General features: G+C 42.4%; 1 protein-coding gene across 1 annotated transcript; it reads left to right on the forward strand.

The window, feature by feature from the left end:
- Positions 1-509: 509 nt before the first annotated feature.
- On the forward strand, positions 510-190283 carry LOC124556433. Its single transcript, XM_047130388.1, has 5 exons — positions 510-544; positions 28480-28636; positions 117146-117180; positions 161833-161911; positions 189885-190283. Exons 1-5 carry the CDS (start codon positions 510-512, stop codon positions 189987-189989), a joined length of 411 nt encoding a protein of 136 aa, XP_046986344.1. The 3' UTR covers positions 189990-190283.
- Positions 190284-288358: the final 98075 nt, after the last annotated feature.

Below are 288358 nucleotides of genomic sequence, written 5' to 3' on the forward strand. Positions count from 1 at the left end.
ACAAATACAGGGGAGCCACATGACAGAAAGGAATATGGACTGCTGGAATTTTTTACCAATAGTGAAAACATATTCCTATTAATTCTGTTGTTATCAGATATAATAACAACAACAGTCAGACCACACGTGGAAAGAAACACATTAAGTGTTAATTTATGGAGATCTGAGCCTGACAACTGTTTGACAGGAATCAAATGAACAGTGTCAAACATTACAAATACAGGGGAGCCACATGACAGAAAGGAATATGGACTGCTGGAATTTTTTACCAATAGTGAAACTGCCATATAAAGATGACGTGAGAAAGGCAAGCACAGTTTTTGCCTCAGATGGGGCATTATTTTCTGTATATCCACGGAGTTTCCCCCCTTTAAACTGAATACATGGCTCAACATAAATTTCATCCACTTGCAGAATTACAAATTTTTCTCTCTCATCTAATTTATCCACAACAATTTTAAGAAAATGGGCATTTTGTGATTTATTGGTTGGACAAATCTTCAGTGAAGATGAAAGCTGCTGAATGTGTTTCACATGTGGTAAGGTAAGTAATCCACTTGACTCGAGTGCTGTATAGCATGCTGGAGATTGGTTGTAGATAATAAATGCATGCATCATCATATCAACCGAATATGTCCGCTTATTCATTGCCAACAAATCTATCTGTTCCAACAGAAACAAGAGTGTGGCACAGCAATTTGGATTAGCTTCCGAATGCAGAGTAAGTTTCTTTACAATATTCTTTAATTCATTTAAAAGAGAACTAAAAGCGGGTGTGTAGCTATCATAGTTGATATCTATACTCAAAATATTTAATATTTGTGACCATCTGGTTACTCTAAGTGAGGAAGGTAAAATCCAACTGAGCTGCTCATGTGACAGAATGAAACCATTCACACACACACTTAAAATGAGTTTGTCACTAATTTGCATACTCACTTTGACCTGAGGAATGTCTTCAGAAAAATCTATAGTATAAAATAATATCTTATTCTCTTTAACATTAACACTCCACTTTCCTACACTCTTTATTCTATCCTGGTCCTCAGCACACAAACACTGAAAATTTGCAATAATATCCTAATTTAGCATGGCTTCATTCTTCTCCTTCTCTTCATGGCTTGCACGCTTCCTTCTTATTTCTGGGTCACAACTTCTTGGAGGCTGCACCTTTCTTAAATACGATGGTAGCCCAGGGAATATTTTTGGAACAGCTTCTAGTAAAAGCAATGGCCTTTGACGAGGAAACTCGTGACAGTTCCCATCAGAGTCCTTGTAAATCTACACTCTTGATACATCACATTCTTCAAAATGTTTCATGCAAACAACAATTCTATTTGATGGAGTCCAGTCCTTTCTGGGGATATTTCTTGTCCATCGTTTTCTGTTTTCCTCTTCAGTAGGGAATCTGAACACTGAGACGTAACCCTCTTCCTTGCTGGATTTGTAGTTGCTGTTGCAACCAGGAACACAACACTTTTCTGGCATCTGCAAATAGAATGATGCATTAATTGCTAACACCTTAAATCAAAACACTATTATGTAAAAACAGCAAATGAGAATTTGAATGGACTGGTTTTTTCTACTGCTTGAACATCACGAAACACAAGTCTACAAATAGAATCAAATGTGTAGAAATATTCATAATATTAACACAAAATCACTTAGGAGAAGATTCTGATACTAAATTTATGAATTCAAAACTTTATTTTCAAATTGTATCTAGAATATAGTAGAACTTTTGTTGCAATGGTGTAGACGAAAGTCGTTCACGTAGCACACTTTCACATATACATGTAAAAACACTACAAACTTCACAGAATTGTATACTTACATTGTGTTATATCTTCGACTGTAGTCACGACTACTTGCTATAAATTTTGCAGAGTCCAGTATAGCATAATTACACTGTAATGTCGGATAAAACAGACACCTCGAAAGTACTAAACAACTGCTTCTGTTTCGCTACCTTATAGCCACAGCCATGCGATAGACCTTAACGTAACGTTGCCACATTTCAGTCCTGCGGCCTCTAATACAGGCGGCCGTGCTACACCTCAACAGGAAAGGGAAGGTAAAGTAGCTGGGCTAAGAGCAGAAAATTTAAGGGGGGAAGCTGCCATGAGTGGCAAAATACCAGTGAGTACAGGTGCTGGAGCAGCCCCTTTTTAGGACAGGCAGGACAGAAAGAAGTCAAGTTCCAAGATAGGTTAAAAATTTTCACCAATCAGCAGAAATTTTATTTCCACCCAGTCTTATCTCAGTCAGTGTGAAATGCCAACTATCTTTAGTCCATCAAAATATTCGGTTGTTGTTTTTGTTGTGGTCTTCAGTCCAGAGATTTGATGCAGCTCTCCATGCTACTCTATCCTGTGCAAGCTTCTTCATCTCCAAGTAACTACTGCAACCTACATCCTTCTGAAACTGCTTAGTGTATTCATGTCTTGGTCTCCCTCTATGGTTTTAACCCTTCACACTTCCCTCTAATACTGAACTGGTTATCCCTTGATACCTCGGAATGTGTCCTACTGAAAGATCCCTTCTTCTAGTCAAGTTGTGCCACAAATTCCTCTTCTCCCCAATTCTATTCAGTACCTCCTCATTAGTTACGTGATCTACCCATCAAATCTTCAGAATTTTTCTATAGCACTACATCTGGAAAACTTCTATTCTCTTCTCGTCTAAACTATTTATCGTCCATGTTTAGAAAAGACTTCCTGACACTTAAATCTATACTTGATATTAACGAATTTCTCTTCTTCAGAAACGTTTTCCTTGCCATAGCCAGTCTACATTTTATATCCTGTCTACATCGACCATCAGCAGTTATTTTGCTCCCGAAATAGCAAAACTTATCTACTACTTTAAGTGTCTCATTTGCTAATCTAATACCCTCAGCATCACCTGATTTAATTCGGCTACATTCCATTATCCTCGTTTTGCTTTTATTGATGTTCATCTTATATCCTCCTTTCAATATACACTCCTGGAAATGGAAAAAAGAACACATTGACACCGGTGTGTCAGACCCACCATACTTGCTCCGGACACTGCGAGAGGGCTGTACAAGCAATGATCACACGCACGGCACAGCGGACACACCAGGAACCGCGGTGTTGGCCGTCGAATGGCGCTAGCTGCGCAGCATTTGTGCACCGCCGCCGTCAGTGTCAGCCAGTTTGCCGTGGCATACGGAGCTCCATCGCAGTCTTTAACACTGGTAGCATGCCGCGACAGCGTGGACGTGAACCGTATGTGCAGTTGACGGACTTTGAGCGAGGGCGTATAGTGGGCATGCGGGAGGCCGGGTGGACGTACCGCCGAATTGCTCAACACGTGGGGCGTGAGGTCTCCACAGTACATCGATGTTGTCGCCAGTGGTCGGCGGAAGGTGCACGTGCCCGTCGACCTGGGACCGGACCGCAGCGACGCACGGATGCACGCCAAGACCATAGGATCCTACGCAGTGCCGTAGGGGACCGCACCGCCACTTCCCAGCAAATTAGGGACACTGTTGCTCCTGGGGTATCGGCGAGGACCATTCGCAACCGTCTCCATGAAGCTGGGCTACGGTCCCGCACACCGTTAGGCCGTCTTCCGCTCACGCCCCAACATCGTGCAGCCCGCCTCCAGTGGTGTCGCGACAGGCGTGAATGGAGGGACGAATGGAGACGTGTCGTCTTCAGCGATGAGAGTCGCTTCTGCCTTGGTGCCAATGATGATCGTATGCGTGTTTGGCGCCGTGCAGGTGAGCGCCACAATCAGGACTGTATACGACCGAGGCACACAGGGCCAACACCCGGCATCATGGTGTGGGGAGCGATCTCCTACACTGGCCGTACACCACTGGTGATCGTCGAGGGGACACTGAATAGTGCACGGTACATCCAAACCGTCATCGAACCCATCGTTCTACCATTCCTAGACCGGCAAGGGAACTTGCTGTTCCAACAGGACAATGCACGTCCGCATGTATCCCGTGCCACCCAACGTGCTCTAGAAGGTGTAAGTCAACTACCCTGGCCAGCAAGATCTCCGGATCTGTCCCCCATTGAGCATGTTTGGGACTGGATGAAGCGTCGTCTCACGCGGTCTGCACGTCCAGCACGAACGCTGGTCCAACTGAGGCGCCAGGTGGAAATGGCATGGCAAGCCGTTCCACAGGACTACATCCAGCATCTCTACGATCGTCTCCATGGGATAATAGCAGCCTGCATTGCTGCGAAAGGTGGATATACACTGTACTAGTGCCGCCATTGTGCATGCTCTGTTGCCTGTGTCTATGTGCCTGTGGTTCTGTCAGTGTGATCATGTGATGTATCTGACCCCAGGAATGTGTCAATAAAGTTTCCCCTTCCTGGGACAATGAATTCACGGTGTTCTTATTTCAATTTCCAGGAGTGTACATTCGTTCAACTGCTCTTCCAGGTCCTTTGCTGTTTCTGACAGAGTTACAATGTCATTGGTAAAGTTTTTGTTTCCTCTCCACGGACTTCAGTTCTAACTCCAAATTTTACTTTTATTTCCTTTACTGCTTACTCAATATACAGATTGAATAACATCAACCCTGTCTCACTCCCTTCTCAACCACTACTTCCCTTTCATGCCCCTTACTCTTACAACTGCCATCTGGTTTCTGTACAAATTGTAAATAGCCTTTCGCTCCTTGTGATTTACGCCTGCCACTCTCAGAATGTGAAAGAGAGTGTTCCAGTCAACATTGTCAAAAGCTTTCTCTAAGTCTACAAATGGTAGAAACGTAGGCTTGCTTTCGTTAATCGATCTTCTAAGATAACTCATAGGTTCAGTATAGCCTCAGGTGTTCCAACTTTTCTATGGAGTCGAAACTGATCTTCGCTGAGGTCGGCTTCTACCAGTTTTCCCATTCATCTGTAAAGCATTCGTGTTAGTATTTTGCAACTGATACTTATTAAAGTGATAGTTCGGTAATTTTCGCACATGTCAGCACCTGCTTTCTTTGGGATTGGAATAATTATATTCTTCTTGAAGTCTGAGGGTATTCGCCTGTCTCATACATCTTGCTCACCAAATGGAAGAGTTTTGTCATGACTGGCTCACCCAAGACTATCAGTAGTTCTAATGGAATGTTGTCTAATCCAGGGGCCGTGTTTCCACTTAGGTCGTTCCGTTTTCTGTCAAATTCTTCACGCAATATCCTATCTCCTATTTCATCTTCATTTACGTCCTCTTCCATTTCCATAATATTGCCCTCAAGTACATCGCCCTTGTATGGATCCTCTATATACTCCTTCCACCTTTCTGCTTTCCCTTCTTTGCTTAGAACTGGTTTTCTATCTGAGCTCTTGATATTCATACAGGTGGTTCTCTTTCTCCATAGGTCTCTTTAATTTTCCTGTAGGCAGTATCTATCTTACCCCTAGTGATATATGTCTCTACATCCTTACATTTGTCCTCTAGCCATCCCTGCTTAACCATTTTGCACTTCCTGTTGGTCTCATTTTTGAGACGTTTGTATTCCTTTTCGCCTGATTCATTTACTGCATTTCTACTTTCATCAATTAAATCTAATATCTCTTCTGTTACCCAAGGATTTCTACTAGACATCGTCTTTTTACCTACTTAATCCTCTGCTACCTTCAATATTTAAGCTCTCAAAGCTACCCCCCCTTCTTCTACTGTATTTCTTTCCCCCTGTTCTTGTCAATCATTCCCTAATTCTCTCTGTGAAACTCTCTACAACTTCTAGTTCCTTCAGTTTATCCAGGTCCCATCTCCTTAAATTCCTACCATTTTGCATTGTCTCCAGTTATAGTCTACAGTTCATAACCAATAACTTACAGTCTAAAACCTGATTTCTAAATCTCTGTCTTACCTGTGTATAACACATCTGAAACCTTCCAGAGTCCCCAGGGCTCTTCCATGTATACAAACTTCTTTCATGATTCTTTAACCAAGTGTTAGATATGGTTAAGGTATGCTCTGTGCAAAACTCTACCAGGAGGCTTCCTCTTTCATTTCTTATCCCCAGTCCATATTCACCTACTACGTTTCCTTCTCTTCCTTATCCTACTGTCGAATTCCAGCCCCCCCCCCTCCCCATGACTATTTAACTTTCGTCTCCATTCACTATCTGAATAATTTCTTTATCCCATGATACATTTCTTCAATCTCTTCATCATCTGCGCGCCTAGTTGGTATATAAACTCGTAATACTGTGGTAGCTGTGGATTTCATATCTATCTGGGCTGCAGTAATGTGTTGACTATGTTGTTTGTAGCAGCTTACTCGCGCTTCTACTTTTTTATCCATTATTAAACCTACTCCTGCAGCAGAAATCTTGTTCCTCCTGCCACTGAACTTTTCTCATTCCCGCTATATCTACTTTTAAACTATGCATTTCCCTCTTCAAATTTTCTAAGCCACCTGCCCGATTAAGGAATCTGACATTCCACACTCCGATCTGAAGAACACCAGTTTTCTTTCTCCTAATAATGACGTCCTCCTGAGTAGTCCCCACCCGGAGATCCAAATGGGGGACTACTTTACCTCTTGAATATTTTACCCAAGAGGACGCCATCATCGTTTAACCAAACAGCAAAGCTGCATGCTAAAAAGAAAAATTAATAAACTGCTCGTCTGCCTTGATGAATTAGAGTCATCCAACCCAGTTAACATAATCTGCCTCTCTGAACATCATGTAACCACTGGTATAGACATGTTCAGTGTTGCATGACTGGGGTAGCTTCACACTTTTGTACGGCAGAAATACCATACCACATTCATCAGAAATACCATAAATTTAATAACATAGGCATTCATAAATTTTGCTTGGAGCACCATATGGAAGGATATGCAACAGAAGTGGTGTTTCATAATACATTATTCACAATACTAAGTGTATACCAAGTATCAGCAGGTAACTTTAATCTGTTCATAAATCACTTTGAAGCTCTGTTGGCCTATTAAACAACAAAAAGGAAACAATTAGTGGTTGCTGGTGACTTTAATGTAGATTTTCTTGAAAACTCTTCCAGTAACAACTTACTGCAGTCAATAGATTGTCATTCAACTTAATTCATACTGCTAACTTTCCAACTAGAAGAGCTAAGGGCCATCGATAACGTCTTTATAAAAATGTTTAATGAACAAAATTATATTATAAAACCAATAATAAGTTGTCTATCAGACCACGACATGTAGTTATTTTTGCTAAATGTGAATACTGATCAGGACATAAAATCTACTAAATCTGAGTTCAAGAGGATAGTCAGTAAGCCAAAATTGATTATTTTAGGGAACTTCTCGAAGATGTGAATTGGAGTGATGCGTACAATGCTCATAACATGAATGAGAAATACAACACTTTTATTAACAATGTCCGTAACTTATTTGAAAACTGTTTTCCCCCGAAACTAACCCAGATGAGACTAAGGTTTATAAAAAAGCATGGATTACGCAAGGAATAAAGATATCTCGTAAGATAAAAAGGAAACTATATCTATCAGTGAGAAACACTGATGTAAATGCTATAGAGCACTACAAAACATACTGCAAAATATTGAAGATACTAATATGGACACCAAAGCAAATGCAGTAACAGAAAAGGATACTCACATCAGATAACAAAATAATGGCAAAATGGGATATAGTATAGAAAGAGACTGGTAGAACCAAAGACAAAGAGGAGCACATAGCATTAAGAATAAATATTAGATGGGTAACAGATGTCTGCAGTGCTGCTGAACTTTCCAATAAGCACTTCATGACTATTACTGAAAAGGTGGATTGTCAGGATCAGTAGATGCTGCCATGGAATATATCAGACCAGTCACTATAAATAACTACAATAATATGACTATGACCCTCACAACACCCGTAGAAGTAATGTCCACCATAAAATCCTTAAAATCAAAAAATTCTAGGGGCTATGATATCATATCAAGAAAAGTTAATTAAACAGTATGCCTCTAGTTTTGTGACATTTTAAGTTATTTGTGTAACCTGTCTTTTATCAGTGGAACATTTCCTGAATGGATGAATATGCTGAAGTTAAACTGCAAAGTTTCTGTGTTGAGCACATGGGGCAAGGGTGTGGTGGAATGGCAACAAGCACAGACAAAGGATAAAGATTGGTGGGCCTTTAAGTTACGACTGCACTTTATCATACATGAGAATTTGTTGAGAAAATTCACGAAATGTGGACCATGTGTCGCAGTCCTGGCACTTTTCCAGCAGGCTCATGAGCATGTGTTGTCAGATCATGGTGCCTGATGAACAACAGGCAGGCATGCTGCAAACGATTTTGATGGAGGTATAATCGTGTGACATGGAGCAGTATGCCAGGGATTGTGTGCTAAGTGCACAAAGAGTGGGTATTTTGGATCAGAAAATTCCTTTTTAGAGGTTGCCAGAGGCATTAACACCATTTAAAATGCTTTGGCTCGACCTTTGTGGACCATTCAACAAAACACTTGCAGGGAATAGATATGTGCTTACAATCAGTGAGCATTTTTATGGTGACTAGTAATGGTAGCAATTCTAGACAAAGAGGCCAGCACTGTGGCACAGGTATTAATTAACAGTTGTATACTGAGGTCTGGAGTGCCTGATACCCTAAGTATCAGATCAGGGTATTAACCTTTATTTTAGAACTTATGAAACAGCTGTGCCATCTTTTACGTATTCAGAAGTTGTAAGCAAAACCATTCCACCCTTAAATCAACAGTAGGATTTGGTGTGTCCATAAGACCATTTCGAAGATGATGAGCTTTTACATGAATGTGATAACTGTCTTCCATATGTGGCTTGAGCAAACAAATCGAAGACTCATATGGGAATAGGCATGTCACCTTTTGAGTTGGTGTATGGGATGAAGATGCTGTCTCCCTTTGACGTTTTAAGTTCTAAATTGGGACCGGACTGCAAATCAGTAAAGAAGTTTGCCAGAATAATATGGGAGGTATGGAGAAACAAACAAGAGGATTACGCAAAGCCTCTGGACCTCCAGGAACAGCTGAAGAGGCGCATGGGCAAATTGCTGCAGCATTGTACAGGGCAGTGACTATTGATCATTAATCCCTATACCAATTCCTATACACCGAAGGGAAATGCAAAGAAGTTCTTGACTAAGTGTCACACACCGTATCAGGTCATGGAGATGACTGCACCAGTTAAGGTGAAGGTACAATATTATACCAAAACGTCTATCTTTTACATCGGTCAGGTAAACCATTTAAAGATGAGATAGATGGGCTACCACAGCTAGCTGTGACTGACCTGGTATGCAGAGATACAGCATGCAGAAAGAAGGAACCTCTAGTACTTAGATGGAACAAGGCACATGACATGCTTGATGCTTTGAGGTCACATAATTACTTACATTGTGATTATTTGCAATGTTTTGTTGGTGTTCAATTTATTATTGATGTTAGAGTTTATGGGTATGATTTACATTGTCTACGTGTTCGGATGGATTTAGTGTTATCATACAAATGGCAAGTGTATTTTCCTTTTGTCATTGAAGCGTTATTGTCGTGTTTCTGTGGTGTTGTTTCTTGTTTCTACTCGTCGTTAGTTACTCGTTTCAGTAGGAGGGAGGAGAGATGGATACGAATAAGGACAAAAGTGGCTGAATGATACCTGTTCTTCTGAAAACTCAGATTTAATGGCACTCTCGGTATTCTGAATGACACCTGTATCTGACTTTAAATACCATCAACCAGTATGCAAACAGAGCTTACTTTCGTTGCTTTGAACACGTACCAGGCACAAAAATTTAGATTGGTGGCTTAAATTCATTTAAAAATTGGTTAACTAGAGCGAAGAAAAAGAAACACCTGTCAGATCGTTGTATGATCGAAGGAATAAATTAGAATTTTATTGAACGTTATTAAGGGAAGATAAGAACTGAATGATTTTACAGAGTCTGATTAGGAAGCAGGGTTGTGATACGAGATGTAACAGTTGCAAGTGAAGACTCACTGAATACTTATTTCTGAATTAAAACACACGAGGATATCAAATAAAACACCATTGCTTGGAATGCTTGGACACATGGTATCTTGTCTATCGTAAGAACACAACCTGCACACATGGAACCAATCCTGCTAAATAACGGGTAGGATTTATCTGATGCACGTCCATGAACATCCACACTGACCATCCACACAGCAAAAGGGATAGAATTTAGAACGATGTTTCCACATTCTACGTTTTAGAGCATAGGGTCAGAGAGTAATTAGTTTTGACCATCAACTTCTGAGAAAAAAGGCGCATTACAGGAATTCGGTATAACTTCATTAATTTGACGGTACTATTATTAAATAACAGAACATCTACTCCTCTACTCCGCAGTGGAATTGAGGATTTATTATGATCACGAGCTGTAATTCCATCTCATTGCAGCCTCATAGCGCACAGAGAAACGAAAGTGGCGCAGCAGAATGCAGGTTGGTAAACCCATGAAAATAAAATACGAAACGGATGCTAAATCAAACGTAGAAAAGCACACGATACATTCATACATGGTACGTAAAACTAACTGATTTTCTACATCGTATGGCGTCACCGTTCAGCAATGCCAAGTTGTAATTCAACAAAGGATCACATTAAGTAAGTTGAATACTAATAAAAATAACACCATTGCCTAGCTAAAGTCATTTGTGTGGTGTGATTACTGATATGTACACAGTGGAGGACTACTAGAAACTCAAAAAAACTCCTTACACGTTTCAGTGTATGCTGCTAGAGATGACGACTCAGACCTCTTCAGCGACACAGGGAAAACTGTAAAGCTTGCACGCTACTGTAGTCCAGGTCCTCACACAAGCCAGAAACGCTCAGAGATGCTGCATGGTTGCTACCATGCATGTTCTTACCTCCGTGGTTCGTGACGATCACAGAAACCTTGCAACCAAAGAGTTCTGAAGTACCACACACAAACAACTCACACAATCACTCTAACAGACGAAAACAAGAACAGGAAAGATATGGCCCGCATACACGATAAACAGGTCAAATGGACGCATACAGAACATGAAACATAAATTATAAATTGAGAAATCGCCCTGTCTTAGGGTATAAATCCTGCTGAGGCTATTGAATCACGCACTCTATCGTTGATATTTCCCTCCAGTTTCAAGCCCTGCCGCACCGTCCAGACAGACCGGTACAGATTGACATGCGAAATTGTGAGACGAATATGCTTTTGGGGAAAATGAATGAGGCACGTTGCAAAAAGGCAAACTTCTCCACATGGTATTACTTTCAAAAGGTATGGGTACAGTGGCTGTGCTCGGCCTTCTCGCCAGAAAGTGTGTTGATAAATTGCTATGTAAAAGGGAAACATTAGGGGTTGAGAAAATTAGAAATGCAGGGAAGCAGTATTATCATTAATGATACGGCTTGTGTGATCGTCGAGAAGGATTTCCGTTTTCCGTCTACGCTGACTGGTACAACTGTCATGGCATTGACGCGAATACGTTGTGTTGATCAGAAGGGTCACTAAGGGTATTACCCGCCAAAATCTTATTATGTTAATGCCACTCTCAACTCTGAACTTATGCATTCGTTAGATAAATTTACATAATCACAGCAGGGGAAAATTCAGTGCAGCAGATGTTACAGCGTGTGCAATATTTCAAGAAAATTATCGTCACAAGATTATATCGACAAGCATTCAGCCACCAGTTACGGCGTGTTTCTGCTTGGTATTTGCATATTTTATATCTGTAATAAACACAGACGTGCACAGTCTTCAGATCCACCGACGCACCAGTTGCTAGTCGAGTGGTTAGCCAGCACGGGCCAAGGGAACAGTCGATGGAAGTAAAAACGCTCTATTTAAATAGTATAGGAATTAGATTAACGATTGTTTGATAACAAGGTTCTTGAAACCGCACTTTAAGAGAAAGCACATGTAGCGGATAAAGGAGAAACCCATTTCGAACAGATCATGTTAAAGCTGAGATAAAGTATTTATCGTTGAATCCCAAGTCATTTATTGAACTCGATCTTTGTCTCGCTTCCGATACTCTTATTTCTTCCCTATGATGGATGCTTCGATTGTGCAAGTTACTGCTACATCTTCCCACACCATCTTCGATACTAATACATGAGACACACCCCCAGAGAGTGGCACGCGGATGTGTGATGGCTCGGCCTTCGAGTCACATCGTGTGGCTGGTGGTACAATCACTGATGGTGGGCATGCAACAGTTGGTTGACAAACTGGTGATTGTATTGAATGTACCAGCTGAGTTATGTCGGAATTCAAATCGCCCACATGTATATCTTGCTCTATTCGTAGTCTTCTTTCATTGTCTTCTTTCGACTTCTTCACGCATCAAATTTATATATGTTCTGTACGATCTCGCATGTGTTTGATATCTTCAATTATTTCTATCTGCTGTGCACTAATCCGCGAGTATTCATAGCATAATTCTTCTCACTGTTGTCCTAACTGATCTACCCTCTGCGAATCTCTACTACTTCTTCTCGTGCACCCTATGCTATCTTCTTCCCCTGTTCCTATAACATAAGCACAACCTTCTTTGTTTGGCTAAATGAAATTTTTGGCCCGTTTCACATGTCTCTTGGCTACTAGCACCTCTTTCCTTGCTCCAGCTGGCCGGAGTGGCCGTGTGGTTCTAGGCGCTACAGTCTGGAGCTGAGCAACCGCTACGGTCGCAGGTTCGAATCCTGCCTCAGGCATGGATGTGTGTGATGTCCTTAGGTTAGTTAGGTTTAATTAGTTCTGAGTTCTAGGCGACTGATGATCTCAGAAGTTAAGTGGCATAGTGCTCAGAGCCATTTGAACCATGCTCCAGTTGCTTCGCTAATAGTTACTCGTGAGTCTTTCTTTGCATCTAGTGTTAACTGCTTCGCCCCTGCTGACATTTTTTTTAATTGTCAACTCCTCGTGTTTGATCTCTATTATATCTTTCTTCAGTTCCTTCTCGAATTCCTTTCTCTCTTTACTTTCCTTCTGCCTGATCTCTTCTGCCTTCTTAAAAATTTTAAGACTATATGCATCTGTGCATTGTTATACATGGCTACATCTGGATTAGAGACCCAATAACTCATTAGTGGTAGGGCAATATCAGGTGGCTAGTGCGACTTGCTTACATCAGGGGCACGTATACATTCGTAGTCAAACATATAGACCTTTTTCATTAACAGCCCTTAACCTATTGTTCTACTGAGTTGATTATGACCCCCTGGGGATAATCAGCCCTTCTGAGAAGCCTCCCCACCCTTCCCCCCTCCCTCTCCTCCTCCCAACCTCTCTGGGAACCTCCAACCCTCGAACCTCCTCCTCGCCAATGCAAGTACAGTTTCGAAGCTGAGTTAATCGAATAGACCCCTCACACTCTATCAATATGATTGATTAATTAATTAAATTGATCAATTAATTAACCCCTCCCCCCTCTGGTAAGTCACCTCAGCCCTCCCCTCCCCAATTCCTCCTTACCCTCCCACTTGGAAATTGACGGGTCTGTGCTGGAGAAGAGGGGTCTTACTCTGTCTTCAGGCCACGTTTGGCCTACCGGGACCATCCGACCGCCGTGTCATCCTTGGTGGAGGATGCGGATAGGAGGGACGTGGGGTCAGCAAACCGCTCTCCCGGCCGTAAGATGGTATTCTTGACCGAAGCCGCTACTATTCGGTCGAGTAGCTCCTCAATTGGCATCACGAGGCTGAGTGCTCCCCGAAGAAAGGCAACAGCGTATGGCGGCCTGGATGGTCACCCATCCAAGTGGAGGAGGGATCTCACACCAGGAAATTCAGTTACACAGCAGAGGGTATATTGCATATTTATATAAAAAATTGAATTTGCAGGGATGGATCTCTCTTGCTCATCATTCTCTGCTATTTGGGAAGATGCAAGTCTTATAAAATACATAGAAAGGAGTAATTAAATCCATCTCTTTCTTTTTTATTCCTATTATGCAAGGAGTACCATCGACATAACTCATCACACATAAATACACTGTTGAAAATCTTCCGATTCTGAAGCACGTGCACGCAGCTTGGGGTACCATGCAGCAACACGCCCATCAGTGGCTGCACAATGCGCCAGCTGCCTGGTGCACCGAGCAGAGTGGATGTCACGCTAATCAACTGAACAAAAGCTGCAGGTGGTACCAACCCTTTGATATTTGATACCTGAGAATTTCATGTCGGAACACATGCTCTCTCTCTCTATCTCTCTCTCTCTCTATTTATTTCTCCCTCAAGCGGTCACCGAACTTTCTGTAGATATACTGCTCAGCCTCTGTCTTGTTCGAAACAGTCTGTAGAGGCCCCAGTGCCACCCCCCCACCCCCCACCCCCACCAAGGATGTCTTGTGATTCTCTGATGTCATGGAACTTCCTGTGAATGAAGTGTTCTGATCGGTTCTTATTGAATTTACCCACCAAATTGCTGCTGGTGGTGCAGGAGCACTGTTCGCCACTTTCTGCAGACGCACAAATTATGAGAATGTCAGTGGCAAACTATTTTCTCCACATCGAGAAACATACAGCAGTCATACTGCATTGAAAGATATACCCTGCAGAAGTGGTCTACAGATCATGAATGGAATGAACTGCGGTATAGCAGCCACCGTTTGGGGTCTTTCGCGTGTGAGTCTATCGTCAGGGCGCCGCTACGATGGTCAAAACTGCTAAAAATCGTAATTACAGATCATGTTGCAAAATACCACCAACCATAGATTGAATATCGGCGTCCTTTGATCTTGCTGCCCCCAAGCAAAGCATCAAGTGGCGGTATTCTGTTGATCGGGAAATTCCAGACTCACTTCATGTCTCTGTCTCTCTCCGTGTGTGAACCAATGTCTCGAAACACGCAGATGGAGGATTTCATCTCTCCTCAGAATGCTGTGTTCCTATTGGCTAATGCTGGGGACAAAGGGAGAGCTGACGCAATTTCGATAGAAAAATAAAATGAAATAATCCATTTGCACTACCGTATCAAATTCATTGTTTAACAATTTACAGGAGTCAAAGAGATCGCTTAAGACACTTTCCTCCACCTTACGATGATCCCTCTTCGTAATGAAACGTATTTCCAACTTTTGAGTATCACATGCAAACATTATCTAACTCAAGTAGTGAAATTTGCACCTCAAATAGATCGTAGCACTAAATACGAGGGCCGTTCAGAAAGTAACCTCCGGTTGATTTAAAAAAATACACCAAGTTAAATAAAAATATTTTAATATATACATCTTACAACTACATCTTTGCACTATTTTTCTACATAGTCTCCATAGCGATTGAGGCACTTATCGCATCTCTTCACAAGCTTTGAAATTCCTTCTGCATAAAAATCACCCGCCTGTGCCTGGAGCCAGCTTGTGACCGCATCTTTGAGCTCTTCGTCGTCATCAAACCGCTGTGACCCGAGCCATATCTTCAAATGCATGAAGAGGTGATAATCACTTGGCGCCAGGTCTGGGCTATAAGGTGGATGGTTGATAACGCCCCACTTGAAGGACTCAAGAAGGGCCGTTGTTCTGCGAGCAGAGTGAGGACGGGCGTTATCGTGCAAAAAAACGATACCGGAAGTCAGCATACCACGGCGTTTGTTCTGTATAGCCCGTCGTAACTTTTTTATTGTATCACAGTACACGTCTTGATTAATGGTCGTACCACGTTCCATGAATTCAACCAACAACACCCCTTTGGCATCCCAAAACACCGTTGCCATCAGTTTTCTGGCAGAAAAATCTTGCGAGGCTTTTCTTGGTTTGGTAGGCGAATTTGAATGAGCCCACGTCTTTGATTGTTCTTTTGTCTCAGGGTTCACATACTTAATCCAGGTTTCGTCACAGGTCACGATTCTGTTTAACAATGGTTCTCCTTCGTCCTCATAACGTGACAGAAAGTCTAATGCAGAGGCCATTCTTTGAGTTTTGTGGTGGTTGGTAAGAATTTTGGGCACCCATCGTGCACAGAACTTACGGTAACCCAATCTTGCTGTCACTATCTCGTACAAGAGAGTCTTAGAAATCTGTGGAAAACCAGTAGACAACTCCGACATTGAGAAACGTCGATTTTCACGAACTTTTGCATCAACTGTCTGAACGAGTTCGTCAGTCACCAATGATGGTCTACCACTCCTCTCTTCATCATGAACGTTTTCTCGTCCACTTTTAAATAAACGTACCCATTCACGGACAGCTCCTTCACTCATAACTCGTGGTCCATACACGGCACAAAGCTCACGATGAATAGCTGCTGCAGAATATCCTTTGGCTGTAAAAAACCTTATGACAGCACGCACTTCACATTTGGCGGGGTTTTCTATTGCAGCACACATTTCAAACTGCCACAAAAACTAAACTAGCGCAGGTACGACGTTCACTCGACCACGGCTTGATGCCGACTGACCTGTTGAGTGCGTGAACGCACAGATGGCGTCGCTACTCCCCCCACAACCCGCACTGTGACCAATCGGAGGTTACTTTCTGAACCGCCCTCGTATATCCGAGGTCTTGTATCTACCGACATGTAAGAGCACAAATGCCTCCCTCCACTACAACGTTTTCACTAAACATATCAGGTGAAAAAAATCCAACTGATCACATAAACTCGCGATCACAAAGAGCTAGCTGTCCGTTGACTGCCAGGAGCCACGGCCCCGCCATCCACCGCCAGCAGGGACGTAGCGTGCCGGTGACGAGAGACCCACACACGTATCAGCTATGCCAACAGCTGCAAGCCGATACCCCAGCATGCACACACCCGCTGTACCAGGTGCTCAGAGGTCGTAGAGAGATTGTCACCAAGCAGTCAACCGATCAATTTACGTGGATGGAATAATCTTCCACCATAAACATCCGTCATTTTGAATCTCCTCACGCAACACGCACTGGTCCCTCTGCTGGCCCCTGCTGCCACAGGCAACAGCTAACAGGCCTCCTACTTCTGGTCAGCTGCAAATTACAATGGCGACAGTTTTGTAGGAAGGGTTGGTCGAAGATAGTGCGGGGAGATATTTCAACCTCCAACTTTATCCCAAGAATGCGAGAATGCTCTGTGACTCCTATCAACATAGGAAAAGATGGGCAGTTGTAATCGTTAATTACACACTATGATCGAACTGCTAGAAATATGTAGATAACCTAACTGCATCGGTATAGGGTGCTGTCTGGTGTATTTTCGTGTATATGTTCGAGAATTAATCATGAATGAATGTACTGCACAGTATTCTATCTACATTCGCAATGTACTATATAGTGCACGCAAAGTAGTGGAGGGATGGTTTAGTGATGATACAGAAATTGGAAACATGCAATATGCCAATGATTGGCTTTGAAATTACAGAAAAATGGTAAAATTGCTAAAATTGGTAGCACCATCAACTGTGGTACTTATTACAGTACATCAACGGCGTGTTTTCCCATCCCATTCATCCATTGGTGCTCTGTTGATTATCACCTAATGATTGATTGATACCACTTGTAATGAGTTGGAGAGAGTCTTGGTGGGAGCAGCACCATTTGTGGATGGCCTGCACAAGAACAGAGGTCGCTTACATGACCGCAGTATGAGGGCCAGCCGGAGTGGCCGTGCGGTTCTAGGCGCTACAGTCTGGAACCGCGTGACCGCTACGGTCGCAGGTTCGAATCCTGCCTCGGGCATGGATGTGTGTGATGTCCTTAGGTTAGTTAGGGGACTGATGACCACAGCAGTTAAGTCCCATAGTGCTCAGAGCAGGATGAGGAATCAATCGAAACAGAACACCTACACATCTGCGACCATATCACTGTGAAAGATGAGTTTAAATGTAGACCTCATCAGTCACCTTCAGGCAGTTGTTTGGAAACGCCCACAATGTCGCAAACTCTTCCAGTTTCCATATGTCGCGATGTCTTCCACATTTTTGTCACTAAGAAACACCACCTCTGCCTTTTATTTCAACCATCCTGTGTGTTGTAGGAGCAGCATAGTTTACACCATGCAGTGTCCAGCTTTCAGTGAGAGCCAATGGATTAAGAAGCATTAATGTCAGCTGACGCAGACCTCAGAACTGTGATGGGAAAAAAATCATGGTGATTTACAAAACTGGAGTCACACACTGCTTCGATGTGTTACACAAGAAAAGAAACAATGTGTCAAAGTGCATGTTAAAGAAAAACACAGGGAGCCTGCCTTGCAATTGATAGTCTGTGGGGTATGGTCCTCCTACAGTACAGGTGACAATACTTTGTGCTGGTCTGTGGAAGTGAAGTCGATCACAGGTCACCTGCTCCAATGGACCAATACCTATACAGGGTGAGTCACCTAACGTTACCGCTGGATGTATTTCGTAAACCACATGAAATACTGACGAACCGATTCCACAGACCGAACGTGAGGAGAGGGGCTAGTGTAATTGCTTAATACAAACCATACAAAAATGCACGGAAGTATGTTTTTAACACAAACCTACGTTTTTTTAAATCTAACCACGTTAGTTTTGTTAGCACATCTGAACGTATAAACAAATACGTAATCAGTGCCGTTTGTTGCATTGTAAAATGTGCATTTTTTATAGTTTGTGTTAACCAATTACACTAGCCCTTCTCCTCACGTTCGGTCTGTGGAATCGATTCGTCAGTATTTGATGTGGTTTACGAAATATATCCAGCGGTAATGTTAGGTGACTCACCCTGTATATTTAATAGGTATGCCACATTTGCTTGATGCCAGGATGCAGACGGTATTTGTTTTCGGTATATCAGAAATGGGTATGTGGTAATATCTTATCGAGTTCTCCAACAGGTGACGTTAGTGGAGTTTTTCTGGCATGTAGTTTTTCTCTATTGGATGGTACAAAATAACGTGGAGGGAGAGAATGTTAGGGTGACAGACAGGAATGCACCCTGAGAGACGTAGGTCTCCATCAGGCTGCAGCACCTATATGTTGTTTGGAGATGCACAGCCATGCAGTAGCAAAATCCTCGTCCTCCTTCCAGCTCTTGTGCGATGTAGACTCTTCCTAATTTTCCCATCACCATCGTAGCTGCTCCTACTGTCTTCTCTGCTACCTTGTGTTGCAGGAGAAAGCTTCGTTTGACGCTGGCCTTACACACAGTACACAGTAGGCAGAGCTACAACACGTTCCCATTTTCACCGAATTGTCAAAACATGGTCTTGTCGCATTAACTCAGCTCACTTTGCTTCTCTATGGATTGCAGAAGGTCTTAGATATAACGCTTCTGACTTCCGATCAGTTCTGATTTAAACTGGAGTGATAACGTGGACAAAGCTGTTGGGAGGATGGGGCAGAGACTGAGGAACAGTTACAAGATGCAGAGGGACTGTCTAGAAGACCACGCTGGATTCAAATGGCTCTGAGCACTATGGGACTTAACTTCTAAGGTCATCAGTCCCCTAGAACTTAGAACTACTTAAACCTAACCAACCTAAGGACATCACACACATCCATGCTCGAGGCAGGATTCGAACCTGCGACCGTAGCGGTCGCGCGGTTCCAGACTGTAGCGCCTTTAACCGCTTGGTCACCACGGCCGGCACCACGCTGGAGTTTTGCTGTATGGGATCCTTAACAGATAGGTTCGTAAAAGGTGACTCGTTTCGAGATACCTCATGAGTGTAATCTGACAGCTAAAAAAAAAAAAAAAAAAAAAAAAAAAAAACTCGCCATGCAAAGTGACCCATATTATTAATTTAATTATTTAGCCTATCAATTTGATATTCATGAGCCTACCATCTGGGGGGTGGGAGAGATTGCTGGGGTACCACGTATATTGTCCTTGAGATGAAGCAGTAATGACGAGTTTTTTTCGTTACGGCGATATCTTTTAACGAAATTTCAGTCCCCCACTTACACAGGGAGAAACGACCATCGTAATAAAAAAGATGTACCACCGAATTTATAAAGTGATACACGTTCTTAGATAATACAAATCTCCTTCATCATAACCAACATGGATTCCGCAAACGGAGATCATGTGAAACTCAGCTAGCCCTATTTGCCCAAGAAATTCACAGTGCCGTAGACACTGGCGAGCAGATTGATGCCGTATTCCTGGACTTCAGGAAGGCATTTGATACGGTTCCGCACTTACGTTTAGTAAAAAAAATACGAGCTTACGGAATATCGGACCAGGTTTGTGATTGGATTCAGGATTTCCTAGAAGAAAGAACACAACATGTCATTCTTAACGGTTCAAAATCTGCAGATGTAGAGGTAATTTCGGGAGTACCGCAGGGAAGCGTGATAGGACCTTTATTGTTTACAATATACATAAATGACTTAATTGACAACATCGGTAGCTCCGTGAGGCTATTTGCAGATGACACGGTTGTCTACAAGAAAGTAGCAACATCAGAAGACTCGTACGTACTCCAGGAGGACCTGCAGAGGATTAATGCATGGTGCGACAGCTGGCAGCTTTCCCTAAACGTAGATAAATGTAATATAATGCGCATACATAGGGGCAGAAATCCATTCCAGTACGATTATGCCATAGGTGGTAAATCATTGGAAGCGGTAACGACCGTAAAATACTTAGGAGTTACTATCCGGAGCGATCTGAAGTGGAATGATCACATAAAACAAATAGTGGGAAAAGCAGGCGCCAGGTTGAGATTCATAGGAAGAATTCTAAGAAAATACGAGCTTAAGACGAAAGAAGTAGCTTACAAAACGCTTGTTCGTCCGATTCTTGAGTATTGCTCGTCAGTATGGGACCCTTACCAGGTTGGATTAATAGAAGAGATAGACATGATCCAGCGAAAAGCAGCGCGATTCGTCATGGGGACATTTAGTCAGCGCGAGAGCGTTACGGAGATGCTGAACAAGCTCCAGTGGCGGACACTTCAAGAAAGGCGTTACGCAATACGGAGAGGTTTATTATCGAAATTACGAGAGAGCACATTCCGGGAAGAGATGGGCAACATATTACTACCGCCCACATATATCTCGCGTAATGATCACAACGAAAAGATCCGAGAAATTAGAGCAAATACGGAGACTTACAAGCAGTCGTTCTTCCCACGCACAATTTGTGAATGGAACAGGGAAGGGGGGATCAGATAGTGGTACAATAAGTACCCTCCGCCACACACCGTAAGGTGGCTCGCGGAGTATAGATGTAGATGTAGATGTAAACCTGATACACTCCTGGAAATTGAAATAAGAACACCGTGAATTCATTGTCCCAGGAAGGGGAAACTTTATTGACACATTCCTGGGGTCAGATACATCACATGATCACACTGACAGAACCACAGGCACATAGACACAGGCAACAGAGCATGGACAATGTCGGCACTAGTACAGTGTATATCCACCTTTCGCAGCAATGCAAGCTGCTATTCTCCCATGGAGACGATCGTAGAGATGCTGGATGTAGTCCTGTGGAACGGCTTGCCATGCCATTTCCACCTGGCGCCTCAGTTGGACCAGCGTTCGTGCTGGACGTGCAGACCGCGTGAGACGACGCTTCATCCAGTCCCAAACATGCTCAATGGGGGACAGATCCGGAGATCTTGCTGGCCAGGGTAGTTGACTTACACCTTCTAGAGCACGTTGGGTGGCACGGGATACATGCGGACGTGCATTGTCCTGTTGGAACAGCAAGTTCCCTTGCCGGTCTAGGAATGGTAGAACGATGGGTTCGATGACGGTTTGGATGTACCGTGCACTATTCAGTGTCCCCTCGACGATCACCAGTGGTGTACGGCCAGTGTAGGAGATCGCTCCCCACACCATGATGCCGGGTGTTGGCCCTGTGTGCCTCGGTCGTATGCAGTCCTGATTGTGGCGCTCACCTGCACGGCGCCAAACACGCATACGACCATCATTGGCACCAAGGCAGAAGCGACTCTCATCGCTGAAGACGACACGTCTCCATTCGTCCCTCCATTCACGCCTGTCGCGACACCACTGGAGGAGGGGCTGCACGATGTTGGGGCGTGAGCGGAAGACGGCATAACGGTGTGCGGGACCGTAGCCCAGCTTCATGGAGACGGTTGCGAATGGTCCTCGCCGATACCCCAGGAGCAACAGTGTCCCTAATTTGCTGGGAAGTGGCGGTGCGGTCCCCTACGGCACTGCGTAGGATCCTACGGTCTTGGCGTGCATCCGTGCGTCGCTGCGGTCCGGTCCCAGGTCGACGGGCACGTGCACCTTCCGCCGACCACTGGCGACAACATCGATGTACTGTGGAGACCTCACGCCCCACGTGTTGAGCAATTCGGCGGTACGTCCACCCGGCCTCCCGCATGCCCACTATACGCCCTCGCTCAAAGTCCGTCAACTGCACATACGGTTCACGTCCACGCTGTCGCGGCATGCTACCAGTGTTAAAGACTGCGATGGAGCTCCGTATGCCACGGCAAACTGGCTGACACTGACGGCGGCGGTGCACAAATGCTGCGCAGCTAGCGCCATTCGACGGCCAACACCGCGGTTCCTGGTGTGTCCGCTGTGCCGTGCGTGTGATCATTGCTTGTACAGCCCTCTCGCAGTGTCCGGAGCAAGTATGGTGGGTCTGACACACCGGTGTCAATGTGTTCTTTTTTCCATTTCCAGGAGTGTATTTACAACTTCTCTGTGTTGTTACCTTAAGAGACTTCATATGTGGTGAGGCGTTTGATTACTTTAAGGGAGCATGTGTTTCGACATGAAATTCTCAGGTATCAAATATCAAAGGGTTGGCACCACCCGAAGCTTTTGTTCGGGGGGTTAGTGCCACATCTGCTCTGCTCGGCGCACAAGGTGGAAGGTGGTGCAGTCACGTCACTTCCCGCAGGAGCTTCGCGAGCTAAAGATTTTTAACAGCGTAATAACGTGTGATGAGTTATGTCGATGTTATTCCTTGTGCGATTGGAATAAAAAAGAAAGAGATTGATTTAATTACTTCTTTCTGATATATTTTACAAGACCTGCATCTTCCCAAATAGTGGATAATGATGAGCAAGAGATATCCAAACCCTGAAATTGAATTTTTTTTATAAATGAACAATATACCCTTTGCGGTGTAACTGTGAGATGCCCCCTCTCCATCACAGACCCGTCAGTTTCCAGGTGAGTGGAAGGGAGGAAGTGGGGGAGGGGGCGAGGACTGGGGGGATTTACCAGAGGTGGAGGGGTTAATTAAATGATCGATTTAATTAATTAGTCAATCAAATTGTTGTAGTAGGAGGAGGGTATTCGAATTACTCATGCCTGAAAGTGTACCTGTGTCAGCGAGGGGTAGGGGTAAGGGTTGGATGTTTCCAGAGTGGTTATGACGAGGAGGGGTAGGGGGAGAGGTGAGTGGAAGTTTCTCAGAGGGACAGATCATCTCCAGGGGGTCATAGTTCACTTAGCAGAATAATAGGTTAATGAAACTTCCTGGCAGATTAAAACTATGAGCCGGACCGAGACTCGAACTCGGGACCTTTGCCTTTCGCAGGCAAGTGCTCTACCGTCTGAGCTACCCAAACACGACTCACACCCCGTCCTTACAGCTTTAATTCCACCAGTACCTCGTCTCCTACCTTCCAAACTTCACAGAAGCTCTCCTGCGAACCTTGCAGAACTAGCACTCCTGGAAGAAAGGATATTGCGGAGACATGGCTTAGCCACATCCCCCAGGCTGTGGCTAAGCGGTGACATTATGTTGGGCGTCCCGCTATGCTGGCCCATTTCAGGCACTGTGGTGAATTGATTTTTACGATCCTATCGAAGTCGGATCTCGGCAGGAAGGTCCACAGGAAACATCAGGTAGATACCAGGAGATTGAGCAAAATGCTCTCTCCCTGACCAGCAACAATTACCAAGGTGATGGTTAAAGCAGTCATAAAAATTCCGTCTAGAAATACTGGGACATTGCGCTGTTGATCGCTAACAGCTCCTCTCTCTCTGAGACTAGAGGACCACCGCCTCCCCCCCCCCGCTCCCCCCCTCACCCCCCCCCCCCCCCCTGCTTGGCCTGTGTCTGCCAGTGCGAGTTCCACTACGTGAAAGCGGCCATTGGGGCTCCCAGGCCCATCCGACATACCCACATCCACGTCTCTCCTTGTTCAACGAAGTTACGTCAATAAAGTGGCCTTTTTTGCCATCTACAGGCAGCGAGCTTTCCTCTTCACGAAGCCTCCCGTCACCTTTAATCACTCCATGCAATAAGCTACTAATGCACTTATTGGATGGGTCAACATCCGGGTCTACCGAGTGCTGTTGGTAATTAAGGTGCACTCGGCTCATGTGAGGCCAATCGAAGAGCTACTTGGTTGAGAAGTAGCGGCACCGGTTACGAAAACTGACGACGGTGTGCTGACCACATACCCCTCCGTATCTGCATGTGGTAACAGCTAAGGGCTGAGGATGACATAGCTGCCAGTCGGTACCTGTGGTCCTTCAAGGCCTGGTCAGACGGTGGTTTTTTTTTCTAGTAAGCTACTATTTAAATTGCTAATCAACCACAGTCAATCTCCTTAATAACGATCACTGTGTCACCAGAACCCGATACAAGTACTCTGACTGCATATGCCTTCATGAACTGAATAATTAAAGTCAAAGAAAGGCGAGCCCAAAGGACCTGCCATCTTCCAGACCATTAATTTAGATCGTTCTCAAGTAACAGTTTGCGATCGGGCATTTTCTGTTTGAGAATGATAAAGTTTCTATTCACGGTTCAATGAACCTATATGGTGAGTCGAAGAAAATCGTTTGGATTTGCTGAAGCAGTATGCTCAAAATCCTGATCTGAAACAAATCGCCGGCCGCTGTGGTCGAGCGGTTCTAGGCGCTTCAGTCCGGAACCACGAGGCATGGATGTGTGTGATGTCCTTCGGTTAGTTAGGTTTAAGTAGTTCTACGTCTAGGGGACTGATGACCTCAGATGTTAAGTCCCATAGTGCTTAGAGCCATTTGAACCATTTTGAAACAACTCGAGCTTATTTGTGGTGAATTCGTCAGTTGTTTTTCAGACGAATTCGCTCCACAATCCGCTACTTATAATTAAGCGTGTTGCAAGAACAATGGCAACAATTTTCACCTTCAGTTTATAAGAACGTAGTGAGCTTCGTCGTGATAGAATTATGTCATCTATTACTTCTTTCTTCTAGCCTATATTCTGTGTCGTCATTGGGTAGGCATATTATTTTAGTTTAGACCACGTTAATGGTAGAGAGTGGCCAAAGCCCTTCCTGTCGCAACCTTCCCTCCACCCCCAACCCAGCCCTGGGACAGAATTTGTGTACTCCATCTGTTATCTGATGTAAAAGTTTGCAAACATGTGCTGTTTGCCAATCATTTAACTGAGGCGGCATGTGGGTACCAGCCCAGTATTCACCTAGACGGATGTGGGAAACCACCTAAAACCCATATCCAGCCTGGCCAGCAACCAGACCCTCGTCGTTAACACTCTGCGCGTATGCCATCCGGGGCCAACATGTCTCCCCAAACCCAGAAGCAGCATGTGTGCTGCTACCTGGACGGATCTATGATTAAATTATTTAGTAGTGACAAAAGGATGTTTTACTTGCCATCACTTACAAGACTAATGTTTAAGAAACACACTAACTTCTGCTCACACAAGATACTTCTCCACCAGGGCCACAGGTCGTGTAGGCTGCAGCCAAGGAGACACACAAAAATTTAAAACTTAAAAAAAGTGTATGTTTTAATAGTTTGTAGCGCGCTCTCTTATAATCGTTAAAGAGGTAGATGCAATTATTTTATATGGACTTCAAAGTCCGAATTTTTCAGTACAATTAAGTCAGCATTTATCTCTGAAGCCCCCACACCTTCTTGTCAAATTCCTATTTGCATCTGCTCAAACGCGCTGCACTTCAGTTGGCAAAATCGCTAAGACTTTTACATCAATGATTAACGGAAATTTTGGCAGTCGGAAGTGAATTGTATGTGGCGAGAAGCAGATTTCTTCCAAACTTTATTATTTTTATTTCCTGGCGAAGTGGAGAACACCACTTCCAGATAACGTTATCCGTTGTGTGGATATTGGTGTCTCAAGATTCATAGCGTCTGATAGACAGATCACTGACGAGCCATAGCAATCTCAAGCACAAATAGTTAGTATGAATTGTAGGCACAGACGAATTAGACAACAAGGTTATTTGAAACTTTCGTTTTAAGTGTGACTGTTTCTTCCTTTTTCTAGCTGTATCTCGTTTCTTCACAGGATCTGTTAGTTATTCTGGATTTGGCAGTGTTAGTGTGTTAGTGGTAGAGTGTGGACGGATGTCCTCCTTATCAGCCCGCTCCCGCCCCCCCCCGCCCCCCCCCCCCCCAGTACGGAATTTACAAGGGAAGGCACGACGCTTGGAACGCGAATTTACTTCCAACTTCGTATACTCGTAGTACTCCATGAGGACAACAACATATGTAAGCAGTAGCGCGTACTTCTCAAGCGTTACTGAGAAAATCGCAAGATAATTTTTACCATGAAGCGGCGGCAGCCGAGTGGTTAGCGTTCAAGCCCGGTAATTACCGGATCGAGTCCCGTTCGTCTGTTCTTTTTTTTTTTTTTAATTTCCAACACAGTCATTTTCTTTACTGTTTATATTACAATTGATATAATGGGAAAAATACATGTAATCGGGCGAACTTTTATTAAATTTACAATGTTATTTGGCAGTCTACTAATTTTTACTATCAGAAATAATATAATATTCATAACTATCGACTAGTAAACGACCTAACGCATAAAGTGATACTGAAAATGAATGGTCCATGTTTTGAGAAATCCCTTATACCTGGAAGGAGCCCGAAACGACTTGTTACCCCCAAGTTTTGACCGGCACCGACGGCTTTCGAAAGATGTACAATTAATCGTCGCCTTCGACATTACGAATACAAGTTGCAGGATGGTATTTTTCGTAAACACACGGAAAACATAAAGTTAAACGGCATCAGCTGCATTGAATAAATGCTATGTTTCCGCATAAGCAAGGTCTTTTGAGGTTTTCCGTGGAAAAACAAACCTCGTTAATATTTTCAAAAACCTCTCTTTCAGACGATAATTTGGAAGCAAACCATGCATAACGCCGTATTTCCTTAAAAATCGGTGCTGATAATTGGTTATGCAGTATCGAGCGTATTTTAATAGCGTCTTCCGAGAAGCAATTTCTCGTTCTCTTTCGATTAAATATGAACAGTTTTGAAGACACGGACAAGCATACATTTTCAGTATGACTTTATACGTTAGGTCGTTTACTAGTCGATAGTTGTGAATATTATATTATTTGCGACAATAAAAATTAGTAGACTGCCAAATAACATTGTAAATTTAATAAAAGTTCATCCGATTACACGTATTTTGCCCATTATATCAATTGTAATATAAACAGTAAAGAAAATGACTGAGTTGAAAATAATTAAAAAAAAAAAAACCTGACGAACGGAACTCGATCCAGCGATTACGGGGCTTGAACGCTAACCACTTTTTTAAAAAAAATTCATTTTGTTCTGTACTGTTCGTTGAATTTGTTCACGGCGGACGTCCGGTGACACCCGTTCAGTTTGTTCGTTGATTCGTTCGCTCAGTTTTTTTTTATTACAAAGAGTAGCTAACGTTCTGACCGAACATGCTGAGCTACTGTGCCGGTACCACGCGGCTGCTGCCGCTTCATGGTAAAAATGGCCACGCACAGATATATATTTGACGACCGAAATTATCTTGTGATTTTCTCAGTAACGCTTGAGAAGTACGCGCTACTGCTTACTCATTTTGTTGTCCTCATGGAGTATTACGAGTGTACGAAGTTTACAGTAAATCCGCGTTCCAAACGTTGTGGCCTCCCCTTGTGAGATGCGAAAGCGCCTAAACACCACATTTAGGCAGGCCTGCACACCGCCTCTCTTACTTAATCCTCCGGGCTCATACGACCTGGAGCCGGCGTCCTTCCCAAAATACCGGAAGCGGCGTGCAAACGTACACGGCTATCCAGGCGAATCTCTTTAACGATTTCAGTTGTTGTCCTTTTTTAATTTCTTCAATTCATTAACTAAGCGCCGGCCGAAGTGGCCGTGCGGTTAAAGGCGCTGCAGTCTGGAACCGCAAGACCGCTACGGTCGCAGGTTCGAATCCTGCCTCGGGCATGGGTGTTTGTGATGTCCTTAGGTTAGTTAGGTTTAACTAGTTCTAAGTTCTAGGGGACTAATGACCTCAGCAGTTGAGTCCCATAGTGCTCAGAGCCATTTGAACCATTAACTAAGGATTGTACAGTAAAATTTTATACAGTTGGATACAAAAGATTAAATGCTGCTTTATAGCTTATACTTGGGGAAACTGCTATAAAATGGTGTACAGGGTGTCCCAGGGGAAAGGTCAGTATTCAAAGATACGACAAGAACGATTGTTTGAAGCAAATCAGTCTAGTAAACACGGCCTCTAAAATGCATGCCTTAAGAGCTGTTGGTACTTCGTATCGTTGATACAGTGAAACAAACCTCTGCTGCTGCAGGCTCTTTGATTTCCATATTTTGAGGGGTGGTAGTAAGTCCTAAATACAGCACTGTTCTCCATGAAGGATAAGTGCAAACAGTGGTAGCTCTGGTTGCACAAGCAGGTGTGCGCTCCCTGGCGCGTCTAATTATACCGGAGCCCGGCGTCGCGCTGATGGCTCGCCGCTGGCAGCCAACAGTGCGACGGCCGGGGCGACGCGCTACACATGGCCAAAGGCAAAGGTAAGCCACCTTCACTGTCCTTACCACACCAATACTGCAAGCTGCATACATCAGCCATTGTATGCCGCTGCATTTATTATTCTGTTTTTGACTCGTTTGCCAAGTTACCACCTCACCTACTTGTTCCTTATTTTGGTAAGGTTCTTCCACAGACTTTTTTCTTCAGTTATCGAGCTTAAGACCTCTTCGCTTCGTATTTCGTACCTTTGTCTGTCTCGAATTTGTCCTATAGAACCACAAATTATGTGGTTCTTGACCCCTCAGATTTCCCTACTGTCTGCGTTTCAGAATTCTAGTGTGCTTCAACCGAAATGTATATTTGTACAATCTTTTCCTTTAACCTCAGTCAATGAATGAGACCAATATATTTCCCGCTTATCTTTCGCTGCTCCAGGTAATATCTACCCTGAGATAGCCACAATGTATACTGCAACTTTTTACTTAACAAAATTGGTGTTCAGCGTTCGTTTTTCTCGCCACTGCTATTTATCATACTCTTTGTCTATTTTTTTATCACTAACGGGTATTTTTTGCTAAACAGCGTTTATATTTAGCTTTTAAATTAAAGAGTTTGTCGAAGTCTTCACTTAAAAAAAACAAAAAAAAACTGATTCTCTATCGTACTCTTTTTTAACAGGTGCTTACCGTCCTGCTTTTAGCCATTCCTGACATGTCTGATGGATGTGGGAGGAAAAAATAAATGTTTCTCTAATACATAAAAACGTTTCTAGCCTTTTAATTGTTTTAAAGATGTATAGGTTGCAATAGATAGCTTTCTTATGTGAAAGGAGTTCTCCGATTCACACTGCTTTAAAAAAAGAAAAACTAATAAATAGAATGCACATATGAAAAATAACAAGTAATGGAACACAAAGTTTTTGCAAGCTATGAAATCCAAAATATTTAGAATATTTAGCGTCAGTCATTGATTAACGTGTGTCCATAGTAATTAAAAATAAAGCCGCGCGGCGTTTACTTTTTTTAATTAACATAACTAAATAAGAAACTCTCTTTCTATATAATGCCTTGTGATCTATGTGGGATACGACGAATACTTGTTACGGATATTCCATATACCTCTGTGTAGAAACAAACGAATAAATGAAACAGTGGTTGCACCCCAGATGCTACAAGTCAGCTTCCGGATGTAATTATTTGGAGTGTACGACTTACTCTTTTGTTTATTCGCTGTGAGCTTTCAAGGTGAGGGTACGATCAGATTTCGCCATCACGTACTCGAGCGGGTCACTTTCGTACAGCAATTGTTCTCTCCACATAACATTTACGCTTTTACTAGCTCCTCAGTGTCTCAGCTGGTATGCTACGATCTATGTTTTTTCCATGCTGAGCTTCAAGTGGTTTTTGACATAATAACTTTCCAGAGTTTCAAATCATGTTGTCATCTTTATTTCCAATATTTTCGGCAGTAATTTTGCGAAAAACACTTTTTCATCCTTGGTCAGTGTTTGTTTTAACAAAATTGGCTAGTGTTAGCTAATGTTGTTATAAATGTAATAAACTAAAACTGTGGACTGTATGAACTTTAATGAGGTACTCTGAATGTGGGTAACTTTAGTTTAGATATTCAAATGTTGCACAAGTGCATTAACATTAACTGAATTACAAAGGCTGCACTCTCAAAGAGAGCGAAGGAAAAACGACGGCCTATTTGCCTCCATACGAGCCTTAATTTCTCTTATATTTTAAGCGAAATGCACGTTAGCGGTAGTTCAATTGTTATACAGTCGCTTCATATGCTGGTTCTCTAAACTTTCTCTGCAATGTTTTGCGAAAAGAACGTTGTATTCCCATTTGAATTCACGAATCATCTATCTAATAGTCGCATGTTGAACGAACCTACCGGTAACAAATCTAGCAAACCACCTCTGAATTGCTTCAATGTCTTCCTTTAATCCAACATGGTGGGAATCCCAAACACTGGAGCAGTACTCAAGAATGGATTAAACTAGTGTTCTATACCCTACTACCATCCTTACGTGCTCTTTGCATTTCATATCGCTCTGCAACGTTACGCCTAGGTATTTAATCGGCGTGACAGTGGCAATCAGCACAAAATTAATGCTGTATTCGAACATTATGAGTTTGCTTTTCCTACTCATCCGCATTAACTTGCATTTTTCTACACTTAGAGCTAGCTGCCATTCATCACACCGACTAGAAATTGTGTCTAAGTCATCTTGTAATCTCCTAGTCACTCAACGACTACACTTGTCCGTACACCACAGCTTCATCAGCAAACAGCCGCAGATTGATGCTCACCCTGTCCATCAGATCATGTTTTTATTTATATACAGAATATGAGCGGTCCTGCCACACTTCCCTGGGTCACTCCTTGTCTCTTATAACATTCGCCATCGAGGACAGCGTACTGCGTTTTATTACTAAAGAAGTCTTCGAGCCACTCACATGTGTGGGAACTTACTCCGTATGCTCGTACCTTCGTTAACAATCTTTAGTGGGATACCGTGTCAAATGCTTTTAGGAAATCTAGGAATATGGACTCTGCCGTTGCTCTTCATCCATGGTTCACAGGATACCTTGCAAGAAAAGGGCAATCTGAGTATCTCACAAGCGATGTTTTCTGAATCTGTGCTGATTTGTGGACGGAAGTTTGTCCGTCTCAAGGAAATTTATTATATTCAAACTGAGAATATGTTCAAGAATTCTGCAGCAAACAGATGTTACCGCTGTTGGGCTGTAATTTTGCGAGTCCGTTCTTTTACTCTTCTTATATACAAGGGTCACCTGCGCTTTCCTCCATTCGCTTGGGACTTGGGCGCTGGGCAAGAGATCGCGATAGATACAAGATAAGGATGGAGCCATTGCCGTAGAGTACTCCGTATAAAACCGAATTGGGGCTCTATCCGGACCTGGCGACTTACTTGTTATCAACTCTTTAGTTGCTTCTCTACGCCAAGGATGCCTATTACTGCGTCTTCCACACCAGAGTCCGTGTGACGGTCAAATGACTGTATATTTGTACGATACTCCTGCGTGAATGATTTCTGAAACGCGAAATTTAAAGCTCCAGCTTTCCTTTTGCTGTCTTCTACTGCCACAAAAGATTTCGTATCTAATGACCTCGTTGTCGACCGGACGTTAAACACAATCTTCCTTCCTTCCTTCTTCCACGCGAGACTGGTCAACGAGTTTCTGGACAGGGGCTTTCGACCCACTTACCGATTTCACGTAGGATCAGAATTTTCTCGGATTCTCGGCAAGATCTTTTGCTGAGGCATGACGGCGTTAGTTGTACGTTTCGCGCATCGATCTTTTCATGGACGCACGAGTTTTTACTAACATTTGCCTGTTGCGCGTTTTTTTAAAACCAATTATACAACAGTCTCTGGTTCCCCAGAATTTCACAAATTTTGCTGTTTAACAGTGGTGGGTCGTTCCCGTCCTCAATCCACTTACTCAGCACACACTTCTCCAGACCGCCATTTACAATCCAGACTTTGCCCATAATTCCTCTTCTTCCATCACAACGGAACTAAATAATGTCTGTTTATTTTCTAAGTGGGATGCTACCAACTGATTATGTGATATTTCTAACAAAAAAAAAAAAGAAAAAAATTCGTCTGCTAGCCTTCTTGATGGATTTATGAACTTAAGCAACCATCGTCGCTACACTAACATCATTATCACTAATAGAAAGAAAGATCCTTTATCATTTAGCTACAATATAGCAGGTCAACAACTGGAAGCAGTTAATTCCATAAATTATCTGGGAGTAGGCATTAGGAGTGATTTAAAATGGAATGGCTATATAAAATTAATCGTCGGTAAAGCAGATGCCAGACTGAGATTCATTGGAAGAATCCTAATGAAATGCAGTCCGAAAACAAAGGAAGTAGGTTACAGTACACTTGTTTGCCCACTGCTCGAATACTGCTCACCGGTGTGGGATCCGTACCAGATAGGTTTGATAGAAGAGATAGAGAAGATCCAACGGAGAGCAGCGCGCTTCGTTACAGGATCATTTAGTAATTGCGAAAGCGTTCCGGAGATGACAGATAAACTCCAGTGGAAGACTGCAAGAGAGACGCTCAGTAGCCCTGTACGGGCTTTTGTTGAAGTTTCGAGGACATACCTTCACCGAGGAGTCAAGCAGTATATTGCTCCCTCCTACGTATATCTCGCGAAGAGACCATGAGGACAAAATCGGAGAGATTAGAGCCCACACAGAGGCATACCGACAATCTTTCTTACCACGAACAATACGAGAACCGATAGGGGCACTCAAGATACCCTCCACCACACACCGTCAGGTGGCTTGCGGAGTGTGGATGTAGAAGTAAATGTAGAATCCCTGTCTCTATACTGACACCGTCGATAAGATCAGGCCCTTTTGTAGCTATAAGGTCTAAAATATTTCCATTGCCTGTGGGCTGTCGAACTAACTGCTCAAGACAGTTTTCGAAAAACGTATTAGAAGATACTTGACAAGGTTGCCTGTCCGTATCACCTGCAATGAATCCATAGACGTCTCAGTCTATACTCGGTAGGTTAAAGTCGACTCCAACTAATATTGCATGATCTGCGTATTTCCTCGCTACCAAGCGTAGATTTTCTTTGAATGTTTCCAAAACTGTCACGGAAAGAGCGGGTGGCTGTTAAAAGTAACTGACTTGAGTTCACCCAAAACGACTACACACGTCCTAATAAATTCACAATCAGGCTCAATTTCAGCCTCGAGAGACAATATATTTTTGTCGACTACAATGAACACTCCTCTCTTATGACGTAATCTGTGTTTTCAATATAAATTCAATGCTTCGCTACAATATTCAGCCAGCTCTCGTTTCCGAGAATAATATGAGTGAGACGAATTTCCTGGTGGGCAGTAAATTCAGAAACTTAGTTACGATTACTTCGATAGTTTACTATTAAAATTTTCACAATCTAAACGTCTTCACTTTGTTCGTGGTCTGCCTTCGCTCTCTGCATATCAACTGAAAAGCCTAAAAGCCACTATGTTCACCTTGCATGCACTCTGCTACCCTTGTGTAGTGCACCCATGACCTATTAAGGGGAGTCCTACAATTCTCCATCCCATAATGCAGGTCCAGATATCTGCAACCGAGAACATCACGGCATCGCGGTAGCGTTTGGTTGAGACCCTCTACTCGGTTGCGAACCAAAGGACCCCAATCAATTCTGGGAATGATGCTGCAAATTGTAAGCTCTGCTTGCATCCTGCGAGTGACGTCAACATTCTTCATCACCTCCACCAGCAGCTCGTACGAACTTAAAATGCCCTCAGAACCCAGACAATAGACATAACTGGTGCCGATAGGGGCCACAAATTGCAGACGACTGCACCCTGCACCCTCAATAGCCTCAGACAGGGCCCCTTCACGTCTCAGATGAGGCCCCCAGCAGACATACAGACTCCACATTGGATTTCTTTCCGGCCCTGAATGCTATTTCGCTATGGGGCTCCATAACGCACCTAACTTTCGAGCTCCCGATAACTAGCACACTCCTCCCCCCCTCACCCTTTGTGTCTGTTCGGACCCTGCCGAAGGAGAGGCCACCTCTCCACTGAGAGGGAGAATGGGCGAGGACAGCTGGCCCAGTCTCCACACTGACTCTCCATCTCGAGCAATGCAAACGCGCTACCACCCGCTACTCAGAATGCGGTGAGGGCGGATCGCCGGCGTGTAGTGCACTGCAAGGTGCCTTAGCAGCAGGGCCTGTGCGCGAAACAAGAGACACCTGAGGTGTCCCATGCGACGCTCCTGATTCTCCGCCACCACCGAGGCAGCAACCTGAATATGGTTGACTGTGGTCAAAAGCGTCTTCTGCTGTTCGCAAACTGTGGCCTGCTCCTCCTGCAACTACTCACAGCATGCACACAACCTATCCACCAGAGTACCACTAACTTAAGAATTAACTATAAAACCAGATAGAGAAAGCTAAATATTTAATTTGCTACCCTCCTGATGTGAGCGGCGCGGGGTAGCCGCGCGGTCAGGGGCGCCCTGCCACGGTCCGTGCGGCTCCCCCCCCCGTCGGAAGTCGGAAGTTCGAGTCCTCCCTCGGGCATGGGTGTGTGTGTTGCTCATACCGTAACATAGTTTTAAGTTAGCTTAAGTAGTGTGTAGGCTTAGGGACCGATGACCTAAGTAGTTTGGTACCATAAGACCTTACCACAATTTCCTGATGTGACACCAACGGAGTTTGATGCATTACTGAGTTGGCCGTTAAAAGTAATGATTAGCGTGTTACAAACTGCATGAACCTACCCTTTTTTTTTTTTTTTTTTTCTTTGGTCATCAGTCTACTGACTGGTTTGATGCGGCCCGCCACGAATTCCTTTCCTGTGCTAACCTCTTCATCTCAGAGTAGCACTTGCAACCTACGTCCTCAATTATTTGCTTGACGTATTCCAATCTCTGTCTTCCTCTACAGTTTTTGCCCTCTACAGCTCGCTCTAGTACCATGGAAGTCATTCCCTCATGTCTTAGCAGATGTCCTATCATCCTGTCCCTTCTCCTTATCAGTGTTTTCCGCATATTCCTTTCCTCTCCTCTACACACTTACAGTTACTAAAACGCGAGATTACACCTCTTAAATACAAAAAAACTGCAAGGAATTTAAGAATTAAACCCAGAAAAAACATAGTAAAAGCTCAATTTGTAGCTTGCTGCTCTGATGGTGCGTCACAGGTGGTAGTTTGAATCTCGCTACACAACAAAACGCCTCATTCAGAACGTTTTTGCCTACATCAGTAGTGTGGCGGTACTGACGCAAGACATCTGAATCAGCGCTTCGTGTGCGTCTCACTGTTTCATTATATGCTATCAGTCTAATCCACTTAGCAGGCAGTCAATGATCAGCCACCAGGAAATGATACGAGTCCTTGGGAATTGCTGAGAGAAGTATCGCTTGTTAGTAATAATTTTGGATGCGGTAAGCTGCTGCTTGTGTACCTGGTGCCGTAATTATTGCATCGAACAAAAATACACTCATCGGTACAACAATGGCTTCTTTGTTTGCTCCGGGAGGAGATCGAGCGGATACTGTAACACTTAGAATGTTAGTTCACTTTATTACAACTAAGAGAAGACGAATGACTTAACTTTGTACAGTCCATTTCCTTGGGAACGACTCTGAACATTAACATAGCACTTGATACAGACAAAATAAAATTCTCTTACTCAGAGCACATTTAAGAATAACTTTCACGTTGACTTCTTCCTGATACATTGATCACTTGGCTGGCCTACTAGAAGATGATGCTGTTGTCTCACTTGATGATCACAGACTGGGGCTGAGCGGTGCTGTGCTTGGCCGTAAGTAGAACATCATTGCGGCGACTTTGCGAAACGTTTGTACCCGTGGCTATGCCGATGTCACTCATTTGCTGATACATCCAGTAGTGGCTATCTTTTCTTGTAGTTACGTTGCAAGGTACTAACCATGCTTTAGCACCTCGCTCTTTGAAGGACACCACATTCCTCCCCCTCCCCCCTCCCCCCCAAACCTCCGCACCGTTTTCGTGTAGGGCGGTAGCACATGACTACGGTGGGGGTAGGCTGAATGCAGATGCAGGTGAGGAGGAATGTAACCGTAGCCAATGCCATCTCCATACCTGAACCCTGGTATCCACACTGCTAGCGAACAGGAGCACTGCCTCAAAAGCCGGTCACAGGGCGCACACCCGCATCGAGAGATGTAGACACTGTGGTTGGGCAAACAGCAAGGGAACTTCTGGGGTGGCGCAATGACCTTCTGGGGGCTCGCAAATATGCACTGGTTTAGGCTACAGGATGTGCGCCGAATCTGCATCAGCGAGATCAGCGGCGGCAGCAGTAGGGGGCAAGGGCGGTGTGGCCCCACATTCCACTGTTGTCAAATGTATTCATGATGGTGGTGATGACGTCATTCAAGATGGCGGATTTTGGCGGAGAGATAGGTCAATTGGGCTACCTCCACTAACCTAACCCCCTTGCCCTCCCCCAGAAAAAATGCAGGAAGTTCAAATTCCAACAGGATAATGCACCACACCCCGTTTATCTCTACTAAGCAAATACAATCGTGGGAAGATAGCTCACTTGACCTACCTCCACTAACCTAGGTCACCCAACCGCCACCTCCTCCTAAGGATTCGTGGGAAAAGGACTTGGCCATAAGCCTTTATTTAAACAATTTCATGCAGGTGTGTTGGCCACGAGGTCCGGAATCCAACTGACTTAGTACATAGCGCCACCACCAGAGGGCGCTCTCATCTGTGACGCAATCCAAAATGGCGACACCCTGTGTATTCACCACGAGGTCTGGATTCCAACTGACTTAGCACACATTGCCACTGCCATAGGGCGCTACCGTGACATCAGATGATGATGCAAGTACAGTTATTCAAGTTGGCTGCACCCACTGTGTGCACTACCACGAGGTCCAGAGTCTACTTCATATCGTGCCCACCAGAGGAAGCTACTGTGACCTTGCGTGGTGACACGAGATCGTCTGCTCTCTCTCGCACATGAACGTTATAACCGGACACTCGCCGTGCCACCGACCCGTGGGTTCAAATGGCTCTGAGCACTATGGGACTTAACAGCTATGGTCATCAGTCCCCTAGAACTTACAACTACTTAAAACTAACCAACCTAAGGACATCACACAACACCCAGTCATCACAAGGCAGAGAAAATCCCTGACCCCACCGGGAATCGAACCCGGGAACCCGGGCGGCCCGTGGGCATCTGACCGCTTACGTCACACACCCTCGGTAGCCACCTTCATACACTCACCGGACATAGTCTTCTGAAAATTTGCTAACTAAACTAACACACACATCCCCCATCTAACCTATCAATTACGTAAGTAATTAATTCAATTTCAGTTTTAAACATATTCAATGATTCAATTTACAATTTCAATATTCAATGATCAAATGAGAAGTTCCACATTCTCCCACTACCAGTGCGGTGTTCAATCATGACATAGCACCCCCCACCCCTAGAACGCTGCACTCCTATTGGCTACTGCATTAGTGACGTGATTCGACTTCATATAGGTAAGAAAACGTGTTTGCTGTACTTTCAACTACCTAGGTTGAACTACTTTTCAAGGTCCAGACCGCCACCTCTTCCCAGGAACCATAGCCGAGTTTGAATTCTGGCAGCAAAGAAAGGGCACTTCGGCTTTTGCTACCAACCTAAGAAAATTGTTGCAAACAAAGCTCACCACCACTAAACTACACCTCCAGGGCGCAACCTCTTCCTAGGGGTTTCTGGTAAAGGGATTCAGCCCCCACTACGCTGATGGAGAGAGGAACAAGTGTACTTTATTTATTTGGGGGCAATTTATTTACGGATTGAGTATATGTATCACAGAACACACATTCTGACATGCCCCACAGCATACAGACCTGCAAACTGCGACTTCATACCTCATGTATATGACTCTACACACACGCTTCCTAATTGTAAACCGTCAAAAATAACGCATTGCACTGCTTACAGACATGCGAACCACTCGTAAATAATGCAATGTATTTACGTCCAAATAGCCAAACAACTCGTCAATTGTCAAAACAATAATCTATTTAAAGACTCTGCTTGATAATCGTCAACTATCGAAATCATACACCAGCCTTTATGTAAACAATTAGAGGCAGCACCACCACCCAGTGTATTCGCCACTGAGTCCAGAGCCCAACTGACTTAGTTCATATTGATGCCACTAGAGGACACTATAGTGACGTCAGGTGATAACGCAAGTACCGTAATCTAAGGTGGCGCCACCTAGTGGATTCACCACGAGCTCCAAACTCCAACTGTCTTAGAACATTTCGTCGCCACCAGATGACGCCTCCGTGACACCAGCTGATGACGTAAGTACAGTTATCCGTGATGGCGGCAAACAGTGCGTTCTCCACGAGGTCTAGTACTCAATACCACCAACAGAGGACGCTGTTGTCCTTTTCGTGACGTAAATCAAAATGGTGAGGGAAAATGGTGGGAAAAGACTCAGCCTGCTCTGGGCTGATGGGGAGAGTGCGGATGGAGTGCACTCTATTTATATTCAAACAACTTATTTAAGGATAGAGTATATCTCTCACACTCATACAAAACATCCACCACGATGTGCCTGGGGTCATGTTGCACAGCCCACAGACATGCAACCAACTCGTAATTGCAGTACACAATAGCTAACTGCTCCTAAATAGTTCTTCACACTGATGTGTAGACACGCTCAGTACTCGTAAACTGTCCAAATAGCGCATAGCAAGGCCTACAGAGCCGCTCACGAAATAATGCAATCAACAAGAGCAAGCACAGTGCACTGCCCCTGTCCAGTAGAGTACACAGGAAGTAGCGATTAATGACGCATCCGTCAGATGTCATACCGCGAACAGCCCCTGCTCAGCTTCCGCAAGCATGAGGTGGTGGCACAGGGTCTTTCCCACGTCTAGAGAACAGGCAAACGTGTGTCCAACACACCACAATCGATATTTCCTCAACTAAAAAAAGGCACCAAATGTGTAGAAGCAGTCGATCGAACAATTTACATGGGAGGGAATAACGCTCCAACGCAAACGCACCATCTTCTCAAAGTTACACTTGATCACGAAAGCCGCCCAGCACATACTTAGTTCGCTATTCGGTCGTCTAGAAGATGGTAAAGTTAACTATAACACATTCCTACACTCCAACAGGCCTCTGCATCCGGAAGACTGTTACCATTAACATGGGAACGCGAATCAATGCCACCACAGACTTTGCATACACGGACACATTCTAGAAAACCCCTCACATATATCTTCTATCATTATACTCACAATTAAATCTTACGATCGAGGTCTCAACTGAACAGTATTCGGCGATGAGCGAAGTATCGGAAATACCTGTACCTTCCTTACAACTGGACATACTCTTCCCTTCGCTATCACAATACTCCAAGTCAAATCCATACCCTCCCTACAACAGCACACAGACATTTAAATGTTCGCTAATTCATTCTAGACAAGGAGAAGTTGGTGCAGGTCAAATTTTTTTTTCTCCAGTGTTCTATCCGGATGCATGACTCACGTGACATAGCCTGCATTCTATTCGTATACAGCTATGTGTTCCGCATGTGGTTTAAAGCAGCGTCTACTTGCGATCGTTAACGGTAAACCTCTCGGTCATCAGAGGACTTCCATCTCATGTCTGATGAAACTCGACACATTCCTATAAACGAATTTTGATTTTATGCGATCCCCCTGTCGCATCTTCTGTGTAAAATGGAGACTTCAGGGTCATAAGTAACTTAGCGGTAAGAGCTTGTAATGCGCTGCAATCCCTGTGTACAGATTTGCCCAACTGATGTGCCGTTTGCAGAGTTAGTGATGGAATGACTTGTAATTTTCACATGTCAGATGCTGCTGCGATGCATTTATCTGTTTCCTTGTAGGATGTATCCCCTGCTACTACTATCATTTTATATACAGGGTTATTACAAATGATTGAAGCGATTTCACAGCTCTACAATAACTTTATTATTTGAGATATTTTCACAATGCTTTGCACACACATACAAAAACCCAAAAAGTTTTTTAGGCATTCACAAATGTTCGATATGTGCCCCTTTAGTGATTTGGCAGACATCAAGCTGATAATCAAGTTCCTCCCACACTCGGCGCAGCATGTCCCCATCAATGAGTTCGAAAGCATCGTTGATGCGAGCTCGCAATTCTGGCACGTTTCTTGGTAGAGGAGGTTTAAACACTGAATCTTTCACATAACCCCACAGAAAGAAATCGCATGGGGTTAAGTCGAGAGAGCGTGGAGGCCATGACATCAATTGCTGATCATGATCTCCACCACGACCGATCCATCGGTTTTCCAATCTCCTGTTTAAGAAATGCTGAACATCATGATGGAAGTGCGGTGGAGCACCATCCTGTTGAAAGATGAAGTCGGCGCTGTCGGTCTCCAGTTGTGGCATGAGCCAATTTTCCAGCATGTCCAGATACACGTGTCCTGTAACGTTTTTTTCGCAGAAGAAAAAGGGGCCGTAAACTTTAAACAGTGAGATTGCACAAAACACGTTAACTTTTGGTGAATTGCGAATTTGCTGCACGAATGTGTGAGGATTCTCTACCGCCCAGATTCGCACATTGTGTCTGTTCACTTCACCATTAAGAAAAACTGTTGCTTCATTACTGAAAACAAGTTTCGCACTGAACGCATCCTCTTCCATGAGCTGTTGCAACCGCGCCGAAAATTTAAAGCGTTTGACTTTGTCATCGGGTGTCAGGGCTTGTAGCAATTGTAAACGGTAAGGCTTCTGCTTTAGCCTTTTCCGTAAGATTTTCCAAACCGTCGGCTGTGGTACGTTTAGCTCCCTGCTTGCTTTATTCGTCGACTTTCGCGGGCTACGCGTGAAACTTGCCCGCATGCGTTAAACCTCTTCTTCGCTCACTGCAGGCCGACCCGTTGATTTCCCCTTACAGAGGCATCCAGAAGCTTTAAACTGCGCATACCATCGCCGATTGGAGTTAGCAGTTGGCGGATCTTTGTTGAACTTCGTCCTGAAGTGTCATTGCACTGTTATGACTGACTGATGTGAGTGCATTTCAAGCACGACATACGCTTTCTCGGCTCCTGTCGCCATTTTGTCTCACTGCGCTCTCGAGCGCTCTGGCGGCAGAAACCTGAAGTGCGGCTTCAGCCGAACAAAACTTTGTGAGTTTTTCTACGTATCTGTAGTGTGTCGTGACCATATGTCAATGAATGGAGCTACAGTGAATTTATGAAATCGCTTCAATTATTTGTAATAGCCCTGTATATAGGCCTGATGCAGGCATTGTATAATTTCTGAATCATGTGCGCGGATTGACAGCTTACGGCTGCGACGACTGTACATGCGTTCACATCGTCATCGGTGTCTAGTGGATAGGAACTTCTCATGTGTTACGTATGAATAGGGGTGCCGCCACCTCATGCTTGCGGAAGCTCAGCAGGGGCTGTTCGCGGTATGACATCTGACGGATGCGTCACTTATCAATACTTCCTGTGTACTCTAATGGACAGGGACGGTGCACTGTGCTTGTGCGCGTTGTTTGCATTATTTTGCGAGCGGCTCTGTAGGCCTTGCTATGCGCTATTTGGACAGTTTACGAGTACTGAGCGTGCCTACACATCAGTGTGAAGAATTATTTAGGAGCAGTTAGCTATTGTGTACTGCAATTACGAGCTGGTTGGATGTCTGTGGGCTGTGCAACATGACCCCAGGCACATCATGGTGGATGTTTTGTATGAGTGTGAGAGATATACTCTATCCTTAAATAAGTTGTTTGAATATAAATAGAGTGCACTCCATCCGCACTCTCCCCATCAGCCCAGAGCAGGCTGAGTCTTTTCCCACCATTTTCCCTCACCATCTTGGTTTACCTCACGAAAAGGACAACAGCGTCCTCTGTTGGTGGTATTGAGTACTAGACATCGTGGAGAACACACTGTTTGCCGCCATCATGGATAACTGTACTTGCGTCATCAGCTGGTGTCACGGAGGCGTCATCTGTCGGCGACGAAATTTACTAGGACAGTTGGGGTCTGGAGCTCGTGGTGAACCCATTAGCTGGCGCCATCTTAGATTACGGTACTTGCGTTATCACCTGACGTCACTACAGTGTCCTCTAATGGCATCGATATGAACTAAGTCAGTTGGGCTCTGGACTCAGTGGCGAATACACTGGATGGTGGTGCTGCCTCTAATTGTTTACATAAAGGCTGGTGTATGATTTCTACAGTTGACGATTATCAAGCAGAGTCTTTTAGATGGATTATTATTTTGACAATTTACGAGTTGTTTGGCTATCTGGACGTAAATACTGCAATACGTTATTTTTGACGGTTTACAATTAGCAAGCGTGTGTGTAGAGTCTTATACATGAGGTATGAAGTCACAGTTTGCAGGTCTCTATGCTGTGGGGCATGTCAGAATGTGTGTTCTGTGATACATATACTCAATCCGTAAATAAATTGCTCCCAAATAAATAAAGTACACTCCTTCCTCTCTCCATCAGCGTATTGCAGGCTGAGTCCTTTTACCAGAATCCCCTAGGAAGAGGTTGCGACGTGGAGGCTTAGGTTAGTGGTGGTGAGCTTTGTTTGCAACAATTTTCTTAGGTTGGTAGCAAAAGCCGAAGTGACCTTTCTTTACTGCCAGAATTCAAACTCGGTGACAGTCCCTAGGAAGAGGTGGCGGTCTGGACCTTGAAAAGTAGTTGAACCTAGGTAGTTGAAAGTATAGTGAACACATTTTCTCACCTATATGATTTCGAATCACGTGACTAATGCAGTCGCCAATAGGAGTGCAGCATTCTAGGGGTGGGGGGTGCTAGGTCATTGAACACCGCACTGGTAGTGGGAAAATGTGGAAATTCTCATTTGACAATTGATTATTGAAATTGTAAATCGAATTATTGAATATGACTAAAATTGAAATGCAATTAATTACTTATGTAATTAATAGGTTAGATGCGGGATGTGGGTGTTACTTTAGATAACATATTTACAGAAGCCAATGTCCGGTGCGTGTATGGAGGTGGCGGCAGAGGGTGTGTGACGTAAGCGGACAGATGTCCATGGGCCGGTGGCAGGCGAGTGTCTGGGTATAACATGCATGTGCGAGAGAGAGCAGACGATCTTGTGTCACCACGTCACGGTAGCGTCCTCTGGTGGTAATGATATGAAGTAGACTCTGGACCTCGTGGTGGTGGACAGAGTGGATGCAGCCATCTTGAATAACTGTACTTGCGTCATCATCTGACGTCACGGTAGCGCCCGCTGGCGGTGGCTCTGTGTACTAAGTCAGTTGGAGTCTGGACCTCATGGCGAACACACTTGCATGAAATTGTTTAAATAATGACTTATGCCCAAGTCCTTTTCCCACGAATCCTTAGGAGGAGGTGGCGATCGGGTGACTTAGGTTAGTGGAGGTAGGCCAATTGACCAATCTTCCCGCCAAAATCCGTCATCTTGAATGATGTCGTGTCCTGTTGCCAAGTCTACATGACGCCATCTTAGATGACGTCATCGACGCCATATTGGATACATCTTGCCACAATGGAATGTGGGGCCACACCGCCCTTCTCCCCCTACTGGCAGCGTCGGTGGGGTATCGACCTCTCACTACAGATGGTGCCACCATACTGACGGAGAGGTAGAGGCCACTGCTAATGTGGACCACAGTGGCGTGCTGGCTCTGTGGGCAGAATCTCTGACATAAGTGAAGTGCGCCGCAGCTGGCTCTGGTGACGTCGATGCAGTCCAGCCGAACATTATACGATGTAAGAAGAATGTTCAGTGGCTCCACGGCGGCCGCAGGAGATGCAGCAGGGTGTGGTGTTTATGACCATAATAATTCTGCCAGGGTCTTCCCGTCATGTGGCAAGGAATGGTTGGAGGACAGAAAAATCTTTAAGACTTGCTCCCACATACGGGGGGTACAAAGTTTTCCAACGTGAGTTTTGAACATTCGAACAAACCGTTCAGCTTCACCGTTAGACTAATGGTGAAAGGTGCAGTAGTCGCATGTCGTTGGCGGCACAAAACTTGAAAATCGGCTGACGTGGTCCATTATCCGAGACAATGACCTCAGGAAGACCTTCAGGACAAAAATAGATGACAAAGGTGATACTGTAGTTGCTGTAGTGGCGGATGTCATGGAGACAACAAAAGGAAATTTACTGTAAGCGTCTACCACCAACAGCCATTGTGTGTTTGAGAAGGGACCTGCGAAGTCAGTACGGATGTGTCGCCGTGGTCCGGGCAGAAGTGACTACTCAAAAAAGTGTTGCTGCAGAGCTGACTGATGTTCCGCACGTCGCAATGAGAGGTCGTTTGACTTAATCTGAGCATCCATGCAAGTCTCAAGGGAACTATGCCCCAAAGACCTTGATCCAAATAAAGACAAAACTTCCGACTGCAGGGTGTGAGGAATAACAACACGCACATCGTCGTTCTCTGTATGCAACGGCAGAAAACTTGTCTGCGCAGTTAGCTCGTGGCGATGAGAATAGTAGAGAAGTGCCTTTCGATGGGAAATTTGTTACAAACTACACGGCCCCCCATGGCACACACATTGCAAAATAGCCTGAAGAGCTGGGTCAGAAGCAGCTCCTGTGGCAATACGCTAGCAATCAATAGGAAGATTTCGAAGACTTTCAAAATCATGAATATCGATTTGAAAATATAATTCCTCAGATGAATCAAACGCTTTGTCGGTACTGAACAGTACTCGAGACAACAAGTCAGCATTGAATGTTAGTCAGTGGGCCTGTACAACAACTCACACTGGTAAATAAACAAAATAAGAGGCTAGTGTTGTAATTTTTCTGCTGCTCGAGGTGGGACAGGCTTGGAAGGATTGAACGAGGCTTTTTAAGGCCCGTAATTATAAAATAATCTTCCCTGACTCAGTCTATCCATTTATTCCTCTGGTCGTGGCAGAGGAAAAGAACCCACGGTGGGTTGTGGGTATACTGTTGCTTTAAAGTCAGTACACAGTTGGAAACCACCTGGCGGGTTGTTGAGAACTACCAAGGGCGATGCCCATTGGCTTGCAGAAATGAACTGAATAAGTCCATTGTCTTTCCACCTTTGCAGTTTCTGAGCACCTTGCTTACGTATTGCATGGGGAACAGGCCGTGCAAGAAACAATTGTGGTTGCGCATTTTCTTTATCAGTAATGTGCGCTTCAAAATTATTATCCCTACCTAAACTTGGATCAGACACTTCCTTATTACACAAGACAGAAATATTAGTGTGAGGCACCGAGACCCTGAATTGTAACGCATTGTCTTGTATACACAGATCTGCACTGTTTCTAGACGTGTGTCCATGAAACGGTACACATTCCGTAACTCCAGAAAAAGTTGTTGGCTAACTGCACACACCAAGTTCTGGAATTTCGTGTCCGCTATATGCAGACAAAACAGAAGTAGGCTACTTAAGCTATGAGCTACGGATACTTTCGTATGGCCTTTATTATATTCCGATGACAGATTGCAGTAGCGGGGACGTGTGTTGCCAAGGTACTATATAACAAGAAACACAGCAAGTGTGTGGGGCTTGCGGCTGGCCCCGTAGCGGAAACGTCAACTACAATGTAATTTTAATCGGAGTGTAACATGGGAAACAGATGCACCAGTGTCTAATTGCAATTAAATTGTCCTTTGAACCGCTGTTAATTGAAAAAAAGTTAGAGATCCGTCACCTGGAAGAGCAAGTCGTTTCATGCTCTGGCTTTAATGGCCTCGCCGACACAGAATTAACTTGTTGATAGTTATGCTGCGGCCACGCACTCGCATAGCGTCAGGTCGTTCCCCGTGCCTGGGTTGCCTTGTAAACACACTGCTTCAATATGACTTTGCTTTCCACACTGGAAACATTTTCCATCAAGACAAAGACTAGCTTTTCGGTCATGATTCGCAAACCGTGTATTCTAATGTCACCTGCCTATCTTCCATTACGTCGTCGTCACAATCCTGTTTTATTTCTTGGAATCTAGCGAAGATATTCTTTGGTCCAGCGACCATCCGTACATCAGGTTACATATGCCACCCACCTTTATTTTATGTTCATTAAAATCAGAATTACGCCTTCTACTACGGTTACTTCCACGACCCATTTCCTTGTTTTGGTGTCTCTCGTAGCAATTCCCAACACGAATCTGTTGGCTATCCTGTAGGTACCAGAGGCACACAATACAGGTTTCCAGGCGCTGGTAGGTAACATTTACACATTTCATTACATATAACCTTTCCTGTTGCACGCTGCAAGGCCTTCTAGTGCCCACAGAACCAACAGATCCCTGAAAAGAATACAGAGTTGGACTGAGGATGTCCAGTATGAACGGGGGCAGCATGTTTGGTTAAAAACAAAATAAACATCCAGTTGCAAAAGATGGAATTTTTCTTGGCTACATGATAAACAAAATTTCGAAAATTCCCACTTGGTTAATTAATAAGTTGCCAAACTTAATTATCTTTTTTATATTATTAAATCAATTTTCCCCAGTCCAGCAGATATCATCGTCTCGTCTACATAGAAGACCATCGGTTGGAGGGGGCAGGGTATTTTTAACATTCCCAGTATAATTAATATAAAAAACCCAAGATGCCGAAGTCCAGCGAAGTTCCCTAGCTGTTATTTCAAATTTAAGTGGAAGACTCGCGGTGGCGGTGGCATACCAGTTCCTCTCTAGTTCGAAGAACTGCCGCTATAAAGATGTACCAACCTGAGAGGCAAAGAGGTTGTGCCGCTGCCAGAGTGAGGCTACACCAACGGTTCGTTTGCACTACCCTGTCACGCTGGCTGCTGAAACCTAGATGTTAAATGTGGACGCACACCAAGGTGTAGCGTCCGAGGTTTTAAATAGCGCCGTGAGCCAGTCCCCACCCCATTCAGTCGCAGTTTCTGAATGTGTCTACATCACGAGAGCCATTTTGTTGCATCACCTTGCGAGTGACTTTATGTTGAGCCATCCGCGATCTGTCCTTCATGATTTGCGTTAGGAGTAGCACCATAACAATGAAGGCTGCGATTGTGTTGTCGCGACATCTTCTCAGCGAGATACTGGCATTGCAAATCCGTATATCGTAGTGTAAAAAGCGTTGTCGTCCGATCCCTGTTTTCTGCGATAGTATTCGTTACTCATGGCTGGCTTCTTTCATTGTTGTGTTTCAATTAGATTTACTTTTCCTCCTTTGTGTAGGAACTGGACTTGATTTTGATAGTTTAACTCTTTATGACCTGTAACTTGTCTTACAGCAGGAGGCTATTATTTGTGAGCTACACTATGAGGAAGATACTGCGACAGGACTGCCTCGTATTTGTGTGTCCATTTCTGAATTCACGGCTACACAGCCAGAATCTGCTGACTTTCATAAGCCTGTAGCTTACCTGCTGTTCTTTTGGTTACCTGATTTATTGCTGGGCAACGAAACATCTGTAATAGGAGAGGAACTTTGACACCAATGTATTCAGCTACTCTACAATTAATATATCCTTAAACTGCACTTCAGTGAAAGATTGTGGGATTAATATTGTTGGCCGGCCGCGGTGGTCTAGCGGTTCTAGGCGCTCAGTCCGGAACCGCGCGACTGCTACGGTCGCAGATTCGAATCCTGCCTCGGGCATGGATGTGTGTGACGTCCTTAGGTTAGTTAGGTTTAAGTAGTTCTAAGTTCTAGGGGACTGATGACCACAGATGTTAAGTCCCATAGTGCTAAGAGCCATTTGAACCATTTGAACCATTAATATTGTTGTTGTTGTTGTTGTTGTGGTCTTCAGTCCTGAGACTGGTTTGATGCAGCTCTCCATGCTACTCTATCCTGTGCAAGCTTCTTCATCTCACAGCACTTAGTGCAACCTACATCCTTCTGAATCTGCTTAGTGTATTCGTTTCTTGGTCTCCCTCTACGATTTTTACTCTCCACGATGACCTCCAATGCTAAATTTGTGATCCCCTGATGCCTCTGAACATGTCCTACCAACCGATCCCTTCTTGTCAAGTTGTGCCACAAGCTCCTCTTCTCCCCAATTTTATTCAAGACCTCCTCATTAGTTATGTGATCTACCCATCTAATCTTCAGCATTCTTCTGTAGCACCACATTTCGAAAGCTTGTATTCTCTTCTTGTCTAAACTATTTATCGTCCATGTTTCACTTCAATACATGGCTACACTCCATACAAATACTTTCAGAAACGACTTCCTGACACTTAGATCTATACTCGATGTTAACAAATTTCTCTTCTTCAGAAACGCTTTCCTTGCCATTGCCAGTCTACATTTTATATCCTCTCTGCTTCGACCATCATCAGTTATTTTGCTCCCCAAATAGCAAAACTCCTTTACTACTTTAAGTGTCTCATTTCCTAATCTAATTCCCTCAGCATCACCCGACTTTATTCGACTACATTCCATTATCCTTGTTTTGCTTTTGTTGATGTTCATCTTATATCCGCCTTTCAAGACACTGTCCATTCCGTTAAACTGCTCTTCCAAGTCCTTTGCTGTCTCTGACAGAATTACAATGTCATCGGCGAACCTCAAAGTTTTTATTTCTTCTCCATGGATTTTAATACCTACTCCGAATTTTTCTTTTGTTTCCTTTACTGCTTGCTCAATATACGGATTGAATAACATCGGGGAGAGGCTATAACCCTGACTCACTCCCTTCCCAACCGCTGCTTCCATTTCGTGCCCCTCGACTCTTATAACTGCCATCTGGTTTCTGTACATTTGTAAATAGCCTTCCACTCCCTGTATTTGACCCCTGCCACCTTTAGAATTTGAAAGAGAGTACTCCAGTCAACATTGTCAAAAGCTTTCTCTAAGTCTACAAATGCTAGAAACGTAGGTTTGCCTTTCCTTAATCTTTCTTCTAAGATAAGTCGTAAGGCTAGTATTGCCTCACCTGTTCCAACATTTCTACAGAATCCAAACTGATCTCCGCCGAGGTCGGCTTCTGCCAGTTTTTCCATTCGTCTGTAAAGAATTCGCGTTATTATTTTGCAGCTGTGACTTATTAAACTGATAGTTCGGTAATTTTCACATCTGTCAACGCCTGCTTTCTTTGGGATTGGAATTATTATATTCTTCTTGAAGTCTGAGGGTATTTCGCCTGTCTCATACATCTTGCTCATCAGATGGTAGAGTTTTGTCAGGACTGGCTCTCCCAAGGCCGTCAGTAGTTCTAATGGAATGTTGTCTACTCCCGGGGCCTAGTTTCGACTCAGGTCTTTCATTGCTCTGTCAAACTCTTCACGCAGTATCGTATTTCTCATTTCATCTTCATCTGCATCCTCTTCCATTTCCATAATATTGTCCTCAAGTACATCGCCCTTGTATAGACCCTCTATATACTCCTTCCACCTTTCTGCTTTCCCTTCTTTGCTTAGAACTGGGTTTCCATCTGAGCTCTTGATATTCATACAAGTGGCTCTCTTTTCTCCAAAGGTCTCTTTAATTTTCCTGTAGGTAGTATCTATCTTACCCCTAGTGATATATGCCTCTACATCCTTACATATGTCCTCTAGTCATCCCTGCTTAGCCATTTTTCACTTCCTGTCGATCTCATTTTTGAGACGTTTGTATTACTTTTTGCCTGCTTCATTTGCTGCATTTTTATGTTTTCTCCTTTCATCAATTAAATTCAATATATCTTCCGTTACCCAAGGATTTCTACTAACTCTCGTGTTTTTACCTTCTTGATCCTCTGCTGCCTTCACTATTTCATCCCTCAGAGCTACCCATTCTTCTTCTTCTGTATTTCTTTCTCCCATTCCTGACAATTGTTCCCTTATGCTCTCCCTGAAACTCTGTACAACCTCTGGTTTAGTCAGTTTACCCAGGTCCCATCTTCTTCAATTCCCACCTTTTTGCAGTTTCTTCAGTTTTAATCTACAGTTCATAATCAATAGATTGTGTTCAGAGTCCACATCTGCCCCTGGAAATGTCTTACAATTTAAAACCTGGTTCCTAAATCTCTGTCTTACCATTATATAATCTATCTGATACCTTCTAGTATCTCCAGTATTCTTCCATGTATACAACCTTCTTTCATGATTTTTGAACCAAGTGTTCGCTATGATTAAGTTATGCTGCGTGCAAAATTCTACCAGACGGCTTCCTCTTTCATTTCTTAGCCCCAGTCCATATTCACTTACTATGTTTCCTTCTCTCCCTTTTCCTACTCTCGAATTCCAGTCACCCATGACTATTAAATTTTCGTCTCCCTTCACTGTCTGAATAATTTCTTTTATCTCATCATACATTTCATCAATTTCTTCATCATCTGCTGAGCTAGTTGTCATAAAACTTGTGCTACTGTAGTGGGCATGGGCTTCGTGTCTGTCTTGGCCACTATAATGCGTTCACTATGCTGTTTGTAGTAGCTTACCCGCACTCCTATTTTTTATTCATTATTAAACCTACTCCTGCATTACCCCTATTTGTTTTTGTATTTATAACCCTGTATTCACTTAAGCAAAAGTCTTGTTCCTCCTGCCACCGAACTTCACTAATTCCCACTATATCTAACTTTAATCTATCCATTTCCCTTTTTAAATTTTCTAACCTACCTGCCCGATTAAGGGATCTGACATTCCACGCCAGTTTTCTTTCTCCTGATAACGACGTCCTCTTCAGTAGTGCCCGCCCGGAGATCCGAATGGGGGACTGTTTTACCTCCGGAATATTTTACCCAAGAGGACGCCATCATCATTTAACCATACAGCAAGGCTGCATGCCCTCGGGAATCTTGAGAGGCCGTATGAAGTGGAATGAACTCTTAAAATATATTGTAGGTTAGCGTATGAAGGTTTTCGCCCTATTGGAAAATTTCCGAAAAAGAAGCGTCCGCGATTTCTGCAATTATTATTTTTCATTACTGTTCCTATGCCTGGGCTTTTTAACAAGTTAACCTGGAACAGTGAATCAATAAATGAAGGAAGGCTAGATGAAAGAACGGAAATAAGATTAGCGTTAACGTCCGGTCGATGATGAGGTCATTAGGGATTATTCGCAAGCTCTGACTGAAGATATGTGTGGCTGTGACGAGAATTTCAAACCCGTTTCTTTGGAAGGTGGGTTACAGTACCTCACTCGGTGAACTGAAGGAAGAGGGACGAGAAAGTCAGACGTTTGTTGCTTGGGGTTTAGCCAGTACGAAAGTGCTATAGATACTATCAGACAAAATTGGGAAGGACTATTTGGAGCCGACCGGGGTGGCCGAGCGGTTCTAGGCGCTACAGTCTGGAACCGCGCGACAGCTACGGTCGCAGGTTCGAATCCTGCCTCGGGCGTAGATGTGTGTGATGTCCGTAGTTTAGTTAGGTTTAAGTAGTTCTAAGATCTAGGGGACTGATGACGTCAGAAGTTAAATCCCAGAGTGCTCAGAGCCATTTGAACCATTTGACTATCTGGAAAATACAGTGTCAGAAACAGATTGCAATACGACTCTGCGTCACCCGTAATCGTTTTCCAAACTGACCATAAGAATTAGGTACGGGAGATGAGAACCCATATAGAACCTTATAGACATCCACTTTTTTCCAATTCCTTTAACAAATAGAACTGTACAGGGAACGACGAATAGCAGCCATGTGTACTCTCTACCACAGAGTGGTAAATGTCTTGTGGATTATACAGGGTGGGTCACGTAAGAGGTAACACCCATTTTATTTCGTGGACGGTTTCAGATATCGAAATGAGGTTTTCGGCAAATTATAGTACCCTAAAGGGCTTATACTTTGGTATGTGATATAATGTCTTAACTCTGGTTTCTATCGAGATATTGAAGAAACTACGATTTTTAAAAATAGAATGATATACTTTTTTTGATGGCTTCCATAAGTGCTTGAAGAGACGAGTACAGTGATATAACGCTCATTAATGCTGAGGTTGAAACTCTTCGCGAAAGGATCCGAGGAATATTCTAAAACTGGAAGGCAAGTCGGCCAAGAATCGGTTATTGCGTTGTAAAAGCGCTCATGTTGGGCAACGTTCTTGTATAAAACCTTTCGTATGTTTACTTGTCTGCACTGCAGAACTAGCAGGAACTGTGTTGTCTATCGTCAGGTCATTTCTGCTTCAATATTCTTTGCATGCAGACGTGTACACCAATGAGGAGAAGTTAGACACGCTACTTTTATACGGCGAATGGTGACACGAGACCTATTGCCAAGGAATGTCGGATCAGTCAAAGGAGTGACATCCTCGTCTTGCCTCGACATAAATTCCACTCTTAGCATCTGTCATTAGCTCAGGCATTCGGAGGACGGGAGTAATTTTGTTGTTCGGCTCTGTATCGCTTGCCAAACGATGCTACGTTTACCCAAAATGTGCTCTTTATCGATGAAGCATCGTTTACGAACCGCAGTAACGAAAATTTACGTAACACGCACTACTGGGCAGCTGGAAATGCATGCTGGCGTCGTCAGGTACAACAACAACGACCATCAACTTATGGCCCAGCACTATAGGAAATTCCATTGTGGCACCACCCAGGGATGTTAAATGGGAATACGGATGTACATTTTCTGGCTGTTCTTTTAGAAGAAGTACCACTGGTTAAGCGACACTGCATTTGGTTCCAACGCGATGACTGTCCAGCTCGCTCTTCCGTGTTCCAACGCGAATACTGAATGAAAAGTTTATTGACTGTCTGATAGGACAGAATGCTGCAGTAAAAGTGCTAAATAGTTCTATTTATTTGACTCCTTTTGATTTCTTTCCACGGGGAGCACTGAAAGATGCAGTTTGTCATGAAGTTCAAACTACGCCAGACGATATGCGCCGTCGAATCGCCGCAGCATGCAACGGCACATCATCCGACGCACTTTCATCTGTTCATCTATCTCTCGAACGGCGATTGCAAGTCTGTCTTGAGTCGATGGTAAACGATTTCAGCACAAGTGTAGCACTACGTTCCGTGAAGTACTTATTTTGTGGTGACATGTCGTTAGACATTCTGAATTAACTGTCTGGTTTATTTAAACTGTATACCGTCTAATTACAGTTTTGAGTACCATTTAGAGACACATTTGCCTGACAGCAGGTGATTTAGTTTAAGAAGCATTCAGGCGTCTCCAGACAGAAACTGGCCAGGGATTATTCTTTTTTCTTCAAGCCTAAGAACGTTAATATAATAACTTCTTTTCCATTAGAACACTACTTGTACATTGTCATTTGAATAAGCCAAAATATTGCGTCGTCTTGCAGTCATGTTTTGTTTGGTTTTGAGACCTTGTGATCTAAGAAGTTCTCACTTCATGTATTTTTAAAAAATTTACGTAACATTTTTGGGTTTTCTAACACGGTTGTGTTGTAAGAATGGCGACAAGTGCCCAGGTCAAACCGATCGAAATTTGCATTGTGTTGCATTGGAATAACGTAGTGAGACATCTAGGGACGCGAATGTAGGGTCCGGCGTGGAAGCATGCATCGTCAGGTCAGCCTAAAATGTTCAAAACTGTGCCCTCATTAGGGAAGGTGATGCTTACCGCCTATTTCGATATCCGAGGTCTGATACTCATCGAATTCCTCAGGCAAGGAAAAACCACTGTCAGCGACGTTTACTGTGAGACACTCCGCAGCCTACGCAAGTCCATCGAGAGCAAACAGCCTGCGCTGCTCACGGAGGCAGTGCTTGTGCTCCACGATAACGCGCGCTCACACGTCTCCAACGATACACAAAGTGTAATGGCCAAGTTCAAGTGGGAGCGGGTTGAACGACCGCCCTAGTGTCCATACATGTTAGCTAGCGACTTGGTCCGCTAAAAGAAACATCTCGAGAGTAAGTGCTTCAACTCAGACAACGAACTGAAGGACGCAATGGGGCACTGGCTCCCGTCTCTCACAACCCTACCACAACACAGGTCAAAATTTAATGATTATGGTGTTGCTCACGCTGCTAAATACTGCATTTTCGGGCAACAACAAAGTTATTATGTGGCAGATGTCATTAGAGCACAGATAATAAAGTCATTTCATGTAATAATGAATAAACTAGGCACACATCTTTTCGTATTTCCCACGCTGGTCTCGTTTTAAAATCGTGGCTCAATCGTCGAAAATCTAGGTGGTGATGATTCCAAGCTCGGATGCCAAGAGGCCTAGGTTTAATTCTGCTATATTCAAAAGTTTTGTAGATGCGCTTCACAAACCATTCTTGGAGATTAAACCTATCAAAGTTAGCACAATGGTGATGTAAAAAAATAATCAGCACTCCGAATTTAAGTTACACTTCTCTTTTTATTGCTTTTGTTGCGATAGCACGTAACACACAAAACATCACTTCACAATACAAAACATACTTGAAAACATCTTCCTCACTGTTAAAGTTCACATTTTATAAGCTGACTACAATATGCGTCTTTCCAACATGACGTCCAGGACTTGACTTTTTCAAGGTCCGACTCTAACTAATAATCGCTTACGCGGCCAAAAATCAGAGTTACAAGTACGTCAAAGATCATGGTGACAAAAGAAAGAATACACATAAGAATAACATCATTGCAATATAAACATGTCGATGTATCACAAATGAAATCAAATCTGAATGTTGTATCAGAAATATGTTAAGTAGTTAACAGAAACACAGCAGAATATTACTGGTATCGAGAGGTTCAGGTGAGGTGCCGTAATGGTTACGTAATTCAAGTACCATTACACGTCGCAGCCACAGGAATTCTGGGAACAGGGAATCCTTCAGCTCGTTAAACAGTGGGATAGTTGTGCTTAGGTCTCTGATGATTACTTTTGAAAGAGGCTTCAATTATACCCACAGTGTTGTCTCGTACCTCTCCTTCTGAACACCTCTCATACGACTGAGGGGTTTCGAGTGATACCTTTATACAGTTGCCATACGATTGCAGCACTGTGCTCACTCACAAAATCAAATGGCCGTTATACCCACAATGGCCTTTATCCCAGACCTTTCCTTACCTAACAGAGTTGGAACTTAAGTAGAAGGCAGGCATAACATTCACACAAAACAGGCTCAATTGGCCATGAGCACTATGGAACTTAACATCTGACGTCATCAGTCCCCTAGAACTTAGAAATACTTAAACTTAACTAAGCTAAGGACATCAGACACATCCATGCCCGAGGCAGGATTCGAACCTGCAACCGTAGCGGTCGCGCGGTTCCAGCCAGCCACAACGGCCGGCTACAAAACAGGCTCAAGAAACCATACACTTATTATTCTCCAATAACTATGTAGTCAAAATTAGTTTCTTTAACGCTCACGTCTCCTCTCCTTTCCTGGTAGCTAGATGTTTCTGTCTCCATGGCAAACTACAACCTTCTCTGGACCTGGACACCCTACTGATCCCCTAACACTTACGATCTCTAACAGCGTTTTTAACTCCATAGAGGGCTACCCTGTGTCTTAATTACCACCACTACAACCACATATCGTAAACAAGTAGGAACATTTCTTTCAAAGTACAATCTTTTGTATTCTTAATACATTACCCAACTAGGCAAAATACTAACAATATTTCCTGCAATTTATTAGTATTAGAAAGCGTTATTCATCCATACATTACAAAAACCGCACGCTGTCCATGAAAAATTTCAAAAAGAACAAAAATAAATAGTTTTTATGAAAATTTGTCCTTGATTAAAATAAAACGTTCTAATACCCAGAGTAAAAACATTATGAATTAACTGATTATAACACCAAATAGATTCACAGGAAGGAAATGCTATTCATACAGTATTCTAAGCCAAAACAGAAACGAAAAGTTAAATTTAAATAAGTATACATATCCATCATAAAGTCGTGTAAGAATGACCATTAATATGACAGTTGTTGTAGCTTTTTTCTTTTTACATTCACATTAACATTGCTCCTCAGCTAATGTCAAGTAAGTGCTCAGTTCTCTAAATTTTAATTTTACTTCAGTTTTTTTATCTCCTTTTGGTAACTGATAAGCGATCTATTACTTCAGAAAAATCAAAATTTAACACTATTTATTTTCTGTTGGCAGTAGTGTCAAACCAGATAACCGTTCCTGCCTCATTGTAGAACGTAATTAACTTCATTACTACTTTTTAATTTGAAGTAGGAACTCTCAGTTTTGATATGTACTGCTGAGCGGTTGTGCATTAGTCAGGGTAGCCACGCTACCAGTGAGTTATGTTTTGCTAATAATAGCTCTTCTAACTCTTACACATCACATATTTTAGATTTTTATGTTTCAAATGGTATACATATCGAGATCAGCCGTACTGAAATCAAGAAAAACGTCCTCATGAAATTTCATGGTAAAGTTAACTGGTGTAATTTTGAGATCTTCGGCGGAACGGGTTGGCACGAAGAAAGTTATATCACTCTGTATGCATCTATAACTCTCTTCATTGCTTGAAACCGCATATTTAATTGTGAATAAATGTGGCCTGTCTATCTGTGTTCTTTGAAAAGCTCCATTTCTCACCAATGTTGAAAGCTGGATCAAAAACTGTTTCGAATAACGCTCTGATGTTAGTCGTTGCTGATAGCGCCATTCGTAGGAGGTCCACTCTCAAATTGCATGGTCTCATATGATTTGCTGTTGTTATTTTCAAAGAATTACTAAACGGGTAATGAAAGCATTAAGAATGTTAACTAAACGGTCTTTAAATTCGAAGATTGCGTTTTACACATTTTTAAACACTACAAACGTAGCACGTAGTGATAAAAAGGTTCAAGTTTTTTGAAACAGTTATCATTTGTTTGTCTGTGCATATACATCACATCTGCCGATTTCCGTCCCATTCAGATAATTCCTTTGTAGTGCGTCGTTTTTTTGTCTTGGAGCGTATTTGTCACAGTAGACAAGAAACTCAAATCCACCGAGACAAAAACAGAGGTTGCATGTGACACTGTTTGGTATGTATCAAGAGCACACAGAAAATTATAAGTGTATCAATCTATCGAGCACCAAGCTGAGCTCCAGACGTGACAGACAACTTGAGAAAACCAGAGTTTTGTAAGTGGCGGACATGACAAAGCATCCTGCGAAATAACATTAAATGCCTTCTTTGCAAACCACGTAGAAAAGATAGTTTGGAAGCTAGTCATGAGGGAAATATGTTGAATCTATGGCAAGAAACAGACCTGACAGCTTGTAGAATGCCCACGTTGAAAGCGATATCAGTGACCATGGGGCCGTTGTAGCAACAATGATTACCAAAGCACAAAGGAAAGTAAGACAAACAGACAGATTTATTTGTTAAGCAAACGACATAAAGAGGCAGTAGTGTCATTTTTCAATGAGGAACTTGAAAAATTTGGTCTCGTCAGGAGAATGTAAAAGAACTGCAGCTCAAGGTTAAAAGAAAAGATAACCATACACTGGTGCGATATGTACCTTGTAGAAGAGTCGATGATGGTATTGTCTCACCGTGTTATGCAGTCACTGTAAATAAACATCTAAAGAAGCAGAGACTACGGTATAATAGATAGACAGTAATTGAATGACATGTGTTTAGCAGTCGAGAGGACAAACATGAATTCTTCAACGACTACCGTAGCAGAATATTATCGAAAGATCTCTCAATAAAATCCAAAGAAATTCTAGTCATATGTAAAGGCTGTTAGTGGCACCAACTGTAGTGTCCAGACACTCATGATTGGCACAGAAACTGCTGTTGAGCGTAGTAAACAAAGGCAGAGATGCTGGACTCCGTTTTCAAATGTTCCTTTACAAAGGAAAATCCACGAGTAACGTCCCCTTTAATTCGTCCATCACTGCAAAAATGAGTGATACAGATATTAGTGTCAGTGATTTTGAGAAACAGCTGAAATCCCTTAGACTTAACAAACGAACAGAACTCCATGGCCGGAAGTAATTCTTATCACATTCCATACAAAATCTATAGATGAGTGATGCTCTCTTTTAATCATAATATACCGCAGATCCCTCGAACAAAACGCTGTGACCTGTGGTTGGAAGGAGGCATTGGTCATACTCGTCTACAAGATAAAAATTTCATCGTCAGTCCATAAAAGCTGTGATAGCTTTTATAGACTGACGATGCAATTTATATTACAATATGATAACGGTGTCCAATTCATGGTTTTATCATTTGATGAAATGATTTTGTATGTAGCCTAACGTGAAGCTGTGAACACTTTTATGAACCACCAGCAGCTCAGGCCGGTAACATGATAATTTTCAAAGAATGAAATATCTTGAACATAGTGACCTTCTCTATTCGAAACGAAAACATCGTCCGTGTGAATCCGGACTCGTGTTTTTCCCATATGACATACTGCAAGCCATAGGTCAAGGTAGGCAGGTAGATGAGGTATTTCTTGATTTCCCGAAAGAATTTGACTATGTATCACACCTACGTTGATTATCGGAAATACGATCGTATGGAATATGAAACGAAATTTGTGAATGGACTGAGTATTTCTCGGCAAGAAGGACGTAATATGCCATTTTGGATGGAGAGGTGGAAATAGCTCCAGGCGCGCCCCAGGTAAGTGTGCTGGGACTCTTGCTGTTCATGTTATATATTAATGACCTTGCAGGCAATATCCCTAATAGTAACCTCAGGTGGGGCAGGAGGGAGGGGGAGAGGCAAGACCTGAGGTATGGAGCGTATTTGATGTTTTAGAAGACTTGTAAGTGGTCATAAAAAGCTGTAGCTCCGACCCTTTTAAAAGCCTGCTTAATACCGAAAGAAAAACGGCTTATTAAACGATATTTTTTCCTTTCGCTGAGAGCTACACAGGAGGGGGGGGGGGGGGGCCATCCACCCCTTGCCTCCTGCATGGGCGCCGTTGATTTCGCCGGTGATGCTGTTATCTACGAGTATAATGAAGTACTGTGTGAAAAAAAATCTGTAAAAACATTCAGTCAGACCGTCACAAGATTTAAAACCGGTGCAAAGATTGGCAATCTGCTTGAAATCTTAAAAAATGTGAAATTGTTCTCTTTACAAATCGAAAACGTAGTATCAAAATGGCTCTAAGCACTATGGGACTTAACAGCTGAGGTCGTCATTCCCCTTGGCTTAGAACTACTTAAACCTAACTAACCTAAGGACATCACACACATCCATGCCTGAGGCAGGATTCGAACCTGCGACCGTAGCAGCAGCGTGGTTCAGGACCGAAGCGCCTAGAACCGCTCGGTCACAGCCGCCGGCGAAAACGTAGTATCCTATGACCATAATACCAGTGAGTTACACCTGGAATCGGCCAACTCATACGGATACCTTGGTGTAACAGTATGGAGAGATGTGAAATGGAACACTCGCATAGGTAACGCGGTCGGCGCACTTCGCTTCATTGGTGGGGTCCTAGGGAAATACAGTCAGTCTGCGAAGGAGATCGCTTACTAAACAGTCGTGTGGCCTATCCTAAAATATTGCTCTAATGTGTGGGACCAGTGCCAAATACGACTAATAGGGGATACTGAAGGAAATCCAAGAAGATCTCCACGAATGGTCACAGGTTTGACTCATGGGAGACCTTCACGGAGATGCTGAGGAAGCTGAGCTGGCAGATGCTTGAAAATGACGCATACTGTCCCGTGAAAGCCTACTTCCCAAGTTTCAAGAAACAGCTTCATGTGACGAATCGAGGAATACAATACAACCCTCTAAGTACCGATCCCGTAGAGATCCCGAAGAGAGTATTAGACCAATAGCACCGCTCACAGAGGCGTTTAAGGAATCATTCTTCCCACTGTCCATGCGTGCGGGGGACGGGAAGAAGCCCCTGTAACAGCCTCGCGGGGAAGAACTCTCTGACATACACTTTACAGTGATTTGCAGAGTATGGATGTGAAGGTACAGTTAGATAATTGGAGAGCATTTTTATTAAAAAACAAAAATTATTCATGTTTTAACTCCACAATGTTGCTGTTTTACTTTGTAAGAAAGGGAAAGTACGTGTTGCTAATGTAAACGAGTCAAGAGCTACTCTTTCTAAAGCGTTTGAATAAAATGTGTCCTTTTTTTTTATTTTTGTAACTCTTCATCAAGTTCTACGACTAATTTCTACTGCTCATAGGTATACATGAATTTGTGTGAGACATCGAATGGTTATGCGTTTGAATCCTTTCGAATATAAGTTCATAGCTGGTTACAACCGTGCTGCGGAATGCATTTCCTTACGATGCTACGCCCTTTAAAAAAAATCGAATTTAACAGTAAATGCATTCCTGAGAATCAATTTCTGTTAGACAGAGATAATTATGTCATTAGTGAATTAATTGGGTACTGTTACAAAGTCCGAACATCGAGATTAGGCATTGAAATGTAGGCACAAGACTAACAGAAATGGCTAAAGACGAGGTCCATTCCAAACGTATGGTTCGGTTGCTTCTATTTAAATGTTAGTAGTTCAGAACAAAGTTGAAATGAAATGTAAAACCTGACTTTGTTGAAATACCAGTAGTATAATAATTGTTAGGAAAGAATCTTCCTTGGTCCTCTGAGAAAAGCCAATTTGACTCAAAAGGCCCGTTAGCCTTTCGTTCTAAAGTCAACATCAGTTATATTTACGAAAATCTGCAATAGACCTTGGCTTTCAATTTCTGATGGTCCATCGTATACTAACTCGGCTATACACTACCTTAAGTCTTAGACAGTTCTTCAAAATTTTGAGTCCCACTCATAACATTAATTCCACCTTCCGTAAAGAAAATGTACATACTTACTAAAACAAGCCGCTTTAATGTTTAAGAAAAGAATACCTTTGTATGGTTATATATTTAAGTTTTCTTGTTATATAGCTTAAGAAGAGTAGAATACCAAAAAACATTCAAGAAATTAAAACAGAAGAGATGATTATGTCATTACTGAATTAATTAGTTCCTCTTACAAGGTCCGAACATCGAGATTGGGCACTGAAATGTAGGCACAAGACTAACAGAAATGGCTAAATACGAGGTCTATTCCAAACGTATGGTTCGCTTGCTTCTATTTAAATATTAGAAGTTCGGAACAAAGTTGAAATAATACAGCGACATTAACTGATTGTTTACAAAGCCACAGAAGCCATCGTTTTTATTCAGTAGTCGTTTGTGAGTGCAAGCAAAGAAAAATGGCTTCGAAGATCATTGCTCCGGCTAGTTGCAGAGTGCCTGCTGCAATTATATTTTTGAGTTTAAAAGGATCTTTAGTTGCTCAAATTCATTAGGAGTTTTGTTTAGTTTATAGGCCTGAACTAATGAGTGATGGAAAGTTAGATAATGATGTCCAAACTTTAAACCTAGCCGTACAAATGTGCATCATGAAAAGCAGAGTGACGGCCCGATATCCAGACCAATGAAATCGTACAACAAGTGGACCAACTGCGATGTGATCAACGACTGACTGTTGCTACTTTGGCTGAATAACTTCCTCGAGTAGGACACACGACAATTTACACGACTGTCACGTGACAGCTCAGATATTCAAACTGTGAGCAAGGTGGGCAGCGAAAATGATTACCGAGCATCACAAAGAACGACCATTGTCAAGGAGACGAGCGGTTTTGAATGCTGTGGAGAAGACAGAGATTATTTCTTTTCGAAAATTATGAAGGTTTTTAGTACATCGCATCTTGCAGCTCTCAGATAGTGAGTAAAAGGTATGTTTAAATGTTTAATGCCAGAGCTGCTAATTATTTATTGGCTGACTAGTTTCAGGCTTTGCCCATTTTCATTAGCTACCTACTGCAGAGAACAAAATCTGTTATGAGTGGAAAATGGGCAAAGCCCAGAACAAATCTGCCAATAAATAGTTAGCCACTTGGCTGTTAAAAAATTTAAAAACTGTCTTTTTCAACATTTTTACGGACGACGAGTCATGAAAATCCTACACCAATGCGGAATCAGAACAACAGTCAATATAGTGGCGCCATTTAACCTCGCCAAAATGGGAAAAAATAAAGTAATCTCCTTGCTCGAGTCGAAAAATGAGGGTTACTGTTTTCTGAAACGAAAATCGATCATTTGGTTTGACATTTAGGAACATTGGTCAGCAATTTCCGCTGATGTGTAGAGTGAAACGCTCAGTCCTTGATAGTCCTACACGCAGCTGCCCATACTAAGGATAAGATAATCATTTCCACTGGGACGTTTTCGAGCAGCCAACTTTAGTCTTGCTTTCGCACCCAGCGATTATTACCTCTTCTAGCACCTGAAACAGTGGCGTGATAGACAACGGTTTAAAGATGACGATGGATTGGAGATCACCGTAACCAAGTGGTTCAGTTTTCAGTTGGACAGCTGTTATGCAGAGAGGTTGCAGAGACTAGTGAAACTACGTAAAGTGCTTAGAAGTGGACGACGATTACGTGAAATATTGAAGTGGGGTTACAGACAACTAAAACTTCTAACAAAAGCTTCTTCTAAAGAATATACAGGGTGTTTCAGATAAGATGTTTTTCTCTGTAATTTACAAAATAATTTGTGAAAGGAGTATTTATTTAGATAGTTAAGCGAACTAATCGCTACTCTTTTTGCGGAACTATAAACGTGGTTTATTTCAAAAATGTTCAAATGTGTGTGAAATCTTATGGGACTTAACTGCTAAGGTCATCAGTCGCTAAGCTTACACACTACTTAACCTAAATTATCCTAAGGACAAACACACACACCCACGCCCGAGGGAGGACTCGAAACTCCGCCGGAATCAGCCGCACCATAGTTTATTTACTCACTTTCCAGAGGCTCACGCAAACGATTTATAATTTTGTAAAAATAATGTTATTTTTTTGTCTTGTAGATGATACAATTAAACCAAATGTGTACAGATCTGTTTAAATAAATTATATCTGCTTTATTTGGGGAGAAAGAAACGCTCATGACTTTGGGTGTGTGCGTAACAACTTGCATATAATTGGCTGTGCTCAGATGGATTCTCTGGTGGCGGAATGTTCATTTAAGAGAGGTATTCAAACGAGTACCCATTTTCCTGAATGTACCTTCTAAACAAGCCGCGGACGAAGTGAGACGTTGGTGGCACCACAGAGCGACTAACTGCCTCGGTGTGGTGTTTGAAGTCATCTGAGGTTGTGGATTCGGTGACATAAACACGATTCTTTAGATACGGTATCCTTTAAAAGAGACCGTGTGTGCGATGCCTTAGGAGCACGATGTCCTAACCATCTTCCAACAAATCTGTTGTGCAGTTCTTGCAGATCACATGTAGAATGGACTCGGTGACCATCGTGTCTAGACCGACGTTTTAAAAGAGAGCACCTAAATTATCTACGATAAAAACTCGATACATCTTATTGTCAGTATACCTGAGAAATAGTGTGGACAGACCATTTCATCTCCAAGGATTCCACACCACACATTAATGGTTCGCCCTCTTTGACGATCGACATGACTAAACCGCTTAGCATTTTCTGATCCAGTAATGCACATTATGAAGGTTCACTGTACCGTAATTTATCAACGGGGATTCACCAGAGAGCAAAACACTTTGCAAGGAGTTCAGAGTCCAACTAGTCACGGACCATTCGCAGAAAGTAACTCTTCGATTGAAATCTCAGTCATGGACTGGTGGTACTGGTGAAACATGTGACTGCACTATTCACCATACAAATGTGAGGTTGATACCACCGACTACAGCATCTTCTCCTATGCTGATATACGAATTGTGGCGTATTTCAGCTAGAACAAAGACTTCCATACTTTCAGTTCTTGTTGGTCTTCGTTTAGTATCACAGCGCCTTCTCAAATTACTTGTTTTTTGGAGTCATAGTTAAAATATGAAGCTGATATGAAAGTCGGTAAAGCACTATGTAGGTGTACAGTGTACCAGTCACATAGTGACATTAATTTTAGCACTTTTATAAATATCTGGCATTCTGCTCAACAAAATTATTATATGATCCAATAGCGTGACATTTCTAATAAGTGTGACCATTATATGCTTAAAACTATAATTTAGTTACAGATTTCGCAAAATATCGAAACACCCATTTTATATAAAGATCATTACACGATTCAGTAGAATGACATTCCTGCTAAGTTTGACCCTTTATTGGTCATCAACTAAATGTTAAAGACTCCTTATTTATTTTATTAATTTCTCCTTGTCAACAACATGAACACATGTGTACTGCTATCAGGCGCCAAAAATTCTGTTGTGTTCAATGACTCTGCAGTCAAAACCATCTCTGTGATATTCATCCACCAGGACTAGCTCATGAGAGTGGACTGTAAAAATCTTGCCATTATTTAAATGTTTCATAGTCTACTGGAAGTGTCTATCTGTGATTAGCGTTCTCTAGGACAACTTATGGACTAGCTGGTCATCGTGTTACTGTAAGTGATAGTAAATGTGAAAACCAGTCATGTTAAGTAAATATTGTGTTGCATACTTTATTTAAGAACTCGTCACAAAACCAAACTACACCAGGACGATGGGCGTTCAATGATTCACTGCCGAGGGCAGTGAAGAAATCACAGGTAAGCTCATACCATATGGTGCTCCTAGTTTGAGGACGTGTTTCTATTTTGGCACCACACAAAGCACCCAATTTCTCTGGACGTCCACTGGCTACGAAATAGATAAGAACTGTGGAGTAACAGACAATATAATGTTAAGTTCGATACAGTTTAGACGACTAGCTGACAATTAGTGCAATGAAAGTGTCAAGTTCGTATCAACCAATGAAAAGTCTGGAATGCTGCTGCCGTATTGGACAAGCTTCAGCCAATAGAAGACCAGGAACGTGGGAGCCATATTTGATGTACATCAGCAACTGGGGAATCAGCTTGGAGCCTGCCCAGAAGTAAACCTTGCGGGCTGATGCAGAAACACGAATGGTTTCGAGAGCAGATAACAGTTACTCCTGACAGCAGCAACCAACATCGAAGAAATTTTAAGGTAAAATGTTTACATTAATTTCAAGTGTTATTTGCAATCGTTTCAAAATGAGTGACAATATGGGAGAATACATTGTGCATGAACAGAGAGAATAAATTAGTGAGGATAAAGCACAATTTAAAAGTGAGCCTTGTGAAGATACTGGATTTGAATCAGATTTAGATTCAACCTTTTTTGATGAAGTGAATGAGAGTCAGGTTATTGACGAAATGTAAAGAGCTTCATCTACTGAGTATTGTAATATGAAGGGTGAAAAAGATAGTTACGAAATAATGAAGAAAAGGTTAATGCTAAACAATAATTATATGAAGGAAGTCAGGGCGTTAAGGAAAAGTCTGAGACTGAAGTCCTTAGGACATTATTAGTTGATTTCATGAAACATCAGATAAAAAGTAGCAATGATCTTAAAAGTGACATTGGTAGTTTAAATGCAAAAATGGACAAAAATAGTGGCGATCCAAAGAGTAACTTATAGCTTAAATTTGAAAATGCATCAAATTAATAGTCATTAAAAAGGATTTTAAAAATTACTTTAGTAATTTGAATTCAAATTTAGATAAAGGGATAGATTTAGAGATAGTTACCTTAGAAAGTAAGTTAGAAAAAGTGAAGAAACAATAAGAAGTAAAAATAAATATGGTCGCTAAAGAAAGTGGAACTAGGAAAGAGAAAATTATAAAGTATTGTGCTAAGAGAGTGGAAGGGGTTGTTAATTCCTGTCAGAAAAATCTGAAAGTTTAATGAAAATGAGTGTTGAAAATGAGAATGAGCTACAATCAAAAAATGAAAGAACAAGGTTAGATTTAAATAATAATAAAGAAACTGCGGAAAAGGGGACATAAAGTAGATCTATGTTAACTGAATAAAAAACTGGAAAGGTTAATGAAATTGTATAGAAATACGAGATTTTAAATGAATCAAAATTTACTGAAACTGGAAACAAATTTAATAGGATCCAAACTATGAGTCATAGTGAATGTACAGTGCCTAATGAAGATACATTTGTAAATTGTAAAAAGTTTAACATTACTTAACCATATGGTAACATTTTCCCATTCGATTTTTTTAGCATATTTATTGATCTGCCTAGGAGCTGAGCTGACAAAGAGAAAATGTCATTTTTCACGGATTATTAGAAAGAAATTACTTGGAGATGTGCAGTACCCTGACGTGACGGAGTCTTCTAAATCATAGCAAGGTTTTAAGAACGCATTTTTGAGGGAATACTAGTCTAGAGATGAACATCAGAAGATTTTGACTGAATTATAGGCAAGTGATAATTATGATTCTAGAAGAGGCACGAGGGTCGTTCAGTAAGTAATGCCCCACATTTTTTAAAAAAGCTATTAATATACATAGACAAACGTCCTTCTGGGTGGTTCACATCTGTTGTTTGTTCTGTATGCCTTTCTGGCAAATGGCGGAGACCTAGTACAGCGTCAAAATACCGTCTACATACGACTCACGTTACAAGCAGCGGGGTGTTATTGAATTCTTGTGTGCAGACAAAGAAACCGTGGTGAACATCCGTAAGCGTTTGTGTGCAGTCTACGGCGATTCTGCAGTTGATAGGAGCACAGTTGCGCGATGGGTAAAGAAAGTTACAGCCTCAGGAAATGCAGAAACAGAGCTCCACGATTAGCCACGCTCGGAACGTCCTGTCACAGCCACTGCTCCAGACATGCTGAATCGTGCGGATGCCATTATTCGTGCCGACCGGTGCATCACAACTCGACAGTTGGCTCTGCAGTTGTCGGCCAGCATTGGAAGTGCGTCTGCGTGATCGAGACTCCCGGACATTCAAAGAGGTTCTCACAATGGGTTCCACGAATGCTCACAGCGGACCACAAGATTCAAAGAAAGGCCATTTCATCTCAATTGTTGGAGCATTTTGAGACCGACGGAGAGGCGTTTCTGTCACTGATCGTTATGTGAACGAAATTTGGGTGCACAAAAAGGCAGTCCATCGAGTGGCATCATCCTCATTCACCACAAAAGAAGAAACTCAAGACAACCTCCTCTGTCAGAAAAGTCGTGGTGGCAGTCTTCGGGAACTGTGATGGCGTCATCCTCGTGGATGTGATGCCAAGAGGGTCAACCATCAATTCAGAGGCATACATGAAGACTCTGAATAAACTCAAGAACCGTTTCCGACGTGTTCGATCGGACAAGAATTCAGCAGAAATCTTGCTCCAACACGATAATGCACGCCTACATACAAATCTGAGAACCCGGGTACACATCGCCAAATTAGGTTGGACATAATTGCCTCATCCAGCCTACAGTCCAGACCTGGCATCCTCGGACTTCTGTTTCTTTGGTCCACTTAAAGATTCTCTACGGGAAACATACTTTGAAGGTGACGAGAATGTCAGTCATGCAGTGAAAACATGACTGCGCCTACAGGACAAGAGCTCTTACCAGCAGCGAATACATGCTCTTCCACAATGTTGGCATACGGACATAGAACGTGATGGAGACTACGTAGAAAAAGAGGACTTGGAGAAGACATATTGATGTATATTGTCACCAAATTCTGAGTCTTAACAATAAATATGATCTGAGGAAAAAAAAATGTGGCTATTACTTATTGAACGACCCTCGTACCAACAAGCAACGGCCTTGCCGCAGTGGATTCGCCGGTTCCCGTGAGATCACCGAAGTTAAGCGCTGTCGGGCGTGGCCGGCGCTTGGATGGGTGACCATCCAGCTGCCATGCGCTGTTGCCATTTTTCAGGGTGCACTCAGCCTCGTGATGCCAATTGAGGAGCTACTCGACCGAATAGTAGCGGCTCCGGTCAAAGAAAACCATCATAACGACCGGGAGAGCAGTGTGCTGACCACACACCCCTCCTATTTGCATCCTCACCTGAGGATGACACGGCAGTCGGATGGTCCCGATGGTAAAGAGTTACTTAGCAAATCATTTATTTATGCAGATGAAACAGCAACTACATCTAAAGGCAAAACCTCTGATGACGTGGAGATAAAGCTGATAGAAGCCCTTGCAGATCTCGGCAATTGTTATGATGACAGCCACCTAAGGCCAAATCCCAGACAGATGCAGGTCTTAGCCTTTCACCTGAGAAACTGAAAAGCTAGGAGGAAGTTAAATATTAATTGGAAAGGGCAACTACTATGCTACTACGATATTCCAAAATAACTGGGAGTTACGGTAGATCGTAGGCTCACATTCAAACATCATAGCCAAGAAACAAAGCTAGAAGTATCTGTCTAGAATACCATCGTCCACAAACTTACTGCCACCAGCTGGGCTCACAGCCAAATATGCTCCATATATCTGCTCTGGCATTATGCTTCTCTGCAGCAGAATATGCAGCAACAGATAGGTGAAATTCCACATATACAAAAAAGGTGGATATGGCATTGAATGAGACTAGATGCTCTGTGACTGGCTGCCTGCCACCAACTCCTGGCATCAAACTTTATCAAATTATGGGTACACCGTCACCTGATAGCGCAGAATTGGAGAAAAAGAAGTAGGAAATCGATCGCAGACATAACCTGTTCGGATATGAACCACAAAAACCTTGGTTAAGGTCACGGAGGAGTTTCATTCAAACAACATCAGCAATTCCATTAGCACCTGGAACTCGCTGAACAGAGCTATGGCGAAATTCATTAACCGAAAGGTTTGGGGGGAAGATGGATGAGGAACCTGATACAGGCTTTCATCTACCATATGTGACATGGAAGGCACTAAACCGGTTGACGACACGACTTTCACGATACAAGGAGAACCTCAGGAGTTGGACCTTCAGAACAGAAGGTGAATCCTGGGAGTGTGGTGACCTGCAGGACCCAACATCTCCTGGACTGTAGAAATCTGCCCAATCCTTACCCCACAGAACATCTTGTTGCAGGAAGTGATAAGGCCATAAACGCAACGGTATTCTTCATTTTACAGTTCATCTAACAGAAAATTAGTTCTGCCTGGCAGAATTTTGTTATTATTTTTATTATTTTGTGTTATCTACTTCCAGGACACAATAAATTAATAAATAAATAAATGGGATATGAGAATAAATTAGCCCAGAGAATAATAGAATTGCGTCTACCATCTGTCAGAATCCATATTAGTGATTTTATAAATTATATGGGAAACATAGAAAGCATCAAGTGGACAAGTGATGAATACATAGGACATTATGATACTATGTACCCTTCCAGAGTGACTACCAAGTAAATAGACTGATTAGTGCAGGTTCTGGGAGGAATAATGGCAATCCCACAGCAAATTGGGTAGCAAGTGGCCCTATTGAACATATAGGTAATTGAAGGAATCAAAATGATAGGTGTATGGCGAGCAATAATTATGGAAGTGACCAGGAAACTGAATGTTGCTCCAGTAGGGGCTCACATTTGAACAAGATCTGTTAAGAAGCCACCAGTGAATCAGTTTAATCGAACAAAAATAGAAACAGAATTAATAAAAGAAGATAAAGGAAAAGTAGAACATAAACCGCATCTAATGCTTAAGTTATTGGCAGTGAATCAGGAGAAGTTGTAAGGAGCCAAATAGATGAAATAAAGAATTTAATCAGTGTTCAGTGTGAAAAGTCTTACAAGAAAGGGTTCTAGGGAAAAGTGTAAGTATTAAAAAAATTGAAGTCCATTACATTATGTGACCAAATATGGAAATAAAAAACAACTAACTAAAAAGGCATTGGGGGAGAGTGATGCTGACACAAGTAGCAGTATTAGTAGTAATGACGATAATGAAGGTTTAAGTAACAAGAAAGACGAGGAAGATATAGAAGAAATATTTGAATTTGTATACAGTGTTGTTGAGATTATTTTGAGAAGAAAAAAATAAGTGATATAAGTAATAAGGGTAAATATGATAAGTAAATAGGAGGGAGTGAGAAAAAATGGATGAGGAGTAAAATAATGCTATGTATCATTAAAGTGTTAAGGTGGGTGATAATTTTGATGATCAAAATGGTAGTTTTCCAGAGAAAAAATTAATGAGGATTTGTTACATGAGGAAAGTAAGTTATTGAATGGTAAGAAAGTATATCAACGTATGATTTTGGAAAATCTACGAGATATTACAGTTGCATGTTCGTTAGACAGTGGGAATGATTTGAACAAAATATCAGAAATATCTAAAAATCATTTAAGAATATAGAAGGTGTCTTAGTATTTCCCCTTTCAGGAATCAGAATAATAGGAGCCACGGGAAAAATGTCAAAAAGTATTAAACAGGAAGTGCTATTAATTATGGAACTGAAGTGGAATGTAAATTTTTAGGAATTCCAGATTTGATTATAGAATTAATATTGGGAGCAGAATTTTGTTGCAGCAAAATTTAGTTTTATATGTTATGAAAATTTAAATGAAGTAACCTTTCTAGAGGAAGTGTCTGTGGAGGAACATGATGAATTAGATTTGCTTTTGCTTTTAGGTATTTAGCTGCAGGGAGGGAACTATGGAATTCGAAGAGAAAAGCATGGAAGTAGAAGTAAAAGGAAAGATTGAAAGTATATCATACAGAAAAAGAGAGGAATCAGAGGAAATTCTCATGCAGGATATTAATGTTTTTTTCTGACAAACCAGATATTATGAAGGATATTGAATGTACGCTGAAACTGAAACCCTATTAACCTTTCTCCATTAAACTACGTGCTATCCATGTTTTAATAAAGGCGACTATACGAAAGAAATAGATAAGATGCTGGAATAGGGGATAAAAGAAAGATCTAACAACGACCTATTAATAGTTGAGAAATGAATGGAGTTGTCGGAGTGGTGATTGAAGCTGGAAATCAAATGAAGTGGTGCTAAGGGAAAGAGCAGGCCTGCCAACATAGCTGAGATTTTACAAAAATTTTATGATTCTAAATTTTGCACTTCTTGTGATGTAAGCTGTAGTTATTGGAACATCAGTCTAACTAAAGAATCCAGACCTCATACAGCATTTGTAGACAAAAAATTGTCATCAGTACTGTGTGGTTCTATTTGAGTTAAATTTTTCTATTTATGTTTTTATTAGAGCTATTGACAAAATTTTGGGAAATGACTTACTCAGTAAAGTAACGGCGCACATATGTGACATTTTGATTTTTAGTTATGATTGGTATGATCACTGTAAGACTTTAAATGAAGTACTAATAGCAGTTCAGCCTGGGGGAATGAAACTGAAATTAAATACATCAGAATTGGGGAAAAAAACTAAGTTTTTGACCACACAATTAATGAAAAGGGGATATAACCAGACCCAAGAAAATTAAAAGCAAAAACCAGTATAAGGCAGTGTTTGGGTTATTTTGATATTATAGGAAATGTGTGACTGACCAACCCTTTAACACTCCATGTCTGAGTAATATGTTAAAGAAAATACTTTTGTGGAACTGGACAACAAGGTATGAACAAGCATTCTGAAATTTGAAAGGTTAACAATACAACAGCCCATTGTAGTACCATCTAGATTTTCTTTGCGTTTTTGTATAAATACTAATTCAAGTTATTGTGGTTTTGGAGTTGAAATATTTCAAATAGTCGAAACAGGTGAAGGTGTGGGCCACAAAACAATTCCCTTTGCCAGCAGCACTTTATGTGAACATGAGAAACACAATTACATATCGGAATTGAGAGCATTTGCAACACTATATGGGTTTCAAAATTTCAAAAGGTATTTGTTAGGACATAAAGTAATAGTATACAAATATCACAAAGCTTTAAGTTTTCTGCAACAATGTAAATAAATATCAGAGACTGACTAGATGGGCAATGTTTTTGCAACAATTTGACCTGGAAATAAAATACATTAAAGGTAAAGTCAATGTAAAAGAAAATATTTTATCCAAAATCCCAGTCAGGAAAAGGGATAATAATGGTCAGGCATGAATGGGGTCAGATAAGACTGTTTTACTTATAATAGTTGAAGGATGCGAAATTAAACAGAATCATATATATATATATATATATATATATATATATATATATATATATATATATATATATATATATATATATATAGGGTAGAATGAAGATACAAACACGATGTTAATTAAACAGTATTACAAATCTGATGTTTTTTAATAGTAAAGCTGCATTACATCATTCATAAGGGTTTATTGTTCAGAAGGATATCCTTAGAATAGCTAGACTGGAAGGTATGTTTCCCTGAACAACATGTAGATACACTAATCCATTATTTACATGTAAGCTGTTGGTATTATGGGACTACAAAATAGTAACTAAAATTCTGGAAACCGTAATATTTAATAATTTGTGGAGAAGGGTCAAGAAAAGATTAGTTGGATGTGATAGAAGTCAGTGAGTGCCATCAAAAGGTTTAATTCATTCTGCCCATTCCAATGGTTCAAAGGAATTAGTTGCAATAGATTTATTGGGACTATTATGTACATCTGCTGGTAGGTGTAACCATAGTTTTGTAGTACTAGATGCCTTTTCAAAATACACTGACGGAAAAAAGTAGCAGCACAGCAAATTAATTAACGTAAAGTAATGAAATTTCTGGAATACATTTGTCTAAGTAATATATTTAAGTGATTAACACTGGAAGATCACAGGTTAAAGTAAGTACGAGATAAGCCATTGAAAATATGAAATGCTGGTACATTAATAACCGGTGTAACCGCTAGAATGTTGAATGCAAGCATGAAAACGTGAATGCATTGCGTTACGCAGGTGCCAGATGTCAGTTTGTAGGATACAATTCCATGCCTGTTGAACTTGGTCAGTCAATACAAGGACGGTCCATGTGGTTATGTGTACTCTGGAGGTGTCGTCCGATGATGTTCCATATGTGTTCGACTGGAGACAGATGTGGTGACCGAGCAGGCCAAGGCAACGTGTCGACACTCTGTAGAGTATGTTGGGTTACAATAACGTCACGTGGGTGAGCGGTATCCTGTTGGAAAACACCTCCTGGAATTCTGTTAATGAATTGCAGCACACCAGGTCGAATCACTAGACTAACGTACAAATTTGCAGTCAGAGTGCGTGGGATAACTACGTGAGTGCTACTGCTCCCATACGAAATCGCACCATGGACCATAACTCCAGCTGTAGGTCCAGTGTGCTAGGCTGCAGACAAGTTGGTTGCAAGCACTCACCTTGCCTCCTTCTAACAAATCACGCCCATCATTGGTACCGAAGCAGAAGTGGCTTTCATCAGAAAACACAACAGATCTTCATTCCACCCACCAGTGAGCTCTCACTGGACACCACTGAAGTCGCAATTGGTGATGGTTTGGGGTCAGCGGAATGCGTGGTGCAGGGCGTTTGGCTTGGAACTGTCCTTGAAGTAACCGGTTTGTAACAGTTATTTGCGTCCGTTTGGTGCCAACTGCTACTCAAATTGCTGCTGCAGATGCAGTACAATGCGCCACAGCCATATGCGAAACACGATGGTCTTCTCTATCTGTAGTGCCACATGACCGCCTGGCACCCGGTTTATTTGCAACCGTTCAATCTAGTGACCACCACTACCAGCAATTATGTACACTGGCTACATTCCTGCCAAGTCTTTCTGCAGTATCTCAGCTTCTCTTAGCCCTGATATACGAACCCATTCAAAATCAGTGAGGTGTTGATAATGTCGTCTTTGTCGTCTTAAAGGCATTCTTGCCCCTTTGACAAATGACAATGTCCAGTCTCAAAGGTAATTAACGCTGACGACTGTTACAGCGTGTATGTAAAGAAACCGTGATTTGCATCCTCATAGTGGCGCTACTAGCGCCACACTTATGCGACTGGCGCGAAATTTCAATAGATATCATCTTTCAGATATAGAAACACCCCTACCAGTTTTGTTTATATCGCACGGCTCCTTCTAGGTGTTGATTTTTTTCTGCCAGTATATGTAACGCTTTACTCAATAAAAAAAAAGTCAACACAATATTTATAGTAGAAAAATTAGAAAAAGATTTTCATAATGTGGCGGTGCAAAAATCTCTGTTGACAGACAATCCTCAGTACATTTCTGAACGATTGATACATTGTATAGGAATGTAGAAAATTAATCATACACCGAAGAACCAAAGAAGCTGGTACACCTGCCTAATATTGTGTGACCCCCTCCCCCGCCCCCCGAACACGCAACACGCAGAAGTGCCGCAACACGACGTAGCATGGACTCGGACTAATGTCTGAAGTAGTGCTGGAGAGAACTGACACCATGAATCCTGCAGGGCTGTTCATAAATTCGTAAGATCAGCAATGTCGGAGATTCGATGTTTTACCGGATTCCTGATATTCACGGTACACTCATGAAATTGTGGTACCGGCAAGTCCCCACATCATCCAGAAGATGTTGTGTCCAATCGCTCGTGCTCCGACGATAACATCACGTCCAAAGTCACTTAAATCTCGATAACTTGCCATTGTAGCAGCAGTAACTGATCTAACAACTGCGCCAGACACTTGTTGTCTTATATAGGGGTTGCTGACCGCAGTGCCGTATTCTGCCTCTTCACATATCTCAGTATTTGAATACCAATGCCCATACCAGTTTCTTTGGCGCTTCAGTGTATAAATATTTCGACTTGCTTTCCTCAAAGAGTATGAGTGAAAGCAGTTCTATGCAGAACGAGATTAATAGGCTTTGTGATACATATTAAGCAAGAAACCTACTGCTTGGGCCATTCATATATTAAATTTTGAAAATACAGTAAATATCTTTTGGAATGAATCTACTAGTGTTACTACTTGTGAAATAATATTTGAGGATAATCTAGCTGACGTTATTGGGGAAGAAATGGAGTTTCCAACTTCAGGTGAGACATCTCAGGATGATATGATTAGAATGGCAATAGAAATGATCAAAAAAGGGCTAAGGGAAGGAAAAGGAGGCATGATAGTAGGGTGAAACCAACTAATTTTAAAATAGGTGTTCCGTACTGGTGACAGTAAATTAAATGTCCTGTAGACTAAAGGAAGAGATGTATAAATTTCTACATGTATGTCATAGTCCATTTACACTTGTAGGAACTACCCATGAAAATCCTTATGAACTGGCATATCCAAAACCCAAATCAATATTTGGTCTAAATAACATCACTGGTTTAAAACTGTGTTGTGTGTGAAATACTTATAAATGAAAAAAGACAGTATGGCGCATTTGAATTTGGAAAAAACTGATTTTGTGAAGAGAATGAAATATATTTTAGAAGTAAATGATCTAGAACAGATAGGGGGGTCCACCACTCTTTAGCAAACAGAATATTTGGCGAATAGTGCCTTCTCTGCTGGGTGATTCCTATTTCATTTCTGGTGTATCACTCTCTTCTCCAACTAGTATATCAATAGATTGTAAGAAAAACGTAATCATCTTCTACTATCTTGAGTTCATATGTAATCAAGTGTTTATTTTAGTAATTGCATTTTTCTATGCAAATGAATAATTATATTATCAAAAAGGATGGAAGCCAATGCTACGTCAAATTAAAACTGGTGAAAATGTCTTATTTTATCTTTGGATTTATTAATAAGGATCTGTGTGAAGTAACAAATCTTTAACAGCTTAAAATAATATAGAATTAGAAGTAAGACAAAAATGTAAAAAATGGGATATTTGTTCAAGGACACTATTGAAAACTAAAAAAAAACTAATTATGTAAATATAATAGAAATTTATGCATCTGCGATAAAGGAAAGGTTTCAAATACATTCAGTGCCATTTGTTGTCAATATGCAAGCATCTTGCTGAACTAATTTGATCAACTGTCAAGTTGTTCAACAATCTGTAAGAAAGCACCTTTTCAGTAAAAATATATCACGCTATTCCACTTCAGACCACAGAAAGTATAAATAAACAAGTAATGTTGCATGAAGTAATGCTTATTGAGAAAAAAGTTTGTGTTGATGTTGCCCTTTGCGCTTGAGAGACGAGAAATGTGTTCTTTAAGGTGAAGTAATTAACCAGTATTTTGTCTGTTTAAGAAATACAGTTTTGTTTGTAATGTTGTGGTTTATTGCTGTGGAATGTTATTCCTTAGAGTCACTTCTTGAATGAGACTGATCAGGGATTTATTGTTTAATATTGTAATAATGAATTGATAATGGAGTAAAGAATCGATTAAATACATTGAGCCATATGAAGTATCGAAGTAATAATCAATTATATATAGTGGTGATGTTAATAAACTTAGGATGAGAAACTTGGGAAGCATTATGTAAAGCAGCAACTGACTTTTTGGTAGTTTATTTTGCAAATGCACTTTTTAATTAACATGACTGTAAGAAAAGAATTTAATGAGATACGACTATATGTAAGAGAATATGTTTCGCTATAATAATGCATCTGTATGGATCGAGGCACTTTGACACTTTGGGTAGAAAGTTGAATGAATTTGTCTAATAGCTTATTAAATATATACTGCAACAAATTTATTTACAGGATAGTATTTTACTTACCTACTCTATGATGTAACTCTGTTATGTTTTTCTACTGAAAACTTCAACTGGTAACATCCTATGAGAAACATCTTGGCGATTAATCACTTGAAACAAATAAAATGGATGTATATAGCGCTGACAGGAACAGAAAACAGGAGTCCTACAGTTTTTGAAAAAGTAGAAATTGAGAATTTAAGAAATTTGCTTTAATTTCAAAATAATTTGAATCTTAAAAGAGAGAGAGAGATTGCATCCACTTTATGTATTTAATATTTTGTTTATATGGTACTTCAATATGTACACTGATATGCAAAATGTAAGGACAGAAGTAGCTTTTGCATGATTCTACCATACATAGAAAGAAGTGTTACAATATAGCATAGAATGTAACTGAAAGAAATACGCAATGAGACGACCAAATTCACGCTTTCATTGAAAGACAATAACTTAACTGAAGTCACCATTACCTACATCGATGACCCAAAACATTATGACCACCTTATTAATAGCTTGTTTATCCCTCTTTGGAACAAAATAGGTTACTGATTCTGCGTACGAGGGATCTGACAATTTGTTGGTAGTTTTGTGGAGGTATGTGGTTTTAGATATCTACATACAGGTCATGAATTCCGCTGATTTGCTTACGCGGTGATGGCGCTCATAGCGGCCCAGATGGCTTCCACAGGATTTACATAAGCCGAATTTGGTCACCGAGACTTCAACGTGAGTCAACTGTAATGTTCCTCAAACCATTGTAGCACGGTACTGGCTCCGAGTCAAAGACAATTACACTGCTGAAAGATTACATCGCTGTCGGATAAGACATCAAGCGTGAAGAGATGCAGGTGGTTTTCAGCTGTCAGCGTGTCTTTGATTACTATCACAAGTCCCATGCAAGCGCAGGGGAATGTCTCCCATAGCATATACTGTTCCCACCAGGCTGCGCCCGTGGTGCCCAGCACGTTTAGAACCGCCGTTCACCTCGATGACGGCGCTTGTGGAGACGACCATCAACATAGCGTAGCAAAGTCGTGATTCACCCGAAGAGCCAACACGTTTCTATTGATCGACGGTCGAATCCCGACCTGTGTGCCCACTGCAATCGTAATTGACGATGTCGTTGGGTCAACATATTAACACATAGGGGTGGTCTGCTACGGAGCTCCATGTTCAACAATGTACGATGAACGGTGTGCTGCAAAACACTTGTGCATGGACCAGCATTGTTCTCTTTGGGCTTAGATGCTACAGATCACCATCTATTCTACTTTACAGAATAGACAAGTTTCCGAAACCCACGGTCTGTGAAGAGTCTTGGACGTCCAACCATTCAGCGCCTTGTAGTAGTTTCACTGTTCTTCTACCTCTTAGTGTAGATGCTCACGACAGTAGCACGTGCACATTCGATCGGTTTCGCCGTTTCTGAGATATTAGTTCACAGGCTCTGCGTAATAATAATCTGTCCTTTTTCAGAGTTGCTTAACTCTATAGATTTCCCTATTTGCAACCATATCTTTGCTAGGGTAACCCCTCGTCTGCTTACATACTTTTTTTACCGTGTCACGTGCCCGCAACGCCACCAGATGGCATCCAACGTCGCGGTGGGTAGTGGTCATAATGTTTCGGCTTATCAATGTACGATGATCCTCTGGACATTACAAAAGGTGGGAAATCATTAGTAACAGGGTGTGTGATCACAACAGATTGCAGTTCATGCTCTGCAATGCGCTCCCATGATAGTCACAAGGTTGATATAAAGTTTTATGGTAGGGCATTCCATTCCTCCAGAAGTGTGGTTGGCAATTGCTAGATGGTCGTTGTTGCATTTCGACGTGCTGCAGTACGTCTCGACAATGATTCGCACACATAATTGATGGAATTTAAGTTTGGGAAATGGGCATGCCAGTCCATTCACAGAATATCCTCTTGTTCCAAGAGCATCTTCGCTCGCTCTGTTGGCTGCAGTCGCGCATTGACGTAAGCAAAACTGAAGCCAGAGCTGAATACACCTCTGAAAAGACGCCCATGGTGAATGACTACAGTGTCACAATAACGTCGATAAGTGAGTATACCGTGCTCAAAGATTTTGAGGTCAGTATGCCCGTGCAACATTATGCCTCCCCATACCTGGACCACCAAAACGATAGTGTTCAACATTGGTGGATTACGTGTTCCCACCTCTCGCCATACGAGGGTACGTCCAGAATCAGTACTCAGGCTGAATCTGATCTCATTCAAGAAGAGAACGCGATCGAACTCCTCATTGATCCAGCCCCCATGTTCTTAGCACCATTGAAAACGGTGCCAGCGATGGTCAGTTGTCAACAGAGCACAACATACTGGTCGTCGCCCAAAGAGACCACCCCCATGCAGTCGCCGTGCCACTGGGGAGCGTGGGATTGCGTGCTTTACAGTCCTATTACATGTGGTTGCAATAGCACCTGTTCTTTGATTGGAGTCCCTTCTTACCTGTAGCACAATGTTCTGATCATCTGATGCTGTAGTTGACCACAGTCGCCCACCTCCTATCCCCTGGGCAGCAGAGCCTGTGGTTTAGAACGCTCCCCAGGCACGTGAAAGAATGCTGTGAGCAATACCAAACTTCTGGGATACCCTCATCACACTTCGTTCTTTTACCGGTTTCTCGATGATTCTTCCTCATGTGAAGTTATCAAAATGCTGTTTCTGGGCCATACTGTAATGCAGAAAATCAACACAGTCCACCGTAACTGCTCGCTCATTGAAACACACGGTCTTTTCCCGTTCTTTCAGCTGTTTCATGTTTTGGGGCCAGCCCCATTTTTGGCTCTGACCCCGTGCCATTTGACTTTCAACTATCTGTGCATGACTAGCACACTGCTGGCAACATGCTCCCCCACTTTCATTCATTTCCACAGAGTTGTTAATATGTTACGTTACTTTATGTATTCTGTCCTTAAGTTTCGCTGAGTAGTGTATTATCAATTGATATAAAAAATAGTAATATCTTTTGCAGGTTATGATAAAACATTTTTGTGATTTACTAATATAAGGTATTTTGATTATTTTTCATGTATATGAGCCTTGAGGGATAGGCAATTGGAATGATGGACACTGAAGAAAGAGTAGCAGCGCCATAGAGAGGGATCCGCATCGACTGATGGCTGATGGGGACTGAATTAGAATAAGAGCTGTATGTTTGCTAAGACTCGCCACTGCAGTGAACGAAAAATATTGTAAATGGAATTTTTTTCAGTACATCAAACCAGATAAAGGCCATACTAAATGGCATTGGTTATTTAAATCAAAAACTTTTTCGAAAAACTTGAAGAGTTTGTTTAAAAACGTGTATAAAAAGAAATCATTCAAGGAAGTGTCAAACCATTCTAAAAGAGTTTTGTATCAGAAATATATATGTATAAAACTGTAATTTTTATTTATAGATTCTGAGTTTCTGTAATACAAAGCAAGGGACACTTTCAATTTTATATTCATATTTAGTATTTCTTATATTGCATGGAATATTTGAATCTGATATTTATTATTCATGTAAAAATGTTGGTGTGAAATGGTCAGTTGTGAAAGGTAAATGTTTAATTTTTTTTTTCACAATGGATTATCAAGTCGAGTGTTTTCAGTACCTCTCTATATAATCCAATAGGAATAATGCAACGTAGCGAAGTGGATTTACTCCATTTGCTACACTACTTCAAATGTTTTTCTCTTGTCTGGTAACTGGTTCCACTCGTACATATAATGCCAGGTTTCCACATGAAACTAAATTGACGCCACAGAACGTGATGTGACAATTACGATGGCAGTGACGCCATGTACTGCTGTTTCCATATGTTACTATCAAAATTATAGTTACATGGATTTCTATATGACATCGAATGGTATACCGAAGTCGGATATCCTGTCACTGTGGCACTACAAACTGTGTTTGGAGAGATTTTCAATGCGGTGTATGACTGAAACTGTATATTTTCGTAATACGCACGTATAAGTATGGAAAAGATCAAATAACAAGTTTTTGTATGTCCATCTTTGAGCCCGGAGGTCTGGGGGACTACGACCGTTCACTATTGTAAGAAAATGAAACACCTACAGCCGTCCTTATGATGTCATTTATTGTGTAGCTACCAGTTTCGGTGCTTCAGTGCACCTCTTCAGGCCTTAGTTGATGCTGAAGGGGTTATCACGATCTGTATATACGACGCATCAGCGGCCAACAACTGGTTCATGTGGACTACCTGTAACTGTGATGTCGTTTCTCCAACCAGTTGATGGTTGGAGAGACGACATTACAGTTACAGGTTGTCTGTGTAAACCAGTTGTTGGCCATTGATGCATCGTATACAGGGTGGTCCATTGATAGTGACCGGGCCAAATATCTCACGAAATAAGCATCAAACGAAAAAACTACAAAGAACGAAACTCGTCTAGCTTGAAGGGGAAAACCAGGTGGCGCTATGGTTGGCCCGATAGATGGCGCTGCCATAGGTCAAACGGATATCAACTGCGTTTTTTTAAATATGAACCCCCATTTTTATTACATATTCGTGTCGTACGTAAAGAAATATGAATGTTTTAGTCGGACCACTTTTTTCGCTTTGTGATAGATGGCGCTGTAGTAGTCACAAACGTAAAAGTACGTGATATCAAGTAACATTCCACCAGTGCGGACAGTATTTGCTTCGTGATACATTACCCATGTTAAAATGGACCGCTTACCAATTGCGGAAAACGTCGATATCGTGTTGATGTATTGTGATCAAAATGCCCAACGGGCGTGTGCTGCTCGGTATCCTGGACGACATCATCCAAGTGTCCGGACCGTTCGCCGGATAGTTACGTTATTTAAGGAAACAGGAAGTGATCAGCCGTATGTGAAACGTCAACCACGACCTGCGACAAATGATGATGCCCAAGTAGGTGTTTTAGCTGCTGTCGCGGCTAATCCGCACATCAGTAGAAGACAAATTGCGCGAGATCGGGAATCTCAAAAACGTCGGTGTTGAGAATGCTACATCAACATCGATTGCACTCCTACCATGTTTCTATGCACCAGGAATTGCATGGTGACAATGAACGTCGTGTACAGTTCTGCCACTGGGCACAAGAGAAATTACGGGACGATGACAGATTTTTTGCACGCGTTTTATTTAGCGGCGAAGCGTCACTCACCAACAGCGGTAACGTAAACCGGCATAATATGCACTATTGGGCAACGGAAAATCCACTATGGCTGCGACAAGTGGATCATCAGCGACCTTGGCAGGTTCATGTATGGTGCGGCATTATGGGAGGAAGGATAATTGGCCCCCATTTTATCGATGGCAATCTATATGGTGCAATGTATGCTGATTTCCTACATAATGTTCTACCGATGTTACTACAAGATGTTTCACTGCATGACAGATTGGCGATGTACTTCCAGCATGATGGATATCCGGCACATAGCTCGCGTGCGGTTGAAGCGGTATTGAATAGCATATTTCATGAAAGGTGGATTGGTCGTCGAAGCATCATACCATGGCCCGCACGTTCAGCGGATCTGACATCCCCGGATTTCTTTTTGTGGGGAAAGTTGAAGGATATTTGCTATCGTGATCCACCGACAACGCCTGACAACATGCGTCAGCGCATTGTCAATGCATGTGCGAACATTACGGAAGGCGAACTACTCGCTGTTGAGAGGAATGTGTTACACGTTTTGCCAAATGCATTGAGGTTGACGGACATCATTTTGAGCATTTATTGCATTAATGTGGAATTTGCAGGTAATCACGCTGTAACAGCATGCGTTCTCAGAAATCATAAGTTCACAAAGGTACATGTATCACATTGGAACAACCGAAATAAAATGTTCAAACGTACCTACGTTCTGTATTTTAACTTAAAAATCCTACCTGTTACTAAATGATCGTCTAAAATGGTGAGCCATATGTTTGTGACTATTACAGCGCTATCTATCACAAAGCGAAAAAAGTGGCCCAACTAAAACATTCATATTTCTTTACGTACTACACGAATATGTAATAAAAGTGGGGGTTCCTATTTTAAAAAATGCAGTTGATATACGTTTGACCTATGGCAGCGCCATCTAGCGAGCCAGCCATAGCGCCATCTGGTTTCCCCCTTCAAGCTAGACGAGTTTCGTTCTTTGTAGTTTTTTCGTTTGATGCTTATTTCGTGAGATATTTGGCCCGGTCACTATCAATGGACCACCCTGTATATGAATCGTGATAACCCCTTTAGCGTCAACTAAGGCCTGAAGAATGTGCACTGAAGCGCCGAAAGTGGTAGCTACACAACAAATGACATCATAAGGACACGTGAAGGTGTTTCGTTTTCTTACAATGAAATACACACGTCAGCTTTGGAAGCACTGAAATCGAGGTGCTGGTTGCTGGATTTGCTTCTGACGCTATCTAGTGGTGGAGGAAGGAAAGTGAAGTCACAAAGTTAAAGCATCTAAAATTTCCTAATTATGATTTTTGCAGTATTTTATTTAATGTTATTAGACCCATTATGATTTACAATCTTCTAATTATAATGGAATATTTAGTTTTTCTTCAAATCCTGTTAATTATGATAAATTAATAACTGAAGATTTCCATTGGCAGGTAATCATCAAAATGATGTGGACTAATGAGTTTACTCACAAAAAGACCTAAGTCAGTGGGTAATCCTAATTTTTCTCTATTTGGTATCAATTTACTTTTTACAAAACTCATTAATTAAGTAATTATCCACAATTACAGTTTACCCACAACCAAAACTACTCTCATTATTTGCGCCCATCTTATTTAGTCCCTATTGTGACGCTACGCTTTTGCTACACTAAATTTTCTGAGTCAGATGATTCATTTGTTTATCCAGATAAGTCACTAATTAAGAACTTAACTGCATTAGAGAAATTATTAACCTGAGAAACTGACATGAAAATCGACAGAGCACTAGGTAGGTGTCCAGTGTATCAGTCACATGCTGCTATTAATTTTAATACTTCTATAAATATCTAGCATACTGGTAAACATTATTAAAAGGCTAGTTCAGTTACCTACCGATTTCACTAAATATCCACACACCCATCTTTATATAGCTCCTCCCCGCCCCCACCGACCCTGAACCCTCAGTCCATGGGTAGAATTCTGTCCATCTCACTCTTCTTGTTAATATGTAGTTTTTGAATCATTGAGAGTCTGTGCTTGGAAATCATTACAATAACATCTATGTATATACAGTTTGCGCCTAGCTATCATTTGGCTATCACGTAAATGTTGATGTCTGAGTTAATTTTTTTATTAATTTCTCTGTGTCAACAACGTGAACACCTGCATACTGCTGTCAGTTGTCAGAATATCTGTTGTGTTCGATAACTGTGTAACCAAAACCACGTTTGTAATATTCATCTGCCAGAACTAGCCTGTGACAGTGCGCTGCCATTCTCTAAATGTTTCATAGTTTATTGGAAGTGTTGCCAATGATTAGTGACATCTTACAGACCAGTTGGTCATCATGTTGTTGTGAATGATAATAAAAATGAAAACCAGTAAGATTAACTAAGTACTGTGTGCGCATGTTATTTATGAACTTCTCATAAAACCAGATTACACGAAGACGATGGACATTTGACAACTCGCTACCGAGGACAATTAAGAAATCACAGGTAAGGCACATTCCAGGCTGCTTCATTGGCATCGTGTCAGCATTCGCCGAGTATCAGTACGCCAGTTTACTCACTGGATATGTATGCTATGTTTATGCAACACCAATAAATGCGACACGCCGAACCTCAGTTGTTTGTGCATTCTAACATGCTTTGGACATGACAATGTAAGGATTAATTCTACAACGTAACTGAACATAACTTCAAACAGCTCATATAGAAAGTTTGTCGCTCTATGACACAAGCAACTTTACATCTCGTTCACAGGTCGTTTAGCTGGCGCATTCGTTGGCAATCAGGAAACTGGGCACTCGTTTGAACACCCCACTTTAATGAACATTCCATCATCGCAACATACATCTGAACACAGCCAATTATGTATAGCATGCTGCATCCGCCCCTAAAACTTTGAACGTTTCTCTCCCACTATCTATAATCGACAAACATTTGATTTAAATTGATTTGTACACAGTTGGTGTAAATGCACCAGATATATAATGGAAAAATAGTATTCTGTTTGAAAAAGTGCAATTTGTTGCTATAACTCTCTGGAAAATAACTAATAAAGCTATGTTCATAACTCCACTGAAAGTGTAATGTTTCTTACGTGAACCTGCGTTTTACTTATTATTTTGTAAGTTACTGAAAGAAACATCTTATCTCAAACTATCTGTATATATGGCCGTAATACACTTGTATGTTGACGTATCCCTAGATCAGCAGATGGATCGCTTGTAGCAAGAAATAGAAGGTACAAATTAACTGTAGACTGAATCAGATGAAGTTAAAGTAGGCACATAAGAATAACACTAAGATTAGTCAGCGCATCATAAATGATACAGACAGTCTGATTTTTCCAGATAATGACAGTAAATTTTGTTTTGATCTCAACCACAACAGTTAAATAAATTTCCATTATCGTTTTCAATGCTCTATAGAGATTGGAAGTGAAAATGGTAGTGTGAGGATCGAGAAAACTATCGTAGGTTTACATTAACAATTAGAACTCTTGCCCATTGCACATTGCATAACGTACGAATGCTAGACGTTGCAGTTCAGTGACTTAACATATGTGGTTTAATTTACTAGACCATAAAACATGTGTGTGAATTAGTTCAGATCATACACACATAGAATTATGTAAAGGAGAATTATTTTTAGAGCGTCGTTCGACTAAGAGGAACAGCCTCGGGCATGGATGTGTGTGATGTCCTTAGGTTAGTTAGGTTTAAGTAGTTCTAAGTTCTAGGGGACTGATGACATCAGAAGTTAAGTCCCATAGTGCTCAGAACCATTTTTTGACTAAGAGGGACAACTTACCATCTCTATTTTCAAGCCAGTGTTCAGTCACAGATGCACAAACAGTATCAGGTGACTGACCAAGAGTCACGCTGTTTGAGTCACGTGGGAAGTTAACAGTAAAAAGTAGCAGCAACTCCATTCAGCAGCAGGAAAAGACTCGGTAAGAGGAGATACTAAGAGAAAAAATAGCAAATGTACAAAGTCGGTAAGAATTAGAACGTCAGCTATTTTAATGCTGCACCTACATCTAAATCTACATGCATACTCCGCAAACCACGGTATGGTGTATTGCGCATGGTACCTTGTTCCACTACTACTCATTTCCTTTCCTTTTCCATTCACAAATAGAATGATCGGAAAATGACTGTCTATATGCCTCCTTACAAGTTCTAATTTCTCTTATCTTATCTTCATAGCCCTTACGGGAAATGTGCGCTCTGCAGTCAACTTCAAATGCCAGGTCTCTAAATTATCTCAGTAGTGTGTCGCAAAAAGAACGTTGTATTCCCTCCAGGGATTCCCATTTGAGTTAACGAAGCATCTCCGCAATACTCATGTGTTGATCGGACCTACCGGTAACAAATGGCTCTGAGCACTATGGGACTCAACATCTATGGTCATCAGTCCCCTAAAACTTAGAACTACTTAAACCTAACTAACCTAAGGACAGCACACAACACCCAGCCATCACGAGGCAGAGAAAATCTCTGACCCCGCCGGGAATCGAACCCGGGAACCCGGGCGTGGGAAGCGAGAACGCTACCGCACGACCACGAGATGCGGGCCCGGTAACAAATCTAGCAGCCTGCAAGTGAAGTGATTTGATGTCTTAAATTAACCCGACCGGGTCAGGGGTTCCAAACATTCGAGCAATACTCAAGAACGAGTGGCACTAGTACAGTATGTGCGGTATTTTTACGTGTGTACTTTTCTAAAATTCTCCCAATAAACCGAAGTCGGCCATTCGCCTTCCATACTACTGCACTTGCGTGCTTGCTCCATTTCCTATCGCCTTGCAACGAACGTATGCCTATATATTAAATCGACGTGACTGTATCAAGCAGACACTCTGTGACCATAATGTCACTGAAACGGACGACGACACGGAAATTGTCGAAATACTAAACGTCTTTTCCAAAAGAGTTTGATAGGAGTTCGCAGTGTAGTACCTCTTTAAATCGCCACACGAACGACAGAATAGCTGGCAAGCAAGAGATGGAAAAGAGCCACCGTGGTACAACAACCGAGTTAGAAAACTACCGCGGAAGCAAAGGGAACGTCACAGCAAACATAAACATAGCCAAAGCCTTGCAGACAAACAAAAATTACACGAAGCGAAATGTAATGTGAGGAGGGCTATGCTTGAGGCGTTCAATGAATTCGAAAGTAAAGATCTATGTACTGACTTGGCAGAAAATACTAAGAAGTTTTGGTCTTATGTCAAAGCGGTAGGTGGATCAAAACAAAATGTCTAGACACTCTGTGACCAAAATGGTACTGAAACAGAGGATGACAGACTAAAGGCCGAAATACTAAATGTCTTTTTCCATAGCTGTTTCACAGAGGAAGACTGCACTGTAGTTCCTTCTCTAGATTGTCGCACACATGACAAAATGGTAGATATCGAAATAGATGACAGAGGGATAGAAAAACAATTAAAATAGCTCAAAAGAGGAAAGGCCGCTGGACCTGATGGGATTTTACACAGAGTACGCGAAGGAACGTGCCCCCCCCCCCCCCCCCCCCTTGCAGCAGTGTACCGTAGGTCTCTAGAAGAGCGTAGAATTCCAAAAGATTGGAAAAGGGCACATGTCATCCCCGTTTTCAAGAAGGGACGTCGAACAGATGTGCAGAACTATAGACCTATATCTCTAACGTCGATCAGTTGTAGAATTTTGGAACACGTATTATGTTGGAGTATAATGACTTTTCTGGAGACTAGAAATCTACTCTGTAGGAATCAGCATGGGTTTCGAAAAAGACGATCGTGTGAAACCCAGCTCGCGCTATTCGTCCACGAGACTCAGAGGGCCATAGACACGGGTTTCTAGGTAGATGCCGTGTTTCTTGACTTCCGCAAGGCATTTGACACAGTTCCCCACAGTCGTTTAATGAACAAAGTAAGAGCATATGGACTATCAGACCAATTGTGTGATTGGATTGAAGAGTTCCTAGATAACAGAACGCAGCATGTCACTCTCAATGGAGAGAAGTCTTCCGAAGTTCAGATGGCTCTGAGCACTATGGGACTTAACTTCTGAGGTCATCAGTCCCCTTGAACTTAGAACGACTTAAACCTAACTAACCTAAGGACATCACACACATCCATGCCCGAGGCAGGATTCGAACCTGGGACCGTAGTGGTTGCGCGGTTCCAGACTGTAGCGCCTAGTACCGCTCGGCAACTCCGGCCGGCTCTTCCAAAGTAAGAGTGATTTCAGGTGTGCCACAGGGGAGTGTTGTAGGACCGTTGCTATTCACAATATACATAAATGAACTTGTGGATAACATCGGTAGTTCACTGAGGCTTTTTGCGGATGATGCTGTAGTATATTGAGAGGTTGTAACAATGGAAAGTTGTACTGAAATGCAGGAGTATATGCAACTAATTGACGCATGGTGCAGGGAATGGCAATTGAATCCAATGTAGACAAGTGTAATGTGCTGCGAACACATAGAAAGAAAGATCCTTTATCATTTAGCTACAATATAGCAGGTCAGCAACTGGAAGCAGTTAATTCCATATGTTATATGGGAGTAGGCATTAGGAGTGATTCAAAATGGAATGACCATACAAACATATAAAATTTATCGTCGGTAAAGCAGATGCCAGACTGAGATTCATTGGAAGAATCCTAAGGAAATGCCATCCGAAAACAAAGGAAGTAGGTTACAGTCCACTTGTTCGCCCACTGCTTGAATACTGCTCACCGGTGGGATCCGTACCAGATAGGGTTGTTAGAAGAGATAGAGAAGATCCAACGGAGAGCAGCGCGCTTCGTTACAGGATCATTTAGTAATCGCGAAAGCGTTACGGAGATGATAAACTCCAGTGGAAGACTGTGCAAGAGAGACGCTCAGTAGCTCGGTACGGGCTTTTGTTGAAGTTTCGAGAACATACCTTCAACGAGGAGTCAAGCAGTATATTGCTCCCTCCTATGTATATCTCGCGAAGAGACCATGGTAAAATCAGAGAGATTAGAGCTCACACAGAGGCATACCACAATCTTTCTTTCCACGAACAATACGAGCCTGGACTAGAAGGGAGAACTGATAGAGGTACTCAAAGTACCCTCCGCCACACACCGTCAAGTGGCTTGCGGAGTATGAATGTAGATGTAGATAAGTGATCGTGGGCTAGAAAAGTAACGGAAATCGCTCAACAGAGAGAAGGCCGCTATACTGAAGGGACACCAATACGATTCTCCAATGAGTATGCGGAAGAACATGCCCCTGTTCTAGCAGCAATGTACTGTAGGTCTCTGGAAGAGCGGAGTAATCCTGATGACTGCAAAATGCACAGATCATTCCCATTTTCAAGAAGGTCGTCGAACAGACCTGTGTCTCTGACGTTGGTCTGTTGGAGAATTTTAGAACAGATTTACTGCTCGCGTATTATGACATTTCTGGAGACCGAAAATCTCTCTGTAGTAATCGACATGGGTTCGGGAAACAACGATCGTGTGAAACCCAGCTCGCTTTGTTCTTCCATGAGACGCAGATACCGGCGCCCAGGTAAATCCCGCGTTCCTTGACTTCGTAAGGCATTCGACACTGTTCCGCACTGCTGAGGGTATGGAATATCAGACCAACTGTATGATGGAACTGATGAGTTTTTAGCAGACAGAACGCAGCATATCATTCTCAGTGGAGAGAAGTCTTCAGATATTAAATTAACTTCGGGAGTACCATAAGGGAGTATTAAGAGTCCAATACTTTTCACAATATACGTAAATGACTTAATAGACAATATAGAAATTTCTATGAAGCTTTTAGCGGTTGATGCTGTTTTATACATAAAAATTGCAACGACAGAAAATTGTTGCGAAATGCAGGAAGATCTGCAGAGTATCGACACTTGGTGCAGGGAGTGACAGTTGACCCTCTTTATAAACAAATATAACATAAATACTCATTATTGTATGATTAGACGATTGCAGAACAATCACTCGACGCAGTTACTTTCATGAAATATACAGGAGTATGCGTACGGAGCGATTGAAAGTGTGGCGACAACAGCCGGCCGGGGTGGCCGAGCGGTTCTAGGCGCTACAGTCTGGAACCGCGCGATCGCTACGGTCGCAGGTTCGAATCCTGCCACGGGCATGGATGTGTGTGCTGTCCTTAGGTTAGTTAGGTTTAAGTAGTTCTAAGTTCTAGGGGACTGATGCCCTCAGAAGTTAAGTCCCATAGTGCTCAGAGCCATTTGAACCATTTGTGACGACAACACAAAACTAATTGCAAGAAAGGCAGATGCTAGACTGAGAGTCACTGGAAGAATCCTTAGGAAATGCGATCCTTCAACGTAGGAGGTACCTTACAAAACCCTCGTTCGACCAGTATAAGAATATTGCTTGTCAGTATGGAATTCGAACCAGATAACATTGCTAGAGGAAATAGAACAGATCCAAAGAAGAACAGCGCGTTTCGTTACAGGTTCATTAGTAAGTACGAAAACATCGCGGAGATGATCAACCAACTCCTGTGGCAAACGCTGCAAGAGAGGCGTTCTGCATCACGATGCAGTTTACAGTTAAAACGTCAACGTACGTTCCTGGAAGAGTCAACAAATATGTTGCTTCCCCCTTCGTATGCCTCGCGAAAAGAGCATGAAGATAAAATTAGAGAAATTCGAGCCCACACCGAAGCTTACTGGTAACCATTATGCTCGCGAACCATTCGCGAGTGGAACCAGGAAGGGGAAGGGGGGGGGGGGTGGAAGAAGTGAGAATGGTACACAATGTACCGTTTGCCACACACTCGGCAAGGTGGCTTGCGGAATATAGATGTAGGTATAGATCATATCAACATAATGACAAAGGTTAATAATTAGAGGTAACTACAAGTTATCAACACAAATCATTGCTTGACAATGAAGTAATTTTAGTATCTTACTTAGAAACAAGGGAATGTTTAAAATAGGTTAATAACATAAACAAAAATAAAAATAATTTAAACATTCCACACAAAAATATACAGATTAACATTAATGTTGGCGATGAACAGCTACATATTAATCGTAATCAGTTGCACTAGTGTTTCAGTAGTATCATGCCAATGGTACACACCATCCACTATACACTGACAGAAATGGGAAGTGTTACATCATAAATACCTTAACTGGCCTCTGCCAATCTGACACTCCAGTATTTCCATGCCTTTGGGATATGCTGATTAAAATTTCTTCATTGTGTGAGTTTATTTTCGGTATAGAAAAAAAAACCATTCGTACAGATGAAGAGTGATGTGAGTACGTAATGGTTATTGATATGTCTGACGTTACTAGAAATTTTCAGGGAGTAGTCGCAACAACAGAGCATGCTGAGAAGATGTGCACCTTCAGATTATCGTCATCTTCTGGAATTTGAGAGAGGTCGAATAATTGGTATGATGGACGTGGAAAAATGATAACGACGTATTGCACAGATTGATGGCTGTTATGCAATGACTGCAGAACGATTGGTGACGAGATGTACTCAGGGAAACAGTTTGGCAAGAAGATTCGGCACCGGTCCATCCAGAACGGCTATACTACGAGAGTATCGTAAATTGTTCGACTGACTCTGACGAATAGATGGATTGCCAGAGCTGAAATCCAGGCAGAGTTTCACCATAAACCATCAGGGACAGAATACAGGAAGATTGGTCGTCATTACCGCTAAAGCCATATGAGTCGCAACAGAGGTTTATATGGTGTTGAGCCAGAGTAAACTGGGACATGGAGTGGCTTTGTGTGGTCTTCAACGTTGAGTCTCACTTCTCTTTGTGGCAGACCGTAGACGACCTGATGAAAGATCACAGGAAGCAATGATTCTGGAGACCCACACCTCCCCTGTCATACCATTCATGACTAGATCACCAAATGACATATACCGGCAAGGTAGTGCAAGACTCCAAATGTATACATCCCTGATTAGCCTGACCGGTCCCGTGATTTGTCGCTCGTAGAGCATGCCTCAGAAGTGACGGAAACACGTATACTTTCATATCAGACTCCTACCATCAATCTTCATTAACTGATACTGGATGTGTTTCAAGCACGGCAAGAAACTACTCAAAATGACTTTCGGAAACTCTGTGCTTTCCATACCACGGCGAATACAGGAGTGCATTCATGCTCGTGTGATTCACACCTCTGGTTACTGTTAACGATGGACACCATTACCGAAAGTAATGAAAGTTTAATCATTTAATATCTATTATGCGATAAATATCTCAACAAAATATGATAAATATTGGACGTGGTCATTCAAGCTGTAATACTCCCCGGTTCTATCAGCGAATGACAGAAAATATAACAGAAAGGTAAAAAAGTATAAAGTAAAAATAATAAATGAAGTAAAAAAATAATAACAGTAAGTAATAATAATAAAGAAACAAAGTAAAAATAATAAATAAAAGTAATAAAGTAAAAATACAGTAGTATTTCGACTTTTGAACGTGCTTTCATTTCATCATCTGTTTCGCTACAATTAAATTAATCTTTTCCTGATAAAATATCGTGGGCAGGTCGAACAGACATTGATCATTCAATTGAAAAGCTGAGTGAAGCGCTTTATCCACTTTTAACTATTGCTTTGCTTTTCCGTTGCAAAAAAAGTTCAACGCGTAGGTAATAAAAGTGTACACTACATGCGGATCTCGTTACTGAACTATTTTGGTGACAGATAAAATTGTATGTTCCTGTCACCACAGACGTATCTTTTTAAACAGTTCTGCACATGTAATGTATTATGATGCCTCTGTTTTTGACTATCGTTTTTCTTCTGTTTTGAAATTGCCTTTCAATAAACGCATGTAGTAACCATTCTTGTTGTTTACGAAAGAGTGCCACGAAAACAATAATGGATATATCATTGCTTCAAGAAATTTCACAAGATTCGTCAGGGCTTGCCGAAATTGTCCTGTCACGTAATATGCATCAAATAATGTACACAATGTTTATAGCACTATTCTTTTAGATTCATAGATTCTTTATCAGAAAACGATAAGCCAAGTTTGAAAAATGCACATGATAAGATTTTATAAAGTGAAGAGTAGTATTTGAATTGTGTAGTCATTTTTTAATTTTTTTTAACGACAAACATTCATAATTCCTAAAAACTGAAATTGATTTTACAATAAATGTTTCGTAAAAGGGATTTGCTACTGGACTCTTCTCCAGAAATATGTTTTACATATTTCTAAGTTTGCACTGAAAGGATTGGATGAAGAGACCTTCCAACTAGCGCCTTGACTATTTGAGATGTAAAGTAAAAGTGAGGGTCGCTGAGCAGCATTTTCTTTATTGCAGAAAGATATATCGAAATACGATCTTAAAACTACGAGAAAAAGATATTGTCAGTGTGGTTTAATGACGGGTCATTGTGAAACACTAAAAAAAAATGAGAAACTGAAAACAAAAGTTATGCTTCTTGCGGTTTATATGAGGACCATGTGACTCTCTCTCTCTCTCTCTGTCTCTCTCTCTCGCTCTCTGTGAGTGTGGGTGTGGGTGTTAGTCTAGAGGCAGGCTTCGCTTCCTGAATAGCGACATTTTTATTTTAAATACAACTGTAAAATAGAAAGAGCAGATGGAGGAGTTAATCAAAGTATTGCCAGAGCAGTCGGCGCACCGTACGAGTCTAGAAGAGTAAAAAGGGGAGGCAGTAGAATTCATGAGACCATAGCCGCGACAGCAGACGCAAGCAGAGTGAACAAATTGAATGAAACAGCACAAATTGCGAAGGGGTTAGCAGAGGCAAATAGAGCAACAATGGAGTGGCATTCTGTGGTGATCGTGAATCTGGAGAGTGATGTGTTGAACAAAACACATATGCTTCAGCAGCTTACCAGAGAAGTTACGGATTATGGCAGGGCCGCAGCAAGCACTCTGAACCGAAAGTGGGAACCCATACAAACATGGGTGCTAGTACTGGATTCGAGGATAATGCTGACAAGACTACTGCAGTATTGGGACAAGGGAGGCACCAGTCCACTCTGCATTGTTGCCACACATACATAAGATGGCGGCGATGACGTCATCCATGGTGTCGTGTAGACTTGGCAACAGCCCATGACATCATCAAAGATGGATGCTATAACGTCATTCAAGATGGCGGATCTTGGAGGGAAGTTTGAATTTTTGGAGGGAAGATAGGTCAACTGGGCTACTTCCTTAAACCTAACCCCCTCCACTCCCTCACAAAAGTGGCGGGAAGTTCAAATTCCAACAGGTCAATGCATCACACCTAAGAAAATCGCCAGAAGATAGATGACTTGCACAACCTCCCCATAGGAATTCGTGGGAAAGGACTCAGACATAAGTATTTATTTAAACAATTTCATGCAGGTGTGTTCGCAACGAGGTCTGGGCTCCTACTAACTTAGTACACAGCGCCACCACCAGAGGACGCTCTCACCTGTGACGTAACTCACGATGGCGGTAAACAGTGCTTTCACCATGAGGTCCAGACTCCAAATGGCTTAGTACACATCGCCTCCACCAGAGGACACTCTCATGACGTCAGGTGATAACTCAAGTACTGTAATCCAAGATGGCGGCACCCAGTGTGTTCACCAATAGCTCCAGACTCCAACTGACTTAGTACATATCGCCACCGCCAGAGGGCGCTACCGTGATGTCAGGTGATGACGCAAGTACCATTATTCAAGATAGGTGCGTACATTTCACTCGCCACATTATCTAGCTCATATCGCCACCACCAAAGACTGCTACCATGTCGTCAGGTGATGACACAAGTTCCGTTATTCAAGATGGTGGCATACAATGTGTTCATCACGAGGCCTAGTACATATTGAAACCACCAGAGTGCACTACTGCGGACTTGGAATGAATTTTCGCGAATCCCACGCCCATCTGGACTTGGAAAGAAATAGTTAAACTCTCCACCACGATCCTCAACCGACTGCCATGTCCCCTTACCAACCCATGTTGTCGGGCTAATGTACACTAACGTGTACTAAAGTGTACTAATGTGCACAGTGCATGTTGTGGGGTGAAATGGGGGGAAAACAACTCTGCCTATGTTAAACATAAGTCTTTATTATTTTGCAAGCAATCTCTCTACCACAAGATCTAGACTCCAACTGACCTAGTACACGTTACTGCCACCAGAGGGTAATGGCGCGAAAATGACTCTGGCTGCGCTGGGCTGCTGGGTAGAGTAAGGAACGAGTGCACCCTAATGAGCATGGAACATTTTATTTAGCAATTGAGTATATTTATCACATTGACACAAAACACTCGCCCTAATGTCTTGGGGTCACAATACACAGTCTGCAGACATGCAAACAACCCCCAATTTTGCGAAATAATATCAGTACAGACCTGGAAACTGCTCCTAAATAATGCAGCACAGTGATCTGTAATGCGGATCCCTCACCACACAGCAATACTCCAGAATAGGGCAGACAAGTGTGGCGTAAGCAGTCTCTTTAGTAGACTTGTTGACCTTCTAAGTGTTCTGTCAGTGAATCACAGTCTTTGGTTTACTCTACTCACAATATTATCTATGTGATCGTTCCAATTTAGGTTATTTGTAATTGTAATACCTAAGTATTTTGCTGAATTTACAGCCTTCAGATTTGTGTGATTTATGGCATAATCGAAATTTAGCTGATTTCTTTTAGTGCTCATGTGAATAACCTCACACTTTTCTTTATTCAGATTCAATTGCCACTTTTCGCCGTACAGATTCTTTTTTTTGCTTGTACCTTTTTCCCACAATGACGCAGGGTCGCCATGGTTAATCGGATTTGGCAAGGTTAATTGTAAGGGGTGGCTGGATGCCCTTCCTGCCGCCACCCCAACCCCCCGGGACGGAATTAGTGTACCCCAACTGTCTGTGTCTAGTGTAGTCGATGGAATAGTGCAAATGGGTTCAGATGTCTGCGAGCCGTGTAACGGAGGAGGGGCGTGGGGACCAGCCCGGTATTCACGTAGTGGGATGTGGAAAACCGCCTAAAAACCACATCCAGGGTGGCTGGGATACCGGCCTCCGTCGTTAAGCCGCCAGGCGGATTCGAACCGGGGCTGGCACGCCTAACCGAGTCCAGGAAGCAGCGCATTAGTGCTCTCGGCTATCCTGGCAGGTCTTTCGCAACATACAGATATCTTATCTAAATCATTTTGCAAGTCGTTTTGGTCATCTGATGACTTTACAAGACGGTAAATGACAGCATAATCTGCAAACAATTCAAGACGGCTACTCATATTGTCTCCTATGTCGTTAATATAGATCAGGAACAATAGAGGGCCTATAACACTTCCTTGGGGAACGCCGGATATTACTTCTGTTTTACGCGATGACTTTCCATCCATTACAACGAACTGTGATCTTTCTTAGAGGAAATCACGAATCCAGTCGCGCAACTGAGGCGATACTCCGTAGGCACGCAGTTTGGTTAGAAGACGCTTGCGAGGAACAGTGTCGAAAGCCTTCTCGAAATCTAAAAATATGGAATCAATTTGACATCCCCTGTCGATAGCACTTATTACTTCATGAATGTAAAGAGCTAGTTGTGTTTCAAAAGAACGATATTTTCTGAATCCCTGCTGACTGTGTCAATAAATCTTTTTCTTCTAGGTACTTCATAATGTCCGAATACAGTATATGTTCCGAAGCCCTACTGCCAATCGACGTTACTGATATAGGCCTGTAATTCAGTGGATTACTCCCACTTCCCTTTTTGGGTTTTGGTGCGACTTGAGCAATTTTCCAGTCTTTAGGTACGGATCTTTCTGTGAGCGAGTGGTTGTATATAATTGATAAATATGGAGCTATTTTATCAGCATACTCTGTGAGGAACCTGACTGGTATACAATCTGGACCGGAAACCTTGCCTTTATTAAGTGTTTTAAGCTGCTTTGTTTCACCGAGGATATCTGCTTCTATGTTATTTCATTTTGGCAGTTGTTCTTCATTGGAATTCAGGAATATTTACTTCGTCTTCCGTGGTGAAGGAGTTTCGGAAAACCGTGTTTAATAACTCTGCTTTAGTGGCACTGTCATCAGTGACTTCACCGTTGTTATCGCGCAGTGAATGTATTGATTGTGTCTTTGCCACTGGTGTGTTTTATGTACGACCAGAATCTCTTTGGGTTTTCTGCCAGATTTCGAGGCAGAATTTCGTCGTGGAAATTATTAAAAACATCTCGCATTGAAGTATGCGCTGTATTTCGAACTTCTGTAAAACTTTGCCAATCTTGGGGATTTTGCGTTCTTTTAAATTTGGCATGCTTTTTTCGTTGTTTCTGCAGCAACGATATGACCCGTTTTGTGTACCATGGGGGATCAGTACCATCACTTATTAATTTATGTGGTATATATCTCTCAATTGCTGTCGATAATATCTCTTTGAAAACATTCCACAACTTTTCTGCACTTACATGATCAGGTCGGAAGAAATGAAGACTGTCTCTTAAAAATGCGTTAAGGGCGTTTTTATTAGCTTTTTCGAATAGATATACTTTGCTTTGCTTTTTCATGGTTGTAGGTGTTACGGTATTCAGGCTAGCAGCAACTGCCTTGTGGTCGGTAATCCCTGCATTCGTCACAATACTCACTATTTGTCCAGGATTATCTGTTGCTAAAAGGTCAAGTATGCTTTCGCATCCATTTACGCTTCAAGAGAGCTCATGAACTAATTGTTCAAAATAATTTTCTGAGAAAGCATTCAGTAAAATTTCGGATGACGTTTTATGCCTGCCGCCTGTCTTAAACGTATAATTTTTCCAGCATATCGACGGTAGATTGAAGTCACCACCGACTATAACTGTATGAGCGGGCTACTTATTTGAAATGAGACTCAAGTTTTCTTTGAACTGTTCAGCAACTATATCTTCTCAGTTGGGGGGGGGGGGGGGGGGGGGGGGAGGCGGTCGGTAAAACGCCCCAATTAATAGTTTAGTCCGATTGTCAGGTACAACCTCTACCCATACTATTTCACACGAACTATCTACTTCAATTTCGCTACAAGGCAAACTACTTCTGAAAGCAATAAATACTCCACCACCAACTGTATTTAATTTATCCTTTCTGAACACCGTCAGATCGTTAGAAAAAAATTCGGCTGAACTTATTTCCGGCTTTAGCCAGCTCTCTGTACCAACTAGGGTCTTTCCCATGTCTAGAGAACAGGTAAACGTGTCTTCCACACACCAAAATCGATCTTCTCTCAACTAAATAAAGGCGCGAAATGTGCAGAAGCAGTCAACCGAGCAATTTACATGGGAGGGAAGAACAGTCCAGCGCAAACACACTATCTTCTCAAATTTCCACTTCATTACGAAAGCCGCCCACCAAATATTAAGTATTTGTTCGCTATTCGGTCGTCTAGAGGACGGGGAAGTTGACTTATATACATTCCTACACTTCAACAGGCCTCTGCATTCGGACGGCTGCTGCAGTTAACGGGAAACGTGAATCATTCCCACCACAGGCTATGCATGCACGGAATCATTCTAGAAAACCGGTCACAAATATATTTTATCATTATACTCACAATTAAATGTTACGATCGCGGTCTCATTTGAATGGCATTCCACAATGAGCGAATTATCGGAAATACACCCTGCTGTCGGCAGTGGCTCTGGAAATAGAAATGTCACTATCCTTCTTATCACTTGACATGCTCTTCCCTTTGCTATCACAGTACTCCAAGTCAATTCCATACTATCCTTACGACTGGACATAGTCATTTCCGTTCCACAAACACATACTTTATAAACCTGATGCTCAAATACGAACATATCAACAGAGAATCCGGATATGCGCTCAGCAATGCATGGAAGCGTGCAGTTGATAAAGAAAGAGCGCAGAGGGAGACTTCTTACATTCCTCCCAGTTCTCCGTCTGTTGCGATGGACTCTGTCATCAGGGAAGCAGTTGAAAGTAGACTATGTGAAAATAATTTCAACAGAGAATCCGAATATGCGCTCAGCAATGCATGGAAGCGTGCAGTTGATAAAGAAAGAGCGCAGAGGGAGACTTCTTACATTCCTCCCAGTTCTCCGTCTGTTGCGATGGATGGCGCTGCAAGAAACGCTGGATAATAACTGATTGCCCATGATACCAAATAATACTGACCGAAAATCAACCATGGGTGACCATGTCTCTTATGTTTTTCTTGCAAGTGCGACCACTGTGTCTTTGAAAGAGAGAAGTAATGGGCAGGATGTTAAAGAAAAATCCGATTCCAGCAACTACCATATGTTACCATAAGGAAGTACTTCCCCAATTTCACAGCATTTCTGTGTATATTGTGTCAATTTATACCTACTCCCTCGTCATTTTTCGCAATTCTATCCATTTTATGTCAGATCTATCCATGTGATCACGACATAACATTTAGTTCTGTTTTCTAAAATTGCCTTGCCAACACCTAGTCCAAATGCACTGATCAGGAGGCGTAACATAGCACTGTACTCGATTGTGTCCAGTCACCTTCACATTCGGAGAGCGTTTGCCCTGTTTTCTGTGGCTACCATTCTGCACTGTAACGACCAGCAAGATCGGTAGAGTCCTGAGCCGACAGGGAATCCGACCAGTCTTCCGGCCATCCAGCAAGATTAAGGAAATGTTGCGAGATAATCTCGGACTGAGGGTACCAGGATATTACAGCATTCCTTGCGAGTGTGGTAAAAATTATGTCGGCCAGTCTATAAGAACTCTTCACGATCACTATGTGGAACAGCAGCGTCACCTGAAATACAGGTATCTAGAGAAATCTGCGGTGGCTGAGCACAGTTTGGTAAAGAAACGTAAGATTTAATTCGTTGAAACAAGAATACTTGCTCACGCTTCAAACTATTGGGACTCTGTCATCAGGGAAGCAGTTGAAAGTAGACTATGTGAAAATAATTTCAACAGAGAATCCGGATATGCGCTCAGCAATGCATGGAAGCATGCAGTTGATAAAGAAAGAGCGCAGAGGGAGACTTCTTACATTCCTCCCAGTTCTCCGTCTGTTGCGATGGATGGGGCTGCAAGAAACGCTGGATAAAGTGCGCAAACAAAATCTAGGGACATAAAGGCCGCCACCACCGTACGCGCCGTTGTCACCGTGACGTCATCCAGCCAATGAGAAGCCGTCCACTGCTTATAAAAGCGGGAGCCTCACCAGTCTACAACAGTCAGTTTTACCACTGACGAAGATGACAGAGGTATTCATCGAAAGCTTGGGATTGTATCCAAATTTTACGCAGTAAGTAAACCAAGAACTTTTTATGCAAGGTGGTAATTTTACTGTAGCAGACAGGTTCGAGGAAGGTAACTTGTTTCGAGATATGATAGTGCCAGAAATACGATTCACTTGTGGGTATGATCTGATGCAGGTATGTGCTTGAATGGAAAGACCTGATTCCAAATGATGGACATCATTTCTAGTGGATAGCGAAAGACTAAAGATCTGAAAAAGTTAGTATACATTTCATACGACAACAATTGGCACATCATCTACTACCACTGTTTGTGTTCCTTATCAATCAGTCATCGCCAAATGTCAGTGGATATATAGCAGAACATATTACATGGTATTGAGACAGAATGGGCTGGAGATAGTATAGAATTATCGGTTTGAGAGAGTGTCAAATACCCTTACATACTAGGTTCCTTAGCCGAATCACTTTCAAAATGTGATAATTTTATCCCGAGGGTGCATCGAGGGATTACTCACCCATACGATCACCGTCACGGTATTTGTCCGGAAAAAACAGTCTCATTCAGAGATAATATCGTATGTACATTCATAAAGCGGGTATAGCTTCTAACCTTGATCCTTGTGTGCGCCTGTAGAACGAAGATCGCTTGTGATAGTAACATACGGTAGTTGTTGAGATTGGATTTTTTTTTAACATCGGGCACATTACTTCTCTCTTTCTAAGACACAGTGTTCGCACTTGCAAGAAAAACATAAGAGGCATGGCCACCCGTGGTTGATTTTCGGTCAGTATTATTTGGTATAGTGGGCAATCAGTTATTGACAAAGTATTATTCTTAGTAGTAGTGGCGGGTGCATGATATGTTCGCATTTGAGCATCAGGTTTATAAACTATGCGTTTGTGGAACGGAAATGACTATGTCCAGTCGTAAGGAGGGTATGGATTTGACTTGGAATACTGTGATAGTTAAGGGAAGAGTATGTCAAGTGATAAGAAAGGTAGTGATATTTCTATTTCCAGAGCAACTGCCGACAGCAGGGTGTATTTCCGATAATTCGCTCATTGTGGAATGCCATTCAATTGAGACCGCGATCGTAACATTTAATTGTGAGTATAATGATAAAATATATTTGTGACCAGTTTTCTAGAATGATTCCGTCCATTCATGGCCTGTGGTGGGAGTGACTCACGTTTCCCGTTAACTGCAGCAGCCATCCAAATGCAGAGGCCTGTTGGAGTCTAGGAATGTATGTGCGTTAACTTTCCCGTCCTCTAGACGACAGAATAGCGAACTAATACTTAGTATGTGTTGAGCAGCTTTCGTAATCAAGTGGAAATTTGAGAAGATGTTGCGTTTGTGCTGGACCGTTATTCCCTCCCATGTAAATTGTCCAGTTGACTGCTTCTGCACATTGCACGCCTTTATTTAGTTGCGAGAAGATCGGTTGTGGTGTGTGGAAGACACGTTGGCCTGTTCTCTAGACATGGGAAAGACCTTAAATGGATTGGAAATTATAGGAATGATTTGGAATCTGTTACATCGCCGACCTCCGTATTTGAGAATGGAAATATGAGTTCACTCTATTTGTTTCTAGTTAGTGAGAGGTTTATAGCACGCTGGACCTCGCTAAAGTTTGGCGTTTGTATAGAAATAATTTCCAGTCTATATCTTGGGAATTATGTTGCGCTAGCGATCGGTAGGATGCTGCCTACTGCTTGATACCAAGAAGTACAGCGAAAATCGTATAATGCTGTGGTGAAAATAAGTGTGTTCTTGTAATCCCTGAGTCTGGAGATGTCTGTAGAAAAGGGATCAGGTTCGGAGCAGAAACAGTAACGCGTTTGTGCCGAGGGGAAACGATCACAAATTTGTAGATGAGTTCTGAGTGCGACTTCGGTCCACTGAAGGTGCTCTGATGTAAAAGGGATGATATTATATGGCGCTGAATGTCACGTCTGTAGAAAGAAAGAAAAGGCTGACGGTGCTTCCCTAGGACTGGGGAGCATCGTGACATATTGCCTGTGTGAGTGTAGGCATACCATAATTTTTTCAGGTGCTGTACAGATATTAAAGATAACTGCACTGGTTGTGTAAAATGTGTATATATTGTATTATACATTTTCTTATGTTGAGAGCAGGAAGGGTAGGATGTGATGTAGTGGGTACCACGTTAGATCCGTGAGGAATACTGCAATCGATGTTATTGTGCGGTATTTTCGTAAAGAGGTTCTGTTAGGGCAAGAATTTCCGTGCATACAAGCTGAGACAACACGAAAACTCCTACAAAAGCGTACGTTAAGTATTTCTAGGGGACTATGCAATTTACTAGAGTTCGACTTGGTTATTATTTTAGATAGCAACCTGGCTGGAGTATAACATTGAGAACATTGCTAGATGCGCTTGTGTTGGTAGCAGCTACCCACGGCGAAGCGTCAATCACACGTCACGCAAGGTCGATTAGAATTGCTAAGGAGAAAGCAGCTTGTGTTATTCTGGAATGGATTTCTGCAGCGTCTTCGCTGGACCGCAGTTATAGCGAGGGTAGCGACGAACCCACGCGCGCGGCCAAGCTTGGAGCGTCTGCAGTCTGTAAATAAGTCTTCGCTCCCATACGATAGCGTCATTAATGGCTCCAAGATGCAGCTTTCACCTGTGTTTGACGGCAGCTCGCGACTGTGACAGCGCGCGAGTCCCTGGCCAGTCGCGCCGGGACGTATGTCTAGGTGAACGCGTATTTGGATAGGAATTTATGAGAAATGAAGCATGAAATGGATGTGGCTGCCTCATGCTTGCGAGACCTGAGCGGGAGCCTGTCCATGTTTTGCCAGTTGACGGCTGCGTCACGGCGCGGTCTGGTGGACAATGGCGGTGCTTGTGCGCGTTGATTGCATTATTTTGTGAGCTGGACTGTAGGCTGTGCCATGCTCTATTTGGACAGTTTACGAGTACTGAGTGTGTCTACAGATCACTGTGCTGCATTATTTAGGAGCAGTTTTCAGGTCTGTAGCGAAATTATTTCGGAAAATTAGGAGTTGTTTGCCTGTCTTCAGACTGTGTATTGTGACCCCAATCACATTAGGGCGAGTGTATTGCGTCAATGTGATAAATATACTCAATCGCTAAATAAAATGTTCCAAACTAAATAGAGTGCACTCATTCCTTACTCTACCCAGCAGCCCAGAGCAGCCTGAGTCATTTTCGCGCCATTTTCCCTCTACAGACCACCATCTGGGATTAGGTAACAGGAGAGATGACAGTACCCTCTGGTGGCAGCAACGTGTACTAGGTCAGTTGGAGTCTAGATCTCATGGTGGAGAGATTGCTTACAAAAAAGTAAAGACTTATGTTTAACATAGGCAGAGTCGTTTCCCACCATTTCACCCCACCATCTTGGATTACGTTATGCACTGTGAACGTTAGTGCACGTCAGTGCATGTTAGCACACTTTAGTACACGTTAGTACACGTTAGTGCATGTTAGTGTACATTAGTCCGACAACATGGGTTGGTAAGGGACCATGGCAGTCGGTTGAGGATCGTGGTGGAGAGTTTAACTATTTCTTTCGAAGTCCAGGTGGGCGTGACATTCGCGAAATTTCATTCCAAGTCCACAGTAGCGCACTCTGGTGGTGTCAAAATGTACTAGGCCTCGTGGTGAACACATTGTATGCCGCCATATTGAATAACGGTACTTGCATTATCACCTGACTTCACGGTGGCACCCTCTGGCAGTGGCGATATGTACTAAGTCAGCTGGAGTCTGGAGCACTTGGTGAACACACTGCGTGCTGCCACCTTGGAATATGGTACTTGCGTCATCACCTGACATCATGAGAGCATCCTCTGGTGGTGGTGATATGTACTAAGCCAGTTGGAGTCTGGACCTCGTGGCGAACACACCTGCATGAAATTGTTTAAATAAAGACTTATGTCTGAGTCCTTTTCCCACGAATTCCTAGAGGGAGGTAGCGCAAATGACCTATCTTCCCGCCCAAAATTCAAACTTCCCACCAAAATCTGCCATCTTCAATGGTGTCATGGCAGCCATCTTGGATAACAGGATGTGCTGTTGCCAAGTCTACATCACGCCATGGATGATGCATAGCCGCCATCTTGGATACATCTGGCAACAATGCAGTGGGGACTAGTGCCCCCTTGTCCCAACACTTACTGCATCCTCAAGGGAACAGCATCTGGTATGCAGGAGTAGAACTGATGAAATTGCAGGAAACCATTTAAAAGGCACTACATGGCCATTGAAGACCAGTCTTGGTGTCAGCTGAGCAGTATTTGAGGTGACTGAAGAAGGTACAAGAGCAATTACCACCAGAATTGCAGTTATTAGCAGAGCCAGGTAGCCAGAACTTGCTGTTCTACTACCATAGTGCAACAGTGGATGTGACAACAGATAATGCACAGTTATACATATCAGTGAGGATGCCGGCAGTGAGAAAGCATGTATTATTCAGATGTTACAGAGTGCAAACCTAATTACTGAAGTTAGCAGAGTTGGGAAAGTTTGTGCAAGTGACAGCAGAAGGTATGTTACTAATGGCAGAAGACAGGAATTGACTGTGGTAATGACCAAGAGTGAGCTTCAGCAGTGGGAGAACGGTATCGTCACCATATGTCCAATTTGTGAGGTTGCTGTGAATGGGAGTACACATGCCTCAAATTGTTCAGATCAGATCAGACCGAAGCTGTATTTTCTGATAGCAGGTATACACTGGATGTGCTCAGTATATAATAGTGTAATAGTGGCAGCTAGTTGCTATGAACAAGGAAAACTCATGGGAGCAAGGCATTTAGTGTTGCAAGGTAGTTGGTTGCTGATCAATGGGACTAAGCGTGATATTACAGGACCTACCTTCCTTGATGACACCTGGAAACCAAGTCTGGACTCTTCATTGACTAAGATGATAGCCACACACGAGAGATGAATCACAGCAGAGCAGTTGCTGCAGCATTTAAGACACTATCATGTTGGCAGTCGCCAAGTAACCCTAACCTTGATTGTCGCAATGCCATAGTGACTCTCAGTTTGCTTTGCTTAGCATTTACATATCTAGGATGACAAATCATTCAGAGACCTGATTCAGGGACAATTCGAGTTCCTATAGACTGGATTCGCTGAACAAGCGATGGAGAACAGATTGTTAGGTTCAGGATTAATATGGTAATAGTGTAGTAATTAGCAATAACTGGTGCAGTGGTAAATGTATTTTTTTATGGATAAGGGGAGAAAGTAATCTTAGCAGCAAACTTGGTCAAAGTAATAAGACCTGAGGGTCTAGGTCTTCTTTGTGGGGGAAGACAACGTAATATCACTACCCAATTTCAGGTATGATAATGAGAATTAGTGAGAAAGCCGCCGTAAAGAAGTGCATTAACAGCCACGGCTGGGAGCCGCATGTGTGACGACATGTGGGTCAGAATAATTTACATGTAAGGGTATTGCGAGGTAGGTTAGCTGCGCCCAGCGAAAAACTGCACTATGCAACAGTGATGACGGCAGTAGGCAGGTCAATGTCACTATACTGAAGCAATTATTATGGGCAGTGTGACTAGGGGCCAGGTTTTAGTGAAGCAGATGGGCATTAGAGCGATATAAATATATCTGGATTTTGAGACATAGGCATTCTGTCGTCGACAGATCCCAGTGGCACTACCGGCACTGCCAGCATTGGCAGCAGCAGCAGCCGCTCACTACAGGACCTGATGCCACATCCTCGCCAATCTGCCGTCTGTGGCTGCTACTGCCAGCGCTAGAGTTACTATAGTTCAATTCTTTTATCTTGGCGGTTCGCACATGCCCGCCCAGACGTGGGAGATTGCTGCGTTGCCAGTTTTATGCGACAAGAGAAGCAACGCCGTAGTATTAGTTCGCAAACTTATGTTTAGGGGGGAGCGCGCAGTTTATGAAGTAAAGCCACCACGGCCGCATTAACCCTTTCGCTGCTACAGAGACGGCTCCCCGCATTCCGCGATGTGCGCGATTTTGTCATCATTGCACTGCTCGCCTGTGCAGACACATGGTGTTTCGACTGTTTTGACACACTTTATCATTCGATTTCACAAAAACTATTTGGCCCAAAAATTTGATTTTTACACATCTTCTTGACTGATACCTTCGCCCCATAAATGACCTAATTTTGTTTCGATGTTGGATGCAGTTATTGTGCATCATTAGATGTAGTAAACCATTGCACGAAATTTTGAAGAGTTTGCAGAGGTAAAAGTCCATAGCGTGTACTTTCCGTATGGTCAACTTTAGTTGACACTAGAAATTTCAAAAAATTACATTCAAACGAATAAAATTCATGAAGTACGACACTTCGATATTGTTTTTAAATAAAGAAAAAATTGAGCACCAAACAAGTTTTGAATTCAGAAACTTTCACTCAGCAGCCATACACTTTAACCACTACGCTGACACAGCTTGTCATTCAATGCATCTCCCGGAGGACTTTAAACTATCATGCAAATACCGACGAACACTGTTGGTATGACTATGAATTACTCACGTTTCGACGAAGTACAATAGGAAATAAACAATTATCGCTGTTCTTTATTGCGAAAAAGCGGTTAGTGAGAATGATACAAACACCTTTCCTTGCTATCGCCTGAATCAGGAGACTTATTGCTAGTTTGGTTTAATTAATTAATAGAATGTGAAGCAATTGGTATAAAGAATGCTTTTTCCAAACTTTCTATAAAAGAAAGTCTGCTATCAAGGCATTGCTTTCGTTCAATTACTTTATTTATGACTGACCGTTTCTGAAACTGAAGACACTCGTCCGTGCTCTGCACTGCAGTCGAGCTCTGGCAACATCGTTCTCTGTTTATGGGCTGACTGTGTTTTGTGACGTCAGATGCGCAGAACGAACCTAAACTCGGCAGCCGTCATAAATGACGCGCACTTTAGTGGGGCTTAATGCCTCAGCACCAGCTGCCAGAGGGCAGTTGAGTCTCCACGAGCAACCGCAGTCAACTCGTGCAGAGCCAGCTGGCTGTCAGGGATCAACTCCGTTGAGGAGAGTAGGACGCTGCTGACGTCACGGTCATGCATACAGCTCCTCTCAATACGCTGAACCGTCCGCCACGTTTGCCCCAACTCTGCGGATTCTGCAGTGTTTACCTTGTGGGTAGTTAACCTATTCGCGCAACTTTTTACAATATTTTGTATAAAATATTTCATACTGCATGTATGAAGTGTTCCGAACAATAATGTGTATAGAGATATTTAGAATGCCATTTTTATACAACATAAAAATTGAAATATAATATTACATGGCTGTAGAAACGTAGGACTGGAACTTGCGTGGTAGCTTGTAAATATTAAATGTAATGAGTTAAGAACTCGGTACCAGTGTCTTCACATATGGATGTTATGCAATAACAACTTGTGCCTGTTTATTAGTTTTTGCCCATATACAGGCAATTCCAAAAGTGGTGTTTATCTTTTAATCATAAGTGGATATTCCAAGAGATGCGGTGCTATGAAGCCCCTCGAATTGTACTGAGAGTGGACTCAGCCCTACAAATATGTTCATACAGGTCCATTACCCAAAACTAAAATTTTATTACTTTTTTAATTAGATTAAATGAGTTCTTTACTAACAGGGAGATCTGAACAACCGCCCCCCTTCCCCCAAATACCGACTGCAAAATTTGTCTATCTGGAATTCACGCTGCTATTAAATGTTGTTATCATTAACACAAAAATAAGATAGAAAATTTGTTGCTTGTTGAGTTGTGGTCAAAACTTCATTCTTTGAAGATTATGTTGCCTCTGCAGGTTCCCTCACAATGACCAATCTGTTACATCTTAATTATCACTCGTCCTACTGTTCCTATCTAAGAAATGGGGTTAAGTACTGTTCAATTAGTATATGTATGTTTGTGACAACGATGCATAAATAAACCACAATAAACATTCCTCTCTACTTCGTCAACTACGAAAATATCTCAGAAATCGAAAATTTATTTGACGAACTGTTTCAGTATAGTTTTCTACGGAGGAAAGAAACGAAATTTTATGCAATTAGTTTCATGTTTAAAGCCACTTTTACTAACATATGCTTACAATACACAACTGAGGTGCAGGTCCTGGTTCCCAGTTGTCTCTGTGGCAGTTTATGATCCGTTTTTTTCTTCGGTCAGAGCCACTTGGAAATATAAACACCCGGAAACCATTTTTGCAGTGGTTAGGCAGTTCACAGCTGAGCAGCCACCCATGATTCCGACGAATTCTTGAAAACATTTAATTAGAAATCTCCATTACCCTCCTGATTCGTATGGCTCAAATGGCTCTGAGCACTATGGGACTCAACACCTGAGGTCATCAGTCCCCAATTCGTATGTAAACAAGTACGAATATCCTGCACTTTGGGGAAAACGTGGCGGACAGTCCAGCTCAACTTAGAGAAGTCTGCCAGCCTACCACGATAATTCCATCAGCATTGAAGAGCGCCTACGCAGCATCCAGGGCCGCAGCCGCCACCCATACATCAGCGCCGGCCAGAGACAACAGAGGGAGGTGTGTTTGCCTCACTGAGCTGTAACACGGCATGCACTGCAATTAAATAAAAGCATTCTTTACAGTCAACAGTATTTCCAATGGGCACAGCGGCTTGTAGCCACCACTCACCCCCCTGAGTGCAACTGCTCTCTTCACTCTAGATTTCCGCAAAGGCGTTTCGTGAGAGGATCGTCTTCTTACCTACGAGGATTCCCATCTAAATATTTCTGTAACACTCTTACTGATTGAACTGATCTATAACAAATCTAGTAAAACGATTCTTCGATGTCTTTATTTAATCCTACCTGGTGGAGATCTCAAACGCTAGAGCAGTATGCAAGAATGCGTGTCAAAAGCAATGTGGAGTCGGTCTCCTTTATAGGAGAGCTACACTTTCTCAGAAAGTCTACTATTTGTTTTCCTTCCAACTGCCCTTATATGCTCTTCCCATTTCATTCCGTTTTGCTATGTTATACCTAGATCCAAAGTGACTTCGGAAAGTAAGTTATATATGTCGTCGCAGCGAAAACTATTGTGCAACAAGACCATGCAACAAGAGATAGACTCAAGTTACATTTACCAAGAAATAGTAAACATAAAACTCAAAAGAGCATTTTCTACCAAGGAATAAAACTGTACAATAAATTACCAAAAGAGATTAAAGAAATTCCAAAAATACACTTATTTGAAAAGGCAGCTAAAAAGTACCTGTAATGCAATACATTTTATACATTGAAGGATTACTTAGATAAAACAGAGTAGGAGGTTGATAAAAAATGTTACACAAATAAATAATAGTAATAATAATAATAATAATAACCATTATAAAACAGCCAACATTTCACATAACACCTTCACTTTATGTTTTATTCTTTCTTTTTTCCTTTCTAGAAATACTTACCCACAAGCTATGCATAGCACAATACTAGCACCTCTTTCTGAGCTCAACATCTCACTTATTATGGAGGGATGCTGGCTCAGATTTTTGGAATAGCAAATGAGAAGTTGCAGTACAGAAAATGGCCCAGAGATCACCAGTGTGTGTGTGTGTGTGTGTGTGTGTTTTTAGTGACTGATAGTGAGATATGAGTGAACAGTGTGGCATTACTTTATATAATAAGTTATTTGTAAAAAACGTATTGTAGACCAGGAGTAAATCAAATGAATGTCTCTAACTAGAAGTCTGTAAATATACGTGTATACTAATTAGCTAATTTTAAATTGGTCTAAACTTGTAAATACTTTGACATGTCCTATATCCACAGTCTAACATAACAGTCGCGACACTTCGCCTTTATTTTGTTGCTACAGCGCCAGCAGCGCCCCAAGCGGCCGGTAGGTTTAACTGTGAGTTCGGCGCGATCGTGAAAGCGAATAGTGATAGTTTATTTTGATTTATACAATGGTTTTTACCATCGGGAACGTTTGTAGCGCAATAAATTGCAGCAACAACAGGAAGAAGACACCACAGCTGTCTTTTTTTAGGTTTCCTAAGGATCCTGGGAGGTATATACCATCATGTAACTAAACTGTATCGTCAGGATTCACTTGCAAACTATATGAGTATAAATATTGAATGTTTCGTTTTAGGAGCAGAAAATGGCTAGTTAATAGCAGACGAGAAGACCTTATGAAGAAAGACCCAGTTTACCTGTGTAATAATATTAGCTTTTGTTCGCTACATTTCGAACAAAACCGGTTCATGAACGCAGACAATAACAAACTCGTTTGGAATGCAGTACCCACACTGTTTGACATTCCAAATAAACCCCCTCAGCTGACAATGAAGAAGAAACTGCCACAAAGATTCGACAGTCAATCTAAAGCTGTAAAACAGTCCTATGACACAGAAGCAGCCAGTTCGACTCTCCATGTATCAGTGCCAGATTCGTGTGAATCATCAACACAGACCTGCTTTGACGATGAAGTGGTTAAATTAAGTGTAGCTGTTCGTGTCTTACAAAAGCGTGTGAAGTGTCAGAATGCCCAGAAGCGAAACTATTACGGGACAAGGAAAGTGCCTACAGACAGATTGTTTGAAAATTATTCAAATATTTGGTTTTTCGTGAAATGTAATGTAATCAGCTCATTATAGTGTTTTCAGCATATGTCTCCCACTATTTGGCAGTTGCTTGTCCCACTTAGAATAATATAAAGATGAAGGTCGTACTTGTGGCAACAGGAGACAATGACAAACACAGTAAGCCTACAGAACGATAAACGAGCTGTCGATCGCTTTTGCATGTAGAGGTACGTGTCTGTGCTTCTTACATGTGAATCTTTGTGTTTATATTCCTTTGGTATCAACGTGGTAAGCTGCAATTCTGTCCAATGTCACAAGTGTTTCTTCACGAATTTGTTGTAGCTTGCCACTCTATTCATGGTTTTTGTCCATACTTGTGCATATTTTAGAATCATTTTTAGAAACGTATATGCCTTCTGATACCACACAAACGCTTGGAGGCAAGAAAATAACTCGAATAAATCGGAAATTACGTAGGAAATGGATGCAAACAAACATTATGCTTACGACGCGTCTGACGTTCACCTTACCCGCCGCTTGGAGCGCTAGTGTCGCTCCATCTGTCAAACGGCAACAACTTTTATAGCAGTGAGTGTCGCGACTGTTATGTTAGACTGTGCTATATCCTTGTAAAAAGAGATCTACGGATGATTAAAGCTACTACTACTACTACTACTACTAATTACACAGATGTGTCGCAAGCAGAGGGCGACATACGAAATAATGAATCTTCTTTAGTATAAACAATGACAAGTCGGAGCGACAAGCAAATAACTAGTGTCGACGCTTCTATACAAGTCCCTAGTCTTGAAGCTACTACTGAACTGGGCGCGAACAGTCGGATGTCCTCTTCACATAGGGGCAGCTGCTGGAGGGGGGTCGGTGCGATTGGCTCAAGTCTTCTCACAGCCATCTCTGCTCTATCGTTCCCGACTGGCATGCCGACTCTTGACGTTTCGCCGTAACGTATAATATCATCGATAGGAGTTTCTAACCCGAGAACACGTTGACTAACAGGGAGACCACCACAATTTGAGATCAAAATGAACGACGCAGAAAGCGCAAGGCTTCACTATGCAAATTATGAACTATAAAGAATGAGAATAAGGGAATAAAGACGAGCTCTGGTGTCTTTTAGAAGACGATAACACTAACCTCTTTTGCAAAAAAAAAAAAAAATTGGACAAGTGCAGACACATAGTGCTTCTGCAGTGCACACGGGAAGACAACGCGAATTTCATACAGTTAATACCTTCCATGTTAGTCACGTGACATCCCCTACTTCTCTTCAGAAGCAGATCTCGCTATAAGTTCGTGTTACTGATGCCGGTAACCACTCATCAGACGAGGAACCAACCATTTCTGTTGACAAATAAATTCATGTCACAGACTTACTCGACCATCATTGACTAATATGAGTTTTGGCGTTACTGCCCAGCAGCCACAATTTCGTGGCTTGCCAGAAATCTGTGTGGTTGTGCTCGCGGGTGCAGTGTAAGACATGACCGACGTCTTCTGCACAACATATACGCCAGCTCATTTCTCAGTTTCTGTGATGTGGGAGAATGTCTTGGCAGTTCAAATAATGTGCGAACGATACTGAAAATTAGTAGACCGTATAGTGAAAAAGATTTGCCTACTTCTTATTGGAAGATTAACGGCATGGCGTTTTGAGGAAAGTATATAGTTTGTAGTCACAGCAGAGTTATCGTGACTTTTTCCAACTTAGATTGGTTTGCAGGGCTTTCGGTTGTGGGTTCTGTAATATTAACTGAAAATAGAAGCATGACTGATGCTATGTCATTCTGATGTCTTATGGAAAGGACAGAACATATACATTTTCTCGTATTTAGTTACACTAATGAAATGACATGAACATTCCATAATTATCAATATCAGATCCTCCTCGTGTCCTATGATTTTGAAAACGATTCACAAGTCTTCTAGTAACTTCGAGTCAATATTGTATAGTTGTCACTGGTATCTGCTATGGTAGTAGCAAACTACACCACTACAGAAGACATTTCTGAAGAGACGCAACAACCGCAGAGAAATTACGGAAACAATGAACAGACGGACTAGTTTCATTTTTCGAAGTTAATCTGCAGATAAAAAAAAAGTACGTAAGCCCAAATTACACCCATCCTCGTATTAATATGTTTCTTTCCAAATCAGATGATATAAAGCTGAGATAGAGTTTTTGTGAGTTTGAATGATCACTGCATTTCGTTGGATATTTTGTTAACTGGATTCATTTGTATATCTATTCCAACTACTTCCAAATATTCGGGATGGCCCTGTAACGTTGGTTGTGTATGAACACATTGGACTAGCATTGAGCAAGACTAGGGTTCAATGTTCCGGCCCACCATTGAAATTTAAATTTCCCATTGCTTCTCTATATCGCTTAGGACAAACGTCTAGATGCTTCGTTTAAAAAGCGTACAGCCGATTTCCTTCCTCCCCTTAATCTGAGCTCGTCCTCCATCTCTAATCCTTGGCACCGGCAGAACGTTAAAACCTAACCTAACATCCTTCCTCAGAATATTGCACTACATTATGTGTGCACACTCTCTGTTTTGAGGTCAAAAGTGTGTGATACCTTGCTGGTCGTGATGTTTGTGCCTGGTGCGTTTTGGAGATACTTCTTCACACTATATCCTGTTTGATAGATTTCCTCCTCTAGTTTCATTATTATGTCGAACTTTTGTGACCCCGACATTAACTACAGCTGCTCGCAGTTGCTGGTTTAAAAAACGGACAGTCAGGGATAAAATTTGGTTGAGTACCAATTGTATCACTTTCGGTCAAACGCAATTCTTTATTAATGCATTCAAGGATCTCAAACACGAACGTTCATTTTGCGTTACAATCTAGTATATACTACATAGTATTCATACTGTTTACCGTAGGCTTTTTTCTGTGGAAAAACACACAATAATACAGCCCTGTTTACTAGTCAAAGGTTGCTCTGGATCTGTGGCGGCTGCTTATAACCAACGCTTGAAGAGTTGTAGAGTATTTAGTGTTCATAGGCAGAAACCTTATTATAGAGTGAGTGGTCCCGAACTCGGGACTTTAGAGTTTATACTAATTGGATTAATAACAAATAGAGACAGTCTATGTAACAGTCGCTGCGTGCAACAGCCTCTGAATGGAGGGTAACCTGAAATAGAGAAAAGTTGAGATCGTGGTTCTGATTCTTCAGGTCTTCTGCATGCTCTCCAACCACTTCAGTAAACCGCACTGACAGAAAAGTCCATCTTTGGGTTAGTATTCAACTTACACGTCACATTGGCTCGATTGTCGATTACGTCGTCAAAGCGTCGACCCGTCACGTGATTTTCTGCAATTGGCTGTTTTGTGGTAGGTTCGTGCTGATAAAGTCAAGCCTCATCAACCGTGATGATTTTTTCCAGACAAGAATTATCCGCATTTTGCATTTCAGTCAAGTCGCAATAGGCGTCCAGTGTTGTTGTTAATCGGGAGTCAAGGTGTGCGGGGCGGACACTGCACACATTTTTCGCTTCTTCAAAACATTCTTGAGAATGTCTTGGACACTTGACTCAGAGATGTTGTGACAAAACAACGATGACAAACTACCGCTGCATGTCTACTACTTAATATAGCCTGCTCACAACTGGCTGGTCGAATGCACATCTCTTGTTTACAGCTGAAATCGTAGTTACTGCTTATACGCCGGGCATAAATTCAATCTGGGAACTTCTTGGACGGATGGACGGTATATTGCTCTCATATTAGACCGCTGACACAAGAACGGACTTTTTAAGCAGTGAAGGACTTTGTCTTCAGACTGATTTAACCTACAGTGTTATTAATCTGTGCAAATTGGAAACTTCTGTCTGACAGCGGCAAATTTTCTTGCCGTATTAGGAACCGGCTCTAGTTAGGTGCCTGTGGAAGCTTGTAGACAGCCATTTGTGTGTCATAAACTGCATTTTCCCTAACTTTAGATCACATGGCACAGGAATATCGCGCACATGAACTCTGTCATGGTGTCATTGGATGTTCGATTGGCACCACGATTAATGATTCAGTGTACATGTTCGCTCTACTACGCTGAATGAGTGTGATGTGATTGATACTTCTCCTTCTTGGTGCTACCCTCTTATGTGAAATATTTATGTGGAGTGAACTGAGATCCCTGGTACTTTTGCTACCATTATTGACACTTAAATCGTAGACAGTCATGTAGGAAATCGTGTGCACCTATTTATTCTTTTAAATCATACCTCTGAACAGGTGAGTTAAGGAAGTAAGCTTAACGTTTAACCGCTGTGGACCTTAAAGCGATTGGTAAGGAAGCTCTGGCTCGGATTTAGGAAAGTTGGGGAAGGAAAGCGGCCTTTTCAGAGGAACCTTCCTGGTATTTGCCTTCGGCTATTTACATGAACCAGAAAAACTTATACCGGGATGACCGCCTTCTCTAATATGAGTCCACTGTCTTACCACTGTGTCACATTCTCAGTAAGAAGAGGAAGCGTCAATCCACTGCTTCTGAACCACGTCGCAGTGATTCAATAAACTCTCCCAACAGATTGTTTACCTTGTTCTTTAGATCCTTTCACGGCAGTGCTCTCAACACGTCTCGGTTGCTGAGCTGTAGGCAGCTGTTGAGCGATCTTTGATTATCGTTTCTTCCCAGCGCTTCCAGTTTCTTGTGGAGTCCATCTCACGACGAATCGCAGGTCTTAGGAGGGCGACATTGAAAGCTACGCGTTACGTGGAATGTGTAGCCAGGTGAAACGTTAATTGATGTTACTCATAATATTAGCACTACCTAAAAGCCTTTCTAAGTTTAAGAAAATTTAACTTCATAAGACAAGACAAGAACAACCATGGAGTGATAATTAGCTAGTAAAACTATCGCCATTTCTGTGAATCATTCCAACATCTCAGAGAGAACCTTAACTCAAATAATGGCACCGTTTGACCAAAGATGAAAAGTAAAAAATTTTTGGTAAGGTCTTACGGGACCAAATTGCTGAGGTCATCGGTCCCTAAGCTTACGCACTACTTAATCTAGCTTAAACTAACTTTCGCTAAGGACAACACACACACCCATGCCCGAGGGAGGACTCGAACCTCCGACGGGAGGAGCCGCGCGGACCCTGACAAGACGCCTCTGACCGTGCGGCTACCTCACGCGGCGATATCTTTTTTCCTTCGGCACGTAATCCATTGTTTGCACGATTCAAAAGGAAGTAGCTCCTAGATAGTTTTTACCAGAATAAATGCATTATGTAACAGTATTTACGCGCCTTTACAAGCTCGGCTGTTTTTCGTGAGCTAACAGACTTCACATTTTCGAATGCTGTGCTCCGTCTATGGAATTGAATTAACTAGTTCTGCAAGAGCAGACAAATACAGTATAGCTGCATTTTCTGGTTGGCTGAAATGCTGAGGCGTATTTGCTTGTGATTTAACTGCTTATGTGCACCGTGTCTCAAGGCCTGGACGGCGCAGTTGGCGGATTCGCCAGGGTACTTGGATGTAGGTGTGCTAATAATAGCCACGCCTCATGTGTAAACATTGCGTAACAGTTTTCTCGCAATGCAACAGTTGGCGCTCATACAGCTATGACTAGGATACTAATTTTATGTCTTTCAGAGTCAACGTCAACACTAATGACCTTCTGATTTTCTCTTTCGATAGCTCTTTCTTTTAAACGTGTGACAAATGATAGTTCTTGTTCGGTGTTTGTAGAGGCATGAACCTCAGGATCCGATCGTAATCTGTTTATCTAAACTCGCTACAAATGTTAGAACAGTTCAACACTTGCACTGCACTATCTGTCCTTCAAGCTGATGTAAACGAATACCATTTTGGGTGTGTAGAAAGATGCGACGGGACTTAGACAGACGGAAAAGTCTCTAGATAGAGCATAGTTCGAAGCGTGGCAGTCACTGAATAAGCAGAAATGAAGCAGTTTCGTTACATATAGAAAAAGCTCTACTGACAAATTTGACTTAACAGAGATGTACTTAACTTTATGTCTTATTACTTTTCACTCGTAGGGGTCGTATTGTTTATTACTTCACACCAAAACAGTCAGCTTAGAACCATCACAAACCTTTAACATTTTCTATTATTTTAGATTAGTTTCGATTTCATATAAACAGAGGATCGACATATATTGTCAACATAACGTAGGAGTGCCATTCGCTGACATAAAAAGTGCTGAGAGAACACATGAGTTTATGAAATCGTTCAGTTTGCTGATATAGATGAACAAGTTATGAATGCCCATAGCGTAGTGCAATAGTGGCTGTGTATAAATATTGGAAAATTATAAAACTTTTAAATAGTTTTAAATATACGTTTTCATTGCTGAGTATAGTTCAAGCCTGTTTCGTATTCATCATGGACTTCACTTAGGTGAACCAATTGAAGATAACGCCCAGATAGTGGACATACCGACACTCGTTTTGTACTGATACCATTTGGCGTCATTATATCTTCATTGATTTTATCATATCTGTCAAAAGACTTCTTGTAAGACATTTTCTTTAGCTATTGTGAAATATACGTAACTATATACATTATTATTACTAAACATGTTACAGGGGAGTAAATGATGATGTGTCATTTACTTTGTAGTGTTTTTCATAGCGAGTAGATCTCTTTTGCTCACCTTGTGTTTGGTGTGACAATGCATAAACTCGCAACGCAAGCTAAAAATCTAACATGGGTGCGTTTTATGAGTGAATGTATCACTAAATTAGTCTGATGCTCACCAACGCAAGTAACGAGCCATACGCAGCAATGTTGTCGATATGACACTGTCGCTAACTTTTTCTCTTACTGTTTATGGAAAATACCTCCAGTGTTGTGTTTATTGTTGCAGGAGGCGGAGGCGGAGGGAAAGGGGGCGGCGAAGATGTAAGTACCGCTGCATTTCCTTAACGGAGTGTTTCCTTGGTATAGTTTTCCTGATGAACTTCATGAATGGAAATGTGTTGAGTGGCTCGAAGAAATGTAGGGTGAAACCAGACAAGATGCTGCTTGGCGTAACTTCTGCCACGTTTCCAAACGTTCGTCAAAACTCGCCTGCTTTCACTCAGTCGTGCGACTGTGTTTAATTCATTATGAATTGAAAGAAAAGAAAAAAAAAGGTTCTTAAACATTCTGTACACCGCATCATAGTTCTTACGCCAATTAGGAGAGACCAGGGCTCCCCTTGATTGGTACTGAGCGAGGTTTAGCAGTCTGGAGGACAGCGATTCAGAGCCCCGTCACGTTTCCTTAAATCTCTTAGAGCAAATGCCGGAATGGTTCCCTTGAAAATATACGGCCGTCTTCCTTCCCTATTCTATTCCCAGTCAGACACAGTATTCTGCCTCTTATGACTTCGTCGTCGACAAGGCGTTAAATCGCAATCTTGGTTTTCCTTCTTAGCTGCTAAGCGCCTTGTTAGCTCTCATAAAGAAGCTACATCGTAAAAACTGCTCCGTGCGGGATAGCACCGTTGTTCAAACACAGAGTTTGGCGTCTTTGTTTTATATTGCCCCACTCAGGCCTTCTTACGGCAAACTGCTGTTTGGCCACGATAACTTGACGATTTCCCAAGTACTGTCAGAAGCGGAGAAAATCGGCACTACTTGAAAGATACTCATTTGTCTCCGAGCGCTGCCCATGTCAAGCTGCCCCTATATGAAAAGTATTACAGAAGGCTTGCGTCCACTAGCAATTAACTTCTGTAAGCACTTGCTGAGGTGTTTACATTAGAACAAAAACTTACTCACTAGGCGCGCAGTCCGGAACCGTGCGACTGCTACGGTCGCAGGTTCGAATCCTGCCTCGGGCATGGATGTGTGTGATGTCCTTAGGTTAGTTAGGTTTAAGTAGTTCTAAGTTCTAGGGGACTGATGACCACAGCAGTTGAGTCCCATAGTGCTCAGAGCCATTTGAACCATTTGAAAAACTTACTCAAGTTTACTTCTTCAAGCCACTGGAACAAATTTATTTCAGGAATTCGCCGCAAGTACTTGGTACACAAGTGCAGCTATTCTTAAAAACCGGAGCAGTCGCCACTGTTGCTTCATTATTATTAATGAATAAAAATCGTGACGTAACACAAAAATAAAAAAAACAGAAAGAAAATATTAGAGGATATGCATTGATGTTACCAAGAAACACAATTCAATTAACTAAAATCAGAGGACTTTACTCACATTAAAAACTTTGAGGATGTCGTATGTAAATTTCTAACACCTCTTGTCTATTGTATAATCAAATACCCGATAACAGGAAACAGTATTGCGGCGCGGTATCTCACCAAGAGACTGCGTTTTAATTACTCTTCGATTTTTGCAAGCTATGTTTACTGCTTTTATCACAAATGTAGTGCGTTTATGTGTACGGTAATACTAAAAAATCAGCTAAAATTTAAAGACGCCTGTACTGCCATTCAGCTTTCCCTTCTGGTCAAACAAATTGACTGGTAAACTCATTTCACAATTCCTTGAGTGGTGGTGCCAATTTTGTGTGTTTAGGCGTTCCAATGGTACATATGTTTCAGCCCATCTCTCTTGGTGTTATTCTCCTTTTAGACAATGATATTTTCGCACCGGTACTGAACAAACACAAGGTCTATAAGATTGAGAAAAACTTCCACGAAATGAAAAATTCGGCTAGTACTTCCAGCAAGATGAAAGAACTAGAACGAATTTTCAACTTGCAGCGGCAGTTTTAATTTGCCAGGAAGTTGCATGCAAGAAACTGGTTCCACTAACTTGCGACCTTCTTGAAGCTGACGAAACTAGCGAAGGGGGGGGGGGCGTTTGCAGATATGGTGGGTCGTAAATTTCACTCAACTCTGTGATTGTATGGATAATGCGCCATACCATAGCAGGGAGTTCGACAGAATGCTTAATAAATGTAATTTCAGGATTACGATGTTAGAGTGGTTGGATGATGGGCAAATAAACTGCAACGACTCGATGCTGGAGGCTGAAGTGTTATTTACGATAAAGGAAAACAAAGTAACCGTGAAAATGTACGTCGTGGATAAAATTGCTACAAAGTAGTGCGTTTACCACCCTAAAACTGCGATCTAAATCCGATAAAATTGGCACGGACCAAAATAAAACCAAATTCCAGGGAAACGATGTCACTAGTGACATGTCCAAGGAAACACTGCAGAATCTTGTTAATGCTGCTTTCCTTTCAGTTCTACCGCTCAGTTCTGGCAATCTTATTGCAGGCTGCCCCCGTCGGAGGTTCGAGTCCTCCTTCGGGCATGGATGTGTGTGTTGTCCTTAGCGTAAGTTAGTTCAAGATACACTCCTGGAAATTGAAATAAGAACACCGTGAATTCATTGTCCCAGGAAGGGGAAACTTTATTGACACATTCCTGGGGTCAGATACATCACATGATCACACTGACAGAACCACAGGCACATAGACACAGGCAACAGAGCATGCACAATGTCGGCACTAGTACAGTGTATATCCACCTTTCGCAGCAATGCAGGCTGCTATTCTCCCATGGAGACGATCGTAGAGATGCTGGATGTAGTCCTGTGGAACGGCTTGCCAGGCCATTTCCACCTGGCGCCTCAGTTGGACCAGCGTTCGTGCTGGACGTGCAGACCGCGTGAGACGACGCTTCATCCAGTCCCAAACATGCTCAATGGGGGACAGATCCGGAGATCTTGCTGGCCAGGGTAGTTGACTTACACCTTCTAGAGCACGTTGGGTGGCACGGGATACATGCGGACGTGCATTGTTCTGTTGGAACAGCAAGTTCCCTTGCCGGTCTAGGAATGGTAGAACGATGGGTTGGATGACGGTTTGGATGTACCGTGCACTATTCAGTGTCCCCTCGACGATCACCAGTGGTGTACGGCCAGTGTAGGAGATCGCTCCCCACACCATGATGCCGGTTGTTGGCCCTGTGTGCCTCGGTCGTATGCAGTCCTGATTGTGGCGCTCACCTGCACGGCGCCAAACACGCATACGACCATCATTGGCACCAAGGCAGAAGCGACTCTCATCGCTGAAGACGACGCGTCTCCATTCGTCCCTCCATTCACGCCTGTCGCGACACCACTGGAGGCGGGCTGCACGATGTTGGGGCGTGAGCGGAAGACGGCCTAACGGTGTGCGGGACCGTAGCCCAGCTTCATGTAGACGGTTGCGAATGGTCCTCGCCGACACCTCAGGAGCAACAGTGTCCCTAATTTGCTGGGAAGTGGCGGTGCGGTCCCCTACGGCACTGCGTAGGATCCTACGGTCTTGGCGTGCATCCGTGCGTCGCTGCGGTCCGGTCCCAGGTCGACGGGCACGTGCACCTTCCGCCGACCACTGGCGACAACATCGATGTACTGTAGAGACCTCACGCCCCCACGTGTTGAGCAATTCGGTGGTACGTCCACCCGGCCTCCCGCATGCCCACTATACGCCCTCGCTCAAAGTCCGTCAACTGCACATACGGTTCACGTCCACGCTGTCGCGGCATGCTACCAGTGTTAAAGACTGCGATGGAGCTCCGTACGCCACGGCAAACTGGCTGACACTGACGGCGGCGGTGCACAAATGCTGCGCAGCTAGCGCCATTCGACGGCCAACACCGCGGTTCCTGGTGTGTCCGCTGTGCCGTGCGTGTGATCATTGCTTGTACAGCCCTCTCGCAGTGTCCGGAGCAAGTATGGTGGGTCTGACACACCGGTGTCAATGTGTTATTTTTTCCATTTCCAGGAGTGTAGTTTAAGTAGTGCGTAAGCCTAAGAATCGATGGCCTCAGCAGTTTGGTCCCATAGTACTTACCACACATTTCCATTTTTCTTACTGCAGGAATGTTCAGCAGCTGGAGCATGTGTATTGGGCATGAGATGGGATAATGGACATGGCTATCAATGAAGTTATCATCAATGCCACGCCCTTAAGCGAAGATGATGATGATTTTGAATCAAACACATATGACAGAAATCTTTAGTGAATATCATATTGACAGTTCTTTCAGGCACAATTAATTACACTTTGCAAACATTGCTGCTGTGCTGCGTTTAATAAATGCAATGTACAAACCGATTTAAAAAATCAGTTTTTCGCTTTCAGTTCATAATGTCGTAAGTTGTACATTCATCTACTTTCATTGTTTTCGATAAATAAACACATAAATTGTAGGTAAAACTCTCGAGCATGAATATATCAACAAATTAGGTGATTTCCAGTCTGACGGGAGTGTCATTTAAGCGGGCAATATTTCCGCGAGTGCCGCCTTCGATTTCGTGTTAAGCACAAAACGCGGATAGTGGAACAAGGAGGCATGCCCGTTCCCAACAGCCACCGGGCCAAAAGTCAACTCACTGTGGACAAACGGTACAGCTATTTCTTCCTCCGTCGATGTTAAACGAACATATGTTCAGTCTTTATCTTTTCTCTTCTTCTTTCATTTCACCCGACTTTGAACGAAGTCAGCTAAATCATTTATTAATGTTGTGTGCCTTTCTATTAGCTCATTATTATTTTATTCTTTCTGATCTTACTTTCTTTTCTTCTTCAGAGATTTGGGTTTTACGTTTGGTTTTGATTTTGACTTGGAACCTCTCTTTCTTGTCTTAGGTTTATTTTTTTGCAGTTTTATCTGTGCGCAGGTGTTCTACTCTTTGTAGTTCGTTTAAGTCCTTCATAGTTTCCTTAAACCAGTATGGTATGTTCTTTTTTGTTGTGGAAGTAGTCAGAAACTGTTTTGATTAGTGCAGTTGAGTTCAGTCTGAGAACGTATCCATAAAAATCAATTTTTCTTTTCCTCATTGTGTTTGAGAGTTGTTCGGTTATTTGGTACAGGGTTTCATTTCTGTTGTGTATTAGTTTTTTGTTGTGGAATTTGGGGCCTAGGATATTTAATATCTTCCTTTCTTTAATCTCCAGTCTTTCAACTAGGTTATGGTTGATGATGGGCAGTGTCTCGGTTGTGTATAGGGCTTCCAGTTTGATTACCGTGTTATGGTTTCTTATTTTTACATTCCATGGGAGGGACTTTTTATTATATGTGATTTGGGTGACTTGGTAGCACAGTTCAACTTTATTTCTTGTACATTCCACTGCCTTTTTCTCAAGGGACATCCAGCGGATTTATTCTCCAAGATATTTGAATTCTTTGACGACTTTTACTTTTTGTCCTTCTGTTTAGAAATGTTTTGGTGGTATTTTATGGTTATCTTTAATTTGATCGTTTCGAGGGAGATTTTGACACCTGTTTTTTCTAGTTCTTTTTCTTGTTTGAGGGTCTGATCTTCGGCTTCTTTCAACGGAAAATTAAATGTTAAAATAAATGCTACAGGTCTTGCTATTTAGAAGATATGTCAAAGTGGCACTTTACGTTGGGAAACTTTAGTTTGTGCACTTTTGTGCTAACAACTATTTGTTTGTTTGTGTGTGTGTGTGTGGGGGGGGGGGGGGGCTACTGTAGCGTTTAGCGTTTTGAGGATGTCGAGGACATTGCAGAGAGACATCAAAGATTGTCACCAGTAATTTGACTTCACATGAAACTCGATTTCTGTCTACACGATTCAGAGGAAAACCTATAGGCGAAAGCAAGTGAGAAAGGCACTCTGGAAAAGACTTAAGTTCTCTTTATATACCAGATTTGGTTTTAATGTGCAAAATTCGAAAGGAATGCGACGAAAAGAATAATTACCTTTCTTCACGCCAGCCTAGACCAATTAATGCTCCATATCACCAGACCTGACAGTCACCAAGGAGTATGTAACGGTCTGAGGATGATTAGAGATTCATCGAAAACGGTCACAATTTTTTTAAATAAAATATTTTATGCGGCCTACACTGCTTTTATTATACTTTCGGCATCAACGTGATCCCATAGCTGACCTTCGACGATGTATGTTGGAACTTAGTGGGAAGACATTCCGGCTAGTGGAAGCCGTTATCAATGATGATCCGTCACTAGGAGCGTCTAGTGTACAGTACAATCCAGTTAGACACTGAACAGTGACAATTAGACTTAACTCGCATGATTGTGTGTCAAGTGACACTGGAAAGTCGCTATGGGTGAATGTGGAGCCTAACTTACCGAGTGACATGTTGTTTGAAGTGTGTTGTTTGGTAAAACGTACAAGAGAGACACGGAGGCAAGGTAGTACTTGTCAGTGTGGATAATTTTGGCGCTGAGAGGATTAAATTGTTGAGGGGAACATTGATGGGTACATTGCGGATTCTGGATTGGGGAAGAATGCCAAATGGTTCAAATGGCTCTGAGCACTATGGGACTTAACATCTTAGGTCATCAGTCCCCTAGAACTTAGAACTACTTAAACCTAACTAACCTAAGGACATCACAAACATCCATGCCCGAGGCAGGATTCGAACTTGCGACCGTAGCAGTCCCGCGGTTCCGGACTGTAGCGCCTAGAACCGCAGGCCACCGCGGGCGGCGAAGAATGCCACCCAGAGGGTTTAGAGTCTAAACTTTAGACTATAAGAGGTCACAGGGTGCTACTACGACTACATTTAGTGAGAACTTGAAACATTTAAAGGAGGCAGAAAGCACACAAATGGAGGACCTGTTGCTAGAACTTCAGGATCTCTTTTTTTGCGCAAGGGCCATTGCGTGCTGTGCCAGTAATACAACATAGCATTCTGAAGGGGAATGAAGCAGCGGTGTATCGAAGGCCGTACAGAATACCACGATCATTGCAACCAGCTTTGGAGGAATTTATAAATCCGCGAAAGACTGACAGGATGATTAAAGAGAATAGTAGCACATGTGGGACAGGAAATGGAATTGTGCCCAAGAAGCCTATGAATGGCTCGAAGAAGTATCGCTTTTGTTGCGATTCCCGCCATTTCAATAGCAGAAAGACAGATGCCTACCCAATCCCGAACTTCACAGAGGTAACGAATAATCTAGGGCAATGCCAGGACCTCTTGACTACGGACTTCAGGATTGAATACCACCAGTGAGAAGTTTCCCTGGAGAGTACGCCCAAAAATGCGTTTCCAGCAACTTGGGGACACTTATCAATACAGAAGGATGCCTTTTGGGTTAAAAAATGCACCGGCAACGTTCCAATATTTACTGAATGCAGTGCTGATAAGATTGAAACCACGTCTGTGTTTGGTGTATCTCGATGACATGATCGTGTTTTGAAGGAATATGCAGGAGCATATGCAGTGACTAAAATAAGTGTTCAAGAAGTTATGAGCAACTCATTTGACGCTAAGTACAGAGAAATGCCACTTTGCACTAGAAGAAGCCAAATATTTAGGACATGTGATTAATAAGGATGGTGAAAGGAAAATCCTAGATTAGTGCAAGCAGTGCAAAATTTTCCAGCAGCGGGGACAACCAAGGAGTTACAATCTTTTCTGGGTCTCAAAGATTATTATAGGAAGTTTGTGCAAGGGTCTGCAGATATTCCAAGACCGCTTACACAATTGTTGGAGAAGAGTGTCAGGTTTGTGCGATAGGAGAAATGTCAGGGAGCATTTGTCGAGTTAAAAAAGGTGTTTATGTAGAATCCGGTGTTGGCGTTTCCCGACTTTCAGAAGGAGTTCGTACTGTCATGTGATGCATCGACCCATGCTCTTGGATGCGCCTTGAGCCAAGAGGTCGATGGTCAAAACATCCTACTGCCTTTGCATCAAGACAGTTGAATGCAGTGGAGAGGAATTGTTCTATGATGGAGAGGTGAATGCTTAGCTTGGTGTGTCGGGTAACATACTTCTAGCGTTATCTGTATGGAAGGAAGTTCAAGGTTGCGACGAACTATGCTGTTTTGAAGTGGTTACAAGGTCTGAAGGACCCATCCAGTAGATTGACGAAATAGGCGTTCATACTCAGTGAATTTGAGTACGAAGTAATCCGCAAACCAGAGAAGAAGCTTGGTGTGTCGGGTAACATACTTCTAGCGTTACCTGTATGGAAGGAAGTTCAAGATTGCGACGAACTATGCTGTTTTGAAGTGGTTACTAGGTCTGAAGGACCCATCCAGTAGATTGACGAAATAGGCGTTAATACTCAGTGAATTTGAGTAAGAAGTAACCCGCAAACCAGAGAAGAAGCTTGGTGTGTCGGGTAACATACTTCTAGCGTTACCTGTATGGAAGGAATTTCAAGATTGCGACGAACTATGCTGTTTTAAAGTGGTTACTAGGTCTGAAGGACCCATCCAGTAGATTGACGAAATAGGCGTTAATATTCAGTGAATTTGAGTACGAAGTAATCCGCAAACCAGAGAAGAAGCTTGGTGTGTCGGGTAACATACTTCTAGCGTTACCTGTATGGAAGGAAGTTCAAGATTGCGACGAACTATGCTGTTTTGAAGTGGTTACTAGGTCTGAAGGACCCATCCAGTAGATTGACGAAATAGGCGTTAATACTCAGTGAATTTGAGTACGAAGTAATCCGCAAACCAGAGAAGCAGCTTGGTGTGTCGGGTAACATACTTCTAGCGTTACCTGTATGGAAGGAAGTTCAAGATTGCGACGAACTATTCTGTTTTGAAGTGGTTACTAGGTCTGAAGGACCCATCCAGTAGATTGACGAAATAGGCGTTAATACTCAGTGAATTTGAGTACGAAGTAATCCGCAAACCAGAGAAGAAGCTTGGTGTGTCGGGTAACATACTTTTAGCGTTACCTGTATGGAAGGAAGTTCAAGATTGCAACGAACTATGCTGTTTTGAAGTGGTTACTAGGTCTGAAGGACCCATCCAGTAGATTGACGAAATAGGCGTTGATACTCAGTGAATTTGAGTACGAAGTAATCCGCAAACCAGATAAGAAGCACGCGGAAAATGGGTTAAGCAGGAAGATAGCAGTACTACAAGCACAAAGTCAGGACCCCGCGGAATGGTAAGCAGCACTGAGCGCCGACAGTGAGTGTAAAAAGTATGGCAACCAATAGCGGTTTAGCTGTATGGCGGATTATTGTGTAGAGAAACATAATTAGGATAACGAATGGTGGTGTCCGTCCATGGTAGCTGAGTGGTCAGCGCGAGAGAATGTCAATCCGAAGGGCCCGGGATCGATTCCCGGCTGGGTCGGAGATTTTCTCCGCTCGGGGAATGGGTGTTGTGCTGTCATAATCATCATCATTTCATCCCCATCGACGCGCTAGTCGCCGAAATGGAGTCAAATCGAAAGACTTTCACCCAGCGAACGTTCTACCCGACGGGAGGCCCTAGTCACACGACATTTATTTACGAATGGTGATGGCAGCCAAGATGAAGTAGGAAGTACCATGTGAAATGCATGATCGCGTCTTATCAGGCCTTGGGGGATGCAGGGCGGTGAACTGTTGAGCGGTAGAAATGTACTGGTGGAAGGGAAGGAAGAATGATGTCGATTAGTACATTAGACATTGTGTCGATTGTGCACAGCAGGGTGATTTAAATCAGAAGCAGGTACTATTATACTGACTTCCACAAGCAATGGAACCGTTTAGTTACATTGGGGTAAACAGTTAAGTCCAATCAGCTGAATGCCAGGAGGTAACCAGTATTGGGACAACAGGGGCACCATTCCAAAAAATGGTTCAAATGGCTCTGAGCACTGTGGGACTTAACATTTCAGGTCACCAGGCCCCTAGAACTTAGAACTACTTGAACCTAACTAACCTAAGGACATCACAGACATCCATGCCCGAGGCAGGATTCGAACCTGCGACCGTAGCGGTCGCGCAGTTCCAGACTGAAGCGCCTAGAACCGCTCGGCCACCAAAGGCCGGCGGCGCCATTCTAAAGTACCGTTATCCAAGATGGCGGCGATGATGTCATTCGAGATGGCGGCGAACACGTCATCCAAGATGGCGGCATGACGTCATTCAAGATACCGGATTTTGGCGGGAAGCTTGAATTTTGGCAGGAAAGTGCCACGCCCCCTAGGCCAGAAAAAATTGCGCGAATTACAAATTCCAACAGGATAATGTGTCACACCAAGAAAAATGATGGAAAAAAGGGACATGTCTTTATTATTTAACCAGTTTCAAGCATGTGTGTTCGTCACGAGCTCTAGAGCCCAACTGGCATAGTTGATAACGTCGCCACCAGAGAGCGCCACCGTGACGTCATTCAAGATGGCGGATTTTGGCGGGAAGTTTGAATTTTTGCGGGAAGAAGATCAATTGGGCTACCTCCACTAACCTAACCCCCCCACACCCCCAGGAAATGGCTGGAATTTCAAATTACAAGATGATAATGGCGGGAAAAGTGGACTGGTCTTTATTATTTAACCAGTTTCAAACATGTGTGTTCGCCACAAGCTCTAGAGCCCAACAGGCTTAGTTGATATCGTCGCCACCAGACAGCGCCACTGCGAAGTCAGATCATGACGCAAGTACTGTTATTCAAGATGGTTGCGCCCAGTGTATCCACCACATGGTGTAACATTGGACAGTTGGCTTACCTCCACTAACCTAACCCCTGCCCCAATAAAAATGGCCCGAAGTTCAAATTCCAACATGATAATGCAGCACACCTACGATAATGGCTCGAAAAAAGGCTTGTCTTTATTATTTATCGAATTTCAGGCATGTGTGTTCTCCACTGCAGCTGGACTGCAACTGGCTTAGTTCACATCGCTGCCAGCAGAGGGTGCTCTCCTGACATCAGGTGATGATGCAAGTTCTGTCATTCAAGATGACTGCACCTGATGTATCCACCACGAGCCCCAGAGCTCAAGTGGCTTAGTTCATATTGTGGCCACTAGAGGATGCTACTGTGATGTCACGTGATGACACAAGATCGTCTGCTCTCTCTCTCGCGCGCGCGTTATAACCAGACAGACGTCACGCTACCGGCCCGCGGACGTCCGACCGCTTACGTCACACACCCTTGGCCGCCACCTCTATACATGCGCCAGACATAGTCGTCTGTAAATATGCTAACACCCACATCACGCATATAACCTATCAGTTACCTAAGTACTTAATTGCATTTCAATTTTAATCATACTAAATAATTCAATTTACAATTTCAATATTCAATGATCAAATGAGAAGTTCCCTATTTTCCCACTATCAGCGCAGTGTTCATTCATGACCTAGCACCCCCACCACCCCACCCCAAAAATACTGCACTCCTACTGACCACGTGATACGACTTCATATAGGTATGAAAAGGTGTTCACTATACTTTCAACTACTTTTCAAGGCCCAGACAGCCACCTCTTCCTAGGAACCGGGGCCGAGTTTGAATTCTGGCAGTAAAGAACGGTCACTTGCGCTTCCATATAGGTAAGAAAAGGAGTTCGCTATGCTTTCAATTACCTAGTTTCAACTACTTTTCAAGGTCTAGACCGCCACCTCCATCTAGGAACGGGCGCCGAGTTTGAATTCTTGCACTAAAGAAAGGTCACTTGCCCTTTCGCTACCAATGTAAGAAAATTGGGGGAAAGAAAGGACACTTGTTCTAACCTCAACCACTCGACCGCCACTTCCTCCTAGGGGCGGGTGGTAAAAGGACTCAGCCTGCACTAGGCTGATGGAGAGAGGAAGCATTCTACCTTATTTATTTTGGAGCAGTTTATTTAGGGATGGAGTATATTTATCACAGAACACACACACTGACATATCCCACAGCGTACAGACCTGCAAACTACTCCTACATAACTCATGTATAACGCTCTACACTCACGCTTGCTAATTCTAAACCGTCAAAAATAACACATTGCACAGCCTACAGACACGCGAACCATTCATATAGGTAAGAAAAGGGGTTTGCTACGCTTTCAACTACCTCGTTTCAATTACTTTTAAAGGACCAGATCGCAACCTCTTCCTAGGAATCGGAGCTGAGTTTGAATTCTTGCACTAAAGAAAGGTCACTTGCCCTTTCGCTACCATTCTAACAAAATTTTTGCAAACCAAGCTCACCACCACTTACCTAAGCCTCCAGGACGCAACCTCTTCCTAGGAGCTGCTGGTAAAAGCACTCAGCCTGCACTAGGCTGATGGAGAGAGGAAGGAATGTACGTTATTTATTTGGGGGCATTTTATTTAGGGATGGAGTATATGTATCACAGAACACACGCACTGACAAGCGCCACAGCATACAGACCAGCAAACCACTCCTACATAACTCATTTATAAGGCTCTACATACATGCTTGCTATTTGTGAACCGTCAAAAATAACGCATTGCACAGCCTACCATGATGCTACGTTGGGTGTAATGACAGACATGGCACAGTGGTATGTATCAGTAAAGATACCAGTAGCAAGCAAACGGGCAGTGTTTAGACGCTACATAGTGTAAACTTACCTGGTGAAGTTAGCGGCAGTTGGAAAATTTGCGGTCCGTAGCTTGTGGTCGTGCGATAGCGTTCTCGCTTCGCGCGCCCGGGTTCCCGGGTTCGATTCCCGGCGGGGTCAGGGATTTTCTCTGCCTCGTGATGACTGGGTGTTGTGTGACGTCCTTAGGTTAGTTAGGTTTAAGTAGTTCTAAGTTCTAGGGGACTGATGACCATAGATGTTAAGTCCCATAGTGCTCAGAGCCATTTGAACCATTTGAAAATTTGCGCAAGTGCGAGAGAATGAGCTGCTACTATTGGCGGAAGATTGGGAGCGACACGTGGTGATGACCGACGGTGATCTTCAGCAGTGTCAGAGCGAGATAGTCACCATATGCCCTACTCATGAGATTGTGATGGATGGGGGCAGATGCTCACATACATCATGCTATGATGGGAGCTACTCTGTTAAATGTGACATAGCTGCATCTTTAGTGGCCAGATGATTCTCCAGAGATATTGTCCGAACAGAGCCTTACCTCCCTTAACGATGCCTGGGAACTGAGCCTGGACTGCTTACTAAATTGGATTGTAACAGCACAGGGGGGGATGGATCACTACAGAGCAACTGCTGCAGCATGTGGCACAGTACAGGGATGGTAGATGTCAGGTAACCATCACCTTGAGTGTGACGGTTCCTGGCGCCGTAGTGACTCTGATTTTGCTCTCGCTAGCTCTTATATATTTGAAATGACGAGCCTTGTGAAAACCCAATCCAGGTGTGACTGAAGTTCTTGTAGACTGAGCGAGAGATTAAAGATGGACTTACGAAGCCGCAGATTAATATAGTAATTGTATAGTAGTTAAGAGTAGCCAAATTTTGTATTACGTGCTTGTTTTACAGATTAAGGTTAAAGGTAATTACAGTAGGAAACTGGGCTAGAGCAAGACATGAGGGCTGGGTCTTCTTCATGGAGGAGTGGCGGGGGAAGGGGGGCAGTGTAATGTCGCTACCCAGACTTTGAGCCAAAAGTAATAAGCCTTCAGCAAAAATAATAATAAATAGTGAGAAAGTCACCATAGAGCACTGCAGTAGCAGCTGCGGGTCAGTAGGCGTCAGTGTGTCGACATGTGGGTTACAATAACAAACACACAAGTGGATTGTGAGACAAGGATAGCAGAATGCAACAGCAAAATGCGCCATGCAGCGATATCCAAGCAGCACACCAGGGCAATCTCTTGCTATGGCCAACGTGACTAGGTACTGGGTTTTAGAGAAACCAATGCACGACAGTGGCATATAAATAATTCTCGGTTTTGAGGCAGAGACACTTCTCATCGCTAGAGACCAGCAGCACCACTATGAAGCCAGAACTACGCCAGACAGTGAGACGACCGTGCACTGCCAGCACCAGCCACGGATTCGAGAGTGGGCTGCACCTGCCACCAGCACTGAATCCTTCATGGGCCCCGCCGACGTGCCGTCCACGCCTGCTGCCACCAGTGCTGAAATCTTAATGGGATTTGACACCTCAGCACCAGCCGCCACCCAACTCCTGCCAGAGGGCAGCAAGTCGTACCCCACACACAACTGTCTTCACGTGCCAACGGTGGCGCTTGCGGAGCGAGAGGCCGCCAGGGCTCTACGCTGTCGAGGCAAGTAACACGTCAACGGCCTTGGTGCCTAATGGCCGCCGGCCTACAGTGGGCGTATCGTCGGCATGACACGCCACCTGCTGAGCATCCAGGGTGCAAGCCGCCGCCCATATGTCGGCACCAACCAGGGATAACAGAGACAGAGGCGTATTTGCCTCGCAGAGCAGCGATACCTCATCTATTGGAGGTAAATAAAGTCATTCTTTACTGTCCACAGTGTTTCCATCGTGCCCTCCAGCCCGCCACTGACCTCTCTGTCTCTTCAAAGGAGGAGAATTCAAAATATGAGTATATGACCTTGTTTCAGTCCAGCAAATGGTTCCTGTCTAGCTGGAGGGTCTTTATTAAAAACAATGTTTCGGTATTGCTATCTATAGACACTAACAGAACATAGAACTTGGACTGCAGGTTACAAATTTGTCGACCACTCACTATTTCGGCAATAAGCGAAAGGTTGCCAGCAATGTTATATTCTGCATGTGAGGGAGCTCTTGAACGGGTGGCACTGGTTTCTAGCAAGATACGTAGGCCACCCAATGTAGTTAGTTCGTCAACTAGGTTTAGTTTTGTTTATCATGTGCTTCTATGGGGAAGTAAATAACAAACAGCTTTTGACTTTGTTTACTGCTGTTAATTTGTTTAGTGCAAAAGTATACGGAAAAGCTCAGTATAGCTTCATCAATAGATACTGCTAGTTGTTGCAGCCGTTGTAGGAATTCATGCAGGAATTGGCTACTGTTTGTGAATAGCTGAAAGCCGCGTTGGCAATTGTCAGCCATCTTCGTATTGGCTGCTGAGAATTACGCGGTTGGTGCAGTGGCAGGACTATACAAATGCGCCATGGAGCTTCCCAGTTTCGCGTATTGCTCATACGCTTCATAAAAAGACCCGATCTTGCGTCAAGTAGACCCATGTGGCGACTTGCGAACCGCGTCTAAAATATAAGTATTTTCGTGAGAAAAATTCTATATTCCAAATGGCCGAAAGGTTAGCGCTATACTTCTAACAAACTGTTTTAAGGCATCACCTCTCGCTGATAGTGAGACAGAGCCAGCAAACCTTGCGTTTCATGCTAGAATAGCAGACTCTCTTTCGTCGAGATCTGTAAAACAAAGATTATGGTTTAACATCCTTTGGACGTCAATATAGATGGAACAAGAACTCTGATTGGGGGAGAATGGGGATGGAAAATCGGCAGGGTCATTTTCAGAGGAACCATCCAGGCGTTTGTCTTAGGCTATTTGAAGAAATTACGTAAAACCTAAATCAGAATGGCCAAAGAGGAATTTCAACTGTCGTCCCCTCGAATGCGAATCCTGTGTCCTAACAACCACATGTACATTTAAGTCTACATTTACATCGACAGTCTGCAGACCACTGTGCATTGGCAGATGGTACGTCTCATTGTGGCAATTACAAGGTTTTTTCCCTGTTCTATCCACGTATGGTTCGCAGGAAGAGTTATTGTTTAAACGCCTCTTATTCGCTGTAATTACTCTAATCTTGTCTTCGCAGTCCCTATGGGAGCGATACGTAGGGGGTTGTAGTTTATTCCAAGATTCATCACTTAAAGTTGGTTATAGACTCTTTCTAAATGGGTTTTCACGGTACAGGCTGCGTCTCTCTTCAAGCATTGACCAGTTCAGTTATTTCAGCCTCTTCGTGACACTCTCTTATAGGTCAAGCAAACCTGTGGTGCTCTTCTTTCATTCCGTTCAATATCCCCTGTTAGTTCTATTTGGTTCGGATCCCACACACTTAAGAGCAATATCCTAAGACGGCTCGCACAAGTGTTTTGTAGGCAATCTCCTTTGTAGGTTGCTTGCATTTCCCTAGTATTCTACCAACGAATCGATGTCTGCCACCTGCTTTACGTGACTGAGAGTGTGTGGTTAAAAAAAATGTATGTGAAATCTTATGGGACTTAACTGCTAAGGTCATCAGTCCCTAAGCTTACGCACTACTTAACCTAAATTATCCTAAGGACAAACACACACGCCCATGCCCGAGGGAGGACTCGAACCTCCGCCGGGACCAGCCGCACAGTCCATGACTGCAGCGCCCCAGACCGCACGGCTAATCCTGCGCGGCAGTGTGTGGTCGTTCCATGTCGTATCCCTAAAAACTGTTACTCGCAGATAATTTGTATGAGTGTTATTTGACCGATTATAGCAGTAACTCATTTATACTGTAGTCGCAAGATACTACATTTGTTTTGGTTTATGAAGTGAACATTGAAAGTCTGTTGGCAATCTTTGTACCGCTTCGAAGTCTTATCGAGAGCCGACTGAAGGTAGTACTTCATTAAGATAACAACAGCATCTGCGAAGAGTCTAAGGTTCCTGTTAATTTTTTCTATCAGGTGATTAATATACAACATGAACATTAAAGGCCCCAGCATACTTCTCTGAGGCACATATGAAGCTATTTGAACATCTGTCAATGATTCTCCATCCAAGATAATATGCTGTGCCCTCCCCGCCAAGAAATCTTCAGTCTACTCACAAATCTCACTTGATAGCCAAAGTGATTATACCTTCGATAATAAGCGTATGTGTGTTACTGAGTCAAACGCATTTCGAAAGTCAAGAAATGCTGCATATATCTGACTGCCTTGATCAATGGCTTTCAGGATATCATCTGAGAAAAAAGCTAGTTGGTTTTGACATCATGATTTTTCGGAACCCATGCTGGCTGCCATGGAAGAGGTAATTCTGTTCGAGATACCCCACTGCATTTGAGCTCACAACATGTATTAAGATGCTACAACAAATGAATGTCAAGGATACTGAACGGTAGTTTTGAGGATCATTTCTGCTGCACGTCCTGCAGACGGTTGTGAGCTGTGATTTCTTCCAACCAATGGGTACAGTTTTTTGTCTGAGGGGTCTTCCGTAGAATACGGTTAACAAAGGGCCTAACTCAGCTGCAAATTCGCTATAGAATGCGTATGGATTTTAAAAGGTCCTAGAGCTTTGTTCAAATTTAATAATTTGAGTTGTTTCCCAGAGTCACTGACACTAAAATATGTTTCACTCATTTTAACAGTGGCTTGAGAATTAAATTCTCTGTTTTACCTTCTAAAATTACATTTGAGAACGGAATTAAGAATTTCTGCTTTTGCTTTGCTACTCTCAATTTCAATTGTCGTCTCATCCATGAGTGTCTGGACACTAACTTTGGTACCACTAAGAGCCTTTACATACGACCAGAATTTCTTCAGATTTTGTGAAAGATCTTTCGTTAATATTCCGCTACTGTAGCCACTGAGAGCTTCACGCATTGACTACACATTTGTAGACTTAGAGAAACCTTTTGACAATGTTGACTGGAATACTCTCTTTCAAATTCTGAAGGTGGCAGGGGTCCAATACAGGGAGCGAAAGGCTATATTTGTACAGAAACCAGATGACAATTATAAGAGTCGAGGGGCATGAAAGGGAAACAGTGGTTGGGAAGGGAGTGAGACATGGTTGTAGCCTATCCCCAATGTTATTCAATCTGCATATTGAGCAAGCAGTAAAGGAAACAAAAGAAAAATTTGGAGTAGGAATTAAAATCCATGGAGAAGAAATTAAAACTTTGAAGTTTGAGGATGACATTGTAATTCTGTCAGAGACAGCAAAGGACCTGGAAGAGCAGTTGAACGGTATGGACAGTGTCTTGAAAGGAGAATATAAGATGAACATCTACAAAAGCAAAACGAGGATAATGGAATGTAGTCGAATTAAATCGGGTGATGCTGAGGGAATTAGATTAGAGAATGAGACACTTAAAGTAGTAGATGAGTTTTGCTATTTGAGGAGCAAAATAACTGATGATGGTCGAAATAGAGAGGATATAAAATATGGACTGGAAATGGCAAGGAAAGCGTTTATGAAGAAGAGAAATTTGTTAACAACGATTATAGATTTAAGTGTCAGGAAGTCTTTTCTGAAAGTATTTGTATGGAGTGTAGCCATGTATGGAAGTGAAACATGAACGATAAATAGTTCAGACAAGAAGAGAATAGAAGCTTTCGAAATGTGGTGCTACAGAAGAATGCTGAAAATTAGATGGGTAGATAACACAACTAATGAGGAGGTACTGAATGGAATTTGGGAGAAGGGAAATTTGTGGCACAACTTGACTAGAAGAATGAATCGGTTAGTAGGACTTGTTCTGAGGCATCAAGGATCACCAATTTAGTATTGGTGGGCAGGTTGGAGGGTAAAAGTTGTATACCGAAAGATGAATACACTAAGCAGATTCAGAAGGCTGTAGGTTGCAGTAGGTACTTGAAAATGAAGAAGCTTGCACAGGATAGAGTAGCATGGAGAGCTGCATCAAACCAGTCTCTGGACTGAAGACCGGAACAACAACATGCACTAGTCTCTGTTTATATTGAAGTTACTTTATGTAGATTTTATACCATGGAGGGTCCCTCCCATCATGAACTGTTCTACCAGATATATATCTATCCAGTGCATGGCAAACTATTCTTTTAAATATGAGCCATAGTTGCTCTACATTCTCTTGTCCTCAAGTAAAAGTTTCACATTCCTCATTGAGATATGATGCTACCACATCTTTATCTATTTTACTGATCATATAAATCTTTCCACTTGTTTTAGTTGGTAATCGTTGTTGGTACAGTTGCTTCATGGTCACTGATACCAGATTAAATGTAGCCCTCCTCAAAGAGGTCAGGTCTGTTTCTCGCCATTAGATTCAATATACACTGGCTGACATAAACAGTGTAGCACCCAGAAGAAAACGTCGGATGTCAGTTTAACTTCATAAACATACACACCATCGCCAGATTTGTAAATGATTAGAGTTGCAGTTCTGTGTGACAAGTAGAACAGCCAACAGAGTGCATTAGTTTTATCCATGTTTTGTTTTATTACCAGGCCTGGTAGGATGTAAGTGGCGTGACCAGTGTCAGATTTTAAGTGGTCACTATGAAGGACAGGACACGGAGATGCTGCATACTTGTGTGAGACAGAGTTTAAAATGGGCCTCATTGTTGGCTTCCATTTGGCTGGCTGGTCGAATCATGCAGTACCCAGAATTTTGTAGCATTCGGATATGGCAGTGGCCTAGTGTTGCACTGTATGGAAACATTAGGGCAGACTTACTCGTTGTCCGGATCCAGTTGACTACGTCTGACCACCGTAAGGGACGATCACAGTACTGTGCACCAAGCACATTTTAAACCCTTCACAACTTTGCCTGTCATCCGAGAACAAGTAATGGATTCCCTGTAAAATCTATGTCATCTCTCATCATTGGTCGGAGACTAGCAGCAGCTGGACTAGAGCATAAACTGCTTTTAACACCACAACACAAATGGCTGCGTGTGGCGTAGTACCATGACTGGGAAGCACGGACTGTTGATGAGTGGTATCGCATTGGTTTTAGCAACGAAACACTGTTTACTGAAATCTATGGCTATATATTTTTTGGGTTAATAACATTTTATTTTTATCTGTTATTACTTTTATGTTATAATTTCATGTAGTGACACGTTCCCTGACCTTGTAGATTTGCTCTTCATTTTGGTCCTACAGAACTTGACATGTAAATAAATAAAAAACAGTGGTACCTCAAGGGCACACCGCTTTCTCATGCATAACCTCCCACACGAAAATATTTTGGTGGCATTTTTCAGCAGGACAATGCTCGTCCGTGCATGGCTCGTTTATCTATGAATCGTCTGCCACACATTGAGGCACTCCCGTGTCCAGCAAGATTCCCAGATCTGTCCCCAATAGAACATTTATGGGTCCAACTTAGATGGTAACTCCCTCCCAGACCCACTATCCAGGGTATCAAGGACCTGTGGGTCACATTGTCTCAGGAGAGCATACAACGGCTGTATGATACCATTCCTGACCGGATCAGTGCATTCATCCAGGCCACAGCTGATGCAATGTCATGCTGATGAGTGGGCTCATACTGCCAAGTTCTTTGTAAATATGACTCGATTTTTTAATCACTGAAATAACGTCACGTAAGCTCTCATCATTTGAAGTTTGGTTTTGTTGTGCTACATGAACTATCAAACTTCTTGTGGGACTCTTACTGATGTGCAGCTAGTCAGCCTGCCTTATACTTATTAGTCACTGTGCCCAAAATTAAGCACTCAGATGTAGCGGTTTGTGAACTTTGTAGTAATGATGAATACCGCAAATGTCGCCGTAAGGCAGTTTGGCAACGACCTTACTTTTCCATTATTTTAAATACAGCTTAGGTAGCTTCAGAGAACGAAGTTTATGGAGATGTTATGGTGATGTATTGTCTTCCCTTGACAGTCACAGACATACGTCCAAACATTTCTCCACTGTAACCATGGATAATCGCCAAGTAGTTGATTGATTACAAGGTGAAGTATTACACCCCAGATTCGTATGTCGTAACATCTTAAGAATGTTTCGATGTTATAATATGATTCCCTACATCATACATGCACAAGACAACAGCCAACAGACAGCAGCACGTGGAGCAGTATTGTGTGATGACAAGGACTGTGACTGTCTAGCGCATAACAATAAATCACTAAGGCATAAGAAGTGGAGCAAACTATGTACCAACCCACTCTCCATTGTTGCTAGATGCATCCAACATGGCAGCAATGACGCCATTCAAGATGGCGGCCTGTAGACTTGGCATGAGAGCATGGCGTCATCCAAGATGGCGGCCGTAACATCATCCAAGGTGGTGGATTTTGGCAGGAAGATAGGTGAATTCCGCTACCTCCACTAACCGAATCACCCTCCCCTTCCCTCTCTCAGAAAATGGTGGGAAGTTCAAATTCCATCAGAACAATGTAACTTCTACTAACCTAAGAAAATGGCGGGAAAATAGGTCACTTGGCCTACATCCACTAAACTAAGGCTTCCGACCACCACCTCCTCCTAGGAAATGGCGAGAAGTTTGAATTTTGGTGGGAAGATAGGTCAATTGGGCTATCTCTACTAACCTAAGAAAATAGCAGGAAAGAAAGGGCAGTTGGGCTACTCCCACTAACCGAAGTCATCCGACGGCCACGTCACCCTAGGAAATGGCGGGAAGAGGACTCAACCTATGCTGGACATAAGTCTTTATTTTGCATGCACCATTGAATGAAACAATTAAGAGGCCATACCACCATCAAGTGTAGTCGCCATGGAGTCCAACTGACCTAGTACACAGTACTGACACCAGAGGGTACTGTTGTCTGTACCATGACATAATCCAAACCGGCGGTCTCGGGTGGGGGGAAATGGCGGGAAACAGTGTGGTCGCCAAGGGGTCAAGCGTACAACTGACCTAGTATACAGTACTGCCACCAGAGAGCGCTGTCGTCCTTTCCATGACATAATGTAAGATGACAGGGGGAAATGGAGGGAAATAGTGTGGTTGTCATGGGAGTCTGGACTCCAACTGTACTGCCACCAAAGGGCGCTGTCGTCCATTCCGTGACGTAATCTTCTTCTACATCTACATCTACAGTTATGCTCCGTAAGCCACCCAATCGTGTGTGGTGGAGGGCACTTTACGTGCCACTGTCATTACCTCCCTTTTCTGTTCCAGTCGTGAATGGTTCGCGGGAAGAACAACTGTCTGAAAGCCTCCGTGCGCGCTCGAATCTCTCTAATTTTACATTCGTGATCTCCTCGGGAGGTATAAGTAGGGGGAAGCAATATATTCGATACCTCATCCAGAAATGCACCCTCTCGGAACCTGGTGAGCAAGCTACACCGCGACGCAGAGCGCCCCTCTTGCAGAGTCTGCCACTTGAGATTGCTAAACATCTCCGTAACGCTATCACGGTTACCAAATAACCCTGTGATGAAACACGTCACTCTTCTTTGGATCTTCTCTATCTCCTCCGTCAACCCGATCTGGTACGGATCCCACACTGATGAGCAATACTCAAGTATAGGACGAACGAGTGTTTTGTAAGCCACCTCCTTTGTTGATGGACTACATTTTCTAAGGACTCTCCCAATGAATCTCAACCTGGTACCTGCCTTACCAACAATTAATTTTATATGATCATTCCATTTCAAATCGTTCCGCACACATACTCCCAGATATTTTACAGAAGTAACTGCTACCAGTGTTTGTTCCACTATCAGATGGAGGGGAAAATGGAGGGAAACAGTGTGGTTGCCATGGGGTCCAGAGTCCAAATGACCTAGTACACAGTACAGCCACCAGAGGGCGCTGTCTTCCATTCTGTGATATAATCCAAGATGGCGTGGGGAAATGGAGGGAAATTGCCATGAGGTCCAGAGTCCAACTGAACTAGTACACAGTGCCATCACCAGAGGGTGCTGTCATCCACCCTGTGAGGTAACCCAAGATGGCTGTCTGGAGAGGAAAATGACTCAGTCTGCACTGGGCTACTGGAGAGAGGAAGGAATGTACTTTATTTAATTTTAAACAATTTATTTAGTTACGAATTTTAGATAGTATAATTATCACACTGATACAAAAAACATGCTCTGACATGCTTGGGGTCATGCCACACAGCCTACACACCTGTAAACGAATCGTTAATTGGCTCTGAGCACTATGGGACTTAACATCTGTGGTCATCAGTCCCCTAGAACTTAGAACTACTTAAACCTAACTAACCTAAGGACATCACACACATCCATGCCTGAGGCAGGATTGGAACCTGCGACTGTAGCAGTCGCATGGTTCCTGACTGAGCGCCTAGAACTGCTAGACCACTGTGGCTGGCATTAATTACTGAAATAACGCTCTGCAGACACACTAACAACTCATAAGTTACTGAAATAATATCAGTACACAGCACACAGACACGCAAACTCCTCCTAAATAATGCAGTACACTAATGCGCAGACATCCGGCCGGAGCGGCCGAGTGGTTCTAGGTGGTTCAGCCTGCAACCGCTATGGTCGCAGGTTCGAATCCTGCCTCGGGCATGGATGTGTGTGATGTCCTTAGGTTAGTTAGGTTTAAGTAGTTCTAAGTTACAAGGGACTGATGACCTAAGAAGTTAAGTCCCATAGTGCTCAGAGCCATTTGAACCATTTGATGCACAGACACGAAATCACCTCATAAAGTGTACAAACAATGCATAGCACAGCCTACAGACCTGCTCGCAAAATAATGCGACAGACACGCAGGCAACGTGCACAGCTACTGCCCCCCGTCCCCTGTCCACTGGACCACACAGGGGGCTACCACACACACTCCCAGGAGTCAGTATGCACTGGAGTGCCAACTCACACACAGGTGCCCGTTCAGTTCCCTCTAGCATGAGGCGGCGGCATCCCTTACATATTTGATACCTGAGAAGTTCCTCTCGAAATAAGTGTTCAGCTAGACACCACTGCTGACGCAAATGGATGGGAGCGAAGACCTACACTACTGGCCATTAAAATTGCTACATCACGAAGATGACGTGCTACTGACGCGACATTCAACCCACAGGAAGAAGATGCTGTGATATGCAAATATGCAAATGATTAGCTTTCCAGAGCATTCACACAAGGTTGCCGCTGGTGGCGACACCTACAATGTGCTGACATGAGGAAAGTTTCCAACCGATTTCTCATACACAAACAGCAGTCGACCGGCGTTGCCTGGTGAATCGTGTTGTGATGCCTTGTGTAAGGAGGAGAAATACCTACCATCACGTTTCCGACTTTGATAAAGGTCAGATTGTAGCTTATCGCGATTGCCGTTTATCGTATCGCGACATTACTTCTCACGTTGGTCGAGATCCAATGACTTTTAGCAGAATATGGAATCGGTGGGTTCAGGAGGGTAATACGGAACGCCGTGCTGGATCCCAATGGGCTCGTATCACTAGCAGTCGAGATGACAGGCATCTTATCCGCATGGCTGTAACGGATCGTGCAGCCGCTTCTCGACCCCTGAGTCAACAGATGGGGACGTTTGCAAAACAACAACCACCTGCACGAACAGTTCGACGGGCAGCAGGATGGACTATCAGCTCGGAGACCATGGTTGCAGTTACCCTAGACGCTGCATCACAGAGAGGAGCACCTACAAGGTGTACTCAACAACGAACCTGGGTGTACGAATGGCATAGTGTCATTTTTTCAGGTGAATCCAGGTTCTCTTTACACCATCATGATGGTCGCATCCGTGATTGGCGTCATCGCGGTGAACGCACATTGGATGCGTGTATTCGTCATCGCCATATTGGCGTATCACCCGTCGTGATGGTACGGGGCTCTGTCACCTCTTGTTCGCATTGACGGCACTTTGAACAGTGGACGGTACATTTCACATGTGTTACGACTCATGGCTCTACCCTTCATTCGATCCCTGCAAAACCCTACATTTCAGCAGGATAATGGACGACCACATGTTGCAGGTCCTGTACAGGCCTTCTGGATACAGAAAATGTTCGACTACTACCCTGGCCAGCACATTCTCCTGATCTCTCACCAACTGAAAACGTCTGGTCAATGATGACCGAGCAACTGGCTCGTCACAATACGCCAGTCACTACTCGTGATGAACTGTGGTATCGTGTTGAAGCTGCATGGGCAGCTGTGTCTGTACACGCCATCCAAGCTCTGTTTAACTCAATGCCCAGGCGTTATTACGGCCAGAGGTGGTTGTTGTGGGTACTGATTTCTCAGGATCTATGCACCCAAATTGCGTGAAAATGTAATCACATGTCAGTTCTAGTATAATATATTTGTCCAATGAATACCCGTTTATCATCTGCATTTCGTCTTAGTGTAGTAATTTTAATGGACAGTAGTGTATTTGCAGAGCCCAGACGCTCCAAGAAAGCGCAGGCATCGATTTCACCACGAGCCACCACTGGATGCAGGCAAGCGCAAGTCATCGCACTCACGTCGCTGCTGCCTACAGCGAGCAGGTGAAAGTTGGGTCTATTTTCGGGTATACAGTTAGAGTTCTTCGAGTGTTATATTAACGTCACGGTACTCAAAGACGCGCTCACGCCGGTCCCATACGTGAAACGCCTCTGGGTTGCACATGTGTTTACCGTTGCTGCAGATACTTACGTCACAGAATAACACAGGGTGCATTATTCCTAGCGATAATAACGGTACATACAGGCTGAATCTAGCTGTGCGTGCATACCGAGAGTAACTGATGCGTCACGCGAAATGTTCGTCCTGCTATCACTATAGGTCTCAGAAACGTTAAACGTTCTCACCGCTAAAGGCCTGTGCATGCTCGTGGAAACACCGTTAATCGTAAAAGTATTCTTGTTGTTTGGAAAGAGAGCACTCTCTAAGCACAGACGGGGGAAAATCAAAACAATTATGCAAACAGAATCCGAAGCACTGTCTTAGAGAAGAGAAAAAAATGGCCGGAATTTTCGGTATCCTACAGCTGCAGATCTGGAGGTGCCATAAGGCCACAATGGTAGATGATTGACGGCATCCCCGCCAGAGACGGATGGTCTGCTTCAACTTGTCTTTGAACACTTGCTTTCTCAGAACTTTCCATACATACCTTGCCTCCATCTTGTTCGAATCAGTTTGTAGTCGTTCCTACGTCCCAGCACAAACGCTGTCTTCTGAATGAGCAGAGCATTATGATTAAACCCTGTAAAGTGGCTTACAGATCGTCAGATATGGCAAGAGACTTGTTCAATCACACTGGTCTCCCACTGAGGACAGGAGCTTGAATGATAGAGCGCAAAACAGATCTCCAACCAAGCAAGATACCACCGTGTACCATGTCGATGTACTAAACATACAATTCATATCCTTCATCATACAAAATCAGCCCTTTTACATGATTCGTACATATACTGCAAAGACAGACAGCACTGTATACACTCCTCGCAACACTAGATGTTTCCGTGCGAGGTCGGCAGTCATCCACCCTCGACAAGTGACCAGGGCGCCCACAGCGGACCGAAGTCACTCTCAGAACTGTTCTAGCAATTCGGGCCCATTCCCCCTCGGCACAAACGCGTTACTGTTTCTGGTCTGGACCTGCTTGCTTTTTCTACACCCATCTCCAGACTCTGGGATTACAAGAACACATGTATTTTTCCATGGTTTGCTATAATATTACACCATTTTCGCGGTACTTCTCGATACAAAGTACACAGCAGTGTCCTACTGATCGCTTGCGCAACATAATTCCGAAGATATAGACTGGAAATTATTTCTCAACATACCCGAAATTTTAGCTAGGTGGGGCGCGCTGTAAACCACCGTCTAACGAGGAACGTGTCACGTCTGCGAAGACATGTACTCGGAAACTGGAAAAAAATAGAGAAAACTGATATTTCCACTCACGAATACCGATGTCAGTGATGTAGCAGATTCCAAATCATCCTTATGATTTACAAGGTCAACTAAGGTGTTTCTCATGTCTAGAGAACTGGCAAGCGTGTCTTCCACATGCTAGATGCACATACCACAATCGATCTTTTCTCAACTAAATAAAGGCGCGAAATGTGCAGAAGCAATCAACCGAACAATTTACATGGGAGGGAATATTTGTCCAGGGCAAACTCACTTCCATGTTCAATCTTCTCAGATTTCTACACGATCACGAAAGCTATCCAACAAGTACTAAGTATTAGTTAGCCATTCGGTCGTCTAGAAGACAACACGGTTAAGTCATCTTCATTCCTACACTTCAACAGGACTCTCCATTCGGACAGTTCTGGCGTTAACAGGAAACATTACTCATCCTCGCACAGGTCACCTGCGCAAATCGCAAAGCACGCACTGGTAGAATCATCATCCTAAGAAATCGGTCACATATATATTTTATCCCTATACTTACAACTAAACGTTACGATCGCGGTCTCAGTTGAACATTAGACAATGAGCGAAGTATCGGAAAAACACCCAGTTGACGGCTGTGGCTCTGAAAATACAAATATCAGTGCCATTCTTATGACGTAACATACTCTTCCCTTTGCTATCACAGTACTCGACGTCAAATACATACCTTCCTTACGAATGGACATAGTCATTACTTTTGCACGTGTCAGAACACAAACACATACTTTATAAGCATGATGCTCAAGGCGAACCTGTTACGCACCCAGTACAAGTAAGTATAATGCTTCGTCAATAACTGATAGCTGGCGATACGACATAACACTGACCGAAAATTAACAATGGGTGGATATGTCTCATAAATTTTTGTTGCGAGTGCTACCACCGTATTTTACAAAGACAGGTTTAATCGTCTTACAAATCACCAGACGTTAAAAAAAAATCCGATCCCAACAACTACCGTATGTTACTGTCACAAGCGGTCTTGGTTCTACATGTGCACACAAGGACCCATTTTAAAAGCTATATTGGCTTTATAAACACACATATGACATTACCTACGAATCACGTGATTTTTCTGGACAAATACCGAGACGGTGAACGCTGGAGTGTATATCAGACTAGCAGTCCCGTTATACGTAGCCTACGATGCAACCTCGTCATAAAATCGCTGAATTTTGAAAGTGATTCGGCTAAGGAACGTGGTACGAAACTGCCATTTGCAACCCCTTCACGACGCCACCACCAGATATTTCTCCAGTATTTGTAACATATTCTGTCTCAATACCATATCAGAGGTTCTACGATATATCCACAGAATTATAGGCAATGACTGATGGAGAAGGATCATAAACATTAGTAGATGGTGTGCTGATTGAGGTCGTAAGAAATGTACACTAGCTTTTCAGATCTCTAGTGCTACGCTATCTGCTAGAAATGATGTCTATGATTTGGAATCAAGTCTTTTCGTTCAACCACATACATGTGTTGGATCCTATGGAGAAGTCTTTTAACGATTACAGGCACAAGTGAATCATATTTCTGGTACTCTCATGTCTCGAAACGAGTCACCTTTCTTGAACAAATCTGCTACAGTAATTTTCCCGCCTTGTTTTAGGCAGCCCCGATGCAACCTGCAACTGCCCTCTCAGACTCTGCGCTACTATCCCTGCAGCTTTGCGCACGTGATCGTTCGAATGTAAGTCAAGACTGAGTAGGGGTCAGAGGAAAACTATATCTACCACCTTCTGCAACCCGTGTAGAAACAGGCGATGCTGAGTTACTGCGACAGAATTGTGTTTTGACCATTCGATTGAAACTAAGTCTGCTCCTGCAACACAAGGTAGTATAAAAGGCAGTACGGGAACTGGGGGAAGGACGTGGATTTTGCCACTGAATTGTCATACTTCTCCAAACTACAAGCAGGTACAATATATCCACGTCCCTCGGGGCCCATTCACGTCTACCACCCCAACGTTCTCTCATCATTATTCTATTCCATCCACCAGAGAAAAATTACGAACTATGAAAGCTCCACCAACTTCATCCGATAGAGGACTCGATAAGATTTTTACCGCATCTCTCTCGTCCCGTATATTGAAAACAAATAGCGCATAAATGCTGGGATCGTGCACATGTGACGATCCTATTAAGATACAGGTATTGATCCACTGCATAGACTATTTTAAAGTTTCATCACCTGTACTGTAAAAGGATGACCATATCCCACAGACCATACTGTAAGTCGCAAGAGATGCTCCCTGTTACACTGCATCATTGTTTGAAACATTGTTTTTTTCTGCTGTAACACGCTCCGTACAACGCCATACATTTTGTTTTTCTGCCACGACTTTGAGGTCTGTGTCAGGTTCTAATTCTGACATTAACACGTTCTGATCCACTGCCTCTCGCAGAAAACTAGACATCGCACGGTGTAAATCATTTTGTTACTCCAGCTACCGTAACACGCCGCACACACTGGATGATTTTAAATAAAAGATACTTACAACATAAAGAAACTGGAAGAGTTTGGCGGCGTTGTCGAGAGTTTCCAACCTGCTGTCCAAAAGTTATTTACTACCTCTACATTTAAACTCATCTGTCATAGTGACGGAATAGTTGATGTCTCCACGTTCCGTTTCGACTGATTCCTCATACTGCAGTCATGTACGTGATCACTGTTTCGGTGCTATCTGTCCCCACAAGGTGTTGTCCCTCCACAAAAACTATTTCCCCAACTCACACAAGCTATGGCAGTCAATCATTAAGTGGTAACCAACAGCGTACCAGTGGACAGATGGGATTTAAAACACACCTCAGAATTACTGAAATAAATAGCATTACAGTTGATTGAGTGAACAATTTTACCATTTTATACAAATTTCAACACCGACCAGAGATGTGACAGCATGTCTCCCAATTTCAGTATCATAGCTAAACCACCCCCTCTCCACTTTGCAAGTATGACTGTGAATGTGGATAGACGACTGTGCAGTACGTTCATGCATTGTTAATTCTTGAACACATCCATCATCAAAGTATATCAAACAGTGAACTACATATTTTAACACTTTGAGCATAATGCTTAATTTACAATCTCTCTCTATGCTGATGGGAGTCACAGAGCATTCTCGCAGTCTTAGGGTAAAATTAGAGACTGAACCCCCCCTCCCCCAAATCACATTGTCATTGACCAACCTGCCCTGCAGCATCGTTACCGATTTAATCTGAAACTGACCACAAGTAGACCACTACATTTCACATCTCGCGAATGAATGGAGCTTGCAGAGGCCTCGCACATGCAAGTTCACAAAATTTCTCGAGATGAGCCCATGTCGGGGAGGTTACCACTCCTTCTCGATGTGTAGTAACAGATTTGAAAGTGTTGTGATGTAATAGCAGAAAGTGAAGAAGAACAAGAAATGGGTGATTTTTATGCGCGATGGAGCTCCAGATGGAGGAAATTCGGAGCATTTTTACGTAAATCAACAACGCTATCAGTTTTAAAGTATTATTCCAGAGTCTAGGGTCAGTACCTGGAAGGTACTAGGAAGAGAGAATATAAACACACGCACCACTAAGGCTACAACGTTCCGCACTTAAAACGGGCTACAATGTAGTGCTGTTAATATTCCAATGAAAGAAATATATTTCAAGTGCTTGACATACTTCATTCTTCCCTGTTTCTCTACGACAAACTATGTTATCCAACCGTAAAACGAGAATACTACTTCCTTAAAACATTGACTGTGTGTGATTACGAGCAGAATATAGCTCCACAGAGATGTATAGCGTCTGCTGTTCACATCCGATTACGCTTCAGAAATTATACTCTGCCTGCATCAGCTCTATATAAAATTATGGTTAGTAATGGGGAATACTTCTCACAAGGAAACAGATAAACGCATAGCAGCAGCGCCCGACATGTCAAAATTACAGGTCATTCCGCCACTATCTCTGTAAACAGCACATCTGTCATGCAAATGTATACACGGGGATTGCAGAAACTCACAAGCACCTGTTGCTAACTTAGTTATGAAGCTGAAGTCTTGATTTTACACCCAAGGTGCGACAGGGGGATGGAGTACATCGCATAAATAATAGTTCGTTTAGAGGAATGTGTCACATTTCATCACACATGAGATGGAAGTTCTGATGACCAACAGGTTTACCGTTAACGATCGCAAGTAGACAGTGCTTTAAATCTCACACAGAACAAGTGGCTGTATATGAGTTGAATGCAGGCTGTGCCGCATGACTGATGCATCCCGAGAGAACAGTGGAAAAATTGTCCTACAGCAGCTTCTCCCTCTCTAAAATGCATCACCAGTCTACCATTAAATGGTACATCGTTACAGCTCCATCTCAATCGATCACCCCATTAACTCTCTGTCATCCTATAATGCAGATGCATATAAGGATAGAGGCGGATGGTTCTCTGTCTTCCTGAGAAGCGTCAAATACTGTAGCCAACTTGCGTGTATCACTGGTACCTCAATAGACATAGAGTATAATGCTGCCTCTACAGAAAAAAAAATTACTGCTTCCCTGATTCCCTTCGCTTCCATGTCGACATTTTCTCAGATTCCTCTTGGTGCCACATACTTGCTCCCATGTACAACTTGCTCGGTGCCACCCAGAAGATATGCAGGTACTTCCTCAATTTCCCTGCATTTTGGTGTATATTCAGTCAATTTATACCCTCCTTCCCGTCATTTTTCGCAATTCTATCGATTTTATGTCAGTTGTATCTATGGGCTCATGGATAGTATAGCACTGTACTTGATTGCCTCCATTCACCTACACATTTGGAAAGCGTTTGCTCTGTTTTCTGTATGTCTATGTATATCCATGTGTCACGGAAGGCTCCCACGACCCTGCCCCCCCCCCCCCCCTCCCCACATCAAACATAGAGCACGTATTTGGACGTAATGCATGATTGGTCCACCTGTGAGCCGTATGCCAGATTTGACATGTGGTGGATCTGCCTCTGAACATAGGTCCAGATATAATGTGCAGGAGAGCCACACTTGAACACTAAATCGAATGTGGTATATTGTATATCTGCATCCCAACACCGCTCCGTACTTTGTGCTTGTCAGATCCACCTTCAAACCTTATCTCGTATATGGCATATTGTGTATCTGCATCCCAACATCGCTCCATACATAATGCGCTGTGTATCCACACTGGAACGCTAACTCAGGTCTACTGCGGTTCCTGGGAGCCATCCGCAATACATGGATATACATAGATATACAGAAAACAGATGATGATGTTTGGTTTGGGGAGCGCTCAACTGCATGGTTATCAGCGCCTGTAGAAATTCCCAAACTTTGCTCAGACCAGTCTCGCCACGTTCATGAATGATGATGAAATGAGGAGGACAACAAAAACACCGAGTCATCTAAAGTCAGGTGAAATCCCTGACCCTGCCGGGAATCGAACCAGCGACGCCGTGCTCGGGAAGCGAGAACGCGACCGCGAGACCACGAGCTGTGGACCACAGAAATCAGAGCAAACGCTCTCCAAATGTGGAGATGATTGGATACAATCGAAAACAGTGTTATACTACACATCCCAATCAGTGCATTTGGGCTAGGTGTTGGTATATGCTCTGCATTTACAAGCAATTTTTGAACTGAGAATGAGAGATTATCTCATGATCGCATGGATGCAACTGACATAAAATTGAAAGAAATGCGAAAAACAATGGGGGTGGGGGTGTAGGTATAAATTGACTGAATATGCAACGAGGTGTGGGGGAAATTGAGGAAATACTTGCGTATCTTCTGGTTGGTGCAGAGCAATTTGTACATGGGAACAAGTATGAAGAACCAAGAGGAATCCGAGAAATCGTCGACATATAAGCGAAGGAAATAAGGGAGGCAGTAATTTTTTTTCTGTCAAGGCAGCATTCTACTGCATGTCTATTGAGGTACTAGTGATACACGCGAGTTGTCTACTGTATTCCACGATTTTCAGGAAGACAGAGAACCATCCGCCTCTAAACTTATATGCATCTGCGTTAAAGGATGACAGAGAGTTAATGGGGTGATCGATTGAGATGGAGCTGTAACGATGTACCATTTAATGGTAGACTGGTGACGCATTCTAGAGAGGGAGAAGCTGCTGTAGGTCAATTTTTCCACTGTTCTCTCGGGATGCATCAGTCGTGCGCCACAGCCTGCATTCAACTCATATACAGCCACTTGTTCTGTATGAGATTTAAAGCACTGTCTACTTGCGATCGTTAACTGTAAACCTGTCGGTCATCAGAGGACTTCCATCTCATATGCGATCAAACTTGACAAATTGCTCTAAACGAACTTTGATTTATGCGATGTACTCCATCCCCCTGTCGCATCTTGGGTGTAAAATCAAGACTTCAGCTTCATAACTAAGTTAGCAACAGGTGCTTGTGAGTTTCTGCAATCCGCGTGTATACATTTGCATGACAGATGTGCTGTTTACATAGTTAGTGGCGGAATGACCTGTAATTTTGACATGTCGGTCGCTGCTGCTATGCGTTTATCTGTCTCCTTATGAGAAGTATTCCCCATTATTAACCGTAATTTTATATAGGGCTGATGTAGGCCGAGTATAATTTCTGAAGCGTGATCGGCTGTGAACAGTGGACGCTATACATCTCTGAAAAGCTATATTGTCCTCGTATCACACACAGTCAATATTTTAAGGAAGTAGTTTTCTCGTTTTACGGTTGGATAACATAGTTTATTGTAGAGAAACACGGAACAAGGATGTATGTCATGCGCTTGAAATACATTTCTTACAATGGAATATAAACAGCACTACATTCCATACAACTGAAACGCAAGTGATTCGCGAGATGTGAAATGTAGTGGTCTACTTGTCGTCAGTTTCAGATTAAATCGGTAACGATGCTGCAGGGCAGGTTGGTCAATGACAATCTGATTGAGGGGGGGGGGGGTGTTTCAGTCTCTAATTTTACCGTAAGACTGCGAGAATGCTCTGTGACTCCCATCAGCATAGAGAGAGATCGTAGATTAAACACTATCCTCAAAGTGTTAAAATATATAGTTCACTCTCTGATATACTTTGATGATGGATGTGTTCGAAAATTAACAATGTATGGACGTACTGCATAGTCATCTATCCACATTCTCAATTATACTTGGAAAGTGGGGAGGTGGTGGTTTAGTTATGATGCTGAAATTGGGAAACATGCTGTCACATCACTGGTCGGTGTTGAAATTACTGTAAAATTTGTAAAGTTGTTCACGCAATCAACTGTAATGCTTATTATTTCAGTACATCCGGGGTGTGTTTTAAATCCCATCCACCCACTGGCACGCTGTTGGTTACCACACAATGACTGACTGACATAAAAATTGTTTAAATGGTTCTCAGCACTATGGGACTTAACATCTGAGGTCATCAGTCCCCTAGAACTTAGAACTACTTAAACCTAACTAACCTAAGGACATCAAAATGGTTCAAATGGCTCCGAGCACCATGGGACTCAACTTCTGAGGTCATTAGTCCCCTAGAACTTAGAACTAGTTAAACCTAACTAACCTAAGGACATCACACACATCCATGCCCGAGGCAGGATTCGAACCTGCGCCCGTAGCGGTCTCACGGTTCCAGACTGCAGCGCCTAGAACCGCACGGCCACTTCGGCCGGCCCTAAGGACACCACACACATCCATGCCCGAGGCAGGATTCGAACCTGGGACCGTAGCGGTCGCGCGGTCCCAGACTGTAGCGCCTAGAGCCGTTCGCCACTCCGGCTGGCGACTGACATAGCTTGTGTGACTTGGAGAAAGAGTTTTGGTGGAGAGACAACACCTTGTGGGGACAGATAGTACCGAAACAGTGATCGCATACATGAATGCAATATGAAGAATCAGTCGAAACGGAATGTGGAAACATCAGCTATTCCGTCACTGTGAAAGATGAGTTTAAATGTAGAGGTAGTCAATAATTTTTTGATAGCAGTTTTTGAACGCCGCCAAACTCTTCTAGTTTCCTTATGTTGTAACTGTCTTTTATTTAAAATCATCCAGTGAGTGCGGCATGTTATGGTAACTGGAGTAACAAGATGATTTACACAATGCAACGTCTAGTTTTCTGCGAGAGGCAATGGATCAGAATGTGTCAATGTCAAAATTAGAATATCACACAGACCTCAAAGTCGTGGCAGAAAAACAAAATATATGGCAGTGTACGAAGCGTGTTACAGCAGAAAAAAAAAGTTTCAAACAACGATGCAGTGTGTACCTGCTTGTAGTTTGGAGAAGCACCACAATGCAGTAGCATAATCCACGTTCTTCCCCCAGGTCCCGTATTGTCTGTTATACTACCTTGAGTTGCGGGAGCAGGCTTTATTTCCATCGAATGGTCAAATCACAGTTCTGTCACAGTAAATCAGCTCCGCCTGTTTCTACACGGGTGGTAGATATAGTTTTCCTCCAACCCCTACTCAGTTCCGACTTACATTGGAACGATCACGTGCGCAAAGCTGCAGGGATAGTAGCGCAGAGTCTGAGGGGGCAGTTGCAGGAAGCATAGGGGCTACCTGAAACGTGGTGGGAATTTGAATGTAGCAGATTGGTTCGAGAAAGGTGACTCTTTGGAGATATGAGAGTACCAGAAATATGATTCACTTGTGGCTCTAATCATTAAAAGACTTCTCCACAGGATCCAATGCATGTATGTGGTTGAATGGAAACACTTGATTCCAAATCATAGACATCATTTCTAGTAGATAGCTTAGCACTAGAGATCTGAAAAGCTGGTGTACATTTCTTACTACCTCAATCAGCACATCTTCTACTGCTGTTTGTGATCCTTCTCCATCAGTCATCGGCTATAACTCTGTGGATATATCGCAGAACCTCTGACATGGTATTGAGACAGAATATGTTACAAATACTGGAGAAATATCTGGTGGCGGCGGCGTGGGTGGGTTGCAAATGGCGGTTTCGTACCATGTTCCTTAGCTGAATCACTTTCAAAGTTCAGCGATTATATGACGAGGTTGCATCATGGGCTACGTGTAACGGGACCTCTAGTCTGATAATATACACTCCAGCGTTCACCGTCTCGGTATTTGTCTGGAAAAATCACGTGATTCGTAGGCAATGCCATATGTGTGTTTATAAAGCCAACATAGTTTTTAAAACGGGTCCTTGTGTGCACATGTAGAACCAAGACCGCTTATGATAGTAACAATCAGTAGTTGCGGCGATCGGGTTTTTTTAGCGTCTGGCGGTTTGTAAGACGATTAAACCTGTCTTCCTAAGACACGGTGGTAACACTCGCAACAAAAATTTATGAGACATATCCACCCATTGTTGATTTTCGGTCAGTATTATTTAGTATCGGCAGCGATCAGCTATTGATGAAGTATTATAGTTAGTAGTAGGGGGTGCATGATAGGATCGCCTTGAGCATCAGACTTATAAAGTATGTGTTTGTGTTCCGACATGTGCAAAGGAAATGACTATGTCCATTCGTAAGGAAGGTATGTATTTGACATCGAGTACTGTGATAGCAAAGGGAAGAGTATATCATGTCATAAGAATGGCACTGATATTTCTACTCCCAGAGCCACAGCCATCAACAGGGTGTATTTCCGATACTTCGCTCATTGTCTACTGTCATTAATTGAGAGCGTGATCGTAACATTTAGTTCTAAGTACAGGGATAAAATATATATGTGACCGATTTTCTAGGATGATGGTTCTACCTGTGCGTGCTTTGCGATCAGTACCGGTGACTCACTTTTTCCATTAACGGTTGGAGCTGTCTGAATGGACAGGCCTGCTGGAGTGTAGGAATGAAGATGACTTAACCGTGTTGTCTTCTAGATGAACAAATAGCGAACTATAACTTAGTACATGTTGGATAGCTTTCGTGATCGCGTGTCAATGTGAGAAGATTGAATATGGAGGTGTGTTTGCCCTGGACAAATATTCCCTCCCATGTAAATTGTTCGGTTGACTGCTTCTGCACGTTTCGCGCCTTTATTTAGTTGAGAGAAGATCGATTTTGGAGTGTGCATCTAGCATGTGGAAGACACGTTTGCCAGTTGTCTAGACATGAGAATCATTTTAGTTGACCTTGTAAATTATAGGGATCATTTGGAATCTGCTACATCACCGACATCAGTATTCGCGAGTGGAAATATCAGTTTTCTCTATTTTTTTGGAGCTTCCGCGTAAATGTCTCCGCAGGAGTGACAAGCTTCTCGTTAGACAGTGGTTTACAGCACGCCCCACCTAGCTAAAGTTTCGGGTATGTAGAGAAATAATTTCCAGTCTGTATCTTCGGAATTATGTTGCACAAGCGATCAGTAGGACACTGCTGTGTACTTTGTATCGAGAAGTACCGCGAAAATGGTGTAATATTATGGCAAACCATGGAAAAATACATGTGTTCTTGTAATCCCAGAGTCTGGAGATGGGTGTAGAAAAAGCAAGCAAGCAAGCATGTCTGGATCAGAAACAGTAATGCGTTTGTGCCGAGGGGGAATGAGCCCGAATTTGTAGAACAGTTCTGAGAGTGACTTCAGTCTGCTGTGGGCACTCTGGTCACCTGTTGAGGGTGGGTGACCGCCGACCTCGCACGGAAATATCTAGTGCTGCAAGGAGTGTATATGGTGCTGTCTGTCTTAGCAGTATGTGTATGAACAATGTAATCGTGTGGATTTTCTATGACACAGGATATGGATTGTATGTTTATTACGTCAAGACAGTACACAGCGATATATATTGCTGGGTTGGATATCTGTTTTGCACTCTATTATTCAAGCTCCTGTCCTCAGTGCGAGAGCAGTGTAATTGAGTAAGTGTCTTTCTGTTTTTGACGATCTGTAAACCACTTTACAGGGTTTAATTGTCAGTGCAATATGATGATCTGTACAAAATGCAATCATAATGCTCTATTCAATGATTATAAAGAATCCGCCTCGATTGCAAATAGAAACCAAATGTTGACCTAGGTTTCGGCGCAGATAACCACGCCTTCTTTGAACAGACTAAAACTACAAACTGCCTAATGAAGCATGGTGCAACATTAATACAGAACGCCGAAAAGTGCAAAAGACTCGCATAAAATGTAAAATAAAAGGTACGTGTTTACCATGTTAATAGCTGTGTTTAGCTCAAACGTCAGAAGCGTGCTTCCTCACCCCAGCCAACTTTCGGTGGCCATGGGTTCTCAGGTAAACTGAGGTAGTGCCGGCAGCTATGCTGTGAAAATGTCAGAAAGAAATGGGCGTGCGCAAATTGAGAAATCGTCTTCTTCCATGTGATTGGCATTAAATGTATTACAAAAGTGATCCGTTGTCCAGGTCAAAGATGCAGGAAGCTAATGCGTGTGTATGTATAATGTCCTAGCTCGAGTACAATTTTATCTAATTACAGAACATGGTTAGGCTGAAACTATATATGTGGGATCACAAATTCCACAGATGGTCAAAATGCATGCACATAGGACAGACTAAATACCATCAGCTAGAAGCATGCTAAAAATATTGGAGTCGAATAACCCATTTTTCAATTACTTGGGGTCCATGATAGTGTTTGATGACTACACTTGGATAAGTGAGTAAAGTTAGTATATTAAACTCTAAGCGCTATTGACCAAAAAAGGTCTAATTAGTATGACAGGCTTAACGTAATTGCGTGAAAGGACGTACAACATCGCCTTCATCGCCCTTAATATCTAATGACCAACAGAGGTCATTTTGAATAGTGCTATCAGATATGCACCAAATAGTGTCGGTCATTAGATATTAAGGGCTTCTGACGTTTGAGCTAAGTACAGCTATTGACATGGTACACACATACCCATCTGCGCTTAGAGAGTGCTCTCTTTCCAAACAACAAGAATCCTTTTATGATTAACAATGTTTTCACAAGGGTGCAAAAGGTTTTAGTGGTGAGAACATTTAACATTTCTGAGATGTATATTGATAGCAGGATGAACATTTTGCGTGATGCGTGAGCCACGCTGGGTACGCATGCATGGCTAGATTCAGCTCGCATGTCCCATTAGGATCACTAGGAACAATGCACCCTGTGCTATTATGTGACGTCAGTACCCGCATGCATTACGCCAGCAACGATAAATACACGTGCTTCCCAGAGGCGTCTCACATATGGGATCAGTGTGAGCGCGCCTTGGAGTTCTGTGATGTCAGTATAGCACTCGAAAAACTGTAACTCTATAGCCAAAAACAGACCCAACTTTCACCTCCTCTTCTTAGGCAACAGCGGTGTGAGCGTGATGGCTTGTGCTCGCCTGTGTCCAGCAGTGGCTCGTGGCGTCATCGACGTGCATATTAGATTAGATTAGATTAGATTTACTTTCATTCCAATTGATCCGTAGTGAGGAGGTCCTCCAGGATGTGGAACATGTCAGAAAAACAACAATACATGACAAATATTTAAACTAAAACAAATAAGCTAATGTACCATTCCACAGGTCCCAAGTGGAATGATCGTCATTTTTTAATGAACACTAAAGAGTCATTTTACAAATACTATTGCACTGAATTTAAAATAAAAAAGTTTTTTATTTATTTATAAGGTAAGAAACATGTAATACAACTACTGTAGTACTTATTTACAATGAACACATTACTGCACTGAAATGGTGCAGAAGTTAGATTATACTTACACACACACACACACACACACACACACACACACACACACACAAATTTTCAGTGAACACATTATTGCACTGAAATTGTGCAGAAGTTATGTTGTACTTATATGCAAATCAGTTGGTTTTCCTCAGAAATTCATCAATGGAGTAGAAGGAGTTGGCCACCAATAAATCCTTTAGGCTTCTCTTAAACTGAATTTCATTGGTTGTTAAGCTTTTTATGGCTGCTGGCAAGTTATTGAAAATGTGTGTTCCTGAATAATGCACACCTTTTTGTACAAGACTAAGTGACTTTAAATCCTTGTGAAGATTATTCTTATTTCTAGTATTGATTCCATGAATTGAGCTGTTGGTTTGAAAAAGTGATATATTTTTAATGACAAATTTCATTAAGGAATAAATATATTGGGAAGCTGTAGTTAGTATCCCTAGTTCCCTAAACAGGCTTCTGCAGGATGTTCTTGAGTTCACACCACATATAATTCTTACTGCACGTTTTTGTGCCCGGAAAACTTTAGCTTGGCTTGATGAATTACCCCAGAAAATAATCCCATATGACATTATGGAATGAAAGTAAGCATAGTATGCCAGCTTTTTCATTTTTATATCCCCTATGTCTGACAAAATTCGCATTGCAAACAGAGATTTGTTAAGACGCTTCAGCAGTTCTGTGGTGTGCTCCTCCCAGTTGAATTTATTATCAAGCTGTAATCCCAAGAATTTAACACCGTCCACTTCTTCTATCTTCTTGTCATCATATGTTAGACATATACTCTTGGGACACCCCTTACAAGTTCTGAACTGCATGTAGTGTGTTTTTTCAAAGTTTAGTGACAAAGAATTGGCTAGGAACCAGTGATTTATGTCTACAAATATTTTATTGGCTGATCTTTCTAAGACTACACTTGATTTGCTATTTATTGCAATGTTTGTATCATCAGCAAACAAAACAAACTTGGCATCTGGTAATGTTACTGATGAAAGGCCATTGATATACACAAGAAAAAGTAAGGGCCCCAAAATGGAACCTTGTGGGACCCCACATGTAATTAGTTCCCAGTTGGATGATGCCTGATAGCTTGATACATGTCTCTTTCCTAATAACACCCTTTGTTTCCTGCCAGAGATATAAGATTTGAACCATTTTGCAGCATTTCCTGTTACACTATAATATTCTAGTTTACTTAAAAGGATATTGTGATTTACACAGTCAAATGGCTTTGACAGATCACAAAATATACCAGTTGCCTGCAATTTTTTGTCTAATGAATTAAGTACATTTTCACTGTAAGTGTAGATAGCCTTCTCAATATCAGAACCTTTTAGAAATCCAAACTGTGACTTTGACAGTATGTTATTTGAGATAAGATGGTTATAAAGACGACTGTACATTACTTTTTCGAAAATTTTTGAGAATGCTGGCAACAGTGAAATTGGACGGAAATTTGATGCTATTTCTTTATCTCCCTTCTTAAACAGTGGCTTAACTTCAGCATATTTCAGCCATTCGGGAAATATTCCACTGATAAACGACTGGTTACACAGATAGCTTAATATGTTACTTAGCTCAGAATCACATTCTTTAATTAACTTTGTTGATATTTCATCATACCCACTAGATGTTTTTGATTTTAAAGATTTTATGATGGACATTATTTCTGTTGGGGTAGTGAGTGTGCTCTGCAAATAGGTCTTCGCTCCTGTCCGGTCGCATCAGCAATGGTGCCTGGGTGATCACGTATTTCGAGAGGAATTTCTCAGGCGTCAAGTATGAAAGGGATGCTGCTGCCTCATGCTTGAGGTTCCAAAAGGGCACCAGTGCGTGGCTTAGCAGCTGCCGGTGCATCCCGACTTCTGGGATTTTGTGCGGTAGCCTCCTCTGCGGTCTAGTGGACAGGGGACAGTGGGCGGTGCCTGCACAAATTGTTTGCGTGTCTGTTGCATTATTTTGCAAGCAGGTCTGTAGGCTGTGCTATTGGTGGTCTGGACAGTTTAATAATTGATTTAGCGTTTGCTCATCAGTGTACTGCATTATATAGGAGGAATTTGCATGTCTGTGCGCTGTGTACTGAAATTATTTCTGTAATTTATGAGTTGTTTTCGTGTCTGCAGAGCGTTATTTCAGTAATTTATGAGTAGTTTACAGGTCTGTAGGCTGTGTGGCGTGACCCCAAGCATGTCAGAGCATGTGTTTTGTGTCAGTGTTATAATTATGCTATCTAAAACCCATCCCTAAATAAATTGTTCCAAAATAAATAAAGTACACTCCTTCCTCTCTTCAGCAGCTCACTACAGGCTGAGTACTTTTTCCCCTCCAGATAGCCACCTTGGGTTACATCACAGAACGGATGACAGCGCCCCCTTGGGGCAGTATTGTGTACTAGGTCACCTGGACTCTGGACCCCATGGCGACCAACCACACTGTTTCCCTCCATTTTCCCCCGCCATCTTGGATTATGTCACGGAATGAACGACAGTGCCCTCTGGTGGTTGTACTGTGTACTAGGTCAGTTGGGCTCTGAACCCCATGGTGATTACACTTGATGGTGGTACTGTCTCTAATTGTTTCAATAAATAGTGCATGCAAAATAAAGACTTACATTCAGCACAGCTTGAGTCCTCTTTCCGCCATTTTCTAGGACGAAATGGAGGTCGGATGACTTGGGTTAGTGGTGATAGCCCAACTGCCCTTTCTTTCGCATTACAATTTACTAATTTCGCCTTGACATTCTTCTGGGATACAGCTCACAGACTGACAGACTGATTGCTGAAGACTTTCCTGTATTGTTATCCACGACATAGCTTCCGGATACAACGTCAAGACAAACAGCTTGAAAGTGACATCTACTGGCAAATTTATGCAGGTACCTCATTTCAATAGAGAAACAGTTTAGCAGTTTATTACGAAGTTTCTTGGCTATTGTTGAAGGTATTTCAAATCCGGTTTTGTAACTACAAGAAAATACTATTTTTGTTACCAAACGTGTTTCGTTTTATTGAAATAAAGCATCATCAACGGTCGGTAATGAAAGATATCTACAATTAGACTTGCTTTCCAGATCGAAAAACAGTTAGTTAAAGAAAACGTTGATTTTATAGACTTGCTGTCCAGATCGAAAAACAGTTAGTTAAAGAAAACGTTGATTTTAATTCCTATATTTATGTTTAGTTTTCGTTCACGTCAGGAAACATCCTCTTGCACGTTTTTGATTTATTCCTTCGTTTTACACTGTTGATTCTGGCCTGATCCCACATTTCCTTGCAGAACTATGCATTTCTTGATGTGAAACACATCACAATTATCTGTATGTTCGTGGGTAAAGTGGCCTTTGTTTTTTGTGTAGTGTTACCAACTTTACCGCTAGTTTTGCCTTTCATCTAAAAATGTTGTCTTCTATTGCCATTCGTCATATGGGTGTTATTATTTAAAAAGGAAAACGGCCAAACAGCGGTGAATTTTTTTATTTTCACAACCATGTCAAGTCTTCAAAGGAAGCACTTGAAATACGAATACACGGCTCCAGCATGCCAATGTCGATATGTTTGAGTGTCTATACATGAGGTGCATATGGAGCCTGAAGATGGCATATTGAATTGCCGAAACTGGTTGTGAATATAAAATAACTTCTCAAATTGCACCGCTGTTTGGCAATTTTCCTTGTTAAATGTTTGACCAGCCACTGTCCCGCGTCCACAATGGATCAACAGAGATACGGATGTTATGTCGTTTAATTATGTATTTATTTAATGTATATGAGAAAGGAAGGAGTAGTGATGAACTTGAAGTTTTGAAAGAAGAATAGGTGGCGGAGGGTGAGGGTGCGAGAGTGGGACGAAGATGAACAGTGCACTGCCACCTTATTCTTTAACATATAGTTGATAGCAGTGTGCAGACGATGCTAGTTTACCTGTATCAGTTTTATGTGGAAGTATCAGCTGATTTACATTTGCTTGTGTTGTCGCTATTTCTGTGGTTTGGAATCCCGTGTACGCGCAGAGCAACTTATTGTCGACAGCAAACGTGTTCTACGACTTTAACATACACCGTTCATCCAAAAAGTTCCGAGACTTAGTTTATTCCTGGTGTATAAGCGACGCCAGCACAGTAACTACGGTGGTAGCTTGAACTAACAACTGTAAATAACAGATGTGCATTGGAGTAGTCAGTTGTAAGCAGACAGTGTTAAGTAGTGGATGTGCGGCCATAGTGTATCAACGTTGTTATGTTACAAATCGCAGTGGAGCAACATTTCAGTGTCAAGTGTTCAGTAAATTCTCTAAAATAGTTTTGAAGAAGAGGAAACTGTGTCTAAAGTTCGCCCCGCACAACTTGACTCCCGAACAAAAAGAATGGATGTGGACGCCTGCCGCGACTTGATTGAAATGAAAAACGCGGGCAGTTCATTTTGTCAGACATAGGGGACATAAAAATGAAAAAGCTGGCATACTATGCTTACTTTCATTCCATAATGTCATATGGGATTATTTTTTGGGGTAATTCATCAAGCCAAGCTAAAGTTTTCCGGGCACAAAAACGTGCAGTAAGAGTTATATGTGGTGTGAACTCAAGAACATCCTGCTGAAGCCTGTTTAGGGAACTAGGGATACTAACTACTGCTTCCCAATATATTTATTCGTTAATGAAATTTGTCATTAAAAATATATCACTTTTTCAAACCAACAGCTCAATTCATGGAATCAATACTAGAAATAAGAATAAGCTTCACAAGGATTTAAAGTCACTTAGTATTGTACAAAAAGGAGTGCATTATTCAGGAACACACATTTTCAATAACTTGCCAGCAGCCATAAAAAGCTTAACAACGAATGAAATTCAGTTTAAGAGAAGCCCAAAGGATTTATTGGTGGCCAACTCCTTCTACTCCATTGATGAATTTCTCAGTAAAACCAACTGATTTGTATATATATATATATATATATATATATATATATATATATATATATATATATATATAAAATAACTTCTGCGCCATTTCAGTGCAGTAATGCGTTCCTTGTAAATGTGTGTGTGTAAGTACAGTCTAACTTCTGCACCATTTCAGTGCAGTAATGTGTTCATTGTGAATAAGTATTATAGTAGTTGTATTACAGGTTTATTACCTTATAAATAAATAAAAAACTTTTTTATTTTAAATTCAGTGCATTAGTATTTGTAAAATGACTTTCATATAGTGTTCATTAAAAAATGACGATCATTCCACTTGGGACCTGTGGAATGGTACATTACCTTATTTGTTTTAGTTGTAAATATTTGTCATGTATTGTTGTTTTTCTGACATGTTCCACATCCTGGAGGACCTCCTCACTACGGATCAATTGGAATGAAAGTAAATCTAATCTAATCTAATCTGGAAGAAATCATCACAGGTGACGACACTTGGTGTTATCAATACGTATCTACAACAAAACGACAAAACGAATCAATTCACACGAAGGGCCAACGTTTTGGCTGCATAACGGACACATTTTGACTATGTAATGGACATTCAAGGCAATGTGACGCGCGAGTTGAACAATATCCTATAGAACGACTTTTCTGACAGATTCATCTAGTTGTATGAACCTTCTGTGCGTTGCACTCAAGTGAAGGGAGACTATAGAATACCTGAAGGAGTAAAACCACCAACTTAATGTTTCTCTATTTTTTGTTTATTCAGTCTCGAAAATTTTTGGAGTGACAGGGTACGTGTGAGGCAGTAAAAACTTTAAGGTAATGTTTGGACTGTTTTTGGCTTTTACAGAAGAAAGCCGCTGGCGGAGGTGCCAAGGGCGGCGAAAAGGGCGGCAAGGGCGGCGGAGAAAAGCCAGCTGGCAAGAAGGGTATGTCAATAGGTTCTCTTTCTCTGTCCTCTTTTTACACAAATAGATGCTACTAATCATCTACATCTACATGTTTACTCTGCAATTCACATTTAAGTGCTTGGCAGAGGGTTCATCGAACCACAATCATACTATCTCCTTACCATTCCACTCCCGAACAGCGCGCGGGAAAAACGAACACCTAAACCTTTCTGTTCGAGCTCTGATTTCTCTTATTTTATTTTGATGATCGTTCCTACCTATGTAGGTTGCGCTCAACAAAATATTTTCGCATTCGGAAGAGAAAGTTGGTGATTGAAATTTCGTAAATTGATCTCGCCGCGACGAAAAACGTCTTTGCTTTAATGACTTCCATCCCAACTCGCGTATCATATCTGCCGCACTCTCTCCCCTATTACGTGATAATACAAAACGAGCTGCCCTTTTTCGCACCCTTTCGAGTCCTCCGTCAATCCCATCTGGTAAGGATCTCACACCGCGCAGCAATATTCCAACAGAGGACGAACGAGTATAGTGTAAGCTGTCTCTTTAGTGGACTTGTTGCATCTTCTAAGTGTCCTGCCAATGAAACGCAACCTTTGGCTCGCCTTCCCCACAATATTATCTATGTGGTCTTTCCAACTGAAGTTGTTCGTAATTTTTACACCCAGGTACTTAGTTGAATTGACAGCCTCGAGAACTGTACTATTTATCGAGTCTCCGAATTCCGACGGATTTCTTTTGGAACTCGTGTGGATCACCTCACACTTTTCGAAATTTAGCGTGAACTGCCACCTGCCACACCGTACAGCAATCTTTTCTAAATCGCTTTGCAACTGATACTGGTCTTCGGATGACCTTACTAGACGGTAAATTACAGCATCATCTGCGAACAACCTAAGAGAACTGCTCAGATTGTCACCCAGGTCATTTATATAGATCAGGAACAGCAGAGGTCCCAGGACGCTTCCCTGGGGAACACCTGATATCACTTCAGTTTTACTCGATGATTTACCGTCTATTACTACGAACTGCGACCTTCCTGACAGGAAATCACGAATCCAGTCGCACAACTGAGACGATACCTCATAGGCCCGCAGCTTGATTGGAAGTCGCTTGTGAGGAACGGTGTCAAAAGCTTTCCGGAAATCTAGAAATACGCAATCAACTTGATGCAATGTAAATCATACGCTAATTTCCTCACGTTTCATATCAAGTACTACACTTTTCTCTTTCTTCCTCTCATCCTACATCTGCGATTTCAAGATCCAAATAATGGTGAACCATGTGCCAGAGGGTATTTTCGATTTTACCGTGTATGAAGCTAGCTTATAAACGTACTGAGGGATGGAACTTTCTAGGAATGACTGGTTCATGTGCACATGTATACGGCAGTGGCGGCTCGTCATGGTGGTGCACTTTGCTCACGAAGGAAAACATCAACAAAAGAGAGAAAATCAGTGCACTGTTCATGTTTTTGTAATGCCTGATATAAACAGACCGCTCGCTCGTGTCACCCCTGCATCTACTCATGAAACCAAAAGGTGTACACACAAAAAAGTATTACTTTTGCAGAATAAAAGGAATTAAAGTCAACCGCAGTTCTACGTACTCAAAAAGTGGTAGGCGTGCCTTACTAACCTTTTCAGCAGGCTGATAACGCCGTTCGATTTTATCTCTAAAGTTGGATGTGGTGGTGATCACTTGCACACGAAATCTGTTCTCCTTTCCTTCATATTTCCAAATCTTTCGATCATTCTTTGATTGCAGTCTGCAATTCCTAAAACGAGGTCTCCTTCAATAGAGAGCACCGCGAGTGCTGATAGTCTTTCTTGGTCCGTAGTATTCCACAAGAAGGTTTTGATGCGTATCAGCGAAGAAAAAAACGTTCCACTACTGATGTGGTCATTGTAATTGTAATTATCGCTTTTAGGAGCTTCACAGATTCGCTCAATTCAAAAATGGCTCTAAGCACTATGCGACTTAACGTCTGAGGTCATAGGTCGCCTAGAACCTGGAACTAATTAAACCTAACTAACCTAAGGACATCACACACATCCATGCCCGAGGCCGGATTCGAACCTGCGACCGTTGCGGTCGCTCGGTTCCAGACTGTAGCGCCTAGAACTGCACGGCCACTCCGGCCGGCCGATTCGCTCAGTGTATCAGAAATATTATTATCTGTTATGTAATCCAGAAAGCTCAAAGCTCCACACATGCTTTTGAGCTCCTCTCTTCCATAAATAGCGAAGAGTTCTGTTCGAAGTTTCTTTGCTTCCAAAAAGAGTAGCATTCAATAGCAGCTCTGAAAGAAGTTTCTGGAAAACTTGAAGAGTAAGTAGCGAATTTCTCTGGTAGAAAGAGAGAGGCTGCAACTAGGTGTCCAGTGAGCTTGAATGTTTCTTTTGCCTCGTAACTTATGACATGACATACTTCTTTTGCCTCCCACAGTAGATTACACATCGCTGCTCCATCTTCAGTTCTCCCTCTTTTATGGTAATCGTGTAAACCTGTTGAATTTTCTCTCACTCCTTCCCTAATGTTCGCAATTTCACGCTCAAAAGCTGTCAGCTGATTTTGTGCGTAAGTTGGGTCAATATCCCTTTTTTGTAGCCCGTTATACAAAATATCCTAATGGATCATGATTTTATGAAAAAATGAATGCCAAAAAATGAACTTTTCATCCTTCAAAATTGTTACTAAGCCACAGGCTTGCAGGATCGTGTTCTCCTTAGACAGTTTTTCCCCCTGGCTCATATTATTCATGCACGTGATAATATCTTCCCTATATTCGAAAACGGTATTGACGTTCCTTGAATGAAAATTCCAACGAGTAGGCACTGAACGTGGCAGTCGTTTGTTAATGGAAGCGGCTTTAAGCATAATGAGATTCAACTGGTGGGCATAACAATGACTGTATGAAGCATTGGGAAACTTTTCCTTAACAAGTGCCTGCGCCCCACGTGACAAACCACTCATGACTGCTCTATCATCATATGTTGGCACTATTAGCTTATGCTGACAATTAGCCAAATGATGATTTATCTGTTCAATGATGGACGTTGCCAAAGAATGTTCATCATGCTTTTCTGGTGCTATGAAGTCATAAAATCTTTCAACTGGTTTTCTGTAAATGATGTACCTATATATACTATAACCATCTGGAAAACACAGGCTACTTCACTGCTTTCGTCAGCTGTTACGGCCAAAAACTCAGCCCCCTTAATTTCCTTCCTAATTTCCTCTTGGCAGGCTTGAAGCATGCACTGGAGGAGTTCATTCTGAATGGTTTTTGAGGTTCCTTTGAAAACTGTAGCTTTCTCTAAATGCAATTTTAATACAGAGTCTAATTCTGCACTAAAATTAATCAAGGAACGAAAAACACCAGGACTGGAAGATGATTCAGTCTCATCATGTCCTCTAAGGGCAAGTTCCAATGCACCATAGAAATTAATAATTACATTCAGTATGTACCTATTATCGGTAACTTTTTGGTTGTGTAATGCCATGGACCTTCTGTAACCACTGTCTAATTGGGTAGCTATATTTACATTGCCTCGACTTGCCATATTCAAAACATTATTTACATGGACTGAAGAAAGTTCGTGTTTTCTAATTTTGCCATGGAGGTGTTGAATGTCACTGAGCCCGCGTTTAGGCCACAAAAGACCTCCTCCAAATAATAAACAAGGAAAACAAAATAAAGCATTTTTCATGTCACAACCACACAACCATTCATGCTTGTTGTACAATTCAGAGTTAAATTACCTACTGAATTGGCGATTTTTCGTTTTGACGGTCTGCGAAATTGTTAAAGCAAGAGTCGGCCTACCTAGGCTCTTGATTTATAATTTTTCTTCAAACTTCCGTGAACTGAAGGGTTCAGAGAGCAATGACATTACCTAATTCATTATTTCACTTATTCACTTGTCACTTGAGCCTCAAAATTCACTGTAGTACACGCTAAAATAACCAACATAACACACAGGAAATAGTTAGTTCACTCGCAGCTACACCTGAACTGGTTCAAATGGCTCTGATCACTATGGGACTTCACTGCTGTGGTCAACAGTCCCCTAGAACTTAGAGCTACTTAAACCTAACTAACCTAAATACATCACACACATCCATGCCCGAGGCAGGATTCGAACCTGCGACCATAGCGGTCGCGCGGTTCCAGACTGTAGCGCCTAGAACCGCTCGGCTACCCCGGCCGGCACCTGAACTGATAAAGTGGCGTGAGATCTCACTTTGTTCGAAGATCCGATAGTTCCGTTTCCTTTCGGAAGAGTTCGGGCCCACTTCCAGCGGCTGACAGGGTGGCCAACGTGAGGTGTATATACATGCAAGGCCCGCATACGAGTACAGTGTTGCCAAGCGTTGCCCCCGCTCCCTGCACCCCCTGTAAGACACCTTAGTCCGCAATTGCAGTCACAGTGCAGCCCACTGTCGCCGTCGGCACATTTCCGTCCAACTCCGCTGCGTTCGGCGTTCGGCGCACTACTTCTCCACTAGTATATAATGCTCAGAAGGCAAATTATTCCTTGGGGGTAGCGCAAACCTGCAAACCTATGCAGTAGCCGCCCCTAGTATACAGTGTAATTAATCTAACAACATTTTCACCCCCGCAGGCTGCAGGAAAATTCTAAATTCATAATCGAGAATCGACCATTAAAAGTTCGTAAATACATTTTCATTGGGCAGTAAGTATCTGTCTTATGGTGTCAGACATGGCACATAGTTCAACGTCTCTCTCGTGTCAAACAGATTTTGACGGTCCACACTGTCCTGCTATGTGTTCGATGGAGATGCCCTATTTGTCTGCCCTACAACGGATCCCATACTCGAGTACGTGAATGCCTTCTTCATCTGCTCTGATCAAAAAGCACATACACTCGCAACGTCTACATTCTTCTGTATCACTAACCAATCGCCTTGGCGTAAGCTGTCCATTGTATTGTATTGTATGTTAACCGGGGACCTATAAACGACAGAGAGGCTCCGTCCCCGCCGCTGCCGCAGTGGTCCGCAACCCCACAACGACTACCACAGTCCACTTCACCCCTTCGCCACTCCACACCGAACCCAGGGTTATTGTGCGGTTCGGCCCCCAGTGGACCCCTCAGGGAACGTCTCACAACAGACGAGTGTAACCCCTATGTTTGTGTGATAGAGTAATGGTGTTGTATGCGTACGTGGAGAACTTGTTTGCGCATCAACCGCCGACATAGTGTAACTGAGGCAGAATAAGGGGAACCAGCCCTCATTCGTCGAGGCAGATGGAAAACCACCTAAAAACCATCCACAGACTGACCGGTTCACTGGACTTCGACACAAATCCGCCGGGCGGATTCGTGCCGGGGACCAGGCGCTCCTTCCCGCCTGGAAAGCTGTGTGGGTTTATATCCATTATTATGAGCAACTGTTTTAATTATATTGATTTCATTTTGTTGGTCTGTGTCACTCAATGGTACTTTTTTAATTTGGTGTAGCATCGTTCTGAAATATGCCATTTTTTGTTGGCGGGGGTGGCAAGAAGAGTTGCCAATACTGACATCCGTGGTGGTAGGTTTTCTGAAAATACTAAATTGATGTTTATCGTTACTATTGCAAATTTTCAGGACAAGAAAGTTAATGCTTTTAGTAGTTTCATGTTCAACTGTGAATTTAATATTTTTGTGCATTTTCCTTAGATCTGCTGCTAATCTACGGCAGAAGATATGTTGATGATACAATCTTCCTTTTTGATGGTACAAGCAATGAAATAGATACAACTCATCTTGCCACCGCCGCCAACAAAAAATGGCATATTTCAGAATGATGCTACACCGAATTAAAAAAATACCAATGAGTGACACAGACCAACAAAATGAAATCAGTATAATTAAAACAGTTGCTCATAATAATGGACATAAACCCACAATATTAGAAAAACTCCACAACAAAATGCAGACAAAAACAACAGATCCACTTCACAGCAGTCACTTCAAGCCAAATCAGTGTGCCACTGAAGCCAAACCTAAATATGCTACTCTCCCATACATAGGCCCACTTTCATACCAAATAGCAAACTTATTTAAAAAGAAGAAAAATATCACAATCAGCTTTTCCACAAACAATAAATTACAACAAAAAGTAATCAACGATGTAAATACCTCCAAGAGTCCCTACCGTAAAATCAGGAATATACAAAGTCAAATGTGATACATGCCCAAAATTCTAAATTGGACAGACAGGCAGAAGTTTTGAAATTAGATACAAAGAACATATTGATGCTTTAAGACTTGGTAACTTGAACATATCAGCACTTGCAGCCCATATTGCTGAAGAAAACCATTCAGTGGGAAACATTGAGGACAACTTAAAAATTTTACATCTAGCAGAAAAAGGAGCCACTATGAATATATTAGAAGAATTAGAAATACACACACACATAAAAACAGCACCCCAGACTATATCCTTAACGAACAAACAGTTAGCTAACACCCCTTTCCTGAAAAATTTCCAAAAATTTCTTTCCAGCCTCAAAAGCAAATAATATTAGTACACCTATCTGCAGATCAAGTAGCAAATTTATATGTCACTATAATTCTCATGATGCTAAATGTAATTAAATAATATACTATTTTACCTATACAGTTCTATATATAAAAAACTTTATAATTAATTTAAAAATATCAACTCAAAAATTCATTGTCTCTGTAGTAGTTTAAAAGGTATTACAATGCCGTAAATGAATATATGACCCTTTCCAAACATCATCATCAAATGTTACGATATATCATAGCATCTGTGATATTCATATGTTTGTAAGCTCTTTGTATGTATCAAAACATGTGGTGCGTGGTAGAAATCTCCTCAGCGACAAATCGAAAGTGTTTAGTGAAAACAATTTACGTGTGCAACAAAACAACAAGAATGCACTGGGAATGCATTTACATCTGTTGGACGAATGTTATGGAAACAAACACTCCAAACCGACATTTCACGTAAGTCACATGCAACGTAAATCTGTAACGCAACCATCTGTGTGTGGCGTGTTTATAATTATGAATTATTTATATTTTAGGAAAATTAATCTGTAAAAAACACACAACATGTCATAAAGAAAGCGTGTAAACTGTCTGAGGATGAATCACAACGATTCGAAACCGGTAACAGTGCCCTTTGAATAAAGGAACTGAAAGTAAATTTGTGGCTGGTTGCTGTCCTAACGCCATCAACAGAAGTAGATGTAGTTAAGATGCAACAGAATCTCATTAGGAAACCAACTGTTTCAAAAAAAGTAGAAAGTAAGAGGAAAGTTCTGTTGCTAGGTAGCAGCCATGAAAGAGGTGTGGGCCAGATTTTGCAGGAAAAATTGGGTGACAGGTACCAGGTCACAAACTTTTTCAAGCCAAGTACAAGGCTTACCCAGGTGGTAGAAGATATAGGTTCCTTGTGCAAGGAATTCACAAAGCAGAATCATATGATGATAGTGGGTGGAGTGGGAAACAGTATTGATAGGGATCAGGGCTGCAGTATTGAGTGTGACCTGGTGAAACTAGACTCGGCAACGACCCATACCAATGTTGGGATAGTACCCGCTTTCCTGTGGCATGATCAGCCCCAGTTGAACCGCTGTGTCAGGAGGGTAAATATGGAGTTGGATCAGTTGTACTGGTTCCTGTCGAGGCTGTTGATAGGGAGGATTTCACAAGGCATGGCCTACATCTCAATAGGAAAGGGAAGGGTAAACTGGCAGGGTTGTTAGCGAAATCCATAAGGGGGGACACTAGTACTCATGGATGTACCTCTTTTTTAGACTAATATCAGTGTCCAATGAGAAGTTCAGGTAGGCAGGTGCTAAAGAGGTCCAAAACTCACAAAATTCTGACAACAGGAAAGTAAATAATAATGTTACCATATTTAACCAAAATATTGGTGGATTAAAGAAAAAAGTAGATTTTCACAAAAGTAAAGTAAAAAAAATTTACCATTTTTCACCAAAATATTCCAGGACTGAAGAATAAAGTAGATGAGCTCCTGGTTTGTTTAGATGACACTGAATCTGATGATGTAATAGATATACTACGCCTGTCTGAGCATCACATTGTGTCTGGTATGGAAAAGGTAAATATCAGTGGGTTATAAAGTAGCTGCACATATGAGTAGAGAGAATAAGGTGAGAGGAGGAGTTCCCATATATCTCAAAAGTTATCACTGTGTAGAAAGCTTAAATACAAAAAAGTTTTGTCTAGAGCAACATATAGAAGCATGTGCCTGTCAACTTAAACTGAAGGAGGGCTCTTTTATGATTGTAACAGTACTAGGTCCCCTTCAGGAAACTTTCATTTGTTCCTGGAAAACTTGGATGCCTTGTTGTGCTATCTGTCAGATAGGGGAAAGCAAATTATTATTTGTGGGGACCTCAATGTTGACTCACTGAAAGTGTGTAATAGGCAGAATGACCTGGAAGTTTTGCTCGGTTTTTTTAATTTGTCTTATGTCATTAATTTTCCTACTTGGGTAGTAAAGGACAGCAGCACATTGATAGCTAACACTTTTATAGACCAAGATAGGTCTAAAAACATAAATTCTTGTCCTGTTGAGAATGGGCTTTCTGATCATGATGCTCAGCTAGTTACAGTATATGACATAGCTCCATTCAGTAATTCAAAGCTACCCTCCAAAGTTGTGCGTTCGAGTAATGACACAACAATTAGAAATTTCAGAGAAAATCTTCAGCAGTTAGACTGGGATGAGGTGTACAAGGAACCCTATGATAATTTGAAATATAACTTATTTCATGATACACTTGTAAGAGAATTTGAAAACTGTTTCCCCAAGAAAGTAGTTAAATCTTATTATAAGAAACCATGCAAAAAACCTTGGCTTACTAAAGGAATAAAAATATCTTGTAACCACAAAAGGGAACTGTATCTAACAACAAGAAAGAGTAATGACCCAGAAACAGCCAAATATTACAAAAACTACTGTGCTACATTAAGAGAGGTTATTAAAAAGTCCAGAATCATGTGCATCATGTCTGAGATTAATACCTCTGATAACAAAATCAAAACAATTTGGAATATTATTACAAGGGAGACAGGGCAACCAAGAGTACAGGATGACAGCATCACCATCAAAGCGAATGGAAACCTGACAAACAACAAGCCGGAAGTCGAAAACATTTTGAATAATCATTTTTTAAATGTTGTAGAGAAAATAGAATCTAAATGTTCATTAGAAGAAGCAAGGCAGTTAATGGAAGAGGCCTTACCCACACCATTTGATACAATTGAAATTCCACCCACCTCTCCTTCTGAAATTAGGAAGATAATAAACTCTCTCAAGACTAAAAGCTCACATGGAATTGATGGCATTTCCAGCAGGATAATAAAAGCTTGTTCCCAAGAGATAAGTGGGATTCTTAGCCACATATGTAATAGCTCTCTGAAGCAGGGTATTTTCCCAGATAGACTGAAGTGTGCCATTGTTAAACCACTGCATAAAAAAGGGGATACGTCTAATGTCAACAACTACCGCCCAATCTCTCTTCTGACAGTCTTATCCAAAATTCTTGAAAAAGTAATGTATTTTAGAGTAGCTTCACACCTTTGTAAAAATAGAGTTTTAACAAAATGTCAGTTTGGATTCCAGAAGCGTTTTTCAACGGAAAATGCTATATATACTTTCACTGATGAAATATTAAATGCTCTGAGTAACCGGAAGTCACCCGTTGGGATTTTTTGTGATCTATCAAAGGCTTTTGATTGTGTGTAAATTATGGAATACTTCTAGATAAGCTCAAGTACTGTGGTATGAATGGGACAGTGCTGAAATGGTTTAAATCATACCTAACTGGAAGAGTGCAGAAAGTTGAAATAAGCAGTTCACATAATGTGCAAAAATACTGGTGATTTCTCAAACTGGGGAACAATCAAGAATGGGGTGCCGCAAGGTTCGGTCTTGGGACCTCTGCGGTTCTAAATGTACGTATATTAATGACTTGCCATTCTATATTCACGAAGATGCAAAGCTGGTACTTTTTGCCGATGATACAAGTATAGCTATCACACCCAACAGACAAGAATTAACTGGTGAAATTGTAAACGATGTTTTTCAGAAAATCATTAAGTGGTTCTCTGCAAATGGGCTCTCATTAAACTTTGACAAAACACAGTATATACAGTTCCACACAGTATATGGAATGACACCATTAATAAATATAGACTTCGATCAGAAATCAGTAGCTAAGGTAGAATATCCAAAATTTCTAGGTGTATGCATTGATGAGGTGTTGAACTGAAAAAAACACACTGACGATGTGCTGAAACGTTTGAGTTCAGCTACTTCCGCTATTAGGGTCATTGCAAATTTTGGAGATATACATCTGAGTAAATTAGCTTACCACACCTATTTTCATTCTCTGCTTTCGTATGGCATCATATTCTGGGGTAACTCATCATTGAGTAAAAAAGTATTCATTGCACAAAAGCGTGTCATTAGAATAATTGCTGGAGCTCATCCAAGATCATCCTGCAGACACTTATTTAAAGAGCTAGAGATCTTCACTGTAGCCTCACAATATATATATTCACTTATGAAATTTCTTATTAACAATCCGAACGAATTCAAAAGTAATTGCAGTGTACATGGCTACAACACTAGGAGAAAGGATGATCTACACTACTCAAGGTTAAATCTAACTTTGGCTCAGAAGGGGGTAAATTATGCTGCTACAAAAGTCTTTGGTCACTTACCTAATAGCATCAAAAGTCTGACAGATAGCCATATAGCATTTAAAAGGAAATTAAAAGAATTTCTTAATGGCAACTCCTTCTACTCATTAGATGAATTTTTGGATATAGTAAGTGGGTAATTTCCCCAACACCAAAAAGAAAAAAAATTGAAAATATTGAGTGTCATGTAATATTTTGTGTAATGTAATATCTTGTATAGACACCTTTTATCAACCTGACACGTTCCTCATCATTACGAAGTGTCGTATTCATGATCTATGGAACAAGTACTAATCTAATCTAATCTAAACAACACATAGTCGAGGAGATTAGACATCATAAACCCTAAGATGCCGGAAAAACTGCCGCGTCGTGCATGATGTTTTAATTTATTAGTTCTGTACTACTAACCCTACTCGCAACGAATTTCTCGAACAGTATCCGCATATACAACTGGCTATACCTGTAAAATTATATCATTGTACGGCACATAGTTAAAAAAAGATGACGTCATAAACACTGAACAGTGTAAAAGCGAATCTGACTTTACAGGTGAAATATGTGTACAAATGTGAGAGAAACATGTTAAATATATGTGACAAGTGTGTATGCAGGCAAAGCCGCAGGTATGAAGCTGCACCTACAACCCTGGACCGATTTCAACCAACCTTAGTACACATATTACTTACTATCTGGAAAGAAATAATCTTGGGGTGATAACCAGCAACCTGCTGTTATGGTGTGAGTGATAACAGGGAGAGAGAAGAGGGAGGACACGGACAGACAGAGAAGGAAAAAGAGGCGACTATTCCAGATAGAAGGGAGGAAGAGATTGACAGAGAGGGGCACAGAGAAATGGAAGAGGAGTAGATGGACATAGGGGGAGGATCAGATGGACAGAGAGCAGGGGTGGAGGAGCTAGACAGAGAATGGGGAGAGGAGCAAACGGACAGAGAGAGAGGGAAGAAGGAGATCGACTGGTAGAGGACTGAAATAGGCACAGACATGGGCAACGTCGGGTACTCCGCTAGTTGGTATATGAAGTAGACCTTCGGGGATAATAAACTATGCGATGAAAGAAAACATGCGTCATTGCAGAAAAACAAACAGGAACTAAAGCGAACAGTGATTCTTACTCTTATTCCGCCTCTAATAGCGTCAGAGTTGTGGACGCTATTATACGGCAGTATGATCGATTCACGATGCCATGCAGGACGTGGGGTGTGTACTATCAGTTTGTTACTGACTGTGAAATCTGAAAACCTCTGTTATCACTTATAATCTTTATTCGTTGAGCGTCTCGTACACTGATTGCTGATGGCAACTCAGAGGCATGTGTGGATCCCTAGGCAGCCGTGGTTTCCTCAGCAATGCAAACGGCGCCAGCTGAGGACGCCAGGTGGCTGTGTGCTGCCTCAGTGAAGAACAGTGGCTAGAAGACGCTCAGAGGCCGGTTGGAGTCACCCTGACGGCAGACACATTCGGATGGCGCTAGTTACGTCCCCAGCAGCGTCAGGTCTAACAGCTGCCCGTACACTGAAAGCTAGTGGAGTTGGGGCTACATACAGACAAGGCCGGGCAACCAACATCGGTCCGTCGGCTGGTATGGAGTCCATTTCGGTGTTGGTAGCAGATGAACGCAGAATCATATTGATACGTCTAAACGGTTAATATTTGTGGTATATTTGCACAGCTTTGCTATGACCGTACACCGCCTCCAGTCACGTAGCGTCAGAGGCGATACAGTGTCAGGTACCAGCATGAGGTAATTCAGCTCGCCACTGAGGTCCGCACCACGCTGCCTGAGTCACATTTTGGCGCTAGCAGCGAAATTACTCATGCAGCTAGCTGCCTGCCTGGCTAAGGGTTGTGAAGTGCGTTCGGAGGGTTGTTGACGCAACAGTGTCGTGAATGGAGGTGTTGCTACAGGATACAGGGATTTAGAACACATTTCATTGCTCAAATATTTGTTATCCACACTACGTTATAAAAAGTAAGTAGAGTTGTGTGGCGTGATTGGCTGGGAGACCCTAAGGAGTAGGTTCAGCCACCTAGATTGAAAGATTTATTTTCTTTCCTTCGAGCATATAATGGCATCTTTCCTTTGTAGTGTGTGAGAGTTGTGTGTTAATTGTATCTTTTGAGAGCAGATGACTGTTAAAAGTTGTGGTAGAGTGCGGTGTCATGTTGCGTTGTATGATGATGAGAGAAGGGAGAGAGTGGAACACTGTCCAGCAAAAAGCCTACTTCTCTCGAGTAGTACCAAGCTACTGGGCTTAACGCCCCTCCGGCAGATGGATCACCATCAACAGTATCATATACCTACACTTCACAGGAAATTGACGCAAAATCTATTGATCAGGAGCTTCTTGCCATTAACTCTCCTTGTTGTAACCACGACTACTTGTCGACTAAAAGTTACCTTTCTGTAAAATTTTGAAAACTAAGCTGTTAGTTGACGCTCAGATTAGATAGTTTTTAGTACTGACACAGAACCTTCTTTTATAATTTCTAAGCTTTTTGGTGAGTGTATCTTTAAAATTGTTAACCTTTTAATTTAGTACTTTTTGTTAACTCGATGTTGTATAACAAATGACTGTTTCTCTGTATGTTCTTTTCGTCTTAATAAATAGCAGATATCTGACGATGGTATTAGCTGATACGTCTTAACAAATAAAGAAATTTTAATTAGCAATTTAGATGGTTCAATATTCATAATGATCGTGGACTCATACAGGAAATTCATTTCCTTTACTAATTATACATGTAGAACTTGACTGAACGGGACCAGAAGCGACCGGAGTGGCCTTTCTTTCAATTTCTTCCTGTATTTAACAGTTCTGCCATTTCATCTCCCTCTTCCGCCTTAAGTGACTGATTTATAGTTTCTTTGTGATTAACACAGAAGTTTTTATGTGTTATTTTTTAGTGGCGTACACTGGAGTGGACGTTTCTGAGCGTTATTCATTCTCGTGCTAAACCATTCATGAGGGTCGACGACTTTTCATTCTATAGTGGCGGTGAAAGACTTCTCAGAATAGCTGGCACGGGGTCAGCTCAAGCTGCCACCGTAGTCACCGAGCTGACGTCACTTATACGCCAGGAATAAAATCAGTCTCGACACTTTTTGGACGGACGTTGCTTTTATCTGTCGCGGTGATGATGTTTCAGGTGTGATATTGTGGGTCTTGGCAGCGTTTTTCAGCTAACGAAAGAACATAGGTCACACCAGGAGACGCAACACAGTCATTATAACGCATATACGGATGAAAACTGCAAAGCAACGATTAATAGTTTCAGCCATGGTGAGCTGCTCACGACCGTCAGAAGTCTACATTCTGGAGGGACAAAAGGTCTCGTGTTATCAAGCAAGAAGTACGAAATTGTGAAGGAAACATTCATTGAACAACTAAAAAGGAGAGTTTTACGTCCATAATAGATAAATCCAGATTTCAACCAGAACAATCCGATTTTCTTATAGCACTTATTAAGTTTCCGTTGAGAAGTGACACTATATGAATTAGTCTGTATTATTTAAATATGTGTTCAGTTTTTTTAAATGGATAGCTGAAAGATGTATGGCTTCTCAGCTAACTCATTAGAAATTTTCTGTAATTCGATACGTAGAATGATCACTGTAACGTGCTAATATCTATAAAAAAGGGATTACTTTACAATCTTACTGCACCATATGTTAAGAAAAAGAATAAAGGATCTACGTTATAACATGTCTGGAGGGTACTGCCAGCTGAGCAGAACGCGTGGTTTCGATTTTTCGACCGACGTGCAGGCTTTCCCAAATAGCAGCACGTTAGGGCCGTCTAAAATTTTTACAACTTCTGTTCTTAAAATGACGTGTAACATAGTTCAGCGACATAGGGCGAAATTAGGATACTCGACTCGTACTGGGATCCGGTCCCATTTCATTAGTACGATTTAGATAGTCTCTAGTTTACTAACCACGCTAATCGTTTGCACAAATATTTCATTGTATGCTGAATGTGAGACTCGAACCTATGGCCACACTCCCTGAAATCGTGTTTCAAACCCTATAATTCGAAATGCAGTTGTTTCTGCCTGACAATATCCACATGCTTTCACAATGAAGTACCTAAGATAAATGATATGCGAGTGCAGACAACTGAAGTGTAATCGAACTTATTAAATTGGGATATCTTCTATCCTTTGTAATGATTAATCGAGCAGCTGAGTTTAAAATCTGCAGTTTATGAAGTGCTTTTCGACTAACACGTATTAAAGAAATCATTGTGTTTTTAGGTACTTCAATAACGGTCCTAGTCCGGGTCATGTAGCATCGTATTTGAATAAAGCCACTGTATATTACTTTTATAGTCCGGGTCATGTAGCATCGTATTTGAATAAAGCCACTGTATATTACTTTTATATTTTGATTCGTTCCCCCTGGGTTACGAGACGCGTATTTAGTTGGCTTTCGTTTACGGAAAGAAGCAGTGTGGTTTTGTCAGCAGTGGGAGCTGGCGTTGCTGCTGGTAACGGAAGAAACCATCCGCTGGGAACGTGTAGCCCCAGGCAGGCGATAATTCTCTCCCTCGGACTCGCCCGCCCTTCACACACACACACACACACACACACACACACACACACACACCTATTGACGCTCTCGCCACCCAACCCCGAGGAGGCAAAAAATGCTGTAGGGGTGTTTTTATATACCAACAGCGGTCCGGAGGTCCTGCAACCCGTGGGGCTCCTGGCCACAGCACAACGAGAATCGGCGTTTTCCAGAGAGAGTGGAATGCAACTATACTTTCCCGTTAGTTCTGTAAATCGTCTGGGGCTATAGTCCTTTGCATGTGAACCTTGTATTTGACCAGCCCTTTTGTTAAAGAATAGTGTAACACGAGACTGTGTTATATTGATATAATGTATGTTTTAATTAATAGAAAAAGCGTCTGTATTCCGTTCAATTGTCTCGGATACGTAAATACTATCCCTTTAACGTGAAATGTGTTGGTTACGATCAACAGGCTAGCGAAAATGAGTAGAGTAATAGACAAATATTTTACTTTGCAGCAGAAAACGGCAAAGTATTCTCGGAAAGACTGTGCATATTATTCCGGCGTGTCTGAGTTTTCAAAGATTCAAAAGTCGGCGTTGTTAATGCGTGTTAGTGTGGTGACGCAACTGTATGCACTAAACGTTTACTTCATCCCTTCTCACACAAGAAGATGAGCCAACAGTTATCATCCCCGGAACCTAGCGGGATTTGCAGCGGAATCACTGAATGCAACGCATACCATAGAGAAATCTCCGAATACTCCGCGTGAAGCACCTATTTTCTACGTCATTCATGGCCCGCAACATTGATGCAATGCGGGTTCCCTCTTCAGCAATGTGTACTTTTTTAAATTTTTATATTATTTACATAAAATCTGTGAAGATAACGTCAAACACAATTTTATTCCGCCAACCTAAACTCTAAGAGATGGTACACAAGCTGATTAGTGTACTATTATCTGAACAGCGTAGTATACAAGGGGTCAGAAACAGTCTGATGAGCTTCTAAGGGCGTTGCGGGGTAGTTTGTGCTGGGAAATAATTTTTAAGAAAGAAAATGCAATATATTGCGCCATTTTCGTGTTAATTTGCACTGAAGTTAGCCAGTCAGGCAGTTGCAAGTGGAAATTCAAGCGGGCCGCCAGATACAATCAGTGTCGTTACTGTCACAGCGTAGATGATATCGCCGAGACTGCAGTCTTTGGTTCAGGTTTAATCCTTACAACTGTCCCATATCCAGTTTTTTATCGCTCTCTTTTTCGGTTTTAGGAAACCAAACGAATTACACGTTTGGCGACACCGTGTATGGCAGGCCACTTGAATTTGCGCACGCAACGTCTTGCTTGGCTAACATCAATACTAATTAACTCGGAAACGGTGCAACGTTTCAGTTCTTTTTCTTAACAATTATTTCTCAGCACAACCTACTTTGCAACACCCTTACAAGATTTTCAGGCTGTTTCTGACCACCTTGTATACGAGTCAAGACGTTAAAACTACACGCCATAATTGAATTTTTTTTGCTCCATTAAAACAACACGGAAGAACCACTGTTTGGACAAGTTAATAGTTGAAACTTCCTGGCAGATTAAAACTGTGTGCCCGACCGAGAGTCGAACTCGGGACCTTTGCCTTTCGCGGGCAAGTGCTCTACCATCTGAGCTACCGATGCACGACCCACGCCCGGTACTCACAGCTTTACTTCTGCCAGAGTAAAAAATCTCATTCTGGAAGTTAATAGTTAACTGACACCTCGTGTTTAGTGTAAATTCCAAACAAGAAAATTAACTCCGGTTTGACTTTTGATTCAGGAGTGTCATGTCGCGCCGGTCTGTGTGGCCGAGCGGTTCTAGGCACTTCAGTCTGGAACCGCGCGACCGCTACGGTCGCAGGTTCGAATCCTGCCTCGGGCATGGATGTGTGTGACGTCCTTAGGTTAGTTAGGTTTCAGTAGTTTAAGTTATAGGGGACTGATGACCTCAGATGTTAAGTCCCATAGTGCTCAGAGCCATTTGAACCATTTTTTTGTCATGTTGCGGAGCCGACTGCTATGTCGATTAGGCTTAAGATCGTAAAGAATCGGTTCTACTGGTCAATCTCAGTATGGTTTTCATGCAGTAGTGGGCTAGATAAGTCTTCCGCCTCACATACGTTTTGTACAAACAGAAAGAACACGAAAAGACATGTATATATTAGAGCACTAAAACACAGACAGATTTCAACACCTATACATCCATCTGGAGATTTAATCGTTAATCATATTATTTAATCAAAACACGCACACAGAAAGACAAACCTACAAAAACAAATATAAAAAAATGGAGAGGAAAATGTCGGGATCCGCATTTCTGCAACTTGAGTCATGTCACTCGGCCCTCTCATATGGAATTAGCCCCTCCCCCAACACAATGGTCAACGGCCTTGCCACAGTGGTTACAACAGTCAGATCACCGAAGTTAAGCGCCGTCGGGCTTGGCTAGCAGTTGGATGGATGGCCCTTCAGGTCTGCCAAGCGCTGTTGGCGAGCGGGGTTCACTCAGCCCTTGTGAAGCTACTTGACTTGAAGTAGCGGCTACGGTCACGAAAACTGGCAACGGCCGGGAGAGCGGTGTGCTGACCACATGCCGCTCCATATCCTCATACAGTGACGCCTATCGACTGAGGACGACACGGCAGTCGGTCGGTACCGTTCAGCCTTACTAGGCCTGTTCGGACGGAGTCCAATGCAATGTCATATTCTGGCGTCGTTCCCCCAAACTTTTTCTGAAATTAAAATTTTCATTTTTAGAGCCAAAGTCTTCACATCATTCTCATGACTACTGATATTAAGTGGAAAATTATGATGGCCACCAAGGTGACAGACTGTTACCAGTTTCTTTGACAAATAACAAATAATGCAAACAAAACACCTTAATCTCTGTATCTACATATATATTCGGAAAGCCTTCCTACTGTACGTGGTGGAGGGTACCTTGCACCACGGTTAGGCATTCCCTTTTCTGTCCCACTCAAAACAGAACGAGGGAAAAACGGGTGCCTATTTTTTCCGTACGACCCCTGTTTTCTCATATCTTGCCTTCGCGGCCCTTACATGACATGTGCATTGATGGCAGAAGAATCGTTCTTCAGTCTGTCGCAAATGCCAATTCTCTAAACTTTCTCAATAGTGTTTCGAGAAAATAACGTTTTCTTCCCTCCAGGGATCCCTATTTGGCATTCAAAATCTGTTGCGAATAACCACACAAAGCTGAAACTTGACTGCCATGTCATACATACGGACCACATATTCGCACAGCGATAAGTGTAATCGTGGATTGTGTAAATGATGGAACTATTTTAACCACCGTAGGTGGTCAGAAATCACGGATAGCATTATAAAATTATGGACATGTTGCATTAACCATGAAATATTTTAATAGTCTCGCTCAAAGTAGGAACTAATTGCAGAGTAATAACAAGATTTTAAACATGGCTGCAACAGCAACTGTTGAATTTCTTCACGATAAAGGATGACAGCCAAAAACAGTTGCAGGATAAAAATTTATTAAAATATTATAGTCATGTTGTACAAATGGAGAAGATGTCTCAATTATTGACGACGCCTTTGGCATAATTGTTTTATTAATCTCCATTACATGATGTAATTTCAGATTTTTTACTTCTGATTAAGGTATGATAGTCATGTTGTACAAATGGAGAAGATGTCTCAATTATTGACGACGCCTTTGGCATAATTGTTTTATTAATGTCCATTACATGATGTAATTTCAGATTATTTACTTCTGATGAAGGTATATTTATATGAACCAAAACCTTGGTCAAGAAATTTTAATAAATTTTTATCCTGCAACTGTTTTTGGCTGTCATCCTTTATCGTGCAGATTAATAACTTTAGCAGCTTCGTGTGGTTATTTACAACAAATTGTCTTTGACGTAAGCTGTGCAGCACTATTTTAAGAAGATTGTATTCCAGTTTGAGTTCACGAAGCATTTCCATAATCCTCCCGTGATGATAGACTCTACCGGTAACAAATCTAGCACTTCATAATCCTTCGAAAACAAAAGATATTCTTGGGACGTGTCCTGTGAGCTAAATTGAGACTCACACAATAATATACGTACTTTAAATTTCAGTGGCAACACATGATCACGGTCTCCTCAACATTTGATAGTGACATCAATAGGTGAGTTTGCCTAGCCAAGCGCAAAATTATGTAATTAATGAAAACATTTATTAGACGTAGCTGCCTGGTTGAACAATACTGTGAAATTTTATTTTCCAAGATTAATATAATCCTTACGAGATCCCAATAAAGGGTAACTGTTAGAAGATATCAGTCCAAAATTATCAACACAAACTGCCACATGGCCGAGGGAGAGAGTTCAAATTTTACTATCCAGTCTCGATCCCTCACGTCATAAAAGAATGCAAATGTGCCAAATATCAAATTATAACATACTTGCTGGGCGAGTAAAGTGATGCAAGCAGGTCGCAGGCAGAAGTCCACCAACTCATTTTCAGTCACTTTTAAGCCTTGTGTTCCACGTCTGAAATCACAGCTGATGAAATAAACGACGGCTGCAGGTGGACCAGGGTCACCACATGATAGCACAGCAAAGCCATAACGTATTGGAAGCGTTCTCCATCACGGAAGCCATTTGATGGTAATGTTAGCACCGTCCAACAAGTCACAGGACACAGAGGCCATAGTGACGGAAACATATAGGATATATTGACATATAATTGGAAAAATGGAATGTAGTGGAATTAAATCAGGTGATGTTAAGAGAATTAGAGTAGTAATAAGGCACTGAGAGTAGCAGGCGAAATTTACTATTTGGGGAGTATAATAACTGACGATGGCAGAAGCAAGAAGCATAAAAAATACGGACTCGTTATATCAAGAAAGAATTTCATATAACAGAGAAACATTTTAACATCTAATACAAATTTAAGTGTTAAGAAGTTTTGTCTGAAAATGTTTGTCTGAAATGTAACCTTATGCAGTCAAGTCAAAAGTGGGCTTCAAGCATGACAGACATTAAGATGATAGAATTTACAGAAACGTAGTATTATAGAAGAATTCGAAGATTATATCAGTAGATCAAACAACTAGTGAAGAGCTACTAAATCGTACCGTGAATTCAAACCTGTGCGGAGGCATTAAAGAATAGTTAATTCCGTAACGAGTTCATAAAACCTGTACTGGGAGACCAATTCATAGTAAGCAGGTTCAAACTGATGTAGGTTCTAGAGATACGGAGAAACTTTCACAGAATAGACTAGAGTGTAGAACTGTATCAGACTATTCCGTGGACAACAATAACAATGGGAGGAAATCTTACGAAAATTTCTATGGAGCTTCTAGCAGGACAAGATTTCTCTTCGGTCTTTAAAGAAGATGTGACTTTCTTTATACTCTCCAGACACATTCTACAGGGTGTTCGTAAAATCCCGTTATAAACTTTTAGGAGTTGTAGAGAGGAGTGAGTACACAACATTTTGAATAAGGACCCATGTCCGGGAACGTACAGTTTCCCTTGTAGGACGGTTTCAGTTGACATGTTTAACAAATGCGTGACGCAGTACAATGCTTTGGCAACAATTCGAAAGGAAACATAATGAAAAATCCATTTATCGCGTAAGCAAATTTGCTTGTATTAACACTTAAACGTAAGAAGCGTTACTCTTTCTGCGGAGTTATAAACACAGATTATTTAGTTATTTTCCAGGGAGTTCCAGCAACGAACAGCAAAGTAGACGTTGAGTGACATTAGGTGATCGTCTGACGTAGTACACGTCATCTTATCTTCCTTGTTGCATACCAGGACAAGCTACTCTGAGACTTCTCTCCTTCCCTCAGTAGGCGTGGACGCATTACATATCTGAATCGAAACCGACGTAGAAAGGAATGGGAAGTTGCCAGAGATGGGTGCCTATCAGAATATTACGTACTCACTCCCCTCTACAAGTCCTAGAACTTTGTAACCGGAATTTCCGAACACCCTGTATAAGAGACTACTGGTCGGTTAAGCTTCTAAATGTGGACTTTAAGATCTACACGTGCCTATAGAACAGTAATCTCAAAGATGTCAGTCCTTATATCCAGGGGCCTCATCAGGGAGTAAGGCTAATGTTATACGTTCATTCCGCTAATAGAAACATTGGTTGCATTCCTTGAAATTACGGGTTGCCGTTTTAGACTAACTGTAAGAGAATGCCTATAACAAAACTGAATCTAAATATGTAACCGAGACTGGTTATTGCCAGCTTTTAGATAGATACATCCAGGACAGCGATACCCAAATTGGGGGAGGGGGGGGGGTTAACCATAGTAAACCATATCGACACGCAACAAATTGCCATTAGAAGAGCGCTGCAACAGGTATGCCCGCAGTCCGCCACCACATCTGCTCTAGCGACGGAACCGCTATTAAGAAAAATTCACTCTGCCTTGCTTTAGAAATATTAAAACAATTGTCCAAGTGTACGCAGACAATGTGATTGCCATTATTCACAACTTATAAGGTATAACAGACATTCAGAAGTTTATCAACGGATACGAACAACGAAACAGGGAGGCACTACTCAACATGAATAAATCGGCAGTGATAGCGTTTCGCAGGAACCACAAAGTCAGTACCATCCAGTGGTGGCGTCACGTAGCTTAACGGAAGCAGCTAGAGTGAAAAGCCGCAAACTACGTGCTTAATAATACAATTTAGGCTTTCACGACCCTTGTTTACTTATGTAAGACTTCCGGCTTTTTACCAGTTGGAAAAGTAGAGCAGATCTAGCTGGCACCGAGATCAGGTAAAACAAAATGAATGGATTAGATGTTATACAGAGAACACTCTTCGTTAATGGATACGTCTTTACGCAGTTGCAGCAATTTACTCTCCACCGAATATAATACCACGAAGTATTTCTGCGGAAGCGACATGTCACGTTTGGAGGACTTTAAGGTAACCCTCGCATAATGTCAACGCCATTTTGCACTAAATTCTCACGGCAACAGAGAACTCTATCATGCAGCCATTGTTTCTAATGATGCAGCCGCAGAGCCTCTCACAACGATTACTGGGAATAGAATATTACAATACGTATTGCTTAGAGCAGAGCTAAACAGGATCCAATTCATACTTTTAAGAACTTCTCTTCTACTAAACGTTCAGATAACGAAATGCCTAGCAAGGAACTGGATGAATGTCTGCATGAATGCAATTAACCGATATTCTCATTGAACGTTCACAGTGATTACTATGATATGGTAACATAATGAGAAATCAAGAAGATCTTCAAAATCCATTTGGCCATGTCGTCATATTGTGATTGTGACAAGTGCCAGACAGTCTCCCCGTTGAAACATTTATTTACTTACGAGGAATAATGTCAGATCTGCAATTAGAAAAGTTGGCCGTCATTAGAGTAACCACGCTTAATCGCATACCGATAGACGTCGCTTTGTTCCCGTTGCGTGAAACAATAGTTACGTATGAATTTCGGATATTTTTAACCTACGTTCTATGCATATAAAGTATCCGAACACCGGAGAGTGCCTCTATTATCTGCGCCAACAACAGTGGGAAGTTAATTAAGAAAACGAAAGAAGCTGGTCAAATGTTTTGTGAAATGATTTGTTTAAACGTAAGGAATGAAATATACACTATAAGAAAAAAAAGAGGCATCATGAAGGAATTATCTGAATGTGACGGAAATCGATAGATGTGATGTACATGAACAGACGAACAAATCATTACAATTTCAGAAAATTGTTCTAATGGCTCTAAGCACCATGGGACTTGACATCTGAGGTCATCAGTCCCCTAAACTTAGAACTACTTAAACCTAACTGACCTAAGGACACCACACACATCCATGCCCGAGGCAGGATTCGAACATGCGACCGGAGCAGCAGCGCGGTTCCGGACTGAAGCGCCTAGAACCTCTGAATTTCAGAAGAACTGGATGGTTTATTGTGGTGTCACCGCCAGACACCACACTTGCTAGGTGGTAGCCTTTAAATCGGCCGCGGTCCGCTAGTATACGTCGGACCCGCGTGTCGCCACTGTCAGTAATTGCAGACCGAGCGCCACCACACGGCAGGTCTAGAGAGACGTACTAGCACTCGCCCCAGTTGTACAGCCGACGTTGCTAGCCATGGTTCACTGACAATCACGCTCTCATTTGCCGAGACGATAGTTAGCATAGCCTTCAGCTAAGTCATTTGCTACGACCTAGCAAGGCGCCATCACCAAGTATATTGAAATGGAGATTATATCTGTACAAGAGCGATGTTATACAATTACGGATTAAAGTTAAGTATTCCAGAAGCTACGTACTTTTCTTTATAGCATTCATTACGTATCCTGTTTCAGACCTCACGCCAGCCTGCGTGAGTTTAAGCGCTTGCCTTTCGGCTTCCTCTCATTGTGTCTAGGCTGTCTTGTCTAGACACAACATTATTCAATAAAAAGAGCTTCACAAATTGAGGAAGTCAATAATGCGTTTGCGAGGTTTAATGTTGTACTGTAGAAGAACGACTTACATATTCTTCAAATGATTGAATTCACAGAATTTTATAAGAATGATCTATTTTTTACAGTAGTTTAAAAATAATATGCAATAATGCATGGATAATCCTAAAAAACATGATTATTTTCAGTTCGAAACTGCAAAAGTTTAATTTTTCCCGAAAAACTTATCTTTAAAGAGGTACTAATGTGCAGGCAGGGTACAGAACTTGTAACGTGTACTACTGAGGGGGAGGGGTGCTTTGTGAGGACAACAGTTTTTTTGAAATGCAAATTTAGTTAATTATTATTGTTGACTTTTACTCACAACATACTTTTTAAAAAGATATTAATGCGTAAGTAGGGTCTTGAACCTCAAAATATTGACCATCACATTCATTGTGGAAAGCCACATCTACTACTGAGACTTAAGTTTGTGTGTTAAGTTTAACTGAAAAATTTAAAACATTTTTGGAAACTGGTAGAAGACTTTATTAAAACCAATAAATATTTTTTAAAGATTCTGTACCAAAAAGTACCTGACTCGATTACAATATTTTCAGAAGATGGGCACAAATGAATGATCTATTATTTCCAGTGTTTTAAGAATACTACACAGCAATGCATTCATAATCCTCAACAATATGATCAGTTTCAATTCAGAACTGCAAACGTTTAATCTTCCACAAATTGGATATTGGATCAAAGAAGGTTGGGTAATATCATCGATGAGATACTGCGTAGTTCGGTGTAATGAGGAATGATGATGGGCGACGCATTCGAACGGAATCACTGTTAACGTCCACTATGGAAACCGACAGAGGTACTGGACATAGAATTGTTACAACAGAGGTTCCTGATCCGTTGCTGCTGTTATTGCTTTGTCACTAATTTTAAGTGACCCATACTTTTTTAAGCATTTCTATTCAGTTAAATATTCAGAACGCGTCACAGTCATTGCATAAGTATTACATAATTCCGATCAAAATCGTATGCACCGTTCTAAAATTATGTTTCCCGCCAATTTGAAAAATACAGTTTCGAGAAAAACGCGTTTAAAATTGTGGGTTACATTTTTTGTAGTTAAGTTAAACATACCTCTAGTCAGCGATCCCTGAACAATACAGCAATCCTTCCAGATCCAAAAGGAGGTCCTCTTCCTTCTTCTTCGTGGCCATGGTGGTCCTGTAGGCCTCTTTGGTAGCTTCTTTTCATCCGCTGCTCTGCTCGCTCGATGCACTTTTAATCTGCTTTTGTGCAGAAATTATAACAGGATGGTCCGACCTCAAATTCTAGCACTCTCATCTACATCTACATCTACATCTATACTCCGCGAGCCACCTTACGGTGTGTGGCGGAGGGTACTTATTGTACCACTATCTGATCCCCCCTTCCCTGTTCCATTCACGAATTGTGCGTGGGAAGAACGACTGCTTCTAAGTCTCCGTATTTGCTCTAATTTCTCGGATCTTTTCGTTGTGATCATTACGCGAGATATATGTGGGCGGTAGTAATATGTTGCCCATCTCTTCCCGGAATGTGCTCTCTCGTAATTTCGATAATAAACCTCTCCGTATTGCGTAACGCCTTTCTTGAAGTGTCCGCCACTGGAGCTTGTTCAGCATCTCCGTAACGCTCTCGCGCTGACTAAATGTCCCCATGACGAATCGCGCTGCTTTTCGCTGGATCATGTCTATCTCTTCTATTAATCCAACCTGGTAAGGGTCCCATACTGATGAGCAATACTCAAGAATCGGACGAACAAGCGTTTTGTAAGCTACTTCTTTCGTCGATGAGTCACATTTTCTTAGAATTCTTCCTATGAGTCTCAACCTGGCGCCTGCTTTTCCCACTATTTGTTTTATGTGATCATTCCACTTCAGATCGCTCCGGATAGTAACTCCTAAGTATTTTACGGTCGTTACCGCTTCCAATGATTTACCACCTATGGCATAATCGTACTGGAATGGATTTCTGCCCCTATGTATGCGCATTATATTACATTTATCTACGTTTAGGGAAAGCTGCCAGCTGTCGCACCATGCATTAATCCTCTGCAGGTCCTCCTGGAGTACGTACGAGTCTTCTGATGTTGCTACTTTCTTGTAGACAACCGTGTCATCTGCAAATAGCCTCACGGAGCTACCGATGTTGTCAACTAAGTCATTTATGTATATTGTAAACAATAAAGGTCCTATCACGCTTCCCTGCGGTACTCCCGAAATTACCTCTACATCTGCAGATTTTGAACCGTTAAGAATGACATGTTGTGTTCTTTCTTCTAGGAAATCCTGAATCCAATCACAAACCTGGTCCGATATTCCGTAAGCTCGTATTTTTTTCACTAAACATAAGTGCGGAACCGTATCAAATGCCTTCCTGAAGTCCAGGAATACGGCATCAATCTGCTCGCCAGTGTCTACGGCACTGTGAATTTCTTGGGCAAATAGGGCGAGCTGAGTTTCACATGATCTCTGTTTGCGGAATCCATGTTGGTTATGATGAAGGAGATTTGTATTATCTAAGAACGTCATAATACGAGAACACAAAACATGTTCCATTATTCTACAACAGATTGACGTAAGCGAAATAGGCCTATAATTATTCGCATCTGATTTATGACCCTTCTTGAAAATGGGAACGACCTGCGCTTTCTTCCAGTCGCTAGGTACTTTACGTTCTTCCAGCGATCTACGATAAATTGCTGGTAGAAAGGGGGCAAGTTCTTTAGCATAATCACTGTAGAATCTTAAGGGTATCTCGTCTGGTCCGGATGCTTTTCCGCTACTAAGTGATAGCAGTTGTTTTTCAATTCCGATATCATTTATTTCAATATTTTCCATTTTGGCGTCCGTGCGACGGCTGAAGTCAGGGACCGTGTTACGATTTTCCGCAGTGAAACAGTTTCGGAACACTGAATTCAGTATTTCTGCCTTTCTTCGGTCGTCCTCTGTTTCGGTGCCATCGTGGTCAACGAGTGACTGAATAGGGGATTTAGATCCGCTTACCGATTTTACATATGACCAAAACTTTTTAGGGTTCTTGTTTAGATTGTTTGCCAATGTTTTATGTTCGAATTCGTTGAATGCTTCTCTCATTGCTCTCTTTACGCTCTTTTTCGCTTCGTTCAGCTTTTCCTTATCAGCTATGATTCGACTACTCTTAAACCTATGATGAAGCTTTCTTTGTTTCCGTAGTACCTTTCGTACATGATTGTTATACCACGGTGGATCTTTCCCCTCGCTTTGGACCTTAGTCGGTACGAACTTATCTAAGGCGTACTGGACGATGTTTCTGAATTTTTTCCATTTTTGTTCCACATCCTCTTCCTCAGAAATGAACGTTTGATGGTGGTCACTCAGATATTCTGCGATTTGTGCCCTATCACTCTTGTTAATTAGCATAGCGCCTGTTAGACCATCACGTTGTTGAAATTACATGTTGTCACAATGCCCGCGGTGTCGACTAGGTTTTTTTCCCGCTGTGAATGGTTTTCGGAGACACTTTTTCACAAACCGCCTTTTAACTTGATAACGCAGTTTCTCGCGAACATGGGATGAACACTGCAGAAAGTACCAAGAAGGCAACCAATTTCAACCTGACCAACCAACAAGTTTGTTACTAGCGAACAATTTCCTCATCCCACTAAACATGGCTAGAGGGGTTGCACAGTGGTTAACCCACTGGATTCGTATTCAGCAGGACTTGGGTTCAAATCCCTGTGTGGCCGTTCAGTGTCAGATTAAAGCATTCCGTGTTTCCTCAAATCATTTAAAGCAAATTTCGGAATGGACCGTTTGCAAAAGACACAGCCCATTTTCTTCCGCATCCTTCCCCATAAAGAGTTTTCATATCGTCTCTAATGACCTTTCCGTAGATGGAATGTAGGGTCCTAATTTCCCTCTCCTTCCTTAGAATCTGAGAGTGAATACTGAATTTCACAAACTTAACAGAAATAAAATAGTGAATTTCTCTACTGATATGATGTGTGCCTCCATTCTCCCAATCCCTTGTCTCGTCATTCTGTACATCACATGTCTGTGTTCATGCAGACGCTTTGGAGATAGGTAGAGAGAGAGAGAGAGAGATAGAGATAGAGATAGAGAGAGAGAGAGAGAGAGAGAGAGAGAGAGAGAGAAAGGATCTGTGTTCATGTGTAATTTATTTTATTGATTTTTTTAACTCAGTGACGTGGTCTTTTGGTCTTTTTGTTCCAGGAGGGAAGAAGTGATGGCAAGATCAGATCAGAAGAATGTCTTCCTCTGAAGATGACGCTTATAAGGCGTGCAGGATGTTGGGAATCTTCAAGCCGAAAATTTTAATTCTAAATACAAACGAGTTTGTTTTTACAGATGTCTAGGGCGTAAAGTTTGTTTCAATGTAACCTCTATATTAATTTAGTCCACAGACACTAATAACTACATAGCAAATACAGGGCACCAGTAGGTACCCAGTTCTTTTTTTACTTTAAACTTAGTATGTTCTCACGTTATTGTCTCAGAGTTTCAATAAACCGAAGTCTGTAGAAGCTAATGTGTCACTTCCTACAGAAGCTGCTTGAATAAATTTGTTAGCAACTGAAAAATAAATATTCCAGCAATTTTCTTCAAAACTCATCAGGCCTTTGATTCATTTCTAGTTAAATTAGAAATTAGTAATAGCAGATACAATGACCTCTAGAGTACAATGGCTTAAACTAGAACAGAAGAGGGCATCGAGGAACTGAGCAGGGTCGTAACTTGGTTGGGCCTGCCGGGGTTATGACCCGAGAACAAGCGGTCCCTGGCGCCCAAATAAAGAAATAGAACAATTTAAGGAAAAATTAAAGTTGAAAGGAAAAGTGGAAACACAGAAAAATGCCCTGAATCGATGTATATACTTTTCTTTAGGATGTAAGGCAGCGCAGACGATCGTAACGCTATTTACAAGAAAAACACTTGAAACGAATAGCAGCCTGCCGTTCATAATTTGGACTGTACCTAAAAATACCAAGTACTTGAGAGCTGTAGTAGAAAACGAAATGATACAAACGCAACACATCCGAGGGAAGGGAGACATCATCTTGCAAACTTTCCACAGCAACATTACTCAATATTGAAGTTTAGAACCAACAAAGCAGACTTCTTTCAGCGTTATATGGATTATCCTCGTGCTAAATAACATGTAATATGGATATTAACAAACGGCATACAGCGCAAAATAAAAGTTTTAAATGAGTACTTGTAGCTGCACGGAGAGTAAAAATATTACGAACAGTATACATACACACCAGACAGTATACATACACACCAACATTATACGTTACAAATGATAAAATGTCATGAAAGAAAATTATTTTGAATGCTGAATGCAGCAGACATTTGGAAACTGTAGAGGCATTAAGTCTGAAAATACATAACTAAATGAGCATCGCTAGATGTACAATTGACTCTCCACTGCAGAAAGACTTACACCGTATGGGCAACAGTATGCTGCAAAAAGCCCAATAAGGCAACACCTGTGTTGGACGTGTGTTGGCCATTGAATAGTTCAGAACATTGCCTGACAGACGTAGGCACTAGCTTAATAATACTGAAATCTAGCAGGAAACCTGAGTTCAAGCCCAATTTTAATTCATTGCTTCAACATCCATCACTATCGAAGATCACCTATGCCTCAGGTACAGGCGGGATTTTTCCATTAAGTACATAGCTGGAGTGCTATTCCAGTATCAGAGAGCTTCGGCAATACTGATGAGAATTTAAGAAGGGAAAAGTGGGCTGAAAGTGTGAGTGGAATTTTGTGTTAGGGAGGGCATTGGAGTGGAGTAATCAGTGCAGTGGTGGTAACGATACTGCTAAGGTGGTGAAGGGGTTAGCAAATCTGCCTGTTAAGCAGGATACCTGCGTTCCAGTCCTGGCTGTGGTACAAATTTTAATTCATTTCTTTAACTTCTATCATTATCGAAAATAAAGTTAGGCACCTGTGTCTCAAGGAAATTGTAACTCCATCAGAATGGTAATAGTTTTTAAATGTGCATACAACATTGCATAACACAGTGAAATAATTGTGCAAAGAGGACAGCACAGATAGATGAGCGGAAGGGAGAAGTGGCGGCACACACACACACACACACACACACACACACACCAAGAGTGAGAGTCATGGAACTAGAGGTAGAAAGCATGAGGGAGAGAGATACTCAAACGATGCACAGCCAGATGTGTGGTACAAACCAAGCATTTAATTAAACTATTACCTAACAGAATGGATTAGTTTCAAAAAGACACGTAAACCGTTTTTGTGACTATATTCACGTGAGTAATAGCTGAACAGAACAGAAAAAATTGAGTACTTGCGCAGAATTAAACACAAATGAAAAATCTTCACTGCTGAAATTGTTACATTTATTACTATTCTGTAGGTCGTTATGTGTTGTTTTTCAGAAACCCAATGTTAGGTCCCTGTCTGTCAAGGACACCTTAAAGAAGGATCGTAACCTTCATATATGATCGAGTCACGTTGTAATTCCTGCTGGCAGAAAATTTTCGCTACCACGCACCCTGCCACTTTTTTAGTGCAATTTGACCATTGTGTGTTGTTTTCAACACCACCTACGAGCAATTTTGGAAGATTTCTTCGTAGTACACACTCTTTCCATAGCCAAGAATCAGATATCGTTGTCATAACGATTAACACTATTGGTGTGTGTGGTAATCTCTGAAAAACTACCGCAGTTTCCCGTCAGGGCTGTCAGGACGTGAGTCTTATCAAACAGAACATAGAGGATTTTTCTACACTTAATTATCTGTCTCCTCTCTGAGGCTGCAAGACTATAGTTACGCCCATGGAAAAATGGCTCTGAGCACTATGGGACTCAACTGCTGTGGTCATAAGTCCCCTAGAACTTAGAACTACTTAAACCTAACTAACCTAAGGACATCACACAACACCCAGCCATCACGAGGCAGAGAAAATCCCTGACCCCGCCGGGAATCGAACCCGGGAACCCGGGCGTGGGAAGCGAGAACGCTACCGCACGACCACGAGATGCGGGCACGCCCATGGAACTGAGTTTGAATCGTTCCTCGCAATGTGGAAACAAAATTACTTATTAGTATCAGAAGCATTGCATTTTACACGAAACCAAAGTTTTGTTTCCGAATGTAAGTGCTCAAGAAAAACACATAAGATTACAGTATCATAAAGAGGTCCTCTCATATGAGGTAACTTTCGTACTTTTTCTTCAGCAAGGGAGAAATTGTTAATTCATATCATTGCTATCAGTCAGATGATAACGTAATTAAAACGTAGTTGAATGGAGCTCCTGGAATGTGTGTCTGTTCATGTACTTAAGTGGCGCCCAGAGAAAAACGACCAATTGAACTTTCTAAAAGGAGACAACCATCCTCTGCCAACTGTTAATTGTTTATTATCTTTGAAAGGACGCAGCCGATTATTTTCCCCAACATCAGCTTGTTATCCGTATCTAACTACATCATCGTTGACTTGTCATTAAAACATAACATACCTTCTTTTTTCAAATCGAATTTTGACCTGTATCATGGCCAGTAGGATGAAGTTTTCATAAAGAAGAGTTTCTTTCACGAACTTTTTTTTTTAACGATTAGAGAACAAAACTGTTACATGATTCTACCCGCCGCACGAAATGAAGCAGCTTCAGCTGAAACCAAAAGAACAGATAGTCAAATTCTCTGCAGCAAAACATATATTCTACTCTATGTGGGTGGTGTGTGAGGTAGTGGGGTAAAGGTAATGAACTGATATACGAAGTCTACACTGATCGTGAATGGTACTCACTCCTTGTGTATAAGCCTCTTAAAATTTAAGACTTGATTTTCAACACTAGGTTTATCGACACGTAACGTGTCTTTATTCACTCGGTCAACCTAACACTTGTCCGATAGATCAGTAAGAGTTAAATGTAAATGTCGTGTGACTAGGGCCTCCCGTCGGGTAGACCGTTCGCCAGGTGCAAGTCTTTCGGTTTGACGCCACTTCGGAGACTTGCTCGTCGATGGGGATGAAATGATGATGATTAGGACAACAGAACACCCAGTCCCTGAGCGGAGAAAATCTCTCATCTACCGGGGGCGGACACAGTAAGAGTTAAAAGAAAATGAGACTTCGCACACCAATATGTATCTCGTTTGCAGCTCGGGGGATGTGGGTGGTGACATGCCCTTACTCTGGGAGTAATGTTGCCTAGTGGAAGTTTTAGCAGAGACTGTCGGTACATTTGCATGATCAGGACGATGTTAGCAAAGGAGGACAAATGGAATGGCCCGCAATTATACGTTTTTTCTTTCCTTCTGATTATGCAACTTAGTTTCTCTCAAGGCTATACAAACTTACTGAAATGGATGGGTTTTGTTTCTCAAACTAGGAAAAGTACTGCAATTTGACAGGGAACTCTATACCCTCATTATACTTATGAATATTTTATGCGTGGTAGTTACTCCTACATCTTGAGTTAGTAATATTTTTTCCTTAAGTCAGAGTCGTCATAGTCTTATATCAGCTAATAGCAAGATATAAAACAAATCGCTACTAAATGACTCAAGAGCAAACTCGTGAACATCTAACCACAAGATATTTTCTAAATGGTTACCAGAATCTCGTTTGCGAAATTCTGGGATTTGGTATAGGGTCTTGTTATCTACAAATTTCATATATTATTCTGCTAGAGAGATGCTCTGAATTTTTGTCCCAAAATACTCCCTCAGATGCATCGATTAGGATGCAATACCCCCCTTTTTAATGGGGACAAAGTCAGAGCACTTTAATATGTTATACTTTATGGTGAGATAATGCTCATTCGGAAAGAGTTTAAAAATCTTTAGTTTACACAGATGACAACAAACATTAAGGAAACGGACAGGATCTTCATGCTTGACTGATTTTTCGATCTAAACGAGAACGTATGATATTCTCAAATATAAATTTTTTGACTGAAAACGATCATGGTGTTCCACATAGCAGAGCATCATTATCATAAATACGATCTAACAAAAGAAAAGAAGATGCACCACGAAGGAACTATCCTAAAGGGACGGAAATCGGTAGATGTGATGTACATGTGCAGGTAAACAAACGATTACAGTTTCAGAAAAACTGGATGGTCCACTCAAGAGAAAGACCTTCACAAATTGAGTAAGTCAGTTACATAGTGGTCCATATCTGGCGCTTATGGAAGCAATTATCCGGCTTAGCATTGATTGACGGAGTTGCTGGATGTACTCCTGAGGGATATCGTGCGAAATTCTGTCCAATTGACGTGTTAGATCTTCAAAATCCCGAGCTGGTTGGAGGACTGTGCCCATGATGTGCCAAATACTCTCAGCTGGGAGAGACACGGCGACCTTCTTGGTTAACTTTGACAGGTACGAAGACAAGCAGTAGAAACACTTGCTGTCCTCGGGCAGGCATTATCTTGCTGAAATGCAAACCCAGGATGGTTTGTCATGAAGGGCAGCAAAACGGAGCATAGAATATCGTCAACATGTACTGTATGGGTGCCGCAGATAACAACCAAAAGGGTCCTGCTATGAAATGAATTGAACCCCACACCATCGCTCTTGGTCGTGGGCTGGTATGGCGGGCGACATCAGGTTGTTTTCCTACCGGTATTAGTAGGGCAAATCCATTTCTGGTGCACTTTTGATATCAAATTAATATCAAATTAATTATGTAAATTAATTAATATACAATTAATTGCCTCCACTCCCTGATGGCATCATTGGCTTTCCCCAGCTGGCACGTGGGTCCCGTCTCCCCACCTCGCCATCCCACTTCTCCCCTCCAAATGGCGTGAAATTGAAATTTTGGCAGCGAATTCAAAAGTGGTGGGAAATTCAGAAATGGTGGGAAATTCAAATTTATTGATAGAAATATAAAATTTTGTGTGTTCATCTTGCTGTTCGTCTTAAGGTTCAGATACCAACTGATCTAGTTCACAACACCACCACCACGACCATAGGTAACTATTGACCCTTCACACTCCCCTTTCCCCCACTCCCTCTCTCCTCCTCCATTTGTGAGGGAGCTTCATTCTGTGCTAAGTTGCTGGATAGGATGGACGTAAGTCTCTGTTTTGTACACAGTGCAGAATATTGTTTATTTAAACAATTTGAGTTGTTTGGGGTATTTGCCTTTGATCGAGCACTAGTCAGTATCTCCATCCAGTTTTGTTAGTAACTGCTGGATGTGGAATGGATATTTTCGCTATTAGCCTTCATGCGCTCGCGCTAGAAATAGTCCGACCGGCCGAGAGTTTTCATCAATCTCGTGAGGTTTTCCGTTTTTAAAGGTCATATTTCCATAAAATATCGACATAGGATATCTCACACAATATTGCAAACACATTTGTAATCAAAATTATTTACTTAACAATAAAATATACAATGGAATACAAAAAGGAAGCCAAATACCCAAATGAAATATAAGAACATTTTTTTAATTGTAATGTTTTGGGACTATAGAATGTAATACTTAAGACTAGAATTATTCACCGTCTTAACTCGTCACAAGAAAAGCTAATTTTGCTTTGAAAAAAGAATTTTTGATTGAAAACGTTACAAACATTTCTGTCAGATGAAAAATCCATTTCATTTTCATTTTGAGGCTGACAAAAATTATTGCACGTAACTGTCGTGGTTGAATGTCGTAGACAGACGTTTCTTCCACATTCACCGCATTCTCGCTTTGTTTTTATATTCTTTTTTGAGACACACAAATAACATATTCCTCTCCTTGTAGGGGTTGATACAGCTGGATAAACTACGTCACTCTCTCTGTAATTTTCCAAAAATACTAACAAATCTTTTGGTAAATGCTTCAATTTAGCTCTTTCTTTCAGGTTTTCGCTCATCAGTTCCAAAGATAACGCATGTAAGATTGTCTTCTCGTTTTTCCTTTTACATTACCTGTGTTGAATTGAAAAATGCGTAACGAATTTATTCCTGCCAAGTCAAGTAAGCGGAAAAATATACACGCAGGCCACCTTTGTGTTCTTCTTGATGTTGAAATTCTGGAGCACATGCACATTCACTAGAGAGTTGGAAGAGTTTATAAAATTGAGGAATTATAGGAGAATTACAAAAAGAAATACTTACATTCCGAAGTAGACGAGTAGAACAAAGTCTCGTAAGCGCTCGCAAGGCGGTAACTGACTCTTTTTGTAAGTGCTGTAAGCGTTCGCAAGGCGGTAAACTGACCGCCGAACGTGTTCGGACCTATTTGAACTTGTCCTGAGAGGCAGAGAGGTGCGACTTGGACGAACTTTGAGCATCTGTCGGAAAAAGGTGCAACTAGAGAATACATGTCCCTCCCGCCGCCTCGTTACCTTTGTGGAGTAAGTATAGCGCGAAATTGCAAAAAGGCGGTCACTTCACCGCCCGCGCGAGCGCGTGGAGGTTAGTCTAGCCAAAAGCCCTATACCGGAAGGATAGGTAGTAATAACAGAAGTACAGAGGAGTAGCCTCCTGTCAAACTGCAAGTGAATAACTGCTGGATGTGGAGAAGATGTTTTTGCTATTAGTCTAGAACTAGAGAGTTGCTCCAGCCAGTCTAACCAAGAGCCTTTTATGGGAAGGATGGGTAACAGTGACAGGACAGGGGAGAAGCCTCCTGCCGATCTACGAGTGAATAGCTGCTGGGAAGAACATGAGGATGGATAATAATATTAGAATAGCAACCAACTGTACCTGTAAGACCCTGTCCCTATATACAGCACTCCTGTAGCAACATCATTTGCGAATGAAACACACTTATACCCATTTAAGAGTCGCAAGCCACATCCTAGCCAACAGAAAAGTGGGAAATATATCGTACGAGATTTTTGACTAATGTGGTGCTCATTCTCTTAGCTGAACATGGCGTCTCAAGACGAAAAAGGAAAAACTGACCAGTCACCTCCAGTCCAGTCCAGCGTCGTCAACCGAGTTTACTGTGTACCTAAAGAGCCGGCCAGCCGAGAAACCGCCTTGGACGAGAAATTACTGAAATTTTCGAAAACATTTTTCTGTCACCATCTGAAAGACAATTTTATCCCGCTTCAAAAAATGTATTTTTTTATCTACTTTTAAGTTGTTGATTTGGTCTTAAACGTTCTTTGAACAAATGTCTCCAAACCAGCCACGCTCATGCGACAGGCAAGAAATATCACCATAAACATTTCTTGCCTGCCACAGTCATGGAAACAATAAAGCCAATATACAGGGCAGGGAGTGTTGGCAGCCCTGCAGCCAGGCGACTAGCACGAGTTTTGGTATTCTCGTAAAGATAAGTCATTTTAGATTATAAAACATATAGTTTAGTACTGATTACGTGGTAAATAGGTGTATTAGTGTGCCTTTTAAGTGTACCATTAAAGGTTTCATTTTTCTTTACGTAATATAGCAGAAAACACGAAAAGATAGTACAGTCGTATTTTCTGTTTACGTTTTGCCGCAGCAAATCTATAGAATTTCGTTTACTTGTTCTTTGCTCTCTCCAGCAATTTAACTTAGCGTACCTCCTCATTATTTAACTAGCATTTCCGGAAAGTAGCGCAAAGTTTAAGTTGTTGTTTCAGAAACTTTGCACTGTAGTTTTTGTTTACACCCAGTTGCGTATAGGCCAAATTTGTGGAACCATATTTTCGTGTTTATCTGTAATTTAACTGACATATTCTTAATAAACTATTACGTTTATCATGAGTGAAAAGTGCTTGACTTGCCGTAGGATTGTTAGGTCGGGGCTTTGGTGTGATGGGTGCTGTAGTTTTTTCCATGTGGGTGTCTGTAGTGGCGTGGGAATAGGGGATGTAAATGAGACTCATCAGTGGTTTTGTAGGATTTGTAGTAGAGATAGGAAGATACTAGAACAGGAGGGGAAAATTGCTGCCCTTCTGGCTGAGTTAGACAAGGCCAGGAGAGATCTTGACAGGTTAAGGAGGGAGAAGGGTAAAGAGCGGTTGGAAGTGGCAACAGGCAACAGGAGGAACAGGCCTACAACTTTGTCTGACAGCTTTATGGTGAATGTGGAAAATAGATTTGACCTGTTGCTTCAGTTAGAAGCTGGTGAGCCTCAAGCAGTTGCAGGTGTAGACAGGGCACAACAAACTTTCAGCAGCAAATTGAAAAGTAAGAATGTAGGGAAATCAGTAAAGAGAAAGAAAGTGTTGTTGTTAGGTAGTTCCCATTGAAGAGGTGTTGACCAACTTCTGCAGGATGAACTAGGATCAGAATACCAGGTCACCAATCTTTTTAAACCTAGTGGTGGTCTGGAGCAGGTGACAGAGGATTTAGGATCAGTTTGCAAGGATTTCACTAAGGAAGACACCGTGGTTATAGTGGGTGGGGCAGGTAACAATACTGACAGAGATCCTCAGTACAGTATAGAGTGTGACCCGCCAAAGATTGCATCAGCATCAAAGCATACTAATGTTGAGTTTATATCTGATCTTAGCCGCCATGACCGACCTCATTTGAACTCTTCTGTCAAGAGAGTTAATTCGGAGCTGAACGGCTGTTTATGTCGGGTGTAGGGTCACACATTGGTGTGGTTCCTGTTGATTCAATAGGTGGGATTATACTAGGCATTGCCTTCACCTCAACAGGAAGGGAAGGGTAAATTGGCTGGGAAAATAGCAGGAAAGTTAAAGGAGGGAGGCACTGTCATGAGTGGTAAAATACCAGTGGTCATAGGGTTCAGAAAAGACCCTTTTTAGGGTAGTGAGGATAGAAAGAAACCAAATTTTAAGAGAGGTTAGAACTGAGACAAACCTTCAGTTTGAGAAAGAAACCAAAAAACATAATACTAGCTTATTACATGAGCATAAACAGCTATTGGTTAAGAATTTGCAACAGTCAGCAGATATTTTAACTCTACCCAATTTTAACTCAGTCACTGTGAAATGTCAGCTATCTTTATTGCATCAAAATATTCGAGGACTGAGAAATAAAATTATTCAATTAACTATCTGCATGGATGAATTAGAGTCTTCAAACACAGCTGACATAATCTGCCTCTCTGAACATCATGTGACCACTGGTATAGAAATTTTAAGTGTTACAGGGTTTAGGTTAGCATCTCACTTTTGTAAATCAGAAATGGAGAAAGGAGGAGTTGCCACATTCATCAGGAACTGTCATAAATTTAAGAACATAGACATTCATAAATTTGGCTAGAACAGCATATGGAAGCATGTGCAGCAGAAGTAGAATTACACCAAAAATCCTTCATAATATTAAGTGTATATCGAGCACCTACAGGTAACTTTAATCTGTTCGTAAACCACCTTGAAGCTGTACTGGCCCATTTAGCAAAAAAAAACAAAAAAAAAACAAAGAAATAGTGGCTGCCGGTGATTTCAACGTAGATTTCCTTAAAGACTCTTCCAATAAGAACTTATTTGAGTTAGTAACACTATCATTCAACTTAATTCCCACTGTAAAGTTCACTACTAGGAAGCCAATTGCTCACAAACAGCCATTGATAATATCTTTATAGAAAAGTCCAATGAACAAAATTGTATTACAAAACCAGTAGTTAATGGCCTCTCAGACCATGACATACAGTTCCTTCTGTTAAGTGTTAATACTGAACAGGAAACAAAATCTGTTAAATCTGAGCTCAAGAGGGTAATCAATAAGCCAAAAATTGATTATTTTAGGACACTCCTCAGAGACATTCACTGGACTGATGTTTACAGTGCTCATGGCATGAATGAAAAATATAACACTTTTGCTAACAAAGTGTTTACCTTTTTCGAACACTGTTTTCCCCCAAAACTTACCAAGGTTAGAGCAAAGTCTACAAAGAAGCCACGGATTACTCAAGGAATAGGGGTATCCTGTAAAACAAAAAGAAAACTGTATCTGTCAATCTGAAAAGTTCCGATGTTGATGCTATAGCACATTAAAAGAAATACTGCAAAATATTAAAGACTGTAATACGGACATCAAAGTAAATATATTACAAGGAAAAGATAGTCATATCAGATAACAAAATAAAGACAATATGGGATATAGTGAAGGAGGAGACTGGTAGGACCAGACAGAAGAGGAACAAATAGCATTAAGAGTAAATGATACATTGGTGACAGACGTGTATAGTGTTGCAGAACTCTTTAACAAACATTTTATAACAGTTGCTGAAAAGATGTGGTTGGCAGGTTAGGTAGATGCTGCTATGGAATACCTCAGACCAGACATTTCAAGTAACTTCCATAATATGAATTTGACCCTCACTACCCCAGCAGAAATAATGTCCATCATAAAATCTTTACAATCAAAAACGTCTAGTGGGTATGATGAAATATCAACAAAGTTAATTAAAGAACGTGATTCTGAGCTAAGTAACATATTAATCTATGTGTGTAACCAGTCGTTTATCAGTGGAATATTTCCTGAATGGTTGAAATATGCTGAAGTTAAACCACTGTTTAAGAAGGGAGGTAAAGAAATAGCATCAAATTTCTGTCCAATTTCACTGTTGCCAGCATTCTCAAAAATCTTAGAATAAGTAATGTACAATCGGCTTTATAACCATCTTATCTCAAATAACATACTGTCAAAGACACAGTTTGGATTTCTAAAGTGTTCTGATATTGAGAAGGCTATCTACACTTACAGTGAAAATGTGCTTGATTCATTAGACAAAAAATTGCAGGAAACTGGTATATTTTGTGATCTCTCAAAGGTATTTGACTGTGTAAATCACAATATCCTTTTAAATAAATTAGAATATTATAGTGTAACAGGAAATGCTGCAAAATGGTTCAAATCTTATATCTCTGGCAGGAAACAAAGGGAGTTATTAGGAAAGAGACATGTATCAAGCTATCAGGCATCATCCAACAGGGAACTAATTACATGTGGGGTCCAACAAGGTTCCATTTGGGGGCCCTTCCTTTTTCTTGTGTATATCAATGACGTTTCATCAGTAACATTACCAGATGCCAAGTTCGTTTTGTTTGCTGACGATACAAACATTGCAATACATAGCAAATCAAGTGTAGTCTTAGAAAGATCAGCCAATAAAATATTTGTAGACATAAATCACTGGTTCCTAGCCAATTCTTTGTCACTAAACTTTGAAAAAACACACTACATGCAGTTCAGAACTTGTAAGGGGTGTCCCACGAGTATATGCCTAACATACAATGACAAGCAGATAGAAGAAGTGGACAGTGTTAAATCCTTGGGATTACAGCTTGATAATAAATTCAACTGGGAGGAGCACACCACAGAACTGCTGAAACGTCTTAACAAATCTTTATTTGCAATGCGAATTGCGTCAGACATAGGGGATATAAAAATGAAAAATCTGTCATATTATGCATACTTTCATTCCATAATGTCATATGGGATTATTTTTTGGGGTAATTCATCAACCCAAGCTAAAGTTTTCTGGGCACAAAAGCGTGCAGTAAGAGTTGTATGTGGTGTGAACTCAAGAACATCCAGCAGAAGCCTGTTTAGGGAGCTAGGGATACTAACTACTGCTTCCTAATATATTTATTCCTTAATGAAATTTGTCATTAAAAATATATCACTTTTTCAAACCAACAGCTCAATTCATGGAATCAATAGTAGAAATAAGAATAATCTTCACAAGGATTTAAAGTCACTTAGTGTTGTACAAAAGGTGTGCATTATTCAGGAACACACATTTTCAATAACTTGCCAGCAGCCATAAAAAGCTTAACAACCAATGAAATTCAGTTTAAAAGAAGCCTAAAGGATTTGTTGGGTGCCAACTCCTACTCCATTGATGAATTTCTCAGTAAAACCAACTGATCCGTGTATGTGTATATATATATATCTGTGTGTGTGTGTGTGAACAATATAACTTCTGCACAATTTTAGTGCAGTAAAGTGTTCATTGTAAATGTGTGTATGAATGTGTGTGTAAGTACAATCTAACTTCTGCACCATTTCAGTGCAGTAATGTGTTAATTGTAAATAAGTATTCTAGTAGTTGTATTACACGTTTGTTACCTTATAAATAAATAAAAAACTTTTTTATTTTAAATTCAGTTCATCAGTACTTGTAAAATGACTCTTTCATATAGTGTTCATTAAAAAATGACGATCATTCCACTTGGGACCTGTGGAATGATACAAAAGCTTATTTGTTTTAGTTGTAAATATTTATCATGTATTGTTGTTTTTCTGACATGTTCTACATCCTGGAGGACCGCCTCACTACGGATCAATTGGAATGAAAGTAAATCTAATCTAATCTAATCTAATCTAAAGGGACTTTGCAGATACAAAATTACTTAACAAATGTCTACATGACCATACACAAAACCCTAATTAGAGTTTGAACAGCTGTGTGTGGCAACGAGTACCAAAAACAGTGTTTGTTGAATGGACAGTACTCAAAATGGGTGTGATGGATGCTGTCATCTGTTTCAATGATGGTGTAATCAGCAGGACAAAAGTAATGGACATATTAGGCATCCAGCAAGGAAATAATATGATGGCTGCTCTGATTGCCATCACCGTCAGCGACTAGTTGAAGCTGAAAGGGCTGTGGAAGCCACCACTAAGCAGTGGTATTTTTTATACAAAATGGTAATGTGGTATAATAAGGGTTTTTCTATTTCCTCAGATATACTCCAAACTACAAAACGAGAGGCATAATGTGTTCCTATGAATGTTGACAGCAGTGCGCCACAGTTTTAATGCTATTATACTGATGATGGAACAGAAAATGGTACCAGAATGGGAACATGTATTATAAAAACATCTAGTAGGCAAAATACTGTAATTCTTAAATTATAACAAATATTTCAATAAATTTCCTTTTACAGCTTCAGTTAATATCATTCATTGTTCGTAAAAAAACACAAATTCCTCCGCATTGCAGATCAAGAGTAATGTGCACTGAGAACGAGGTATAAAAATGTAGACCGTTCACATCCAGGTCCCCTTAAGCATCAACCTCCAGTCGCCCGACCACCTTGTCACTACTCCTGCCGCAGACAATGGCGCAGTGCAGCGTAACTTGGACTACCTTGCAGTTTCACCCCTGACACAGACTCCTCAGTTTAAAACATCTGAAACAGGAATGTTGTTTTGTCAATACACCTCGAATTTCTCACACGAAATTTAGATTCTTCCCTTTTATATGAGTTATTCTCGACGATAGAAGAAATGATCGTACAACCGTTTTCACCTCACTAAAGTATCGTTACTAGTTGTGAAAATCCTGTAAAACACTATGGGGTAGCCTATATATACTCTAAGTGTTCTCTCAACAGGTAGAAAACTGTTCTCATCAGCTTAATATCTGCCACGTCCTGCATCAAAGCACTAGAATATTGTAGTGCGCAACTTCTGTCACCAAATGTAACAGAAACACCAAATGTAGCGGCAAGAGGTAGAATGCACCGTATGAATACTCGTCCGAGCTTACCAAGTAATTTATTGTTTCCAACTACAGTGCCACATTTAACTCAGTCCGTGTCACCGGGTCCTGCAATGCTGAGGACGCCACCTCAGCGACCCGTCAAGTGCTCTGCTAATGTGTCGGTCTTGTACGGCGGCGGTGATATGACGACGTCAGGGCTGCACTGGCAGCTGACTCAGCAGCCTTCGTCCTGCACTGCTTCAGCACTGCCCGCTGTCAACTGCAAGGTGGCCTGCGCCGTGCGTCCCTGCCGGCATGGCTAGGGTCATGGAGACAACAAGCACCTGTGATCCAGTGTCCGAATCTGCGGCCCTCGCCTCGGGATGCCTCTGGCATGTGTTGGGAGCCAACAAGACTGCCTGCAGTAGCGAGCTGTGGCGTGGTCCGCCACTGGCTGGCTGCGGACCCTGCGTTGGCCTCAGAGGGTCGAACCAGTGGCCTGCCGTGGACTACAATGCTGGTATCCCATCTGCTACTGCGTGTAAAAAATGGCTCTGAGCACTATGGGACTTAACAACTGAGGTCATCAGTCCCCTAGACTTATAACTACTTAAACCTAACTAACCTAAGGACATCACACACATCCATGCCTGAGGCAGGATTCGACTCTGCGACCGTAGCAGCAGCGCAGTTCCGAACTGAAGTGCCTAGAACTGCTCGGCCACAATGGCCATCTGCTGCGTGTAGCAGGCGGCTATCGACAGGGGATCTCAAGTTGATTCCGTATTTCTAGATTTCCGGGAAGCTTTTGACACCCTTCCTCACAAGCGACTTCTGATCAAGCTGCGGACCTATGGGGTATCGTTTCAGTTGTGCGACTGGATTCATGTTTTCCTGTCAGGAAGGTCGCAGTTCGTAGTAATAGATGGCAAATCATCGTGAAAAATGAAGTGATATCAGGTGTTCCCCAGGGAAGCGTCCTGGGACCTCGGCTGTTCCTAATCTATATAAATGACCTGGGTGACAATCTGAGCAGTTCTCTTAGGTTGTTCGCAGATGATGCTGTAATTTACTGTCTAGTAAGGTCATCTGAAGACCAGTATCAGTTGCACAGAAAAGATTGCTGTATGGTGTGGCAGGTGGTAGTTGATGCTAAATAACGAAAAGTGTGAGGTGATCTACATGAGTTCCAAAAGAAATCCGTTGGAATTCGATTACTCGATAAACAGTACAATTATCGAGGCTGTCAATTCAACTAAGTATCTGGGTGTTAAAATTACGAACAACTTCAGTTGGAAAGACCACATAGATAATATTGTGGGGAAGGCGAGCCAAAGGTTGCGTTTCATTGGCAGGACACTTAGAAGATGCAACAAGTGCACTAAAGAGATAGCTTACACTACACTCGTTCGTCCTCTGTTAGAATATTGCTGTGCGGTGTGGGATCCTTACCAGGTGGGATTGACGGAGGACACCGAAAGGGTGCAAAAAAAGGCAGCTCGTTTTGTATTATCACGTAATAGGGGAGAGAGTGTGGCAGATATGATACACGAGTTGGGATGGAAGTCATTAAAGCAAAGACGTTTTTCGTCGCGGCGAGATCTATTTACGAAATTTCAGTCACCAACTTTCTCTTCCGAATGCGAAAATATTTTCTTGAGCCCAACCTACATAGGTAGGAATGATCATCAAAATAAAATAAGAGAAATCAGAGCTCGAACAGATAGGTTTAGGTGTTCGTTTTTCCCGCGCGCTGTTCGGGAGTGGAATGGTAAGGAGATAGTATGATTGTGGTTCGATGAACCCTCTGCCAAGCACTTAAATGTGAACTGCAGAGTAATTATGTAGATGTAGCTGGTGGTGTGACACGCCCCACCATCCAGGAGAGCTGTCACACTTGAATGCTTTGTTAGAGAATCGGCACTTATTTATATGTGGCTGTGCACCTCTGTTTTGTTACACGCGCCGCTCTGTGCCACGTTCTCATAACACTTAGGTTGGTCAGTGGGCCCCTTCTGCCTGTAATGTACGTAATGCAAACTGCAATGTGTACTTTTCCCGCCGGTTCTACGCCCCTGTAGCCTCCATTTTACTTCACAACTGCTGGTGAGCGTAACTCACTGGAAACAGGCCTGCACCTGACTGTAACTTGCGCACTCAGAAATATTGCATCAAAACTGAATATTCCTATGCCAAACGATAGTGCTGCTACATTATTACCCCCTTCAGAAGGACTTGGTCCCCGAATCGACCCTTAACTGTCTCTTAACTTGTACAGGTTGGTACCTATGACATATTTCCTTACTTTTAGAAAACTTAAATGTGGTCTAGTGCCCCTTAAAACACATGACGCGAAACAAAAGCGTAAAGGTTCCTTACTGGATGGCCACTGCTCGATCAGCCCGTTACCTGCTCGTCTCACGCTCTAGGTATCCAATCCACTGGGACTGGGACCACCCTTGGTTCCCTCTTGGAACTGGCTCTCCACCTGATCACAATGAAAACAACACATAACGAAGTTAAGGCTGCGAAGACACTTGGCACAGAGGTGCTCAAAATGATCGTTATTTGCCATTGCCTTTCCCTATACTGAGCGACATGTTGCACAAGCTGTTCAGCTGATATGCGCCCCTCTTGCTCCTAAATGAACTGGTTTACGGATCTCAACAGAACTGGCTCCATACTTTGATTTAACAAGATCAGATTCTGCCTTGGCAGAAACTCTAAAGTGGCCTTTGGCCAGTACAGCTGTGGCTGCACAGCATTCAATTAAATGACTCCTGAAATTGACGCTGGCAGGTGGAAGGTTGGTCCTATCATGTTACACTCAGTTCCATTCATTAAAATTCTGCTCCCCTGGAACTCTATACGTTTCGCTTCTGCAAATACTTCCCGCTCAAAACAATTTGCTACTACTATTAGGTTTTCGTAGGTGGAGCAGATCCAATGCATCCCAATCCGTTGCAAGCTCAATTTTGGCTTCACGATGCCTCTTGGACAGTCTATTTCTTCCCTCCTGGCTAAAAATAATTGCACCATGCATGTGTCTGGATTGGTGCTTATCACACGGGCTGGACATACCGTTACCTTCCCTCTATGGTAGCTCTGTAATTCCTCTCTCATCATCTCAGCGTACCGGCTGTGAACTGCCAAGATCAACAGTACCTCCTTAGTTTTTACGTCTACAAACTTGCTGTACGCTCCACTCATCAGTGACCTGAGGACAGTGATCACCATCACCCTTCCTCCCTCTTCAAAAAGACTGCTGTCCCCAGTGGGCTCACAAAACTCGAAAACACATACAACATATGAAAATACAATGCCCTAATTAATCTATGCAAACCCAATAATATATAACAAGAAACAAAAACTACAAATACTCTACTACTTTCTGGATTGCAAAGCATATGGTACATCATACTGTACTCTATCTTCCTGGTATTCTCTGTGCTTAGCACCTCTCTTCACTCTGTCTTCCTCCTCTTTCCTTCCTGTGACACGCCTGGAATCACATCCGGGCAACCCTTAAATGGCCATAACCGCCCAATGTGTACTGTCGTTGTTCTAGTTGGCAGCTGAAGCTTAACATTAATGGGGGATGTGGTTTCAACTACTTGGTATGGCCCTTGATACCTCGTGACGAACTTCTTCATTTTCCCTTTTGGCGTATAGGGCTGGACAGCATTACCCATTGCCCCACTCTATACTGTGGTAAACTTCCTTTCTGCTTGACTGCGTCTTCGTGCCTTTCCAAAGCCTTCGTATTCGCCTTTTGTACCCATTTCCAAACATTCCGATTTCTTCTCGCGAATTGACGTACAGATTCACTGGTCCTTTCAGTACGCAACCGCGCGGCTGCTACGGTCGCAGGTTCGAATCCTGCCTCGGGCATGGATGTGTGTGATGTCCTTAGGTTAGTTAGGTTTAAGTAGTTCTAAGTTCTAGGGGACTGATGACCACAGATGTTAAGTCCCATAGTGCTCAGAGCCATTTGAAACACTGGTCCTTCCTCTCTGTAGTCTCACTAAATCAAATGGTGGTGCCAATTTTCGGCTGTACACTGCCTCATATGGAGACAAACTGGTATTGGTATGGAGTTTTGCATCGTATGCACATACAATATGCTTCAAGTACTCGTTCCACTGACGGTGATGAGGATCTACATAAGAACTCAGCATCTTCTCGATTGTTCTGTGTACCCATTCTGTCCTTCTGTTGGCTTGTGGATGCAATGCGCTCGTCCTCAACTTCATTATGTTCAACAATTTACACAGTTCCTTCATTAAAGTTGACATTGAAGTTGGTCCCTTGGTCAATAATTATTATCTCTGGTACACCAAACTTCAAAATCCCGTTGTTTATTAACTGGCATAGCCACCATCTCCACATACCTCGAAAAATGGTCTATTATTGTGAGAACGAATCTGTTCCCCGATGGTGTTCGCCTGAAAGGTTCTAAGACATCAATCCCGAACATAGAGAATGGACATGTCACTTCTGGCAATCACTGTAGCTGCATCTGTTTCCGACTCAAATCTGTTCTCTGCGCACATGGTATACAATTCTTGACATACTGGTCCACATCTACTTTTCTACATCTCCACCAATACCGCTCTACCACTCTCCTATTCGTCGCGCTACACCCTCCATGACCAGATAACATGTGATCATGTGCTTCCTTTAAAATCTCATCCCTCAGCTTCGCTGGCACTACTACCCTTGGTCCTAACTTCGTTTCCCTGCACAGAAGACCATCATACATATTAAATTGTGGCTGTGTCCGATACAATTTACAATCGTTGTCCACGTCCTGTAATTCTTGCCATACCGCTAGGTCATAACCTATGACTTCTACTTTTGCCACCTTCCTACTCAGTGCATCCACATTACCGTGCTTTTTCCCAGGCTTGTGCACCACCTCGTAGTTGAATTCACTAAAACTCACAGCCAATCTAGCGAGCTTAGTGGACGGATCCTTCAACCCCAACAACCACTTCAATGCAGCATGATTTGTCACTACTCGAAATCTTCTCCCATATAAATAACTTTTAAAATATGTGATTCCATAGATTATTCTAAGCATCTCCCTCTCTGTTGTTGAGTTATTCCTCTCTGCTGCATTCAACTGACTAGACGTATAGGCTACAGGATGTTCTTTCCCATCAATTACCTGACTAAGAACACATCCTAATGCTTGATTCGATGCATCGCGTGCTAGTATAGACTCCTTTTCAAAACCTGGAAACACAAGAACCGAACTTGATGTTAACACTTCTTTCAGTTTGTCAAACGCTTGTTGACACTCTTCTGACCACTCAAATTTACACCTTTCCGTAAGAATCGCGTCAATGGCTGTGCTAAATCTGCAAAACCCTTCACGAACTTTAGATAGAAATTGCAAATTCCGATGAATGACTGCACTTCCTTAACTGTTTTCGGTTCCCGAAAATCCCTTACAGCCTGTAGCAACCTCCGATCCGTTCGCACTCCGTCCTTACTGATAATATGACCCAAATATTTTACTTCTTCTAATGCAAAATGACACTTCTCCAGGCTCAACGTCAAACGAGCTGCTCTCAACCTCATAAAGACTTCCCTTAACCTCCGTCTATGTTGCTCCATACTACGTGAGAACACTATAATGTCATCCAAATAGACAAGACACTGCCATGGTTTCAAACCCCTCAAGACACTGTCTAGCAACCTCTGACACGTTGCTGGAGCGTTTTTCAAACCGAATGGCACTGTCACGGGAGCTACTCGTCTGTCGTTGCGCTCCCGTACGCGTACAATACTACATTTCACAAAACGACCCAATGGACACAAAACTTCATTACCCTCCAATGGTTCAATAACACATACTGTAGCCACAGGTAGATTCGACTCCACACTTTCCCAAAGCGACTTACTGGTGCCACCAGACACACACTCATGCGAATTAAGCCTTAATGTTAATGTACGCGGTTCAATCTGTTTGTTCATTATGTTGAACGTCCTTCACGACAGCTCTGCATCGACAACAGTTTCCCCTAGCTGAAATAACATTCCACCAAGTTTCACAGTCCGTTGACCAAGGTCAGTTTTGGCATGATGTTGATGCAAGAAATCTACTCCTAGGATCATGTTGTAGTCCTTGCTTACCCATGGTACTACCTCCATGCATGCATCAAATCGGACTTCCCTATGCGAAAGTCAACTGTCGCTGACCTCCTTACCCCCCCCCCCCCCCACTCCACGCAACCTATAATGTGGTGGGTCTTCGTTCCATTAAACTCTTAGTAGATACTGACTTGCGCCCCTGTGTCTAACAAAATCTTAAACCAGAATGAGATTTTCACTCTGCAGAGCGGCGTGTGCGCTGATATGCAGGAAGTTGCCAGGAAGTTTCATATCAGCGCACACTCCGCTGCAGAGTGAAAATCTCATTCTGGAAACATCCCCCAGGCTGTGGCAAAGCCATGTCTCCGCAGTATCCTTTCTTTCAGGAGTGCTAGTTCTGCAAGGTTCGCAGGAGAGCTTCTGTAAAGTTTGGAAGGTAGGAGACGAGATACTGGCAGAAGTAAAGCTGTGAGAACGGGCGTGAGTCGTGCTTCGGTAGCTCAGATGGTAGAGCACTTGCCCGCGAAAGGCAAAGGTCCCGAGTTCGAGTCTCGGTCGGGCACACAGTTTTAATCTGCCAGGAAGTTTCAAAATCTTAAACGGTTTAGTTCCTATGGATCCTACCACTGATCATTGCAACTCTGCATACGTATTTGTAGCATTGAAACTAAACGGGAGCTTCCTTAGGTGGGTCTTGGGCCCCCTCTGCTGTTTAACGATTGACCATCTCTACTAACTCCACTTCTCTATCCTCTACCCTACTGATTTCCACCCCTTCCTCTATTCCTCAGTGACTGGGTACACTGCCTCTGCACCTGTCCTGTACGACCACACTTATAACATTTTATACCTGCTGTAAACACTGTTTGTCTCTCATGTACACCCATTGCCACATCTATTTCCTCACGTTGAATTGCCAGCTGAATGGCCGAATACAAATCTTTCGGAGTCCCTTCACGCACTTTCCGCGATATATGCGCCGGTAACCCTCTCAAAAATACATCAAGTGCCCTTTGCTCGGCCTCCTGCAACAGAACGCCATTCGTCTCATCGCTCTGACCCAACTCGTAAGTGTGCTCAATAATTTCTTTTATACTGTCTGCAAATTTCCCTTCCATCAACCCATGTCTCTTGGTCATTGTACTCAGCCTCTCCCTTAAGTACCGAGCGCTATTCTGTTTCTTGTACCTTTGTAAGAGCCTCTCCTTCAACTGCTTAAACTGTCTCGCCTTCCTTAAAGCCTCAGAACACCTTGCATATGTCGTCACTTCACCCATAATCTAATCTTGGCTACATGTAACAACTGTTCATCAGACCAACCATTCATCACAGCTGAGGTTTCCAAGTCCTCCACAAACGAACGCACATCCACAGATGCTTTGCCAGAAAATGGAATGATCAAACTTGCGGCAGATGCATCAATCTCCTGCTGTGGCACCCTAGGCAACAACGACTGATCAGATGCCGTTTCCTGCTCACTTCTAGATGTTAATTTAGTTCTCAACTGCGTATTTTCCACTGTCAATTGTGCTACCTTTTCCAACAAAATCCGTACCGCTGTGGGGCGGCGGGTGGAAATTATGTCAATTTTACGTTGTTTATATAAATGTTAGGTTTGTAGAACGTAAAACCAGTTCCTATTATTTAGAATGTTATTAATGCTGTCTTTCGCCGTTCTCAAGACTGGCTCTCTAACTACAATATTGGCAACCAGAAAGTGATTAGCAAAACGTGAAGCCTGTAATTAGAATTCCTAGTGCCCACTTCATCTGAGAGTTACAGCTTATAGCTCTGATGAATTAGGAGATTGTCTGGGATTTATAATCAAAAACGGTCGTGAAAAAACGTTCTGTATTCTGAAAGTCACAGATGAAAACAAAAGAATCCACACAATCTAACTAACAGAGCAGTTCAGAGTCTAATGCGCTGATGCAGCTATAAATGTCCAAATTAAACGTTTAAATGAATGCTCGCCATAATTTGATGATTAGGTTCATCAAACGCCACGCTAAATAATGGTAGAATGTTTGTCCCGCGGCGGCACGTGAAAATACGACAATACGCAAACTGAAGATCGATAATTAAAGTCATCCCAGAATTAACACTTCACTCGAAAATGATTTCATGGTTACGCGTATCCTGAGTAACTTAATACGGCATCCGAGGCTGTTTGTAGCAATGATACTGACGCGACGCGACTACCGACACAGATGGCGTGCTGTTCAGCGTCTGGAGAGAACTGGGGCCTTGCTTCCTCGCGTAGCGTTCTTATATATAAAGCCGCGGTGCGGACGGCTAAGGGAACGCCTGATCAAATCGGCTCTCCCGAGTAGCTGCTGGGCTCGTAATGCACCACTTTAAGTCATTGAATAAATCATAGCTTCTTTTGCTGATGGCCGATGAAGCTCTCAATTTAAATGTGCATTCAGCACACGGGTAAGTAATCATAATAAAAGTTTGATGTGGGTAAGTTAAATATTTTGGGCGAGAGAATTAATTTAATTACACTACACGCAGTAGATGAGCTCTGAACCTGCCCTTTGGAGATACGCTATCGCTATAGTTTTACAGTTATTGAGTTGAAACTTCTCACATCTTTATGGTTATAGCGGATCTCCCTTCTACTTAAATTTAAACATCCTAGCCTTATTTATTAGCCTACTTAATCTATCTTGCTTCCTTATGTTTTAAGACAAAAACCAGAAAATTATGAATTTCAACTAAAATCTTAATTTGTGAGATCCAAAGTACTGTTTCTATTAAATTATTATTGAAAAGGAATCTAAGTATAAATTTTTAAATCTCTAGCTCTTTTCTGTTGCGCCAATGATTTTTACAGAAAAACGTCCAAATTTCGAAAATGGTTAAAGTTATTGAACTGATATTCAACACATATTAATTTAGTACTACTCCTGGCATGCTAGAAACATTTTAGGTTATTTATTTGATTTTTAAAGTATTGCGCAACATTTATGACGTCAGAGCTAGTTACAGCGGACTGGCTGGCACACAATGGAAAGACTGATGTGAATTTACTACGGTGTGAGTAGGCTGCTTCCCTACACCGCTTCTGGTTCCGACACTCCTTGATTCCGCCATTGTGTTGCTTTCATTCCCAGTTAGCCCTGAAACAAAACATTTAAGTACAAGAATAACCTGACGTCCTACAGCTCCATGTCATCATACTCAGTATCATCATACACCAATATAAAAGTAATCAAATGCCCCAAAAAATATCTTACTGTCCCAAACACACTAAAACTTATTCTGACAAAAATATAATATGCCTCCACAAAGCATCTAAAATGGCCTGACAAGAGCCACACTCAAAACACAAAAAAAGAAAGAAATGTCCAACACTGAAAAAGAAAAATTGGTGAACACTTACCACATTATGTGACTGTCATGAAGGCGGTGGGCTCGAACGTCATACTGCACATACAACGCCCGCTATTCTGACACCAAATGTAGTCGCAAATTATTTCACCAAATGTAACAACAGTAACACCAAATGTAGCGGGAAGAGGTAGAAGGCACCATATTAAGACTCATCCGAGCTTTCCAAGTGATTTATTGTTTCCAAGTACAGTGCCACATTCCCCTCAGTCTGTGTTACTGGGTCCTGCAATGCTGAGGACGCCACCTCAGTGACCCATCAAGTGCTCTGCTAATGTGTCAGCCTTGTGCGGCCACAGTGATATGATGACGTCAGGGCTGCACTGGCAGCCGACTCAGCAGCCTACGTCCTGTGCTGCCCTAGTATTGCTCGCTGACAACTGCAAGGTGGCCCATGCCGTGTCTCCCTGCCGGCATGGCTTGGGTCACGGCGACAACAAGTGCCCACAATCTGGCATCTGAATCTGCGGTTCTCACCTTGGGATGCCTCCAGCATGTGTTGGGAGCCAACATGACTGCTCGCAATAGTGAGTCATAGTGTGGCCCGCCACTGGTTGGCTGCAGACCCTATGTTGGCCCCAGGGTTGAACCAGCGACCTGCCATATACTGGAATGCTGACACCCCACCTGCTGCTGCGTGTAGCCAGTGGTGTGATACACCCCGCCATCCAGGAGAATGCTTTGTTAGAGAACTGGCATCTATTTATATGCGGCTGTGCGCCTCTGTTTTGTTAAACGCTCCACTCCGTGTCACGTGCTCATAACACTTAGGTTGGCCAGTTGGCCCCTTCTGTCTGTGTTCTTGCGCCATGCAAACCGCTGCATGTACTTTTCCCGGCGGTTCTACGCTCCTGTGGCCTCCATTTTACTTCACAACTGCTGGTGAGTGTAATTCACTGTAAACAGGCCCGCACCTGGCTGTAACTTGTGCCCTCAGAAATATTGCACCAAAACTGACTTTTCCTATCCCAAACGGTACTGCCGCCACAAAATTAAACTAATTTTTGGTTCATGATGGAGTGCTAAGAGCATGCTCTACCACTGTTACAAACTGCCTTCTCACTTTCAAACCCTCTTAAAGTAAACAAATGTCTCATCACATACAAAGTCTCTCGAGGTAACAGCACAGCGGAAATGTAAAAATCAGATTTATACTACACATCACTTTACAAATTCGAAAATATATCTGATTTTATTACGCTGATCATCTCTCCCTGTGTAGGTAGGAGATTGGAATTCCATTAAAAGATCTCCCCACAACGAAAAAAACACACAATTGCGCTCCAAGTCTTGAATAATTTCTGTGGTACTCTCCTCCTCACTTCTACCCGCCCAGTAGCATATCACTGATATCAAATTGATGGGCTAATTAATTAGATTGATCATGAGAGTACCTTTACATGGTGAGTAATTTTCTTTCTTGCAGTTGGATTACATTCGCCAGGTAGCCGTTACAGAAGCTTCCGTGACATCTCTGGAGGCTTGCCACAGGCTAGGTAGTAACTTCCCCGATACCAAAATGGATGGTAACCATCGTCAAATAGCTGAAGACATCCAGTGGTAATTATTTTGTTTTTCTCAGTTGTCTAGTCACTTAGAATATTGGTATACTGCCCCCAAACTAATCTTGCTGAGACACCCCCGCCATTGGATTGCATGTGAACAGCTGCCACCACCACCACTGGGTAGAGAACCTCCGCCCACGCATCAGGGCTGTCCCACTCTTGGCTGACAACCCATTGCTCGCATTGTCAGACAGCTGTTAATGATTCGAGACTCACAAAAGTTGTCCTGCCCTTCTCAGAAGGACTGGGAGCTTAAATGTCGCTGGGGTGAATACCAGGATGGTGAATAACATGCTTGCCCTCATCCCTCCCACAAATCAAAAAGTTCTGAGATGTGTTTTCGAAATATACCAGAAAGGGTAACGCAGTGAGCAGTAACAAAGAACCTGTATACTGACCGCCACTTCCCGAATGTGTACAAGTCTGCGGACCTAGGTTTTCCGCAGAATACAGTCTGATAGAAGCATTCCTATTGGCTCCCACCAAATTACAGGGCGGATGCTTCTAGAACTCAAATGGGAATCCCTGGATGGAAGACGATGTTTTTTCAAGGAACACTATTGAGAATCAACCTTTGATCACAGAAGGATTCTACTGTTGTCAACATACATTTCACTAAGGACCCCGAAGATAAGGTACGAGAAATTAGTGCTCGTAGGGAGGCGTATAGGTTAGTAGCAGAAAAAGGGGGGTGCGCCCCACCTCCATTGACGAAAGATGTATCCAAGATGGCTTCGATGATGTCATCCAAGTTGGCAGACTCTAGGCTTGGCAACAGTACAAATCGTCATACAAGATGACACCGATGACATCATCCAAGATGGCGGAATTCGGTGGGAAGATAGGTCAACTGGGCTACCTCCACTAACCTAACCCCTTCCCCTTCCCTCCATAAGAAAATGGCGAGAAATTAAAATTCTATCAGGAAAAAGCAACAAACCTCTACTAACCTAAGAAGTTGGCAGGAAAATAGGGCACTTGGGCTACCTCCACTAGCCCTCCTCTCCCCTCCCCCCAGAAAATGGCGGGAAGTTAAAATTCCATCAGGACAATGCAACACACCTCTACTAACCTAAAAAATGGCGGGAAAATAGGTCACTTAGCCTACCTGCACTAACCTAAGTCGCCTGACCGCCACCTCTTACTAGGAATTGGCTGCAAGTTTAAATTTTGGAGGGAAGGTAGTTCAATTGGGCTATCTCTACTAGGGTCCTGCATGACCGAGTAAGCGAGCACAAAATACGACATCGGGCGAGCACACCCTAACTGGATAGGCTGCCAGCACTAGTCCTAGTGACCGAGCACAGATGCCGTGACCGAATACGCAGCATGTAACTACAAACACATTACACGTGTCATTATCCGTGTGAGACTGCAGCCAGTACGGGCTTCTCATTTGTGGTGTGTGTCTCTCTCTCTGTAATCATGCGCGAGGAAGCCAGTGCAGTAAGCGCAAGATTGAAACCAATGTTTACACACTGAAGAAACTGCAAGGTCTAAAAAGCCAACTATGGAGCACATTTTTGTTGGTTGTAGGCGAAAACTGTGCGGGAACCACTCATTTAAAGAAACACAGTTGCAAGAAACCTCACAAAGATACTACTCCTTCAGGGATACAGGCAGTAATAAAAAATAGTATTACAGCAAAGTGTGCTGCAATGTCTGCTACAGATATGAGACCTTTTAATGCTGCTTCCGGTGAAAGTTTCAGAGAACTAGCCCAAGAATTAATATATGTAGGTGCGCATTATGGAGAACTTAACGTGGCAGATGTCATGCCACATCCCTCTACTATAAGCAGACATGTCAAAGAACAAGCTGATGCAATACGAAACAGCATAATGCCTTCTGTTATTGCGGAAGTTATTAATAAAACATGTGCTGCGACACTTGATATGTGGACTGATTCGCATAATCAGATTAACACAGATTGGTCTCTTGTGAACAATGTTTTATTTACATCAAAATTCCCGGACGTTAAGAAGACAGGAGTAAGTATTATAGAAGAAAGTGCCCTATGAATTTAGCTGTGTTACGTACCCGTTCTGGAAGCGTTACTTTTGTATTAAAAGAGAGAGAGTCAGAGATAAATACATTGTGTGTGTGTGTGTGTGTGTGTGTGTGTGTGTGTGTGTGTGTGTGTGTGTGAGAGAGAGAGAGAGAGAGAGAGAGAGAGAGATAGGTGTTGGATTTGTACAGTACAGTGCAGCGAACCGGGGCGAGGCGAGGTGAGACGTCAGCGGTGACCGGTCATGCTCGGTTATCCGCGTGTCCGGAGTCCGGACAACAGACATGTGGCGAGTACGTGACCGAGCCGAGTCGTGTGGGGCCGGACACGAGCGGCTCGGTCCCCCCGTCAATAGCCGAGCTGTGACCGGTCAAACACTGGGTGTTGCAGCACTCTAATCTCTACTAACGTAAGAAAATGGCAGGAAAGACAGGGCAGTTGGGCTATCTCCACTTACCTAAGACATCTGACCGCCACCTCATCCTAGGTAATGGTGGGAAGAGGACTCGACCTGTGCTGGACATAAGTTTTTATTTTGCATGCATTATTTATTTAAACAGTCAGAGGCAGTAACACAATCAAGTGTAGTCGCCATGGGGTCTGGAGTCCAACTGACCTAGTACACAGTGCTGCCACCAGAGGGCAGTGTCATCCATTCTGTGATGTAATCCAAGATGTCAGGGGAAAATGGAAGGAAACAGTGTGGTCGCCTTGGGTCCAATTGACCTAGTACACAGTACAGCCACCAGAGAGCACTGTTGTTTGTTCTGTGATGTAATCCAAGATGGCTGTCTGGAGGGGAAAAAATATTCAGCCTGCACTGGGCTACTGAAGAGAGGAAGGAGTGTACTTTATTTATTTTGGAACAATTTATATAGGGACAGATTTTAGATAGTATATTTATCACAGTGATACAAAACAAATGCTCTGACGTTCTTGTTGTCACGCCACACAGCCTATAGACCTGTAAACTACTCGTAAATTACTGAAATAACGCTCTGCAGACACGAAAACAACTCATAAATTACCGAAATAATTTCAGTACACAGCACATACACATGCAAACTCCTCCTAAATAATGCATTACACGGATGTGTAGGCACAAAATCAACTCATAAACTGTCAAAATAACACATTACACAGCCCACAGACCTGTTCGCAAATTACCGCAAGAGACACGCAAAAAACGTGCTCAGGCACCGCCCGCCGCCCACTGTCTACTGGACCACACAGGACGCTACCGCACATGCTCCCAAAAGTCGGGATGCACCGGCAGCTGCCAAGCCATGCACAGGTTCCTGTTTGGGTCCCTCAAGCATGAGGCGGCGGCATCTGTTTCATACTTGACACTAGAAAAATTCCTTTCGAATTACGTGATCACCTAGGCACCGTTGCTGACGCGACCGGATTGAGGCGCAGACCTATTTGCAGAACACAGACTCTCCAAGGAAGCGTGCTCATCGACGCTTCCGCGAGCCACCACTGGATGCACGCCAGAGCGACCCATCACTCTGACGCCACTGCTGCCTACAGTGAGCAGGTGGAAGATGTGTCTGTTTTCAGGTATACAGTTAGAGTTTTTTGAGTGTTATACTGACATTGCAGAACTCCAAGGCGCGCACGTCGGTCCCATACGTGAGCTGCCTCTGGGCATCATGTTTGTATACCATTGCTGATGCTGTACCTGTGGATACTGATGTCACACAACACTGCAGTGTGCATTATTCCTAGCAATCGTAGTGGGACATACGAGCTGCGTCTAGCCATGCACACATACCCAGCATGGCTGACGCATTGCATGAAATGTTGATCTTGCTATCAATATACATATCAGAAATGTTAAATGTTCTCACTGCTAAATGCCTATGCACACTCGCGAAAACACCGTTAATCATAAAAGAATTCTTGTTGTTTGGAAAGAGAGCACTCTCTAAGCACAGACAGGGGGAAATCAGAACAATTATGCAAACAGAATTCGAAGCACTGTATTACAGAAGAGAAAAAAATGGCCGAAATTTTCGGTATCCTACAGCTGCAGATCTGATGATGTCCTAATGACACAGTGGCGGATAAGTGACGGCATCCCCACCAGACATGGATGGTCTGCTCAACTTGTCTTTGAGCACTTGCTTTCTCAGAACTTACCATATATACCTTGCCTCCATCATGTTTGAATCAGTTTGTAGACACTCCTGCGTCCCAGCACAAAGGCTGTCTTGTGAATGAATAGAGCATTATGATTGTATTTTGTACAGATCACCATATTGTACTGACAATTAAACCCTGCAAATTGGGTTACAGATCGTCAAATACAGAAACACTCTTACTCTATTACGCTGCTCTCCCACTGAGGACAGGAGCTTGAATAACAGAGTGTGAAACAGATCTCCAACCTGCAATACATCACTGTGTACTGTGTCAATGTAGTAAACATACAATTCGTAAACTGCGCCATACAAAATCAGCCCTTTTACATCATTCGTACATATACCGCGAAGTCAAAAAGCACTGTATATACTTCTTGCACTGCTAAATATTACTGTGTGAGGTTGGCGGTCATCCACCCCATTTGGGTGACCAGAGCGCCCTCAGCAGACCGAAGTCACTCTCAAAACTGTTCTACAAATTTGGGCTCGTCCCCCCTTGGCACAAATGCGTTACTGTTTCTGGTACGGATCTGCTTGCGTGCTTGCTATTTTTACACCCATCTCCAGACTCTGGAATTACAAGAACGCATGTATTTTCCCATGTTTTGCCATAATATTGTACCATTTTCGCGGTACTTCTCGATATCAGGCACTCAGCAGTATCCTACCGATCGCTTGTGGAATATAATTCCGAAGATATAGACTGGAAATTATTTCTCCACATACCTGAAACTTTAGCTAGGTGGGGCATGCTGTAAACCACTGTCTAACGAGAAATTTGTCACGTCTGTGGAGACATTTACGAGGAAGCGCGAAAAAAATAGAGAAAACTGATATTTCCACTCATGAATACTGATGTCGGTGATGTAGCACATTCCAAATGATCCCTATAATTTACAAGGTCAACTAAGATGTTTCTCATGTCTAGAGAACTGGCAGACGTGTCTTCCACATGCTAGATGCATACACCACAATCGATCTTCTCTCATCTAAATAAAGGCGCGAAATGTGCAGAAGCAGTCATCCTAACAATTTACGTGGGAGGGAATAATGGTCCAGGGCAAACACACCTTCATATTCAACCTTCTCAAATTTTCACACTATCACCAAAGCTATCCAACATATATTAAGTATTAGTTCGCTATTCTGTCGTCCAGAGGACAACACTGTTTAGTCATCTACATTCCTACACTCCAGCAGGCCTTTCCATTTGGACAGCTCCTACTGTTAATGGGAAACGTGAATCATCTCCGCACAGGTCACCGGCGCTAATCGCGAAGAGTGCACGCCGTTGTGGCTGAGTGGTTCTAGGCGCTTCAGTCCATTGCTGCGCTGCTGCTATGGTTGCAGGTATGAATCCTGCATGGGGCATGGATGTGTGTGATGTCGTTAGCTTAGTTAAGTTTAGGTAGTTCTAAGTCTAGGGGCTGTGACCTCAGATATTAAGTCCCATAGTGGTTAGAGCCATTTGAACCGTTTTGAACCGATGGCTGGCAATGCGAAATAATACCGACCGATAATCAACGATGGGTGGACATGTTTCATAAGGTTTTCTTGCGAGTTCTACCACCATGTCTTAGAAAGACAGGTTTAATCGTCTTACAAACAGCCAGGTATTAAAAAAATTCGATCCGAACAACTACTGTATGTTACTGTCATAAGCGGTCTTGGTTCTACATGTGCACACAAGTATCCATGTTAAAAGCTATATAGGATTTATAATTCCACGTATGGTATTACCTAGGAATCACGTCGTTTCTCCCGACAAACACCGAGATGGTGATAGCTGGACTGTATACGAGTGCTGTTTGTTTTTCAACCTCCGATTGGCTGTAAATAAAAGAAAAATGTACAGAAAATAATAATTTTATTACCAAAAGTACAGTAAAGTATTAACTTATTTTTCTACGTAATCGCCAATACGATTGAGGCACTTGTTATACCGTGACACAAGCTTTTCGATGCCTTCCTCGAAGAATGTTGCCGCCAGTGAGGACAGGTAAGTCTTGATGGCGTCCTGAAGTTCTTCGTTAGTAGCGAAGAGCTGCCCACCTAACCATGACTTCAGTTCTTGGAACAGGTGATAACCACTTGGTGATAGGTCCGGGCTGTATGGTGGATGTTCAAAAACTTCCCATTTTAACTTTTTGTGGAGGTCTTTTGTCATGTTGGCACTGTGTGGTCGGGCGTTATCATGGATCAAAACAACGCCAGACGAAAGCATTCCTCTGCGTTTGTTTAATGGCTCTGCGGAGACGACGTAAAGTTTCACAATAAACTTCCTTGGTTATCGTCGTAGCTTGCTCCATAAAGCCCACCAGCAGCACTCCTTTATTGTCCCAAAACACAGTGGCCATTGTTTTCCTTTCGTCAGTGAATGTTTAAACTTTTTTGCCTTGCTTGGGGAAGCTGTGTGCATCCACTGCTTTGATTGTTTCTTTGTTTCAGGATTGACATATAGGACCCTCGTTTCATCGCCAATAACAATCGACTTCAAAAAAACGTTTCCCTCATTGGCATAACGTGTGAGAAACGATAATGCTGACGCCATCCTTTGCGTTTTGTGGTCGGTACTCAGCGTTTTTGGGATCCAACGTGCACACAATTTCCGATAGCCTAGGTCTTGAGTCACAACTGTGTACAAAGCAGACCTTGAAATGTCTGGAAATTCATCAGACAGTTCGCTAATTGTAAACCTTCGTTTCATCTCACCGCCTGATCAACACGCTCAACGAGGCCTACAGTGGCGACAGACTTGCGACCATGTCCACCTTCATCATGGACGTCTGTTCATCCTTCTTTAAATTTTCTACACCATTCCCGAGCACTACCATCACTCGTAACGTTGTTACCATACACGTTGCTCATTCTGCGATGGAGTTCCGCAGCACTACATCCTTCTGCTTGCAGAAAACGGATTACACTTCGTAACTCACATTTGGCGGGAGCATCGAGCGTAACAGCCATGTTAACACGGACGTAGCTCGGCTACGATTGACACACTGCAGCTGAAAACGGCAGAGGTTGTGGTGGGGGAGCTGCGCAATCGCATGACGCTCAGGTCCGGCCCCTCCCTACCTCTTACTTGCTTAGATGGACGATCGGAGGTTGAAAAAAAAACCAGCCCTCGTATTATCAGACCAGCAGTCCGGTTACACAACACCCCACGATGCCACCACGTCATAAAATCGCTGAATTTCGTAAGTGATTCGGCTAAGCTACGTGGTATGAAAACGATATCTGGTACTCCCCCACGCTGCCGCCACCAGATATTTCTCCAGTATTTGTAGCATATTCTGTCTCGATACCATGTCAGAGGTTCTGCGATATATCCACTGAGTTTTAGTCGATGACTGATTGAGAAGGATTACAAACAGTAGTAGATGATGAGCTGATTGAGGTTGTAAGAAATGTACACTACCGTTTCAGATCTCTAGTGCTACGCTATCCTCTAGAAATGATGTCTATGATTTGGAATCAAGTGTTTCCATTCACCCACATACATGCATTGAGTCCTGTGGAGAAGCCTTTTAATGATTACAGCCACAAGTGAATCATATTTCTGGCACTCTCAAATCTCGAAATGAGTCACCTTTCTCGAACCTATCTGTTACAGTCAAATTACCGCTCGTTTTAGGTAGCCCCTATGCATTCTGCAACTGCCCTCTCAGACTCTTTGCTACCATCCCACACGTGATCGTTCGAATGTAAGTCGGAACTGAGTAGAGGTCTGAGGAAAACTATATCTACCACCTTCTGCAACCCATGTAGAAACAGGCGAAGCTGAGTTACTGCTACAGAACTGTGTTTAACCATTCGACGGAAACGAAGCCTGCTCCTGCAACACACATTCATGCCCGAGGCAGGATTCGAACCTGCAGCGGTCGCGCGGTTCCAGACTGTAGCGCCTAGAACCGCTCGGCCACATCGGCCGGCAGCTAAACAGACATTAACATATTTCGATCGACTGCCTCTCACAGAAATCTGGACATCGGATGGTGTAAACTATGCTGCTCCCACAACACACAGGCTGGCTGAAATAAAAGACAGAGTCGGTATTTTTATTGACAAAAATGTGGAAGACATCGCAACATATGGAAAACAGAAGAGTTTGCAGCATTGTGGAGCGTTTGCAAAAAGCCTTCCGAAGGTGACGACATCTATATTTAATCTCATCTTTCACAGTAACGGGGTAGCAGATTCCTGGTTTTCCGTTTCAAAAAGACTGGAGATTGAAAGATCTTTGCATTGTCTTTGACCAACCCTGCCTGCAACACTGTTGTCAATTTTATTTGCAACTTACCAGAAGTAGGAGAGAACTACACCCATTATATTCCATGTCTCGTGAAGGAAGAGAGCGAGCTGAGTCTGTAACTGCTGTTCAGCGAAGAGTGTTCCATACCAATCTTACTCACGGCACCCATCCAAGTGCACAAGATCTCTCCAGATGTGTGCATGTCGAGGAGGTCAGCACCCCTTATCGATGTCTAGTAGATATGAGAGTGTTTTGTCCATATAACAGAGAGTTAAGAAGAAACGTATGGTTTATACATGAGAGAGCTCCAGACAGACGGAGTTTGAAGCATTTATGTAAACCAGCTGAGCTATTAATTCTGAAGTATTATTCTAGTGCCTGGGGTCAGTACCAAGAAGGTATTCGTAAGAGAGAAATGATTGTAGAAAATAAGCACATGCACTCCTAAGGCTACCAAGAAGGTACTGGCGAGAGAGAAATGATTGTAGAACATAAGCACACACACTCCTAAGGCTACATCGGTTCTACAGTGTGTAAACTTTTAGATGGCAGACCTCTCCCTAGTCCCAAATCGGTAGAAGTCGGTAAACGTCGGGAGGCTTCGGTAGGCACGCACTTTCGACTGCTGCCAACATTACGTAGCTGACTGTGTTGTACAAGGTAGCCATTGTCGTCTGCTTCGTTATCGTTTTGCGCTGTACTGTTCTGCGTGTTTTTATTGTGCAGTTGTGCTTAACATTATCAAAATGAGTGAAGAGGCAGTTGCTGGCCCATCTCGGGAGTCGCCAACAACCCCTACCGGTAGGCCTACGGTTAGAAGGAAACCAGTATTACGTAGCGATGCTCGCAAAATTATCGGATGAATGGTTTGTGAGCGCATAGTAGACAAACATACATACATTCATTTTTATATATATATAGATTTTAATGTACATGACGATTTCAGTTTTGTTTACGAACAACATTTAAAGCGAGTTTTACTTCCAAGCCTTTCGTCTGCTTTCGTGTAAGCATGACGCGCAATTTGTAGTGCCAGCACTGCAACTGGTAGGCGTGCCTTGTCCCCCCTCCTCCTTCCCCAACGGCTCCTCCCCCTCGCCAGCCAATGGTTGCTTCCTCCTCTCCCCGCACTCCCCTGACAACTCTGCCGTCTTACAGTTAACACACTGTACACTTCAACATGCTATAATTTTAAAGCCATTTGGTTCCCAAAATATTAGACACGCGGAGTGCAACGCGTTTAGTGCTCTAATGCAGGACATGTATTTCAATACACCTGACATATATCCACTCTGCAGGTTTTCTATCCCACTCACTAGAGAGACAAACTTTAAGATGATAAAACTACTTTCTTCTACACCAAAGAAAAACGGAGATTAATTTTGATGCATGCACAATATACTTTCTGGAGGAGTATAGCACCCAGTGATCACATTCGATTACGATTCGAAAATTAGCCTATGCTCGCGTCAGTCCTATAAAATGATTCCCAGCAATGGAAAAGGTGTCTCATGAGGAAACAGGCACATGCATAGCAGCGGTGTTTGGGATGTGATATTACACACCACGTTGCACTAACTCCATAAACAGGACAACTGTACAGCAAATGTACTCACATAGGGTTTGCAGAACCTCAAAAACCTCTGTCAGTGACTTAGAAAATGAGTTTGATACATTTTACATAAATCTTTTGCACTAACAATCCTGAAGTATTGTTCCAGTGTTTGATGTCCATACAAAGAAGGTATGAGAATAAGAGAAATAATTATGGAGCGTAAACACATCCCAAGGGCTATACGGATCTGCACTTAAGCACAGTATAATGCTAGAGTTGTGTGGTTCCCAACCTATTAGTCATGTGGAATTCAACGCTGTTAATATTCCAATGTAAGAAATATATTTGCAGTGCATGACGTACTTTCTCCCAGGAAGTTTCTCTTCGATAAACCATGGTGGCAAACTGTATGTTGATAAAACAAAGGCCGGCCGCGGTGGTCTAGCGGTTCTAGGCGCTCAGTCCGGAACTGTGCGACTGCTACGGTCGCAGGTTCGAATTCTGCCTCGGGCATGGATGTGTGTGATGTCCTTCAGTTAGTTAGGTTTAAGTAGTTCTAAGTTCTAGGGGACTGATGACCACAGATGTTAAGTCCCATAGTGCTCAGAGCCATTTGAACCATTTTTTGATAAAACAAATACCTCGCACACCAAAGAAAACATCGATTCTTTGTAACACAAACACTACATCAGTTTCCGGAGGTGTATGACGCCTGATGTTTAAAAAGTTCGAGCCCAATTACGGTCCAGAAATTATGATATGTTGAGAACAGTCATACAAAAGGATCGTCGGCAGCTGAAAATGCATATGAAGGAAATAAACACCACGATCAGTAGCAAGAAGAAATGTAACAGACTTATCGCAGTTTACCTCCACCCCTGGTAACTTTCCTCTTGCACACAGAAGTCATGGTCCATTGGTATACGTCGTATTGCTCACCTGCGAGATAATATGGCCATTTTGCCTTGACTCCACATCTCTAGAATGACTCCTGTTTCCACTGTTAAGGTGTGCATATGTAGCATCAGTCCACTTTCCGCCAGAAAATGCAATTTTATAGATTTTTTCGGTACTCATTTTATGGTATTTTTTCTCTAATTTTATGTATTCTCAGTACATTTCTGTTATTTTGCTAGGTTTTTGCGATTTTACATATTTCATCATATTTCTCTCAATTTTACGTAGTTCACATCAATTTTTCGTGATTATACCAGGTTTCCCTCTAATGTTACCGATTTTATGTCATTTTTCATGTTCCTTTGACAGTTTTCCATGAGTATATGGTCACATTGCTGACGTACCCATGTGATTGTTTGATTTTCTAGATAATATTTGCTCGTCTTATACACCGACCTACTAAAAAATCCTAAGACTTCCCCTCTTCCTGATGATCCACATGCATGCATTTTGGATAGGTTGATCATGAAAAGTGTAGTAACAGTCGCTTCGTACCTATATGAGACTCAACGAGTGGTGTAGATGATGGATGTGTTGAGAACTCGAAATCTGAAAATCAGCTTCATGTACTGCTTTGACCCATCAGAGAGCCTGTCTGCAGACTCACGTAGTGCTGTACTTGATGGAAACTCAGAGTCTGGAAACACTTCTACATGTTCATTTGACATACACTCCATCATGTAGGATTCTGCAGCAGGTAGTTGGCATACGTACAGAGTTGATTTCTGTTGCTGCTCAGATTTCTTTTTCCAGATTTCTTACTGCTTACCAGATGTGCTTCGTTTTTTCAGTTTATACTTTCCAACTCTGATATGTACCCACAGCCCTGTCAGGACATCTATAAACGATTGATTTTGATATTTATTTTTGTTACTGCAGTGATAAGTTATTTGTTAGGTGGCAGTGTGTGGACTGCAGATAGCATCATGGGCCACCAGAGTTTCCCTTTTCTCTCTCTACTTACAGAGTGCATCTCCCCAGCAGCATCATTTATAAATGAACAGTTAGCAAGTTATGCATCCAAACCGCAATCATCCACTGCTGACTGCTCTACACACATCCACATTCAGACATTGCACGCATATTACATGTCGCTAAGTCTCGATTTCAACTACTTGTACGTTATTTTTGACAGTGCTGCAGCTCTGCAAATAGCTAAATACTCTTCGAAAAACAGTTCTGCAGCAGCTGTAACCATATTTAAATTCTTCCTACTAAAGTGCATAAATCTTCGATATAATTTATATTACCAATAATTGTAACAACATTGTCTACATTCTCCAGTAATAACAACCATCCAAGGCATTCCTCCATCCCTATCACACCTCCTTTGATACACTAAAGATCCACGATGATGATCAACTCAATCACGCCATTTTTTGTGTTAGATGTCCATTGGATGGAGGGAGACAGTCCTTAGTGTGTATGATTATTACATACCAGATATAACACTACATTAATCAGGTGGTATAGTATATAGTATAGCACTGTACTCGAATGCATCCAGCCACTTCCAACTACAATATTCTACAGGTGCAGTGTATTTGCTCTATTTTCTGTATGTCTGTCTGTGTGCGTGAGTCGCAGACGTTCCCTCACAAAAGGAGGAGGAGAGGGCAGTAGGGAAGAGTGGAGTTGAGGGGAGGGGAGTGGGGAGTGGGGAGGGCCAACACCGCCCTCCGGTGGTGGTGCTGTGAATTAGGTCAGTTGGTCTCCAGACCTCAAGGCGAAGAGACAAAATTTGACATATCCGCCAAAAAATTTTAATTTCCCGCCATTTTCGAATTTCCCGCCAAAATTTCTATTTCCTACCATTTCGAGGGGAGGGGCAGGGTAGGGTGGTGGAGGAAGAGATCCACGTGCTGGCTGGGGAAAACCCGTGACGTCGTCATGGGATAGGGTTAAGTAATTGATCAATCAATGAATTTTCATTATTACTTTCATATCAAAAGTGCACCAGAAATGGCTTTGCCTACTATTAACGCTGTCTGGAGCGTCTCCAGACAAGTCTTTGCTGGTCATCAGGGTTCAGTTCAAAGTGAGATTCGTAACTGAAGGCAATTCTACTCCAGTCAATGAGATTCCAGGCCGAACATGCCAGACACCACTGCAAACGGGCTCGTTGGTGTACAGATGTCAACAGCAGTCAGCGCAAGGGGTCGCTGAAGTACCAATAGCACGTCGGATCAATGGTAATGATGAATACAGATCTCCGAGTGCCTCTCTGGCGACTGCTCAGTCCTCACTTGCTGCGTCTCGCTATATCGACCACTTCCTGTGTCCTGTCATGGTTCACCCAACCCTGCCAACAGCGTCAATAGTGGCATCACTCTTATTCAAATGTCGAGCGATTCGCCAATTCCTCCAACTGGCTTGTCTAAGGCTAACTGCACACTTGTCTGAATTGCTGACATCTTCATATATTGTTCACGTGCCTGTCTGTGAGTTGTAGTTAACTGTCCAACTGAGTACACGGAGTGAAATTTGCAAATACTTTATGCCCTGGTATCGACATGTCCCCTGTTTACTGTCCTTGCCAGCTGCGCGGTGAAATTGTGCTGCGGCATCACACATTCATCCATCGGCCACCAAAGTTTACAATTTTGCATTTTCTGTCGATACCCGTATGAAAATAAGTTTGCATAACTCCTTCGTGGCATGTAGATTTTTTTCGCCTGTAAAGTATACTATCAACAGTGCCTGAGAATCTCTGCAATAGTCGATAAGTCCTCATCAAATGCATCAACAGCACTATTAATATCGTAGTTCCAATCACCGTCTTCTGCGTGTCGATCTAATGCTCGCTATCAGATAGTGGCCTGTCAAAATTGCTACAACACGAAAGACGAATATCGCGAAATTTTAGTTGTGCATGTGCAGGGTAATAGGAAGAATACATGATAAAATTTGTAGGTTGTTAGCTGTATACAGAACACGAAATCTGTACACAAAGCTGCCACCTCTGACACGAACAATGGCTTTAACCTAGCAGGGCTTCAAGTCGAATTGCGCTTGGGTGACAGGTACGAGAACATCACTTCATCCTGCTACATCTCTATGCTAGAGACTATCGATCATAATGACTTGCTCCCATACGGCGCGCCAGTCTCTCAGCTAGTCATGACCAGATGCTCTTAGCGGGTGAGATATCTGGAGAATGTGCTGGTCAGGACAACAGTCAAACACTCTTTGTACCGAGACAAGTCAGGAAAGCCTAGGCAACATGCAGTCTTGCGCTATCTTGTTGAAAGATTGCGCCACACTGACCTCAAAGGCAGAGCACAATCGCCAGACTTAACATACCAGAAATATAACGACTGCTGTTCAGAGTAGGTGATAGTGTTGCGTACTACATGGCAAACGCATCATCACAACAGGTACTGGGTAAATGTGACAATGATGGATGGAGTCTGGCAAAGTTTGCTCTCCTCTGAGCCTCCACTCACGGGTAAGTCCACCACGATGCTGTACGTGGAACTGGGACTCATCTGAAAAGACAATGTGGTGCCACTCCTGCGATCACCCAGAATCAATAACACTACCTGATTACCGCTGTCTACAAATTATGGTTCTTAGGTATCTCGATCAGAAATCGACATAACTGCGCCCTGACCTTTTGGGGGCAACAAGGAGAATTGTGTGGACCCAGACAGCAAGCAACCGTCTCAGTAGGATAAATTTGGTCTATAGGCGTCTGTTAAGAACAAAAGTACAAACGTTCAGTCATCATAACATGTGAAGGAGATGAGCAGGCAGACACCTAAATGTAACCCCATTCATTGTCATTGGATTCTCTTCACAAATGAGTGCAGGATTTATCTGATGCCTGATGATCGTCATATAAGTGTGTGGAAATGCCCAGGTACATATGCATATTTCAGGCATACGGTCTCATGGGTTAAGCTAGGAAGTGGGATATTCATATTTTAGGCCTGTGTCACATACAGATGTCAAATTCTTTTCATTGTCGGGACAGAATCCTGCAATCTACTCTCCAGGCCCACAGTCAATATTTAGGCAATGGATTAGCCTTTCAGGATGATAATGCGTGAACACATTGTGTCCATCTACAGCAGAGTTGGTGAAAGAAAGTCTCTGATAGTTAGAGTGGACTTGGTATGGCTACTTTGTGTCAACCGAAATGTGTCAACCTCAACCAGTCACGTAACGCAGTTTTGTACACCAAACATCCAAAATGGTCTGGGACTGATTTATTCCTGGCGTACAAGCGATGTCAGCGCAGTAACTATAGTGTCAACTTGAATTAACAGCTGTAAACAACAAATGTACATTAGACCAGTCAGTTCTGAGAAAGCAGTGTTAAGTACATCTATATCTACATCTCCATAAATACTCCACAATCCACCGTGCATCATGGTGGAAGTGGGGCTGTGGTGGGCCAACATTGCTGTGCCACAAATCTCAATGGAGTAACATCTATAACTCAAGTGTTCAAGATATTCTTCAGAATGCACTGAAGAAGTGAAAAGTGTGGGCAAAGTTTGTCTCACACACCTCAACCCCAGAACAAGAACAACATCTCCTGGACGTTCACCATAACTTGACTAAACTGGAAAATGTGGACAGTTCTTTTTTTGGAAAAAATAAACACAGGTGCCTAAACACGATGTTATCAATGCGAACATACCACAAACGGTAAAGTGCAGAGATTCACATGATGGCTCAACGCTTCCACGACATAACCGACATTCAAGCCAATGTGACGAGTGAGTTGAACAACATCCCAAAGAAGGATTTTTCTGACAGTTTTGCGTGGTTGTATAAATATTCTGTGCGTTGTACTCAATTGGGGAGAGACTATCTACAACACGTGAAGCATTAAAACTCCATCTTAACTTTTCCCTTTTTTACAGTCCAGTCTTGAAACTTTTTGGACTGATAGGGTATATGTCTTTATGGTTTGTGGGATTAAAGGGACCAGACTGCTACGGTCATCGGTCATACGTCTTTATGAAAATACAATAGTGTTGTCGCAGCCTCGTAAACGACAATAATTGTTTCGCCTTTATCCGTTTGCGCTTCGCAGCTGGAAGCTGGCAACAGCCCTGGCAGCTGTCAGGGATTTTCTTTCGCCGTCTTTGCTATATTATGTCCAGGAGGCAGAAATCAACTAGATGGAATGCGTTGTGATAATTGCTTAAATGTATCTTGCAGTGCGTCGTACAGGAACCCTCCTTGTGCACTGCATGACCTAGGAGGTCCGTCATCGAAGAGTGGGTCAAGCTTGACCTGCATTGTCTAGACCAACTCGCGGGCAGCATGTTAGTGAAGATTTAACTGAGCTAAGGGTAGAGCAGTATGGTATTGATTGTTACTGAGCAACAGATTATGATCACACAGACATGAAAGAATGTGCACTTTTGAACAGGCTGCGTATATTTTGGTCAATAATGGAAATGCTGTGTGGCTAGGGCCTCCCATCCGGGAGAGCGTTCGCCTGGTGCAAGCCTTTCGAGTTGACGCCACTTCGGCGACTTGCGTGTGGGTGGTGATGAAATGATGATAAGAACAACACAACACCCAGTCCCTGAGCGGAGAAAATCTCCGACCCAGCCGGGAGTCGAACCCCGGGCCGTTAGGTATGACATTCTGTCGCGCTGACCACTCAGCTACAAGGGGCGGACATTTTGATTAACGTTTCGTTTTATTTCGCAGCAAAGTGCTTCTTTTAGTTTGACAAGGCTTACGTTTTAATTCACCGTTTCACTCGAATCTTAGGCCACACACGTTCGCAGATATGGAGGAGGCGCAAAACATGTTTTAAGTAATGTACGTACATTTTGGATTTAACATACACATATACAGTCATCAACTATTTTTCCTTACGTTCGTTCATTCAGCCACACACATCCACACGCCCGTTTTAAAACACCACTTGGCTGACTGAAACACTACGAACTTCTTATACAGGTGTACGATCTGTAGCGTCGCTGTTTACTCGTGAGAAGTGGAGTGATTTAGGCATGGAGTATAGAGAAAGAAAACATTTCCTCCATTCATTTATTTATGTATTTTTGCACCGAGGGAATTATTGTTAATAAAAATCGCAACGAAAAGACCATCATCAGCCGTTTGGCATTCACTAATGATCAAAGATCTCCTCTAGACTTCTCCATGCATTATTGTTTACAGCAGTTTCCATCCATGTTGCTTCTATGTATTTTCGAATGTCATCTTTTCACCTTCCATTTTTTTTTTTTTTTTTTTTACATTTTCGTATCTCCTGAAATCCGGAAAACCACTTCCTCAATTTCTTACCATCTATTCACCTGGTTGTATATTCGGTTCACCTCTATTCCATTTTCATTACTGTCATAATCAGGTTCAAAAAATGGTTCAAATGGCTCTGAGCACTATGGGACTTAACATCTGTGGTCATCAGTCCCCTAGAACTTAGAACTACTTAAACCTAAATAGCCTAAGGACATCACACACATCCATGCCCGGGGCAGGATTCGAACCTGCGACCGTAGCGGTCACGCGGTACCAGACTGAAGCGCCTAGAACCGCACGGCCACACCGGCCGGCGATAATTAGGTCTTCTACTCCAATATTTTAACCTGATAACTTTGTTTCCCTCTCTGTTTTCGTAATTACCAATATGTATACCCCGCTGCACGCTGAGAAACCCTCGGTTTTTGAAAGATTTTGTCATTAAAAGTACATGTCTCACAGTCACAAGTCAAAACTGGTGGCACATAACTTGCTCTTCGTAAAATTTGTTTCAGACGTACTGGAAACTTAGTTTTCGATACTTATTTTAGTTCATGAAAAGCACTCCACGTTATTTTAGTCATCTCTATATTTCTTTTTCTGTACATGAAATGTCTTAAGCCAAAGTAGCTCCATACTCAGAGAATGAACGTAGCGGAGCAGATGTAGGAAACCTGCATACCGTTCTTGTCAAGTCCTAGTGGAAATCGTTTGCCTTTACCTTCCTAGGACCCGTTAAGAAGTGTTGTGTATTTGTATCGTGTAGATGATTGTGATGGGTGTTTGAACAGTGTAGTGTTGGGTTTGTGGTGTTATGGATGAAGGAAAGGGAGGGGGTCATACCAAGTGCCAGCACATAGCCTACTCTTCCCGGGCTGCTGAACTTGACGTCTCTATCACCATCAACAGTGTCATACTCCCTCACATTATCTGCCGTCCGCAGCTCGTGGTCGTGCGGTAGCGTTCTCGCTTCCCGCGCCTGGGTTCCCGTGTTCGATTCCCGGTGGGGTCAGGGATTTTCTCTGCCTCGTGATGACTGGGTGTTGTGTGATGTCCTTAGATTAGTTAGGTTTAAATAGTTCTAAGTTCTAGGGGACTGATGACCATAGATGTTAAGTCCCATAGTGCTCAGAGCTATTTGAACCATTCTCTGCCATAACGTAACAATCTTGCACAAATCTGACAAAAAAGTAGATCATATTTAAAAATAACGTTTAAGATCTTATAACGGACATAAAAATTGTAGTACAACCAAATAGTAAACATTCATATGAAGCAAAAATGTTAGGGTTTAACGTCCCGTCGAAATCGAGGTCATTAGGGTCAGTACATTTATATCTACGTATGTAAGAGTGTGTGCTGAAAAGTAATGCCTTCGAATTTTTTATGTCAAAACTTTTAAAGGTTTTCAAATAAAACCAACGTTACTAACGTTTTACATTTTTATTCTGCATGTCTATTTATTTCTTAACATAGTCACCCTAGCGACGAACACGTTTCTCCCAGTTTGTTGATAATGTCAGTGTATAATGTTTGATTTTGTTGATGGAACCACAACTTTATCTCTGCTAGCACCGCTTCATCAAAATGAAGTACTCGAAGGTGTTCTTTAAGTTTTGGAAACAGATGAAAATCGGATGGGGCCAAGTCAGGACTGTACGTAGGATGATGGATGACAGTGGAGCCAAGGCGTCGGATTGCTGCAGATATCGCAGCAGTCGTGAGCGTCCACGCTCAAGGAGAGGCTGCTTCACATGGGGAAGAGCTCTTCCAATTCGGAATTCGATTACAGCACACCGTTTCTCGCGCACCGACTTAGTTACGTTACGCACCGCCTTGTTACACGTTACAATTCGGAGCCCTCCAGTGGCAGACGGCTGCAGATATGTAGACATAAAGAATATAGGTGTAGAATTTTAATAACGTTTGTTTTATTCAAAAAATTTTAAGAGTTTTCACATAAAAAATTCGGAGGCATTACTTTTCAAAACGTCCTGATAATAGCTTGATTGCATCTGGCTACTAGTTGATAATAAGCCATCACTTGAAGCCGGTAGCAACAAATATAAGATAAAACAGCAACTCTGGTGGATTATTACTGCAATAGTGTGGATTTCATACCATTTGTTGAGGCTGCAGAACAGTAGACACATAAAATATTCAAGGCAACAATAGTAATTATAATATGATGTAAAATGAAAAGTCCCGATTGCATTCACAATTATGAATGAGTTAAACATGTGCGCCGCCCGCGCGCGTGCGTGCGGTGTGCTTGTGAACTTCTACGCAGTGCAGTGAGGCGAGAGGGTGAGCGGTGACGTCACTGCTAACAGCACGAGGCCCACGACAAAGACAGGCCGCGGCGCGTACGTCACGAAGGTAGTCCTCAACTCGCTCGCTCGCTCGCTCAGCTCAGCAGACAAAATGAGTTTCTAAACCTGTTAACTCGCAGCTGGGCGTGTAAGTACTAACGAGAATTGCATCTACCACTGGAATCTGCTATTATGAACTCTTACTGATTAACTGTGCTAAAGCAAAAATTTAATTTAATATCAAATGGTATAACAGCTTGTTTATACTATTTAGTCTCTTTTGCTTAACAGTACTCATTACATGCTGGGAGTGATGCCTTATGCAATTCATAATCACTTTAGCATGATATGATTTTATTGTACGCCAGTACAGCCATAACAAATTATAAGTAGGCCCATGGAAAATGGTTCAAATAGCTCTGAGCACTATGGGACTTAACATCTGAGGTAATCAGTCCCCTAGAACTTAGAACTACTTAAACCTAACTAACCTAAGGACATCACACACATCCATGCCCGAGGCAGGGTTCGAAACTGCGACCGTAGCGGTCGCGCGGTTCCAGACTGTAGCGCCTAGAACCACTCGGCCACACCGGCCAGCAGGCCCGTGGACTTCCCATCATTATAGGACTAATAACAGTAAGATTCCATAATAGCGGATTCCAGTAGACGATTCAGTTTTCGTTTTATACGGACACGCCTAGTTAACAGATATAGAAACGTAGTTTGCTGATTTGAGCGAACGAGCGAGCGCAGGACTACCTTCGTGACGTACGCGCCGCGGCCTGTCTTTCTCGTAGGCCTCGTAACAGCACACCTGTGCATGATACCTACCGTGTACTCTAGTGACCGTAGATCGAGTAGGAGGTCTTTGACGAGTACTTATTTGCTTTTGGTTGCAGCCAACTTTACCTAGCTGACAGTGCTATGTGAGGTAGGCAGTGTCCTCTGCTGCGTTACTGTTTTGTAATCAACTCGGTTTGGTATTACGATATAGCAGTGCCTGCGTTGTTCAAAAGTACGGTGCAGTTTTCCTTCGGACGAGCCACTCTGGCAATCGGCCAGCTTACAGTTAACACACGGAAGGTATGGAGAGTAGATGTGACGTCATACCACTCAAACCTCGATTTGTCACCAGACATTTTTCCTGCTAGGACAAGCGATCTTGAATTAGAATGTCTCCCCTGTACGGGAATATACATAATGGATGTACGAGTGCAGGTTGTAGACACGTGGTTGACGACATGTGGAGGTTTGGGCCTGGACGTCAGTCATGCTCGGATAATCAATGGTCAGCCTGTGTTCGGCAGTGATGAGACGAGCATTCCTTGTTTGCATCTCTCCTGTTGTGCTGCTTGCGAGCGTGAACGCGTTTGTTTCCGTACCCGTAGAGGCTTGTTGTCGTGTCCGAATTCCTCGATTGTCATGGTGTTCTCTTACTGCCGAGCCACGATTAAATTAACATTTCCTTTGGATCACGAGCGGTTGGTTGGTTGGTTGGGGAAGGAGACCAGACAGCGTGGTCATCGATCTCATCGGATTAGGGAAGGACGGGGAAGGAAGTCGGCAGTGCCCTTTCAGAGGAACCATCCCGGCATTTGCATGGAGTGATTTAGGGAAATCACGGAAAACCTAAATCAGGATGGCCGGACGTGGGATTGAACCGTCGTCCTCCCGAATGCGAGTCCAGTGTCTAACCACTGCGCCACCTTGCTGATCACGAACGACCAAAAGCTTATGAAGTAGAACGGTTTATACGGAACGAAATGCGTCTCCCGCTGCAAAATGTTCTCGGAATTCATTTTTCAATCCTTAGTATCCCTTTGTACATAAAGCTGACAAATAAAGAACTGTGTGCCGACGTTGTGCGGCGCTATGATACAGAGCTCAAGTTCCGATATTCTGACGGCTACATAGGAGATGGCGTGGTTGATGACGCTGGTTTTAGTCTCCGTATGTTGAGGGTTTTCGAAATCCCGTTTGAGATGCCGTCGGACGTTTTGTTGGCCGCCTTGAAACCTTATGACAACGTCGCCAGTCACGCTGCTGGAACGTGGAAGACATTCGAAACCTACGGTCCCTCAATGGTGCCCGTCAGATAAAAATTGACCTGAGGAAACACATGCATTCTTTGCTACAGGGCTGTCGTCAGGTACGATGGCCAGCCGTGCAGTTGGTCAGGTTGTGGCCAGGAAGGCCACGTCCGTTCTGAGTATCTCCGACGTAGACTGGATGAGACGCCGATCGGAGACGTCGTCTCCACGGCGGTTTGCCTACTGCGCCCGGTCTGAAATAGGGGGCGCCTGCGCCGACTCCTCTCGACGACGTGACGGACGTTTTGCCAGTCTCTGCTACACTCTGAAGCTTCTGGTAGCTGCCTTAACGTCCGCAAATCTAGCGGTATGGCTATAGGCGTGGGTCTTCCTGCTGATAGCGCAGCTCCATTGCGTGTAGCTGCTACTATCCGACACTGAGGACTCGGCTTCGCAAGTGATCTGCGGCACACGACTACACTCAACTGCCGGCTCCTGCTGTCTGAATTACGAGCTGGACTCCTAGATCATCTTTTACAAGCCCCCGATCTTCTGCAACGGACAAAATATGTTAATGTGTATTTGTCGTCACGTATATCTCCTGGCAAAGAACTCCCCATTCCGCCATCTATGGCCCGCTGCATGCTAGCGAAATTGGATTCACGTATTTGCCACGGCTTGCTGTTCAAGATACGGGTGGTTTAGCCCTGTACCATGTTCCTGACAGAGCGATAGCCGTTTTCGTCAGCTCTCAAATGGCGCTGTGGCACCTTTGTCCCGCGTACCTTTCCCTCTCTCTAAGCCCCTTTCCAGCTTTCGGACGTCCCGACGCCCATCTTTTACTTCTGCCTTTTTTCCATGAAATAATATATGTCTGTGCTGCCATAATGCTAACGCGCTTGATGTCCATGAACGTGATCTATGGCTTTCTTCAGCGGAACAGGTCACCAAATGTGTCTGAGGAAGCATTCCCACGTCGACTGGCGTGCCGTCTACTGATTGGCGTGCGCTCTTTGCCTTGCAACTGACTTTAAGTCTGCGTGGTAGCCTACAGTCAATGGGAAGCATGTATGCCAGTCACGCCATCAGGAGATTCACCTTGCAGACATCCCATTGTGTGTCGGCTGTGATGTTCTGGACACGGTCGAGCATCGACTTTGTGACGACTGGTTCTTGGTGTAACAGATGCTGGCCTTAATTACCCGTACGACTCCTCAAAGGACACCTCCTAACCAGTTCCACTTTCCGGACTCAGGATACTTCCCACAAACGAAGATTGATCTGGGGACACGCAGTTCACTACTTGTTTCCTGATGGTGAGAAAAATATCCTTAATTTAGGCCACTTCCTTAATAAACGACATTATGCAGTTGTCTGCAATCCCAAATACAGACAATTTTCTCTAATTTTCTTTGTAGTGTCTTTCTTAAATCATCCCAGAGTTACTTCAATGAAGAGTTGATCACAACTTTTCCACTCTAAGTACCGATTATTCTCTGGTCACGGGATTGTTCTTCTCCAAAAAACTCTGCATCGATAGTCCCCCCGAGTGTGACGAACTGCCGCTCCCTCCTCCTCCTCCTCGCGACGACGGTTTCCTTCCCGCTCTGTGGCATAACAAAACTGTCGTATTGATGTACTTTGTACCTCTACTCCACGTTCCCTGCGCTATCCTAGGTTCCTGGGAGAGAGAACGGGACATGGTGGGCATGGGTTCCGACCCCTGCCCACTTTGCCCCCATCTCTCCCTTTGGGCGCCAGGAATTTCCAGTCTTCCTTTTAACCTACCTACCGTTCACATCTCACCGATATGGAGTCACCAGAAGCAACACAGGGTTCGGATTCGATGTTAAACTGGAGGTACCATTTTCCCAGTTGGATAACTGGGGTAGGTTAGGGAAATGCAAGCCGTCGAAGTGGCGTCCAATAGAAACACTTGCACCAGGCCATTGAGCCACACGAAACTATTATTATTATTCTTATTACTACTATCTACAAACATAACTAAGTTTCTGTGGCCGAGCGGTTCTAGGCGGTTCTAGTCTGGAACCGCGCGACCGCTACTGCCTTGGGCATGGATGTGTGTGATGTCTTTAGGTTAGTTAGGTTTAAGTAGTTCTAAGTTCTAGGGGACTGATGACCTCAGAAGTTAAGTCCCATAGCGCTCAGAGCCATTTGAACTAAGTTTCTAAAAAAGAAGAAAGAAACAGGGTAAGGCGACCTCTCGCTATAAGCGGGAAATCCGGGTCCGTGTCCCAGTCTGGCAAAAAATTTTCACTGTCGTTCATTCCATTACACAACCGATGGCTGTCAGTATTCGCAACTGCGAATGCATTTCACTACTTCGTATTGTTTCTTATCCTTGGAATAAGTGTACGTAATTGTTGTAGTCGTCATACTCAAACATGTTAAAACATAAGATAGTTTCATTTCCAGTTATGAACAACATTTGAAAGACTTTGTATTCTTGCGCGACTTCTGCTTTCATGGAAGCGTGAAGTGGAGGTTAAGGTCCCCGCTCTGCAGGAGGCAGATGTGGGTTGTTCCCCCACTTAGCTCCTCACCTCGAGCCGGCCTGTGCTGGGCTTGCATTTGCTTCCTCTGCTCCCCAAGGGCACCTCCTGCAGTCGGCCAGCTTACACTGTGTGTATGGAGAGTAAGTGTGACGTCGCACCACTCAAAACTCGATGTGCTGTGGAGCCATTTGCCCTGTTGAAATAGTGATATGAATGTGTATCACAGCTCTCACAGTGCGTTCTGTGGCAACCACAGCAACCAGGAAGCATCACATGAATGTCAATCACAGCACACTCTTTGAAAATGGTGTACACTTACAAATCCATTATGTAAGATAACAAGTGAATCTAATTACCAGGTAACTGATATCCATCGTCACAGTGTCCTCCATAAGATATAGGAAACAGCCTGGATAGAAGAGCGCCGAGCTATCTAACACTCCAGTGCAGCTTCGTTAAGATTAAGCTCCACAGAAGGCACACTCAACATGGACTACGTTATACATCTATCTTACATCACACAAATACACCGGCTGAAAAAGAAAGTGAAGCACACAGAAGAAATGTTCAGATGTCAATGTACTTTAGTACACGTACACACCATTCGTAGGTATGTAAGTGATTATAGAGTTGTAATTCCTTGTGGGAGCTAGAATGACCATCAGAGTGCATTAGTGTTGTTTATGTTTAATATTGTAATAGAGAAGTATAGCTTCAGATCATGGCTGAAGTGAATGAGGGAACTCTGACAGCAAAACGGCACATCACGACATCCTGCATCCTCATGTGTTACCTCCCATGCAACAATATTGTGGTGCCATTTTTCAACAGGGCAACGCTCGTTCACAGATGGCACATATCTCAATGAACTGTCTGTGTAATACTAAGGTTGCCCTACGCCAGCAAGATTCACAGATCTATCTCCAATAGAACATGTCTGATACCAATGCCAGTGTCCAGGATGTATAACGCCAGTTACAGCAGTTACAGACCAGTTAGCCTCAGGAGAGGATATAATGACTATTATACTCTTCCCAATCAAATCATTGGAAGCATCTGAGCTAGAGAAGGTGCAACATCATAGAAGTGGGCTTATTCTGCCAAGTTCTTCGTAAGTTTGATACGATTTTCTAATCACTAAAATAACATCACATATCCTCTCAGTCCATGATACTCCATTTCGCTTCCTCCTTCCCTTCTGTGTGCTTCACTTTTTTTTGTCAGACAGCGTATTTCAACATTTATTACATAGTAATCTCTAAAGTAAAATGTAGCAATGTTGGCAATGATACAATGCAGTACCCACCCACCCGCCCACACACGCACACACAAATTTCAAAAAACATAATAACGTGAACCATCAGTATAAATAATAATATAAAAGATAAAATACCTACAATTTAAACTGTTAATAACTATCCTAGCCATAATATAGAAAGTTTGAAAAAAGAAAATATTGATGTAAGGGTGTCTGTTCAATAAATTAATTTCTCTGTAAAGTTATGGATCAACTGAAATGTATTAAATTAAAGATGAACGCTAGAATTAAAAGAAAAGAAACAGTGCAATTGTTTGTCTACTGACCTTTAAATTTATGGTTACTAAAAATATGCTTTTTCATTAAGTCCAACACTATAAACACCTAAAATCAGTAAACAAACAAACAACAGGAGACCTTATAACCAAAAGAAAAACTAGAAAAAAATTCATTCATATTCAATAATAAAACAAACAAAATGAGTAAGAAACTTTAAGGCATACCTTTATGGAAACAAAGTATAACAAAAAACCTGCAATGGATACAGTATGAAGAGTTTCAACAACAATAATTGATATTGTCTTTCTTATACAAACTGAGCAACAAAAAACCGAACTCATGATGATACTGCTACCTGAGGCTATTTATGACAGCTTCTCACGCAACTAGCATGACTAGCGGCTATACACACATCAAAAAAAGGTTTGCATCATCTCGGTTCCGAGGGTTCTGGAACCTGTACACAAAACTGGAATGGAGATCAACACAAACATCATTTCCATCCTTTTTATTGTTCATGAAAACCACACATTGCATGTTGTACCACCATACAGCGAGACCTACAGAGGTGGTGGTCCAGTTTGCTGTTCACACCGATACCTCTCATACCCAGTAGCACGTCCTCTTGCATTGATGCATGCCTGTATTCGTCATGGCATACTATCCACAAGTTCTTCAAAGCACTGATGGTCCAGATTGTTGCACTCCTCAATGGTGATTCGGTGTACATCCCTCAGAGTGGTTGGTGGGTCATATCGTCCATAAACAGCCCTTTTCAATCTATCCCAGGCATGTTCGATATGGTTCATGTGTGGAACACATGCTGGCCACTCTATTCGAGCGATGTCGTTATCATGAAGGAAACCATTCACAGCACGATGGGGGCGCGAATTGCCATCCTTGAAGATGAATGTTTCGCTAATATGTTGCCGATATGGTTGCACTATCGGTCAGAGGATATTGTACGGCCGTTACAGTGCCTTCCATGACCACCAGCGACATCCGTCGGCCCCACATAATGCCACCCCAAAAAAGCAGGGAACCTCCACCTTGCTGCACTCGCTAGACAGTGTGTCTAAGGCGTTCAGCCTGACTGGGTTGCCTCCAAACACATCTCTGAAAGTAGTAGAGCTATGTTCATGCTGCCCCACTTTCCATTATTGCTAGATGTATCCAAGATGGCGGCAAAGACGTCATCCAAGATGGCGGCCTGTAGACTTGGCAGCAGCGCATGACATCATCCAAGATGGCGGCCGTGATGTCAGCTGATGACGCAAATACCGTTATCCGAGATGGCGGCTTTTGGCGGGAAAGTGCCACGCCCACCCCCCTGCCAAGCCCCTCTGGTGGGAAGTTCAGATTTCATCAGGACAATGCAACCTCTACTAACCTAATAAAATGGCGGGGAAAATAGGTCACTTGAGCTACCTCCACTAGCCTGTCATCCGACCGCCACCGCTTCCTAGGAACTGGCAAGAAGTTTGAATTTTGGAGGGAAGATAGGTCAATTGGGCTACCTCTACTAACCTAGGAAAATGGCGGGAAAGAAAGGACAGTTGGGCTACCTCCACTAACCTAAGTCATCTGACTGCCACCTCTTCCTAGGAACTGACAGGAAGTTTGAATTTTGGAGGGAAGGTAGGTCACTTGGGCTATCTCTACTAACCTAAGAAAATGGTGGGAAAGAAAGGGCAGTTGGGCTACCTCCACTAAACTAAGTCACCAAACCGCCACCTCTTCCTAGAAACTGGAGGAGAGAAGGACTTAGCCCATGCTGGACATAAGTCTTTGTTTTCAGTCTTTATTTAAACAATTAGAGGCAGTAAAGTAAGTCACATGGGCTACCTCCACTAAGCTAAGTCATCCGAGCGCCACCGCTTCCTAGGAACTGGCAGGAAGTTTGAATTCTGGAGGGATGATATGTCAATTGAGCTACCTCTACTAACCTAGGAAAATGGCGGGAAAGAAAGGGTAGTCATCCGACCACCGCCTCCTTGTAGGAACTGGAGGGAAATTTGAATTTTGGAGGGAAGATAGGTCAATTGGGCAATCACTACTAATTTAAGAAAATGGCAGGAAAGAAAGAGTAGTTGGGCTGCCTCCACTAACCTAAGTCACCTGACTGCCACCTCTTCCTAGGAAGTGAAGGGGAAAAGGACTCGGGCTGTGCTGGACATATGTCTTTATTATTTTACATGTAGTCTTTATTTAAACAATTAGAGACAGAACCACTATCAAGTATGTTCACCACCAGGTCTGGGCCTAGTACACAGTACTGCCACTGGAGGGTGCTGTCATTCATTCTGTGATGTAATCCAAGATGGCTGTCTGGAGGAGAAAGTGACTCAGCCTGTCATGGGGTGCTGGAGAGAGGAAGGAGTGTACTTTATTTATTTTGCAACAATTTATTTAGGGATTGATAGTATATTTATCATACTGATACAAAACACACGATCTGACATGCTTAGGATCACGCCACACAGCCTACATACCTGCAAACTACTCGTAAATTACCGAAATAACGTTCTGCAGATACGCAAACAACTCCTAAATTACCGAAATAATTTCAATACACAGCATACTGACGTGCAAACTTCTCCTAAATAATGCAGTACACTGATGTGTAGATACAAAATCAACTCCTAAGGTGGCCAAATAACACATAGCACAGCCTACAGACCTGCTCGTAAAATAATGCAACAGACACGCAAACAATGTTCGCAGGCACTGCCTGCCACCCCCTGTGTACTAGACCGCACAGGAGGCTACAGCACATGCTCCCAGAAGCTGGGATGCACCGGCAGCCCCCACAAAGTGACGCAGCTGTCAACTGCCAAGCCACACACAGGTGCCCATTTGGGTCCCTCAAGCAGGATGCCTTTCATACTTGACACCTGAGAAATTCCTCTCGAAATACATGATCATCTAAACACCGTTGCTGACGTGACTGGACAGGAGCGAAGACCTATTTGCAAAGTGCAGATCCTCCAAGGGCCCGCTCACGTTGACACCGCCACGAGCCACCGCCAGACACAAGCCAGCGTGAGCCATCACTCTCACGCTGCTGCCGACAGCATGTGAAAGTCACCTCTACAGTTAAAGTTATTCGAGTGTTTTACACACGTCACATGTCTATCTAAATGAGTGGCAACTCATCCTCTGGGATGCGCACTCGTGTATGTACACCACTGCTGGTGTGATCCCTCGCTCTACCTGCAGTCCAGCAGAGACCTAATTACCGAGCGACTCACCCTCGCAGACACTGCAGAAAGCCGTTCCAGAATAGCACAGGGTGCACTGTTCCTTGCAGTCCTAGCAGAACATGTGTGATGCACATAGTGATGTCACAGATCGTGCAATAGAAATCTATTTGACCACTCGTGATTCTAACAGGACATGCGTGACGTGTGGCTGACACACTGCTGCACATAGCTACATACCATCGTAAGAGCATCTAGCAATGTTCTCAATCTTATACTGAAGTCACATGGCTATCTAAAATAAGAACAAAGTCGAACTCACGGAAATTGTATAGTGTCCCAGAAATACTAAATGTAGGCTTTTGTAGGAGCTTTCGTGATGTCTCGGCTTATACGCACAGAAATTCTTGCCCTAAAAGAACTTGTTTACGAAAATAGCACAGAATAACGTCGAATGCATTCCTCCTCCTCGTGGTCCTAACATGTCACCCCATCCATCAAATCTTATCCTTCCTGATTTCAACATACACAAACGTTCTCACCGCTATGCAGAGACTCCTATATCGCAGCACAAAACATGTCTCGTGAATGAAGGGGGATTATGATTGGCTCTTATCGAATTTACCTTCCGAATTACTGATGTTGCTGGAGTGGAAGCACCATCTGCCTTATTTTTTTCTGCAGACGAGACTTTCAGCTGCAAAAAACTATTTTACACAGATCGCCATATTGCACCGACAATTAAACCTTGCAAAGTGCCCCTACATATCTTCAAATACTGAAAAACTCAATTACACTGCTCTCCCACTGAGGACAGGAGCTCAAATATTAGAGCGTGAAACCGATCTCCAACCCAGCAATATATCACCACGTACCATGTCTTTTGTATCAAGCCTGGAAGGCGGTGTGTGGGTCTGCTCCTGAAAAGTGAAGGGTAGGCCGAATGAAGGAAGCTAGGAGGAGCAGGTGAGGTAGAACACTTCATACCGTAATTAAAAGTGGTTTTACCATATCACCACACAATAACTTGAATACATCAACTGTACTTAACTTTGGCTGAGATGAGCACATAGGTGCGAAGCTGTACATCAACTTACAAAGGCAAAATCTGTAGTGGCTCACCCACTATGAAATAGAAACAATGTTGCTTGGTCGTCTACTCTGCATCAAATGGGTAGAATCTGGAGCAGAGCTCGTAGAGCTACACAGTGCTGGCTAGAGGGTGCTGTCGTCGGCGTCGGTGTTGTAGTGCCAACCTAAGAACTTGTACCTACGCCATGATATCATAGCTATCGATACCACATCCCTCCCTCCTGAAACGACGCACTGTCGTCGAGTATGGCTTCCGATGGCGGGTGGAGGGACTCAGGGGCGGCGCAGCTGAGGGGCCGGACAGCAGAACTGCTGGGTGCACTGTCCACCAGCGTCCTCGAATTGTTTGTGAGGGGACGATGAAAACGCCCCGTGGAAAACCTTCCCAGGCCACACACTGCCACAGGGTATGCTTGGATGAGGAGGTGGAGCAACGACCTTCACAGGGGCGTTGGCGGCGGCGGCGTGACGGCTGCCTCAGCGTCCATCGGTTCCAGCACTGTGGAGGAACACGGCGGCGGCGACGACGGCTGGAGATGGAGCCGTGGCGGTGGCGAGAGGCGTCCGTCCGGTGCAGGTGACCAGCCTGGCAGCTGCGGCGGCGGCAGGAGCGCCAGCAGCGGAGGCGCAAGCGGCAGAGGCGCCGTCGGAGGAGTCGTGGGCTGAGGCGGCTGAAGCCGCGAAGCCTCCAATTCTGCCAGAAACCAACCAGCGGCAGAAAACCGAGGACGGCACAAACAGATCTGGTTCCAGTGTCACTTGACAGTGCTGGAGGGACCAGAAATGACAAATAAGGCGAGGCCAAGCTGGCGGAGAATGTGTCCCTGCTCCCGGCGCTGCCTGCCTGAGAAAACACGATAGAACACCAAATCGTGTGGCGCCAAGCCAGAACGAGGCGAAGCAGCAGGATCGCGCGGCGGCGGGTGCAAAAGCTGCAGGAGCGACCGATGGGTGCGGCTATGTAGCAATTCCGCTGGGAAACGGGTTCTGTGCGGCTGGGAGTGATATGAAGCAATGCGACGCAAAATCCACTGTAAAACCATCAGCTAATTCCTTATCTTGCGAATCAATAAACATGCATAACAAGTCGGAAGAATCAAACACTTCGTCAGGACTGATAGGTAGATGAGACAAGGCATCGGCATTGCCATGCTGAGCCGTAGGCCGGGCATTGCCATGCTGAGCCGTAGGCCGAAGCAAAATTTCGTAATTGTAGTTAGACATAAACAAAGACCAACGTTGCAACTGTTGTACAGTATGGACCGGAACTGGCTTTGACGGGTAGAAGAACGACGTCAAAGGCTTATGGTCGGTGACCAAATACACTCCTGGAAATGGAAAAAAGAACACATTGACACCGGTGTGTCAGACCCACCATACTTGCTCCGGACACTGCGAGAGGGCTGTACAAGCAATGATCACACGCACGGCACAGCGGACACACCAGGAACCGCGGTGTTGGCCGTCGAATGGCGCTAGCTGCGCAGCATTTGTGCACCGCCGCCGTCAGTGTCAGCCAGTTTGCCGTGGCATACGGAGCTCCATCGCAGTCTTTAACACTGGTAGCATGCCGCGACAGCGTGGACGTGAATCGTATGTGCAGTTGACGGACTTTGAGCGAGGGTGTATAGTGGGCATGCGGGAGGCCGGGTGGACGTACCGCCGAATTGCTCAACACGTGGGGCGTGAGGTCTCCACAGTACATCGATGTTGTCGCCAGTGGTCGGCGGAAGGTGCACGTGCCCGTCGACCTGGGACCGGACCGCAGCGACGCACGGATGCACGCCAAGACCGTAGGATCCTACGCAGTGCCGTAGGGGACCGCACCGCCACTTCCCAGCAAATTAGGGACACTGTTGCTCCTGGGGTATCGGCGAGGACCATTCGCAACCGTCTCCATGAAGCTGGGCTGTGGTCCCGCACACCGTTAGGCCGTATTCCGCTCACGCCCCAACATCGTGCAGCCCTCCTCCAGTGGTGTCGCGACAGGCGTGAATGGAGGGACGAATGGAGACGTGTCGTCTTCAGCGATGAGAGTCGCTTCTGCCTTGGTGCCAATGATGGTCGTATGCGTGTTTGGCGCCGTGCAGGTGAGCGCCACAATCAGGACTGCATACGACCGAGGCACACAGGGCCAACACCCGGCATCATGGTGTGGGGAGCGATCTCCTACACTGGCCGTACACCACTGGTGATCGTCGAGGGGACACTGAATAGGCACGGTACATCCAAACCATCATCGAACCCATCGTTCTACCATTCCTAGACCGGCAAGGGAACTTGCTGTTCCAATAGGACAATGCACGTCCGCATGTATCCCGTGCCACCCAACGTGCTCTAGAAGGTGTAAGTCAACTACCCTGGCCAGCAAGATCTCCGGATCTGTCCCCCATTGAGCATGTTTGGGACTGGATGAAGCGTCGTCTCACGCGGTCTGCACGTCCAGCACGAACGCTGGTCCAACTGAGGCGCCAGGTGGAAATGGCATGGCAAGCCGTTCCACAGGACTACATCCAGCATCTCTACGATCGTCTCCATAGGAGAATAGCAGCCTGCATTGCTGCGAAAGGTGGATATACACTGTACTAGTGCCGACATTGTGCATGCTCTGTTGCCTGTGTCTATGTGCCTGTGGTTCTGTCAGTGTGATCATGTGATGTATCTGACCCCAGGAATGTGTCAATAAAGTTTCCCCTTCCTGGGACAATGAATTCACGGTGTTCTTATTTCAATTTCCAGGAGTGTAGAACTTGCGACCGTACAAAAAAATCATGAAACTTTGTCACTCCATATACAATAGCTAAAGCTTCATTCTCTATTTGAGAATAGTTTTGCTGGGCAGAATTGAGCAACTTAGACGCAAAAGCGATCGGGCGATCGATAGAATTAATGCAGTGCGAGAGAACCGCTCCGATGCCGTGAGAAGATGCATCGACAGACAAAACAACTGGTTCAGAGGGATCGAAAGGAATCATACAGCGATCACTCAACAAAGCAAATTTGAGCTTGTGGAAAGCAGCGTCACGTTCCGAAGACCAAACAAAAGGAATGTTCTCACGCCGAAGGCGATGCAAAGGCGCTGCAATCTGCGCTGCATTTGTTATAAACTGAATATAATACGTAATTTTGCCCAACACAGACTTAAGTTCTTTCAGGTTCCTGGGCGCTGGCAAATCTCTAATCGCACTGAGGTGTGACGGCGAGGGGTGGATACCCTGTCCGTTAATCATATGTCCTAAATACTGAATCTCAGTTTGAAAAAATTTGCACTTTTCTCTGTTACACTTGAGGCCTGCCTGCAAAAGTACAATAAATAAGACACGCAAATTCTGCAAATGTTCGTCAGGGGTGCGACCTGAGGCAACTATATCGTCCAGATAGTTGGAACAACCAGGGACAGTGGCACACAACTGCTGCAAGTAAGACTGAAAAATAGCAGCAGCCGAAGCACAACCGAACGGAAGGCGGCGGAACTTGAACAAACCAAGGTCCATGTTGATCACAAAATAGCGCTGCGACTGTTCGTCGAGCGGAATCTGAAAGTATGCGTCCCGCAAGGCAATCGTGGAAAAGAATTTTCCCGCACCAAGCTTATCAAACTTGTCTTCAGGACGTGGTAAGGGAAACGTAGCTACCACTCTCCGGGGATTTACGGTAAACTTGAAGTCAGCAGAGGCATGGAGACGACCGTTTGGTTTTTTCACACACACTATAGGCGAAGCCCACGGCGAAACATAAACAGGTTCAATGACACCACTGTCTTGCAAATGCTTAAGTTCAGCGTGCGCACCGGAAAATAGGCATGGTATTGTCTTTAACTACAACATGAGCTGCAAAGTCTGTGGCGCAACCAAGGCCATCAGAAAAGAGTGCAGCAAAATCATCGCACAGGGTGGCAACACTGTCTGCATGGTCACTAGCGTTGATGCAAAGTGCATTGTCATGAATTGCGAGGCAAAAAGCTCAAACGCGTCCATGCTAAAAATGTTCGTAGCAGCACTAGAGGGGAACACATGGAAAGACAGTTTTCGTCGTTGCACCATACGTGGCTTGCAAGCTACACACGCCGAGCACAGAGATTTCCTGTCCTGTCCAGTAAATGTGAACGACGAAGTGAGGGCGAACCAAGCAAGTCATACGTTGATTTGTTCAGTAAAGAAACTGACGCACCAGTGTCCAGCTGCATGCAAACAGAATGTCCACAAATGTTCAAAGTTTCAAAAAGTTTCCATCGTACTGAATGCGAGAGCAAGTGTCTGACAAAACTTGATTCATACGACGAGCTGTAGAAGCACGTGAAGCAGAAGGCTCTGAAGAAATGGCATTAATGTCCATAGGCTGAAGTGAGTCATGGTCAAGGCGGTTTCTGTTGCGGTGATGCCCACGCGAGTCGCGAGAACGAGAGACCAGGTGTGAATTAAGAGTTTATCTTACTGCACACAGCTTGCACATGTCCCTTCTTATTACGGAAATAGCACTGTGCTTGACGGGATGGCCACTGTCCCGTGGGTGGGCACGAAAGCAGTTCGGACATGATTTCAGTTTCTGAGTAGGTGCCAGGGGTGAAACTTGTTTACGTGCGCGCGAGCGGCGCGGCATGGCTTGCTGTGCTGGGGCCGGGCTTGAGGACACGTGTTGTGCCATACTAACAGTACACATATCTGGAGTCACGTCGAACACGGAAGTAGCCATGTCTAATGTATCTTGTCTGTCTAGCAAGTCCACTACTTCCTGCAAAGATGGGTTTTTAAATTTGAGGATTTGCTCGCGGATGCGGTAATCCGCCACATTCTGCGCAATAGCGTCTCTAATCATTATATCGACATAGGAGCGTCCACATGAGCAATTAAAGTCACAAGCAGAAGTTAGTCCCTGAAGGTCCGCTAACCACGATTTATTGGACTGAATCGCGCCATGCCGGAGGCGAAAGAATTTGTAGCGTGCAGTTACCACATTTACACTGTCACCGAAGTGGGAATTCAAAGCATGAATCAATTCGTCATAAGTTTTGGTTTCTGGGCGGGTGGTGGCAAACAATTTGATGAACACACGGTATAACACAACACCCGCGTTGGCAATGAAAAAGGCAAGCTGCTCTGTACCTGGTATGTTGTATGGTGCGAAGTGTGCCTCAAGCCGGAAGAAGTATTCTCGCCAGTGTTCAACTTCATGATTGAAGGCACGAAATGGCGGCGCCGTGGGCGTCGGCAGTGGTACAGGCGGCGGCGTCGGAGGCGCCGAAGTAGTTGTAGTGTGACCAGTCCATTTATGACAGCAAGCAGCTGCGTCCTTTGCTGAGCGTGAACAGATCAGACAGCGAAGCCTGTTCCTGTGGCGTAGCCATAGTTTACACAAATGAAAGTCTTACTGGGAGTACTTAGATACAGTCACTCAGTCACACGGGGATATTACAAAAAAGCTAAAGCAATACCGAGCAAAGAAGACTCGTCAGCACATTTTGTATCCCGCCTGGAAGGTGGCGCGTGGGTCTGCTACTGAAAACTGATGGGTAGGCCGAATGTAGGAAGCTAGGAGGAGCAGGTGAGGTAGAACACTTGGTACCGCAATTGAAAGTGGTTTTACCATATCACCACACAATAACTTGAATATATCAATTGTACTTTGGCTGAGATGAGCATGTAGGTGCGAAGCTGTACATCAAGTTACAAAGGCAAAATCTGCACTGACTCGCCCACTATGAAATAGAAACAATGTTGCTTGACCGTCTACTCTGCATCACATGGGTAGAACCTGGTGTGGCGCTCATAGAGCTGTACAGCGCCGGCTAGAGGGCGCTGTCGTCGGTGTCGGTGTCGTAGTGCCAACCTAAGAACTTGTACCTACGCCGTGGCGTCGTAGCTATCGATACCACAGTGTCGATGTAGTATACATATAATTCGTATCCTGTGCTATACAAAATCAGCCCTTTTACATCATTCGTACATATACCACGAAGACAGACAGCATAACCACATGCACTGTAGGTATACTCGTGGCACTAGATATTTTCCGCGAGGTCGGGTGGTCATCCAATCCCAACACATAACCAGAGCTCCCTCAGTGGATCGAAAACACTCTCAAAACTGTTGTGCAAAGACAGACTCGTTTCCCCCTCGGCACAAACGCCTTACTGCTTGCTTGCTCGCTTTTCTACACACATTTCCAGACTCTGTGATTACAAGAACATATCTAATTTCCATGGTTTGCTAGAATATCATACCATTTTCGCGGTACTTCTCGATGTTGTTGTTGTTGTGGTCTTCAGTCCTGAGACTGGTTTGATGCAGCTCTCCATGCTACTCTATCCTGTGCAAGCTTCTTCATCTCCCAGTACCTACTGCAACATACATCCTTCTGAATCTGCTTAGTGTATTCATCTCTTGGTCTCCTTCTACGATTTTTACCCTCCACGCTGCCCTCCAATACTAAATTGGTGATCCCTTGGTGCCTCAAAACATGTCCTACCAACCGATCCCTTCTTCTAGTCAAGTTGTGCCACAAACTTCTCTTCTCCCCAATCCTATTCAATACCTCCTTATTAGTTACATGATTTACCCACCTTATCTTCAGCATTCTTCTGTAGCACCACATTTCGAAAGCTTCTATTCTCTTCTTGTCCAAACTAGTTGTCGTCCATGTTTCACTTCCATACATGGCTACACTCCATACAAATACTTTCAGAAACGACTTCCTGACACTTAAATCTATACTCGATGTTAACAAATTTCTATTCTTCAGAAACGCTTTCCTTGCCATTGCCAGTCTACATTTCATATCCTCTCTACTTCGACCATCATCAGTTATTTTACTCCCTAAATAGCAAAACTCCTAAACTACTTTAAGTGTCTCACTTCCTAATCTAATTCCTTCAGCATCACCCGATTTAATTTGACTACATTCCATAATCCTCGTTTTTCTTTTGTTGATGTTCATCTTATACCCTCCTTTCAAGACACTGTCCATTCCGTTTAACTGTTCTTCCAAGTCCTTTGCTGTCTCTGACAGAATTACAATGTCATCGGCGAACCTCAAAGTTTTTATTTCTTCTCCATGGATTTTAATACCTACTCCGAACTTTTCTTTTGTTTCCTTTACTGCTTGCTCAATATACAAATTGAATAACATCGGGGAGAGGCTACAACCCTGTCTCACTCCTTTCCCAACCACTGCTTCCCTTTCATGCCCCTCGACTCTTATAACTGCCATCTGGTTTCTGTACAAATTGTAAATAGCCTTTCGCTCCCTGTATTTTACCCCTGCCACCTTCAGAATTTGAAAGAGAGTATTCCAGTTAACATTGTCAGAAGCTTTCTCTAAGTCTACAAATGCTAGAAACGTAGGTTTGCCTTTTCTTAATCTTTCTTCTAAAATAAGTTGTAAGGTTAGTATTGCCTCACGTGTTCCAACATTTCTACGGAATCCAAACTGATCTTCCCCGAGGTCGGGTTCTGCCAGATTTTCCATTCTTCTGTAAAGAATTCGCGTTAGTATTTTGCAGCTGTGACTTATTAAACTGATAGTTTGTTAATTTTCACATCTGTCAACACCTGCTTTCTTTGGGATTGGAATTATTATATTCTTCTTGAAGTCTGATTGTATTTCGCCTGTTTCATACACCTTGCTCACCAGATGGTAGAGTTTTGTCAGGACTGGCTCTCCCAAGGCCGTCAGTAGTTCCAATGGAATGTTGTCTGCTCCGGGACCTTGTTTCGACTCAGGTCTTTCAGTGCTCTGTCAAACTCTTGACGCAGTGTCGTATCTCCCACTTCATCGTCATCTACATCCTCTTTCATTTCCATAGTATTGTCCTCAAGTACATCGCCCTTGTATAGACCTTCAATATACTCCTTCCACCTTTCTGCCTTCCCTTCTTTGCTTAGAACTGGGTTTCCATCTGAGCTCTTGATATTCATACAAGTGGTTCTCTTCTCTCCAAAGGTCTCTTTAATTTTCCTGTAGGCAGTATCTATCTTACCCCTAGTGAGACAAGCCTCTACATCCTTACATTTGTCCTCTAGCCATCCCTGCTTAGCCATTTTGCACTTCCTGTCGATCTCATTTTTGAGACGTTTGTATTCCTTTTTGCCTGCATCATTCACCGCATTTTTATATTTTCTGCTTTCATCAAATAAATTCAATATTACCCAAGGATTTCTATTAGCCCTCGTCTTTTTACCTACTTGATCGTCTGCTGCCTTCACTACTTCATCCCTCAGAGCTACCCATTCTTCTTCTACTGTATTTCTTTCCCCCATTCCTGTCAATTGTTCCCTTACGCTCTCCCTGAAACTCTCTACAACCTCTGGTTCTTTCAGTTTATCCAGGTCCCATCTCATTAAATTCCCACCTTTTTTCAGTTTCTTCAGTTTCAATCTGCAGTTCATAACCAATAGATTGTGGTCAGAATCCACATCTGCCCCTGGAAATGTCTTACAATTTAAAACCTGGTTCCTAAATCTCTGTCTTACCATTACATAATCTATCTGATACCTTTTAGTACCTCCAGGATTCTTCCATGTATACAACCTTCTTTTATGATTATTGAACCAAGTGTTAGCTATGATTAAGTTATGCTCTGTGCAAAATTCTACAAGGCGGCTTCCTCTTTCATTTCTTCCCCCCAATCCATATTCACCTACTATGTTTACTTCTCTCCTTTTTCCTACTGACGAATTCCAGTCACCCATGACTATTAAATTTTCGTCTCCCTTCACTACCTGAATAATTTCTTTTATCTCGTCATACATTTCATCAATTTCCTCATCATCTGCAGAGCTTGTTGGCATATAAACTTGTACTACTGTAGTAGGCATGGGCTTTGTGTCTATCTTGGCCACAATAATGCGTTCACTATGCTGTTTGTAGTAGCTAACCCGCACTCCTATTTTTTTATTCATTATTAAACCTACCCCTGCATTACCTCTGTTTGATTCTTCTCGATATCAAACACTTATTAGTAGCGCTTGCATAGCAGTATCGCTCGCGTTATGTAATCTGAAGATATAGACTGAATATTATTTCTCTAGAAACTCGAAACTTTAGCTAGGTGGAGCTGCTGTAAACCATAGCGTAACTAGAAACTTATCCTGTCTGCGAAGACCTTCACATGAAAAAACTCGACAAAAGAAAAATAGGGGAAAAGGATATGGTTCAAATGGTTCAAATGGCTCTGAGCACTATGGGACTTAACATCTGAAGTCATCAGTCCCCTAGAACTTAGAACTACTTAAACCTAACTAACCCAAAGACATCACACACGTCCATGCCAGAGGCAGGATTCGAACCTGCGATCATAGCAGTTGCGCGGTTCCAGACTGAAGCGCCTAGAACCGCTCGGCCACAACCGCCGGCGAAAAGGATATATCCAGTCGCTAACACCGATGTCGGTGATGTAACAAATTCCAATTCATCCCTATAATTTACAAAGTCAAAGTCAACTAAGGTGTTTCTCACGTCTAGAGAGAACCAGCAAATGTGTCTTCCAACCGTTGTTCACCTGCTAGATGCACACACCACAATCGATGTTCCCTCAACTAAATAAAGGCGCGAAATGCGCAGAGCAGTCAACCGAACAATTTATATGGGAGGGAACAACGGCCAAACGCAAACACACATCCATATTGAATCTTCTCAAAAATTTCCATGCGATCACAAAAGCTATCCAACACATACTAAGTATTAGTTCGCTATTCGGTCGTCTAGAGGACAACACGGTTAAGTCAGCTACATTCCTACACTCCAACAGGCCTTTCCATTTGGACAGCTCCTACCATTAATGGGGAACGTGAATGACTCTCGTCACTGGCGCTGAATGCCAACCACGAACACAGAGTGGCCGCGCGGTTTGAGGCCTCATGACAAGGACTGCGCAGCCCCTCCTGCCAGAGGTTCGAGTCCTCCCTTGGGCATGGGTGTTTGTGTTGTTCTCAGCATACGTAAGTTTCAGTAGTGTTTAAGTCTAGGGACCGATGACCTCAGCAGTTTGGTCCCTTAGGAATTCACACACATTTGAACATTTTTGAACAAGCACTCATAGGCAGAATCATCCTCGGAAATAAACCACCCTCATATATATTTTATCACTGTATTTACAACTAAATGTTACAATCGCCGCCTCAGTTGAACGACATTCGACAATGAACGAAGTATCGGAAATACACCTTGTTTATGGCTGTGGCTTTGGAAATAGAAATATCTGTACCATTCTTATGACCTGTCATACTCTTCCCTTTGCTGTCACAGTACTCCATGTCAAATCCATACCTTCCTTTGCATATGTCTGAACACAAACACATACTTTATAAGCCTGATGCCCAAAGAAAACCTATCACACATCCCCTACTACTAAGTATAATGCCTGGTCAATAACTGATTGGCGGCGGTACGAAATAATACTGACCAAAAATCAACCATTGGTGGGCATGTCTCATAAGTTTTTCTTGCGAGTGGTACCACTGTGTCTTAGAAAGAGAAGCATAATCGTCTTACAAACCGTCAGATATTAAAAATCACAACCATATCACTATCACAAGCGGTTTTGGTTCTACAGGTGCACACAAGTATCCATTTTAAAAGCTGTACTGGCTTTATAAATCGAGGTATGGGATTACCTCTGAATGAATAAGTTTTTCCAGACAAATACCGAGACGGTGATCGTAGGAGTGTATATTATCAGACCAGCAGTGCAATTACACATAGCCCACGATGCAACCTCGTTATGAAATCGCTAAATTTTGAAAGTCATTCGGCTAAGGAACGTGGTATGAAACCGGTATTTGCAACTCCATCACGCCACTAGATATTTCTCCAGTATTTGTAACGTATTTTGTCTTGATACCATGTCAGAGGTTTGGTGATATATCCACTGAGTTATAGGCGATGACTGATTGAGAAGGGTCACAAACAGTAATAGATGTGCTGATTGACGTCGTAAGAAATATACACTAGCTTTTCAGATCTCTAGTGTCACGCTGTCCGCGAGAAATAATGTCTATGATTTGGAATCAAGTCCCTCCATTCAAGCACATACCTGTGTTGGATACTATGGAGAAGTGCTTTAATGATTACAGCCAGTAGTGAATCATATTTCTGACACTTATATCTCGAAACCAGTCACCTGTCTCGAACCTATCTGCTACAGTAAAATTACAGCCTCATTTTAGGTAGTCCCTATGCATCATGCAACAGCCCTCTCAGGCTCGGCGCTACCATCCCTGCAGCTTTGCTCGTGTGATCGTTCGAATGTAAGTCGGAACTGAGTAGAAGTTGGAGGAAGCCATATCTACCACCTTTTGCATACCGTGTAGAAACAGGCTAAGTTGCGTTACTGCGACATGACTGTGTTTTGACCATTCGATGGAAACGGGAACCGATAGAAGGACGAGGATTTTTGCTACAGTACTGTGGTGCACCCCCAAACTACATAAAAGTACTACAGATTCATGTCAATTCCCACCTACCCCCCCCAACATGCTATCTTCGTTATTCTGTACCATCCATCAGAGAAAAATGACGAACTATAAAAGCTCAACTAACTTCATCCAATAGAGAACTAGATAAGAATTTTACCGCATCTCTCTCCTCCCATATATCGAAAATAAATACTGCATTCGTGCAGGCATCGAGAACATATGACGATCCTATGAAATATAGAGGTATTGATCAACTGCACAGTCATGTACTCCAGGACGATGATCGTATCCTGCGGACTATACTGTAAGTCACAAGAGACGCCCCTGTGGCCCTATCTCATTGTTTGAAATGTTATTTTTTTCTACTCTAATACGCTCTGTACACTGCCAAACATTTCGTTTTTCTGCCATGACTTCGAGGTCTGTGTCAGGTTCTAAACTGACATTAAGACGTTCTGATCCACTGCCTCTCGCAGACAACGAGGACATCACCTCAAAGTACTGTTATCCAAGACGTCGTACTGTGACGGGATTGACATCATTCAAGATGGCTGCTGTGACATCAGCTGATGACGCGATTGATGTCAATCACGATGGCTGCCGTGACGTCAGCTGATGACGCGAGAAGCGTTATCCAAGATGGCTGGAAAGTGCCACATCCCCTGCCAAGCCCCCCTGGTGGTAAGTTGGAATTTTGGAGGAAAGATAGGTCTATTGGGCTATCTATAGACGTCGCACTCTGTAAATCATATTGTTACTGCTGTTACCATAACGCACCACACACACACTGGATGATTTTAAATAAAAGTCATTTACAAGATAAGGAAATTGGAAGAGTTTCACGACGTTAGCCACGGTTTCCAAACTTCACATCTGTCACATTGACGGAATAGCTCATGGCTCTGCATTCCAGTTTCGACTGATTCCTCATATTGCAGTCATGTACACGATAACTGTTTTGGTGCTAGCCATCCCCAGTCAGTGTCACCCCTCCACATAACACTTTGTCCAACTCAAACAAGCCTTGTCAGTCAATCATTATGTCGTAACTAACAGCGTGCCAGTCGATGGATGGGATGGAAAAGACACTGCCGATGTTCTGAAATAATAAGCATCACAGTTGATACTCTGAACAATTTTAGCAATTTTGCACTAATTTCAACACCGACCAATAATATGACAGCATGTTCCCCAATTTCAGTATCATAGCTAAACCAGTCACTTTGCGAGTATCATTGCGAATGTGGATAAATGACTATGCAGTACGTCCATTCACTGTCAATTTTCGAACACATACATCATCAACGTATATCAGACAGCACTCTACATATTTGTAACACCTCGAGCATAGTGCTACAGTTACGATCTATTTCTATGCTGATGGGAGTAACAGAGCATTCTCGCAGTCTTAGTGTAAAATTAGAGACTGAAAGACCTCCCTCACACTGTCATTGACCAACCCGCCCTACAGTACCGTTACCGATTTAATCTGCAACCGACCAGGAGTAGACCGCTGCATTCCACGTCTCGTGAATGAATCGAGCTTGCCGAGTCCTCACCCATACAAGTGCAGAATATTTCTCGAACTGCGCCAATGTTGAGGAGGTTAGCACTACTTATCGATGTATAATAACATATTTGAAAGTGTCGTGATGTAATAGCAGACGGTTAAGAAGAACAAAAAACGAATGATTTTTATGCGTGATGGAGTTCGACGAATTTTTACGTAAATTAACCAAGCTATCAATTTTAAAGTATTATTCCAGAGTCTAGGATCAGTACCTGGAAGGTATTGGTAAGAGAGAACATAAACGCACGCACTCCTAAGGCTACAACGTTCTGCACTTAAAACGGCCTACAATGTTAAATCGCCTGCGTTTCCGACCTATCAGCACTGTTAACATTCCAATGTAAGAAATATATTTCAAGCGCATGACATACATCATTCTTCCCGTTTCTCTACGATAAACTATGTTATCGATCCGTAAAACGAAAAAACTACTGCCTTAAAACATCGGCTCTGTGTGATACGAGCACAGTATAGCTTTCCGGAGATGTATAGTGCCAACTGTTCACATCCGATCAAGGTCCAGAAATTATACTATGCCTGCCTCAGCCCTATATACGAGGCCTGTTCAGAAAGTAAGCCCCGGATGATTGCCAAATTGAAACCACAGTGAACATCAGAAATGTTTTACTTGTAACAATTAGCTACACCTTTCAGCTACTTCTCTACGTAGTCGCCGTTCTGACTTAGACTTTTCTCATAGCGTTGTACCAACTTTTCAATAGCCTCATCATAGAAGGCAGCCGCCAGTGCTTTCCGCCAATTTTCCACGCTGGCCTACACCTCGTTGTCTGTGTCAAAATGTTGTCTTCAAAGACAGCGGTTCATGTGACCAGAGATGAAACTCACGGGTAGACAATTGCGGACTGTATTGTGGGTAATCTCACATTTCCATTTGAAAACGATGCAGGAGCATCTTCATTGCCCCTGCAGAATGCGGCTGAGAATTGTCTTGAAGAAGAAACAGCACGACAGTTATGTAATGTTAGCTGCATAGCTTCAGGCGAAATTTCGCACCAGGCCCTCGTACTTGGCGGCAGACACTATTTTCTAGACATCTTTACGCACTCACTGCGAGCTCAGAAATGAGAAGAGCGACGTGATGCTAACTGGGGTTATACTAGAGACACTACCCAACACATCTGTGCAAAGCTTTATCGGATTTTCATAGTCGTTTCCATTTCGCGACCGATCGGAGCTTACTTTCTGAACGCCCCTCGTAAAATGATCATTAGTAACGTTGAATACCTTTTACAAGGAACAGATAAACGCATAGCAGCAGCGTCCGACATGTGATAATTACAAGTCATTGTGCCACTAACTCGGTAAACAGCACATCTGTCAGGTAAATGCATACACGGGCATTGCAGTGCCTCACAAGCACCTATCGCTAACTCAGTTATGAAGCTGAAGTCTCGATTTTACACCCAAGATGCGACAGGGGGATGGAGTACATCGCATAAACCATAGTTCATTTAGAGGAATATGTCACATTTCATCACACATTAGATGGAAGTCCTCTGATGGCCGACAGGTTTACCGTTAACGATAGCAAGTAGACAATGTTTTAAATCATATACAGAACATGTGGCTGTATACGAGTCGAATGCAGGCTGTGTTGCGTGACTGATGCACCCCGAGATAACAGTGAAAAATTGACCTACAGCAGCTTCTCCCTCTCTAGAATGCATCGCCAGTCTACCATTAAATGGTACATCGTTACAGCCCCATCTCAATCAATCACCCCATCTACTCTCTGTCATTGTTTAACGCAGATGCACGTAAGTTTAGAGGCGGATTGTTCTCTGTCTTCCTGAAAATCGTGAAATACAGTAGTCAGCTTGTGTGTATCACTGGTACCTCAATAGACATAGAGTACAATGCTGCCTTGATGGAGAAAATTTGACTGCTTCCCTTTGCTTCCATGGCTACATTTTCTCGGATTCCTCTTGCTGCCACATACTTGTTCCCATGTACAAATTGTTATGTGCGAACCACAAGATACGCAAGTACTTCCTCAATTTCCCCTCATTTCCGTGTATATTCGGTTAATTTATATTTATTTCCCCTCATTTTTCGCTATCCTATCGATTTTATGTCAGATCTATCCATGCGATCATGACATAACCTCTCGTTCCGTGTTCTAAAATTGCTTGTAAATGCAGCACATCTGCCAACACTTAGCCCAAATGCAATGATCGGGAGGTGTAGTATAGCACTGTACTTGATTGTGTCCAGTCACCGCCACATTGGGAGAGCGTTTGCTCTGTTTTCTGTATGTCTGTGTATATAAATGTGTTTCCGAAAGCCCCCAGGACACATAGTAGAATGCAGTTAGCTTTCTATTGTGGATCCGTCGCGCGTTATATCCGGAGCGATGTTGCGATGCGGATCCACAATATGTCGCACACAAAATAGGGTTTGAAGGTGGATCCGCCACGCACAGTGTACGAAGTGGTGTTGGGATGCAGATCCACAATATGCCACATTCAAGTTAGCATTCAAGTGTGTATCTCCCGTGCACTATATATTTATCTGTACCAATGTTCAGAGGCGGATCCACCACACGTCGCATCTGGGATAGGGCTCGCAGGTGGACCAATCACACGCTACATATGAACATGTGTTCTATGTTTGAAGTTTGCTCCATCTGAGGGGGGACTGGGTCATGGGATATTTCCGCGACACATGTACATACACAGACATACAGGCAATCAGATGAAACGCTCTCCAAATGTGGAGGTATCTTGACACAATCGAGAACAGTGCTATACCAAACTTCCCTATCAGTGCATTTGTGCTAGGTATTGGCAGCTGTGCTACATTTACAAGCAATTTTAGAGCACGGAACGAGAGGTTATTTCATGATCGCATGGATAGATCTGACTTAAAATCGATAGAACAGCGAGAAATGACAGGGTAATAACTTACTCAAATACAGCGGGCATTTTACCCCTACATTTTAGATGACTAAAACTCAGTCATTGTTTTGTGGCGTAATGAAGACAGTCTGTTATATGACGCATAGTTGCGCCATCGTCTCATAAACATCAAATCAGCAGGTGTAGCAGTGGGCTGTTGCTCCAAACAACGCAGCGCGACGTCTAGGGCTTCTGCTGCGTCACAGTGTGGCACCAGCTCTCCTTTGTCGCATTCGGGCTCATTGTCACTTCCGTCACAGCAGTCCACTTCTTCCTGGTCTTGAGTCACAGCAGCAACTAAATCAGCGTCAGTAAGATTCTCCACACATGTCCCATCAGCTGCCATCCACTCACGAACGTCTCCCTCACTAGCTTCTTCACATCCAGGGATTGTCTGTTTTGTAGTAGATTTCCCTCTTCATTTTCAACTAGATTGTTCTGAAATTCAAGAGATGTCTACAGTTTTCTCCACGACTCTCTCAGAGTATTTTCTGAAATATTCTGCCATGCCTTAGCGGCCCAACTTCCTTCACATTGCCGGTCGGGGTGGCCGAGCGGTTCTAGGCGCTACAGTCTGGAACCGCGCGACCGCTACGGTCGCAGGTTCGAATCTTCCCTCGGGCATGGTTGTGTATGATGTCCTTAGGTTAGTTAGGTTTAAGTACTTCCAAGTTCTAGGGGACTGATGACCTAAGATGTTAAGTCCCATAGTGCTCAGAGCCATTTGAACCTTCACGTTGGTCTTTTTTATTTTGTCCACTAAAGAAATGCTATCATCTTGGATCAGTATTCTTATAAATTGTTTTCTGTAAATCAGTTTTAACGTTCGCAGTACACCCTGGTCCATCGGCTGTAGAAGTGGCGTAACATTCGGCGGCAAAAACTTCGCCATAATTTTGTAAGTAGGCTGTTTAGGTTTTTTTATTGGTAACGCCACCTCTGTATGAAAATCACTGGCTATGCTGTGTGCAGTCTGTGGCTGCTTTGCATTGTTGTAATACTCGCCATTGTAGTGTTAGGCAGCTGGCTGTGAACAGCGCGTAGCGTTGGGCAGTTGGAGGTGAGCCGCCAGCAGTGGTGGATGTGGGGAGAGAGATGGCGGAGTTTTGTAATTTTTCATGAACTGCTATATTTATATATGATGATATCAAGGTAAATACATTGTTTGTTCTCTATTAATATCTTTCATTTGCTAACTATCCCTATCAGTAGTTAGTGCCTTCCATAGTTTGAATCTTTTATTTAGCTGGCAGTAGTGGCGCCTGCTGTATTGCAGTAGCTTGAGCAGCGAAGATTTTTGTGAGGTAAGTGATTTGTGAAAGGTATAGTTTAATGTTAGTCAGGGCCATTCTTTTGTAGGGAATTTTGAGTCAGATTGCGTTGCGCTAACAAAATATTGTGTGTCAGTTTAAGCACAGTCGTGTATAATTGTTCAAAGGGGAAGTTTCATATGGCGACCCTGCCAGGATACCGCACTGGAATCTTCTGATTTTTCTTGTAGTTTGTGTAATTAGTGTAGATTTTGTTTATTGCTAGCGCGTAATTGTAGAGAGAATCTCCTTTGTAGTTGTAGCCTTTCATTGTTGTACAGTAAAACAGTTGTGGCATGCATGTAGATTTGCACCAAGTATTTCGCAGCTGCGCTGGCAATTAAGTAGACATTATTTCCATTGCTATGTTATTTTATTTTGCTCTTCAAATTGTGCTTTTCTGTGTTATCGTGTGAAATATTGTGACAATTATGGCGTGTGAAAAACGTAATACTAGGCTCCAAAGTAAACTGAGAAATGACAGTGAAGACGAAGGCAGTGTGTTAGCGCCGCAGAGTAATGAATTAACTAATGTTCAAAGTAGTAATTTGGTAATTGCGCATAGGGAAATGGAGCGGGCGGCAAACAATGATGTAGACAGTGAAACAGGTAGTGAACAGGGAAGCGTTATCGATCGATTGGTCGGCAACAGCTCGCCTCAGGAATCGGGAATGACAGAACACAATATCGCAAATACTGTAGATTCAGGTTTAGGGTCATCACCGTTTTCTCAAATAAGTCAAGACACATTTTCTGCTTGTCAAAATGTGAATGTTGCCGGTGCAAATGCACTGCCGAAAAGCGTAGAGAAACAGATTCCAGACACTAATACATTATTATTGCAATTAATGCAACAAATGGAACAAAATCAGAGACAAATGGGACAAAATCTTAAAAAGTTAGACACAATGGAACAACACCAGAGACAAACACAGCAACAGTTAGACGCTATGGAACAAAATCTTCACACCACGCTTGAACAAACACGTGAAGATTTAACTACTGAGTTACATAACATTGAATCGAAATGTCAAAAAGTCTGTAATGACGTAAAAACACAAATTTGTAAGCATTTTCAACCTATTTTTTCGCGGCATGAAAATGTATTACAGAATCACGAAGCAGCCATAAAAGAACTGCAAACCATTGTTCATGAAAATCACGACACCTTGCAAGCTAAAATTGACTCAGTTGCACCTACCGATTCGGTTACGCAACTTGCAAAAACTCAGGAAAACTTAAAGGACACAGTGATTTTCATACAGAGGTGGCGTTACCAATAAAAAAACCTAAACAGCCTACTTACATGCTATGTAAGTAGGCTGTTTAGGTTTTTTTATTGGTAACGCCACCTCTGTATGAGAATCACTGGCTATGCTGTGTGCAGTCTGTGGCTGCTTTGCATTGTTGTAATACTCGCCATTGTAGTGTTAGGCAGCTGGCTGTGAACAGCGCGTAGCGTTGGGCAGTTGGAGGTGAGCCGCCAGCAGTGGTGGATGTGGGGAGAGAGATGGCGGAGTTTTGTAATTTTTCATGAACTGCTATATTTATATATGATGATATCAAGGTAAATACATTGTTTGTTCTCTATTAATATCTTTCATTTGCTAACTATCCCTATCAGTAGTTAGTGCCTTCCATAGTTTGAATCTTTTATTTAGCTGGCAGTAGTGGCGCCTGCTGTATTGCAGTAGCTTGAGCAGCGAAGATTTTTGTGAGGTAAGTGATTTGTGAAAGGTATAGTTTAATGTTAGTCAGGGCCATTCTTTTATAGGGAATTTTGAGTCAGATTGCGTTGCGCTAACAAAATATTGTGTGTCAGTTTAAGCACAGTCGTGTATAATTGTTCAAAGGGGAAGTTTCAATTTCTCCATCACATAATTCCTCAGTGCTGGGGTGAGATGGAGCGTTATCAATCAAAAGGATTGCATGGGGAGACAAATGATTTTCTTTAGGAAACCGTCCAACAGAGGGAACAAACTGGCTGTGAAACCATTCTTTGAACAGCTTACCATCCATCCATGCTTTTTCTGGTTGCGATATTATACGGGCAGGGAGTTCATGTTGTAGTTTTTAAAGCTCTGGGCCTAGCAGATCTGCCGATCACCATTAAAGGCAGCTTGTGATTACCAGCAGCGTTGCTGCACGCTAATAAAGTCACACAATGTTTGCACATTTTAAAACCATGAGCATGGTCTTCAGCTTCTGATGCCAGGCTTTTTGTTGGCAATGCTCTAAAATTAAGACTAGTCTCGTCAGCGTTATAAAATTGTTGGGGAAAATACTTTCCCTCTTATCATTTTTTCAAACTCACACAAGTATTCCTTCGCTGCATCACGGTCAGAAGAAAGCTTCTCTCCAGTAATTGTTAGCTGACGGATTCCATGACGTTTTTTGAGTCTGTCCAACCAATTCGTACTAGCACTAAAAGACTCATCACCATTCATTAACTTGTTCAGGTAAATACCCTTTCCTGAACCAGTGCTCTACTCAAAGGAGTTCCCCTTTCTCTTTCCTGCGTAAACCAAAGGAAAAGAGCTTCATTCCCTTTATCGTACTGGGACTGTTTCAAAGTCTGCCGAATTTCGAGTGTTTTTTTCCCGAAGACGTTGCTTTACCAAAACCCAGTTTCGTTGCCAGTTTAGATACATTCTCACCATTGTCTATCCGCTTCAAAGCATTAAGTTTTTCGTTGAGAGTTAATGTTGTATGTTTATGTTTACTCATGACGAAAATACGTACACCACTACGCCTGAACGAATAAAGTACATCTGTTACGCGTGCCAGCGATCGATAACTAACATAATCAAGCGCTTTGCGAGCCAGCTGGCTTTGCACAGACCTGAGGCACTACGAAGGTCTCAACAACGCACAACAACAAGGGCAGGGAGTGACCCATTGCTCCCACACTTGTTCCCAATGTTATCATAATGTACCTACTTATCTGCTTGGTATTCTTCAATCTCTGTAGATTAAAACTGAAGAAACTGCAAAAAGGTGGGAATTGAAGGAGATGGGACCTGGACAAACTGATAAAACCGGAGGTTGTACAGAGTTTCAGGGAGAGCATAAGGGAACAATTGACAGAAATGGGGGGGGGGGGGGGGGGAACAGTAGAAGAAGAATGGGTAGCTCTGAGGGATGAAGTAGTGAAGGCAGCAGAGGATCAAGTAGGTAAAAAGACGAGGGCTAGTAGAATTCCTTGGGTAACGGAAGAAATATTGAAATTAATTGATGAAAGGAGCAAATATAAAAATGCAGTAAATGAAGCAGGCAAAAAGGAATACAAACGTCTCAAAAATGAGATCGACAGGAAGTGCAAAATGGCTAAGCAGGGATGGCTAGAAGACAAATGCAAGGAGGTAGAGGCTTATCTCAATAGGGGTAAGATAGATACTGCCTACAGGAAAATTAAAGAGACCTTTGGAGAAAAGAGAACCACTTGTCGGAATATCAAGAGCTCAGATGGAAACCCAGTTCTAAGCAAAGAAGGGAAAGCAGAAAGGTGGAAGGAGTATATAGAGGGTCTATACAAGGGCGACGTACTTGAGGACAATATTCTGGAAATGGAAGAGAATGTAGATGAAGACGAAATGGGAGATACAGTACTGCGTGAAGAGTTTGACAGAGCACTGAAAGACCTGAGTCGAAACAAGGCCCCGGGAGTAGACAACATTCCATTAGAAATACTGACAGCCTTGGGAGAACCAGTCCTGACAAAACTCTACCATCTGGTGAGCAAGATGTACGAGACAGGCGAAATACCCTCAGACTTCAAGAAGAATATAATAATTCCAATCCCAAAGAAAGCAGGTGTTGACAGATGTGAAAATTACCGAACAATCAGTTTAATAAGCCACAGCTGCAAAATACTAACGCAAATTCTTTACAGACGAATGGAAAAACTAGTAGAAGCCAACCTTGGGGAAGATCAGCTTGGATTCCGTAGAAATATTGGAACACGTGAGGCAATACTGACCCTACGACTTATCTTAGAAGAAAGATTAAGGAAAGGCAAACCTACGTTTCTAGCATTTGTAGACTTAGAGAAAGCTTCTGACAATATTGACTGGAATACTCTCTTTCAAATTCTAAAGGTGGCAGGGGTCAAATACAGGGAGCAAAAGGCTATTTACAATTTGTACAGAAACCAGATGGCAGTTATAAGAGTCGAGGGACATGAAAGGGAAGCAGTGGTTGGGAATGGAGTGAGACAGGGTTGTAGCCTCTCCCCGATGTTATTCAATCTGTATATTGAGCAAGCAGTAAAGGAAACAAAAGAAAAATTCGGAGTAGGTATTAAAATCCATGGAGAAGAAATAAAAACTTTGAGGTTCGCCGATGACATTGTAATTCTGTCAGAGACAGCAAAGGACTTGGAAGAGCAGCTGAACGGAATGGACAGTGTCTTGAAAGGAGGGTATAAGAGGAACATCAACAAAAGCAAAACAAGGATAATGGAATGTAGTCGAATTAAGTCGGGTGATGCTGAGGGAATTAGATTAGGAAATAAGACACTTAAAGTAGTAAAGGAGTTTTGCTATTTGGGGAGCAAAATAACTGATGATGGTCGAAGTAGAGAGGATATGAAATGTAGACTGGCAATGGCAAGGAAAGCGTTTCTGAAGAAGAGAAATTTGTTAACATCGAGTATAGATTTAAGCGTCAGGAAGCCGTTTCTGAAAGTATTTGTATGGAGTGTAGCCATGTATGGAAGTGAAACATGGACGATAAATAGTTTGGACAAGAAGAGAATAGAAGCTTTCGAAATGTGGTGCTACAGAAGAATGCTGAAGATTAGATGGGTAGATCACATAACTAATGAGGAGGTATTGAATAGAATTGGGGAGAAGAGGAGTTTGTGGCACAACTTGACAAGAAGAAGGGACCGGTTGGTAGGACATATTCTGAGGCATCAAGGGATCACAAATTTAGCATTGTAGGGCAGCGTGGAGGGAAAAAATCGTAGAGGGAGACCAAGAGATGAATACATTAAGCAGATTCAGAAGGATGTAGGTTGCAGTAAGTGCTGGGAGATGAAGAAGGTTGCACAGGATAGAGTAGCATGAAGAGCTGCATCAAACCAGTCTCACCAGTCTCAGGACTGAAGACCACAACAACAACAATTCTTCAATCTAGGAACTAGTCACCATAATTTCGGCTAATCCAAACAAATCGGTAATCCGAACAAGGTCCGGTCGCAATTAGTTCGGATTAACGGGACTCTACTATACTGTCGTTTGCGATACTGTTTCCACTTTCTAACTGGGTTCTGTTCGTTACATTATCATTATGGTCACCACCTACTGAGCTGGACTATTTCATGGGATGCGTCGCATGTTCCTCTCCCAAATTACAAGAATCTACCAATTCATTTGTTCCATAATGCTATTTGTTTTATGTCTATTCCGATACAAATCACGTCGCGCCTTATTCAGTGTTAACATTCAGATTTGACAATATCAACACACACAGCACAAATTAACATTCCTATATTATTATTGATATTTATGTTCATTTTAGTCTATAGTCGATACCCTCAACATAAAGTTTTCGCATTCAAAATTGCAATGCTGTGGTTCAACGTTGATGTACCAATAGACTGTGGAAGAGAACCCACCAAATCATGAATTAGAACCTGGAGAATAGAATGTAGAAGGATTAGTGATTTGCACCAGCCAGTCCCAGCACTATCGTGATGCAGTGTATTGTATCGTGAAGCAGTGTATTGTCTCTTATTTAGTCACCAAGATGATTGAACATAAAACACACAAAAAACTGACTTATTGATTCTAACTGCACAGGTACATCGATTTTTTAAGCCCTAAAATTATCATTACCGTTTCCCAAGGAAACCAGAGCCCTATGTTGGCATGGATTCGTCAATTTATGTAAAATCCATTGTTTATGGAAAATTTCCCTAATCCAGAAAGCTAACAGTGTGCACGCCATTCTTTTGACACCTACCCTACAAATTAAATGTGCACAACTTCTAATGGTTAACGCCCTTTTTAAGCCCTAGGCATAGATCCTAAAGTGAGGGATTTACACAATAATTCAGTGTGACAGGGACATGTCTGATAAAAACAATTTTCATTTAAACACTCTAATTTATTCATAAAGACACAGATGATCACAACTCTTGAAAGAGAGACAATCAAACAAGTAACTAATGTTATCTGTATGAAAATTCTGACCAGTGACTGTGTGGGTAACAGAGTTACTCTATTGCATGATGAATTACATGCTGATAACTCAAAATGACGCTTAATTTCCAAACTCGCTATTTCCTGACTGAAAACAGTGACTTAAACTGCGGTGACTGATTGAAAATTTCATACATTCAGCACATGTACGTTGAACCTGAGGCTGGCGATCGTATATAATTCCGCAAGTGCGGAATAAGCATGACCTACCTCACCGATGCTGTTCTGAATGCTCACAGCAGTTTAATTGGTGTGGGCCATTACGAACGCAGCTGTAGTGCAAGGGCTCTCGAGAATACGAGGACGCATTTCTACAACTGCGACACCATTCTCTGGCTGTCCACTGTCTTAGACGTCGTTGTGATCAACACTACATCTCCGCCTCCATCGACTCTTGAACCTGAGTCAAAGCTGCCTTCACCACATCTCAACCCAGAGTCCTATATTTTTGGTTCTCACTTCGCCGCTGCTCTCCTTTTTCCACCAAACAATGCCAGCAGCCAATAGCGAAAATAAAAAACACAGCGGCCAAATTGAATGGTTTCCCTCCAGCATAGAAAGTCCCACCAAAAAGGTGCATAGGGATCAGATGCCAAACAGATAGCAAAGCTCTCTCCTACTACTAAAATGCTTCCGCTGCAGCTCTATATTCGTGACATCGCACTCTAATACATCAGTAGCGCGTTTTCGCGCCTCTTTCACTTTCCTTGTATCAGAGGGTCTTTGAAATTATGAACAACATTTCATGAGGCTACACATTATTCTTTGCAGTCTGTATTTTCTAAAGCAACCAATTGCTATCTACAAAGGTGGTCCACTGATCATGAGGAAGCTGCCACTGCCTATTGCTTGTGGGACCTCTTGACCTCTGGGCACACACTGTAGGCCGGGCGAGGTTGTAAAGGTGGACAATGGTTTGCTACCCCCTGGGATGCCTCGGAAGCCCCGGTTCAAAGTGCTATTTTCTGTAGCATTCTCTGTTCATCACATCTCAACTCCAACGCAATGTGTCTTCTCACACATGCAAAAAACATTAGAAACCAAAAGAGTCCATCATCACGTTGAAGAAGGGAAGGAAACTACAAAGAGCAATGTACTACCAGTCACTGTGATCCAAGATCTTCAGTAAAACATTCCAATGCAATATCTACCATTATCATCCTCTAATTACACAACCAATCTCAAATTAAATGAAAATGGCATGCAAAGTTGCCTGCTACATTTCACATGCCCAGCCAAGTGCAATGACTTCAGGTGAGTTGCTTTGTGTCAACTACGCCGCAGTGACCTTTGTGTAACAAATACAAAACTTCGCACTGGAGGGACTGAGGAATCACAACCCATGCACTGTCATATTCTGTATGCAACAGCAGAACATCTGACATTGCATTTAGCATGTGACAATGCGCAAAAGTGTGATGTGGCAGTGGATGGGGAATTTATTTCAAACTAAATGGCCACATATGGTGGACATATTGAAAAACGACCTGAAGAGCTGGGTCAGAAACAGTTGCTTCAGCAGCACACCGAAAACTGAGGAGAAGATTTTGAAGGACTCCAAAATCTTGAGTATTGATTTGGTAACACGATTCCTCAGATGAATCAAGTATTGTGTCGGCATGACTGGTAGCTCGACCCCTGACGCACACACATAAAAACGTGCGGCCTCCGACTGCTACCACTTTCACTGTTCTCTAGCGCACGTTCAAAACTGTGTCTCAACACAGACAAAATCACTGTTCCCTTTTATTACTAATGGAGTATCATGTCGACTCATTTTGCAAGCTATTAGATCTACGAAATATTAAATGATTGACTTTTGTTCGACCTGTGTATTACCTATTTTTTTGGATAAGACTTAATTTATTCTTTACCCAAGCAATGAATGGTTTTAGTAGGTTCGATACTTTAACAAACCCTCCCTCTTACAGTTCACTTTTCACAAGTATCACTGCCTACCTTGTACTGTATCCCTCCATCAAACAGCGAATTATTTCTCAGCTGAACGTTCTTCAGTGGAATTTACCTTAATTACCCATATAAAATAAATATTATGTGCAATAGTTTGTGGTCGCCAAGCTATAAATGAGAAATTACTTTAATTAATCTGCTTTGTAGCAATTAATTTTGAGTTATTAGTACTGGTATTTTTCTCTAACCGTTTTGAAGAAAAATATGGCGACGATTTCAGCCAGGCGTCTTTAAAAATATTACGAAATTTTACTGAAATTGCACTTTTTCTTAATATTCAAATTTGTAAAAAAAAGAATTTAAATTTATTTGAATTTAATTAAATTGCAAGTTGCTTGGAAAATTACGCCTCTACCAAAGCAACCAATGCATTTAAACTGAGTTAACTATTTACATTACATTATTACAACACTGATATTTGCAAAGACATCAATGTTTTCCTTAACTTCTGTTTTTAGTTTTATGCTTTGTTGTTACTTTATAGAACTTTGACACAAGGAACTGTTCATGCAGTAGTAAATAAATTATTGATCAGTTGAATTTCACTATAGTAAAAGTTCACCAAAAGAAAAAAAAAAAACATATTGATGTGCTACTCCGTTACAAATGACTTTACACAAAATTAAATACAAAATCTTGCCTGTTGTTGTGCAGTGCTATTCGTTGTTAGATGTACACTGTGGTTAAATCCAGCGTAGCACCGGTTCTTCACGACTTCCTCCATGTATATGTCGTGCTTCCAAAATAAGCCACATATTGCACCATTGCTGTTACGACATACATTACAACCACAACCAAAAACAGCCATTTGCTCGGTAAATGTTCATACTTTACGAGACGATTTTCCACAGTGCACATAAGCGATACCGCACACCTTGAGTAAATCAGAGCGCTTATTGCACAATATTAATGTTCACCTCCGCGGCCATGAGCAACATGTCCTCTCATGTCAAGGCTCAAGCTACCTCTGCATTTCCACTAGGGTTTCAAACGTCACCAATGTACGCCACCCTTCTCGTCCAATCAGAACTCGTCCTTAGCTTCTCTACACTTTTGGTTCTAATTCTGTTAATTTTTAAATGCTTGGAGTAGCTCATCTGTCATTAATTCAATAATAACATAAATTATTATTTTATTTTACAAAATATTTGCTGTTTACCATTCAAGATTCAAACTTCTTATACTCGACTCGAAATTAATGAAGACAAACCCAATCAGTCTCGATACTACCCGATCTTTCTTACATAGCAATACTCGCAAAAGTGTTTACAAATTTATTAAAGCATCACAAGTATATAGTTTTTCTGTTATAAAGTCGGTATTCAAATCTTGTGCAGTGGGCCTGAACAACAACTTGTACTGATAATCAGACAACAACAGAGCCCAACGTTGCAATTTTTGTGCTGTCTGTGCTGGAACAGGCTTGGAATGATTGAAAAAAGCTATTGAAGTCTGATGATCTGTAATGAAATAGAGCTTCTGGCCATACAAATATTGGTGGAACCTGGTAGTACCATAGATGATGACAAGGGCCTCTTTTACAAGTTGACTGCAATTGCACTGCACTCTGTTGAGAGTTTTTGAGGCAAAGGCAATAGATCGACCAGATAAATGGATTCTGTGGGAGAGCGCCGCTCCTGTCCTGTAGGATGATGAATCTACAGCTAACACAATAGGCTTAGCTGGACCAAAATGAATTAGACAACGATGACTTAAAATTGTGCCCTATAACGGCTGAAATGAATCCAGACATTCTTGGGACCACAGAAAAGGAACACCTGTGTAATGCAGCTAGCTGAGCAGAGCAGCAATCTTAGCAGTGTTTGCAATAAACTTAATGTAATATGTGAGCTTCCCCATGACTGCCTGTAGCTCCTTGATGTTACAAGGCACTGGCAGATCTTTAATATCAGACAAGCGCAAATAAGCAGGATGAATAATCTGTGCATTTATGACATGTCCTAAATATTCAAGTTCTTTTTGGAAGAAGGAGCACTTTTTCTTGTTACACTTTAAGCCATCTTCAGCAAGAACTTTAAACAAAGTTTCTAAGTTTGCCAAATGGTCTTCAGGCATATCACCCACGAAAACAATATAGTCCAGATAGTTTGTACACGAAGGGACTGTTGCTATAAATTTTTCCAGGAAACTTTGAAAAATAGCAAGAGCTCAAGCATTTCTGAAACGTAGTTTTTGAAACTTGAATAAATTCAGGTGAGTGTTTATCACAAAATATAGCATGGATTGATCGTTCAGTGGTAATTATAAATATGCCTCACAGAAATCAGTCTCGGAAGAGACTCTGCCCTGTCTTCAATCTGTCCATTATTTCCTCTGGTCGTGGGAGAGGAAATAAATCAACGACAGTTTGTGGGTTTACTGTTGCCCTGAAATCAGCACTTCTATGCAAATCTCCTGGTGGCTTTTAGAGAATGACCAAAGGTGATGCGCACTGACTTGCAGAAATGGGTTGTATCACACCACTGTCTTTCAATCATCGCAGTTCCTGAGCAACCTGCTCAGGTATAACATCGTGGACAGGCCGAGTATGATAAGACCGTGCTCATACATTGTGATTAACAGTAATGTGGGCCTCAAAATGTTTAGCCCTTCGTATTTCTGGTTCAAAAAGCACACTGTGTGTATTACACAAGTCAGAAACATTAGTGTAATAGGATGGCTGGAGCAGGTGATGTGGTCGGGGTTGTAGGGCATAGCTGGGTAGAAGAAGATCGCTATTTTTAGCAATCTTCCTCTTTATTGTTGGCTCTTCCAATACATTTTCCAGTAGCTCAGTCCCAACACTTGTGTCGTTGTGGAGACGTGTTGATGCGTGCAGCCCGGGGAATGTGACGCCGTGCTCGGTCAGTGGCTTCGCAGGCGGTAGGAGGTCAGCAGCAAAAGGCCCGGCCTAGCTCACCTCCTGCAGATGCTGCGGCTCGTGACGACGCTGGGAGCTGCAGGTGCAGCAGCGGGCAACGCCCTCCGCTGGCCGGTCCTTGGGGACAGCGTCACTGATGATGACGACGTAACAGCGACCGAACGCCCAATCGGTCAAACCGATGTCGACGCCCACCTCTGATGCCCTTAAATAGTGCAGACCGCTGCTGAATCCGCCGGTTACACGGCGCCATGTTTATTAGAATGATCTCGATGAGGTGGCTAACACAACCGCGCCATACGCGGCCCGCGCGTGCGTAATTCTGCTAATGTTGCATTCTGCCTGTTGATGGCTGCTGCGAACGTACACACATATCGACGCTCGTTGCAAAACTGTGTCACCTGCATAACGCGCTGGCCAGCCTTCGTCCCCCGTCTGCCGTGAGGCTGGCGCATCGCGCACTTAAACACACTAAATCACAATTTCGCACCATATTTCCTAAATATAACCCCTTGTCCTCTGCAATTCCTCCCACGCACCAAAAGAATTCTTCCCTGAATTCAGCCAAAAATGAAAACAACTACAGTTCACTTCACAAACATCACAAAGTGCGTTTGATTCATTATTTACACTGTGTTCATTCAGTTCTATCCTCAGTCTAATCTTTATTCATAAACATTACTCAGTGTTCTGCTGCAGTGCCTCACAACTGTTCAGTGATTTTGTCTGTACTCTTAGGTTAAAGGTTGGAAGGGGCGGGATCTGCACTACCTTCCTCTTGAGCCGATAATACAGTCTGAAACAATTTCGCGGGGCAAATGGTAACTGAACCTGTTCGACAATGCAGCAAGTCTTGTGCAGTGAGGAACGCATGAACTTGTGTGTTAATTGCCACTAACAGTATTTCCTCTACGGTTAATTATACGAATTTCTGCAAAATTTCTCACTTCACTGGATACGTATGCAAAGTGTAACATTCAAATTTACAATCCCTACATGTTAATGGTATTATGATTTGAATTCTCAGCAGGGTACCCATCCGCATACTGGTAAAAGTGGCCATTTTGTAGTACAGAGATAAGCGTTCATCTGTTAATGTCGTCAGTAGCTCCAGGGATGCGGGCAATTCCAATTGAACTTTCCGTAATCCTTTCCGAAGTTGTTCTGAAGGTAACAGTACCGGGGTTAGGTGCCCGCGCATTGCGTGCAACAAAGCCTCCTGTAGTTCCGTGGCTTCTATGCGTGCTTCCGTAATACTAACAGCAAGAAAACGGATCAGCTGTGAATCGATGTTATCCAACCAGTACTTGATTATACCCAAGTCGTGATTGGTTGTGTCCGCTGTGGCCTTAATGTGGGACATCAAGGTCGCGCCCAAAGCTTGCCATTGGTGCGTATATTATTAACTACATTTTTCTCTAAATGGTTCAAATGGCTCTGATCACTATGGGACTCAACTGCTGTGGTCACAAGTCCCCTAGAACTTAGAACTACTTAAACCTAACTAACCTAAGGACATCACACACATCCATGCCCGAAGCAGGATTCGAACCTGCGACCGTAGCGGTCGTGCGGTTCCAGACTGTAGCGCCTTTAACCGCTCGGCCACTCCGGCCGGCCATTTTTTTCCAAACTGTCTAATAGGGTGGTGTGAAGATCTAGCATTCACTGGTTGCTGTTCACGTTATCCTGTACCTGCCATAGCGTTTCATTAATACTTTTAATATCTTCCGCATCAGCGGTTCCAAAAACAGTTTTTAGGATATGTCCACCTGCGTCTGGCCATCCTCTTTTCCTATGGACGTGCGGGATTAACCCTTCAGTTTGCCGCAACTGAGCTTGTAAGCATGCAAAAGCTGATCGTAGTTGCTGATATTCCCCCTGTGTGTCATTAAACCTTGACTGATTAGCCAACATGGAATGAAGTTCATTAAATGTATCCTTTAATTTACAGATTTGGTCTTCAACCGCCAAAAATTTTACAGTCCACCCTTAAGGTCCATTGATGTCCGGACATAATTACATCCGCTTGTCACGAGAACAAAATACCACTTCATATAAGATGTACCTTCAAGGCTTCAGCTAAGTTGCAACAGCAAAACAGAATAACTATGCTGAGAGATAGTGCACACCTTCCCTCTTCCCTCTGTGACACAAACCATATCGCTGGAACTGCTGGTCGTACCAGAACGTCACGCCACTTATGTTGCAGGAATTGCTGATCCATTGTTGCCCTTCTCAGGTGCCATATATCCTCGTCGATTACCATCCTCAATTTCCTCCAAATCCAGGGAGAAGACCACAACTGTCACCATATGTAACATGAATGTGTGACGCGCAGGTTGCCTGACTGACACTACTTGTAATAGGATGACTGGAGGGGTGATGTGGTCGGGGTTGTAGGACGTGGCTGGGTAGAAGAAGGTGGCTGTTTTTAGCAATCTTCCTCTTTATTGTTGGTTCTTCCAATACATTTTCCAGTAGCTCAGCCCCACCACTTGTGTCGTGGTGGAGATGTGCTGATGCGCGCAGCCAGGGGAACGCGACGCCGTGCTCGGTCAGTGGCTGCACAGGCGGTAGGAGGTTAGCAGCAAGAGGCCCGGCCTAGCTCGCTTCCTGCAGACGCTGCGGTTCGTGACGATGCCGGGAGTCGCCGGTGCAGAAGCGAGCAACGCCCTCCGCCAGCCGGTCCTCGGGGACAGCATCACTGATGACGACGACGTAACAGCGACCGAACGCCCAATCGGTCGAACCGATCCTGACACCCACCTTTGATGCCCTTAAATAGTGCAGACGCTGCTGAATCCACCAGTTATGCGGCGCCGTGTTTATTAGAATGTTCTCGATGAGTTGGCTAACGCAACGACGCCACAAGCGGTCCGCACCTGCGTAATTCTGCTAATGTTGCGTTCTGGCTGTTGATGGCTCCTGCACACGTACACACATACGTTGCAAAACTGTGTCACCTGCATAACGCGCTGGCCAGCCTTCGTCCACCGTCTGCCGTGAGGCTGGCGCATTGCGCACTGAAACACACTAAATCACAATTTTGCACCATATTTCCTAAAAGTAACCACTTGTCTTCTACATTAATATGGGGCACTGAAACACTGATTTGTAACACATTGTCTTGTATACAAAAGTTGAACAAACTAAACAAGTCTAAACCAAAAATATTTCCACTGTTTGTGGAACATAGTACATGAAATGAAACACTCTCTGCAACATCAAGAAAAGTTGCTGGCAAAGTGCACGCTCTAAGTACTGCTTTTTGTGTCCGTTATAAGCAAACAAACAAGAAGTAGGCTTCTGTAGCCGCAGCCTATCTATTATTTCATATGTGTCTTTCTGGACGAGGATAACAGACGCCCTTGTGTCTAACTGCAACTTAACTGTCTTTTGTGCCACTCTTAATTCTTCTGTATCTCGATTACAACAGAAAATTTCCACAATGTAGAAATGTGAGCCTTCAATTGTACTGGCTGTAATGGCAGAACCGACACGACATGCACTTACTAAAAGCTACTCTATAGCCATGCTCGTGAACAGTGCCTTCATTGGCTGCATTGTATGCAAATTGTTTGGAAATGACCTTGCTTACCAAACTTTAAACACTTTGCATCACAATAAGGATAAGCTACTCTATCATGATTTGAAAAACACTCTGGACAAGATTTCCTCACCTTATTCTGAAGTACACCTTGTGTACCATGTAACTTAAAAGTTTTACCTTTATGTTTACTGTTAAGCTGAGCCCTGTTTTTATTCACTTTAACATTAGCACGAAGTTTAGAATAAGTTTCTTGTGCACGATAAACATGAGAAACAGATACAGCCTCAAAATCAACTTCAGTTGCGTCCACAATACTTTGAGGCTCTACAATTGACAAAACCGTTTTCAGATCCGGATCTGGCAATTTTACGACAGCAGTATGAATGTGTGTATCTGACACCTTCTGCGTGACTACATTACATGACATGACATCGCTATAGCTCAGTCCAAAAGAATAGTTGAACCTACAATACCTGCTTAGCCTTCTACATTCAGCATTCCACTGTTTCAGTGGCTGTTGACACTGCTTCTTTAGACGAAAAAATATAAATCTCGTTGCAGTGACATGAATCTGTGATTCATAATGTTCGTCGAGTTTGGGAACGAGTTCTCAGAAGCAATATCTTCTGGACGAGAGTCAGGAAACATTTGCTCTAGCAAGACTAGATTAATTTCTGGAGGAGGTCGAGTGGATACCACAACAGAGACAAAAACTTAGATCACTTTATTAGAACTTGAACAACTTGGAAACAATCCATGTCCACAAGGTGACAAAATGTATTCGTTACTGTCGTTGAACTCTGTGACTCATTACTTGATATAATTCAGAATTATAGTCTCTTCTTTCATTGTGCAATTAACTATTAACTTGCATACAGTTCTGACTTCCAATACAGCTCGCACTGCTGGATCTGAAGTAAGATGATGCTGTAGTTGAAGGCGATATATGCAAAGTTGGGCTGAGGGGCGCTGTACTCCAACGAAAGTACTCATTCAGCAGCGACGACATATGGAACGTCTCGAGGACATGTCTATGCGGACATTCTCGTTCGTTGCTGCGTCAGGCAGCTACTGTCTTTACTTGTGGTTCAGTCATGAGGTACCTAATTTGACATATGACCTCGTACTTCGGATGTCACCATAGTTGTTTTGGTCAGTTCTCTTTCTCTTGCATTTGAGATTTTAATGTCTTTTGTTAGCCAGCTCTTTGCTTTTGGAGTGCCGCTTCTCATTACTTGTGTTTTTAGAGGGAAAGCAATTTCAGAGTAATCACTAAAGATACTAGAGAATTTTGTTAACTTCCCGTTTACATCGTTTATTTGCAGAACTTCTTCCTATTTTCTCATAACAGAGGACTGAAACTTTCTATGTCACCGATATTGAACCTTCTTGCTGTTGCAGTTCTTTTATAGTTCTGGGTGTGCAGTAAATAGCTTGGGAAGGTAACAACTTGAGTTTCATGGTCACTAAGACTTGTGTTTATACATTTTGCAATATAGCTCGTTTTCACAAATAATTGATCCAGAGAAATAGCAATACATTTTGTGATTCTTGTTGGGGTTGTTATAGTCTGTTTTAAGGTGAAAGTGCTTGTGAGGTTGAACAACAGGTTTTTTTATTTGAAGTCCCAACTGATTTCTTATCTAGATGAAGTCCATTTAGTATATATTCAAGCTTATTTAGGAATGAGTCGAAATTTCCATCTGAGCAGCAATAAATGCATGTTGCTACTTTATTTGCATCACTGACTTCTATTGTTGTCAGCCTGAAGTCTCTTTCTTCATTTAGATGCCAGAACTTATTTTTATTTTTATACTTTAACCCTTGTTTGATGAAAATACAGTACCTCCATTTCTGTAACTGCTCCTACAGAAATAATTTGCTAGTATGCAGCTTGTTTTAGAAAAAGAGACAATCTTGTCAGTCTATTTATTTATTTACATTTTTTTCATGTAGGCCATCAAGCTGCTCACTTTTGCAAATGTAATTCATAGGTTGAGTAGATTAATATACACTCCTGGAAATGGAAAAAAGAACACATTGACACCGGTGTGTCAGACCCACCATACTTGCTCCGGACACTGCGAGAGGGCTGTACAAGCAATGATCACACGCACGGCACAGCGGACACACCAGGAACCGCGGTGTTGGCCGTCGAATGGCGCTAGCTGCGCAGCATTTGTGCACCGCCGCCGTCAGTGTCAGCCAGTTTGCCGTGGCATACGGAGCTCCATCGCAGTCTTTAACACTGATAGCATGCCGCGACAGCGTGGACGTGAACCGTATGTGCAGTTGACGGACTTTGAGCGAGGGCGTATAATGGGCATGCGGGAGGCCGGGTGGACGTACCGCCGAATTGCTCAACACGTGGGGCGTGAGGTCTCCACAGTACATCGATGTTGTCGCCAGTGGTCGGCGGAAGGTGCACGTGCCCGTCGACCTGGGACCGGACCGCAGCGACGCACGGATGCACGCCAAGACCGTAGGATCCTACGCAGTGCCGTAGGGGACCGCACCGCCACTTCCCAGCAAATTAGGGACACTGTTGCTCCTGGGGTATCGGCGAGGACCATTAGCAACCGTCTCCATGAAGCTGGGCTACGGTCCCGCACACCGTTAGGCCGTCCACCGCTCACGCCCCAACATCGTGCAGCCCGCCTCCAGTGGTGTCGCGACAGGCGTGAATGGAGGGACGAATGGAGACGTGTCGTCTTCAGCGATGAGAGTCGCTTCTGCCTTGGTGCCAATGATGGTCGTATGCGTGTTTGGCGCCGTGCAGGTGAGCGCCACAATCAGGACTGCATACGACCGAGGCACACAGGGCCAACACCCGGCATCATGGTGTGGGGAGCGATCTCCTACACTGGCCGTACACCACTGGTGATCGTCGAGGGGACACTGAATAGTGCACGGTACATCCAAACCATCATCGAACCCATCGTTCTACCATTCCTAGACCGGCAAGGGAACTTGCTGTTCCAATAGGACAATGCACGTCCGCATGTATCCCGTGCCACCCAACGTGCTCTAGAAGGTGTAAGTCAACTACCCTGGCCAGCAAGATCTCCGGATCTGTCCCCCATTGAGCATGTTTGGGACTGGATGAAGCGTCGTCTCACGCGGTCTGCACGTCCAGCACGAACGCTGGTCCAACTGAGGCGCCAGGTGGAAATGGCATGGCAAGCCGTTCCACAGGACTACATCCAGCATCTCTACGATCGTCTCCATAGGAGAATAGCAGCCTGCATTGCTGCGAAAGGTGGATATACACTGTACTAGTGCCGACATTGTGCATGCTTTGTTGCCTGTGTCTATGTGCCTGTGGTTCTGTCAGTGTGATCATGTGATGTATCTGACCCCAGGAATGTGTCAATAAAGTTTCCCCTTCCTGGGACAATGAATTCATGGTGTTCTTATTTCAATTTCCAGGATTGTAGATAACACATACATACTGTAATAGTACATACATTTATCTTGATATTCCAGTTACATTACATGCTACAACAGAGGGCAAGTAGATTAGAATCCGCTGAGTGAATATAAACAGTTATTTACTGAGAAGGCTTTTAACTCCCCATGGAAGTTTTCAAAGCATGCAGCAGCTTATTGAACCATATCTGTCCATTAATATAAGGACTATTGTCAGTTATTTTAAATATTGTCCTCTGCCTGAAGTAGTTACCCTTACTACTAGTATCATAATTATATATAACACTGCAATTAATTACTTTGTTTTTACTATTTGGAACAATACAATGGGTATATACAAATAGAAGGAATATACTGTTAAATATTTATGTTGGACAAAGGTTTCATGGCAGGACTCTCTGGACTTTAGCCCATGCATTAACCTAATAGCTCTTTTATGTAACACTAATTTAAATTCAGGTGCAAGTCTGCTGTGCAACCCCACAGTTCAATAGCATAATTAAGAAATGGATAAAATGTTCCACAGTAAACAATTTTTAGTGTTTGAATTAGGACTGCTTTTGCCATCAGCTACTGCTGATTTTATAACATGCATAAGTAATGTAGTTTACCCAATGGAGAAATTTAATGTTATCTGTGTTTGCTGATGTAATATCAAAAATATTATTTATTTAAACCTCATAAGAACCGGTTGTTTTAAATGTTTGTAACTGGGATTTACTGATATTGGCGTTTAGACCCTAGTGTAGAAAATTTGTGGTTATTTCTGTCACACTCTTATATGCAGCTGAGTGTAATGTCTCAAAGTCTTTTTCATACAATACAGGGGAGGTATCATCAGCATCGATTACTTTATGTGAATTGAAGGGTTGTATCACATCACTGACATAAACCAAGAAGAGAAATAGACCAAGGATCGATCCATGCAGTACCCCTTGAATTATTGTATTTCTAGAAGACAGGAAATCTATTACCTTATTATCTATTTTGCATTAAGGTTTAGTAGACAGTTTGTGATTTGTCAAGTATGTTGTCAGTAATTGCATAGATGAGTCCTTGATGTTGTAAGACTTCAATTTATTAATAAGCAACCCACTGTTGACTGAGTTGAAGACTTTGGAAAGATCTAAGAATATAACTGCTGTCTTCATACCTGGGTCTAGTAGGGTGTAGACTTTAAGGAGAAATTCAGCAACTGTAATAATTATGTACCAATCTTTCCTAAAGACATGTTGTGTTTCTGTTCACAGTTTGTTCTTTGGGTCAATCCGTATGAAGTGATGCAGTGAGGGTTGCTTGACTGTTTTCAAATATTTTGATTTTTTTACATTTGATTACCCTATAATTGAGATGTTCAAAACAGATTTTAAAAATTTTTACCTTGCTCCATTACTGAATAGCGGATATTTTTTATTTGTAGGCGCACAATCGTTTTTCAATTTGGAAACATTAGCATTAACCTGAACATCTCTGCTTTGGATTAAGCCCCAACATTGCAATTCACATTATTGTTTTTAGAAAAGCCTCCTCTACAACACTGTTTATTACTGAAAATACTCTACATTTAAAAATGACGAATCAAAATGACTTCTAAAGTTTGGTATTGAAAATTTAGGAAATATACTTTTTAGACCAAAAAATAACAACCAAGGACTTATTTATCAGAATGTATTTTTTCCCCTCTAGTTAGATACCATAAACTAATGGCAAATGTTTCCTTAATTTTTTATAAATTCTTGAAATTTAAAAAGCTTTATTTTTTTTGTCAAGTTTTGGGCTAGTTGTCTCTTGAAGGACTGAATATAAAAATTTAATTTTAGCACATGTTGTGCAACTATACAATAGCAAAGTACTGTAAAAATTTCAACATTGATATTTGACTGTGAATAAGGTATGAATTTTTGAAAATGATGAAATAATTCACATTATGCTGCAATTGATCTGGTGGCTGTATTTAAATGATTTATTGCCTCATTGTAATAAAATTTAGTCACAACCTGTATTTGGTTAACACTAACATTTAAAAGTATTATATATTTTAATAATAAAATATTAAACAATAGGAGATTTTGTTTTAGTTCTGTGTTTAAAAAATTGCCCATTAATGTCTAGGTTTATTCCCAATTACATTGTTACAAGTTCAAAATGAATAATAAACATGTGAAATTTCTCTATTGTTGAGAGGGCTACAGTTTTGCACTTGAGTTTAGTCCTCAAGACAAGTGTGTATAAGAGCTCAATGAACAGAGTTACAAGTCTGCTCTGGAGCCCAGTAGTCAGTGACAGGTCTGTGCATTAACTGTGCACCCCCACGGCATTTGCTGAGTGTAGCATTGCTGTAGTCAGCCTGTTCAGAAACTCTGTTACAGTGGATGTACATACTTCATTGAGAATATAGAATACTTTATGTGCTTTTGTCAGCAGTGTAATTTTTTATTAACTAAAATAATTTTAAAATTAATAATAAAAAAATTTGAAAGACTGACTGGAATGCCACAAAATATTGGACATATAGTAAGTGAAGTGTGTCATGAAACAGTTTATGGTTTAGTTTCAAAAAACTTAAAAAATGTTAATGTCTTTGATGAAGATAGACAAACTTTGTTTAAATCACAAGTAGGTTCTTCTGTATCATCTGTGGTGTCACCGCCAGACACCACACTTGCTAGGTGGTAGCCTTTAAATCGGCCGCGGTCCATTAGTATACGTCGGACCCGCGTGTCGCCACTGTCAGTGATTGCAGACCGAGCTCCGCCACACGGCAGGTCTAGAGAGACGTTCTAGCACTCGCCCCAGTTGTACAGCAGACTTTGCTAGCGAGGCTACACTGACAAATACGCTCTCATTTGTCGAGACGATAGTTAGCATAGCCTTCAGCTACGTCATTTGCTACGACCTAGCAAGGCGCCATTACCAGTTGTATTGAGATTATATTAATGTATCAACTAGAGCGATGTTCTACAATTATGGATTAAAGTTAAGTATTATAGCAACTGCGTCCGTTTTTCTAAGTTCTCATTTCCTTGTAATGTTCCAGGCCTCACGCCAGTCTGCGTGAATATAAAAGCGTGCATTTCGGCCACCTCTAGCAACATGGTGTTGGCTCTTCTGCCAACACTTCATCATCAGTTTGTGAGTATCATGAGAAAAAATATATTCTGAAATATGGCCACATTTTTAGAATAACATGCTCTGGTCCAGAAAAAGTTTGTAAAAATTTAGCTATTAAAGGTTTGAGGGAAATAAAACTTGAACATTTGTCCTTGTTAAGTGCATGTAAAACAATCTCCTGAGTGAAATTTATTATGATTCCTGGAAATTCTATGTGGTCAAATTGTTTCCAAAAATATTTATCGTGAATCCAGGAGTAGAATCATGTAACCTTGTTAATGACATTTACATTCCTAATGGGGAAGATATTAGCAAATTGGATTCTACTTACTCCAATTTAGAGGTATCTCCTGCTTCGAAAATAAGAAAACTACATAGCAGAAAAAGAAAAGTAGCTGCTGAATGCAAGGTACAACAAATTTCAGATAAAACTAGAAAAGACTTAGAATCATGCTTTAATAATTCAGATACCTACAGTATTTCTAAAAAAGAAGAAAACCTACCTCCAGAATAATCCAACACCAAATATCTGAGCTTAATTCATAAATTAAAAAGTAAGTGTTCAGTGACACCTAAAGAGGAAAAAGTTAAAATTTTAAGTTTGCTCCTTGACTGATGGCCATGAGAAAAATAGTTGATGAGTTCATCGTTTCTGATTGTTCAGTTAGACTAACCTGAAAATTAGCAAAAATTAGTCCAGCAATCTTTGACAGAACCCAAAGAAATTCTGGTCATATGTAAAGGCTTTAGTGGCACCAAAATAGTGTCCAGTCCCTAGTGAATGAGACAGTAACTAAAATTGAGGGTAGCAAAGCAAAAGCTGAAATACGTAAGACTGTTTTCAAATCTTCCTTTACAAAGGAAAACCCATAAGAACTGCCATGATTTATTCCTGGTATCACTGAAAAGTTGAATGAAATAAGTATTAGTGTCAATGGTGTTGAGAAACAACTGAAATCATAAAAACTAAACAAAGTTCCAGGCCACGGTGGAATCCCTGTCAGATTCTATACTGAATTTACAGCAGAGTTAGACCCACTTCTAACTACAATCTATCGTGAATTACTTGAACAAAAAACCATGCCCAGTTCTTGGAAAAAGGCACAGGTCATACTTGTCTACAAGAAGGGTAGTAGAAGTGATTCACAAAACTGCCATCCAATATCCTTGACACCGATTTGTTCCAGAATCTTAGAACATAATGAGATTTGTTGAACAGAATGACCTACTCAATGCCAGCCAACAAGGATTTCGAAGACATCAGTCATGTGAAACCCAACTAGCACTTTTCGCACATGTCATACTGAAAGCTTTAGATCAAGGCCACCAGGTAGGTGCAGTATTTCTTGACTTACAAAAAGCATTTGACTCAGTACCACACCTATACTTATGGTCAAAAGTATGATCATATGGAGTATCAAGTGAAATTTATTACTGGAGTGAGTGATTTTTGGTAGGAAGGATGTAGCGTATTATCTTGGATGGAGAGTCATCGTCTGATGTAGAAGTAACTCAGAGTGTACCCCAGAAAAGTGTGCTGGGACGCTTGCCATTCATATTGTGTATCAATGACTTTGTAGACAATATTACTAGTAAAATAAGGCTTTTTGCCGATGATACAGTTGTGTATCATGAAGTATTATCTGAAAGAAGCTGCACAAATATTCAATCAGATCTTGATAAAATTTCAACATGGTGTAAAGATTGGCAACTAACTCTAAATTTTCAGAATGTAAATGTAAAATTTTGCACTTCTCAAAACGAAACAATGTGGTATCCTATATACTCAACAATGTTACCTTCAAAAAGTGGGTCACAAGCGACAGGGCTGAATTGATAAGAGTATTTAAATCTCAGGGAGAGTACTTTGAACCTTTAACTGGTAACTGAGAAAATCTCAAGATCACCATTATATTTCTAAAATACAAATTAAGTTTTTGAAGGACAAAAAATACAACTTTATGAAAATGAATGCATAGTTCTAGCTGATTTTGCAGGAAACTTTACATTTGCAGTTCAGGATGAAATACAAAGGTACCACTGGGTCAATGACCATGCAAAAGCGCATCCATTTGTTCTGTACTTCAAAATGAGAAAGATGAAGTTTACATTTCTTCAGTTTGCATTATAAGCGACTACTTGGAGCACAACACTTCAGATGCCCATGTGTTTCACATGTATGTAACAAATTACATAAAAGAAAAGTTACCCAAAGTTGAGAAGTTCATATACTTTTCAGATGGAAGTGGCAATCAATACAAGAACATAAAGAATTTTTCAAATCTTTACCACCACAAAGTAGATTTCAGGTACGAGGATGAATGGCATTTTCTTGCCTCTTGCCATGGTAAAAATGTATACAATGGAGTAGGAGGTACAACAAAACGTGAATTCAGTACGACAGCCTGCAAACAGAGACCACAGACCAAATTCTTAGAATAGAGGTCTTGTATACCTTTTGCAAGGACAATATTAAAGGTATCACCTATTATCTCATCAAGAAAGAAGAGGTGTTTCTTCATATACAAACATTTCAAACTGGATAGCAATAAAAGGAACAAAGCAATTCCACGAATTCCTTGGCATTGCTAAAAACTTAGTTGGGTGCTATGTAACATCAGAAACAGAAATTTATGACGATCATTGTGTCAATAAAATTACATCCCTGTCTTTAACATTGAATGACATAGTGGCATGGGTCTACGATGGACAATAGTGACTTGCACATGTTGGAATAAAAAGTTTGGAAAACAATGATGTTTTTGTGCATTTTTATCACCCCGCTGGCCCAAGAACATCATTCAGGAAATCTACTAGTGACAACATTTGGATACCAATGAAAAATGTATTAAGGAAGCTTTCAGTGCTTGAACTTACCAAAGCAACTGGGAGGTCTTACTCTGTATCACTAAAGCTGTCTGTTCTTAACAGTCTCCACTAGGATTAGGAAGTACTGCATCTCGAAAGTGTGTTCATTGAAAATATTTATTTTAAATTTCTCAAGACAATTCTAGTTTGGTAATTTTTCAAGTCTTTGCATATAATTTAGTACCTTAACTTCAATAATAACTGATTACATTCTAGCCAATATCACACATGAATTAGGCAACAGCCATAAGATCTATTGTAGTACAATGTGAATTATTTCCTCATGTTCAAAAATTCATGTCTTTGTTCAGAGTCAAATATCACAGTTGAAATTTTTACAGTGCTTTGCTATCATGTAGGTGTACAAAACGTGCTAAAATCAAAATTTAATATTCAGTTCCACCAGAGATGATTATCCCCAAATTTTATAAAAAATATAGATTTTTCAAATTTCAAAATTTATAAAAAAATTAAGGAAATATTCCTCAATGTTCTTGCTCTATATAATATTAGTATTTTTCGATATCTAACTAGAGAAAAAATACACTCTGCTATATCATTCCTTGGTTTTTTAATCTAAAAAGCGGATTTTCTAAATTTTCAACACCAAACTTTGGAGGTCATTCCAACTGCTTATTTTTTAATCTAGGGTAAGAAACAATGTTGTAGAGGAGATTTTTTTAAAAACAGTCATGTCAATTACAATGTTGTAAAATTAACTCAGCACAGAGATATTCAAATTAAAGCTAATGTCTCCAAACTTAAAAACCGTTATGTGCTTGCAAATAAAAATGGCCACCATTCAATTAGAGTGAAGGCAAAATATTTTAAAAACTGTTTTGAACTTCTCAATTGGAGGGTAATCACATATTTAAAAAAACAACATATTTAAAAATGTAACTAATTTTGGATTGATTTCTCCGCAAAATAAGCAGATAGCTGAGAAAGGATAACCACTTAAAAACCTTACTCGAGATTGGGCTCAATGATATTGGGCTGTAGTTTGAAACCTCTTTTCTACTCCCCTTCTTATGCACTAGTTTAACAACGCTTATTTTTAGACTACTGGAATAAGTGCTTTCTCTAAGACCACAGTTTATGATGTATGTTAGTGGTTTAACAACTTCTTTTATCCATTTTTAACTACTACATTCGACATACCATACCATCCAGTGGTGTATTCGTTCTTCAGTGTGAGGATTGGTTTGCTTGTATCATGTTCTTTAACATCATCAAGAACAAAATTCACTGCTTGAGGTGAGTGATTCAGTACATTTCTACAGCGTGTGTTGGGTTTCCTATTGGTGATATGAAATGTTTATTAAGAAGGTTACATAATGATTTCGGTTCTTTTATAATATTACCATCCTGTATAATGCATAGTGGCTGGCTATCCCTAGTTATAAAGGTTTTTCGATACTTATAGATCAGTTTCCAGGATGCCTTGCTTACATGTGTAGATTGTGAGATTTCATTATTGTGGACTTGTTTTCTAAGATTTGAAAGGTCAGCTTTAAAAGTTTTCTTGGCTGTGTTATATTTTTGTTTGAACATTTGCAATCTTGTTGATTTGTACAGGACATCTATGTCATGAATATTTTGCCTGAGTTTAACAAGACTGGCTGGAATTGTGAATTCGTTATTTCTTGCAATCTGACCATGTATTGTCCCTGTCTGTATTTTTTTAATAGGACTACAGGAATCAAAGTGTCTCAGTAGGATGTTATAAAACTCATGCCACTTGTTATCTGATCCTTCTAAATGGCACATTCTATCACACTTTTCCTCAGCTAGTTTAATTTTCAGAGAGTTGACGTAACTACTGCTCATAACTCGTTTCTTTTCAACAGTTTTCGGTATTATTTTAGGAGCTGTTTTTCTATATTCTATCTGTTATGCAATGTGGTCTGTGTAATGAAAGTCTGTGTTATTATACTTAACAGTTTCTTCAGCAGTTTTGTTAATTAATGCATAATCTATCCCGGTGGAACTAGAATCTGAGACCCTGGCATCCATCATAACTATGTATCTAAGACTGGACGAAGTTAATACATCTACAAGTTTCGTGTTAGCTATGTTATTGGAGTTTGCATTGATGTTAAGGTCTCCACTTATAGCAAGGTCATTGGAACCAGTTTGTGTAGTTATGATATTGAAGCTGTTGAGGAAATGTATTAATCTGTACAAGGTGGTCTGTACATTCCTATTACTT

The sequence above is a fragment of the Schistocerca americana genome, chromosome X (genome assembly GCF_021461395.2).
Source record: "Schistocerca americana isolate TAMUIC-IGC-003095 chromosome X, iqSchAmer2.1, whole genome shotgun sequence".
Taxonomy (NCBI): domain Eukaryota; kingdom Metazoa; phylum Arthropoda; class Insecta; order Orthoptera; family Acrididae; genus Schistocerca; species Schistocerca americana.

Coding starts and splice junctions, on each gene's coding strand:
- LOC124556433 (XM_047130388.1), top strand. CDS start 510: ATGAAAGCTGCTGAATGTGTTTCACATGTGGTAAG. Junction 28,637..117,145: donor ACACATGGCCAAAGGCAAAG/GTAAGCCACCTT, acceptor TTATTGTTGCAG/GAGGCGGAGGCGGAGGGAAA. Junction 161,912..189,884: donor AAAGCCAGCTGGCAAGAAGG/GTATGTCAATAG, acceptor TTTTTGTTCCAG/GAGGGAAGAAGTGATGGCAA.